The 288358-nt window shown below is 43.1% G+C and overlaps 1 protein-coding gene and 1 long non-coding RNA gene across 6 annotated transcripts; one reads left to right on the top strand and one right to left on the bottom strand.

The window, feature by feature from the left end:
• Positions 1-7497: 7497 nt before the first annotated feature.
• Positions 7498-238790, bottom strand: INPP5A (inositol polyphosphate-5-phosphatase A). 5 transcript variants are annotated; one of them, XM_083505998.1, is made up of 17 exons: positions 238656-238790; positions 193671-193712; positions 174606-174706; positions 171193-171280; positions 120831-120894; positions 118403-118506; positions 109886-109938; positions 108966-109085; positions 92340-92424; positions 61304-61403; positions 60070-60125; positions 58694-58768; positions 40321-40394; positions 18022-18133; positions 11460-11528; positions 9766-9802; positions 7498-9503 (listed from the first exon to the last, which is right to left on the bottom strand). In XM_083505998.1, exons 1-17 carry the CDS (start codon positions 238728-238730, stop codon positions 9454-9456), a joined length of 1305 nt encoding a protein of 434 aa, XP_083362124.1. In that variant the 5' UTR covers positions 238731-238790; the 3' UTR covers positions 7498-9453. The 5 variants fall into 5 exon arrangements, with proteins under 5 accessions (XP_083362124.1, XP_083362125.1, XP_083362128.1 ...); XM_083505999.1 differs by having other exon boundaries at positions 9712-9802; XM_083506002.1 differs by lacking the exon at positions 238656-238790 and adding an exon at positions 237494-237767.
• Positions 238791-240963: 2173 nt separating this feature from the next.
• Positions 240964-241488, top strand: LOC310708137. Its single transcript, XR_014526861.1, has 2 exons — positions 240964-241084; positions 241132-241488. It is a non-coding gene; the product is annotated as an uncharacterized lncRNA (long non-coding RNA).
• The last annotated feature ends 46870 nt before the right edge of the window (positions 241489-288358 follow it).

The following is a 288358-nucleotide window of genomic DNA, read 5'->3' on the forward strand; positions in this document are numbered from 1 at the left end:
GCAGGCATATAAATCAAGATTGCTTAACCCCAATGAGGCTTCCGTTAAGACCCTGTAACCAGCCTGTGATATATGAGAAGGAAGGGGACAGATAATGTATTTTCCTCCCTGTGCATATTTATGAGTGAGGTGCAGATTTCATCTGTGTTAGTGGCTATGAATATGGACTCAGGAAGTGGCCATTCTCCTGGTTTCAGTGACAAGGGTATGATTCTCTCGAAGTCAAACAGCGTCTCAGACAAAAGGATCAGCCTCCCTGCTTAAGATTTTATAAACAAGATGAATGCCCTCCAGAATATTCAAGTTATTTAACTGGAAGCCCTTTTGTAGCCCCAGAATTATAGAATAAGTAAACTGATAGAACTTTGTGAAATAAATCAGCACTGCACAGTGATCTGTGCATGATGTGCTGGTCACGCATTTCCATTCCTCATGCCCTTAATTCAGATGTGAAACCTCACACTGGCTAGAATATAATTTTTGATTTAAAACTGGTTCTCTTTCACTTTCCATCCCACTTTCACAATCTTCAGAAGTGATGTGTTCCAGACTTAATGCACGTTTACCTAGGAGTAAATCCTGCTGAGCTGAATGGGAAGGGGCATAGCTCAGTGATACAACCTCATATTTTGCATGCAAACGGTACCAGGTTAAATTTCCCAGCAACTCCAGGTTGAGCCGGGGGGGGGGGGCCGAAGGGACCCTGTCTGAAACTCTGACAACCTGCTGTCAGTCAGTGTAGTGTAGGCATATCAAACTAGATGAGCCAATGGACTGATTTTCCTGTGTTTCTATGGATAGGATGGAAGATGTTTTTCATGTAAACTGCAAAATTGGATTGCATGTAAAAGTATTTTTTAAACACCGGATCCTAGAGCTGATTCCAGGAATGAGAGATCAATCCTACAAAGACATTGCACCCCTGACCAGAAAATCCTTTCAACCCAAATGTCTCCAAACTGATGGTGGACGCTGCCTGCTCCCCTGATGAACTGGGAACTGATGAAGTGGGAAATGCAGTCTGCACATGCTAAGAAACACTTTTATATCACCCTGTGCGCAATACTGAGACCTTGCATTAACAATATATATTCAGTCCTAGGGTCCCAAAGCACTGACAAAACAGTGGGTAACCTACAACATGAGAAAGACATTCCAATTTGGTTCCTAGGGTTGCTAGTAGTCCAGTGACAGGAGCTAGTCCGAAAAACACTTAACACTGATGTAAGACTATTGACTTCAGCAGCAAGAATGCAACAGAAACTTGTTGAATCAAGTTGTGGAACTGCACCTTTGGGGTCCTAAACCTAAATACTCTTACACACACCTGTATACAAATTAAATCTATGTACACAACCACTGACTTGCCTAAATGTGCTTATAGTAGGAACTTTCTTGTGAGTCCTCTTTAACTTAAACGGAGCTGACAATTGCAAGCATCTGGTTCCCCGGCCCATCCAAAGGAGAAATATATATGTATTGGAAGAACTACATATCCTTTGGAAGAGGGAGAGACGTCCACAGCTTTGGTTGCTGGAAATTCGACACTTGGTCAAAGCAGGAAACCAGACGACAGCCTGCAGTTTAAAACTCTGAATTGGATTTTGCTAAAATAAGATCTAAGGATCTCTTCCCTATGGTGTTTCTGTAGTTACCTCCAAAGGGCTGGGAGTCGCTGCCCCTTCTGGAAAAGCCATGCTATTGGCGTTGGAGGCCGTGTGAGCGAGCGAAAGGATTCCCCTACACCCAGGGCCAATGAGCAGGGGGGGGGGGGGTTGGCGAGTCTAGCTCGGAGTTTGTCTCTCCCCTTCCCCTCCCGGCACAGTTGGAACAGGCCAACCGAGGCACACGGCTCAAATGGGTTGTTCCAAGTGGGGGAAGGGGGAGTGGAAGAGGGAATGGAACGGTGGGAAGCAAAACAACAACAACAAACCACAAAAAACTTTCACCCGGACTCGAAAGCCTCAACCGGTTGCCCGGAGAGGATCGGTCGAGCCTCGGCTTGCCTACGGTGCAGGGAGGGGCACTTTCGCCAGCCTGCCATAAGTGAAGGATGCTTCCCGCTCCGAAACATGACCATCCCCTTTTACGGTTCTGCTGTTAAAGCAGAAGGGAGGGACCCTAACTGAATGGTAGACTAGAGGCCACGCTTTTTGCCTGCGCGAGGTCCCAGGGCCAGCTCAGCACCTGAGATCTCTTCTCCAAAAGGGCTCAGGTGGCAGGTGAGGGGATGGGATGGGGGAAAGAGACCCTGCCGGACAAATGGTGTAATAAGGCACGTGAAAATGCTCTGGCACGGAAAAGCCGTGATGGTGGGGAAGCTGCACCTGTTGAATGACTGCTGTGCCAGAAAACTTTTTTTTTTTAAATGAAGGCAATGGGATTGCAATGTTTATTTTAAACCTCATCTTTCAGTTTGCCAGGATGACTTCTAATAGCACAAGACACAGTATTAGGACATCTATTTTTAAAACACGCAAAATAGAATGCAACTAGGGGATTTACAATCACATTTTTCTCCAAATTTTTATTTTATTTTATTTTATTAAAGATTTTCTTGATTTACAAAAGTGTTTGCAGTGAACTCTCGAAGCCCACAGCAGCCTAGTAGGGCCGTCCACTCAGCTCCTTCAAAGGAAAAGCCACCTCTACCCGGGATTGCTGCATACACACATACCTTTAAAGCACATTCGAAACACAGCCTCACCCGCAAAGAATTCTGGGTACTGTAGTTCGCTTTTCTTAGAGTTACAGTTCCCAGCAGCCCTTTACAAACTACAGCGCCCAGGGTTCTTTGGGAGGGAATAAGGGGGGCTTGAAATGCGCAGCGTGTTCGCAGCCAGCGTTTGCGCTGGGAGTTCATGTTTTTAAACGGGCGTGTAATTTAGGCGTTCGAAGCAAACCCTTAAAACCGGAGCTGCCAGACGAAGGAGGTGGATGTGAATTGGCTGCTCTCTGGCAGGTTCCCGGGCTGCACAGAATTCTTCGGCAGTCGTCCATTTTCTTCAGCTACAGGGCGCGCGAGCTAACTCCAGAATTACTTATTAGATTCAAGAGCCACAGAATAAGACAGGTGAGTCTGAGCTATATCATCCCTTTTCGTGAGCAAACCAAAACGTGGCGGGCAGCCTGTCCAGTTACGGACGCTGGCTTGGGGCGAACTAATTCACGAGTTTTGAACGACAGTGATCTGTACGCAATGTCTCGTACTGAGCAATAGCGCACTTAAAAAGCAGAAAGACTCTAGGGAGGATAGCGACTGGCCTCCTCCTCCTCCTCAATGTATTCAGGCTGCAGTCCTGGGAGCAGGCCCCACTGAATTCAGCAAGGCTTGCTTCCCATTAGACGTGATTAGCATTGCGCGGGTGCTTTAGGAAGTCTCTGACTGAAGTGGAAATTAATGTCAGCATCGCAGCCATACAGTGCAAGCCTAAGTGGCTGCTCAGTAGCCAGCCCTGCTGAGTTCAGTGGGATTCACTCCCAGGTAAGGAAATATAGGGTTGCAGTCTTAATTCCAGTTCAAATCAACGGATACCCTCATTACCTTGTGACTTTTGCATATCTGTCTGATAAATCTCCGGTAAATCCGGATCACAATTCGGAATCCTATTTTAACACACTTCACTGCACGCTTTCTAGAATGGCATGGGGCTGAGTTCCTAGCAAATGGGAAAGGCTCAGGCTATTAAGATCTTGAACGGCGACCGGAAATGTACTTACTCGTGAGTAAGGTTCATGGATCTAATTATTAACCGGGATCCGCAGTCGGATTCCGCCTATGCATTACGTGGACTTACGTTCCACTAAACTGAGTGGAACTTTCTCCCAAGCAAGGGTGTATAGGATCGCAGCCTTTTTTGTTTCACTGCATTTGGGAAAGAGAAAGAGACATCTTTACGTTCACACGTAATTTGAGGGCTCTTTGACAAGTGGCTTTTGGTGCCATTGTCCCAAAAGTCCAGTCTTTGGTAAAGCAACTGCTTCTTGAGTCTTGGATGCTCCGGATTGAACAGTTCCTTTGCGCTCTCCTCCCCTGACGAGCCTAAATGCAGCTGCTCTATGTTTCGCCAGCTCCTAGCGGGCAAGTTCGCAGGAGAAGGGCTGCTCATTCCTAGCCTGAATTGCATAAGCGGGGGTTTTAAAGAAAGAGACATAGAAAACTTTGTGCGAGGGTATAATTAATAATTTCCTACCCACACACCCTTTGGAAAACAACTGACCTGGAAATCAAATATGCCTGGTTTACACCGGGCTTACTCTGATTAAACAGATGGTTCGCACGTACACGGACTCTCGTTGATTCCGCCGGCTGTGATTACTTTCAGCTGAATGTGGAAACTGACATGGAGCGCAGTATGGGCTAGATCCGGAGTCAGTTTGAACTCCGCTTCTGTTGAAATCAATGGAAGCCTTAACTCCCAGTTAGCTGGATTCAGTAGGACTGACTTCTGAGTAGACACGGTTAGGTTTGCAGCCTGCATTGAGCTGAACTCAGGTCCCACTGAAATATATTGGGAAACATTAGTCTGCTACTGCTTTCAACGGGATTCCTCTGGAACCAACCCCGATATGTGCGAGTTTACTTAGGGTGCAAATGTTTTCAGTGGTCTTTCTACCCTAGCAAATCAAGGATTTAGGCTTCGCATATTAATTCATACCGCTTGCTTCCCCCACCCCTTGGTTGAAGGGAAGATGGAGCGACTTAGGAAATTTTGTGTGTGTGTGTTGGCTTAGCCCCAGCTCTTATAAAAGGTTGAACTCCTTACTCGGGCGAAATCCCACGTAGATCCATAGTTAGCCTACCGCTCCCCTCCCCGCGTAAACGGTTCCGGAATAACAGAGGGGAAAGAGGGCAGTGGATTTATGAGGATGTTTTACATTCTCCCGATGAACAGATCACGTAGGAAAAAGGAAAAAAACCGAGTGACAGGTTGCTCTTGAATATGCTCCGTTTTTGTTGTTTTTTAAGTTTATCTGCATTTGTTTTAAAAACGCGTGCCTCCGTCTGCTCGTGTGCAGCTAGTTTTCTAGGACCTGGAGCAGAGCGAAGTTCGTTTTGGATGGGAACGAGGCTCAGCTCAGAATAGTGGCCAAATCACACTTGTTGGCGCGCCTAGTGATGCGATCTGTGCAGTGGGGAGGAGAGGGGTGGGGCGGGACTCAATGGGCTGACCCTGATGTAAATTACCCAGTTACCTCTTGACACCCCACCCGCCGGTTTAACCGTTTGGAGGCATCCCACGAAAGAAGCACAATCGTGCCTTTTTATCGCCGAGAGCCAGGATCGGGTCCTCTTAGGTGACGTTCTTCCTCCATCTGCGCCTCTCTTTGAGAGTTTCAACCCAGTTCCCTTAATTATAAAGACAGAGAAATGCTAGAACTCTTTCAGGAGCCTTCTCGGGACCCAGAGTTGTTGTTTTTTTTAAAAAAAGTCTTTCCCCTGGGCTTCGACTCGACTGGACCTTCCTCAACGTCAGAGAATGTCCGCGATTTAATTGGTTGGAAGGGTTGGCGCCAATATCTTCCCAGAGAACTCGCTTCCCTTTGTCCAGCTGACTTGGCCTGAAGTCCAGGCGGCCGTGTATTGGGACCTGAAATCGGTTTTGCAGATGCAGCACGACGGGGTTTATCGATCCAGCCCCGATCGTATTGCGGTTGTTGGCGGACTTGGTTCGCTTATTCCATTTATAGACTACCATTTCCTTCAAGGAGCTCAAGGTGGTGTAGCGCATGGTTCTTCCACCCCACGCCAATTTTATATTCACAATAACCCCGTGAGGTAGGCTAGGCTGCAAGGTAGGCTAGGCTGCCCAAGGTCGTCCAGTGAACTTCATCCCCAAGTCGAGATTTGAACCCTGGCCTCCTAGGTCCAGCACTCTAACCATCACACCACACTATGCAAGGGCTGAGAATTAGCGCTCTCTCTCTCTCTCTCTCTCTCTCTCTCTATATATATATATATATATTATTGCATCCCAATGAAGATCAAAGCAAGCTTCCCGCAGGCTTCGGATAATTCAACCAGCTGCTTTCTAGACACGTGGTCTTGCAAGAAAGAAACCAGGCACTTGATCTTATGATGCTCCGGTGACCCTAATTTAAGTGGGAGCCGCTTGGGAATAGGAACGGGGAAGGGTTTTCTGCCGAGGACAGGATGATCTTAGAGACAGAGACTCTGCAGGTGCCCAGGAATTCCGCAGGATCCTCCTTATGACACGTAGGGATCTCACCCATTTTCTAAAGGAAGCGTTGTCCTGTAACCCTTCCCTAAAGCGGGGCGGGGGAGCAGCGAGGAGGGACCATGATTAAAACTGGCTTCTTCCTGGAACCTCTTAAAAGGACTGCCAGCTCTCCAAGCAAGTTTTGCAGCACCTGCTAGGGATGTGTTCTCAGTAGGACGGACGGTGGGAAGAACTCCCCAATCAGAGATGCAGCTTTAAATAGCTTCCCTGCTCCCAGGGCATTTAATATGGGCATGTTCTTGATGGGATAGCCCAAGCCCCTTAACTAAATGCTTATTAAGGACGCGTTTTTTTCGTTTTTGTTTTGCTCTTCTCTCTCCCGAGGACCTTACGCGCGTCGACTGAGAAGTCTTATCGTGTTCCAAGTTACTTCAGCGTAAAGGATTGCGCTGCGCCCCCCCCCCCTACTTAGGTTGACACCTTTCATAGGAGCCAACCACGAATCCCCGCAATAAAATATTTGAGCCCCCCCCCATTTTTGATAGGCATTCCCTTTCAAATGCTGTGTGTACTGTGTCATGTGATAGATTATGCGGTGCGAGGCTTATTTTATTCAAGTTGGCACCCCAGACACCTTGTTTACCTCGGCTTCGAAGCTGGCGAAGGCGTGTCCCGTTGATGAACATCACTAGGCCCCGCAGCCCGAGTTGAAACTGGTTTACTCGGGAGTAAGCTTCATTGAGTTCCCTGGAGTTTGCGCCTAGATAAATATTGCGCCTTATTTCCGTGCGTTTGGGTGTGAAAACAGCCTCCTCCAACCGGGTGTCCTCTAGACGTTTTGGGCTGCTCTCCTGACCACTGGACAAGCTGGCTGAGGAGTTTTAGTCGAAAATATCCGAAGGGCATATTTTGTTGTTTACACCAACAAAAAATAAATCTATCCCGATGGACAAACACTGGAAATAACTGCTTCCCTTTTCTCTTGGCCCCAAACAAGGGTCCTGCCGCAATACTTCGTCTGAATCTAACCTCTCTGGAACGTTTAAGTTTAGCCGGACAATCCGGTCTTGGCCCTGGAGCCCGTGGGGCGATGACCTGTGTTCAGAGTGTGTCTGAGCATGTGCAGAAGCCCATTCTCTCCCCTCGGCCATCGACACCCTTGGCGTTGGAGGTTGAGAGAGAGAGAGAAAGGCGCTTGGACCCCAGACGTTTGGAAACGCAGCTTTGCGCTCTCCCCGCTTTTCCTGAACCTTTTCTCTTGCAATGCTAACGCCGATAGGAAGAGAGGCAAAACCCCAAGAGACACGCAGCCGTCTTCACCATGATCAGTTTTATTGCTTGAGAACCAGAATGCTCATTTCAAAGTGAACAGGCAAACATTACAAACTTTCTCCCAATCCCCGCGTAGTTTCTCTCCTCCAGCCTTACACGGGTCTGTACGGATACCAGATTTGGGGGGGGGGGTGAGGGGAGAGCGTGCGCGCATCAGTGACGGTACCCAGCGATGGGGAAGTTTCTCTGATTTTATCGGGGAGGGTTCCTCCTCCTCCCTTGCTACGCGTGGGATTGATTTACACACCCCCGTCCCCAAGGCAGCCTCCCGCAGCTCCCGCCATTGCCCGGTCCCTGAACTCGGTAGTGTTCTAAATTAAATCAATAAAGCCCTCCGCTTGTGTTTCATCAACAGGCTCGCTAATCGCCTTTTAATGCTTTATGGGGAGAGGTGTGAGCTGAGAGAAATTGGGGGGGGGGGTGCTGTGCTGGGAAGAGCTCCAATCAGAGTGAAGATTTACAGACTCTTTGCCCCCCCCATCTCTCTCCTCCCCCCCCCAATTTCCCCCCTCCCTTAGCCATAATCAAAAATTGCTACTTGCCTCGGGGCTGAACTGCCTTTTTTGGAACCGTCTTCCTATCTTCAGCTAGAATACTTGGCACCCGAATTTGCTGCATAAATATGTGACTACAGTTGGCAGATGATGAGTGAGGTTTCTGGCTCTCTTTATATATAAGTACTGTATATATTCACACACACACTGGTGAAAGAAGCCCTTTGGTTGGGCTGGCAACTGGGGGAAGCTTGGAAGTGAGTCTCTCTGCTTAGCATTGGCCTCCATGGGGGGGGGGGAGGTGTCCCAAAGGACGCCTCCAGGCTCCACCCCAAATCCCATGGTCTGCAACTCTGAGTAAGTAGGCGTAGGCCTGCTGTAAGGCCTACTCACACTTACTTCCAAGTAAACACACTTAGGATTGGGGTGTCAAGTCTGCTTTCAGTTCAAAGTAAATGTGTTTCAGGATTGGGTATCAGCGGGGAGAGATGCATTTTTCCCCTCCACGTGGATCCTAACAACACACCGTTGTTTTTGGAAGTTAAACCCTACTTCGGGGAAACCCAGTGGGATTTACTGACCCTTGACTAGTCTGGGCTGGTGGGAGGAGTGGGAGGAGGAAAGGCTATTTTGTAGCAGGAAAGACAAACGGTTTGTAATTATAAATTATTATTTCTATATCTGTGTATATATATCTCTATACACACTCACATACAAATATATAAATATATACACTTATAGAAAGCAGCTGCTGTTGTGTGATTCAAAAAACCATGGAACATGGCAGTATAGTAAATAACATGAGAAAACAAAACAAAAAAAAGTCTATAAAAATGACCAGGACAGAACAAAAAACCCCACCCTGCGACCCTCCCCCCCCCCACTTCAAAAAATCACAGGGACCATAAATCTTGGTTAACATACAATAATAACACACCAGGACTTCTATACAAGGCAAATGTACAAAATCCCAACCTTGCTTTAAGCTAGAGAAGGGTGATGAAAATTGTTTGTTTTTAAATGTTGAATATTATATATATTATATATAATTTCACATTGACAGACTTTTTAAAAAAAGAAGGAAGCAGAGTGTAGTCTAAAACACAGTACATCGCGGCAAACTAGGTTTTTGTTTTTGTTTTGGCAACCAGATTGTGGCATAATATATGCATCTCCATATAAAAATAAAAAAAACAAAACAAAATCCACAATTGATGTCACAGGAATATTTACCAGAGGGTGAGGTATGAGAGGTTTCTCTCTCTCTTTTTTACTTGGGGCTCTAAAGCCCAGACTCCAAAGAAAATAGTGTATGATCAACAGCCTAAAATGAAATAACAATAACAATAAAAACAATAACGTGGCACGCTGGACTCCGGAGGATGAATGGAGCTGTCACGGTATAAGCGATGGGATGCATCTCAAGTCCTTCCTCTTCCTCCTCACTACAAGGAGCTTTCTCGAAAGATCTTCTCGTTTCGGAGGCATCTTTTCCCTGTTTGCAGAATTGATTGGCAGCTGATTTGTTTTTTCTCTATTTACTTTAACAGACTAAAAATTAAACAAGCAAATAAAATAAAAAAGGCCGCACCAAAAATATGGGGGCCGGAAGGGAATAAATAATAATAATTTTTTAAAAAACCGCGAAAGCAAAGAGGGGAGAGAGGAAGGAGGTAAGGAAAAAAATCTAATGTGATATTTACCACCACTACATCACTGCACGACACAACACTTGTGCACATTGGCAATAGGTTTACCTGCCCCCGCGGCTATTCGGAAGGACAGGAACACGGGCTGGAAGGAGGGAGAGAAAAGAGAGGTTAGAAGGTGGAGCCCAAGCAGTCCTCGACGCCGCCTCCCAAGCCAAGCAATAGGGCCTCCGTAGTCGCAGGCACCCCGGCTTCCTCCTCCCCGATTCCCTCCCGCTTTGCTTCTCCTGGGGAACACCGGCTGGGTCATCCTCCGCCTCCTGCAAGAGCCACGCGCGTATTCCTTGGGCCCGCCCCGAGCTCGTGCGTCTTTTCCCGGGGAGTAACCACAGCGCCTTACGCGCACCAAAGCAAGAGTTGACGCCTGTTTGAAGCCGCGGGGTCCAGGCCCCGGCAGCGAATCCCGCTGCAACGCGTGAGGTTTGGGCTGCAGTCGAAATCAAGCAGCCCGTCCCGTCGAACGCAGGCTTACTTTAGAGTAGGATCGGGCGGCTCTTTCGGAGCGAGCGCTCCGTTAGCGGGCTGCCCTGCGGCCCCCGACTTTTAACCAGGTTTACTCAGGTCCATTGATTTCCATAGGACTTACTTTCAGGTATGTATGTAAAACTGGGGCTGCGCTAGCGGTCCCCCTCTCCCGCCAAGAACCTCATTTTTACATCGGGTGACAAACTAAATATACTCTTTCTGGTTAGCTAAAAAACTTAGGTCCATCTCTCTCTATATATCCAAATATCAGTTCAAACACAGCGATTGATGTTCCTTGCCCAAAGGGGGCGATTCTTACACTCTGGGATATCTAGGCTACCCTCCTACACGCACCCGGAGTTCAGTGCGTTACCTCGGAGTAAGTGCCTCTGAACGCATTGGCGCGTCCTCCTGCGTAGGATTGCGCTACTGCAGGTCTCGCTAGCTGGATTCGAGGAAACGCGTCTTTTAAGACCGCAGGCTTAAGTAGCCATTAATGGGTTGACGTGTATGTCGAGAAGCGAGATCCGCCGAGGGAAACCAGGCCTGAAGCCTCCTCCTGCTTTGTCCGTTTCTGAACGCACAGCCCACTCCAACGAAACCGAAGCGGCGTGGCTTTCAGATCCCTGACTCTGGCGCCGGGGAAGCGAAGCCTCACCGTTTGCTCGGAGCGCGCTTCCAAGGGCGCGTCAGGCTGCTTTTACGCACCTTTGGAGTCAGAAACTATCCGCTCTGCCGCAACGCGATCAGGCGGACTGACTGCTAGGGATCGGGGCGTTGAGGGGTCGGGGTACTTGCTAACCTGCTGGTAGCGGAAGGTCCTCATTTTCGGATTTTAAAAGTGTGTCTAAGCGGGGAAGTTTATTTCAATAGTTTTCATACCCGGATCAGAAAATAAAAACGCAAGGGTCTTTCAGATCCGGGTCCCCTTAACGCCAGGACACTGAGCTTCACGCTCTTGATCTTGCCCCTCCCCTTTGAATTTCAACTCGCCCCAAGGCACAGAAAACTCCGAAAAACGGACGCCTGTCGCCGCGCTCTACTTCCTACACGTGGGTTTCAACTTCTGATCGTTTGGTAGCGCCTTCCAGGCTCCCCAGCTCCCGTTTTCTAACCCGATCCTACGCACGTTTGCTGGAAAAAACCAGCCCAATATTGATCCATGGGACTCCTTCCAAACAAGAGGGCATCTCCCCTGCAAAGATCCTCCGCAGCCCCACCCACGCCCCCTTGGCCCGCCACAGACACGCGTTCGTGCAGCTGTTCACAACGCTTACCTTGTGGTCCCCCATGCAGACATTTGGTCCAATATGGTCGTACACCACTTGCTTCTCATCGTTTTCTGACTAGGGTAAAAACATAAAAAGAAGCCCATAGTTCGGAGAGGCTTTGCACCGAGAATGCAAAGTCGCAGGTATGTAAATGCACACAGCAGCCGAGGGGAGCAGTTACACACATCGACATCCGGGAATAAGGGCCGTTAAAATCAATAGATCTCACTGACAAGGAAATGTATTCAGAGTCCGTGTACCGTTGCGCCCCCCCCCCCAATGTTACTTCTTTAGGCACAGATGGGGAAAGCCAGCTGGGTGAATGCCAACTTCACATATATGCAAAGAATTGCAAGATCTGCTCCCAGGCATTAACTCACAACACATGCCTGTCTAGGAACACAATAATTCTTACCTTACTTAGGCAATAGGCCTAGACCCACTTACTCAAGAGTAAACCTCACAGAATTGGCTGTGACTTAATTCTCAGTAGACACGTGGGACTGCACGGTTAAATCTTGAAATGTGAGTAAACTGCATTTGGAAAAATTTCAAAATGCAGCCACTGTAATTCTGATGTCTTTAGCCGGGAAGGTCTCCTTTTATTAGATCGTCATTGCACTGCAAGCAATTCCTACTTTCTCATTCCGTATCCCTGTTGTTGTGTTACTAGTACATAGCCAAAGCCCAGCATATTTAAATGCCACTTATTTCAGTGAGGACAATGAACGCAAGTTAACTCCCGTTAAAAACAGGCCTTAAAAATGCTCAGCTTTGGCTTTATCAGGTCAGTAGTCAGAAACAAACCTTCAAGGATGCAGCCGCCAATAGTGTTCTAGAAGGGGTGTTAACAGATTTGAAGCTGTCCTCAATTGCTACTGTGGGTCCAAATATTAAAGGGAGCATCAACCTGCTCAAAGAGAGCCAGGCAACCATCCTATGTTTTCAGTCTTTAGAGGTGCATCATGTCTTGAGTGGATGAAAAGTGAGGGCCTACTTTGTGATGGCACCCTGACTGTGGAATACCCCCCAGAGGAAGGTAAGCCTAGTGTCGACATTGTACTCTTTTCAGTGCCAAGTTAAAACCAAAATAAAAAAATTCCTTCCAGTAGCACCTTAAAGACCAACTAAGTTAGTTCTTGGTATGAGCTTTCGTGTGCATGCACACTTCTTCAGATACAATCGTGTGCATGCACACGAAAGCTCATACCAAGAACTAACTTAGTTGGTCTTTAAGGTGCTACTGGAAGGAATTTTTTTATTTTGACTATGGCAGACCAACACGGCTACCTATCTGTAAGTTAAAACCAGGCATTTTAGATTATATCTTTACTTGTTTGTTCTTTTTATTGTAGCTTTGTTTCTTTTATTGTGGCTTTGTCTTCACAATGAGTTTTTTATTTTGTTTTGGTAATTTGAAAGTTTGTTTGCCTGCTGCCCTGAAGGCTTTTTTGAACAAAGAATAGTATGTATATTTGTGTGTATATAAAAACAAACTTTCTGGTTTACACTGGCCAATTAATTAACCAGTTAATTTTTTAAAAAAAACCAAAACCCTGTATTTTAATGCAGGGGACTCTGCTTCTGCATTAATGAAGACTGGTTTCTCTTAGCTAGCTACTGAAGGCTGTAATCTGACATACAACCAGTGGGATTCCCTACAGCAGGAATGGTGAATCTGTGGCCTTCCAGATGTTGGACTCTAATTCCTATCAGCTTCAGTCAATGTGATTATGGGATGATGGAAGTTGTGGTCCAGCAACAGTTTCCTCCATTCCTGTACTGTAGTCTTTGGGTTGTAAGGCTGAAATCCTTACCTGCTTTCCTGGGAATAAACCCCATTGAACTTAATGGGATTTAGTTCTGAGCAGGCATGGGCAGACTCATGTTTTAACTCATAGACACCCCAGTTCCTAACCACATTTACGGAGCAGGAAATCACAACTAAATGCAACTTCTAGGCCGGTTTTAAATTGGGGGTGTTCTGCACAATACTTCAGTTGACATCCTTAGGCTACTCCCAAGCTGAAGGTACTTGTCAGTCTTCACAGTTCTTAAACTCCTATTTTTCAAATCCACAATTAAATGCCTTAATCGATTAGGGGCACTGATAAAGTGATTAATGCTTTCAGCTCTAATCCTATTACCAGATTTGGTATCAACCCTGTTTAGATCTAATTAGGTTCTTCTGTTGCACAGAATTGGAAACACTGGGGAAAGGAAATGGATTTAACCCCCCCCCACGTGGTCTTTTATGAAATATATTTTCCCCTCCATCAGATATATCAATAGTAAACATAGTATGTTTGGGATTCCCTATGATTTCAATGGAACTGGCTTTCAACCAGATCTACTTAGGAATGAAAGCTGGAAACACCCGAATCAATGGGAGTCTTGCTATTTATTTAAATGGATTTTTGGATTTTTACATAAAAAAACGCCTCTCAAAATGAGAGGTGAATGAACAATATCCCCACCGCTTGATTTATTTCTACTCTGTTCTTCCCTGGCACTTTATTCCCTTTATCCTCCTCTCTTCAAACAAATAATGAAATCGACACAGCTTTTGCTACTGCATCGACTATTACATCGACCAACGCTGACCATCTTCTTTGTTTATCTAGCATAATGACCCTGCTAAAGCAATCACTTAAGAGGGAGGTAGAGAGACTGGCTCTGACTTGCAATTTCTCAGGCTGGTTAAACTGCGAGATAATTAAATCTGGAGCCCACACCCTTCTCCCCAGATCTTCCATACATACATACATGCAACCGCAGCTGTGCTTGCAAATAGTTTGCCATCCTCATTTATTTCTGATGAAAAACAGTCAAGCTTTCCCTCATCTGTAATCAGTCAAGTTTGACTGGGCAAGAACTTTATATATAAACAGCCGCATTTGGGACTATAAAGTTAAAACTGAATTATCTTTAATGCAGTAAGAAAACTTAAGGTCATATTTGCTTTCTAGCATGCTTGCCTGGGAATCTATCTCTGTATCTATCCACACACACACACACACACACACACACACACACCCTCCCTAACCTTCTGCATTGTATGCATGAACACTTTCCAATATTTCAAGTTCATAATGCCACCGCCATCGGAAGTGGAGATACATTCATCAAAAGCGACTTGATAATTTACAAAGGCAGCGTCAAATTGTGGATTTTCGAGTGCATAATCTTTAGACAGATAAACAAATTACAGCAGCGCACAAGCAGAAACACGCTTCACTCAGCTGAGCATTCATTACGCCATGCTCTCAGGCAGTTCTGTGACTCTCGAACAGCGGGCAACCTTTGGTGTGTTAGGGCTCAGCAAGCATAAAATAACATGCTGGGGAGGTAACCGACCGTGGCATGATAAATGAGGTTGTGCTAAAGCTGTTTACAGCCCCATGTCTGTACAATCTGTAAGGAGCCTACTGCATGGAGCCTGGTGTTTTGGGCTCCCTGCTAATTTGGGCACGGCTAGAAGCTCTTGCCCTATGCAAACAAAGGAGCCCAAATCTGCAAGAGCTAAACTTGCTTTTTGGATGTGGTGGGGAGAAACACTGCGTGAGGCTCAACTATGTTTTACTCAGACCCATTGAAAGCAATGGCCCTATCTTAATTATGTTTGGTATTTTTTTTTGGGGGGGGGCTATTCTTAGCTGAATACCACCCATTACTTCTACATTCATACGGCACTTTGAAAACTAGCGGAGCGCCTTACAATTTTGCTTGTCCCCATAAATCGACTGGGGATGTAGGTGACTATTATTCCCATTATACAGATAAGAGAACTGAGGCCAGGGGATAGTGACAACCCAGTGGCTTGTTCTGGTAGGACTCCTGTGCAATTAACAGCTATCTTACCCACCTTGCAGAAGTTTAGCAGGTGTAACTTTCACCAGATGCCCTGAAAATCTCTGTGTTAAAATTTCTGCCTTGCCTGCAGGCACTTTGAAGGCACTGAAGCAGCACCAGAGTAAGGTTTCCACCGTACTTAATCCGACATCGCAAAATTAGCTGCCAGTCGAAAAAACCCCAGATTTGTGTTGCTGGGTTAAACTCGCAGCTGTAGCTACACAGGAGAGCCACAGCACCTTTGTGACTCATGGCTGCCACATTAATCCGCAGATATCACATAGCATATCTTGGGAGTTCTCAGGTGTTAAATAAATGTAGCTTTTAGATTACTGGTGTCTTCTAAATGTTTGGTCAGTGGATTGGAAGAAACAATCCTGCATATGCTTCCACTGAAAAATGTATTATTTTATTTTCAGCACGTTTTAATTCACAATATTTATTTTGCTTAGTGGTCCAACAAGACAGGCCACCGTTGTTCTCACTCTACAGATGGGAGAATTTAGGCTGGAGATGACACCCGAAGCTGCACAGTGAGTGACATGGGTGGGGTTTGATTCCAAAGTTTGTTATTATTTATTATATTTTTATGGTCTTTGTCCAACCAGTGTTCTCAGGGGGGTATCCAAAGAATAAAAAACATAATACAACTCTCTAACTCACCGTTCCATTACGAAATAGTAGCAATATAGAAATCACAGTGACAGCCAACCATCTCTTTAAGTCTACAATGGCCAGCTGGAAAAACATACATCTTTAACTGTGAGAGTCAACAGTATGATGCAGCAGAAGCAGGGGGAAAAAGCTAATGCAATTCTAGGTTGTATCAATGGAAGTATACTGTCAAGATAAGGGAGGACATAGTAACACTGTATTCTGCCTTGGTCAGACCACATTTGGGAGTACTGTGTACAGTTCTGGCCGCTATGGTTTAAGAAGGTTATTGGCCAGCTGGAACATGTGCAGAGGAGGGCGGCCAAGATGACAAAGGGTCTGGAAAGCAAGCCTTATGAGGAATGGTTGAGGGAGCTGGAGATTTTTTAGCCTGGAGAAGACTTAAGAGGTGATACGACAGCCAACTTCAAATATCTGAAGGAACGTCACACAGAAGATGGAGCAAGCTTGATTCCTGCTGTCCCCTCCCCGAACCAATGGATTCAAATGACTAAAGGAGATTCTGATTAAGCATTTGAAAGAACTTTCTGATTTTAAGAGCTGTTAAACCATGGGGTGGGCTACATAGGAAAGTGGTAGATTCTCCACCACTGGAAGCTTTTAAGCAGGTTGGAGGGCCAGTTGTCAGGGACTGTTTCCTGCGTCTGACACTGGAGGTGAAACGTAGCCATCATGGCTAGTCATTGTTTGATATCCTTCTCTATGAATTTGTCTAATCCTCTTATATAGCGGAAGTGAGTTCCATAGTTTAACTATGCACTGTGTGAATAAGTACTTCCTTTTACCTGCCCTGAATCTTCCAACATTCACCCCATTGGATGTCTATGAGATTAGCGTTATGAGAGAGGGAGAAAAACTTTCCCATCCCCTTTTCTTTCATGCCATGCATAAATTCTTATAAACTTTTACCCTGTTACTGAGTGGGGGAAACATATCACCAATGGGAGGAAGTGCCATAATCGGGAACCTAAGATCGGGTAAGCATAATTGCTCCCCGTCTTGTTAGCTGGCTGTTGTGTATAGTTTGGCCAGGTCCCCCAGGATATGCCTTCATATGTTTACAGCAGTAGCAAGGATGGAGGAGAAGCGCTCAGAAAAGAATAATGGGAGGGCATCTGGGCTGTGTTCCTAGTCTTGTCAAATCAGGCCCATGAAATGAAGGAAATTTCCTGGAAGTCCCAATTCATTAGAATGCAGTGCAACCTCATTTGTTCGAATAGCCTAGACCCAGAAGTTGTATGCTGGCTCCCTCGGCCAGTAAAGCGAGATGAGCGCCGCAACCCCAGAATCAGTCACGACTGGACCTAATGGTCATGGGTCCCTTTACCTTTACATGACAAAAAGATTTAAAAGCGGGCAGGGCAGAGGAGCACACCCTACTCTCTGTCTTTTTTAAATCTCGGGTCATTCCCTCCCCCCCACCGGAGCACAATCCCAGGGTTTGCGTTCTGTGGTTCTGTCCACATCCTTAGACATAGCTTGACTCCCTAACTAAACATGGTGACTTGCCACAGATCCTGTGGCAAATAACCTTGGAATAAGGAGCCAAATGCTTAGCAAAAAACTAACAGCCCAATGGAAGTGACTTTTGTAAGCTATCTTGAAAAGTTCTGGATTGAGCATACAAGGTAGGTGAAATGATTAGTACACCAGTATCTGACAATCATTGGATTTTTGCTAAAGATAGCTGAGAATAAGGAGCATAGGTTTGTATATCCAATGCTGCTGTTCCACTTGCACAGTGGGATTTTCACTGAACGCCCAGTTGTTCTGAGCTTCCAATAATAGATCCTGATCTCCAAAATATGAGGGCTGGAAACTTGTTCAAAAATGAAACCATATGCCACCATATTTTCTAGCAGGTTCGAGGCACTGCTCAATAGTCAAAAGCAGGGGTCAGCAACCTAAGGCCCATGGGCCGGAAGTGGCCTGCGGAGGTCATTTGACTGGCCCACGAGCCGCCCACGAACTGAGCTACCCGCAAGACAAACCTTGCTGACCCCTGATCAAGAGAGTCCTACACTTTCAAGTCAGCCCTTACCTTTAGAATCAGCTCTTTGGCAGAATGTGACATTAGGATCCTGTCACACCAAGCTGGGCATCTAGTGTTCATATACTGCATTCCCTGGCTACAATCTTCACTGTACGGATAGCTGTGGGGACAGGAAAACACCAAACTCAAATGCAACATCTGTTAGCAAAAACTCACAAGTTTTACCAAGCAAATTCAAGTAGCAAAACCAAATACAGGTGCTTTTTCTTTCCATGCTCACTTCTAATTTCTTGCAGGTGTCTCCCCTCCCGGTTTGTAAGTGTATTGCATTGCAATTTGTTGAATTGTTTTATTTTTAAAACTTCATTTTGAAAGCCACCTTGGGAAGTTGATTAAACAAAATAGAAGTACTTTAAAATAAACAAATAGAAGTGCTTTTAAATAAATAAGCAGTACAGCGAGATTATTTTTGTTTGTTTAGGGAATGAAGTTAAGTCACGTGCTTAGTACATTTGTGTGAAAAGTAAAAACACTGGAAAGATGCATTTTGAAAAACAACAATAAATAGATAAATATTTTTTAAGAGTTGAAATCTATTCTGCTTATTGCTAGATTGGGGGAAAAATGGGATTATAGAGGTCTTCAAGATGAAGGTTTTAAAATAAGATTTGTGGGATTGAAACAAAATGCTTTCATGCTTGAAGAGAAACTTATTTACCATCCTACTTGGCGTGATATTATGAAACTGAGATGCATAGCTCTCCACCAAATGGGTTTACAAGCTACACTGCCATTAAAAAGATTAGCCGTGGCAAACAGCCAGCTAAAGTATACTGAATGTATTGGAACAAACCAGTGAACTCAGTACCTTTTCCACCTCATCAAACCTAACAAGACTCATTTTCAAAACATATTATGAGAATTCAATTTGCTGCTTCACTGCCATACAGAAGTACAGCTTATTTCTGAGTGTCCAGGGGAGGCGTTGATGATGTAATATTCTTGTGAGCAGAAGCTTTGTCTGCAATTTAAGGGCTGACTTTTGCAGGCAACCTATTAATGTAGCTCTCCTTTTAAGTTGTGCATGAACCTGACATAACAAAGACTACTTTTATATTAGAGAAGTTGTGCGAATCAATCATATTCTGTATTGTTCACCCCTTAATTTTCACAGTATTAACTCCCTGAGGTTGCAAACTTCACGCTTAGCATATACAGCTACCATGAAGCCCTAAACCAGTTTATATGTACATATATCCAGTATATATACCCAGTGTTATTCACGTTTCTTTAAATGAGCACTGCTTTTAGAGCAGAGACTCCCAGCACTTCAACCGGCTCTGACCACACACGGAAGTCTTATGGCCATTATTAACAGTAGACTTAAGAAATAAAAACACAGCTATGTTTGACTTTGACAAGCTGAGAGCAAAGGTTTACATAGGCGTTTTTGGACTTCCTATTACTGTGGTACTGTCCTGGACCTCACCCAGCTTGTCCTCACCCATCCTGATTGGCTCCATGGCTTGTTGGTCTCCAAAGATGCACACTTGCAACAGTCCTGACACATCCAGGGTAGCCATGGTTTTCTCATGGGTATTCTGGATAAATTGCTGCCCTCCAAAATTCGTAACTGGGAAATGGTGAGTTTTATGTGGTTCCCTAGTAGGGAAGAGGGATCATGGGTCCATGGTAGAACGCTTGCTTTGCATGAAGTTCTCAGATTCAACCCCTGAGATCTCCAATTAAAATGACCAGATAGGGGATATGATGTCAGGGGCTCGGCCTACACTCGAGTAGGACCCTGGCAGAGACACATGCCCGACTGGCATGTTCTCTCCCTCCTGGTCGATCGTTTGGGAGCTTCAAAAGCTTTCTTCAGCCCGAACATCACAGCGACCGATGCCAACTGACACCGGCACACTTAGGGATCCGCAGAGTTGCGCATCATGCATAACAGACCTCAGCAACTCAGCATTTTGGCTAATCTACTTTATTTACATATAAACACACATGGAGCACTGCAACATGGCTCCCTCTCTCTCTAGCATCAGACAGCAAAGAGAAAAAGAACAAAGGACAATAGTCCCAACTTCGCAGAACACAGTAACGCAAACATCCTGTCTCCGCCACTTCCCACTCTGTGGAGTCAAAACACACACCGTCATGTGATAGACAAAAATCCCATGACTGCAACCATGAAGCAGGAATTCTAACATACTGTCAGAGCTGCTTGAAGATCCTAGCTCACAGAGGATCACGCTAGCCAGCGATCATTAAGTAAAAGTCTTTATTGAATTACAGTTTCCATTCTCACGCTGCTGCGCGCAACTCTACGTCTAGTAGCTAGATCGGCGAAGCTCCGTCTGAGTCTCCGCCCCGTGTGCACCAACTTAATATCCTAGCCTTGCTCCACCTTTTCCGCCTGACTGTCCTCCTCTGGGTCCCTCTACCCCCCGGGGCTTCTTCCTTCCGGGATTCTTCTGACGCTGACCCGGACCCTCCTGCCTCCTTGCGCCGGGCTTTAGGACCTGGTTCCCTTTCGGGGCTGCTTACTGCGCCGCCTTCCTCTGCATTTGAACTTGGCGCGCGTGCCCAACCTTCCACTTTCCTCTTAACCGTTTCTTCGCTCCCCGATGGAGGTGTGGCCACTCCTGACTCATGCCCTCCCTCCTGTGGTGAGCTGCCAGCGCTTCCCCCCTGGCTCCTTTCCTCTTCCCTGCTTCCTGGCGGTGACGCTGGTCCCGATTTCCAGCTGCTCCCCCCTGAGTCCCCTCTGGCTCTATCTTCCTGGGGTGCCCCCCTAGACTCCCCCCTTGCCCTGGCCACTGGTGCTCCTTTCTGTGAATCCTCTGATTCACTGGAAAGACTAGGAGATCTCGGGTCGTCGTCATCACTCATCTTTTCTTCTGCCTCCTCCCCTTCGCTCTCTGTTTCCTCCCTTGCCCGTGCCTCTGCTCCTAAACCCCTGAAATCCATCCCCCCCTCGAAGCCCCCCATTCCCCCCTCCCCTCCTTCCGGTGCTGGAGCTGGGGGCTGCTGTTGCAAAGGGACGAACGTCGGATATCGGTCGCTTCCCGTGGCGGGTCTCCATCTGAAGTCTCGCGGGTCTTCCTCCCTGCTCTCGTCGACAACGGGCACCTCCGCTTCCATCTCTGTGCCGCCGTGCTCGAAACCAGGGTCGTCCCCGAAAACGTCCATGTCCGTCTCTCCCTCACTTCCTCCTGGCGGTGTTGCTCGTCCTGGGCCTTCCAGCCACCGTCTGCGGAACTGCTCCTCTGGTCTATCGTCCCACCAATACGAGGGTTCTGATGCAGATCCCGAGGGTGACCCCTCCGGGGAACGGACGTCTTGTGTCGGGTCCTCGTCCGAGTCGAACCCCCGGAAAGTGCTGGCCGAAAGCGTGGGCGTGAAAAGCCAGTCGTCGAAAAAGTCTGCTGGCATAGGTCTATGGGGGAAGAGGGCATGAAACTCGTCTTTGAGGAGAGGTTCGTCCAAGGCGTAGCCCGGCACCCAGCTGTTCACACTGGCCGGGGTGCCCTCCTTGGCGAGAAAGTATTCTACCCCCTCTTCCCCCCATCTGGAGTCCAAAATCTCCGTGACTTCGTTGATGCGCTCCTTCTGTGCCACTCCCGCGTGCCCTGTTCTGTCTCTGACCGGACTCGGCGCCGTTCCGGGTTCCTGGAACCTGTGCGGTGCCCTGTAGGGAGTGAGCACCGATCTGTGGAATACCGGATGCATTCTGGAACCCTCCGGAAGTGCCAGTCTGAACGCTACTGGGTTGACCTGCTCTTCGACTTGGTAGGGCCCCAGTTGTTTATGCCCTAGTTTCTTCTTGGCCAACGACCTGGCCGGCACTGCGTGGGCTGCTAACCAAACCCAGTCTCCCACGTGGAGCTCTTCGCCAACCCTTCTGTGCTTGTCCGCTTGTACCTTGTATGCGTGCTTGGCCAGCTCCAGGTGGCGCCTCAGCTGATCGTGGACTTCCTGCAGCTCCGACGCGAACGCATCTGCTGTCTGCGGCTCCCCCTCCCCCATCCTTTCCAGTCCCGGGAAGGTTCTGGGGTGCCTCCCGTTGTTGGCGAAGAACGGCGTGACCCCCGTGGACACGTGCTTCGTGTTGTTGTAGGCGAACTCGGCAAGCGGCAGGTAATCCACCCACGTCGCAGGCTGTTGATTTGCATAACATCTCAGGTACTGCTGCATGATGGCATTGACCCGCTCCGCTTGCCCGTTGGTCTGCGGGTGTCTCGCCGACGCCAGGTTGATCTTGACGTTCAGGAAGCCCATCAGCTTCTGCCAGAAATTCGAGATGAACTGCCGCCCCCGGTCGGACAGAATAGACCGTGGCAGACCGTGAACCTTGAACACGTGGTCTATGAACAGTTTGGCGGTTTGCTCCGCCGTGGCCACCTTAGCACACGGAATGAAATGCGCCATCTTGGAAAACAGGTCTACCACCACCAGCACTGCCGTCTTGCCCCTTGAGCTGGGCAGATCCGTGACAAAGTCCAGGGCCACCCTTTCCCAAGGTTCGACCGGAGTTTGCAGCGGTTCCAACAGTCCGGCCGGCGGTTTGTGCACTGGTTTGGCCCTCTGGCAGGTGTCACACCTCGCCACGTAGTCTGCGACCTCCCCTCTCATCCCAGGCCACCAGAAATCCCTGGCTACTAATTCCACCGTCTTCTCCTTGCCAAAGTGCCCGGCCGTGGGCGCGTCGTGCAGCTGCTGCAGCACCTTGGCGCGAAGGTCGTCTCCCGGCACGTAGATGGCCCCTTTACGGATGAGCAATCCATCTCGTAGCTGGAAACCGTCGGCCGCAGCCGTGCCCCTTTGCACCTCTGCCATCTTTGCTTGCGCGAAGGAGTCATCCTGCAACGCTCGTCGCACCGCCTCCAGGTCCACGGTGGCCGCGGCGCACGCCCATACTGTTGGTGCGAAGATGTGCATGGCGGCCGCTGGCGTTGCGTCCTCCAGATACTGTGGCTTACGGGAGAGGGCATCCGCCATGATGTTAGTGTCCCCCGGGACATACTCTATGCGGAAGTCGAAGTTCGCAAAAAACTCAGCCCAACGTATCTGCCTCTGGTTTAGGAACTGTGCCGTGCGCCAGTGCTCCAGATTCTTGTGGTCCGTGCAAACCTGCACCGTGTGCTTGGCGCCGATCAGGAAGTGCCTCCACGCTTTGAACGCTGCATGAATGGCCAGCAACTCCCTGTCCCAGATGGTGTAGTTCTGCTCGGACTTGCTGAGCTTCCTGGAGTAGAACGCTGCCGGTCGCCACACCCCCTGCTGGTCCTTTTGCAGCAGGACCGCCCCCACGGCTCTGTCCGAGGCGTCTGTCTCCACCCTCATCGGCCTGCTGGGGTTGACGTGAAGCAGCTGCTCTTCCGACGCGAAGAGACGCTTGAGTGCCTGAAAGGACTGCTCCGCCTCCTCTGTCCAAACGAACTTCTTTTTCTTGGAGCTAAGCGTGTCTGTGATGGCCGCTGTCTGCATAGCGAAGCCCTTGATAAACTTGCGATAGAAGTTCGCAAAGCCGACAAACCTCTGGACCTCCTTCCGGTTGCGTGGACTCTTCCAATCCAATACCGCGCGAACCTTGGCGCTGTCCATGGCGAGCCCCTTGTCAGACAACTTGTAGCCCAGAAAATCCACCTCCGTCACGTCAAATTGGCACTTCTCCAGCTTGGCGTAGAGCCTATGTTGCTTTAGTCTGGTCAGCACTTCCTTGACGTGTCTGTCATGCTCCTGCTGCGATTCCGAAAAGATCAGGATGTCATCTAAGAAACAGACGCACGTCTTGTAGAGAAGTCCCGCCAACACGTGATGCATGAAAGCTTGAAAAACGTGGGAGCCATTTTGCAATCCAAAGGGCATAACTCTGTATTCGTAGGTACCCAGTGGCGTGAACATGGCCGTCTTCCACTCATCTCCCTCCCGCATACGAATGAGGTTGTACGCCCCTCGCAGGTCTAACTTGGTGAACACTTTCCCCTTCCGCACCTTCGCCAGGAGGTCGTCGATTCGGGGCATGGGGAAGTCCGACGGCTTGGTCCCATTGTTTAAAATGCGATAGTCCACGACCAGTCTTTTTTGGGGCGTGTCTCGCTTTTTAACAAAGAATACTGGACTGCCCCCCGCTGCCTTGGACTCTCGGATGAAACCGCGCTCCAAATTATGATCTATGAACTGTTTGAGTTCCTGCAGCTCGTCCTCTGACATGGAATACAGTTTCCCCTTAGGCAGCGCCACCCCCGGCAGCAGGTCAATCTTGCAGTCATATGGTCTGTGAGGGGGTAGCCTGTCTGCCTCCTTCTCGCAGAAAACTTCCAAAAATTCTGCGTACTTGTGGGGAATCGCTTGCAGCGTGCCTAGCAGCAGCTGTGACTCCTCTTCCTCTCCTTCCTGCCGGGGCACGATGCAGTGTTCAGCACAAAAGGAAGAGCCGAAGATCAGCTGCCTCTGGTACCAAGCCAGCGTTGGGCTGTGCTTGTCCAGCCAACTCATTCCCAATACAATGGGCGTATCCGATAGTTGAGTGACATTGAAGCTGATGATTTCTTTGTGATTTCCAAGTCGCATCGCCATGGGCGGCGTCTGCTTCACCACTTGCCCCCCTAGCAACTCCCTGCCATCCACCGTGACAACCTGCAGGGGCAGTGTGGCCGGCAGCAACTGTATAGCGTGCTTGTCGACAAAGTCCTGCCCTATAAAGTCCGCATTGCTGCCTGAGTCAATGGTGATTGGCACGTCAATGGTGATTCCATTGGGCAGCTGGAGAGATGCGGTGAGCCTCACCACTGGTTTGGGCGGGAGGGGGTTCACGGGCTGTAAAACCTCTGGGGACTGCGTCACTAACACGTCTGGCTGGGCCCCAGGGCCTCTTCCTCCAGCCAGACTGCGTCGTTTCCCTGCTGTGGTCCCCCTTGCTGCGTTGCTGCAGTCACCATTGCCGAGGCTGCAGTAAGCTTGTGGAGCCTCTGGGGACACTCTTTTGCCATATGCCCTGGCTCCTCACAGACGTAACACTTCCTGTTCCCTCTAGGAGGCTTCGCTTTCACTGCTGCCGGTGCTAGGGCTCTGGTTGCTGACTGAGCCCTTGCACCTCCAACCTCCATAGGTTCGGCTCCTCCTCCTGGCGGAGGCGTGGATTGCGCCCGCGCTGCTTCTCTGGGAAGGAAGGAGGGGCCCCTGGCTGGTTCGCGCCCTCCACGCCCTTCGTCCCTGCTCCACGGACGTCCTTCCAGCCTCACCCCCACTGCCAGTGCCCTCTGAACGACCTCCTGGGTGGTTCGGGGTCTCTCCCCCCTCGCGATCTCATCTTTAATCGAGTTGTGCAGCCCCTCCCAAAAGAGGTCTCTTACAGGAGCCGAATCTCTGTCCCATTCCAGGGCACTGACCAAGGCGAAAAAGCGGGCATGATACTGCCTGACGCTGGCCCCCCCTTGTCTCAGCCCATGCACCTCCTTCCGTGCAAGATCCACGTCAATACTTGATAAAAAACACCCATCCATCGCTTTAATAAAGGCATCTGCATTCTGGAGCGCCGGATCCTTATCTCTCCATAAATTGCCTAGCCATGCTCTAGCATCCCCATGCAAATGAGACATGATGAATCCCACTCTCTCTTGCTCATCTCTAAAGTCTTTATGCAACAGTTGCAGTGCGCACAGTACGTCGGCTCTAAAGTTGGGATACTGTTGCAGGTTCCCATCGAAGTGAGAGACCAGCCCGCCTGTCCGTCTCGCCAACCCAATTCCCTCCTGCCGGGGTGTCTGCTTTGTCAGCACGTCTAACCTGACCTGGAGATCCCTGCAGGCGGCAGCTGCCTCCTCCTCTCTCTTCCTGGATGCGAGAGCCTCGGCATTCAGTTGTGCCACTGCTTTTCTGAGTTCCTCTATCTGCTGCTCAGCCGTCATGTCGTCTGCCGTTCGTGAGCTCGCTAGTAGGCACCTGTTTCTCTCCCCTCCTCGAGGCTGTAGATGCCCACAATCGTGAGACGGAGCTTACTATCAGAGCTGCTTGAAGATCCTAGCTCACAGAGGATCACGCTAGCCAGCGATCATTAAGTAAAAGTCTTTATTGAATTACAGTTTCCATTCTCACGCTGCTGCGCGCAACTCTACGTCTAGTAGCTAGATCGGCGAAGCTCCGTCTGAGTCTCCGCCCCGTGTGCACCAACTTAATATCCTAGCCTTGCTCCACCTTTTCCGCCTGACTGTCCTCCTCTGGGTCCCTCTACCCCCCGGGGCTTCTTCCTTCCGGGATTCTTCTGACGCTGACCCGGACCCTCCTGCCTCCTTGCGCCGGGCTTTAGGACCTGGTTCCCTTTCGGGGCTGCTTACTGCGCCGCCTTCCTCTGCATTTGAACTTGGCGCGCGCGCCCAACCTTCCACTTTCCTCTTAACCGTTTCTTCGCTCCCCGATGGAGGTGTGGCCACTCCTGACTCATGCCCTCCCTCCTGTGGTGAGCTGCCAGCGCTTCCCCCCTGGCTCCTTTCCTCTTCCCTGCTTCCTGGCGGTGACGCTGGTCCCGATTTCCAGCTGCTCCCCCCTGAGTCCCCTCTGGCTCTATCTTCCTGGGGTGCCCCCCTAGACTCCCCCCTTGCCCTGGCCACTGGTGCTCCTTTCTGTGAATCCTCTGATTCACTGGAAAGACTAGGAGATCTCGGGTCGTCGTCATCACTCATCTTTTCTTCTGCCTCCTCCCCTTCGCTCTCTGTTTCCTCCCTTGCCCGTGCCTCTGCTCCTAAACCCCTGACACATATGAAAGTGCAGCTGCTAAAACAGCGCTAGCTGTGCATCCAGTGTATTTTCACAAATTGTCCAATCTGCTATAAAACTTATTCCTCTGTTTCTGTGTTTTGCTGATAACAGCTGAGGAAGCAATGAACAAGGTCTCTTACAAGAGAGTAAATTTTAGTGGTTGTGAGACAGCCTGGACGAGGAAGTCAGTTCCCCACCCTCCCCATCATGCCCATATCCTCCCTAGGGTTGTCCTACATATATCTTAGTTATGTGTACACATAAAAGCCTTCTTCCAGTATAAAACAAACACTTGGCTGCCTTTGCACATCATGGTAAACCATGGCTCCCATTTCAAGTGGGCGCAACAGACCATGATCTCTGGCCTAGTGTTACATATGAATTGGAGACTGTGGTTGGATTCACTGCAAGCAAATCATGGTATGAAGCCAAGGTTTGTTATTGGCTTACCAACTGTGGTTTATCTGAAGAGAAACAAACCATGGCCTCAGGTTTAGAAGTAATGCTAAGCCAGGAGTTGTAGTTTGATACTCTGCTAGGTGAGGAGCAAAGTGGGAGAGATCTCTGCATTCATGGCAAACCATGGTTTACTGTGATGAGATGACCTGGTTCCGCTTCAAGAGGTTCAAAGCAATAAGAATTCTGGAAGAGCCCAGGTTTGTAACAAATCTAGGCAAATATCTGAATGCTAGCATTTGGTACCATGGACAAACAAGACACCCAATTAAAGAAAACAGTTTCCTAACCAAAAGGTTCATTTCACAACTTGGCAACTCCCATTAGGGTACTTTCTGAGAAAAGTCAAATGACTTGGGCTTTATTGTTGTCTTGCACAAAAACTGCAGGACCTTTGAAGGTCCATATTGTGCTGTCAAATGCCAATTTTGAACTTCAGCATTCCACTGCTCTTCAGAGAGGAAGAGAGGAAGATGGCAAAAGAGCAACAAAAGAACCCCAAAAGAGCAAAAAGAGAAAGATGGCTGCATGACTAGCCCTTTTATAGGGTCTGCTAGGGTCATGCCCCGCTACCTGGTCACATACACAGGGAGGATGTTCCAGAACAGGTATGACAGGAAGTCCTCCCTGTCTGGAGCAATATTCCCCTGTGTGTCCACTCTAGGAAGCAGGAAATGTTGTATTTGACATCAAGTAAATAAAGCTTAAAATGTATCATCCCGTTTGATAAACCACATTGGGATATACTACTCTATCTTCAAATTCCAAGCTGTATAAATCTCCAGTAGTTTTTGTGGGATATATCATTCACTGAAGCAGTCATAGAATCATAGAATCATAGAATCATTTATACAGCTTGGAATTTGAAGATAGAGTAGTATATCCCAATGTGGTTTATCAACGGGATGATACATTTTAAGCTTTATTTACTTGATGTACCAAAAGAATTCTGATTTCATTTTGAAGTACTTTTGCAGGGTCAACATCTGATGTAATGCCTGGTATAATGGACACACATCATGCACCCAGGATTCTGTGACTATAAGAAAATGTCTGCTGTGCTTGAATTGCATTAAATGAATGAAGTCCAAATTGCTAACTCCAAAACATTTGGAGGAGCTGGAAAAAAAGAATAATGAGATATTCACCCTGATTCAAAGGAGATGCCACATTCTCTGCAATTTTTTCAAATATTTTTGGACTCTGTGCACATCAGAGACCTTTGGAGTTTGGCCAAGACTGAAATGTACCTCCATTTAAATCACGGGATGGTTTGCTATTGAGTTCAGTGGAAGGTGACTTTCACCTATTGTCAACAATCCTGTGGCCAGTTACATGTGGATAACTTACTTTCAGAAGGAAATGATAGGTTTCTAACTTGGCCTGCAACCAAGTCATAATCTATTTTAGTTTAGTGCAACCCCCTTGCCCCCAAACAGATGTACTTTTAGATTTCAGGGAAGACTTTTGTGTGCAGATTCTAAAGGGATTCTGTAATACTGTCACCTTCTAAGGATCATGGATTGCCATGGACAGCTGCAGGGTATACATGCTATGCATTCTTCATAAGCGAGGTCCTGATTTTGTCTTAAGGTAACCAGGATGCTTGTTAATACTGCATTTGATAGGATTGTGCGGCAAATGTGGAAAAAAGCCCTTTAAGAATAAGCATAGCTAGCTGTCCATAGCTAGACACCCAGTAAATATTTCCCACGGATTAAAGTACTAATTAATATTACTATATCTGCAGAGCCTCAAGTACAAAAAACCCCAAAGCAAAACAGTCTGTTGATGCAATCAGCTTAGTTCATTTGAAACATCTCTCTTAGGCAATGGCTATAATTAATGAGCCTTCATCATGTGCTCATCCTTTGCATCAGGTCAAGCTGTAAGATACACTTCTGTTGGAATTAAATTGACCAATCTGCACTGACCAAAATGCTAATATTTCTGATCCCCTGTTAGCTAACTGGCCACGATGTGTATTTCATTTGAGCAAAATCAGGAGGGCAAACAAGGCTTGCAAACATAAGAGTTAAAGTACAATGAGTTAAACAGCTGCCGCTTGCAAATAGTAGAACACCACCATGGTGACCAAGCTAACAATCCGAGTCAAAGGTCACAATAAAAGAGGTGTGTATGTGTGTGTCAGCCAGGCAATTTGGCAGCAAAGGGTAAGGAGGATAAACAGGTCCCGAATCATTGTTTCACATAGGGTTACATACAAAAAAACAAAACAAGGTAGAATTATTCCAAGTACAGTAGTAGTTTTTATAGGCCTGTATAGACCATTTGTTATGTTGCAATGAGCTTGCACAATTGCCTCTTGCTGCATTAGCTATTTCTAGTAATATGGATGCAATGGAATGTTTCCATTTAGGGAAAAGATGACTAAGAACTTCCTTTTTGCTTATGTATGCAACAACAGCAGCAAGAATACTCATCGCAAAGTACTGGAAGACACAAGATTTGCCCATCCTGGAAGAATGGCAGACGCAAGTGATAGACTACATGGAATTGGCAGAAATGACTGGCAGAATCCGAGACCGGGGAGAAGAGTTTGTGGAAGAGGATTGGAAGAAGTTTAAAGACTATTTGCAAAAACATTGTAAAATGTTTGAATGTTAAATTGATGCAGGATATAAAGACAATATGGCATTAGTGACATAGTTAAAAGGAATATGTAAGAAATGTTTCAAAAGAATAAGGGTGGGGAAAAAACAAAACCAGAACAACATTATGTCAAATTTAAACTGATATAAAAGGATTAAGTTATAAAGAACAGGCAAAAATGGATTTAAAAGGAAAGGAAAATTGGAGACATAATAGGCTGAAATGTATAATATAGAATAAGATTTGAGAGAGGGTAAAGAACTGCTGAACATGATTGTGTAAAGGGGAACACAGAAAAGGGAGATGTGAGGAAGTCAGGAAGGAAGGTTATAAAAACAATAAGTAAAAAACTGGATTTTTCTGTTTTTTTTTAAGATTCTTTTTTTCTATCTTTTTATGTTTTTTAGTGTATTCTTTTGCTTTTGTTTGATTGTGATAATGTTTACTGTTTCTTTTCTTTTCTGTCTTTTTGTGAAGATTGTTTTATTATATAAAATTTCAATAAATATCTTTTTTTAAAAAAACTTCCTTTTTGCTGCAAGATGGTGGGTCCTTATCCTCTTCTTGGTACATAAAATCTGCTCATATCCACACCACACACTCGTGAATTGCCTGGGTGACGGTGTCAACCTCAATGAATGTTAATGTCAATAATGCCTTTCCTGGATCCTCTGAGGGCATGTTTAGTTAGTTGTAATGGCCATAAAGGTTGGAACAATAAATACCAACTATAGTATATTTAGCCTGCTTAGACAGGAATAACAGAAATTAGTATGGCAATATCTTCAACTTTGGGTCCACAAACATTGCTGGCCTACAACTCCCATCGTCTCTGACCACTGGCTACGCTGGCTGTGGATGATGGGAGTTGTAGTCCACAGCATCCAAAGTGCCACAGATTCTCCAGTCCTGTTCTAAGTGTACCAACACAGAAAATTAGGTTTGCTTAACCCTTTTATGCTAGAAATAAGCACTTTACTAATCTAATATTGTGGAAGAAATGGATAGAGCCACTCTACAAGTCAGCCCTGAGTGCTCACTGGAAGGACAGATCGTGAAGCTGAGGCTCCAATACTTTGGCCACCCCATGAGAAGAGAAGACTCCCTGGAAAAGACCCTGGTGTTGGGAAAGATGGAGGGCACAAGGAGAAGGGGACGACAGAAGATGAGATGGTTGGATAGTGTTCTCAAAGCTACCAGCATGAGTCTGACCAAACTGCGGGAGGCAGTGGAAGACAGGAGTGCCTGGCGTGCTCTGGTCCATGGGGTCACGAAGAGTCGGACACGACTAAACGACTAAACAACAACAACAACAAGTCAACTTAACCATTCCTTGTTCATCATGGCCATTTTTAAAAACCTCTCCAACATTGCATCTGGAGTTATTGTAAGATTTCCTCCTACAGTGAGAGAGTTCTTGCAAAACCTGGACTCTGACAGTGCTGACAGGGGAAGTTTCCACACAGAGAAACCAAGGAGAAGAAAATAAAACAGCAGTTGTTTAATAACCTCATGCTATCACCAGTAACACGCGGAGACTAAATACAGCACCCAGGTTACGACAGCCCTATTCAGACACTCATAATGGGCCTTAAATAAACAGGGAAGGAGAGGGGAACATGCATGAGTGCTCTACATCTGCCCTTTCTTCCCCATTGGTCTTTGCATCTTCAAGGATGACTTGTCTACAGCAAGGAAGAATCCTGTACTTGTGGAGGCCTCTGTGCATTTTGGAACCCTGATTTTCCTTGGGGGTGCAGTTAAGAGTGCTTCTGCATGATGAATGCCTGAACAATGCTACTGAGAAAGGCAAATGTGTCCGTCCGTCTCCCCCCCACCCCAATCAGGAAAGAAAGGACATTGCCGTATTTCAGAATGACCTTGCTTTACGCTGCTCAGTGCAGTGCCGAGAAAAGAAGAAATGCGACGGAATAAAGTCCAAATTCTTTGGAAGGAGGGGACAATAGGAAAATAAGCCAGTTCTCTCTACAGAATAGGTCCACAGAATATACTTCTGCTAGGAAGCTAGAAAGAAATCCAGACGGAAAATGCCACAGCTATGAATGAGATTTGACCTGTCATTCTCGCTTAGATGTGTCAAAGCAAAGAAATTGTCAGCATTGGGTGGGGGTGAGGGGGGGTGGGGGTGTCTGCTGAAGGAAGGGGTTTATGTGGAATTCACAAAGAGAAGAGAAGATATCTAAGACACGAACATATGTCCAACCAGTAAATTACATGACAGCCTAATGCAATGACAAACAAGAACAGGTCACTTTTAAGAGAATGATTAATACACGAGATTACTGTGCATGCACACTTATCTGAAAGCAAACCTTGTAGCTGGGTGTGAACCCCTGGCAAGTCAGCTCCTATCTCTGCCATACAACAGCTACAAGAATAATTATAATAATTAATAGAGAGAGGTGATAAAGTTAACAATTGCCCACCTGTATCATGGCGAACCACAATGTCCTTATTTCGTTTTTCACACCTACCACCTTTCCATAGTGATTACAGTCTACCAAAGACCTATTTTCAGCTTACCCAGAGCTTGCTGTTTGTTTAATGTCAGGGTGTCAGGTGACTGACAGAACCTACAGCGCTCAAAAGAATTAGAGTCAGTTTCTCGCCGCTAGTACAGCAGAAAACAAGAGTGTGTTTAAAATGAACGGGCCTCACCATTTGCTATATAAAAGACTACCCCCCCCCCACAACCCCAACCCTGAGGTCCACCAGAGGGATGACTTTTCAGGTGTCAGTGCTCACCAATAAATCAGAAGTGGGCTGTGCTGGTCCTTGTGCCAGCAGGCATTCAATTGGGGTGGAGACAGGACTTGGCTAATAAACACATCCATCTTCTCTGTCAGTTAATGCCAACTCTTAGTGGCTTGGTTTGCATATACTGCTAAGCCACGCTTTATTAACTGCCCAGCAGCTTAACTATAGTTTGTTTACTGCCAACAAACCACGATCTTAAACCATGGTCTGCCATTGGTTTATGAAACTTGCTTTCCTTTAACAAGTGTTACGTGCAAACCCAGAACTCACCCTTAACCATGGTTGCCCACCCCAACCAAGACGTTTACCAAGCTATAAAGTCATAACTAGAAAACATGCCAAACCTTGGAAAAACCTTGTCTGATTGTCTGTGGGACCAATCGCGGTTAACATTTGCTTTGTTAATAAAATCATGAGCTAAGCAAACCATAGCATAGTTAGTGTTATGTGTGAAGCAGGCCATTGAAAAAGAGAAAATATCATCCACACAGGTGGTTAAGTACCTCTTGAAGGTCAGAAACATACACATGGCTCCAGTAGACAACATTCAGTAATTAACATCACATCTTTTCACCATTAAGATAACAGTGAAAATATGGCCATGGGAGAATACTGGGGGCATGCTAAGCTTCACTCTCGGTTCATGTGGGTTAATCAATAAATGCCCGATAGACATCTCCTGTGTGTCCTTCTCAACTCAATTCTGTCTGAGAATGTGACCAGGAGTCCTCTCTGCAGAAGCCATTTAAAGCCATTGTCCTTGAGAGCAGGTGCAGCACTAGGAGGTCTGTTCAGTTCTGTTTGCCTTGCTATGTAGTCTCTCATTTCTTTATGAAGAAGTAGAATCTACCAGGTGAGAGCTGGGAGGGTCCTGCAACTTTTGTGTGGCACAAGGGTTAAGACGCACCTCCGATGGAGGCTTTCTTCCACTTTTCCTCTCTGCTGTCTTTCTTTTGTGTGTTTGCTTTGTTTTCTCCTTTTTATATGTTTATTTATATTTGTTTGGCTCTTATTGTATGTTGAAAAGTTTCAATTTAAAAAATTGAAGAAAAAATGAAGAAGCAGAGTCTAGAGATCCCAGCAAAGTCTCAAAATAATGGGTAACTGTGTAAGGACTTGCCAGAAAGATGGCAAATTCATGTACGACATGAGCGGAAAGGCTAGCGCTTTGGGGGTTGTAAATCCTCTTCTTGCATCCTCAAATGAGGGCAATTTCCACAAGTGATCCTGAACTTCAATTTTGAATGTACATAAATCAAATTAAATATAGCACAATTGATTAGAACATACATATGCCTTAACAACGATGGCTTTCTCTTTCCTTCTATATCTTATTTAAGTGCATTGGCAACCTTTAAGAAAGATGCAATTTCATTTGAGAAACATTTCTCAACTTGTGCTCCAATTTTGGGAGTGAAAACCAAGGTTCAAATGATCCAGGAGCAGAATAACATCTGGGCTGGATGTGAAGAATCCTTAAAGGTAAAGGTACCCCTGCCTGTATGGGCCAGTCTTGACAGACTCTAGGGTTGTGCGCTCATCTCACTCTATAGGCCGGGAGCCAGCGCTGTCTGCAGACACTTCTGGGTCACGTGGCCAGCGTGACGAAGCTGCTCTGGCAAGCCAGCGCAGCACACGAAAACGCCGTTTACCTTCCCGCTAGGTAAGCGGTCCCTATTTATCTCCTTGCACCCAGGGGTGCTTTCGAACTGCTAGGTTGGCAGGCGCTGGGACCGAGCAACGGGAGCGCACCCCGCCGCGGGGAATCGAACCGCAGACCATGCGATTGGCAAGTCCTAGGCGCTGAGGTTTTACCCACAGCGCCACCCGCGTCCCGAAGAATCCTTAGATAGATGCTAATCTTGATCCACATAGCACCAAGCAGTTGCAGAGTCTCCAACCAATAGTATATCTTCTTGCAATCAAACAGCAACATTCTGGAAAGTTCAGATACAATTTTGATGGTTTTCCTGATGCAAAAGTTAACGGCCACTAGCACAGGGCTTACTTCATGTGTTAATTTAATTACTTGATTGTGTATTAATGACCATGAAGTTTTGCCTTAAGAACTGTTGATGAGACAGCTACAAATTACATATAATTTCCAAATTACTGTTAGAATGTAAAAAAAAAGCGAAAAAGTTTAACATTGTGGTTAGCCTAAAAAGCATGGTTTCAATGATAACTAAAAATTAAAAGACAAGAACTGACTTTTTGTTGTGGTCCCCCCCCCCCCCCCCACAATGAAGCTGTAACTATTTTCAAATTACGTCTCCCAAACCTAAAAAGAGTGAGCACTTTGTACAACATCTTCGGAATTTGGACCACAGCAGTAAGAATAGATAGAGCCCAAAGTTAAGAGCTTTTGATGGTCATTGATTACAATACAGTTTATAATGTGCTTCACTTTTAAATTCTCCAGGAATGATAATGCTAATGCTAATGATACAACCCCTTTTTCCTCCTGAGAGCTAGAAACAGAAGAAAACTTTAAAAAATGTATTTCTTACATGCAGGCCTAGGGACCTGCAATTCCACCCCAGCCCCAAACAAATCCTAGTATTCAAATGCAATGTTCCATAAGGACAGACTTCTAGAAACATACTTCATTTCTGCTCCCTGTTAGATAATGATTCTCGACTAAAGTTTTTTCATTGCTAAGAAGGGTTAAAGATCTCAGTAACTATTTCAGCAGTCAACAGAAGAAGAAAGAAAGCACGGTATAACAAAAGCATCACTTTAGGATTCACAGTAGAAACAAACCAGTACAAATATGTAATAATATTACTACTGGGAAGCACAACATATATACTGTAGTTATGGACACTGTTTTCGGGGGATTTAAAGGGGGATGCAGCTGTTTTCAAAATCAGAGCAAGACTGTTGCACACGAGGACAGAATTTTTTCTTGTAAGCATAGTGAAGATTCTAAGCAGCAATAGGAAAACAGATGAACTCTACCGTTGCTCTGAGCTCCTATATTAGTACCTGAAAAACACAGACTCCCTCTCTGCCCTGATTTTTGTGGTGTTGGTCATTCTGCTAGTTTTGGAAAATAATATACATATCTTATACAAAATAATTTGCACACCACCTTTTGGCCTTCAAAGTGCCCCTGGGGAAGTAAGTTCTAACAATATATAGTCCAGCATATTTTAAACCTTGAAATGCTGCATATGCAGCAATCGAGCCAAATTTTCATTGCAACTGTATACATGTCTACTCAAAAGGAAGCCCTATTGTGCTCAATGGGACTTACTCTGAGCGAAGTGTCTAGAGGACTGTAGCCTCAAAACCCTGTTGATTTTGCTGGGGCAAAGCTAAGCATGTGCTAAAGCCTGCTATCAAAGCCAGCAGGTTTTAAAAGTGCTTCGATTGTGCTTATTGCATTTGAAGGATTATAGTAAAAATATCTTCTTTAAATTGCCTTAAACAACGTATAAAACTTGAATGCTAAACAGCAGCTCCCATACCAAGAAAATGAACGGATAACCTCAAAAGATTGCGAGTTGGTTTTTTATGAATTAGTTTTGGGGGAGGGGAAAACACCCCAAACCCTCTCAAAACACTACTCTCCTTCCCATTGCTTGCCAAAAGTCTAGGCGCGCCATCGTCTTTTTTTATTCAGGTCCCAGCGTATTTACTGCCTCCTGTACCTAAACAAGTCATCTTGACTCTTCTTGTCAGACCACTGGCACTTCATCACAGCAGTGTCATGGCTCTCTGGCTCCAGGAGCACCACTAACACGGGAAAGCCAAATTCATCACGGGGGTGTGCAGTGTTCAAAGCTGTCACGCCTGCCCTGACGGATGACTTCTTGAGGGTAAGTGATATGAATTTACAGCTTGTATCGCATTCTTGAAACCAAAACGCAAGTCAGGGAGAATGCAACTTTCTTCAGGGTACATTTTCCGCCGCAAAGAAATTTAAGAGCGCTACCATTTCTGGATGGGGTGGCTGAGAATTCTCAAAGCACTCACCTCTTTTGCTCTGTTGGTTTATGTACCTGTGATCATTTTGTCAGCTGCTTTGAGCGTATTTAGAAGTGTCTTACAAATGTTTCAAATAAATAATGCCCCTTCCTTAGTTAGTAAGGCAAACCCGTTTACTGATGAAACCATACTTTATCCATCTTTAATGGCCAACGGAGGCAATTACAATGTGTTAAGAAGCAACTCAGTCATTGACACATTCTCTTTTCAGTTTAGTATTTCATTTACTTAGCTGGCAAAAGGATGTAGACTGACAAGGAACCAAAATACTCATTGCTTTGAAGCCCATTGAATTCGATGGGTCGTATTTCCAGGTAAGGGGTTAAGATTGCTGTCGCGATTCCTGCTCAGACCACCACAACAGAGGCTCTTATCTGAGAGGAAGGATGAGAGCTTCCTCATCCAGAGCAGCTGTATCTTGGGGGAGGGAATTACTGACCTCTTTCAGCCTCTGTTCCCCTGACTTAACCCACCTCATGCCATCCTCCAGTTCCCCCTCCTTGTCCATCTCAGTCTGGCACTCTGTGCCTGAGCCTGGCGACATCTCAGGACTCATGACAACTGCAGTCTTAATCTATTGTGCACATTTGCCTTACGTAAGAAATGCATTTCATTTCTTCTGCACTTCTTTCTTCTGCCCAGTAAAGGAAAGCCCTTAGAACAGGGGTAGGCAATCTAAGGCTCGGGGGTCGGATGGGGCCCAATCGCCTTCTCAATCCGGCCTGCGGACGGTCTGGGAATCAGCGTGTTTTTACACAAGTAGAATGTGTCCTTTTATTTAAACTGCATCTCTGGGTTATTTGTGGGTGTTTTTACATGAGTAGAAGGTGTGCTTTTATTTAAAATGCATCTCTGGGTTATTTGTGGAGCACAGGAATTCATTCATTTCCCCCCAAAAAATATAGTCTGGCCCCCGACAAGGTCTGAGGGATGGTGGACCGGCCCACGGCTGAAAAAGGTTGCTGACCCCTGCCTTAGAACATGGTGGCTCCTCCATGAACTTACGGGGCACTCGCCTTCCTCTGCATCCCAAAATATACTTGGCACACTTGATTCTCTCGCTACAGTTTGTTATGTAATCACTGTTTTATGGACCGTCCCCTGTTCGTGATTTATTCCTTTTTATATAGTTTGGACAGAGCCCTCTCATCCCATAATGTGAACAAACTCCGCACACTCTTGCCTTCAATTCCAAAAAAGCTTATGGTGACAAAGATGCTTCTACATGACGGATTATTCTGAACTATGCACCCAAGCTTTTTACAGTGTCCATTCAATGTGGTCCTCATCAAAACACCATCCCATACCCTCCCACCTATTTACCATTTCTATGTTCCTGCTTTTATTTCCTGTTGTTTATAAAAAGGATTAATGCAACTTTTCCTCCCAGCTCCCCCAAACTCTGGAGTGGAGTTTGCATCTGATGAGCGAGTCTTCTCCTATTTGCAAGGGAGCGGGTGGCGCTGTGGTCTAAAGCACTGAGTCTCTTGGGCTTGCCAATTGGAAGGTCAGCGGTTCGAATCTGTGCGACGGGGTAAGCTCCTGTTGCTCTGTCCCAGCTTCTGCCAACCTAGCAGTTTTTAGCATACTAGCGTGAGTATATAAATAGGTACATAGGTACCACTGTGGCGGGAAGGTAAATGGTGTTTCTGTGTGCTCTGGCACTTGTCACCGTGTCCCGTTGCACCAGAAGCAGTTTAGTCATGCTGGCCACATGACCCGGAAAGCTGTCTGCAGACAAATGCCAGCTCCCTCTGCCTGAAGCGAGATGAGTGCCGCACCCCACAGTCAAGTCTGACTGGACTTCATTGTCCAGGGGTCCTTTACCTTTTTTTAGCTTCTCCTATTGGGAAGCTTTAAACAAAACAAAACAAGGCGCAAATCCCTCAGTCGGTATTTCTAAACAGCAGGTATCTGTTTTTGTCTCTTGAGATAAAACATGTACCTGCTTTCTTCCAACTTCATTTCTTCATTATTCTTAATGATATTTCTATGGGTGCTTTTTCACCCAAGCAGATGATGAGAACTAAGGAAGGACATAGGAAGAGGCTGCTGGATCAGGCCAATGACTCATCTAGTCCATCATCCTGGTCTCACAGTGGCCAATCAGATGCCTGTGGGTAACCCACCAGTGAGACTCAAGCACAAGACCCTCCAATCCTGGCAGTGGTGTGTGCGTGTGTTGGGAATTACTATGGTAGGGACCGAGTAATGCACCCCTAACATAGGGGAAGAATGGAGGGTTGAAGGCACGCAAAGCAGCAAGAATCCTAGCTTGGTACTAATACAGGGCAAGTGGAGGTGGGGAAATCACAAGGACCAGGGGTCTGGGAAGGACCAGAAGAATCAGAGCCTTAACATATGTGAAGCAGGGAGTGCATCTACAAGTTTATGCTTTGGGTGAGAGAGGTTGGCAGGAGTTCCAGTGTGTGGAGGGCAGAAGCCCAGTGAAGAGGCCTTTCTCATAGCATGAGTGTGAAAAGTATAAGGGTTTCATACCCCTAAAGCTGTCCCTCGTGTATTAAATCTACTTCTCTGAGGGTATATGAATACTTATCAAAATGGAAAGCAGCCTTGTGAAATTTATTAAGATGCACATTTTCACTACTGAAAGTTCGGCCATGCTAACTTAAGAAATAACAAACCTGTTCTTTAGGAAAAGCAAAGTCCTCTTTTATGTAGATAGTATACACCTAAATATACAATGAGAGCTAATGCTATTTGGCATACATCTTCTATCTCTTATACAAAGGCCCTGAAATAACAAATTTGGGCTGAAATGCTTTGAGCTATTAATAACAATTCATCAGCATAATTCTTTAACTTTCTTTTTGTTGGTTCCCTTAGCTGACTAATGATTATAGCCACTCTTAACGCCTTTAGAGATGGTTTCTTGTGTGCACTAGCACATGCATCCCATGTTTTTGACTACTCCACAATGAACATCATTTTTTAAAAACAACAACAACCGCATAACAGAAAACACTTAAAAATATAAGCCTGTCATTCATACAAATAATGGATTGCTTCAGTTCTCTTGCAAAATATCTATTATACGGAAATTGAGTTAACTGTTCTCCAAAAACAAGTTACAGATAAAATCTCTTCTATTTGGAAGTTAGGACAAATTTGGAAGGAGGGGGGATGTTGATAGGCAGAGATCTATTTAACACAAGGTGTTTAAGGGTACATTGTTACTTTTATAATCTTAAAGAACTACCAGTCTATTACAAATTAAATTAAACTGAAGTAAAATTATAACCCTAACATTAAATCCTCTATTAATGTGCAATTGGCTCTGAATTCTCATTAAGCAAGAGTAATTACACCAAACATTTTCACTTCATTGCAAGAGTTCCACAGTTCACTTTTCAAGATTGGTGAAATATAGGTTATTTTTGCCCCCTTTAGGCAGGTATCATAGTAGAAACCTTTATTTCAGGGGGAAATCACATGCCTGTAGTTCTATAACAGTTGAACATAAACATGAGAAAATCCATGCTGGTAAGCAAATTTAAAGAAATGAGAACTATAAGACTTTTAGATGATTAACAGTATCCATATAAAACATTCTGGCCTTAATCCAGAGAACTGAAACTGCAGGACTGGATACAGTTTCTTTTACATTCCCAACAACACTAACTTTACAATGAATGGCATTCTAGTTCTCACCAGATTTCCAAAGTGTGCTTAGAGTTAGGATGTTAATTAAATAGACCACTTGCATACATATCTTACCTGGGAGGAAACGAAATGTCCAGTTCATATAATTTGTCTTTAAAGACTGACAGCTCTTTGTCAAATTCCAAAAGCTAATAGGGGAAAAAAAAGAAACCAGAATTAAAACAAATAAACCCTTGTTTTCTTCAAAAAAGGTAATTGTTGAGTACATTTTAAGCTGCAATACTTACACCGTGATAGGTTTCAAGCTATTGTTAATGTTTTGCTTTATGATGCTGTTTTGTAATTTTAATATTTTATTGTACACTGATTTGGGGAATTGTCATGAAAAATGTAAATTTCAAAACAAAATAAATGAAGAAAGGAAAACATGATGCTGAATTAAAAGTATTGTGAACAGGTCCATTATTATTATTATTATTATTATTCTGAGAAAAAGAAACAGCAATGAGCATTAAAAACACACAATATGAATTTCTTATGAATGCTCAGAAAGTGTTCAACTTTGCTTTTATACTAGGGGCCCACCATGTGGGAATTAGCTCCTTTCAAAGATTAGCTCAGAATTGTTAAAGAAGCACTAGTTTTACTTTTTCGGAGGTAAAACTAATTAGCTGTTCAGAATATTAAAATATAGCAAATTAAGATGCTAACCACTCAAGAAAATATGCTCATATGGTGGTAATATTAGCTGCTGTACTCTTCTGCCTAGAAAAGAAGTTATGATAAAAACATAAAAACAAGAACCCAAACTGTCATCTTAAAATTTACCTGCAAAATAAAACCAAACCACAAGGCTATGCAGAACAGCCCCATTTGACCACAAAAGCAAGCAATATTCCTATTCAGCTATTCTGAGGCAGTCACAATATTATTTATGTATCACCTGATACAACACATGATTATTTATAGAGTTGTGTTCCTAGGCAGCAGCAGTGAAGACACAATACCAGAGACAGATATTAAGCCAGCTTTAATGTACCAAAAGAAGCATATGAACCCCCTGGACAAAGTTTTCCCCCTGTAGATTGCCACAAAGAAAGGAAGTGTGTAGCTTAACATTGTGCTCCGAAGCCAAAAAACAAACACCCTCCTCATAAAAGAACAATACTAGTAGTCTATATTTCAAAACAGGAGCTATTCTGATGGGCATAAAAAATAATAATCTTCGTCCAAGAACCAAGACCAGCATTGAGTCCGACGTGCAAATGAACCTATAGTGCTACCGATCCATTGCTGTAAATGCCACTTTCGGTTTTGACAAGCATGCCATCAAAGCTCTCCTTATAGAGCCTGTGTGTTTACTCCCTGTTCATTAATCATGTCCCAACTCACAGCTGTGCTGATACCATTGTATGAATGGCAGAGGTTCCGAATGAAATTAGATTGTGTTCTTCTTTCCCCTCCGCTCTGTCATAAATCATTCCTGAAATGTGCAATTAGCAGCTACTTGTACACATTAATTATCTGTGTGAAAAGCAGATACCTGAACCACCTGCACAACTGATTAGCTACCCTCCCTGTGGCCCACCCATTTTGTCTACAATCTCTGCAGCGCCACCAACCACCTATCGAGGCGGATTTTTGCCGGTGTACGAATATGGGCCCACAGGAGCATGAAATGCCACTCCTTCCTTTCTTGCATAGCTCATGCCAAGGAGAAAAAAACAAATGGTTTAAGATGCTTTATATTAAAAAAAAAATCCCTTATTGCAAATGTATGCAAATTATGAGAATTTTAAGGCCAAGCAATCTACATCCAAAAGCAGTGTAAGAGTTGTCTAGTCCCCGAGGCGCCATAAAGGCCACGTGCACTTTGATCATGGGACTTTGGAAAAAAACAAACAAATCACTCTAGAAGATGATCACACAATGGTCTGGTTTATATACACCAGCTCATGGCTTAGCCCAGAGACACGAGCCTCAAGCTCCTGAGAAGGAGATTGTAACTGCTTTACTCCTCCCAACACACGGTTTCGTGTGTTGTTTGAACCTGGGTTCATGGCTTAGTTCAGGCTTCCTCAACCTCGGCCCTCCAGATGTTTTGTGACTACAATTCCCAGCATCCCTGACCACTGGTCCTGCTAGCTAGGGATCATGGGAGTTGTAGGCCAAAAACATCTGGAGGGCTGAGGTTGAGGAAGCCTGGCTTAGTTCTCCCCAGACTAGCCCCAAGCCGATACCAAGGTTTGTTCTTAGTTTACAGCTCTTGGTTACTCTGGAAATAGCTCAGCCATGCCATGCCTTAGGGTGGCACAGCAGCAAAATGACTGGGGAGGCGCAAAGCGGCCCCAATGGTAAATCCACTACAACTCTCCAGCACAATTTTGTTTAGGCAAGCCTACTCAGATATGTAGAATGTTTAATCTCTTTTCAGCTCATCACTGATTTTAATGATTATGTGAATATTCTAAATAGCTGATACTTTTGTTTTATTCCTTTTGTAGTCTGCTTTGAGGTTTCTTTCTTTCTTTCTTACAATCAAGCAATATATAAATTGTGTGAAATAAATAATGTCCACCTTTGGACTTAGTGTGATGTGCAAACCCGGCCATTATAAGAGTTGGGGTGAGCTGTGGGGACTGGACTCTTCTTCCCCACTCCGGCTCAACTTTATCCCAACAACCTTAACCAGTGTTTCCACTTAACTAAGGTTTGAAACAAGTTTCCCTTGTTTCCCTCATTAGTTTTAACCATGGTTAATGTTAGTGCAGCTGTACAGTGGTACCTCGGGTTACAAACGCTTTGGGTTACCAACACTTTGGGTTACAAACTCTGCTAACCTGGAAGTAGTACCTCGGATTGAGAACTTTGCCCCAGGATGAGAACGGAAATCTTGCGCTGGCGGTGCGGTGGCAGCGGGAGGCCCCATTAGCGAAAGTGGTACCTCAGGTTAAGAACGGTTTCGGGTTAAGAACGGACCTCTGGAATGAATTAAGTTCATAACCTGAGGTACCACTGTAGTACAAAACTGTAGTTAAGGCTGGCACTGCAGGGAGACTCTTGGGAGAGGAGAGGTGCTGGAGACAGAGAGAGCATGCAGTCCCATCAGAGCAGTAGAACCAACAGTGGTCAGAAGTCGGCATCAAGTCCTCTGATTTCACAGCCCGTTCTTTGCATACGATACTCATTCTGAAAGTTTTGATTTGTGATTCATTCAACCATAGTACAGTAGATGAGCAGATGCTACTCAATACATAGATAAATGCCTTGAGCTGATAGACAAAGCCCTGCAGATACTGCCTTGTTTTTGTCCAACAGTTTGTGAGCACTGCACAAGCCCAATGGGTGCATTTCAACAGAACACTGGATTTTGTCCCATAATATTCAGGAACTGGTGAAGTGCCAACATGGTGTTTACATATATAAAATGACTAATCAATAGCATCTATTAGCAGTTGTTTGCTACTACATCCAATGCATCTTTTGTTAATAGAAATGAAGAGTGAAATCCTGTTTGTGTCTACTCAGATGTAAGTTCACTGGGTTCAATGAGACAAGTGGGTATAGGACTTACAGCCTCATGGAAGTATGGTGCAAAACTGCCTTTCAATACAATTATGATGGAGGGAGGGGAAAAAACTAGGCTGCAGTCCTAACCCCACTTACCTGGGAGTAAACCCCATTAAATTCTTTGGAACTCCTGAGCAGACATGGCTTAGTGTATGTTTATAAACTGACAGTTTTGAAGCATTTCTGTGAGAAATTTTTTTATCTAAGAAGCCAAGACAAAAGAACATTTTGAGAAAGGAGGGCTGCTTGTAAAATATAAAAATGCAAAAGACAGAATAAGCAAACAATGCTTCATAGAACACAATGGTAAAGAATACTCATTGAGAATTCCAGAGGCTGGGGGGAGCTAAATAGCTGCATTGTCTTCCTAGATGAATTCAAAATATCTACAGTGTGTACATCCAGTTTGCTTTGTTATGACAATATTCAGGATCTGACAGAAAGGCCAGGGCCTAGATAAGGGTTAACGGTGGTTCAGACACTTAGCTCCCAGCTCTTTCCCCAGTAACAGCCGCAGACATTTCTGACATTTTTATGTACTGTGGGTGGTTGCTTGCTTAGTTATGTGCTGTGTATTGCAGAGGAGCTATTGATATTGTTGTGACACAGATGACAGATAACAGGAACACAATTGTGCTGGCAGCCTCCTGTAGCCTCTCCCAACTCTTTAAGGAGCGGGGACATCCTTACAGCTGCAATGCTGCTTACAGAACCCAAGCGCCAGCTGCTGGAAGGACACGATAGGCATTCTTACTGTTATTATTTTAGGCAGTTCTAGTACAGAGAGAGGAAAGCTCAGGCCCAGAGGCCAAAGTCTATCTGTCTGGCTCTTAGGACTCTCATTGAGCTGCTCTTCCTGCTCAGCCACACACCCCTCTCCACATGCCAGCCGAGCGTGCGCCGGTGGTGACAAATTAAAATGTCATGTCTCGGATTGTTAGGAAAGGGATCAAACAAAATGAACAGCATCGTGAGGCTGTATGAAATTTATGCCGCTGCCATATTTGAAGTACTGCGTGTACTCTTTCTTGCCACACAGTGCCTGTTCTCAGTAAGCCAGGAGTCATCTGTACTTTAGAACTCAAGGACCGCTTCTCCCCATATGAACCGGCACAGACCCTGCAACCATCATCCTAGGCCTTTCTTCATAGGTCAACTCCATGAGAGGTCCAGGAGGTGGTAACATGAGAACGGGCCTTTTTTGCAGTGGCTCCCCACTTGCAGAATGCTCTTCCCAGGGAGGTTCGGCTAGTGCCTTCATCACATATCTTTAGGTGCCAGGCAAAAACATTCCTCTTCTCTCAGGTCTTTGGCTAATTAAACAATCTATGTTCTCGAAGCTACCAACTTGAGTTTGACCAAACTGTGGGAGGCAGTGGAAGACAGGAGTGCCTGGTGTGCTCTGGTCCATGGTGTCACGAAGAGTCGGACATTGACTAAACAACTAACAACAACATGGCCTTTTAAACTGTTTGTGTGCATGTGTGTTTATTGTTTGTTGCCGTGTTATGTATTTTTGTGTTTTTTATATTCACTGTGTTGAAGCATATTATTTATGAGGGAAAGCTGAATTATTTATTATTAACTCAGGGGGGAAAAGACAACTAACAGCACAACCCTATGCATGTCTACTCACAAGCAAGACTAACTGTGTTCAAGGAAAGTGTGCATTTAGTTTTTTTTTGGGGGGGGAAGGTCCCCTCCTCCAAACACTAAGAACTATAAATTATTTAGAAGGTTATGTGTTTAAAAATTTGGTTGATCTTTTTCTCTATCGCTCACGACAGAGATTTATATATAAGAAAACAAACTTACGCACAGTGTGGGGAAAGTTACCTTTTCCTCCCACTCATGAGATTTGAGAAATGAGCCACCCCGAGGAATTGATTGGCAGTAGGAAAAAAAGAAAAGAAAGACTTTCTTGCACAATGCCTAATTCATTTATGGAATTCACTGCCACAAGTTTCGGTGACGACGACCACTGGCTTAGATAATTTCAAAAGGGGATTAGACAAGTTTGCAGAGAACAAATCTCTCAATGGCTATCAGCTGTGATGGCTATAGGGTAACTCCTCATTCAGAAAGTGTATCCCTTTGAATAACATTTTTTTTGGGGGGAGGGGGCAATATGGGAGGGCTAGTGCCTTCCTGTTCCACCCCTGGAATCCTTGCAACCAGAGCATTAGGCTGCTATTATTAATGTACAGGTACCGTAAAACCATTTTTAAAAGCCAGCTATGTGTTATGTTGGGGGGGGGGAGCTGCTTTATCTCACCACAAATAGCAATTTTGAGCACAGGAATATGAGTTCATACATCACACACCACTTGGCCCTGGACTGTGCAATATTTTCCTCGCAGAAATCGCAAATGGCTTGCAGGTGAAAATCAATATATTGTTCTGTTTAGTTTACTCTTCGTAACGCCATTCTTGAGAAACAGCTCTTTCAAGCGTAATAAGGAGACGGCGGCACTGGGACAACTTAAGCAAATGCATTGCAAACTTAGTGATGTAGCTCCCATGTGATGCAGGAAACAGGAAGCAGGGTGCACACATTCTAATACGGGGTCAGCAACCTAAGGCCCATGGGCCGGAAGCAGCCCGCCGAGGTCATTTCACCAGCCCCTGAACTGAGCTGTCCACTCATGCGCTGCGCTAAATCAGCGCAGCGCAGCGACTCGCTTCTGCAGCGCCGGAAATTGCGTTTGCACATGTGCAGATGCTGGAAATCACGGGTGCACACGCGATCCAGCCCACAGAGGGATCTCCACGGGACCGATCCGGCCCAGGCAAGATAAACCTTGCTGACCCCTGTTCTAATACATGTTAATCCTATGGACTGTGACAGGCTAAGGCACATCCAAAATTGATCCACAGAAATCAATAGTTAGCTATAAGTTAAGTTCATTGGTTTTAGTGGGTCTACTCTTGGTATAGATTAATTCAGCCTTTCTCAACCTGTGGGTCCCCAGATGTTGTTGGACTACAACTCCCATCATCCCTAGCTAGCAAGGCCAGAGTTGTAGTCCAACAACATCTGGGGACCCACAGGTTGAGAACCACTGGATTAATTGGATACAGCCCTACAAGTGTAGGTTTCAAGGTCAGTGGTCTTAATTCTATGACGTGGTGGGATGGCACATTAGTGTATGGAATTGTGCATCCTGTTGCACCCAGTGCCAAGGCATAACTTTGCAACTACTGTACAGACAGCAACAGCGGTTAGTGTAGCATCCTCAGTGCCTCCGAAGGATGGATGTACTGCATGGGACAAATCATGTGTGCTTTTGGAAACACAGATTGATTTGTGGGAGTTGTCTTTAAAACCTAAAAGAAGAGATACAGAGCTTCTCTACAAAGAGTACCTAAGGTTCCACTGGAGCAATGGACTTGTAGTTGTTCTTTTATGTTCCATGATTACCAGTGGTCCTTTGTGCACTGCTTGCAGGTGGCTTTCAAGACCATGATGACAACAGGAGAAAAACATGAAGAAGCAATCCACTTCTCAGTTTTAAATAGAAAAAACCAGCTTGTCTCTTTAGCAGCTACAAGCAAAACTTAAAGAAACAACAGCCGTTGGCTGCTTGAAGGTTTCTCTGTCATACATGCACACAGCTTCACTGGATCATGGCCATGAAAGAAAAACACAGCAGTTGGATTTTAATCTCTCTGCAATGGTAAGAAAACATGGTTGCCCATAAAGAAGAAGTGTACCAAAACAGAAGCTCTTTGGTTAAGGTTAAAGACCCATGGGCTGAGAGCCCAATGGTTCTTGGTCATATGGAGTCACACCAGCTAGTCTTTCCTTCATCACCTGTCACGCCAACAAGTTACAACTATCTTAGGGATGGAAAGTGGGCTGCTTGAAAGTCTTTCTACTCTTATGAACCAAGGACAAGCTATGGGCCTACTGGAGTATTTGCCTAGAATATAAATGTACATAATGATTACATTTGCATTTGAAATTAACAATCTGACATTTCAAATAGCTGGAGAAAGAACACAGTCTGAATAGTTAAATAAGATGTGTAAATATTGCTTGCTTAGGCTCAAAGCAAAACAGCTACCCTGAAAGTGGGAGGCAGGGGGCGGAATCACTGTCCATAGGGACACTAGTATAAGCTGCCTTGGCTAAAATCACAGAAGTATGAACCTTTTATAAGGGGGCAACTTAATTCAGTCATTGGAGTAGAACAACAGCAATTACTCATCAAGACCTACAGACCAAAGTCAGAGCATTGTTAGATCAGGAGGTGATATTAGCAGCATTTATCAAATCTATCTGCAGCAACCACCAGAGAATTCCCAGCTGCGGAAGGGAAATGAAGTTTCAGGAAGAACAAAAACACACTCAACACCACAACTACGAGAGAAGATCTGACAAAAAGTAGTCATAGAGATTTAAAACACTGGAACGTGGACCAAAGAATTCCCTTTTTGTCATTCTTGTGTGATTCAAATATATTAGTGAATGTGTATTTCTAGTACATATCTAGTACATTCTAGTGCCAGTATTTCAGTGCCCCTACTCTAATGGATATGCTATGCATTCATATAACCACAGTATATCAGACATTACCTTCAACACGAAGGAAGGGAGGAACAACCTGAGGTTTATTCTAAGTCCAGTCAGTGTTATATCTCTACATCACACCCCATACATCATACTCCTACTGGTGCCTTGTGACACCACCCAAGCAAATGACAGCTAGCATCACTAAAGGAAAACCTAAGCATGGTAAGTTGCGTTTAGAAAGGAGCTCCAATGCATCCATTATGAGTTGCAGAGGGCAGTGGGAAAAAATGCTATCTCCTTGTCTCAATTCCCCCCCCCATACAGTCCATTCTGTATTTAGATCCTATGGACTCACTACAGAAAATTATGTGATATGATACAGAAGTTCAATCTACATTCTTCTCAAATCCTCTTCTATGTCCTCTCAACCCTCTGCTTTAGTGTCCTCACTGCAAACTAGTTAAGGTAGGTCTCACAGACTGACTGGCCAAGCCTGTTCTTACTTCCTAAATAAAGATAAATTGAGTGTTAAAAACAAAAGCTACAGAAAGAGGGGGGAACCAATCAAATCTGAAGTTGCGGAAACAGAAGTCTCAAAATTCCTGTATTTCAGGCAGTTGGACTACATGATCCTTGGGGTCCCTTCCAATTCTATGAGTTTATGACAAAAATTAAGATGCAGAAGCATCCCAAGTTAAATCTTCCACTTTATGATAAAGAAGAATTGACCACCTACTTTTTACCTGTGCTTCCACCGAATTGTGTGGAGGTTCAGGCCCTTGAGATATGCTGTGCGCTGTGGCTTATTCCCTGAACGCGGGTGACAGTTTGGTCACTGGATTTAGTTATTTATTTGTATTTTTTTTCCAAATAAATGCAAAAGCAAAATGTCACAGAGCTAGATAAGTGCCTCCATATGAGCTTGTATGAGTGAGTTAGTCAGTACTATAAAATACACCTGGGATGTATTAACACAAGTCGGGGGAAGGATACTTGCATTCTACAGGGGACAACAAACTATCAGAGATTCCTCCAGCAGTGAGAGAAGTTCCAGGAACACAGGAAACCAACTGCCTTATACCAAGTCAGAGCATTGATCTGTACCACTCAGTATTTATCTGCACCTAGGGTGAGGAACCTGTAGCTCTCCAGATATTGTTGGGCTCCAATTGCCAGCAGCCTCAACCATCAGAGATGATGGGAGCTGTAGCCCAGCAACATCTGCAGGAATAGGATTCCTCCCTCCTTAGCCTACACTGACTGGTAGCAGCTTTTCGGCATTCCAGACAAGGACCGTTCCTAGATCTTACCAGGAGATGCTGGTGATCAGACATGGCTTCTGTTGCACGGCACTGAGCTACAGCAATTGTATGAAGGAGGACCCGCATTCCTTCATCTGCCCTCTCTTCATAGGATTCAAACCCACAGCCTCACCTTTACCAGCATAGCACTCTGACCTGTTGAGCTATTGGCCGAGTAAGGTAGCTTAGTCCTCCATTCCCACTATCTGCATTATGTGAGTTCCAAAATAATCTAGGGACTCATCCATGCATGTTTTCCCTGGATTCAAGATTGTATAATAAGGGTGGCCACTGTGCTATAGTCCACAACACTTTGTGCCATAGACAGAAAGCAGATTTCCTCTGAAAAAAATGCTGGTTTCAAGCACTGCATTCCTCTTTAAATTATTTGCTATAATCTCCTCGCAGAACGGTTCTCATTTTAAGGAGACCAACACACTAATTGTTCTAATATTCCTTTGCATTTTACCACCCATTCACCCTTTCCCCCAAATCCTAGGCAACTGTGATGCTGAGCTTTCAGTTCCTTTCCCTCGTCTTAATTTACCCCTTATACATCATATTCAAGATTTTATCTGGACAGGGGCTGGATGGCGTAGTGGATAAACCTCTGCCTTTTCACCTCTGGGATCAGGGTTCAAGTCAAACCCTGATGAAATGCGTTTGATCGCCCTAATCTAGTTCTTAGTGGGCAGTATTCCCATTATCTTTAAAAGGGTCAGAGCCAAGGCCATTGGGAAGAGTGCATTGTGCTATATCTTGTCTATTGATTAATACATTTTCAGTGATGCCATTTCCTTAACCTTCATGTGCACCCATTCACACACACGCTTATCAAAGCTTCGTAAAAGGTCTTTTGCTGATTGGAAACCTCTATCTTATCTCCTCTCTCATCTGTTCTTTTTAGGATTTACTTTGAAGCATTTTAAAAAATAAATCAGATTTCTGCCACCAGTTTAAAAATTCTTGCTAGATTCTCTTTAAAAAGAAAGAAAAGCTGAATACCAAATTATTTTAAATTGTGGAAAGACATATATACACACTTTGTAAACAGAAGTGCTTTGCACCTTATTATAGATAACTTTTCTTCTCTATATGAATTTATTAAACAAAGTTCCATCATCAAAGGGCAATTGGAAGTGTTCCCTTTAATGAAGTCCAGCTGTTAACCAGAATATATGCTTCAGGGGAAAATCTCTTTTATGAAATGTATCAAAATATTTTGGATCCGCTAGAAAATGTCACGATGAGATATATGAATCCAGTCTTTTCTTTGGGATTGAGTCAACTAAAGTGGGAAGCTTGTAAATATATGAATGCAAGTTTATTCTAAATTCAGCCCTCCACATATAATAATATTATCTCATCCAACCAGCAACATACAAGTATACTGACTGGCTCGCAAAAAATGAACTCAGCTCAGTTTTTACCAAGAAGCCAGCAAGAATTATAAATGCCTTCAAAGTAGGAAATTCAGCCCTTCTAGCTCCATCTTTCCAATCCTTTCTGTCTGAACTTTTCTCTCAGGTCATCCTGTGACACCACAGCAACCCCAGGGTGGGGTTCGATTCTCTTTATTTTTATGACTCCTGCATCTTCTTTGGTACCAACAGACAATATTTTTCCAAGCAAATTTCAAAGAGTCACACTCTAAACAGAGGGCAATCGGAACTGATAGGTGTACCACATGAATCAGGAGACAGAGGCAAAGATACAGCAAATGCTAAGAAAACTAATGACGAGAACAATGCTCAATGATCAGAAGCATACTCTTCTCTTGAATGATCGGCAAGCAGATCAAACACCAAATTCCAGATATGGTCAACAGTTAAAGCCAAAGATTAGAAAGGATTATGGGCCCATATGAGAAAGTCAGTCAAACTGTCAGACATACTTTCAGATAGGAAATAAGGGGAATTTAATATCAGGAATAAGCCATGGCTGCATTCTCTCAGGCTACTAGAGAGGGTGATGAAACTACTGGAAGGAGGAATAAAAGTCCCTTGTGCAGTGCCTTCTCAGTTGGTTGTTAGGTGCTTGGGAGCCACAGAGCAACGGGGCTTTGCAGGCACTGTCAAGTGGCGGTGCCTGCAAAGCCCCTTTTGACGAAGGTCTGTCTTTAACTGCCTGGTGCTTGATGCCAAATGTAGGACACATAGGTATGGCTTGCTCAAAACTTGGCCTACCGTTCTAAATGGGGAAGCCTGATAAGGCAGATTACTCTTACAAGCTGGAGGTTCCTCACCCCTGTTGTAAATCCACGCCCTGTGTTCTAAATGAATGTCAGTTGCAGAATGCACTGTACTTCTTCATTTGCTTATTTTTCCTGGGCTAAAGATGTGAATCATGTCATGCCCAGTAAAATACCACTTGACTCATATGTTGAAGGTTAATCTTAAATCTGGATGAGTCATGATTGGATCCTTTCAGTTCTGCTTTGTAATTGTTCCAAGATTCTAACATATCTTTGGTTACACCCTGGTTGAATTTCAGCAGGACTTTGGAATGCATTTTGCACATGTGGGCATGTCCAATTTCATTAAAACGCTGCACAATTGCCCTAATGCGCAGTTCCACAGACAAAAACCATAAAAGAAAAATTGGTTTGTGTGTGTGAGTGTGTTGTGGCAGCGGTAAAGTTCATTTAAAAAACAACTTTTTTAAAAAAACAACAACTACAAAAGCAAGAACCATTTACTTGGCGGTTGTTTTGTTTTTTACTACAAACAGATAGAAGGAGGAGCACAAATCTCTCCTCACCTAGCTTGCAAAGCTCTGGAACTGTATCTCAATAACAGATTTGTATAGTTTGAGTTCTGTGCTGAGAAGAATGATCAGACACAGTAGAACTTCAAAAACTGGGCTGGAATTGGATTGTGCAGTCACCCCTAATCTTAAGGTTATCAGCAGCTGAGGGCCCAGGAAACTGAGGCGCATGTTTGGATCACTACTCAGTAACTCTGACTTAAGGTGATGCCTTGTATGTGTGAAAGGGCTACCACAGACCTCAACTGCAGAATATTTCCCTGTATCATCTCAAAGGTGTGGATACGCTTGTGGGAATCAGGCCCTGGTGCAATCTGCATTGGAGGAAAATGGATGCATGCAGGTGTTACATCCTTCTGAAGACCACAAGCACCAAACTCTGCTCTTTTCCAGTTCTAGCAAACTCTCTGGAGTGCAGCCTAGATACATAACCTACTTCCTGCTTCCCGTGGTGGGTGCAGTTCCCAGTCATAGCATATATAAAGCTATAATTTAGAATTAAAAGGAGCAGTTTCTAAACCTATGTATCTCAGCTGTGTTCTTTGTAGAGGGGCGTTAGAAACTCGTATACTATAACAATCCAAGGATAAATTTGCCTCAGTTTACATCTATTTCTTCCCAGTTTCTTTTGCTTACACAAGCTATATACAATGTAGAATTATTCTGGAGGGGCAACAAATTTCACCAGTTAGCCAGCGATTTAACTCCAAACACAGTTTTAATGCTTGTTTTCATGGGGAACTTGTATGAGGCTGCAATCCTAACCCTGCTTACTTTGGAGTAAACCCCACTGAATTAAGCAGGACTTACTTTCGCTAAGTATAGTCAAGAAGACTGCACTGTTAAATTACTGAATCATAGAATAGAATCATAGAGTTGGAATAGACCACAAGGGCCATCGAGTCCAACCCCCTGCCAAGCAGGAAACACCATCAGAGCACTCCTGACATATGGTTGTCAAGGCTCTGCTTAAAGACCCCCAAAGAAGGAGACTCCACCACACTCCTTGGCAGCAAATTCCACTGTCGAACAGCTCTGTCAGGAAGTTCTTCCTAATGTACTGAGGCCCTAAGTATTTTTCTTTTTGTCTTTCATTGTAATCCTATGCATGTCTACTCAGAAGTAGGTCCGACTCAGTTCAACAAGACTTATCCTTATGCAAGTGTATATAGCAGAACTTTCCAACGTGGTGCCCATGAGCACAATGGTGCCTTTGAGGTAATCCTCTGCTGCCTAAAAAGGCTCTAAGACCTCCCCATTCACTGCCACCTTGCCCAAGAGCTGCTAAGGGGGGGGGGGGTTACCTTTTTCTCCCACGTAAGAATTAAGCTTTGGAAAAGGGTGACACCCACCACTGGTTTCTGAGAGAGTACTTCTTTTAAAATATTTTTTCTTCTGGAATGTGATGTTAAAAAGAGAAGAGATAATAGTGTATGGGCAATGATAAGGTAGCCTGCTGATAATGAATTATTTGTCAGTTGTTGTCTCATCTATACAAAGTCCAGTTTCTAAACCTATGAAAGTAATTTCCAAGTTAGTGCATTTGGGCTACGGTGCTAGCAAAATGGCATCTGATTAAAAATCCAAATAGCCCCATAGGCTTAAAAGGCTGGTGAAGAGCAGCACATTATTGTCATGAGAAGAAAAAAGAAAAAGAAAAATACAGGATCAGCTCTAAGGAAAATGCAGCTCTGAATAGAAATTGTACAGTATTTCTGTTGAACTAGTTATTTGCATGTATTTCAGATTTTTCACAAGCGTGCTAGCCATTTCTACATCTTTTAAAATAATTTTTCTTCTGGATTACGATGTAAAAAAAGAAGAGATAACAGTGTATGGACAATGATAAAGTAGCCTGTTGATAATAAATATTTGTCAGGTGTTGTCACATCTGCACAAATTCCACTGTTGCTGAAGAGACACCACACTGATAAAAAAAAGGTGGCTCTGAAGAAAATCAATGGATCTTGAGCTCAAGCAGTTGCTATACACATAAGAAAACATCTCTATCCAACAGCCATATTGCTGTGAAAATTCCCAAGCCTTGCGTCAGTATAGCTAAGGAAAATTTAATCTTCCCAAATACTCATCAGGGCACTCCATCCTGCAGACCTGACAGCCCCACTTATAATTAATTATACAATTTCGATGGGAATATCGACTAAACAAAGCTATAAATCATAGAAAAAGTCAATAGGCATGGACACATTCAATCATGTCCCGACCAATGATTACTACTCTTAAAATACAATAATTATTTTCAGGAGCCAGCTTGAATTAAATTTCTGTCAGGCTGGTACAAGGCTGGTGGGTGATGAAGGATGCGATGGATTTTTTGGGTTGAATTTGGCCTAGGGACATTTATCCTTTTAGATAGGTAGTTTGTTTTTAGTGATCATGGTGCTGCGTGTTTAACTAGACCATGAAGATTAGATTATCTCCAATGGCTCATTATATCATTTATCTTTTTCTTCCATTCTTGATCTGGAAGATTTCCTGCTTCCCGGTGCGTAAATGAAACGGCAACAGATTTTGAAATATAATGTTCTAAAGTGGCCTGCCTGCCTGCCTGTGTCTTTGCAAGCAAACGTGAGAAGAGCCATGCATGGGAAATTAACCCAACCAAGGCTCAGAATGCTGCGGGAATGCCAAGAACTGCCATAAACAGGAATGATCATCTTTAGCACCATCCACCCCCTTTTCTTTTTTTAAAAAATGGTACTGAAATACTGCACAAATATAATTATAATCTTTCGAGTTGCTTTAAAAAATAAACTGAAACACACATATGATACATCAAAAGAGGAAAGCTGGGTTTTTTTCATTGTTTATTTATGGCTGCTAGTATTTCTAGTGAGAGAGCACTATGTTAAAAATTATGCGCTGAAGTATAGCTTTTACATAATGCCCATGAATTCCCCATACCTTCCATGCAGAGGGAATGATCTGTATAAGCAGACGGCCAATGCCCATTACTTTTTATATACTCATATATTTAGCAGGGACTATAAACTCAAGGTCTACGAGTCCCTTGGCACTCACAGTCCACTGTCCTAGGACTGTGCCCTTATGTATCTCCTCACCCATAATGGAGAGATCACGCTAGCAGGTTCCTCATCTCCAGATACGACTGTCGACTTCTAAATAGGTAGAATGTTAAGAGCTCCACGGCAGGGGGCAGTTCAGAGGCTAGTATGTTGCTTCAGCTCTCTGCTTGCCTATCATCCTTCAGTGACAGATGTGCACATGTCTGAACAGGTGGGGTAAAAGGCCAAAGGCGCAGCACATTGGATTGCTAGTCCTATTGCTATTCCTATCAATATTTCCTGTACATCAAGGGTCCAGATGTTGCTGGACTGCAGTTCCTATCACCCCTGTCAATTGGCCAAGCTGGCTGGGATGATGGGAGATGAAGTCAAACATCTCAAGGATCATCTGCATCATTCTGGAATAAGTCTATAAACCATCAAGTGTGCGGCGGTGAGGAATGGGATTCAATACGCCCCAAAACAATAAACAGCTCAAAAGGCCTATGTAGCCAGGCTTTTCTAAAATGGATTGGAGGAGGAAACTGGACTAGCCAAGAAGTTTCCCTTCAGAGATATATGGCACCCACATCATTCACCGGTCTTCCCCAGTCTGATGCCCTTCAGGAGTTTTGGTCTACAGCTCCCATCAGCTCCAGCTGGTCAGGGATGATGGGAATTGTAGTTCAAAACAGATGATGAAAGCTGATGTATGCCATCACATGGAATACACATATATTGAACAACATATATGCATCCTGTACGGTATTCTAAGAAGCTCAGGTAAATTCCAGCTGGAGCAATTTCAGAGGAGCAATGCAAGGAGCTACTGCACTATTTCTAGATATATAAAGTGTTGATGGGGCTCAATCTGCTTTGAAGAACCACATTCTGATTTGGGAACCCCCTCCTCCCAATTGCTGTGTAGTTACCCCAGTGAATCTACACTTTCACTACCTTCAAAACCAATGCTGGACTGAACCACAGCACCAACAAAGCTCCAAACAGCTCCAAAATGTGATGATTCATACAATAGTCATTCATGCTTGAAGAGTGAAGCAGCCCTGATTCAATCATTGTAAGAACAAGATAGGAATTGCATATGTATTAATATAGGCAAAGATAACAGAAATCCTTTGGCATGATATTACTGTCCAGTCGTACCTTGGAAGCCGAACGTCTTGGCTCCCAAACAATCGAAACACAGAAGTGCATGTTCTGGTTTTTGAATGATTTTCGGAAGCTGGATGTCCAGTGCGGCTTGCGATTGGCGGCAGGACGCTCCTGAAACCAATTGTAAGCTACGCTTTGATTTTTGAACAGTTCTGGGAGTCGAATGGACTCCCAGAACACATTCTGTTCGAAAACCAAGGTACCACTGTATAAAGAAATGGGAATTGACAAGGAGGTTTGCATTCCTATGTGGTGAAAGGTATCCCTGTCTTCATATTGATAAAAAAATGAAATAAATGAACATCCTTAGCAGTACCTGATATTCCAAGAAATTAGTTTGTGCAGTAGATCTCCTTATTAGTCAGATTTACTGCTGCAAACATCAATACTATTGAGGTTTGTGGCTTACAATAAGCATTGTTAATTTACACCCGCTGGTGTTGGGGGCCACAAACGCAACAAGAAAGATCTGCAAATGTGAAAAACCTTTTCAAGGTGTCACTGTTCTTTGATTCTCCTATGGTTTCTGATAATAATAGTAGGAACAGGCTATGATTCTGTTACACTAATGAAAACATTCTGCTTCATGCTACCCTTAACACAATGTCAAATGAGAGACAAAATTAAGATAGTAAACATATATGAGGTTTGATGAGCCTGTCTGTTTCTGTGTAGAACAGTTTTTTTAAAAAATCTATTTTTATTAAAGATTTTCTTGATTTACAAAGGTATGTGCAATGTCTCTCTCTCGTTTCCCCCCCATGTAACTTCTTTTTTTTTTACAAATCGGTTTCATTTGTTGAGACATTAGGAAGAATAGGGGAAGAGAGGTGGATGTGTAGAACAGAATTAAAGATTTTAACCATTTGTTGCATCATGAATTTTCCTTCAAAAAGGCCAATATATATTTGAGTCCTAGTAATCTCAAAGGAATTCAAAGCTTTAACCTTGAGCATAATCAAGTGAAATCTGCAGCCCCATACCCACTGAACAGGGAGTTAAGTCCTACTGAACTCAATGGGACTTATTTCCTAAACCCTAAACTGTGATTAATTTTCAACTGTGGTTTGTTGCCACAGCTTCATAAACCATGGTTGAAAATGGTCTTGTTTCAACAAACCACAGTGAAAACTAACCAGAATTTGTTGGGTTGGGATTGTGATTGATTGAAAAGTGAAGCAAAAGCTTCCATGCTCCCCCACATAGCTATGTCAGAGGTTGCCCTTTGTGGTGCTAGCCTAGGATTCAGTAACACATTCAAGCTATCTCAGAGAATGAATGTACAGCAAGAGCAGCCAGGGTGGTGCCACAGAGCTGCCTTCCTAACACTGGCAAGGCTACTGCTTACCACAGTGTTTCTCAAATTTGGGTCCCCAGCTGTGGTTGGACTACAACCCCCATTATCCCTAGCTAGCAGGACCGGAGGTCAGGGATGATGGGAGTTGTAGTCCAGCTGGAGGCTTAAAGTTTGAGAAACAGAGGCTTACCTGAACAGGGGGTGGGCAAGGGTGGCAGTGAGGTGGGGGTTGCACGAGTGCACCAGCAGGAGTCTTGGATTGCCTCTGCAGCACCCCCCCCCCCATCACCACATCAGCTGTTCCTGGAACAAGTAACTTATGTACAAAATACACGGGTCTTTTGTCAAATCTAAAAAGAAAAGGTGCTTAAAATTTGGCAACTTGCTTTGAAATACTCAGCGGCAATCTGAAAGAAGATCCAGCATTTTAGGGGAGAAAACTTAGAACCTTAGGAACACAAACTCTACAAACATGACAAGGTAAGTTGTGATTTTTTGCTTGTACCCAAGTTTAAAACATAAGGAAACCCATAATTCGGGGGGGGGGGGGAGTAATCAGAACTCAAGTTTCCCATGTGAACTTGGGAAAGTGTGGTGGTTTTGCTCATGTAATTTTACTCATTTGAAACTGTTTAGCTTGCTTGTCTTTGAAATGAATTTTAAAAGGTTGTGAGCTTATTTCCTAGAAATGTAAAAATAAAAAACCAAGAAATAAAATAAACTCATGTCAGAGACATTAATGTTTTCCACGCTATGCATAGACATATTCCTTGGAGCATCCAGGGTTCAAGAGCGGAGCGTTAATTTATAAAATGCAATTGTACAGCTGGAAACTCACCGCAGTGCCATTGTTATCTCTAAAAACATCTTGATTAAAATAGTCAAAGAGTTTCTTTTCTAATTGTAGCATAACCTGGAAAAGAAGAAGAAAGAGAGCTTGTAAAGTATTTTAAAAATGATAGTTTCACATGGTCATTAACAAGGGCATTCTCCCAAATTGTGTTTCTCAATCCCTGTTTTCTTCACCATTAAATCAAGACTCCTTCTGACTTTTTGAAGCAAAACAAACAAACAAAACAACAACAACCTCCCCACCACCAAAGCAAACATACAAAGCCTTAAGAACAATATAGTTCAGAAACCAGGACTAATCCAGAATGTGGCAGCTAGACTGGTGACTGGGAGCAGCCACTGGGACCATAAAACACTGGTCCTAAAGGATCTTCACTGGCTACCAATACATTTCTGAGCACAATTAAAAGTATTGGTGCTGACCTTTAAACGGCCTCAGCCCAGTATACCTGAAGGAGTGTCTCCACCCCCATTGCTCAGCCCGAACACTGAGGTCCAGGACCAAGGGCCTTCTGGTGGTTCCCTCACTGCAAGACACGAAGTTTACAGGGAACCAGGCAGAGGGCCTTCTCAGTAGTGGCACCCTCCCTGTGGAACACCTCCCCTTCGGAAGTCAAGGAGATAAAGACATCAGAAGGCAGCCCTGTATCAGGACGTTTTTTAATGTTTGGCAATTAATATCTAACTAACTAACTAACCAACCAACCAACCAACCAACCAACCGGCACCCATCTAAGAACTACTTCTCACATTCATTTCTCCCAGTGCAAGTATACTGGCATGTATGAAAATATTTGTAATCCTTCTCCTAGGGATGTCCCAAGAATATCGGCTTCCTGCATCCAATTTCTGGCTAGCAAGTTTATGGAGGGAAGTTGATATTTGCATAACACCTCCTATAGTGTTGGGTTTTGGGAGGGGAGGGGAAGCATAATGTGAGAAGGGCCCTATGTATCCTAAAATTATGTTGACCCTACCCTTATTAAGAAATAATAGTAATAATTTTATTAATTATACTCCACCCATCTGGCTAGGTTTCCCCAGCCATTCGAGGCGGCTTACAGAACATATAAAAACATAGTAAATTACAAGTTCTAAACCAGCCACCGACCAAGTCTGGGCAGCTTTCTCTCTCTCTCTCTCTCTCTCTCTATATATATAAATATATATATTGCAACTCCAAAGATACAAGTGGGTTTCCCCCATGCTGATGGAAGGCTCTTTGATCTTCTGGGGGCTACAGTTATTTGTTAAGTGAGCTGATTTCCCTCCCCCCTGTGGCCTCCACCCAATGCCTGCTCTCATGTGCCCCCCATGTGGTGGAGCTGCGGGGTAGGGGTGGGGTGCCCCCATTCCACTTACAGAAGCCTCCACTGGATCAAAAAGCCTTCCTTCAGGGTGAGGGACACCATTGGATACTACCTAAAATCAACCAACAACACCAAAAATCAGCAGAAGGTCAACTTAAATGCCAGAACAAGCAGCATAAATCAATATAAAACCCATGTAAAAAACAGCAAATGGGGTGGGGTGGGGGGGTGGAGACAGTACAGGCGTCCCTCGCTTATGTGGGGGTTACGTTTCAGGCCCCTGCACGCATCACTGAAACTGTGTAAAGTGGGGAGCACCACACTTTAATAGGGAGTGTATGCAGGGAGGAGAAAGAGAGACTCGTGTGCCACCAGGGCTGCTGCCTGGAAGCCACTCAGGGTTGCTGACCGGCCTGTCGCAAGCCTTCCCTCACTCGGAGCCACTGCCCTCCCACTGCAGTGAACAAGAGGCTGAGAGTGACTTCCAGGCAGTGGCCCTGAATGGGGGAAGGTGCACTGTTTCAATTGATTTGTTTATCTTGCGGCGTCCCACGTAAAAGTGGCCATGCACAAGCAGAACGTCCATAAGTGGGTGGGATGCTGGTACAAAAATCTAAAACTGCCCCACTAGTACTATGATTACATTTATCTTCCACATTTTCCTCCCAGGAACTCAAGGTGGTGTACATGGTTCTTCTTCCGCCTTCCAATTTTCCCTCACAACAACTCTGTGAGGTAGGTTCAGCTAAGAGTCAGAGACTGGCCAAATGACACCCAGAGGGCTTCATGCTGAGTGGGCCTTTGAATCCTAGAATCTCAGGATTCAATACTCTAATCCAGTGCTTCCCAAAGTGGGCAGAAGTTCCATTGCGCAAGCAGGTCAGTTGTGTGAACACAATAGCGGCACTGGATACAACCCCGTATATTCTGCTCTTGACATATTCGGCTTAGAAGTACAGAAGTCGTGTGCTCTGTCGCAGAAAATTGTCAAGTGTTGTTTTAAAGTAAGGAATCTTGACTCCTTGGGTTTTATTGGGATTCAACAAATATCAATAATTTGAGGCTGAGAACCCAGACTATTGAGGGAAGCCCAGTCACTGAATAATGTGGCTCCTCTATTGCCCAGAATTCAAAATTAGACAAATGTTTTTGTAACTAAACGGGCTTATTTATTCCACTGAAGTCAGCAAGTGTTTTTTGTTCCTTGGAATCTAGAATGTAGACCGGGTGGAGGACGTTCAGTTACATCTGTGCTCTATTCAGTGTCAAGGACTGCATTTTGTTACCTACCTTTCGGTCATTATCGGATTCACGGAATATAAGCTTGACTACTTCATTAGTGTCGGCAGCCCGGACAGTCTGCATTGTAGCCTTTGCACAAAGTGTCTGTTAAAGGGAAGCATACACAAAGAGAGAGAGAGAAAAGAAACAAAGATTTGTTTGTTAAAAACATTTTTAATACAACACAACACAGAAGAATTCCACCTCCTTTGCAAAATGTTAGTTGAAGCTACAGAGTAACAGGCAACTTTAATCTGACTAGGTCCATTTATTGCAATGTGTCTGTTCTGAATATGACTACTGTTGGCTCCCACCAGAGTCCCAATTTCAACTCAGTCAAAAAAAATAAGGAGTAACCTTCTTTACTGCTCCTTTGCTCCCACAAAAAATCGGATGCTCATTTGTAAAATTCAAGAAGACAATTTATAGATAGGATAATGCAGTTTCTGAATACAACCCCACAGACTTTAATTGTTCCCCTTACAGTTAGGAGAACTTCATAATCTTTTATACTAGCATATTTATTCCCCACCTATGTGAGAAATTTCACCAATCCTTTGCTTTGATTCTGAAAAGGCAGTTTGGAAGGACAACTAGATTCGTAGGATAGAAAGTACCAAAATGGGAAGCTGGACTGCTCTCCTAAAGAAGGATGGATGTGTTTCAGGGAAGGGTACAATTCCTGCAAAAGCCCACAAAGGAAAATGCATGAATCCCTGTTTAGGATGTTACATTTTGAGTGCAGAAAGCATCTTCTGCCCAGTGCTTCTATGTTAACATCAGCAGCTGCCCTCAGATGCCACTTGGCTTTTGAGTTGGGAGTTCCTTAAGCGTCTTTAAAACTTGAGGAGGCTCAGGGTGACATGGGTTGAGAATCACTGTCCTGATAATAAGTGCTCTGGGTATCCCCTGACCCACAACCATCCTAAGAGGAGGTCCAACTAATTGTCTATAAATTGTCTTCTCCATGGTCTCAAGTAGAGGTCCTTCCTTTCACCTGACAATTTTATCTGGAGATGGTAGAAACTGAACCTTCATGAAAAAAGATGTGCTCTACCACTGAGACATGATTTCCCCGCAAACCAAAATAGAAAACCCTGTGGGTTTTTTATTATTATTATGGTGACTAGCCCTACTGATGTCTTTGGAATCCAAGACAGGGAAGGAAGCAGCAACAGATCTGTCTCCTTTACTCTTTTATCGCAACAAACTCCATGAATTTGGGATCTTAAAAACAAAAACCATTTCAGCTTTCCAAGTGCAGTATAAAAGAAATACACTTTTTTTTTCTTGGCGGTATGAATTTGAAAGCTAACTCTCTTTTTCCTTTGGTTCCACGTAGGTACAACAAAGCAATCTGCTGGAACTTCTACTTGCTTTCATATTCTGAGTTCTGCCACCTAGAAACTACTATGCCGTTACACTGGAGTAACCAATAGGAACCTGCACAGGCTAGATTTTAAAACAGTCATGTCTCAGAAGAACGATGTCATGCCTATTTTAATGTAGGTCAGCCATTTGAAAAAATGCTCCAAAGGCTTCTCAGTTAATGAGATTGTGTTATGGGGAACACAGGCAGAGAAGGGAAAGGTAAGGTAGGGAACACCAAGCCAGTGGAGGCAGCCATTGCTTTTTATTTTCTCCTCTTTAACCCCCAGCTAATCACTTTTTCCACACACCCTCACAATTTGCCTCATACCCCATTTTGTCTCTTTTGACAAGTAATTAACATTTTGCCATCTGTGTCTGTATGCAGTTACCAGTGAGGTAATCCCTTGCCAAGCCATTCCCAAAAGTGAGCCGCCGCCCCCCCCCACTCCCCACTTCTGATGCCGACCATTGAAATTCAAAGCACAAATTAGCTAATCAGGTCAAGCTCCCCCCAAAAAATAGCTCTTTGGACTCATGTGTCACAAATCAGTCTGGTCGCCTTTAAACAGCACACCAGATTAGAACAAGCACCCGAACAAACCAAAGCGGAAAACCCGCTGCTCTCCAAAGCTGGTTTTCTAAAGCCCTAACAAATCGCTCCATCTTTCACTCATTTAAACCTTCCAAATGAGGGTCAATGTGGTCCCCGAGCATCCAAATGCTAATGCGCTTAAGTGCATTTAAGCAGCTTTCTGCAGTGAATGGGCCGAAGAAGGGCTCCCAGAGACAAGGCAGAGTTACTGTCACTGCCGAAAAGTCATTGTAGCCACCCCCAGAGTGGTCGCAATTCAAGAAATTCATGATTTCTGTCTCTTAAAGGCATCTGCTTGGGAACATTCCCCCCCTCCCCACCCCCTGCCCCCAGGAACTGCTTTATATCTCGCAACTTCAGCCTTGCTCCAAAAGAATAATGGTGGTGGTGATGATGATGATATAAAAATGTGAGACTCCTGAGGACCAATGTGAGAAAGAGCTCATGTTGCTTTCAGAAAGTTACCTTATTCACAAACAAGTGATTAGGCAAAGTTTCATTTCTTATACAATCTGGAGAATTCCTCCCCCCCCCACTCCACCCTCCTTTCGCTTTCTACAAAGTCGTAGTCACCCAAGCAGAAAACTATCGGAAACGTGGTGGTTTTTTTTTAAAGGCAAGCCTGCTTCCTTATGAAGGGATTTTTTGTTGTTGTTGGTATTTAAAAAGAAGGGGGGAAAGTAAAACGCTACGAAAATACACTGTTCTTTTCAGTCTTCTACAGTCTCTTGAAGGGTACTTTTTGGGGGGAAAGAAGTGAGACAAAGAAATCAGAATAAAATACCAGGGCTTTCTCGTTTAATTGCAGACAATTGCTTTTTCCTATAGAAAATTGCCATTTCTGCCTTCCAGGGGGGCGGCAGTGGGGATAAAGAGTCCCATGTCTGAGGTTTATACGGCATGGGAAAAATAAGGAAAGGTGCCACAGAACAGAGAAGTACAATCCTCATGGGAAAAGTTTGCATTGTTACAGAACACAGCAATAAACAGATTTGCTATGATAGCACACCTTTTCTTTGATAGGAATGTGAATTTGAATTGTTCTGATGCTGAAAAGTTTAGAACTACTTTTTTTTGGTCCTAATCGTAACGGGTACGGTTCCAATTTGAAGCCAACAGCAAAAATCTTCCGCTAATGTCTGGGCATGTCCAAACAACCTGGCAGGTCTGGATGATGACATCATATCCTGCGATGAAATATTAACAATGGACCTGCAGACTAGGCTCTGAGCCAGGAGAGGGAGATCATCTGAAGAGGGGCACAAGCTCAAGATCTTCTAAAAATTTCAAAATGCATGGAAGTCCCATGGTGTTGGTGATGTGTGGTAGTGTCTGAATTGGGACTGCTGTACAGTGGTACCTCGGGTTACAGACGCTTCAGGTTACAGACTCCGCTAACCCAGAAATATTGCTTCAGGTTAAGAACTTTGCTTCAGGATGAGAACAGAAATTGTGCTCCGACAGCGCGGCAGCAGCAGGAGGCCCCATTAGCTAAAGTGGTGCTTCAGGTTAAGAACCGTTTCAGGTTAAGTACGGACCTCTGGAACGAATTAAGAACTTAACCAGAGGTACCACTGTATATTGCATCCACTATTTGGTAGTGTCTTCCATTTACATCTCTGGGATTTGTTTCCACTTGGGCAGTATAGAAATGAATAAATAATAATAATAATAATAATAATAATAATAATAATAATAATAATAATGCCACTTTAAATCACAGTTAAAAAGCAACTACACAACATGATGGGGAACAGAGTAAAAACCAAGATTGCTTCACATCTCTTTGATTTCTACTGTGCTGTTGGAAGTGAAGTCATGGTTTGGCTTAAGGCTCTTACGTAACAAACCTTGGTCACAGCTTGTGGTTTGTTTGAAGAAAGACAAAGCATGAGCCCAGCTTTGGGCTTCATCAGTGCCTGAGAAAGAGAGAGGGACCACCGGGAGCCCATGTAAGCCACTCTGAGATGTCAAAGGGAGAATGAGGTTTATTTATTTATATAGCCCTATTAATGTGTGTGGTGTTTTACTGAGTACCAGAGGGCAGCCCTCTACACAGATGAAACAAACCATGATCTCTGGCTTAGTGTTACATCCAAACATAGACAGTAGTTTGTTTTGCTCTGTAAATTGTTCTTCACTTACTGATCATAATGCTAAGCCAGGGATCATGTTTCTTCCTCTCTCTGCGCTAGCAAGGAGAGGATGGACGCATTCATGGTAAACCATTAGCTATTTATTTGTCTGTTAACAGTACTTTTAGATTGCCTTTCATCCTATAATTCCAGACTTGGGTTAACTATGGTTTACCATTATGAGTGAACTGGGCTGGTATATAATTCAACAAAGGGAGACAATTTAGGAAAGGGAAAGAAGGATTAAGAATATGCTTTATTTTACTTCGGTAGTTATAATATGCTTCAGAGAGTTGTGCCAAAGAGTGTAATAATCAAATATTGCACTGACTCTTTCTGTTGGCACTAAATAAATAAATACAGTTTTCAAACAGGGTATTTTATTTTGTGTCTCTAAATAAGCCTTATTTACTTATGATAAATACAGATTATATTAGTATTTTTACTTTATCAGGGGATATCCAACAAAGTCATACTCAGAATATACCCATAAAAATCAGCAGACATGTTACTTAACTTTACTTATTTCTACTGTGTACATTACTTCTGTAGATAATATCCAACGGGCAATTTGTGTGACAAGGCTTCTGGTTTCTCCTCTTCTGTTTGCCCCCCAAATCTGCTGTGGAGGTACCCCAACCCCTGCAAAACAGATTTTGGGAGTGTGGAGGAGGAAGGAGAAGCCTCACTGCATGAGCGGATGCCTGGTTGCACTACATTATTTCTCGCTATATAACTGCAGTTATATTTTAAATATAATTGCAGTTTCCATACTTAAAGCATCGCCATCTTCGATATTTTGTTCCACCAGGAATACATCCCAGCTTGCCCATGTTTTTCATGTATATTTAAATCTACCTACAAAAAAATAAAGTTGAAAAGGGGAAATGTTTTTTAATTGTCTGAACCAGGGGTCAGCAAACTTTTTCAGCAGGGGGCCAGTCCACTGTCCCTCACACCTTGCGAGGGGCTGGACTATATTTTTTTTTTTGGGGGGGGGAAATAATGAATGAAATCCTATGCCCCACAAATAACCCAGAGATGCATTTTAAATAAAAGGACACATTCTACTCATGTAAAAACACGCTGATTCCTGGACCATCCATGGGCTGGATTTAGAAGGCGAATGGGCCGGATCCAGCTCCTGGGCCTTGAATTAAAGATGGGTTCTAAAGCATTAGAAAGTTTACTGGGTGTTAATACTGCAGTACTACTTGCAACTATTACAGTTAGCAACAACTGGGGCTACTTGAAGTTTTAAAATCCTATTGGTCAAGATTGGCAAACAACACAAAAAAAGGATGTCTGTGTCTGGATATATTAAACTGGCATTTCCCCTTGTAGACTGCTCTTCTCTCTCTCTCCATGTTCTTTAGCCCATGTGGTGGTTCATGTATTGCAAATCTCACAGCTAATGAAAGCATTTCTGCCTTTCTAGCCAATGACCTGTGAGATGTTCACATTCATACCTCTCTTTTTATTTTTTAAAAATGTTTCTGCAAAATCAATTTAAAAACATGTTAAAAAACCCCAAAGGTGCACTCCTCTGTTGTCTCCTGGGACAGATGGATGCCAACCAACCAACCAACCAACCTGAATGTGCTAGCACTGCTATGTGGAAGCATTTGTTTAAGAAAGCAGCCAGGGAACTTGGTGAATATGTGGCGGTGGCAAGGCATTGAGAGCACAGAGCAGTCTATGCCATGGGGTCTAACTCATGCCCTCTAAACCAGGCTTCTGTCCTCATGTGTGGCGGATGACACTGTCCCATCACCAGTGCTGAAGTAAGATACATCTACCTGTAGGTAGAATGCCAAGCGGCCAGGGGATGGGGACCTTGTCCTTCGCCTCAGGCAGGAAGATGCTTTGTGGTTAGGAAAGGAGTACAGTGGTACCTCGGGTTACAGACGCTTCAGGTTACAGACTCTGCTAACCCAGAAATAGCATCTCGGGTTAAGAACTTTACTTCAGGATGAGAACAGAAATGGCGTGGCAGCAGCAGGAGGCCCCATTAGCTAAAGTGGTACCTCAGGTTAAGAACAGTTTCAGACCTCCAGAATGAATTAAGTTCTTAACCCAAGGCACCACTGTATTTTAATATTAAAGTTGTCAATTTTTTGAATTTTTGATGGTTATACTATGTACCCTCCTGCCCTCAGAGTTATCCCAGGGCAATTACCACCCATCCCCAACATTATGCAAAAAAAAAAACAGACTACAATTTAGTAGGTTCCTATATATCTTCTGAAAGATCCCACAGCCCGTTTTGTAGGATCAACCAGATAGGTGCAAAAAGCAAGGGATAAACGCACAGGGCAGAAACTCTGTGCGCAGGAGGATAAGGTTTAGTAAAATACACAACTTTTCACAGTTTGATAGTGACAATGTACCTTTCTCCCTCATCATTTGAGAGAGGTACAATGCACCTTTCACTGATGAAAGGAGGAAAGGGGAGGAAGTAGACACAAAATATTGACAACTGCTAGCTGGAGACCGAATAGGCTAAAACAGCTTTAGAGAAATTGACCCCAGCAGGTTGCAGAGTGTTCCCTGCACCATGTTTTAACAATAACAGCTAGTGAAGTGCTATTCTTTCCCCTATATCTTCGAGAGATGCTAAATGCGTTTGCCACTTGATCAGACTCCAAGAAGCCACAAATCTCAGGGCACCCCCCCCCCAACATTCAGTGGTGACAGAAATGCTCTGTTCCACTGCAGGAACACATTTTGTGTGCTCCTCTGTTCGAAGTCATACATGCTATTTTAACTCATCTGCTTCCTTCATTCTCTCCAGGCCAGGAGGACAAATTGCCCACAGTGGCTCCCTTTCAGAAGCAGCGCAGCGCGCAAAGAATCGTGACTGAGCAGAAACACAAGGAACAGGCACATAAAAATTCATCACTTTGGCCTCTTGACCTCTTACCACTGGGCTTGGCACACCATGTCTCAAAAAGTAGCACCAGGGGAGAACTAAGCAGGCCGGCTGAGTGAAATTACTGACAAAAATATATCTTGGACACAGGAAAAGCCCACCAGATGCTTCATTGTCTTTGCGGAGAAGTGGTACTAGGAGGGGGGGAAGGGGGGGGGGTTTCTCTGCCACATGGCATATTGGGTGGAATAAGTAGTGTCATTGTTTCAGAAGCAGCTCTGTCACTTTACTGACTGCAGTACAAAGAGGTGTAAAGCAAGATTTAATCCTGACTTTTTAGCTAGCAGATTAAAACCAATCGTGCCAGATGTCCACAAGCCTGTTTAACATACAGAAAGCTTCCACCAACCCACCCCACCCCACCCTGCGAGGAGCAAAGGGGTCTAATGCCATCTTCTTTATTTCACTTACTTTCACCGAAGAAGAAAGCATGCTGTAATGGGTTTTAAGATGGGCTTTAATTTTTTTCCTTCTCCTTCAAAGCACCAGACCATCAAAAACAACCACGCAGACAAAAACAATATATATATATATATATATATATATATATATATATATATATATATATGGTCAAAGTTAAGGCAGGCAAACGAAGTTAATCAATGATACATATTGCCAGAATTGAGGCAGGCTGCATGCCAAAAGAGCATTAGGGGAAACTAGTGCTTGAGCAACTTACAACCTCCTCTTTGCGGATTAAGGGCAGGTCTGTGCTTTATGTATCCTGCAGTGATAGCGTAACCGTGGAATCACTAGAGAACCTCTCCCCCATCAAATTCCCTGGCATCAGCATCAAGCTTTGGGTTTCTTCTTAAGGTGCCTGCCTGCCTGTCTGTCTATGAGGGTGTGCATGTGCATTTGCATGTATTTACAAGGTTGACTCATGCAAATGCCACTTGACCTCAAGAGGAAAGCAGTAGACCCTACCTGGATAAGCAACAAATTGGCAAACTTTGGAACAACACTCCCTTTGCTTCTATTGGAGCTTTGCTGTGGTCCTTTCCTCTGCTCCCCCCTCTAAACCTATCTAGAAAGCAACAGCAGATGCATCATTGGTATCAATGACGGAGGAATGGAAGCGATGGCAGCAAAGGGGAAAACACTGAATTTGGCTGCTTGGGTATGGTGTTGGCTGCCTACTGACTGCAAGAATCACAGGGATCACACGTCTTTGTGCACTACAACATAGAGACTCCGGGGAGCACAGGAAGGGCTGATTTAAACAAGGAAACTCAAGATTCCAATGATTATAGCGTTAGGATGCATAAGCCCCACTGTCCTGCTCCTTTCTGGGGTCCAAAAGGACCCAAGGGTCAGCGGTCACATGTCAATTACACACATGCAAAATGGCTGCCGTCTGTAGTTTAAGAACATAAGAAGAACCCGCCAGATCAGGCCAAGGGCCCATCAAATCTAACTTCCTGTTCTCACAGTGGCCTGTGGGAAACCCGCAAGCAAGAACAGAGTGCCAGAGCACTCTCCCCACCTGTGGTTTCCAGCAACTGGTACTCAGAATGATACTTCCACTGACCATGGAGGCAGAGCATAGCCTCAATTGTGGCTAGTAGCTGTTGACAGCCACAATCTCCATGTATTTTGAAGTCATCTGTGTTGGCAACCATCACTGCCTCCTGCGGAAGCAAGTTCCATAGTTAATGCAGGAATCTCAACTGCAGCATCCATCACAAATGGCCACCTGACCTCTGCTTATAAACCTCCAAGGAAGGAGAGTCCATAACCTCCCGAAGGAGACCGGTCCACTGTCAAACAGCTCTTACTGTCAGAAAGTTCTTCCATATGTTTAGTTTGAATCTCATTTCTTGTAACTTGAAGCCCTTGGTTCTCCTCCAGAGCAGGAGAAAACCAGCTTGCTCCGTCTTCCATGTGACAGCCCTTGAGATATTTGAAGGTGGCTATCATATCTCATCTCTGTCTCCTCTTTTCCAGGCTAAACATATCCAGCTCTTTCAACTGTTCCTCATAAGGTTGGGCTTCCAGACCTTTTATCATCTTGGTCACCCTTCTCTGCACACGTTTTAGCTTGTCAACATCCTTCTTAAACTGTGGTGCTCAGCTTTGGACATAGTATTCCAGGTGTGGTCTGACCATCTTTGCCATGGCCCTCTGGACATATTCCAGTTTGTTCTGGCAACCCTTCTTGGATCCATATTGCTCTCTCTGTCAGGGCAGATTTTGTCCTCCCTAGCACTGTTTCTTCAAGCACAGCCCTTAGCTCCCAGCCCCACCTCACAGGAGTGAGCTCACTTATATGGTAAAAAGTTAAAAAGTGCCATTTGACAACACAGTTGGCATGACTCAGTCTCCTAGGGGCTGAAATGATGGGCTGATTTTGTCCCCGACATTCCAGTCACCTAATCTGGCTCTGATGGGAAAACCCTTGAGAAGAACCTGCCACTATGTGCATAACCATGTCTAGGTTTCATCTCTTGGTCACGCTGGAGAGTGACACAAGTACTGCTTTTAAAAACATAGATAAGGTAAGAGCATAGACATGGTACACACATCTTCAGAATACAAATGAAGCAATAGTCTTAAACAGCAATAACAGCATTTATAGTTTCATATTAGTGTCATATGACATAGAGAAATAATGATGCTGTTATATTTTCAGAGTCTCTTCGGCCCTGAACTGCCACTTATAATCCATGGGAATTCAATTACACTTATATACTTTGAAAATCAATCTCTGAATGCTTTGCAGTGTTCCATTATAAACCTCATTTATGTTACAAATATTTAGTCTCATTTGAAAATATTTTATTAGATAGTCTCTTGGTCCATTAAGATTTTTTTAAAAACTTTTGAAAACTGTACCATACTAAAGATTGCAAATCAATGAGATGTTATTTTGTATCTTTTCCTTTTCATTCTCTATACTGAAAAATATTTTTTTACTTAAAACAAATAATATCTGAACTGCTTTGACATCCAGAAAAAAAGAGAGAGATGACTTATTTTAACAACATGTTGGCAACATGCAACTCTACAGGTACATAGGGATTGGCTGAATTTATATGAATTCCAACACCTATTCATTTTAAAACAATCACATCTGTAGCACACATTGTTGTAGAATGTCAGGAGTGGGTGCTGGGAGCAAGTCAGCAATAACTCACACAGCTTCAGTGAAGTTAACTCTTTATTCACAGAAATAAGGCAACTCAGGAGACCAGACCTAGAGAGCATAGCAACGCTTCCGGGTAGATCTTGTCCCTATGAGGCAGTTGTGAGGACTGAAGGTCCCTGCCTTCCCACAGCTGCCTAAGCCTCCTCTTTCCCCAGGTCCTTCCCAAGCAATCTGAGACTCGGTCAATGTGTCTGTCTCTGCTCCGCCCCCTTCATACCTCTTCTGGTCCTGAAGATCTGCAGGGAGCGGAGCAGGAGGTGGAGACTCATCTCTGACTCATCTCTGCCTCTTGGACCCTCTCCTCTCCAGTCTCCCTCTTCTGGAGATCCACAGCATACTCCCATGCCATTTTCCTCCATTAAACCAAAGCCCCATAACAAGTCCACCCTTGGGTAGCAAAATCTAGCTTTGATCATCTGCAATTACAAATTCATTAGAGTTTAGTCAAGCCACTGTTGCATTCTGGGAAGTACTCATAAGACATTATGAGTTGCACACCCTCTGCAGTACAATGTAGGCAGTACATTGTAGGCAGTACAATGTATATTTGTGGCATCCTCCGATGACCTGAGCAGCAAATTCCATTATTTCTGGGCAGCTGATACTACACTAAAATTGCTACCCAGTCCACCATTAGTAGCCAGTGTGGTGGGGAGGGGCTGCCTTCCTGAAACTCCTACTGGGCTTAAAGTTCTCACCATAATGGGACAACAAAACAGATCTTCAGGTTAAGTCCCCTCATATGGGGACAATAACAGAGATTTACTTACAAGGCTGGGATGCGGGTTAAACCACAGAGCCTAGGACTTGCTGATCCTAAGGTCGGCGGTTCAAATCTCTGCGATGGGGTGATCTCCCGTTGCTCGGACTCTGCTCCTGCCAACCTAGCAGTTCGAAAGCATGTCAAAGTACAACTAGATAAATAGGTACCGCTCCGGTGGGAAGGTAAACAGCGTTTCCGTGTGCTGCTCTGGTTAGCCAGAAGCAGCTTAGTCATTCTGGCCACATGACCCGGAAGCTGTATGCCAGCTCCCTCGGCCAATAAAGCGAGATGAGTGCCGCAACCCCAGAGTCGGCCATGACTGGACCTAATGGTCAGGGGTCCCTTTACCTTTTTGCTTATAAGGCTACCACAACAATTCCTGGAATAATGTATATGATATTCTTTGAGCATGTAAAAAGTATTATTTATTTCTTACCGTGGATTTCATTAACACAGCAGTAGCTTCTGGTCTAACTCTCCAAGTTATGCTGCCCCTCTCTCACATTAAGTATTGTATTAAAAAGTGTATTGTTTCAACATTTTGATGTTTGCCACCCTGGGTTCCTTTGGGAGGAACAACAGGGTAAACGAAATAATAAACAAACAAACAAACAAACAATATGGCCACATTCAGACAATTATATCTCAGCAAAATACGTCATTATAGGCACAAGCCATAATGCATTTCACCAGAGTCTGGAAGAAAGCCAGATGTTTTGGGTTAACTATAGTTTCCTGTTATGTCCAAAACCAGGAAACTATGGCTGATGGCTTCTGAATAAGCTAGGATATGAAGCTATTGTTTAAACTTGACTTAATACCCTGGCCTGTCTGGAAGCCATTCAACACAGCTTCCCAGTTTGGATATAATGGGAAATTAGAGTTAACCAAAGAAACCTGGCCTGCTTGCTCACTTGAATGAAAGGAGCAAAGTAGCTGCTTGTGAGGGAATGGGGCCCTTTCATATCTCAGCTAATTAAGTCAATATATGATTGTCCACCTGTGGCTATAATGTCCCATGATTTATACTATTGGAGGTCTTCCTTTCACATTGTTTCTTCAGGCTTGCACCCCAGCAGTCCAGCTACAAAATGACTTACTAGTGCCTGAGCTTCAGTCAAGAACTGCAGGAATTCGCTATCACTAGATTATTTCCCTCAACACTTATTTCCTACCGCAAAAAAACCCAAATGTGTGCAACTTTTAACACCACATAACTCTCCCCCGATTTCTGAACTGCGCCAAGCAACCTTCTGGTGGGTGGGCTCCAAGATACATTTTACCAATTTTTCATGCCCATCCCTCTAAATGTGACCCTGCTCCTAGGCTTTTATCTCTTTGACAACTTCACGCAGGAAAACATGCAGCTCCTCTGATAGCATGAAATTGGAAACAATGGCCTGTGGAAACAAAAGCAGAGGATGGAGAGGCAAGATGCAGGCTGGGCCCTGCCTGCTTCCCCCCCCCCCCTTAAAGCCACAAACAGATGTTTATAAGACCCGATCCCTGAGAAAGCTGAAAGGAAAAGCCTTGTAAAAGAAATGGACCTTAAAGACAATGGATGGAAGAATCTGGAATAAAAGGCTAGATGAGGCTAGATGGGATTTCAACAGATAAATCTCTCAAATAAAAGCAAGTTGCCACCATGAATTTCAATTGCAGTTTCCCTTCCTCATTTAAAAAACAAAACAAAACACACATTCTGAATCTCAAGCCAAGGATTCCTTCAGACTCTCCATGTATTGCACAAGTCTGATGTCCCTCTCTCTCTCTCTCTTTTTTGTAGAGAGACATACTATAAAAATCAATTTAACCCTACTGGCAAAGAGTGACTTCGAGTTTCAAATTCACTTTGATTTATTGAAACCGCTCTGTTCAGTCCTGAAACAGGAGCCAAAGCTCCTAAGTTCTGGAAAGAGGCTTAGAGCACCAACAGAAAAGGTTATGCTCAGAGAATCTTGATTGGAAAAGGACCTAATGCTAGCTGCTGGTCCCAATTATGTTCAGTTTCTTTTGCTTTTCATGTGCATTATTTTGGGCTGGGGGGGGAAAAGGGGACCATGTGAAGAATCTACGAAGCGCCGTCATCATGAATCAAGCCATAGGTTCTTTTTCACAAAAGGCGATATGCACCATTTGCAAATGGAACAAAGTGCAGAGTGAAGTTTTTGCTTTTGTGATTAAACCTCTCTTCCTCTTTCTTGCAGAGCCTGCTATCCAAAAGGCCCAGCACTATGCTTCAGTGCACAAAATTCATGTATTCATCACAGGGGGGAGAAATCCTTGAAAAATTAGCACAAAGGAGGATGCATAACTTAAAGCCTGCTATGGGTAGCCCTCACTTGAACCCTTTCACATTTACATAGTTTTCTTATTGACACACAATATAAATTGCGGGCGGGGGGGGGGAGGGAGGAGAGACTAAAATAAGCATTTTTTCAACTATTATCAGCTTAGATGCCTATTTCATTTAAGCAGCAACTCTCATCAAAGCAATATGAGGCACAAATATTAGTTTGGGGGACAAACAATTTAGAAACTGGAAATATCTTTTAAGAATTCCTGTTCCAGGACATGTTTCTCTGAACTATTTATCATGCTTAAACTTACTGGTCGGGTCATTGTGAAAATTCACCTTAACAAAAGATGCTGAATCTATTGAATATGTCTGCAAACACACATATTTCCTGTAGCTTTGTCCAGTTCCGAGTAAATGCTCCTGCGTGATAAAACTTCCACACCACAACAAGGAAAAGAGGCAACACCTTTCGTAAGCTAGTGAGGCTGGCTGGGTTTGGCGGACTAGAGCCAGATTTTTGAAAACATTTTCTCCTAAAGTATTATTTACATGGCTACCATCTTTACAAAGTTTGGTTTTAAGAAAGTGTGATTCCTTAACCATAAATAATTTCTATAGTGCATACAGAAATAATAATCTAGAAGTGTGTATGTGTGTATGTATGTATATATGTATATGTGTGTGTGTGTGTGTGTGTGTGTACACACCCACACCCACATATACACACACCCACACACCCACAAATGCCTGTCAGTAGCCAGGCACATATAAAGAAACAGATGTCTCCATATAATGTACCTGTAGCTTCAGAAGGTCAATGTGTGGGCCAGTTTGTGGTGGGACTGTAATTAAATGGCAGAGAATCTACAATTTGTTAAAGGTATCTAAAAACAATAAAATACACAAAACAAAATTTGAGAACAGATGTAACCAAACCTTTTCTGTGGAAAGGCCTGGTGAAACAAGAAAAGTTTTCAGTGGGCATCTAAAAGAGTACAATGATTGTGCCCATCTAATGTTGAAGCTTGTTTTAAAGAAGCCTTGCCCATTTAAGAAACCCAAAGGTTGAGGGAGAGAGAGAGATGCTTCAGTCAGCCCCCCACAATAAAGTTTAGAAAACAACTCTGATTTCCATTCTCCATCTCAATCACACCATTGCTTCCCCACTCCCGGCTTTGGATAGTGGATACCTCTGCAGTAGAGTCTGACCTATTTTCCATTTATTGACTGTCTACAATACAATTCAGTAGTATTATAACGTAACCTATTATGATGACCTATATTGCGTGTTTGTGAATCTTTTTATTGAAAAGAGGTAAGTGGGAAAGTAACCAGGAAAGGTAACTTCTAATGGTCACGAGGCTGGCTGATGTCTTTCTAGGGATCAAAGGGGGAAAGAGAACAAGAGGGGCATAGGAAGAGATCTGTTCCATAGGGATAAGGGAAGAGCTCAGAGATATCAGGACAGTTGTGTAGCGGGTGCGTGTGTCAATGTGCCTATATCTAATTGTACACATATGTACACCCTGTGTTGGTCATCCATCCACTACGAAAGAGGATAGATTGACTGTATATATGGGTGCAAGCAGGTACACTCCTCATTATATACTTCTTGTTGTTTAGTCATTTAGTCGTGTCTGACTCTTCATGACCCCATGGACCAGAGCGCGCCAGGCATTCCTGATGTTGTCAGGCTATAACTCCCATGACCATTGGCTGGGGCTGGTGGGAGTTGGGTCCAACATAATCTGAATGGCCCTACATTGCCTGTCCCTGGCCTACATACTAAGATGAAATGGAAAACAGATATAGGTTTTTTTAATGTATCTAAATTTTGAGAATAAGGAAAAAAGATGACCAGAACTACTAGGATACTAGTTTTCTCAAGCTCCAAATCCACTTGACAATAGAAGCCAGTAGAAATTAATAGGAAATAATAAAAGACAAGCTGGGAGAGGTCAATAGAAGGAAATGAATGGATTCAGCTGGGATTTCCATGAGGGTCATTACCTCGTACTTCCTAGAGGAAGACACCATAAAAGCAAATGATCGTTTTCAAGAACTGTATTGGCCTACCCCCTGGGTTGTTAGGGGAGCACAAGAAAAATCTATTACTGATTGTTGAGAATAACACCAGACTGTATAGGTCAAAAATTGACTGACATCACTCTGTACAAGCAGTATTGAGACACAACAAAGAATCTGTTGTGCTTCTAAGCTTATGGTGCATTGCAATGCAGTAAATGAAAAGCCACTATTATGAGGAGATGTTTATGTCAGTATCTGAAACAAATCTTCTTTTTCCTGGAATAATGCTGTCCTAAACTGTTAAGTGTTGCTCCGATAAACAACATGTGATAAAGATCCTATAATCCCTGCTTGCAGGACCCACTCTTTAACTCATTAACGTGCTGATGAGCCCAGTACAACATTTGTTAAAGCGTTTTCACTTAGATGTTATGACTTCCGTTAAGAAGTTGCATATGGGTTTCATGTGTTATTCTACCATACTACAATTTATTTCTAGGAGCAACAAATAGGCTGGAAGAAGAGGGCACACTTCCTCTAGTTTTGTAGCGTTATCTTCTTTCCAATTCAATTAATATTTTCTATTTTTACCGGCTGTGTCAAGGTATGTCCCCTGCTGTGGAAAATTATGATTTGGGCAGTTTTAAGCCATTCAAACAACCTGGGGGACCACAGTAGGTACGCTGGAAGCTTCCCCTTCCAAACATGGATGTTTGCTCATGGGGAGCTGGGGTGGGCACATACCAGTCAGTTGGGGGTGGATGAGTTACAAGAGGAGGGTGCAATCTTGTCATGTAGGCCAGAATATGATTTTGAATGGACAATAAATATATTTCAACATATTGGAGGAGGAGACTCTAATCACGTGCCCTGTGTGCTGCCCAGGTGCTAAATGGCTTCTACCTCCCTTCTTATGGCTCTCTCTCTTTAAACTGGACAGTTCTTCAGATAAGACACTTCTTTCCTAGAGAGGACTGCCAGCCCTTCAAACACAAACTATATTTTGTAAAGCAGGATGCACAGCCAACCCTCCTGTGGGCTTCTGAGGAACTGAGGTGGTCATGTCCATAAGCAGAAAGTTCAAAGGTCACAGCAGATGCAAAATATAGATGGTCTTTCCCCGCCTCATTGAAGCTTTACTGTGTTTTGTCCAGTGGCTTTTCTTCAAGAGGCAGGGAAACAACCTGGGTCTTCATGTAATTGTTTTGAGCTCTGTAAAGTTTTATATTCCAATTTCTAGGTTAGTGAGAAGCAGCTGCCGGGAGACAAGGCCTGTTTGCTAACAGAGCAGTCTCATTATACCGCTGAGCTCAGAACATGCTGAATGAGCTTGAGATTTATTTATTTTTAGAAAAAGCCCTACACCATTAAAGAGCTAAGACTGAAAGATAATTTCATCTGAAGATCTGAATTACGATGTTATGTGTCAGCGTGATCTTTCATCTCTACAGTTTCCTTCCAAAAAGCTGTTTTACTGGTGAAGGTGGACAAAATCCATAATTTTTCTTTACTGGAAAGGACAGTTCAATAACTTGCTGATGGATAGGTATGCAACAGTGGAAACAGGCAATTAAAAGAAAGAAATTATATAAAATTTATAGTAGATTAGGAGCAGTAGGGGATAGAACAACCTAGGAAGTAAAACTGATGGGGGGGGGGAGGGATGAAAGGGAAGTGAAACAGTCTTAAATATTGATACATATTTGAAAATAATGGGATGAAAAAGCTGTTTCGCGATTAAGAAAAATGCATCACACTTTGTGCTAATAAAAGTACGGTGAACCATCATGCTTTAGATAGACCCATAATGAAGTAGCTGCTCTTGCTACAGAGACAATCAGGTATTTATTGCCCCTTCAGTGTATTTGAATTGCCATGCTGGGTAGCAGTAACTTACTCCACCACACAGGAAAGTTGTAAACCAGACCAAGGAATCATCAGGTCCAATTACACCAGGAAATGTGTCACAATGGACATCTAAATCAAGTAAAACACATATTCAGCTCTTGCCAGTATAAAAATAACAAAGGCTGTCTGGAAGCCCTCCAGGGCTAAAGTGATCCCACACTACAGAGGCTACATCCCAGTCAGATAAACACCTCAGACACTGCTGCATCAGCTCAGCCAGGTATCACATGACAACGGTAGCTAATGGCTAGCCTTCATCAGAAGCTACCCCTTTGGTGTGGATTCCAGCCACAGGCAACTGGCAGCAATGTGACAGAAGTCCTATAAACCAGCCCCGATATGTAACACGTCAAGTGAGCATACACTTAAAATGTGTGAAGCCATTACCATAGATACGCCGCCACAGATTTCTCAATCCGTGCCTGCCACCTGTTGTCAGGGAGAAACTTGGGGAGAAGACAGCGCCGAACAATTGAGTAGCTGTTGTCAGTGTGCTGAACAAAAAGCAGCTCGCCTGCTTCCAGCAACCCCCCTGTCCAGTCATTTCTAAGCATGACAGCACTCTGGTCTATAAACATTGCGCCCGGAAGACAGTTCCCCTAATTTCAGTGGGCCTTATCCACAGGGGGTGGGGCAGGGTGTAAGAATTCCTGATATCAGGAATTCTTTTTCTTTGGAGAAATTCTAAAACACATGCTGCGCTGAAAAACGTGCTTTGTGCATTTTCCTAAGAAGAAGAAAAGGCAACGGTTTACATCTTCCCCAGATCACTTCTTGATGAAGTCAGGCATGCCTTTTAAGGCCTCTTTTCACAAAACCTACGTTCTCTTTCAAATATGCCTGGTGAGGAATATATGTATGTATACAGTTGAGAGCAATAACAACAACGAGGAGGATAATAAAACAAACCCAATGGCAGTAACACAGGAGGGGAGAAAAAAAGCTTCCAAAAAGCCATCTATCACAATCGCTGTCATCTAGGTGATGAATGGCAGGTGTGGCGGCAGCACCCAGCTCTACCCCGGATGGTGCCGAGACGATCGCTACTGGTACTGCTCTCACTCTTTGTCACCCAGTGCCAGCTGAGTCCCCAGCTGCCAGTTGCCACCATGCAAGGCATAAAACATACCCTTGAAACAATTGCAGCGGCACAGAGCACATCGGCTGCATTATTAATTAGTTTAATGACGCTCAACCCTATTAGAAAGCACACAGTAATTGTGTTTAATTTGTGTACACTTTTAATTACGGACACAAACGATGCCAGAAGTTATCGTTCATATTCTGTTCTGCTCTGTAACCAGGTTTGTATTAAATTTGCATCTGAAGCAAGGGAGGAACTGCATGCTATTTCCTGCTGAGAGGAAAGTCTCTCTCTCTCTCTCTCTCTCTCTGTTTCCTAAATGGTGTCATCTTTCACATCTTGATGGTGAACAAAACCCCACATGCCTACTGATAACTGTGTCCTCCTTTCCTGTAGCCACAAATTAAAAGCAGGTTTGTAGCCATATGCGGCTAGGCCCCTCTAGGGCCCTGCCGCAAGCCTGTTCAAGAACGAGTCCATTCAAGCCCACTCTCCCTTCCTTGATAGAGATATAAACAAAGGCATCATTTAATTTAGTATTGCAAAGAGGATATGGCTCATTGGCCCGTCGTTGTTTTGAAGATGGATTTAATTAACCTCCAATGAATCTTGCCAGTAAGTGTGAGAGCATCAGAGTGGAACTGGATGTGTCAAAAAAGCAGCTGAAGAGATGGGTAATCAGGATTGCTGAGTCCAGTTCTACCTATCAAAATGTGTTCTCCTTAATAATAGTAGTAGTAGTAGTAGTAGTAGTAATTACATAACAATAATGAACTTTACAAAGAGGAGAGACAAGTTTGCACAAGGATTGTACACACTTCCTATGGATCTTGATTGAATAAATTTAAATAGTCAACAGAAAGTACAGGAAGGAACAAGAAAAATATAAAAACCCTTATTACATACATGCTGTGCACATGGACAAGTGATTTGCCACCGGCAGAAAACAAACAATTACAATAAAAATGCTGTTAAGTAAACATACAGTCCCTTGGGAAGGCGATCAAGCTTGGCGACAATATGAAACTCATCACAACGTCCACAGCCATAATTCATAATGAACATTTAGCAGGTGCCTCAGATGGACAGATATAATTTGCCTTCATTAATAAAGCCGTCCTTACCAGAGGTGATGTTTATACCTTTTAATCTAACAAACCTTCATCACATTATCATTGCACTTGAGGTCGTGTTTGCAACATAGAACTCTGAGTTAAGACCACACCAAACCGTTGCAACCACGGGGCAAAGGCAGGCTGCTCTACTGTGGTTTGAAAGGGTTGCTTAAGCCTTCTTGTGTCGAATGCCCCCATGATCAGCACATACCAGTACCAGCAGAGGTGGGGTAATAGCAGGGGTGCTTTTCTTCCCTTTGTTGGCAAAGTGTATGCTTCCAGGAGACTAAATCAGAAAAAACTCCAATTTCATTAAATGGCATTGGTGGCATACAATCACATGTGCCACTGTGATTATATTACCAGTGATAATCAGAGGTACTGGATGGAAACATTATCCCATAAAGAAGTAGAGATGTTGTGACACTGATTACAGTGAAAACCTCTGCATGTTACTCAGAAGTTACCGATAAGTCCCACTTAATTCAACTCCCAAGGAAGCGTGCATAAGATGACACTGTGCCTAACGGCCGCAGGGTAATTACAGGAAGCAGAACAGACTGTGGCACTCCCAGTCTTAGTTGTGAGTTTAGTGATACTCCTTTTCTGCCAGTAGTGCTAACAACTACAGTAAGTTGTGACCACCAGTAACAGTTCATTTGCTGGTGCTGACCACCGTCCCAGAATAGGCCCTATAATGGGCTCTAACTTGTCTTTGAGTGAACTCATCATGTGTTTTCCTCCACCTGTGTTCCTCTTCCTGCTTGTTTCATTGCCCCTAGTTCAAATGCACAGCAAGGAGCCACACAAGCACTTGTGCGCTCTGAAGACAGCATTTGGTGACCATCATGTCAACTGCTCAAGTTTTCTGTCCATTCCTGAAAGCAACGGGCTTAGTTCGGACTAATACCAGTCACCTTGTGTTGTTCTTTTGGGGGCGGGGGTAGGCAGAAGCAATCCAACCTCCCACCCCCTAGGCAATCTGAAGCAGCTCAGCTCCAAGACATCTGCTATGGGCGAGAACTATGCTTCAGAGAAGCCATTTTGCACCAGTACTGAGTTATCGGACTCCTCATTATCCTTTCCACTGGAATGACTTCATCTCATTCTTTAAAATGGGCACAACATAAAGGGTGTTCTTAGGGAAGATCATGGGATGGGGGGGGGGACACAAGCAAATGGTTTTCTGCTGCCCTTTTGCACAGGATCCAAAGAGTAGTTGCAACAGTTCTTCTCTTTAGTGCAAGGACTCACCTTGACTTTACTCGGTAGGTAAGATAGGCTTGGGGAGCAGTTGATATGTGGGCAGGGGGTTCTAGTGGGAATTCAAGATCTCTTGCTATGCAGTTTTGCCTTCTATGGAGTAAACTTACATACAAAGTCTGTAGGACAGTCATTAAGTGGTTTCTCCTCAGTGACAAATCAACTCAAGAATAACACTGAGGTCCCGTGCACCCCACCAGGATGGGTTTCGCTTTGCTTTGGCAAAAATGGAAGGAAACTCCACTGTGTTCTACATCACTGGTCATTATTTGAGGTGCAAAGAGCACATCAATGAGAGGACGAAGGAAAGAGGGAACACAAACTACCTTAGTGGGTGGGGGAAGGCAGCTAGAAAATGAAAATGGAAGACAACAACAAGTGTCATGGAGTAGCTGCTGAGAATAAATGAATAGGGAACTTTCCCATCGGACATGCCATTTTAATAGAAGGCCCCTCTTTCAACTGCTTACAGATGGATAATAGGATATAAGTAATTTTGGCCTGGCTGACCACAAGTACCAGTCAGGCCTCCATTAATTTACCATTTCTGCTGGAAGGGAGACCACCTCAGGAGAGCTTGGTGACAACATTAGTATCCACACGGCTGTGCCTTTTGTTCAGTGTGAAAGGCTGTTTGAATAGGGGTCAACTGTAGTCAATTCTCTCTGTTTACCACAATTAATTGTTCTGTGCTGGAGGCTAAACAAATCCCAGAAAATACTTCTGCTCCAGAAACATGCAACAAAGGTGGGGTTTTTTGTTTTTGTTTTAAATGACACTGGCACAAGATGCCAGACAACAGAGAGCTGGAAATGCAGTATTTCATCCTGTACAATATAGGGTGCCTATGTGAACCCCTTTAAAAAAGGACCATAAAGTTTAAGTTTTAAATCCATGCTGCCACTTTTCTTTCAAAGAAACACGTTGAAACTGATCCACCCTTTTTTAAAAAATAAGTAATTAAAAATAAATAAACTTCTGCAAATTGACACTGCATGATTTGTTGCTGTAAAGTCCCAGTGTAGAAGAATGTATGAGCAAAAGTTCAGGCGGTATTTGTTTTAAAAGGTTGCCCTTACCACGACTCTTAACAACTCATACCATAAACATGTACAGCATCTGTCAGGTTACACATTAAAGCTGCAATCTTATGCACTCCCAATTTTGAAATGCACATCACAACTTTGGGGCGGGCTTCTGCATAACTATGCACAGGATTGGGCTGCACATGTGTAAACACTTAAGCATGAAGTGGTGGGGATTGATACCCTGTAAGTCAACTACTTCATTTAAGTGTCCATTCCATTGCAAGCAATATGGCAGGGAGTCGTGCCACCTCGGGTTAAGTACTTAATTCGTTCCGGAGGTCCATTCTTAACCTAAAACTGTACTTACCCTGAAGCACCACTTTAGCTAATGGGGCCTTCCGCTGCTGCCGGCGGAGCACGATTTCTGTTCTCATCCTGAAGCAAAGTTCTTAACCCGAGGTACTATTTCTGGGTTAGCGGAGTCTGTAACTTGAAGCGTATGTAACTTGAAGCGTATGTAACCCGAGGTACCACTGTAGAGCCAAAGGATACACTGAGTTCAGGAAGGAGGCATGAGGGCACAGACAGGGTCCTAGAGTCCTCCCACCTCATTCCCAAAGCCTAGTTAGTGCTTTCCCAACTTTAGGAAGAAGGTAGGAGAGCTCTAGGACCCTGCCAGAGACTTGCATCTCCTTCCCAAAGCCCAGCGCCTTGCTTATCCAGCTGTGGGAAGGCAGCATGAGGGCTGAGGTGTGTCAAATTTTAGCCTCCTCCCACATGACAAGGCAGTGTGTGGATTACGGGCTCCATGTCAAAGTACTCTTGTGGTCCACTTGGTATGAAAAGTTGCCCTAAACATCCCACTGTTGAGCAGACAGGTCAGATATCAAACTTTGACACCTCAGCATGATACAGGAGACCGTGGCCGTCCTAACATAGATCATCGGCTTTTCTTCAATTTGCCACACTTGGATCAAAGGCATTAATGATACTCAGAAAGGCATTAGATCACTTAATCTTTGCTGCATAGCAAGACTGGATGACATTTCCATTTGTAGATTAATATGACATTTTCAACTATGAAGCTTAACAACAACTTATTTTATTGAATTACTGCAGAAATAAATTAGCATACTGATATAATAGTTTATTATGGTTCTGCATATGAAAAAACAACAACCCCACAGTGACATTAATCTATCAAATTGCTGAAGGATAAATAGTTTTGAATTGTTGACCGTATGAAACATGATACTGACCAGATTTAATCAAAAGCGGCGGGAAACAGAGCATGTCTACCTATCTGTATTTCCTTCAGAAACAATTTGTGCTGCCTCATGCGCAACACAGATGGTATCTGCCTAGGATCATAGAAGCATTATGGTCCAAAGCAGTTAGGTAGGTGAAGTGAAGGAAGAGCCAGTAGTTCAGTTGGTTAGAACATGGGGATGATAATGCCAAGGTTGCAAGTTTGATCCCCTTACGGGACAGCTGCACATTCCTCCACTGCAGTGCGTTTGACTAGATGATCCTTGGTGGTCCCTTTTAACTCTACATTTCTATGATTCTAAGAGTTGTGGGTAAATGAGGGTACCTTTGTTTACATACAAAAATGGGACGTAATTTAGGCTTTCACCCAATGAAAGAAATCTAAGTTGAAAACAGTATGAGGTTTATCTGACAAAGTCATCAGTCATATTTGCATAAATACTCATATGTCTTCAATCAATAATTACCTCTCAGCTAATAGCCCCTTTTCCTTGCCAACCTGACACCTCCAAGAGGCCAGGAGGTGAGGATGAGCAATGGCGCCAGCATATCAGCTTTCTGAACAGCTAAGTCTGTAACTCCTTTCCCTCATCAATGTAGCCTGACAAACAGCAGGTGCCCATTTGGAAGTGTTCAATGGGCAAGGGGGGAGGGGAAGAGAAGGGAACGTCCCCTTTAAAAATGCATTCAATTAGATTGGGTGCACTTTATAAAATCTTGGAAGGTCTTTAATTAATCTCTTAGTTATTTTGTAGCCGGGTCAGAAAATCCATCATCAGTTGATTGGCATTTCATGTAACAAAACGTTTGCCAAGAAATAAATGAGATTTCCCGACTTTTGGGAGTCACATTTGCCCTCTGTATGCTTTTTGAATAATAGGTAATTAAACGGATGGTGATCCCCCACCCTCCCCAACCAATTACATTGATGCAAATTGATAATTCAACATAAACATCTAATTAAGTCTATTTGAAATGTCATTTGTAACCCAATTCATGTTAGACCACCCCAAATTGATACAGACAAAGTAGGGCGCTCCCAAAAAAAAAAAAAAATAGAATGGGGAGATGGGGAGAAAGAAATAAGAGTGAAGGTACTTCTTCAAGGATGGGTGGAAGATGGGAAGGGAAGAGAATATGGTACCCTAGAGGCTGTCACCTGATCTGGCAGGTTGCCCCTGAGGAGTCAAATGTGGTAGGAAGACAAACCTTTAGAGCAGGGATGAGGAACCTGTGGCTCTCTAGCTCTTATTGGACTACAACTCCCATCATCCTTGACCATTGGCCATGCTGGCTGGGGCTGATGGGAATTAAGACAGGCTCTCTCTATCCCTGGTTTAGAATCTTCTCTTAGGGAGCGCCTGTAAGTCCCTCTGCTCTTGGGGCTCCACATCCTACCTTTCCCCAATAGTTCGTCATCTGAAGCAGCATTTCAACTGATCCCACAGCTTTCTTACCTTCTCTCAAAATGAAGTCATAATGAAGCTTCCATACTGTCCCAGTAATGTTGGATTGTTTACATCATGCTGGTCAGCCAAATCACGAGAGAGACTTCACTTTAGTCTCAGCAGCTTTGAGGGAGGAGGGAAAACTAGAATGGGAAGTCCAGACAGCACCTATTCAGCCGACTCATGTGGTGCTCAGCATAGCAGTGCAATGAAGAAAGCCCCACTGCATTAGCAAAAGTCCTTGCTCAGGCTTCTGCTAGTGTGGCGCATTAGGTGAACTGTGCCCCAAGAGTCTGAATTTGTATAAGGCAACTTCTTATGTTCATGGCCACTTTGAGTTGGATGCCTTTAAGAGCATGGCTATTAAAAATTATCAGATTATTAAAAATGGCTAGGTCCTAGCTTTGGTTCTGCTGTCCTACTTAACAGTACCACTTTCATAATGCCAAGGGGTTTCATAGATGCAATTATGTCCTTGCATAGTTAGCTAGAAGAAAATCTGATGACAATTGCTATTTTTATTATGCATTTCAGTGCAGGAATGCCTTTTTTTTTTCTAATGGTGAAACAGAAAAGCAGTTTCAAAGGAAGTTGCTTAGTCTGAGTGGGACAGTTTTAAAGAGAGGAAGCAATACTCCGTTCCCCACCCCACCCCACCCCAAAGCAGCAGAATGGAAAAGAAAACCCAGGAAGTCAGCTAAAAACATGCCTTGTCTCCATCCGTAGGACAAGGAGTTAACCTGACCATCTCGGCCACAGTGGAAGACCATGGCAGAAAGTCTGATTAGCAATTCCGAAGAGAAGAGACCTGCCCACTCCATGGAAAAGTTGCTGTTTCCTGCTTCATTGCCTGAAGCACTATAGAAAGGCAGGCCAACCCCCTATAGGTCAAACCCCACCCTCATGCCAGGCAAATCAATCAAGGACAGCTGCTCTAACAAACGCAGGGGAAAGGGCACCTCTGCATGTTAAAAGCACAAAATGACAGCCAGCCCTGGACACCAATGTGTAGGCAGCCTTACAAATTTACAGACAGGGGTTGTGACCCTTCCACTGACACTTCCATACATTCATGTGAATTAAGGTGGAAAGGAATGATTTATGGGACTAATTCCACTGCCAAATTTACTGTAGGGAACTATCTTGAAAACAGCTGCAAAGGTTTGCAGGTTGGGCCCTGGGTTCTGATTAACGAAATGCAGCAAGAAGCAATAAAATGCAGAACTCTAATCAGACAAAATATTAATTTTTTAAAAAAAACTTTGTGTGGTCTATTAACAGGCATGAAAGAAGGTGGGGATAAGCTGTGTCCTCTTTCTCTTTCTCTCTGTGATTGACAGAACAGAACTGCTGAAACAGAGACGTTGCACATTTAATTCACTCAGAGTTGGTGAATCTATTTTCATTTGGCTTCCTATGAAACAACTGACAATCTTTCTGCAGTATAAATGATACATGCAGATCTTCCCAATTAGCACCTGCAGTTCGGCTTTAATAAATGGGAGAAGTTGCAGAGCTAGGAGCTCAAGTTCTCTATTGCATTCAAGGGATTCCCCAAGATACAAGCATTGCAGTAGCCAATATGGTTCCCCTCCACATGTTGTGGACTACAACTCCCATATTATTCTCAACCACTAGCTATACTGGCTAGGACTGATGGGAATTGTAGTCTAAAACACCTGGAAGGAACTATGCTGGCTGCTCCTAAACTAGGACAACCACTGTTAGGACAGCACTTATCAACTGAGCACCACCTGACAGCATTTCGATTCAAGATCTTCATCTGAAGTTTAAATGAAAGGGCTATTGAGAAGTAAGAAGTGATATACAGGTAACTTGAAACTTAGGCACATTTTACTTGTGTGCATTCAGCGCTGAAGCTGCTTGGGTGGAAAAAAGACATTGGCAATCCTACCGGCCATTGAACTCAATATGTTTTGACTGCACACAAATTTGGCTTTAGGTGTGATCCCTGCAACGTAACCCTAGTGGTAAGTTGAGAGTCGTCTGCATCTCTTAGGATCAGCATTTAAGAAATTTTGTGGAGAAGCTGTCTGGCTGCAGCAAAAGCAACATACAAGAGACCTGGGGTATCTGCCTTCTGAAAGACCCATTCCAATTAGGGAAGCTGTCGTGTTCCCCTGCCGCCGCCCAAAAATGTTGCTGCCGCTGTACAACTTGTGTTCAAACGATGCAGAAACAAATGGAGGTTGCGTCACAGCAGTGCATACTTAAGGGTTCTGCCCTTAATCCAGGAACTGGTACAAACAAGGAAAGCTGCTATGCCCCCACTAGTGCAAACACAGCTGGAGCAGCTACGATTAAAAGAATAATGAGCTAAAACCTCCATCTACATTATCTGAACTGTGACAGAGTAGATACCAATTAACAGTGGGCTAGAGGATCCAGCCATTGATTAGGTGTGCAGGGTAGCAAAGCAATGAAGTGATGTTTATTCTTTTAGTCTGTTAATGTAGTTAGGGAAGACTGGTGATTTACCAGAAAGCTTTTAGCTCCAAGTTAAACTTTGGTGGCTTATTGCTACAGCAACACACTGGCCACTAGAGCTAACAATCTGGCAGATGTTTGCATTACAAAGGGTGCCCCCCCCCCCGCTGCCAGAGAAATTATTCCCATGTCAATTAGAGCTACATCAAGTCCTTGCCAGGAATCATCAGTGAGAAAACAACAGGTGGATATATCTTTTTAAACTGCTGTTTGACCCTTGACAAAACTTTGTATGTTGCTTTGAGTGCTGCGCTGCAGCTTACAGATGTTTAAAATAAAGACGGTTTTCGCTGTGTTGTGCAGAGAACGCATCTTGGTAGGTATTTGACACCCCACCCCACAAAGATGATTGCCCCATGCAATATTATGTTGTAGCGGTTGTAGCGGTTTCCTACGGTGCACAAGAAGTGAGAGTGAAAGCCAGGGAGTTAGGTGAGATGGGAAAAAGCCCTGTTGAAAGATTGTAAAACCTGAACTGCAGCTGGTTCAGGAGACATTTCTTTAATCAAATGCTACTTTTGAAAAGGGCTTTAACAGTCTCCTTATGGAAGCCAAGTTAAGTCCCTTCTCCCCTCATTCTAACCTCAGATCTAGGAACAAGCCCATCCACAAACCATCGCTTAGGATGAGCTTTGGGGCTGCTCCAATGGATCTGGTTTTCTGCTGTTGATCCACAGCCCACAGCAGCCTCCAAATAAGTAGGGTTCCCCCTAGGGAACAGCTACCGCCACGGATCTCCCTCTCCCTCTCTGTGCATGGTGCTAGCTGGCCAAACCTCCTGGCTCCTTAGCACTAGGCTGTTGTTCTTCAGGTGCACTGGGAAGGCTAAAGGTGGGATCCACCTGTGAGCTAGCAGCAGTCCTACTGCTGCTACCTGCCTGCTCTCTGCAGCCTCCAAATGAACAGGCTAGCTACCCCTTTAAGCTATCCTTCTAAAGAGCAAGCAGGTATGATCACATACTTAGCACCCCATGAGTGGGCTTCTAGCAAAATTCTAGCCTTGAGTGTTAGCTGCAACAGCTACAAATGACTTGATGGGACAAACAGTTCAATTTTTCCTTTCCCTGGCTGCTTAAAATCTCCTATCGTTTCATAGTAATATGTATATATAACACTAAAAAGCTTAATGATGTTACAGTACACAAATCAAGTATAATTCAGATGACTAGGTATTCTTCCAATTGTTTAGCACAGGAATGAGAAACTTTTTCACCCCAAGGGCTACATTCTCTATTGAACAAGCTTCCAGGCGCCACATGCCAGTGGTGAGCAGAGCCAGAAAAAAATGTGGAGAGAGAAGCAATTGTGAAGTTTAACTTTGCGCAACAGGTTAGTTTCCACGCACGCCCACACAATCCTTTCTATCCCCTCCCCCCAATTAAGCAAGACCCTGGTCGGAGTTCAAGGGCTCATTCCAGCCAGACAAAAACAGTCAAGGAAGCTGCAAAGGGATGTGGCCTGGAGAGAGACAAGAGTCCCAGGGGCCAGAGAGAGGGGTCTGGAGGCCACATTTGTCCTCCAGGCCTGAGGATACCCAACCTTCATATCACATAAGAATGCACTTAGTTCTTCTGGTGAACATAGTTCTTTCTAAGGATGCATTCTTGTCTTTGCAGCCCTCTAGAATGGATTCGGATGCCCAATTTGCATTTGACCCATGTACAGAACACTCATCCACAAGTGTTGCTGTATTTATTTCAAAGAGGCAGATCTGCAGACACATTCATTTGCTGTCTTCATGGAGATACTGCAGTGTACATGTGCTCTGCACATACCTCCGTGATTGTGCAAGGCTCTATCTAGACCATCATGACAAAGATCCAGTTCCACATTTTATAATTTTTGATTCATTTTCAGTTTGACAAGGCACATTTTGTGACCTGTAAGTGCATTTCTCAGTCTCCTTGACCCCCTATGGCTCTCTCTCGTGGATAGTGGAACAGAATTTCATAGCAAAAACGGTCTGTCTAATGCTTTGGAGAAGTCTTTTCCCTCTTGCACCTAAAACCCTGAATGATGATTTATTGCTTCTTAATTACAATTTAATATGGCCAATAAGGTGCCAGCTGATTTATGTTACTCTGTATGAGCATAAGAAAATCTATTTTTGAAACAACCCATATATCTTCTCTTTCAGTAGCCCTGCTGAGAATGTCTTTGGAAATATACTGCCTTGTGTTGCTGTTTAGGTAGGCAGATCTAATAGTCCAATGCATCAAATTTGGCACTTGGATCTTCTTGTATTACCTAAATGTTTGGCAGAATCATTTCACAAGGAAATATTTCCAAATGGGTGGAACAAAGAGGTGAAGGAGGGGTAAAAGTCTTTTACAGCTACTTACATTCACGAGAGAAGAAAGAGCTAATTTATAGGTTACCTTCAGAGCTTGGATACTATGACAAAGCAGCATTCGCCAGTTGGCTTGAGTGTCAAATCGGTAACATACGGGGACACTCACATTACTTTAACAATCTTTGTACACAACAGTTCAGCTGTATAAATCAACCAGTGTACACTTTTTCACACCAACTAACACCTGAACATGTGTAGAGATGCCTTGCACTTGTATTCAGTGCAATGTATGAATAAACCTACAGGTAGGGTTAGGGTTATAGTTATAGTGGCTCCATCAGGTCCTTCAACATCACCTTTGCCCCAATGACATCTGGTTTAGCCATGTTACAAACGTCATGGCAGCCCTATTAATGCACTAAAAGGAACACACGTGTGCTTAAAAGTGAAGAGGGCGAAGAGCTATCTATGCACATCCTGGCATCATAGTGTTTCCATGCATACCTCCCCCTTCCCAGGGAAGACTTCTGCAGGTAAAGAAGTCATCATAGGAAAATCCCCCTCTGTGCACATGTTTCATGCCTCTTGTTTTGTAGTTAGAGGTAAATCATTAGTATTTTCCCCCGCACAGTAACTCATGGCATTTAACTATATGCATTCATGGATAAAGTCCTAGGTACAGGGGGAAATTCTGGGCTTGGCTTCCTACAGGCAGGCTCTCTCTTTCTTTCTCTCCCTTCCCATTTGGATTGTGTGAACATATGCCAGCAGCATGTACAAGTGATACCATCACTCCTTTCTTCCACAAATAAAAGGGGTGGGGAGAGAGGACAGGTGGAGTGGCTTTCCTAGAAGCGCAGTCACCTGCCAGACTGCGAAGGGATACTTGTTCCTGGCAAGAAGGCAAGTGAGTTCATTGAATCCTCCCCATTTGGATTCCCAGGAAGCTTTAAGGACCCTTCCTTCTGGAAGCTCTCTATAAACAAAGTTAACGCTGCTCACAGAGTTACGTTACATGATCACAATGCAGGTTCTTTTATTAAGACATTGCAAAGGGTGTGCAATTATTCTTCTATAGCTTGGTACCGTTGACACGTGTAAAAGTTTGATTCATGCAGAAGTTGCACTCTTTGTCTCTAACCTTAGATGTATGGTTGCAGCATAACATTAATTAATGTTCATAAAGCACTCTGGAAATGAAAATAGCCACATCAGGATTGGAGAAGGTTATTAGGAGGATTTCCTATTATAGGAAATTTGTTGTGCGATTCTCAAGCTGTCTATGATTTATCACAGGGAGGGGAAAAAGGATGGGATGAGAGGTTTGTTCTTTTTAAAACAAATACACCCATTTGAAACCGAAAATATGAGCTGAAATTTCTGTGGAATGAAATTTGGGGGAAAGCTGTGTGGAAACTACTCTGTGTGGGAAATGGTAAATTCAGGAATGTCAATATTAAGGAAGATGTGAACTGTGAACCTGAAAGGTCTTTAGTTCAAATCCCACCTCAGCCACAGATTCACTAGCCGACTAATGTATTGATATCAAACTACACACAGTCCAGTTCTGACCCAATTATAGTTATCTCCAATCTCCAGAGCTGTGCCAGAATGATGTGGTCTTTGGAGCCCTGGCTGAGTGGCAGCAAATTCACTACCCAGAACATCTATGCTGGACTTCATGGATGGACTGGTAGCGTTGCAACAGATGGAATATTTTTGATGGCTGTGACCAGCTTGGTCTAGTGAGCATTTTTCTGCAAGCCTAAAAGCCAGTTAACTTTCTTAAGCATTTAAAAAAAAAACCTGAAGAATTTTCAATGGGGTCCAGATGTAAAGAAGAAAAGGAGGTCCTACCTCTACCACTGACTTTGCATCCAGTCGAAAGTTGAAATCTCCAAAGACAAAATATGAAACTCTCTCAAACCGCTGATCTATAATTCTGAAAAGGCACAATAGGGGGGAAAAGAATTAAATGCAGTTTGCTCAGCTGTATGTGAAAGAAAGGAATCTGTAAAGTACCTTCACTTTAAAAACAATACCCAGAATTGTAACTACAAAGAGATTACATGTGCATGCTCATGGTTCTGTCACTGAAACCCTGCCAAGGTCCTGGTGGGAAGAGGGTCTGCAAGGTGGCGCTGGGCAAGCACAAAAGTTCCTTAGACGAACTAAGGTAGACTGACAGGGAGAGGAAGACTTGACGATTGTGGGATCCACTCGGTGGGATCCAACCAAAAACCCACTCCTGGCCACACCAAGCTTTCTTCATTTTAGCATTATTTAATTTAGGGTGGTGGTTGGGTGCATGTCATTCCATTGTTGATATTGTTCAAACAATCCAGAATCAGAAATCCCTGTTGATCTACTGAAATTCAGCCAGTGATCTACCAATACAGCCAGATCTAGCTTCTGCACACCCTTGATCTAGGATGCCTGGAGCCAACCTGGAGGAGCTTCTCTGCCACTTAAAGAAAACATTGATGAACAGGTGCTCATATTTGGATGTGTGTCTGCATGCGACCAGATGAGTTTACCTTTTTCGTTGTTAGATTAGGCAACAAAAAGTGTAAAGGCTAGCCACTGATGTGGACAGTGTCTTTCGTCACTTAGCCTCAGCCCTCCTATCAAAAATACAATGGCACCTCTGGTTACGAACTTAATTCGTTCCGGAGGTCCGTTCTTAAGCTGAAACTGTTCTTATCCTGAGGCGTGCTTTTGCTAATGGAGCCTCTGGTGCGCAATTTCCGTTCGCATCCCAGGGCAAAGTTAACAACCAGGAGCAGCTACTTCCAGGTTAGCGGAGCTTGTAACCTGAAGCGTTCATAACCAGAAGCGTTTGTAACCAGAGGTATCATTGTAGAAGCACCGACTGTATCAGGCAAGGCAAACAGCTGATCATAAATAAACCAGCTTCTTGCAGGTGCTGATTGAAGTTCATTATTGTGAAGAAATTTGGAAGTGTAGGCTGTCACAAAATGTTGCAGTGTCGAGTGCTCCTGTTCAGAGTTCCATCCATGCTATGCTACTGCTACTACTATTAGTAGTAGTAGTAGCAATATTACTACTAGTATAACTAGTATTACCCCCCCCCCAGTATATTCCTTAGGAATGAACCTCAGATTGAAGTAGGCAAATTTGAAAAGAGATTTATGAGATTTTTTGAGGTGAGAAATATTATGATGCTATAGCTTTGGAGTGATGGTAAATATGGTTTCTATGACAGTTTTGATACTTTAAGACTAAGTTAAACAAAGACTATAGGAATAGTTTTGCTCCCAGGAAAACTACCTGTTGCAAAAAACAGGAAATCCTGAAGGAATGAAATAAATACATTGAACTGGCCTACTGCTTAGCAAAATAATTTGTGTTAAGTAATTTTCTAGATGGTGGGGCATCAGAATATGCTGCCAGACTAACTCGATCTGCAGCCTTGCTTCGAGTGATCTCAGAGAGATGAATGGGTTTGAAGAAGCAGCATATGAAGAGCATGTACTCCTTTAGGTTTTAGCAGTTAACAACTATAAATCTCGACAGCTCATCAAATATCAAATATATTCAGGAGGGTGTTCCCCTCCCCAACTGACCAGGAGAGCTTTAGAAGTTGCTTCATTGTAATCCTGCATTACAATTTCCTTTTGAACATGCCATGAATCAAAATTTCCTATAAAAGGTTGCAATTAATCACCCAATGGAGTGATAAATTTCAATGGTGTAAAAAAGGAAGCAGCCAAGTCATGTCACCAGCATTAATTTAATGTTTCACAGTGGGAGGATCTGATTCTATTTCACATAGTTCTTATCTGATGTCCGCATTGCATTACCAAAAATACTGTAATTTATCTGCAAGACTTACAACCCAATCCGATGACGCTACCACAACCGATCACGTTAAAGGAGCCCACAACTACAATAAGGCCACCATTTGCTGCTCCAACTCTTTGGGCTGGTACAACTGCTAGGCAGAATAGATAATGCTGCTGAACCCATGCTGAATATAAGGCAGCTTCCTTTGCCTCTGTATCCTGAAACCCAGGAGAACATGATCACTTCCTCCCAAGTTTCCAAGCACTTCCACTTCATCAATCAGTTCCTCCCTATTGGTGTGGATCAGGTCCAAGATAGATGATCCCCTTATTGGTTCTTCCATCTTCCGGGAAATGAAATTGTCAGCAATGCAGGAATTTGTCAGACCTTTCACTCTTGGCAGAGTTTGAGTCCCAACAGATACCAGGGAAGTTGAAGTCCCCCAGGATTATTTCTCTCCTTTTTGAAAGTTTGGTAATCTGCTCTAGTAAGGCATCATCCAAGTCTTCCGTCTGACTTGGTGGTCTATAGCAGACACCCATAGTAAGGTCACTGTTGTTCCTTTCTCCTACAATTTTTACCCATATACTCTCCATCTGATTTTCATGCTCCAGGTCATAGATTTCTTTACAAGTGTACACATCCTTTATATGCAATGCTACTATATTTGAGTTACTTGTGACATCAGCAATCAGACTGAGTGACCTAATGCCCTCCAGGGAACAATGACTATTAACATTTTAACTGAACATGCAGGAAGAATAGTCAAAAATCACTATTAGGAAATGTCATTGGGCTGTTTCAGCTGCAACACACCAAACTATGGTTTGTGAACAAGCTTGAAGACTCCCATGTCCATAGTACCTTGCTATGCTTCCGTCCCCTCCTTCTCTCCATATTGCCTCAGTTTCCTCCCTTTGTTCTTGAATTGAGGAAAAACTATGCCGCTTATAAACCTGGCTGATTAGGTGACGTGCAAATCACAGCTTGCTTGTTTGAGTGAAATGAGAAACAGTGGTTTGCTTTAAAGCAGGAAGGGAAGCCAGAAACAGTGGATCATGAGGGGAAGAAGAATGGAGAAGTGGTTGAGCCTGAGGGTACTTCTGGCCTTGTTGATGTGGAACCAACTCAAGGGTTTGGCATTATGCCTGAATCAGCCCACAGCCAGAAAAAGTGTAATTCTGCAGTTTAGTCTTAACATCCCATATTTTTAAATGTATCCGTCACATCCAACATATGCTTTGTGAAGTGTTTCCATAGGTGAATATTCCGGCGGGGGTGGGGGCAGTTCAGAAAGCAACCATCTATCACAATTATGATCCACTTGCTTGCTGTTGTTAGATCTGTGATGGTGCCTTTCCTTCTTGTTCAACAATGATTCACATGCCACATTAAGTACTCTTACTCAGTTCAATATTTGCAGCAACGGCTGTAGCAAATATAAAAATCCATACTCAAAACTGACTAACTTATGAGCCATAAAACTGCAATATGAATTCCCGACTTTGACCCTCAGTAAATTACAAGTACTGCCTGAGCTCAGCATACTATGCCCCATCCACAAATTTCCCTCCACAACTCCAAGACTTGCTTTTCTAAAAAAGAAAAATTTGAATGAAAGCTGAAGTGAAGGGCACGCAAATGTTAAGAGGTTGTAGGCAGCTGACCAGTTTATTCCATTATTTATACTAACATGGGCATAAATGGAATTTCAGAGTCACAATGCACTGATGGAGTTCATTTCATGACAAGGGCCTCCTCAGTTATTACCTGTAAAGAGGGGAAATGAGTAGCAAGGGGCTGCACTTTCAGTATCACTAAAAGCTTGTGTAGGCAACTAACACGTGGTTGCTTTTGCAACAGGGAGTTTCATTTGCTCATGTAGTCTTCTTGTGTGAGGTAGAATGCTGATCTTCCCGGGTTCTAAATCACTCAGGGAACTCCATGAATACAGCAGTCTCCCCGCTGCAGAAGTGAAAATGCAAGCACTGCAACAATAGGGGGCAAGGGGAAAAGTGCAGTCCTGCAATCCCCTGATACCCGCTTTCCCGCTTGAAAGTAAGCGCTGAAAAAGGATAATAATGAATACAGTACTTTCAAGGCACAGGGAAGAGGGGGGAAGGGAACCTTTCAAATTTATCTCAACGGATGAGACATCATAAAGCGCGCTTGAAAAGGAGATTATGCTGATGTTGCCGGTAAAGAAATGGAAGAATTTCTAAATCATTACTCTAAATGGAACAAATCAATAAGCCCTTTAAACACAGATATGCATAATTTCTACTTAAAACTGAACACTGCATTCATTACACTGGAATCCCATGCTTCCTCCAAGGTGATTAGGTCGGCGTTATCTCAAATTAATCTCAGCATCCCATTGAGGAGGATTAGGAGGAACATAAGAACATACAAAGAGTGCCCAGACCAAAGGATCATTTAGGCCAGCATCCTGTTATCACGGAGGGACGCGGGTGGCGCTGTGGGTTAAACCACAGAGCCTAGGACTTGCTGATCAGAAGGTCGGCAGTTCGAATCCCCGTGACGGGGTGAGCTCCCGTTGCTCGGTCCCTGTTCCTGCCAACCTAGCAGTTCGAAAGCACATCGAAGTGCAAGTAGATAAATAGGTACCGCTCCGGGGGGAAGGTAAACGCCGTTTCCGTGCACTGCTCTGGTTCACCAGAAGCGGCTTAGTCATGCTGGCCACATGACCTGGAAGCTGTACGCTGGCTCCCTCGGCCAATAAAGCGAGATGAGCGCCGCAACCCCAGAGTCGGTCACGACTGGACCTAATGGTCAGGAGTCCCTTTACCTTTACCTGTTATCACAGTGGCCAACTAGATGACTGCGAGCAAGACGTAACTGCAAGAACAGTCTTCCCACTTATGCTCTCCAACATCTGGCATTCAGAAGCATATGTCCTTTGATACGGACACCAGCCATTGGCAGCCATATCCTCCATGAATGGATCTAATCCCCACTGAAAGCTGTCCAAGTTGGTAGCCATTACTACACCTTGTGGTAAGGAGACAGTGTCCATCCAGAAGCTTCATACCAGAGTGGGCTACTGAAACCGTACCTCTGTGGCCCACATTTTAGCACTCTCATTGTGGCACTTAATGAAAGCAGAGGCTAGTTTCCAATGGAATTCCAGTTTTCAGGACTTACTTGCAGCCCATACGATGAACTGCTTTGTTCAAGTGGGAAGAATATGCACAGGGTCATCAATCACTGCTTTGGGGTTGAATTCATAATCTTACTTTTCAAAGTCTTAGCTTTTAAAAAAATTATTATTAAGACCCACTATCGCAGTCGCACATTCACTCAAGTCTGATACGCCTTCAGGTTTGTCAAGTTACCTAGAAACAATTCACCAAGGCTACAGAAGAAAGGCAAAACAGAATCATATCAGGATTTGTGTATGTTTCTGTCTGTTTAGAGCTGGTACATGTCTGAATACATTCTGCAGAACAACAACCATGAATGAATGAATGAATGAATGAATGGAAAGAAGGTGTGGTAGAGATTTTTTTGTTCCAATATTTTTCCTGGTGTTTTAAGTGATTAAAGTTTTACATTAATAATTGATACTTTAGGGCTTTCCGTAACAACAACAAAAACCTCTCTGAGCAAATAATTGGCGTTTGGGAGTTCAAACCCTTTCAGAAAGGTGGTTATTATTATTATTATTATTATTATTATTATTATTATTATTATTATAAAATGTCAGAGGAATCTAGTTATTTAAAAGAAGAAGTAAGAAAGAAGATGCAGCAACTTTAGACAGGCAGCATTTTACTATTTTGCTTCAGTACTGACAAGCTGGGGGATGGGAAGACATTTCAGTTCAGAAAAATGCAAGCCTTCCTAATTCACACTTCCAGAAGCAATATATGAATTAAAGCACAGCCATCCTTCAAAATTTGCATTTCTTTGATTTTTATGGAAGTTTTAGTATCAGATATGGGTACAAAAATGCATATATATGGGAAGTATGCATCTAACTTAAAAAAGTTTTATATGGGGGGGGGGGAGAGAAATGATTTCAAAATTCTGTGTATCAGGCAAAACGGCATGCAAAAAAGTGTCTATTAGGAGAAATGTGTAATGATTTTTCAGGAGGACCTTTGAAAACATAAATCACAAGCCAGTGTAGAAAATGTGGTGAACTGAAATTAACACTGGAAAACTGATAGAAAACTAAATTTACAGATTCGCCCCTACTTATACCACAAGCCAATGCATGTTTACATAGAAGTAAATCTCAGTGCATTACTCCCTAATGAATACATTTAGGACTGAGGTCTGACTTACCGTATTAATTTAGTACAACTTTTCTGACTAATTTTCAATACATTAAAGGCTTGCCTACCTATTTCTTCATATGCAAAAAAAGTGAAATGTAACCTTGAAAGTAATTAAACTTTATTCCATAAATGCCACTCAAAATTTGCAGCAAGGTGGTTTAAGGTCCATAGGATTTTGCCTGGCTTCCGCAATATGTATTTTATGCCCTCAAGTTCATTTCAGCGTTCCAAGGGAATAATAAGACAAGGAGAGATGCAGCTGGCTTTCGCCACTTATTCCCTCAGATACTGCAACCGAGATGGACAGGATTTTGGGGAGGGGTGATGGAAGAAGGAAGCAGTTGCGTATCAGCTCTGTGTGTGTGTGTGTGTGTTGGGGAGCTGCTGAACATGATTCAGTGTGACAAGAGGCACAGTGATCTGGCTAAACCATTTCTCAGCGCACTTTGAAAGGAGGATCAGCTGCATTATTCCTTTAATAGCCATGTCTAATGCAATAGGCTAGTGGGTTTTGTCCCGAGTCAAGGTATCAGCTGCAGGTCAGAAGGTAACATTCTGTTTACAAGATTATTTCCTAAAGCACTTATCTCGCCTTCGGTGTGAAAAGTTGACTTTTCTGTTTGTAAGGGGGCCAAAAGAATTGAGGGAATGGGGAAAATTAGCTACACTGGGCTGGAGCTGAATGGCATTAAGTGGGAGGTCTGAGAAGGGCCTGCTGTGGCTCTCAGCAGGATACCTTATTACCCACGTCATCGCAGTTCATTCAGGCAAGCAGTAACAGTGTCACCAACATTCCCACACAAAGACAAAGTTCTTCACACAGTCTATAAACATGCTTCCCCTGGCCGATTCATCCTAGCTTGACACCAATGAAAAGGGGGTTCTTCTCTCACTCTTTTTTTTTTTTAATGAATAACAAAACAAAACAAAAATCCCAACCTCAGGCCAAACAGGATGAATGGAAGGAGAAAAAAGAAAGAAGCAGCATTGTCACATATCTAGGGAAGAAACAATTTGGAGGTCAACATTATTTAATTCGCACAGACATGGAAATTGTATGGAAAACTTGGGAGGCTAAAGATTAATATTTTATCTACTCTCATGTTTATATGTCTACTTTTCCGAGAGCTGGCAATTCCCACCATGGGTGTGCTTTGTGTACCAATGAAGGCAGTGACATTAAGCAGCATTGGAGGGTAATTTGATGTTAACAATGAAAGAGGAATACACACACACACACACACACACACTGAAAGGACACACACACACACACACACACACACACACACACACAGAAATAATAATAATGAGCAAATATTTAGTATGAAATTCAAGCACACAAAGCCATTGCTAACTCAGCAGCGACGCAGAGAAGAGTTTAAACTCTTTTCAAAACATATTTAAAGGGAGCTTTGTAATGTTCTGAAAGTCCCATACTGCATATTAAATCTACTAAGACAGCTGACACAAAAACGTACCATGACATCTATAAAGTTGCTTTTATAGAAGAGCATGTCAATTATTTAACATTAAAAATCATTTAAAAAAATGAAATAAATGCTTTTAAGACAAGAAATACTGTAGCTTTGACAAGAGGCCAAACAACACGACCAACTAATTGTATCACTTTGGTGTTAGTGTTTGGTTTAATTTTTGTTGTTGCTTAAACGACTTGTCCTACTTTCAAGTTAATCTAAACTTTGAAGCCAGAGTCTATTTCAATTTGAATCTAGTAAAAGAATAAAGCTGCAGTAGGTCTCAACATGCAAGCCTAAACAATTCTTTTCACATTATGTATCCTCCCTGAAAGGTTTAGAAAGCAGTTGAGATAAGTAGAGACAATAGGAGTGTTTGCATACATGAAGGATGCTAAATCCAAACCCCCTTTTTTGAAATGACAAGAAAGGGATCTCAATGTGGTTCCAGAATGAAGGTCACAGAAAGGTTATCGGATAGAGGATGTTGGATTTTTTATTTGCTCTTTATAGAAAGTATAGATAGGAAGCGTTTTTCAGCTCCAAAGGAAAGAGAATGTTTGGATTAAGAGACACTAGACTTACATTGCTGAATATAAGGACAAATAAGATGATTAAATGCTTCCAGGAATTTATCACCATGCATGAAACTCTTGAGAAACCCTCTTCTAAGTGCCCACCACAAGGGCCGAGCTTCCTCTCTTGTGATGGGACAGCTAGGGAGCTCTCTTCCCCCAGGGGGAGTGTTTGGCTCAGTCCTTGGCCCCTTTGCCAAGACGCAATGAAGGCATGTGGAATGGCAAATGTTTCAAAACAGTGCTCCATACTGATGGTTTTACTGATAGATCTGTAATGTGCCTGGTCTAAAGTACCTGTTCTCCATAAGTTTATGAGAAAAGAAATATTATCCAAAAATAATGAGATAACATTTAAGTGAAATTCTCATGGGTGGGATGCAGGGCTGCCTTACTTTCATGGTAATCAAATGAATGCTTGTGAGTGTCCTGTCTTTCAGTCTACAAACCATCTATCCAGTTACTCTGCAGCCTTCCTGGGTGCTTGTATTTCTTGAAAAATCCTCTGCTGGGCTTTCCTGTAAGCATGGGAAAATGGGGAGGGTGCCTACCATATGCCAGACAACTGTCTTTTTATTTTTTACTTTTAAAGAAATCACTGTGCACATTTTTAAGGCAAAAAAAGGACTTCCCTCAGCTACAAAGCGTTGTATCCTGTGTAGTTCTACACAAATGTTCCATCAGCACAAATATTTCTGTTTGCGCAAAGCAATGTTATCCCTCTCTCCTCTGCTCGTGCACCCCCTTAAATTTCGTTCTAGGGGTTTCAGAATATTTTCTTTCTTGTTTTCCTCTCCCCAAAACTAGGTGCGTATTATCGTCTGGTGCGTCCTATAGAGCAAAAAATATGGTGTACTTTGCACAGCAGGCATGGTTTTAAAAGGGTATTAGACAAGATCATGGAGGGTAACGCTTTCATTGGTTACTAGTTATCATGGCATGCCTAACCCTGGAAGACCACTTGTTGGTAACAGCAGTAAAAATTTGGTTTGTCACTGTGAGAAAGAACAGGGTTCTGGATTAGGTAAGTTTTTGGCCTGTCCTACCAGGGCTCTTCTCGTGTTCTATAGTTCTTGGAATTTCTTAGAAGAACCTTGCCCTGTACTTCTGAACAATCCTACTTGCGACTATGGCCTGCAGAACCCATCTAGAAAGGACTGTCTAGCAACAATCCTTCCTTAAAGGGGAAACATAATTGATGACAATCTAAGAGCAAATGAAAAAGGCCTAATGAAAGTGCTTTCACTGACACGTCTGAAATGTTGTAACACTGACATTAAAAAGCTCAACTTTATCATATTCTTGAACCTCTTGCTTTTTTAGAAAAAAAATATAATAACCAAAACCTATTAATAATACAAAAAAACATTTCAAAAGGTCAAATAGCAAACAACAAGATGAAAGGTGTTGTCAAGAGGCTTAGGTAATCATCTTAATACTCAGGGCATTTGCCAGCACCGTTTAACTAATATGCGAGTTCACTTTTAATTTCAATATAGTGCCACAGGAACAACAACAAAAAAGCTATATTTTTTTAATTAATTACCATGTCAGCAGATATTAAGATGGCAAGAAAGACCACATCAATAATATATATGTAATTCAGGGAAAGGATTACAAGAAGAGCTATAAAAATCAATTTTTAGAGCTCGAAAACTGGCTCACTTTAGTTGGAACGATATTTCCCTTCTATTGACAAAACCATGATCTTATCTGACACTGACATTCACCTAATGCAATGTTAGATATGTATAATGATATAAGCACTTGTCAATTCTGCTACAATAAAACACAACTCTACTCCTACTGAAATGGGCAATGCTGCTGTAAGTGAGAACTGTTTTCATTCGAGAAAGAATGCTTTTAGTTAGAACAGATAATATGTCCACTCTGTCCCATTTTTGCATCCATCTGCGGTTTATTTATTTAAAGAAACCGTACAAAGATTTGTAATTCAATACAAATTTTACATCAATGTTTGTACTTCTAAACTTATCCTAAAACACATATTTTGGTATTGTATTCATGTGGAATCTGAAGATAATTATGCCCCGATTCACATATTAGAATGGATCCAACATGTGCAGTTTGAAGATTTGTAGGGAAGCCGTTCATTCATAGGAATGATCCTATGACTCATAAGTCTAAATCTTTGTGCTAAGACTGTCCTGTGGATCCAAATTAACAGCTCTGGTGGGAGTAACTGGATAAGCAGGGTAAAACTATGGGGTGGGTTTTTTTGGCCAGTTAGTTACTATTCAAAACTCCATGAAGCACAATTGTTGTGTATTTATCTCAGTGTTATATACCTCATGCCAAGTTCAAGAAGAAGAAATCAAATAAGTTCAGCAATAGGATGATAATCACACCCTCGATTAACTGCCTGGTGCTTCACATTTCCTTACATGGAGATTGTAATATGCAACAACTATCCTTGCTTTCTAACCAGTGGCAGAGGAAGCCACTTAGGCACCTGGGGCGAGCCGCCCATGGGGTGGGGCGCACTGCGGGGCCTCCAGAGCCTGCCTGCCTCCTCCCACTCAGCCGCCTTACAACTGGGGGGGGGGGGGAGGCAGTGGACGGACTGTTTGGGCAGCACGGAGCCTGCGTGTGCCCAAGACACCGCGTCTCTCCCAGGAGAGACGTGTGGCTCAGGTGTGCTGCAGGCCGCACAGTGAGTGCTGCCCAGCATTTTGTCACCCCCCTCAGTGGTAACACCCAGGGCGGCCCGCACCCACCGCACCCCCTTCCTCCACCCCTGTTTCTAACCTAAATACAAGAAGAACGAATGCCCAGGGAGTTGCAGCTACTAATGGCCAGTGCTATTTCTCTCTCTCTACCCGCCCCCCCCCTCAACATTACAAACTGGCTATGGTGGGTACAGGGAGCTAACCACACGATTCTTCAAACCGTGGCCTAGGATTGCATTTCTCTATGCACTGCACTATTTGCAGAGTGTACAAAACCAGTGTGTGGATTGTGTTCTGTTTGTCTGTGCTATCTGAATAACAAACATTCATGACTTTCTGCCCATTGGTGTCAGGCACCTATAAAGATGAACTAGTAAAAGACAGAAAACACACACACACACACACACACACACACAGAGAGAGGGGGGGGGACGACGACGACGACACAAACATCATCAGGCATTGATGACAAAACAGAATGTAAGAAGATACCTAGGCAGCAATCCCTTATTTGAGGGATAAGGTACAAATATACCTATTTTAGACCCTTATAAAAATAAAGGAGCAGGAGGAAAGCAAAGAAGATAAAAGTTGAGATGGCCCAATGAGTTTGCTTAAAAGTTGTCATCCTATTTGATGTGCTGGGGAAAAACCCTTTAAAATTGTAGCGATATCTGCAGATCCAGGATGCAACCACATTTGCTAAGTAGCAAGTCCCACTGAACACTGTGGGACTTGCAGCTGAGTAAACATGCACTGTGTCTTTGGCTAGAAGCTAAAATATATCTGGCTACTTATTTAAATCTCTGCCAAGAGAGACTGCTCACGTTACAGTTTCCCTGCTTTAAATAATAATAATAATAATAACAACAACAGCAATATAAATAACAAGAATAAAGGAGTATTTACAAACACTCCAGGCCCTCCAATTGCTCAAATGACCCAGATCTTTAACACAAGGTTTGCCTCTGCCTAGAAACGAAGTGGCTTTTCTTCCTCTCATTCAGCTGCAAGTTCTGGGAAAAGCCCAAAGAGAAACATTTAGATCGGAGGGGCCTTTGAGAAGATGTGACAGTTGACTGATGAGCATCCATAAAATGACAAAGAATTGCTGTGTGGAGCCTATGCCTCACATCTCCTCACCCTGGGAAACTAATTGCTTTGAATTGTTAATAGTAACATTATTTTTCTGGCAATCATTTCTTTTGAATACTCAAAATGAGCATGAAACAGCTCCTTTGACTGGACATAAAAGTTAAATGTCCCAATGTTGATCAAATTAACTTCAGCAATGTTACAATGGACTATATTTGTGAGAAAATAATGAAGGTCACAAAGCAGGGCTTTATGCCAAGATTTCACAGTTGTAATGTAAAATAAAAAAAAAATTAAAAAAATGTTTGTGTTCAACTAGACCAAGCTACGTTTTTTCTTTAAAACAGAAGGGCACTGTCATGTTCGAAAGAACGGGGGGGGGGGGGACACACACACCATTCCTCCCTCCCACTCTAAGTAACTTCAGGATGTTTCAGAGATTGGAACAACAAGAACAGTCTCTGGCTGGTGTCTCAGCATCCTGGATGCAACTATAATTTTTGCTGAATGTACCCAAATCCTTCAGTTCTTGCTTGGGTGAAAAGTGTCTTGGTTGAGTTCCTTCTCTCTCCGCTAGAATACAGATCTGATTCAAAATAGCAAAAGCTCTCTATGATTCAGGGGGAAATGCTAAGAATCGTAAATAGTAGCTATGCAACTTAGTGAAGAGCAAATTCTGTTTCCAAAGCGTCTTTCAAAAATTTAACGAGCAATTGTTTTTTTGTTAGGTCAGAAAAACGTAAGAACAGAGCGCGACAGAAAGCGTTTCCATGAGAAGCTTCTGAGGTTTGGTGCTGTTCTTACTATAAAGCTTTTAAATTGCTTTCCAACTGGTAAAGCTATCTATCTATCTATCTATCTATCTATCTATCTATCTATCTATCTATCATCTATCTATCTATCATCTATCTATCTATCTATCTATCTATCTATCTATCTATCTATCTATCTATCTATCTATCGTTATATAAAAAAATGCTATGTGTCCACACTTAGCACTGAACAGCTAACAAAACCATTCTACAGCAGCTTTAAAAAATAATTAAAAGTGCACTATAGACCTGCTCTGTTTTCCTTTTGGAAATTTGATTCTCTTTATCAATCTACCAGCTTTTTCTCTGTGGTCATGATTTTCAGCAGTTTTAAACCCCCAAATGTTAAACTACATTATAACTACTTTATACAACATGTGCCTTTTTCTTCTTCTTCTTGGTAGGTTCAACTCTTTTTATCCACCCTATTCCCCCCCTCCCCTTAAAAGTTCATTTGCATTTGTTTCCTTTTTGCAAATAATTAAGACGGGAATGCAGCCTATGATGGTCACTTCAGTCTTGCATAAATTGCTGCTATTTAACTGGCTGTTCACACTGGCCAAGATGAGCCCAGCAGACAGGACTGCTTCACTTACTCCCACAGCGACTTAAATCAACTGTGAAAAGATGTTTCAGTTTCATTCAGTGAGGGGTTTAGCTCATTAAACTCTTTTCCTTCTCAGCATTGTTCCCGAAAGCTTGAACTGCAGTGGCTGTTAAATGCTCTTTAGCAGTTTAAAGGCTTTAGAGGAAAAGACTTATCAGCCTCTGGTTTTAACAGCACTAAATCTGCATTAGTAGGGCATGAAGATAAGGGGATTTAAAGGCCTGCCTTGAAACCTTCTCTCTTCTGTGTTTATCTGGCACCGCCATTGCTCCTGTAGCTCAGCTGGAAATGTAGATCTATGAAGCTTTAAAGGGAGATTAAAAGCCAAGAAAAGAAGTAGTTTCTTTCCTATAGATACTCTCACTTTCCCCTTTCCTACTGTCTGAAGAAGTGATGGCAGACAATGGTCCAAGATGGTTCCCAAAACCTTCTGAATGGGGGCACTGTTGGTGGTAGCATTCATTCAAAGTGAGCTCCAGTGTATTGTCCTCCCCAATCAGCAGATCAGAATAGAGTTTGCTGGTGGCTGCCAAAAGGTTAGCAGTGCTGATGAAAGGGGTTTCCCATTATTCACTGCTCTTACAGAACTCCCCTTTTGTGCCGGGCAGCCCATCATTTCACTACGGAGGTCCGGATCTGCGGCTGGCTGCTTTCTCAAAATGAGCAATCTATGTGAATGTAAGCCCCCACAGTGGTAGTGCCACCTAAAAAAATGGAGGGTTTTCTTCTTCTTCTTCTTTTCCTGAAAAGGCAGGAGAGCTGGGTCTGGTTTTGGCACTGTCACATTCTAATGATCTACCGCCATGACACCCTTGACCCGCGGTTAACACTGTTTAGCCCTCAATCTTGCTTGCCGAGGCATTTGTGGAGGGGGGGTCTAAATGTCTCCAAAAGAGCTAAAAGGAAACACACAGTGCAAGTTAAAAACAACAACGCAAAAGCGCTTTACAGCTCTGTCAGGTCCTTTAGACCACAAGAAGAGATGGAGGAATAAACACCAGATGGAAAAAAAAGTATGAATAATTATTTCACCTTGAATAATATTAGCCTGAAGGAAGCCTAGCTAGTCAGGGCAATTAATAATATAACGTACATTATGAGGGGGGAGGGGGGACAGCCAGCCAATCATGGTCCAGATGTGGGCTACAGGCCAATTTCCGGTGGACCACCTAGTGCTTGCTGGTTGCTAGGATCTTTGCAAAGAATGCTGGACCAGGTGGATGTAAATCTCCTGCCGCAAAGCACTTCTTAAATTCTTAAGGAAGAGTTGCACTCACAGGATCACTTAACACAGATCTGGCTATGCCTGAACTGGTGTGAGAACCCGAGTATTCTTGCTCTGTTAATTTACTACGCACGGTGAAAAGATTGAAGCCAAACCACCCCATATTAGAATTAAAAACGACAACTACACTCGTCGAATTTCTAGTTATGGGATTGAGTGAGGGGAAGAACCGTTTGTAGACTCCTTAACCAGAAAGGTGGGTGCATGCCAACCAAGGCAGTACATCAGTCTTCTACCAGACAACTCGGGTAAGCTATCCAAGCCTCATGCCAAATTCTATTTCTTTCTTTCCCTCTCTCTCTCTCTCTCTCTCACACACACACACACACACACACGTTTGTTCTAGCTAGCAACGTCCTCCACCTTGCAGATGTGAAAAGGCAGGAAGAACTGGTCAGTGCTAAACATTTAGTTTACATTTAATACTAAGCTTTATAGAAGGTTTCTTAGCTTTGGGAGGGGAAAAGCAATCAGGGTTTCTAAGACTATTCTAAAAATTCTTGCATTTTCCTAGGTTGATGATCAGATACAATATGAACCAATGCGCAAAGCTGAGTTGTAACCAAATATGCACTAACACTGCACTTTGAGTTACGCAAAGGTGACACAATTAGCAGCTGGAGATCAACCACAGATGCCCTAAGTGGCCTTCAGCAAATTAGCAGTCCATTCTCAGTTTCTTACCTATTATTAGTAATGATATTTGCAGGCTACCCTTCAACTTGAGTTCTCTGGGCAACAAACATTTGACCATACCAAATAAAGCACCAGAAATAAAATGATTAAACCCCTATAAAATGAGAATAATAGTGCATGGCAACAAGAAGCAGATAAGTGCTTGGTGTATGGAAGACAGATTAAAATACAGTGGTGCCTCACAAGATGAAAAGAATTCGTTCCGCGAGTCTTTTCGTCTTGCGATGTTTTTCGTCTTGCGAAGCACGGTCCGTCACAATTGCGCCTCTTCAAGCGGCTTTAAAAAAAAAAGCGCAAGACGTTTTCGTCTTGCGAAGCAAGCCCATAGGGAAATTCGTCTAGCGAAGCAACGCAAAACCGAAAAATCCTTTCGTCTAGCGAGTTTTTCGTCTTGCGAGGCACCACTGTATATTGAAAATATTTAAGATATTACAGGATGCTGACAGAAATCCACAACCACCAACTTTAGAGTGTTTCCTACAAATTAATGGGATTTCCAAGGAAACTGTATCAGTAAGTGGGCTGCCGAAGCAGTACAAATGCTCTCTTTATACCTAATTTTCCAGCAACAGAGTAACTCGGATGTTCCTCAGTTCATTGGCTTTTGGGGGGAAAGAAAATGAAATATGTATCTGGTAAGTTTGTTAATTCATAGGACTGGACCGGCACATCTGCCCTGGTAGGGCAAAGCTGCATCAAAAGCCTCCCAGCAGTAGTGATGCTGCTGCCAGTAAGCTATTGCTGTCGCTCCGCCCCATCAGATGAGCTGCTCCTGGGACTGGAGGTTCTAGCCAATGGTAGTCCTACTCAGGAATACTATTGACCTCCTCAGGACTACCTACTCAGTGAGTAGACCCACTGGAATTAATAAACATGGCTAACTTAGGTCCACTGCTCTCAATGGGTCTACTCTTGAGTAGAACTCAGGAACAACCCTAGATATTTGGCGTTTCCACAGTTTGCAATTAAGAATAAAATAAATCCTCTGGTGCTTATTCACTACTTGTTCTTCTAATCCCCTGGAGGTTGGCCACATTTCAAGACAAAGCCACAGCAACGATAATTACTTCGTATTTGGAACACAATGCAAAATGCAGGGCAATAAAAGAAGCTAAAAAAAGAGTGTTGACAACCTACCTGTCAAGTACATAACTGAGGGCCTTATGCCTTATTCCTGAGTAAACCGACGGGCTTGTTTCCCAAGCAACTAAATTGGAAGCATCGTGGAAAAGATGGATGTTTACCAAGTCAAAGGCACTGTGACAAAAGGAGGAGAAGACTTACTGAGAATAAAAGTAAGGACATAGGCAAGAGGGAAAGCATTTGATTTTACTGTACTACAATCTTGAGTGACTGCAGATCACGAGCTCTATTTTGAAACACAAGCAATGAAATCAATTGAAATGAGTCTGCCACTATATGCCTGATCTATATGCAAACCTCCGCCAGCGTTTCCATTTGTATGTGCACTTAAAACTCGTAAATATCTAGGGCGATATCAAATTGTGGCATCTCACTTGTGCAACTGATTTCCAATTGTGGCAATGGGACTTAACCTTCCTCCAGCCTCTTCTGGAGCCCCCACCCCCCACCCCACTGGAGTTGGGGACAAAGGGGAATCTGGTCATATCTACTGGCGTGACAGATCTTGCCCATTATATTACAGTCTCACAAATATCAAACACCACCAAGTATTAAACTAGCATCCGAAACAGTGGTCTGAACCTGGTTTGTGAGGGTCAGGTTCTGCTAACCATAGTTTGCCATTACATCTAAATTTGGATTAAACATTAGTGTTCAATGTGAAATTATAAAGCAGGAAATGAAATGGTAAACCTATAAATGTTCATTCCAATATCTATCACCGCACAGTGGGATCCATTGATTATATTATACGTTGGAATCTAAAGCATTTATGGCCCATATACAAAATCATGTTTTAAAAATGTGCAACGACTTAGGTGCCTGCCGCTTGGTGGGAAATGAAACTTTCCTGATTCTACTGGAAACTATACAAAATGCATTGCTTTTAAACAAACACCTTCCATTTTACATACCAGTCAGTAATACACCATCTAGTTCGTATGAAGCCTTTTCTGGACCACTTACACTGAAAAGCAAAACAAAATGCAATAGAAACACATTTAAAATACAGAAAACGAAAGGGGGAAAAACAGAGTCAATCTTTCGGTTGGCTAAATAAAATATTGGTTTATATACTTGTGCTGAGAGTATTGAAAATAATTTAAAAAACAAACAAACTCACATGCTGCAGTGCAACAATGTCAGTGACAGTTTAGGGCATATCTAAACATTACTTTGGAAACTAAAGCTCTTTTCACATGCTGTTCTGTGAAGTGGCAATGTGGGCAGAAAGGGGTTATGGGGCAGTGCTTCCAGCTCCCCCCGTTCTGCCATCCACATGGCGGAGACTAGGGTGTAGTCTTCCCCACCTCAGATTTCTTCTCTGCTGCATGGACTGCAGAGGTGAGGCAGAGAACAGAGCCACACATTGCCAGATGATGGCTGCAGCCCCTTTCTGTCATGTTGCCCCTTCACACAACTATTGCTATTATTGTTTTTGTTGTTATTGTTGCTTATTCAGTTTTTAAACCAGCCCTTCTGAAGGATCCCAGGACCAGATTATTATTATTTTAATATTAAATATCTATACCACCCTTCATCTGAGGATCACAGGGGGCTTTACAATATAATTGTAGTTGTTCTGGCCATGATGGCCATATCAGCCACAGAAAGAAAACTACAACTCCCAACACCCTTGGCCATTGGCCATGCCATGTTGGCTGGAGTCAATGCACGTTGTAGTCTAATGATATCTGGAGGACCATACGTTTATCCTTCTCACATTAATTGGACAGTAACATATTTTGGACTGTGCTCTCAATGTATGGACGACAACAACAACAACAACAACAACAACAACAACAACAAGTGCAGCTAAGTATTTTTGTGCGCCTAACAGCAAGTTGTTATTTTCTTAACAGCCATCTAAATTTCTTTCTTGTTAAACAGAAATAAAACACATATTTTAACACCCACATGGAAATTATAATGGTACCGAACCTTCTAAAAGAAACTGCAATCATCTTTGCATATATCATGACACTGCCACTCACAGTCACATCTTTCCTGAACAGCTGTCAATCATGGAGAAATGTCATCCCTTGTAAATTTTCCTTAAATATGAAGTAGCAACTATACTGGGAAAATAGAAACGCGCCAGGCCATTCTTATTCCATAGGGCTCCACAACCCAAGGCATCTATGGTGTGACATTCCATTCATCAAAGCAAGCTATGCTCTATTCCACCAACAAATCAATTTGTGACAAGCTGTGGTAGGGTTGGCATAGAAAAAGAATTGTTTTCCATGTCTGTGAAAGGTGATCACAAATTTACTCCACTGGTAGAGAAACAGAATTAGGATGCAAACTGAAGACAGGGTTGGTTGGTTGGTTGGTTACTTAGTTAGTTAGTTAGTTAGTTTAGAAAAGCCGCTTCCTGCCCAGCTCTATAGGCTCACAGTGGGTTCCAAGCAATGAAATATAGGAGGAGGAGGAGGAGGAGGAGGAGGAGGAGGAGGAGGAGGAGGAGGAGAAGGAGAAGACGACGACTGTGGTTTGGACTCCAAGAAGTGACAGCTAAATTCTGCTTGCACAATGTGGGTTTCCTGGTTCCTTATTTGAGTAGCTCAAAAGCTACTCTTGAGAGTCAGGAGACCTCCAGAAGATAGTGTGAGACTGAAGGGGGAATCAGTGGAAATTGGAATACCCCACATTGTGTGCTCAGGAGCACCTTAAACTAAGGACTGGGACTCTCTAGATCTCACCTAATAAAAATATGTTGTCCATATAGCAAAACAACCCAGTTAACACACTTCACAAGCCTGTTGAAGAAGGAAGGCTTCTTCTTGAGTATTAATAGCAGGAAACTGTCCTGAACAAACATTCGTGGTGATATAAGACCTGCTGCATCGTGACGTGACATGGGTGTTGAGGATATGCCTGAAAAGTATCTCACTGTTATTTGTCATGGCCATTTTATGATCTTTAGCTACAGTCACCTTGTGTGGGACAAAAACAGATCAGCTGACAAACAATTGAGAGAAATCACTCCGGATTTCTTCTTCTTTTTGATGAAGAGCCATTGGTTCAATCTGTCAACTTTCTAATCAGCTTTAAGAATAAAAATAAAAATGCTGCTTTAGTGGCTAGTGAAAATGCCCCAGTGGATTCTGTTAATATACCAAACTGGAGCTGAGCCTGCTTGTGAATGAGCAAATCAACATACAAACCATGCACTGCAACTGGTAGATGTATCAGAGATGGCCATGTTTTGTCAGCACATTCTCTTCAAGGCAAGACTGGGTTATAGAACCTTTCACTCTGACAAAGGTTGTGTCCATCCTTTCCTGGGATATCTCTGAGAAAAAGGATCAGTGTACACTTGCCCCATGGATGTTAGGGGCAATCCTAAGCAAAGGGCTATCCAAGCAAAGTCACAATCAGGAAGTGGGCATTTAAACAGATTTAGTCAGCCAACATGAAGGGTGTGAGAAGTAGAGAGAGACAGAGAAACGTGATGTGTATTTTGAACAAGTTCCTTTTTCATCAAACGCCAGTGAGCTTGGAAAGCACTTTGGCATACTATTCCTGTAGATTTCTTCACTCTTCTCAAAACCTATATGACTAACAGTTGTTACTTCTTGTAATTTTGCTTTCATAACACTGCTGCTGACAGAATTGAAAAACAAGAAAAAACCCCACACAAATACAGGTTTCTGTTTTTGTTGTTGTTCAGCAAAAGCAAATTGCACAATGATTTATTTTCCATCATCTTTTATTCATAGATTGAATCATGTCTACGTAAGATTTGGCTCAGATGCCTTCCTCCACAACGGGACATGATATTTTGATCAAGAACACGCTATTTTTTATCTATTGCACTTATAAACCACTTTTCTGTGTGTAGGGCCCAAAGTGGTCTACAACAACAATGAAATAATACAATAAAATAACCAATACAATGCTGGTTATGTTGATCTGGGTCATATATGAAATCTAACTCTGCATGTCTGACTGATAGAAATTAAGGCAGGAACTCAGCAGAATAAATTTCTAATGTGAAATACTGAGAAGCAATTAGTATCTTGCCCTTGACCTAACCCCCCCCCCCCTAAAAGTAAACTATTGCCATGAAGTGGTATTTCAAGAGATTTGGGGTTCTTTACACTTAAAATTATTCCTCGCTTTGCACAAAAAAAAAACCAGCCAAAGAGCAAGCGTTGCTCCTACTCAGAGCAATACACAGAGGAAAAGGGTAATATTTTTGGCAAGCAATTTTTTTTATTGTAGCCCTGTTGTGGCTATGTAATGGTGAGCTGACCGTTTGATTGCTTTGATGCATCACAGATAACTGGTGAGTTCCGCATTTATGTTGTGGACCATTTATGAAACCTGATTGTGACAGGACTGGAGCTATTTGGGCACTAGCTTCACATGGGTGTAGCTGTGTAGACCTGGGGAGTCTGCTGTGGCCATTGGCCTCACTCCCAGCACCCATGCTTTGGCGGGGGGAGGTCAGAAGAGGAGAGACAGCTCTTCATATGTAGGTTCCATTCATGAACAAGAACCCTAATTGTTGGGCCTCAGTGGTCTACAAGAGGAGTGGGAAGACATTAGGCAGTGCATTCTAACACTTCTTATCCAGTTCCCTAATGTTCTGGAAGGAAGGAAGGAAGGAAGGAAGGAAGGAAGGAAGGAAGGAAGGAAGGAAGGAGGGAAGGAGCTTTTTGTATTACATCAGCACTAAGACACTGGAGAAGGAAGCTTGTAACAGAGAATGAAATTAGCACTACTAAGGCAGTCTGGCTTCACAGAAGCATAAAGCAACCTCTTTGCCATCTCCTAGAAGGCGAAAGATGTACATAGGTCTCTGCGGCTAAATGAATAGGAAAGAGTGCACATCAGGAGACTCACTAACATACAAAGAAAGAAAGAAAGAAAGAAGGAAGGAAGCACCTCTCCATTAAATAAAAGAAATGATAAGGTGATTACATAAACCATTGCAGGGCTGCGGGGAGGGGACTAAAAAATAAAGAGTGTTTTAATGTGCGGGTTCTCTTATGTACATGTTTTTTCTGACACAGAAAAAAATGACTGCCTATAAAAGCAGCAGGAAAGTGCAGCAATAGCCATCCCTCATGAATAATCAGAAAAAAGCAAAAGGGAAGCCATATTTTGGGCATTCTCCTTGATGTGATTAAGAACGGTATGAGGTGGAGAGCACAGCCATGTTGGGGCAAAGACTTCTGGAGGGGAAAACTGACCTTCCATGTGTAGCCCGCTGCCGCCAATGATTTACAACCCGGGATGCACAGGGCCCTAAATCACAAGGGTACCTTTGCATGTAGAGCAAGCTTCACTCATAACCGCCCCCTGGGGGCAGGGTGATGGAGCTGTAAGGGTTCAGTGGTGGTGGGACCAAATGAGCGAGGGCCTGCGCTCCCTCTTGCATAATGGTTAAACATGGGAGGGGTACATGGAGGAGAATGCAGTAGAGCCAATCTATTAAAGAACTGCAATACAGAATGGGGAAAACCTGTGCAACCCTGTCTATTAGGGAAGTTGAGAAGTACTAAACAATTCTACATCTTAAACACCTTTAATAGCATGCGTTGGTATCAGATGGATCCTTCTGGAAAGAAAGGCCAGCAACATAAATAACCCCGAGTTGTTAGAAAGTAAAAAGGAATGTCCAGGAAACATTAATGTGACAAGCATCACCAGGACCAGTAAGTAATGCACACAAGCCATGCTAGATAATGAGCAGCACAGCGTCCTAATTCATCTTTTCACCATCATTTTACTGAAAGGAGCCAAATCAATTTACAGCAGTGACCCAGCAGGGGTTCACTCAACCATACCAGGCAGGAGAGATAAAAGAAAGATGTTTTGAAGTGACAGTGGCAGTAATCTGATTCCTGCTTCTGAAGAAGTGTAACTGGAACAGTAGACACCTTAAGATTAGGCCCATCGAAGGCTGTATTCTGAGCAGTGGGACTGGGGAACAATTAACAGTGTCGCAAATTTATGCTCATTGAGGTATTCTGCACTGTGATGAATTTAGTAGCGCTAACAAGCCCTCCATGGTCATGGCAGTGCGTCCATCCCATAGCCCATGGGCGGCAAATGTAGTGCCTTCTAGATGTTCTAGTCTACAACCGCCATCATTCCCAGACCAATGGTCATGGACAATGCAGGTCACCACATCTGAAAGGCACTATGTTGGTGACCCCTGCTAGACGCAACTCAGTCCCAGCATTACTCCTTTAAAGCAGGAGAGGGTAACTTGCGACTCTTTACATATTGTTATAGACTCCAGCTGCCACCTGTTCCAGTCTGCATGGCCAAATGTCAGGGACACTGGGAACTGTAGTCCAAAAGCAAAGCGAAAGCTTCCTGGGAAGCCTCGTCTCTCCTTATGCATCACCCTGCTACAACTCCAAGAAGACGGACAGATGGTGTGGATCAGTACAAAGACTGATCAGCTGGCCTCTGCTGCTCCTTAAAGAAGAATGCTCTTCCTCCAAGAAGACCACCACGAAAGCAGGTTTTCCTACTAGTGCATATGAATTCTGCCATTGAGCAGAACTCCATATGTTAAAAATTAAGGTCTTGCTTTCCTAAAGGCAAGGTGCTTCATACTGGTGAATGGAAAGTATATTTCAGTTCCTAATTAGAAAACCATTCTTCTTTCAAGACTCAAAAGACCCTAACACGGCAAATTATGATGACCACTAAGAGCCTGCATCAATTTCACATCACTTTGTGTTCACACCAGTCTTCTAATGTATCATTTATGTTATTTTTGTCATTGTGGGGTGGTGATTAGCCCTTCCACCACCCCTCAACTGAGTTAAGCCAGAAGTTGTGGAGTGACTGAAGAAGACAGTAGTCGCAAAGAATGCTAAAAATGGCAGAGATGTTTATCCTTGCATTTCTAGACTCCCTAGCAGCAGTAGATAGAAGCTCTAAAACAGGCTTAGAAATATCTGTTGCTTTAAGAAATCCTGGCAAATCTGTAGTTTTAAATTTGTTCCAAGATTCACATTGCAAGCAAAAGTTTGAGAAGGGGTGTATGTCTGGTACTGAACCATTAGAAGCCAAGCCTTTTGGGGGGTGGGGGCTTGAGCTTAGCTGATCATGGGATCGAACGGGGGAACAACTCTCAAATTTGCCATTTCAATCCACTGAGATACTCATGTAGTGATCCATCTCAGAAAACAGGACGCCTGTGTCTAGAGAAGCACCAAACGTCAAAACTGTTCAGGATTATCTGTGTTCTTCAGCGATGTGTTATCTGGATTTTAGAATATAGCAACTCCACACCCCAAGAAATGAGTTTGGCATCTTTCACCTTACACAATATTAAGTCTCTCCCTAGTTTTCCTGTTAATAAGATTCCTTTAGCCAGCCGACGGATTGTGAATACAGGCAGTTTCATCTACTAAAAGACAACATAAATCATCATTGAGAAAGGAGAGACTGTGGTAAGGTTATCACCATACAGCCTTCTCCATGAAAGGTTTGCATTAAAGCATTAGTGAAATTAATTCATCTTTCACAAGAGCTTTGAGCAGTATCGGTGATCTATGATAACAACCAATTTCTCACTATGGAGGGGGGGAAATTACTCAGCCCTGATAGACTACACAAATCTGCTTTTTAAAAATGACCTAACATTATCTGGAGTGTTGCTCCCAAAGGCATCGTTTGAGATTCATGCACAGCCAAGAGAAGCCATAAATCAGCAGAGAAAGTTTTGTTACTTTTATATGCAGTGGGCTGTAATTATTTTGAATTGCATTATGCCTCAATCATTGTAATTACTTTTAGATCATCCTTAAGCGGCAGTAATAAAAAGAAAAGAAATCAGTCTTAAACCAAGGGCAAACTACCCCACCCGCAAAAAAAAAAAAGGAACATAAATGTTACATTAGAAGCCTGGGGGTAAACACACAGCAATGTAAAGTCGATGCAAATTTTCCCTGAAAAATTCAGCATGCAAAGTAGCCACCCTTGCCTTGGGGCTTCACACACAAATGTGCCCAAGGGGTGGGTCCAGTTGCAAAGAGTATACGAGGAAGTCAGTTGTGGGACTGCTGGGGGAGAGAGGGATGGAGGGGTGATGGTGGGGGGTGAGTAGGCTTCCTGAAATGCTACCCATCAGGAAAAATGGAGGGGCTGAATTGGCTATGCAGGTTGCTGGAGGAGCGTGGTAGACCGAAAGGGCTGGTTGGTCCATGCAGGAGCCAGGCTATTATCCCACTGAGGCGGTACAGTGGTGCCTCGGGTTAAGAACTTAATTCGTTCTGGAGGTCTGTTCTTAATCTGAAGCACCACTTTAGCTAATGGGGCCTCCCACTGCCACCGTGCCACCAGAGCACGATTTCTGTTTTCATCCTGAAGCAAAGTTCTTAACCTGAGGTACTATTTCTGGGTTAGTGGAGTCTGTATCCTGAAGTGTTTGTAACCTGAAGCGTATGTAACCTGAGGTACCACTGTACTCAGCTTTGCCTGAGTGTGGGGGCTCTTCCCCATCTTTCCTAATATGGATTGCAACCTGGATTCAAACTATGGACCTCCAGCATGAGCTGTTTTATCCAGCTGATCCCCATGAGCCTTTGTGCCTGGTATGTGACTGGATGTTGGGGGCTGCCCATTGATGTTCTGACTTTGATCTACTGCTGTGGCTGGGCTACTCTGAAAGAGTTTCCAGGGTGGATTCGAGTCTTTTGCCATGATTGGGGTTTCCCCCCCTGGAAATGCAAATGCTGAATCAATATGATGCAGGACCAACTAGGCTCAGTAGATTGCCACCTTGTTCCACCACCATTATTTGTGACCTTGTTCCCTTAGCCCTATACAAATTTTCATTCCTGGTCGGCATGTTCTACAAGAACATTACCTGTGGCTTCAACTTAACTTCTCTGTGCCTCTTCATTCTTTACACTCCTGTGCTTCTCCATCTCTTTGTCACCTGGGCTGGTTCTAAAAAGACTACACCTGAATGACTCTTGCCCATTGGTGAATCAGCTGGCTATCCTTTCTTGACCTCATGCTTGACCTTACTTAATTATGTCAGTCTCCTCACTACAGAAGACATAGTAAGTTTATCTAAAAGAATATGGGTCAATTGTCTACCAGTGGACGTGCTGGTGACCATGCAAGAATATTTTGCTTCTGAGTGAATCCACGGGCAGAATTACAAGTCCATAATTCAAGAATGGCTCCAACCAGGTCACTAGCACAAACAAGATCATAACCAAGTGCTTCATTCTTGCCTATAAAACATTCTGACGGTAAGAGCTGTTTGGAAGTAGAACAGACTACCACAAGAGGTGGTGGACTCTCTCTCCGTGGAGATTTTTAAGCAGAAGTTGGAAGGCCACCTGTAATGGGTACTTTAGCTGAGATTCCTGCATTGCAGGGGGTTGGAATAGATGACCCTCGGGGTCCCTTCCAGCGCTAAGATTCTATGATTCTATACTTACCTCAGGGAAATAGTCCTGTGGGAACTTTTCTTTTTCCAGCATAGGTGTACTTTCTAATGTATCTGAGTAGATTTCCTTCCCCGTAACTTTTTTGTACTTCTTAGCTAGGAAGAAACAAGGAGCATTTAGAATACCTCTACCTCTTTCCAGTACGTTTCCCAGCACAATTTGAAGTATTGGTGCTGACCTTTAAAGTCCTAAACGGCCTCAGTCCAGTATACCTGAAGGAGCATCTCCACCCCCATCATTCTGCCCGGACACTGAGGTCCAGCGCCGAGGGCCTTCTGGCGGGTCCCTCACTGCGAGAAGCCAAGATACAGGGAACCAGGCAGAGGGCCTTCTTGGTAGTGGCTCCCGCCCTGTGGAACACCCTCCCACCAGATGTCAAAGAGAACAACAACTACCAGACTTTTAGAAGACATCTGAAGGCAGCCCTGTTAGGGAAGCTTTTAATGTTTAACAGATTATTGTATTTTAACATTCTGTTGGAAGCCGCCCAGGGTGGCTGGGGAAACCCAGCCAGATGGGTGGGGTATAAATAATAAATTATTATTATTGTTACTACCTCTGCAAAGAGGTTTTAACACACACAACAGAAGAAAAAACGCAGACATAAATACTAGATTTTGTTGCTGCTGACAATACCAAGTGAAGGTCTCAGAAGTTTTTGCTCAACTGATGTACAGCTGACACTCATGTTGTAAGAACTGTCTATGGTGAGGAAATTCATGTTCTCCATTTCATACTGATGTAGAGGGGTATATAGCTAAACTACTCATTCTCTCATACCATGATCTGAAAGATGCCATGCATTTATGCCTGCAATGTGCTACAACTTGTTCGTTGCTAGCTCTGAGATTTCAAAAAAATGAAAACCAACTGTTTTGAGGGGAGTAAAAAGAAAATTCCGAGATAACAGTGCTTTTGCATCTGGGAATGCCAGATAGCAGAGGTCATTATACGCTACATGTTATATTGTAAGCTATATGAAAATCCAAGGGCAAAAAATTTAAAGAAATTCTTCCAGCTGATTGTCACTCATAGGATCACGGGGGAAAAATTAAACATTTGTTGTCTAGCATGGCTAAGACTGCTAAGTTCAACACAGCTAAAAGCTTCCCAGCACAGGAAAAACCATGAGACAAGCCTTCTGAGAGATGTGCCATAAAGTGCACGTATGTTTTATGAGTTTTACTATGCTGTGTTTTTAAATCTTTGCTTGCTTGCTAAAATTTGTTTGACTGATTCGTTTTTTGGCTATAAACCGTATACGTTTGACCAATAACATTTTGATGACACTAATGACAGAGGTGGTTTTAGGGTAGTGTGATCGGTGCTGTGCTGCAGGGGGCACAAAAGCAATGTTTTAGAATGGAGCGCAGTAGGCAGCAGGGGCAGAATTTTAGTGCTGCACAAAGGGCACCGCCAAAATTTGAAAGACCAAAGACCAGCGCTGAGGATGATGCTGGGATGGTGTTTGTCACTGGTCACCCTCTATAGAGTACCTTGAGATCCATGGAGGAAAGGTAAGACATAAATGTAATTAAATAATAAATAAATTGCAGTAAGGTGAAGGTTGAATTTGGTGATGGAAGCAATCAGGTACAAAATCCAGACTTAGCATTAAAGAGTAAGTGCATGTATCGGGCAGCTTCACAATTGACTTGATTAAGAGTGACCCGTATTATTGTTCAGCACCCATTAAACTGTTACAGGTGGAGAGACTGAGCAGACAGGCAAGTTAATCTCTCATTAACAAGTTCTCATATCAATGCTGCAATTTACATTGCCCCTTTTTTCAGGGATAAAAATATGCTACTATGAATCCTTTGCGTTATGTCTCGGGTTTTACTTTCACATCAAAAGGATGATGAGGATTTATGACCACTAAACCTTGAAACGCAACACTCACAGAACGGCTGTTTCCAATCCTTCACTGAAGACAGGACTCTGCCTTCCCTACCCTCAATTACAAGAAAGCGGGCAATCTATCTTGGGTTACAACAAGAATAATGAAATTGAGACAATTGAGACAATTAGTTCACTTACAATTTCAATGATGTTTCAAATAAATGTGGTGCAAAAACGTAGAATGAATGTGACCTGTCTCAAGAAGCTAAATGAAGCTTTTGATATATATATTTTAATATATATTAAAGTGAGAGAGCAGGCAACTTTCAAAACGTTGGGAATCACAGGAATACATTGGTGAGAGGACCAGGATTGGCCACAGCTTCTTGTCAAGTGTGCATTGAGAGGTAAACCTGGGCTTGCCCCGTGTAAAGTGTGAAAATAGTCCTGGAAAAGTAATGTAGGCTGCTCCTTCTAATATGAGCAGAACAGAACACTGCAATTCTGAACGTTTCTATTCAGAGGTAAGCCTCACAGACTTAATTCCAGATAAGTGAATATTGTAGCTTCCACTTACCTTTAAAGTCAAATTGATAAATGTTTTTCAAGGATTCATGTAGAAAGTAAAAGCTTCCCAGTGCCTGCAAGAAAAGAGAAACCAAGTCAGCAAAACATAAAGAAACCACTCCCAAAAGTTTGAAACCTGAAATATTATAAGTGTGCAGAAAGACATAAAATCAATAAACTAAAAAATAAAATAAAATAAATTCCTTTTGGTGTTTAAAGGCAGTATGATCCTTCAGAATTCATTGACTACTAATTGGCACATGTAACTGACAACAAAAACACGATTATACAACATACTTAAATATGCACCAAAAAACCGTTAAAGATTTCTAGGAGCTCATTGTTGAGAAGAAGCAGCGTCCAGGTAGCCGTATTATAGTCCTGGATATCTGGAGGAAGTGCTGAAGTGTATAAACCTGACTATAAGGAAAAAAAATATTCTTTTGAATTCTATAACTATCATATGAAAGTGGACAACTGGACAATGAAAATGTGCCCTAACTATGGCCAAAAAAACTGGTATTGATGAATTGGAAGAACAAAACTATGGTTTTCTTTAACCAATGGATTGAAGACACGACAGCATATGCAACATATGAATGGATTGCTTATAGACACAGACTTTGTTTGGGTAAATATACTGATATTTGGAATGAGTTTATACAGAATATAGGAGGTTATTATTAATCATTATTAGCATAGATAAGAACATTTATATATCACCATTTTTGCATTACGTTTCTTCTCTTTCTACCCCCCTGTCCTTTTTTGGTCCGGTGCTCTGGTGTGAGTCAAGGAGGAAGTTCCACAAATGTGATGTCACCACAGAGAAGGCCCTGCCTCGTGTCCTTTCTCTATTGGCCACCACTGCCCATGTGACAACAAGCAGGGCCTTCCCTTGCTGATTTCAAGGGCAGGTATTTGGGAGGAGTGATCCTTTCAAGAACATGTACCTGTACACACCCCTCAGAGTACTAGTGAGCTTCCATGAAGACTGGAATGCAGAGCCTTCCAAACTGCGTGTCATGACATGTTAGTGCGACAGCTGCAGTGCATAGGTGTGTCACACAAACACTCCCCATCCGTCTCCCAGGGCTGGAAAGGGGCTAGTTTGACCTCCATCCAGTTTGCTAGTAAAACTGAATTACTACGTTGCAAAATGATTCATGTCTAAAAAGTGTGTCCCCCAACAGGAAAAGTTTGGAAAGCTCTGCTATAATGATTCCTCCTTCAGCTCCAGACCATTGTGCATGCAATTTCTGTGCCACATCACAGTGAACTCTGGCACAAAACTGGATGGAACACACAACAGTTTGGCAAATTCATCCAAAATCCTCAGGCGGATTCCTCACACGACAGTTCATTCTCTCCCCACCCCAACTCTCTTTTGGGTGAAAATTGGCAGTGCAACAGCTTTGACAGAACAGGATCTATTGATGATCAGGTTATTACTTCCCTATTCCCTTTGGTAGCATCTTAAATTTTGCAGGAAAAACACCACCACCACCAGAGTTATGCAATTGCAGAATAGACAAAAGCCTGAGCATAGGAATTCTCGCTATGTGAATGAGTGCTAATATCAAATAAATCTCTGCAAGGAGGAGCCCTTCAAGAACATTGCTATTTAAAAAATTATCACTGTGATTCCTGGGACGTTAAAGGCCAGAGTATCATTAGTGTATAACCAGTAAGCAGCAGCTGCCTTTTATTAATTGCTAATGAAATTCTATTAAGATATTAAATATTCGGTGTCAGCCTTTTTATCTTGTACTACATTCTTCTTTTGTTACCATTCCGTCAATCTGCCCTTCTTCAGAATGGTTAACCTTGGAAGAGTCCTCCTTAAGAACGCCTGCTACTTATTTGCCTCCTCCGTGTATAAATGCATAATAATAAAAAATAGGACGAATAATAATAATAAAAACCTGGCGCAGGCTGCCTGGGTCACCAGAAAAGTGTACTCATCAATTAAAAGTGTGACAGTGTTTTCCGTTGGATGAACTAATATGTCAAGGAGATGGGCAGGACCCTCATGTTTGTGCTTTTGACAAATCAGCAAATGTTTAATCTCTAGATGTGCAGCTTCTCATAAATAATGCAGCAATCAGTGAGCCAAAACTCTGCCTCTTCCAGAAGGGTGTCCCTGTCTTCCCACTCCCAAGATTTCTTCTCTTTGCTCATTCCCCCCCCCCCCCCCGCCCCTTAAGTCTAAAATAAAAACCACACCGTCCTCTGGGTTGAAAGCATCACTCTCTTCCCTGCACATATCCCATCAGCACTGTGTCCATAAATCCGTGAGAGAGGTTAGTGGAGAAGCACATGCTCTGTGGTCCCCAATCCCTGTCCATCTCAGGTAGCGGGAAAAGCTTACAGCTGGGATGTTAGAGGCTTTCTGTCTAACTCCAACCCAAAACATTTATCTGTAAATAAGTTCTACTCAGAGTAACCCCACTGAAATGAATGAACCTACGTATATTCACTTCAATTGGTCTACTCTGAAAGGGATTAGCATTGGATACAACCCTTTGTCGCCTTGAAGTGGAACCCAAAAAGTGTTTGCCCCTCTCCACACTAGGACCAACAGAAATCTCCTCTCATCATCAATTCCTGACTTCCTCTATTACCTCACCCGCTTCATAGTGGGGCCTGGTGCAAGAAACTTCACCTTGTTGGAGGGCAGGGTTCAATCCTGTTTCTGCCAGTCAGAATACAGTCGTACCTCCGCTTACGTACCCCTCCACTTGTGTTAACTTCGGAACACGTAAGCGGCAAACCCGGAAGTATATTTCTGGGTTTTTGCCGTGCGCACATGTGCAGAAGTGCTCTACTGCCGTGCGTGCGCGGAAGCAGTCTCTCTAGTTGCGAAAACCTCGGGATCCGGCCGGACCTCCAGAACGGATCCCGTCCACAACCGGAGGTACCACTGTACAGGGTTTGATGGACCAGTGGCCTGATTCAAAGCAGCTTCACGCAAGTTTAGAAGCTACTAAAAAATTCCCGATTGGGTAGGACCCAGAAGTTTAGCTCAAAAAACTGCTTAAAAACTGTATGTGTATTAGGAGGAGTTCACAGTAAAATACAATAGATTTTCACGAGGACTTAATAAACACAAAGTGATGTGGAAATTTGGAAACTTGAAGAAGAAGAAGAAGAAGAAGAAGAAGAAGAAGAAGAAGAAGAAGAAGAGGAGAAACCAAAGTTGACAGATTTACTCAACTTCACACGGAAAGACTGAAACAGAACTTTCTAAGTTCTGTCGCAAAAAACAAAAGCCTTTGCCAATAGCACATTGGGCTTATTTACAAACAATATCCCCCCCATTTTAATTACTATTATTTTCTAGTGCCAGTTTAAGGTCTGGATTCTTCTTCTTCTTTTGTTTTTCAACATCTGAGTGAAACACATTTATTTCGATATAACTCTCATGAACTTTCAAGTATGGTTGACAGATATTGAATTTCAGTTTTTATAAGACAATTCCATTCTGCTGAATTGGCATTATCGTTTCTAAGCTCCTTAATCACATTTCTCAAAATATACAGTTGCCACAATTTCTTAGCAGAGAGGAGCTGGAAGAGCCCCATCATTTGCAGAGTTTTATCAATCGAGGAAGCAGATTTACTTGGTATGCATGGATTTGCTCTCTCCAATGAAACAGAGCAACCCCTACCTACAGCAGCTGCTGATCCACATGTAAGTGTTGGCAGGATGCTATGGAATATGGACTCTACCATATATATATGGTAAAGTAGTACATATATCCACACAGACATGAACCCCATGGGAACTGATCTGGACCCTGGGATCGCTATCTGAGGCCCTTCTTCATATGACTCTTCCATGAGAGATCTGGATGGTGGCAACACAAGAAAGGGCCTTTTTTGCAGCAGCTCCCAGTCTATGGAAAGCTCTCCTCAGGGAGGTTAACTGGGTGCATTACATATCTGGGCTGAGATGTTGTCGGGGGAGGGGGTTGTTTCTGCTGGATTTTTCTATCTTTAATTAGATTTTGTTGTGATTTATGTGGAAATTGTTTTGCATTTTTTAATGTTTTATTTATTTATGACTACTTTTTCTAATGTTGTAGTTTGCTACCTATTTTTTCAAAGCTGCCTTGAGCATGGTTTGAACTGTGAGAAGGCGGCATATAAACAAAATTATATGTGTCTATATATCTTTAGGCTGCAGGCAAAAACATTTCCCTTCTCCCAGACCTTTGACTAATTAAACAATCTATGGCCTTTTAAACAGTGTGTGTGTGTGTTGTTTTGTTTGTTTTTATATTATGTATGTTTGTGTTTTTATATTATGAACCACCCCGTGATCCTCAGATGAAGGTTGGTATAAATTTAATAATAATAATAACAACCACAATACACGTATCTGAGCAGCAATCAGTACAGTGGTGCCTCACAAGATGAAAAGAATCTGTTCTGTGATTCTCTTCGTCTAGCGGTTTTTTCGTCTTGCGAAGCAAGCCCATTGAAGGATTAGCGGATTAGTGCTATTAGCGGCTTATCTGCTGATCGGATCAGCTGATAAACGGCTTAGCAGCTTAGAAAAAGGGGGGGAGGAAAAAAAAACCAGCAGGAACTCGCAAGACATTGTCGTCTTGCGAAGCAAGCCCATAGGAAATTCGTTTTGTGAAGCACCTCCAAAATGGAAAACTCTTTCGTCTAGCGAGTTTTCCGTCTTGCGAGGCATTCGTCTTGCGGGGCACCACTGTATTTACACAGAGCATTCCAACAGTAATATGCTGGAGTTCATTCGGTCGTCCAATTAAGCTCAAAGGAAATTTTCAGCATGGCAAGCATATTTTGATACTATTTTGCGGGGGTGGGGAATCCATAGCTAATAACTGCCATACCAATAATGACTTTTACGATATGGAAATGTTATTCTGATAAAATATGAAAATATCTATGAAGTCTAAAGGCAACCGTGTCTACTTAATTGTTAATTAGATGCTGATCTATGGGTCATTTCACTTGTGCAAATTTAACAACCACACGGAAGTACTTAAAGTAAAACGTTTAAATAATCACCACGGAGAGTAAACATTCACCGCACACAACCCTCATTGAACGTGCTAAAGCTAATATTGCAATTATGAAGAGTGCCTTAAATAAATGTAAAATAAATTGCCAATGGCGACTCAGAAAGTGTAATTCATGTAGTCATAAAATCCATAATTAGCTCTAATGAATATTTAAAGTCAAAGTGCAACTTAACTTTTTCAATGTTTAACCTACTATATCAATATAGCTCAAGGAATCCATTTGTCATGGAAAATGACAGCATCTGAATATTAATTAGCATAGGTCACTGCTGACAGGAAGTCCTTATCTCTTGCCAGTCCTTTTGACTATAGCGTGTGTCACCAGTATGTTTGTCACGTCTGATATTATTGATTACCTGCCTTTTTGGCCAAAAACAATTAAAAGAGGAGTTTTTTTGTTTTGTTTTTGTTTTTTTACATATTTATAAACCTGACTGTCGAGAGCACTTATTTTTCCATTAGAAAAATGTAGTCTATTAGCTGCCATATTTCAGTTTGAAGAGCAACGGCAAATGAGGAGCCACAATAACTCTGGTTATCATGACAACATTTTTACATAAAAGCATTCATTTACTGGTTAGTGGTTTCTTTTCTTTTCTTCTTTTTAAAGGATCTTTCGTTGCATCCTTTTGTGTTGCAAGATACTGGGAAGGATATAAATGGGCCACCGTTATTAGACATAACCCATTTTCAAAGCTAATTTGAAGGCTGGGTGGGTTGCTTGTGTTCCTTAACAGCTTCATTTTGATGCAAATGGAATACATTTAGTTTTCACTTATAATTAAAAGCGCAGGAAGATGCTGCTCCATATCCTCCTGTTCCCACCACCCTCCTGAACTATGGGGGGGTAAGGCGGGCCATTTCGTCTGTCACTCAGCACAGTGCCAAAGCAGATCCAGGATCTGGAGATCAGGAACAGATAGAAAAAGATATCCCAGTACAGAGGAAGGCATGGAGTTCTTTAGTAATCTTATGCCTTCAGTTAAAAGTTTTTTTGTGGTTTTTTTTGTTCCCTGGATTGGGGTGAATGTCTATTCTAAGTGGGGGGGAAACTGTGTACACAAATCATCTCATTAAAAAATAATCTATCACTTTTTATCTGCAAACAAATTAGGTGTCCAGCAATTTATCATTTCCGGCATTTGTCTTATCAGCCAAAGTACACAGCGTTAAACTGTTATTGTGCTTTGTTTTCACATCACGCCCTGTCTATCCAATACACGGGCGTTTGGAACTTTAAAAGGGGATCAAATTACTTGCATTAACTCTTTAACAATCCCACTGCTTTCTCCTAAGACCAGCAGTCCCTGCAAAATAATTCTGCCATTTTTGAAGTTGCTTTCGTGATGCAGGCCCGTTAAGGTGTCCCTGGTGGTTAGGATCAGGTGCCAGAGCACCTTAATTTCTCTCTTTTAAATTGCCACTGATTTAACAGAGAATGCTGTGTTATGCATTGCTAAATGCATTGCTTAAAAGGACTCACCAGAGTCTGTTATCTGTGCATGTGCGCGGCGGGTTGTGGGGGAGAGAACTCTGGTTAGTTTAAATACTGTTGGTTAACCCTGGGCTGGTTCCTGGCTTGCCTCAATAAACAATAGTTTAATCTAACAAGAAGTCTCTCCCGTGACACAGAAAACTGGTGATTTTAAAACAGAAAGCAAAAGCTTAATACTACCTCCTGGCAGCTGTCCTGGGAAGATGAAAGGGGAGGAAGGAGGGGTTTTGAGCAGCCTCATTTGTGTAACAGTAAACTATGGTTTACCACACTCTTCATCAACTATGGTTTACCACACTCTTCACCAACCACACCTTCACCAACCTCTTCACCAACCAACATCTCCCCAGATGTTTTGGATGATGTCAGACCAATCATCCCTGATGATTGGCTGTGCAGATGTGCGAGATGGTCAACAGCCATCCTGCCTGATCTAAACACACAGCATAATTAAGCGGCAGAAGTCTGTGGTGCTAGATTGAACTGAATTATTTCAGACGGCAGGGGTACATGTGGCATTTCTGAATGCTCTTCTGTGTAAGAACTCCCTTGAAACCCCCCCCCAAAAAAATTCATAACAACATAGCACTACTGCAGAAAGGTTCTAGTCCAGACAATTTCTTACTGTTCTCATTTTCTATATACCAAAAACTGGGAAGACCTACGTGGAAAAGATTTCAGGAAATATTTAAGAGAAGGTGGCAAAATATATATTCTGGTCTTTTAATGAAATTGCCTGTGGTTCCAAGTACAGCATCTACAACATGCTGCACTTTCTTCTGACGCAGAATAGATATGAAAATGGCACCCCGCACCTCCAGTGGTTTATGAGCACCAAACGACCGTGATCTTTTGTGTTTCAGAGAAAAGATATTGTTACTTTGTCGAAAATTTAAGTCTAAAGTTGAGCCACTTTACCATGATCACTTGACTTTAAGCAATTGTAATTAGAACACCGCCTGGCTTCGAATCAATTTAGTATTTCATGGATCTCTTCTTCTATAATAGACTCGGTGATGGCAAATTCAATTTGTTGAGAAGACATTATTGCCCATTTCATTTAGTATTATCCAGGTCATCTCTCAATGGGAAGGGTATCATGTGGTAAAAGGCTGTATTTAGCATGTCACAGTCACCGGGTGCTGTTCTGTATCTCCGGGAATCTTTGTAAGCTGCCTCAAAATAAGGGACGATTGATTTACAAAGTACCAAATTTCAAATTTCATATTCTAAGGCTAAATATGAAATAATTGGACAGAGCTGTCCCCTTGTCTGACCCAGCACAATCAAGCCCCCTTTCAAGGTTGACTGCCTGCCTGAGAAATATGTGCATAATTTCATTTTGTCTCCCATCCAACGTTCAATGTTAGAAGTTAATTAAATTGCTTGTCCATTGTATTCATCCACTTACAAAGTTAATGATATTCTGTTCCTGAATTAAGGAGAATTTTATAAAGCCTGCGCTATGGAACCTGGCAGGCTGTACATTGAGGAGCTGAACTCTGTCATAGCTTCTGCTTGCAGTTCTTCTAATTAGGAAACAAAATGAATGTTTCTGTGTCTGCCAATGCAGAGGACAAGTCATTCCAACAGTGAGGCAAAACGCTTTGTACAATAGCAACTTAATAATATCTCATGTTTGACGATAATAAATTCTTCAAGATTAATAAACCTGTTAATTATTTTTTTTAAAAAATCACCATAACGAAGATGAACTACTGTGTAACAAGACAGCCTTTAAAGAAAGGACAAAGGTTTGTGGGAAAGGAACAGTTCCTTACAAGGACGCAAGCCCTGAAGGTTTTACAAATTATCAGAATACTCTCAGTCACAAGATAGCTACAATAGAATTTCAAAATTCCATACACACAGCCATCCTTCTCTCAGTCTCAGAATCAGGACAGGAACTCTCCGGAACTCAGTTCCAGCACCTCTCAGGTGGGTTCCGGAACCTCTTTTTCTAGAAAAATAGCACTGCCAGAACCAACATTTCATTGCCATTTTCAACAGAACAGTTAGGGGAAGGTTTCTCAAACTAGGATATGGGACCCCCACAAAGGAAAGGAGGGGAGCACAGGACACTCACTTCCCAATGGAAGATGTACGCACCATCGTTAACATCTTACTGATAACAGAGCTAGAAGAAAGCAACATTGGGCTAACCAAAGTGACTCTGCATTGCCAAGAAAGGGCAGGTTTTACAAGTGAGGCTATGGTCAGTGAATGAGCCAGGCTAAATTAGCTCAGATGAAGCCGTTTGGGAAAAGGCAGTGTGCATTGTTACAGGGGAGGAGCAGCACAATAAACGCTGGAGATAGAAATTGGTTATTAGAGCTTCAAAAGGAAGCGAGCAGGAAGGTGGCTACATGGTGAATCCAGGCAATGGGATGTTTCCAGTAAGTAGAGGTTGGATATTGAAACAATGGCGTTCTCTGCACCCCCTGGGAGGTGGACCTTGGAGGGTCTTTCTAACTCTTTGATTCTAAATTGCGGTAGCATGGAAAACTGAAAGCGTTTAGAACGGGTGACCTAGAACCAAAGGAACATTGAATTGTGTCTTGAGCAGCAGCTCTGCCCCAAGAAGACATGGCAAAGGTTAATTTCAAAATGGAGGAGTTTGATTTCAAAATTTCAAGCACCAGCGCAGTGGCCTACTATTCAAACAGAGGGCAGGGGCCTAGGGAACGTATCGCTGGGCATAACTAAGCCCTTGGATTCACCTAAAGAACCTAGTTGAACTTCCGATAATTTCACTTACCACAAGGCTACAATATTATCTGGGGCTCTGAGAGTTCCACAACATACATTTCAAGTAGAAGACAAAAGACTTCTCATCATCTGAGGCTACAGCACTTCTATATAGCACGGATAAAGAATGAAAGCCTGAAAACAGTTGTGGCCATACTCTAAAAAAACCACAAGAAATCAAATACTGTAATTCTAATATACTGCTTAAATGTTCATTAGTGTTTCAGTTTAATGCACAGGCTAAGGAGGACTTCTTCACAAAGCTGTAGAGAATGCAAATTGGCAACTGAGCTCTTTTTCCCTTGCTTTTAATATCTCTATAATTATTTATTGACCAACTCCATCAACAAATAATCCAGGTATTTCAGCAAGAAAATCCCCACTGATTTACACTTGACTTAATACTGTATTTGGGGGTCTAGGCAATGGGCAGGAAAAGTAATCCTTCATTTATTGTCAGTTATCCAATGTTGTTAGCATACAAAGAGGTAGTATTTTTTGTAAAAAAATAAAATAATGTTCTTTGATTTCGTGATCGGATCAAACTTGCTAATGAAATGTCGCAGTCTTACTACACAATTTGCAAGTTTTGTCAAGAAACTGAAAATTTAAGGTGATGTTCTGATGATAGGAACAGATTCTCATGTTTACAACATACCACAGGCACATTTATTAGTACATTACTTCATTTTAAATCCTCCATTTTTTAGGGCAGCATGTGTGATTCTTCCTCCACCCATTTTATCCTCTCAGCAAGCACCGCTGTGAGATAGGTTAGAGAGAGAGAGAATGGCTGGCCCAAGGTAATCCAGTTAACTTCATAGTTGAGGGAGGATTTGAACCCTGATCGCTTAGTCTATTCCCTAACCTTTGATCCCAGGGAAACAACTCTCACCATTCCCAGACAACATGACCAATTGTCAAGGATTATGTTGTAGTCCTGTAACATTTGTGGACCGAAGATTGGGGTAGGATGGACTGGAATCTAAATCTTACCTTTCGATAGCTTCCAGGTACTTTTGAACACTCCCCTATATAAAAGTCTCTCTCCATGCATGAAACAGGGGGAAAGGCAATTTTCTCCCTAAAGTGTTAGTTTACTAAAAGCAGAAAGGTTTTTTTTCCCCCGGGGAAGGGGGGGACAATCAGAAATATGTCCTCTCCCCAGCTGCAACTGAAGTGGCAATAGGGATTTATGAATGCAAAACAATGCAACATTCTCATGGTTTGATTTTGGTGGGGTTTTTTTTTACATTATATACTACAACCAATAACAAGGTATAATTTCAATGTACTGAAGAAACCAATATATTATGAGTTATATTGGACACAACTCCTGTTAATTATTTTTAAAAAGTTTAAACATAAAAGCTAACATACCATGAAGTTGAAAAGATGTAAATCCATACAAGTTCTGATTTGTCTCTGTTTGTATCTTGATTAAAAGCAATATGTACGCAATTAAAAGTACATTTTCACTCAAGGATAAATTTCGAAATTATAATTTGGATAAACATGCAGCTAATAAAAAAATAATTTAGTAAAGTGCTCTCAATTTCCCTTTTAATAATGAAAAATGAAGCTGCTCTGCTATACCACTGTGCATAAAAGCCCAATCAATAATATTTCATGTTGATTAGATCATGTAGTAAATTTGCATCATAATTAAAAGTGCATTTATATTTTCTTTAAATCTCTTGGGAGTGTTTAACTCACAATTTTTGCTATTATCTCCTTTACTCCAAAACACATCAAACAGCCCATGCACTCTAACCAATGCAGTTAATATAATACATCTAAACAGAGGAGAAAGCATTTATTTCAGTTATAAGAATCCAATACATTTAAATGGTCAACATCAATATGCAAAATCAGCCATATAGCTACTAAGAAAAACAGAGAGGGTGGGGATTACGATGTATTTAAACTGTTCTAATACCAATTATTATGGTGCAATAGAGAAACTAAACATTTGCATGTGTATCTTTATAATGGTACTACATGAGTTATACGCAATCAAGCTTTGCTGTTAAGTGAAAAAGGCTATGATACAGACGATCAACTCAATCAATGCATGTGTGACACTAACAAACTTCTTCAGAGTTTAGATGGGGAGTTTCTAGTTTATTAAAAGTAAAATAAGTTTTCTCTCCTTCAATTAGAATGATATATATGGACAAAATGAGACATATAACCAGCTTGTGTCCCGTTTTGGGAATACAGTGGTACCTCAGGTTAAGTACTTAATTTGTTCTAGAGGTCCGTTCTTAACCTGAAACTGTTCTTAACCTGAAGCACCACTTTAGCTAATGGGGCCTCATGCTGCCGCCGCACCGCTGGAGCACAATTTCTGTTCTCATCCTGAAGCAAAGTTCTTAACCCGAGGTAATATTTCTGGGTTAGCGGAGTCTGTAACCTGAAGCGTATGTAACCTGAAGCATATGTAACCTGAAGTACCACTGTAGAAGTTTAGTGCTGCTTACTTTGGGAATTTCTTATCTTTTAAATTTTCTGGAAAAGAACACTACTGTTTTTTCAACAAAGCCAAAAGAAAGAAAAGCTAATGCACTGTGGCGTCACTAGAAATTCAGTCCAAGGTGGCCAAAGAAGCATAAAAGAAAAATCACATTGAATAACAGCTCCAACCCATAAAAACTGCTCAGAAATTTAAAAAATACCAATCTGCTGCCGGAAACCCTTTGTAAAAATACCTTGTCGTTTTTACTTAGCATTTCTCTCTTTCCTATACGCAATAACTACTCAAATACACAGATATCATGGGGAAGATCCCCTAAAGTATGAAACAAAAAACTAGCATCCAGTCCTTAACACACAACACACGCTCACTCATTTTTCTTAATGCAGGAAAATGGTATTCAGACCATACTTGTGAATCTCTTAACAAAAATTAAAAAAAATTATGAACAGTTTTCTAAATTCAGGTATGGTACAAAGATCTAACAATGTCAGATGACAGCCCTTCATATTTTAAAGTTATTCTTCCAAGCTATTTAATCAGAATATTTTCTTTCTGATCAGAGTTTCTGGATTCAAACCAAGCTAACAAAAGGTGAAGATTAATCCACTAAGCCATCCAAACTCCAAAGCCCTTATTCTATTATCAGAGCACTTTTCAAGGCAATGATTAAATGCTGGAAGAGCAAATGGCATTAAAAAGCCATAACAGCAATTCTTCGACCAGAAGAAAAATAAGCGCGATACATCGCTATCTAAACTATACATGGGGGGGTGGGTAAATTTGTCTGATTGTTATATTTAACAACCTGGCTATAAATTTATAAGCAGCAATTTCCGATTCAGTAACTCAATGTAATCCAATGCAGTAAATCGACTTGCATTGGCGAATGAGTCAATTCAGGGCCAACCACTGGGGTCAAATGAACCAAGTCTCTGCATTCCACTGGAAACTATTTTCCCAAGGAAACGTCTCAGGTTTTTTTGAACCCTTGTCTAGAACAAATTTCTCCACACCCCCAACACATGGGTGGCAAACAGGACTAAGGAGGAGTCTGACAAGAATATCAGAACTCTAAGCACATCAGGTAATTATACCTTTCTTTCCTGGCATCAAATTAGATTCCTGTCAGGAACTGGAGCCAAGAGTAGGTCAGTAATAAAAAAAAAACCAAAACCCAAATGGTGTCTTTATTCAAAGAAATAAGTTATATTACACTCCATAGTGTGAGTATCTTTATTTCAAAAACAAAAGCTGTGTGTCATCATCTCTGAAGATCACTCGTAGCCGAGTAAGATTGTCTTCCATGAACATGGTCTTAATAGTGAGACCGTAAGTGACTGTGTAGGCCAATTCTGGATTCACATGTCCTTCCACAGTGGGGACATAAGTTACAGGGCAGGAGTTGATCATGGTGATGGTTTGCCAAACATGCCTTCCTCTTAGCATGTTTCTGCCTTTCGTCCTGAATTCAAGCGTCTTCAAAGTCCATGACACCTTTGGTAAAGGCTGTCCTCCAACTGGAGCATTTGCTGGCCAGGGTTTCCCAATTGTCAGTGTATAAATTTTGTTAAATAATGAAAAAGATAATAAATGAGGGCCAAGCTGAAGAGTCGGGGAATTGCCCCCACCCTTGTCATTTAAAATTCACAAATAAAAGAAAATACTCTTGAGAATATTTTCCCCTAAAAGTACTCTGGGTCTATTTAATAGATATTACAGACACAAGCATAAAACACATTTTGTACTTGATCTTCATCTTCTGACTCCTTACAGGAAGCCAGAATCACACCGAGTCCTCCTTGTTAATGCCTATGCCATAAATTACTCCTCAGTGACAAGGATCTGCTAAAACGGACCTTTATCTAGATCTCATCTCATTTACATTCTCTTTTTGACTCCCGTATTCCTGTGACACACTTATCCTTCAGTTCTCAGGATAAAATGACTGCTGGGCCAAAAAAAGCGACGGATGTAAGCCAGCGTTTCTCAAATTTCCCTAAGCATTATCCATCCCTAAGCATTCGTATGCTACTATCCAAGAGCAGCTAGCATGGTGGGGTGGTCCAGTGGAGGCAGACTCCTGACAGCAGCATCCCTACTGCCTACTTGGGTGGTGGTTGGAGGCAGCAGGGAGGTGGCAAGGTCAAGACTGCACTTGTAGGGCCAACCTGTCATTCCCACCGGTGCGCCCACACAGCCCCAAATTTGCCACCATCATGGTCTGCCCCCTCTCCATCTAGGTTACCAGCAACACTGCCAGAAGTGTGTCGGTGTGGTACCACCCCCAGCACACTGGCTGCTCCTGTTCCTGTATTTGTCCAATACCCTTACACCTTTCTGTTTCCTCCTTGCTTTCCCATCTCCTAAACACATCCCATTCCCCAAGCCGCTTCAACTCCAGAGTGAGTAAGGGACAAGCTATTCACATATGTTAAATCACTTGCATGCACCTGTATCTCCCGTAGTTCTTTAATTACAGGCATTGGGGGGGATTTTATGCTAATTACAGGTATTGGTGATGGGGAGCTTGCTATTAGGACCATGGGGAGGGCGGGGTTATCCCTTCCCAGATGTGATCTGGGATAAAATCTTCCCAAGAGTTTCCAAGCCTCAGAAAGGTGGGAGAGGATTTTGTTTCTGCTCACAGCTGGGGGGGGGGGAGGGATGAACCTCGTCTCCTCATGTCCTGTGGTCCCAGTAACAATTGCCCCATGATTAAAACTGAAGACATGACTTCACACAACACATTCATCATAATATGCAGTCTGTTCCTGAGCTCACAGCAATCTGGGATGTGAAATTTTGTTCACGGGCCTTTCCCAAGCCGTCACTGCAAATGAAAAAACACTGTTGCAATGCAATGAAAACACTTTTGCCTCGCCCCTCAAAAAATCTGGAAACACTGTTGCAGTGCAGATATACTCTAAAACTGCTCATGATGTGTACAGCAATTTGCTATACATTGGTACCTTGGTTCTCAAACACCTTGGTACTCAAACAACTTGGAACCCAAACACTGCAAACCCGGAAGTACTTTTTTTGCGAACTTTTTTTGGAAGCTGAACGTGCTCCATTTTGAGTGTTATGTTTCCGATTTGAGTGCCACACTTCCGTTTTGAGTGTTATGCTGAGATCTGTCTATTTTGTGCTTTTGTTTTTGCATCTGTCTTTTGATGTTTTTGTGACTGTGGGGAACCCTGTTCAGCTACGGATTGACTGACTGTGCAGTACATTGTTTATTGCTTTCGTTAGATAGTAAAAATCATGTTAAATTGCTATTCTAGGGGGTGTTTTTAGAAGTCTGGAATGGGTTAATCCATTCTGCATTACTTTCTATGGGAAAGTACACCTTGGTTTTGGAACGCTTTGGTTTTGGAACGGACTTCCGGAACAGAATTTTGTGAATTTGAGAACCAAGGTACCACTGTACAGATCAGGGGGTGTTTACCCTACAAGTACTCTTACTAAAGAATCAAGGTTCTACAAAAGTTTTCTCTGGCCAGGAGGGGCTACAACTTGCACATAGGAGAATTCAGGTTCACTCTCCAGTTTACAAAAGGGTCAGGTAACAGAGAGAAAGACCCTGGTGCCACTCAGAATAGGCAAAAGTGGTTTATGCTAGATGAATAGTCTGGATTGGTATAAGGCAGCTTCTGATGTTCCAAACCCTCAAGGTAAAATCTGCAGCAAGCTGCAAGCATTTTCCATCAATAATGCTGGATGATGCAAGCTGAACCAAATCACATCCACAAAACAATCAAGAAAGCACATAGATGTGCATAAATAAAATGCTGTCTTAAAATAAATTACTCCGTGATTGTCTAGCCGCAGCTCGCCTACTCAAAATGTTTTCAAATCACTTAGCAGCTAGTCATTTTGCCTTTGATCTGTGAGCTTTTATCATTTAATTTCTTCCTCCTCTTGCTGCCTTTATTGTTTTTGCTGAGCTGCATTGAACAATCCCTTACTATAAGGCAGGATATAAACATGCAAGCGCTTTCTCTCCCCCTCCCCCCATCTGTTACAGATAATAATAGCACGGAAACAATAAATACAAAGCAAAACTCCCAAAAATATTTATTTTATATGCAGCAATGGAAGAGCAAGGGTTGTCCAAGGAGAATACTGCACATGGATGTGCTGAAAGAGGGCACTGATAATTTCCAGGGGAAAGTGCATGAATGAATTGTGCAACCAGAATTTAAACCTTGTGATTTAGTTCTCTGTCCATCTGGGTCAAAGTTTGAGGCTACTAAAGTATCTGAATCATTGAACTTTAAAGACTGCATTCATCACAGCTTCTGTACTGATATAAATTTCTTCCCATTAAGTCAATAAGGGTTGGTTCTATCAGACAGGAGTCTGTCCAGAAACGGAAATTAATGGCTGTCATAAAAGTGACATAAATAGACACCTTGCCTGATTTATACGTAACTTTTTTTGCCTCTTTGCTAAAACGGACACACAGACACACGCAAACATCCCCAAACAAAACTTTCATTCAGGCTATCATTTTCTGCCTTTTTGTGAATTTAGCACAAGTCTCTGAAATGTTCTCAGTAAAGCCAAATATGCTCATAGCCACTGTTTGCCATGGGAACTTATGAAACTGCTGTCTGCAGTCAGACCATTAGTCCATCCATCTCAGTAAGGTCTGCTCTGACTGGCAGCAGATGTCCAGGTTTCAGACCCCAGACACAGCCAGGCATACCAGTGATTGAGCTTGATTGGCTGTGACCCCAAGACCCACTGGGATCAAGAGTATAGCTGATCCCTGTCAAAAGTGGGACTTGAAGGCAGCACTGGTCAGCTGTGACCCCCCCAGGTCTCACTGGGGAACACATTCCTTTGCAGCATTTAGGATGTACTGCTGAGGAAAAATGGGTCATCCGACGTCATGGTGACATCAGTTGACTGACAGGTGGGAGGACCTTAGGATCTGGCCCTCCAGGCTGAAAAGGTTCTACATCTGAGATGTGTGTGTTTCAGGACCCACCCTACTCCTGTGACTTGTTTTTAATACTGGTTTTTAAAATGCAACCCACCCTTGGACCCGCTAGTGAAGGGTGGGAAATAAAATAATAACAATCATAATAATATTTTTGAGTCTGGTAACCCTAGCATAAAGTGAGAGATACACAGAGCCTGGGCTTCTAAGGGCCACTAAATCCCTGTAGTAGAAGAAGAGATGAGTTTGGATTTGATATCCCGCTTTATCACTACCTCAAGGAGTCTCAAAGCGGCTAACATTCTCCTTTCCCTTCCTCCCCCACAACAAACACTCTGTGAGGTGAGTGAGGCTGAGAGACTTCAAAGAAGTGTGACTGGCCCAAGGTCACCCAGCAGCTGCATGTGGAGGAGCGGAGACGCAAACCTGGTTCCCCAGATTACGAATCTACCGCTCTTAACCAGTACACCACACTGGCTCTCACTTTACTATAGCAGGGAAAACACCAAACTCTTTCTTGGAGCCCTCAAACTCAGGAGAATGGTTGGGGCATACCCCTAATGCTGAGCTACTTTCACACCCAACAAGACTACTCAGTATTTCTAACCGCATCTGAGTTTCTGAACAACAAGAGATACAGGATCCGTCCCTTTCTAGAAGCAGAAAAGTATTGTAGCAATCACACATTCTGACTGTTACCATGGCCAACCAGAAGTTGTGACCCCTGTTTGTGTTATGTTATGTTTACTAACCCCTGATGACGAAAGCCTAGCAAAGGGGCTTATCAGTGAAAAAGTAGCATTTTAGTATTTTCTGTTGGTTCTGACTGCTATTAGGTAAAAACAGGCAAAAACGAACCTATAACCATGTGTGTTGAGATGTATTTCTTTTCAGGCAGGAAACCGAAGAGTTAAAATTAAAATGAAGAAAAATAAAGGTTATAAAACTTCAAAAGTGGCAGCTGACAGATAGTAAGCATCTGACTACAAAATGCTATTTAGTTTTATCTTTGATCAACTTGATTAAACGACTATGCTCCATTCATCTGATGAAGCAAATTGCATTAAACCATATCAAAGAACATAATCACACAAAAGCCATCTCTTGGTTTAGCTTCTTACAATTGAACTTAATTTTGAATATTAGGGGAACATGATACTATGCTCCTCTGCTAGGTTTTAAGTAGGGAATTCAATGCACATTTGCTTGCAGATTAAATTTATGCAGATTTTCAAGATAAAATATTGATGAAGAGGAAATGACCTATTATAGATGGCTGAAAAATTAGTTCAAAAACCCCACACACATATGCACCTTATGAAGCAGGCATTTTGTAACATTAAGACAGATCGTAAGTTAAAATACATGACAAAATGGACCCAACAAAATAGTCAAAGCCTTTGATAAGTCAGGGCATGGAAATAAGCATGCAACAAATCAAAAGGAGGCAAGGCAATCCAGTTTAATTCGATTATTCTAGGGTTGAGATAACATATTAATCAAATGGAGAAAACAATTCTATTAATCAAATTCAAAAGGTACGTCACTGTTATAAATCTTTTGCTATATTGCAAACGATAAAAAGAGCAACCCACAAGGGTTTTGCTAATTATATGTTTCAAGTCAAATGACCGGGTTGGGTGCTTTGTCTTCCCTATGACAACTAAAACATTTTCATCATTTAATTATATTTTATGTATCTATTTTTGTGTCCATGTAGATATAATGGAGCACTGAAGAACAGAAGATATACTGCTTCTTTGCCATGCCAGCTATCTAGCTAAGAGTACTTAATATTTGACAGAATATATAAACTATAGGAAATGATTATAAACAATATCTTGGCTCTAAACTATTTTTTCCTTTTCATATTGTTGCAAATATTTATTGATCATTCTTAAGTGCTGAACCCATAAACACATTAAGAAATTGTGTTAAAATTAAACTTTTGCCATATGCAAATAGGGTACACTGAGGTCAGAGACCCTGCCTTTCTCTGGGGCTGGGATTTGGCCGTTTGGCTATGCTGATTATTTTATGTACACCCAGAATTTGGTTCATAAGAACTGCAGCATGCTTGCAATCTTTCACAATATTTGTTTGCAGATGGCCAAATCAAATGACCACATTGTACCGGAATTCTAAAAACTCCACTCAATGTCTAATTTGTTGTTGTTTAGTCATTTAGTCGTGTCCAACTCTTCGTGACCCCATGGACCAGAGCACGCCAGGCACTCCTGTCTTCCACTGCCTCCCGCAGTTTGGTCAAACTCATGCTGGTAGCTTCGAGAACACTGTCCAACCATCTCGTCCTCTGTCGTCCCCTTCTCCTTGTGCCCTCCCATCTTTCCCAACACCAGGGTCTTTTCCAGGGAGTCTTCTCTTCTCATGAGGTGGCCAAAGTATTGGAGCCTCAGCTTCACGATCTGTCCTTCCAGTGAGCACTCAGAGCTGATTTCCTTAAGAATGGATAGGTTTGATCTTCTTGCAGTCCATGGGACTCTCAAGGTCTAATACAACACCCCAAATACCTCAGAGAGATCAATCATAGTCAAGTCAGTGCAAATTATATGAATAGCGAAATGGAACACGGCCTTTTCCATGGCTGCAATCCTATGCAGAGGGAGACTGCTAAACTTCACTGGAGATGATGGCAAAGACCCAAAGAGCTCCACAACTTCAAGAAGGTTTTGGACTCCTGTTTCTTGAAATGTAGTTCCCATACTATAGAGTAAATCGCTCCTGAAACGGAGGAGACTTTCCAAAGCAGCTAGTGATACTCAATAGGAATCTGCGGTACAAAGCAAAATTCCCACTGAGCGGACTGTCAAGAACTTGTTGGCCGTGACTCAAGTAACATATTGAATCTCAATCTGTGGAACGTAAGCAGCCTAAGAGGAAAGACGACAGCAGCCTAAGCAAAGTAGGAACTTATTCTCAAATACCTGCTTTCAAGGGGTTTAGGCCACAGGAAGTGTCTCCTGCTTGAGCTCAACGGAAACAAGACCTGGAATTCTACCAGAAGACTAGGGGGAAGTTCTCAGTATCCAAACAAGGTGCAAAGAATGACACACACAAAAGAGGGAAAAAACTAATGGTAGAAATAATATAATGTGAGTCTACCGTTACATTAAACAGTCTACCTAGTGTCTACCCAATACATTAAAATGGTACAAGAAACTATATAAAATGGATATTGATCACATTGGGTCGCCTCTCTGTAAATTCTATGAAGCATAAACTATAAATATGATTCATATATTAATATATTCCATATATTTTCATTTCTTTCCCCACACAATGACATTTTTATGATACCCCAGACAGATGGCTCAGGCTGAATATATGACTTTGAAATGCTGCCCCAATCAGTTTTTACATCTTCCTTCTGTTTAAGAAAACCGCAGATGCTTCCACATAAGGCCCGTTCTGCTCCCCGCCTCCCTCAACGCCCGGTAGTATTATTGCTGCTCACAGAATTCAGATATTCTTCTTCTTACACAGCAACTGCTTTAAAAATGGCCAGCAGCTCCACACTGCCATACCTTCAGCACCAGTATCAATTAGTGGATCAGCAAGTGGGGAAAATGGTGCCCCAAGCTGCGTGACAGAGAGGCACTTGTTAGAAAGGAGGAGAGAAGGCGGCGATGAGGAGTATTTATTATTTATTTCATACATGTTATTTATTTTGATTTCTCTGCTGCCCTTCATTTCAAAACGTCCAGGGTATTTGTGCACCACGTGCATACCCTGATACAGGCAGCAGAATCTAGTATTTTAAGCAAGGCACTGGAATTTGAAACAATGAGAGGAATTCCTCATAGCGCTAAGGAGATGGCTCTGTGAACCAAATGGCACCTTCCTACTGGGCCGCGGTGCCTTTTCCCCCTTCCACAGGTCCCCCATTGCAATTTGGCTTGAAAAGGCCTACTGTTGGTTTTGTATCAACACACATGTGTGATATATGTTGCATGTGTATGTGTGTGTGGTTTGTGACAGCGTGTGGTAGTGTGGGGGGGGACACGCTGTCTTTGACCACACCTACTTTGGTCTTCCCTACGTCCACTGTTGGCATCCAGGTCCCAGGCAACTGGACAAGAGGGAATGTGGCCCTGGGCCCAAAAATGTTAGCTGCACCTGCTCTAGCCGGACAATAAGAAACGGGAGTCCCTGTCACCAACTGATGGGTTATCAGTTCAAGAGGATTTGATTGCTAAGGCAAAGGAACATGGTCAGAGTAGGCTTGGACTTGAATTCCAATACAGGCAATGACTGATTAACAAGTGTCCAAATGATGCACGATTGCGCATGCACACACAGCACAGAACCTGGAAGTGATCCAAACACACCACTAAAAGGGCAGAACAGAGCACCCCCAGGCATGCAGGGGACGGGGGCGAATGGCCATCGAGTATACTTTGGCTTGGTCGGAGGGGAAGGCAGTTCTGGAAAGTTCTGGAACTTCCTTTCCACTTGGCTTGAAGCTCCCTGGGTAACCTTGTTCAATAACCATCTCTCAGCTTGGCCTATTCCAAAGGGCTGGAGTGAAGATAAAATTGGGTGCAGAAAGGGGAGAGGGAGAATAAGAGGAAAAACCATGCACACCACCATAATCTCCTTGAAGAAACAGCATGCTCTAAATGTAACAAATGTATAAATAAAAAACCATTTGCGGATGGCGAACCAGGAGCCAAACCCCATGTTGCATAGATGTACATGCAGTCCACATTTGCACATAACAGCATGTGCATTTGGAGAAACAGTGTGCCCTTTATTCTCAAGAAACCAATACTGGGAAATGGCTGCACAGACAGCCCTATCAACACTCACATACACCCAGGCAAAAAGGCACAGATGAACATGGACATGCTTGTAGAAAAATGTACTGTGGGGATTGCAGTCCTGCAAGGGATTAAGACTGAGGTCAACCAGTATCCCTGTAGCTTTGAGCTATTTAGGCAAATTTCTGGAGGAAACGAATACTAATGTCTCTTAATAGACATGCAATGTTTATAAAACAAATAAAACAAAGCACCATGGGCCTGGGCGAGTTCACAATCCCACCATGGCTGCTCTGATTTTCATAAAGTCTTAACTATCATCATAGGTGTACCGAGTTGGCATAGGTATATTTGGAGGATTAAACAATGTTTAACATTATGCAGAAATAAGAACAATAATATTTATTTTAACAGGTTACCCCTGAAAGATTCCACTCGGCCTTGTATTAAATGTACTTAGCAAAGGGTCATAACTCTTGAATCTGCTAGATAAATAAATGTTGGTGAGGTGGATGAATCACTGGAGAATTGGTGCATGGCAGCGAATGAATAGCTTGCAAATGCTTCCCAAACCCCATTATTTCCCTTCTTCCAGTAGGCCAAAGATTCATGTCCCCGCATACTGCCAGTTCATTACGGAAAAATATCATTCCTCTTCTGGCACACTCTAGATGGCCCTCTCAGCCCCACGAGGACCCTTTAATGTTTAATTCCCCATCATCTGCTCCAGTGAACAGCTTAATCTCTGCTTGTATGATCAATACTATATCAGTGTAAATTAAAATGACAATTTTAAAGTAATTAAGCCTGTTAATGCTCGATTCAAATGTCATTATTTGCACAAGGGATTGAGGAGAAATTACATCGTGTCCAGGGTGACAGGAGAATGTTTGAGCCTTCTCAATCCTGTTGCCACTGTGCCACTGGAGGCTTTAGCAAAGCAGATTAACTTCTAGCTCCCACTGCCAGGATACCTATCCAATTTCAAAAGAGGATAACACAATTTGATAAATTTAATTCCAGCTACAAACTCAATTATTGTGATAATGGATGAAAACTGGGAGGAGACACCAAACAAGACCCACATAAAAATACACTTAACTTCAGAATGAGATACAACAGTAATTGTTTTATTTGATTTGTTCTTTTCCTTTTGAAAACCCTTTAAATAATTGTGATTGTTGGCTGAATAGCCAACATTTATTAAATAGCATCCACTCTGGACTCAAAACAGCCTACCATTTAAAAGATTTCGGTAACAATGAAAATGTTTGCTGTCCTTTGCTTGTACAGCAACATTTATTAGACAAGTAAAATTACATCATTACATTATTGGATCTCATAAATAGATCTATAAAACTCAACTAAGTTCAGATGAAATCCCGGCCTCTTCTACAAGCTGGTCTTTGTAGACTCAGCCACAAGCAGGCTATAGACCTTTTTTATTTTAAGGGGCGAGGGCGATAATAAAAAATGCCTTAAACTTTATGTGCTCACAGTTAGTGTGTCTATATAGAAGGAACAGCAATGTCACTTCTGAGCCTATATAGAAGGAATAGCTATGTCAAAGCCACAAAAGCAATTACTTCCCACAGGCGTTTCCATGTGAAACCCAGCTTTTAAGAACCAGGTATCACTTGGTATTTTTAAGAATGAAAAAAGAAAGGGAGGCAAAACATCTAATTTAAACCAGCAAGGAATACTAGAAAGGTATATGTCAAACTATACTCACAACTGCATGGGGATAATATTGTATGCACGAGCAATCTAATTTCCTGAAAGCCTTAGATACACCTATAAATGCACTTCTACTGGTCCTGAACCCATTGGGGGGGGGAGGAGGAGAAGAATACTTGTAGTATGGATTTGGTACTACAGTTCCAACTCACAAACAGGTTGTTGTTTAGTCGTTTAGTCATGTCCAACTCTTCGTGACCCCATGGACCAGAGCAAGCCAGGTACTCCTGTCTTCCACTGACTCCCGCAGTTTGGTCAAACTCATGCTGGTAGCTTCAACAACACTGTCCAACCATCTCGTCCTCTGTCATTCCCTTCTCCTTATGCCCTCCATCTTTCCCAACATCAGTGTCTTTTCCAGGGAGTCTTCTCTTCTCATGAGGTGGCCAAAGTATTGGAGCCTCAGCTTCACGACCTGTCCTTCCAGTGAGCACTCAGGGCTGATTTCCTTAAGAATGGATACGTTTGATCTCCTTGCAGTCCATGGGACTCTCATGAGACTCTCAAGAGTCTCCTCCAGCACCATAATTCAAAAGCGTCAATTCTACGGCGATCAGCCTTCTTTATGGTCCAACTCTCACTTCCATACATCACTACTGGGAAAACCATAGCTTTAACTATACGGACCTTTGTAGCTCCTAATTACCCAACCTTGCAGAAAAGGTTAACAATGCAAATGTTTTTTGTCTGAAATATTTACACAGCATAGACTAGGAACATGCTTCATTCAAATTCTTCAAAGATCTTCATGAAAATTCTTCAAAGAGTGCCTGCCTGGGTCCAAGGGGAAGGGCGCTATCTCAGTTGATAAGATCATGATAAGATCCCTAGCATCTCCAGCTAGGGCTGGTAAAGACCCCTGCCCAAAATCATGAAAACCCACGCTGCTAGTCAGTACAAACCAGTAGTCCTCCAGATGTTGTTGGGACTCCATCTCTCATCATGTCTACCCCATATATATGATGGTTGGAGCTGATGGAAGTTGGAGCCAAACAACATCTGTTAGGCAACAGCTTCCTAACTACTGTTGTAGACAATACTGAGCTAGATGGACCAACTGTCTGATGCAACATAAGGCAATATCCTATCTTCCTATGTTCCAGGATATCAAACCAGTGGCAGGACAGATTGATGCCTCTGCTCTTCCACATGCCTTCTGTTTAATAAAGCAGAAGGAAGCCATTGAGTGAAGCTTAAAGCTCAGGACAGGAGGGAGGGAAAAGCAGAAACACAGTTAAGAAAAGAAAAAGGGACTCAGCACCCAGGTTCTTACATTCTTTCCTCCAGTGTTGCCCAATTACTCCCAGCATCTATCTTTTCCTCTCCTCCATCCTGTGAGTAGAAAGAAATGTTGATTCCTGGGACTATTGCTATGCAATGGCCTTGTTTCCATTAGATACCAAAGGAAAGACAAATTGGTGACCAGCACTTTCGGAGCAGGGCCATGGTCCATTCTCATGTTGAGCTATTCTCTCTTCAATGTGTAGTACGTGGGTGGGGAACCTGTAGTCCTCAAGATGCTATTGGACTGCAACTCCCATCATCCCTGACCACTGGCCATGCCAGCTAAGGGTGATGGGAGTTGTAGTCCAGCCACATTTGGAGGGCCACAGGTTCTCCATTTCTAGTGTAGTACATAGTGTCTTAACTTTCATTATGGCAATCATTTTCTTACCCTTCCTGATTTAAAGCATGGCATGAAGTAAGAACAAGGAAATGTACAGCATTAAACCTTACATAACGTAATATCTGAAACAAGGCCTCACTGTGTTATTTATTTGCTGTTTTTATTTACCTTTAATTTTGGATCCTGCCAACTGACTCCACAGTCTCTTCTGTTCCACTCGTCCTGTGCAGAAGTTGAGTCCAAATGGATTCAGTCTTACTTTCCCCCAAGTACTTCTGAGAATGCATGCACAGAGTTGTGGTTTTACCCTCACTTAGGGTCAATTTCACTGTTTTCCAGAAATCAAGGTTGATTTGAATAATGAAATGCAGAGATTGAGCTATTCCTGAGTTTGTTTGCCTGGGCTTTCTGTAGACTTGCCTTTAATTTATTTTTTCTTTAATAAATATTTTCATCTAACTGCATCCATCTGTAGAAGCAATGGATGTGCTGGCAGTTATTGAAAGTTTTAGGGCCCATTCCATGGCAAATGCATCAAAATCGATGAGCACAGAACACTGCTTCCACTTAGTCGCTGTTTGTTTCAATGGGACCTGTATAGGAGAAGCATTTGACCAACTGTGATCTATTTTTTCTAATCAAATCTCTCTCTCCCTCTATCTTGCTTTTAACACTAAAGCAACAACAAAACCTGATGCCACCTAATACACACCTGCCATTCTGCAACTCGAGAGGATTTGGTTCAAAACGGCTGTCTAGAAATATTTAAAATAAACAAAACTACTTTAGCACATAATTATCCTAAAAGAAAATAAAAGTATCTTACAATTTATATTTACAAAACACTGGCCACTGGCTAAGAAAATATTATGTAACTAGGTGTTGTTTTTTCTAGTTCAGTTGCAACTAGAGCAGGAATACTTGCTAGGAAAATTGAAGGAAAAAAGGCACAAATGAAATAGCGGCACATGAATTAAGTGATGCTTCTGTAAATGAATCCATTCAAAATGCCTCGCAAGTTCTAGTGACGTGGCAGGGATCTTCGAGGGCAACAAATCACAGATAAATGCATTGCTGCTAATTGAATGTCTATCAAGACCCAGCAGTTGTTGTGCAAGCCGCTGATATCGTCTCAGTTGTCCCAATTTAGTAATCTGCAGAGACTACATGATTTCTGAAGCATTTTGACAAGAGGTGCTTAAAAAAGCAAGGGAATAATTCTACTAACAGGCATAGCTGCTTGCTTACTTGCAGAGAGAGAAACTGGTTTGTTGCTGCCATACGCTCTTACATCCTGATATGCTTTAAAAATATATATCAAATTTTGATGGACTATCAAAACTTGATCTTAACACTGGGTGGTATTCAACTAAGCTTTATTCAGAGTAGGCCCCTTGAAATTAATGAACATGACCAAGTTGGTCCATTAATTTGAACAGGAAAAAATTTAGTTGACTAAAATTCTTTTTTAAACATCATATAAAATTTCATTTCTATGATGCAAGAACCAATGGTATCCCCATTCTTTTTTCTTTCTGGTCAGTGTTGTCTAAAAGCTTTCTAAAATTAATTGTATCTCTTTCTGCTTTGCATTGTTAATAGGTCATGTTAATGGGCACCAGACCATATGGACCAGTAAGCTAATAGCTTCTCAATGTACAATAGCCCTATTCATCAAGTGCATGTTTAGACTGCATTTGCTTATTAATTACCACCGAGTTTCACTGCCTCAAGAAGAAGCAGATCATTACAAAAATTACCCTGACAGATTATCCGCTGGGGATTTCAAAATGTAAATCTTTACTACTGGAATTTGGTGAAGTCCCCCATGCGAATGCTAGACAGCTATTTATTCTGATACCACTTTCAAGAGAATGGAAATTGTCAAAATGAATATATGTTGACAAACTTTACTGCAAATACATGGATTATATTAGCCTTGTGCATGCTTTATTGACCTAGTATATGCATTATATTTTATTTTTTAGCGATGAATGGATTAACCAAAGAAAGCCCCTTGTACACCTGCATTCAATTTATTTGTTCCCATTTATGACTGCCTTCCTATAAAATATCTCAAAGCTATTTTCACAGGATCTAAATTACTCTTTTAGACCAGTCAGCGATTCATCATCCTACATACTCACTCTTTAAGCATCATAGAGACTTAGAATGATATGGTACAGCCCCTTCCTAAGGCTGTACCACCAAAGATTTCATTGCAGGGCATAATGCAGGGGGCAACAGCTGGCTTGAGAATGACACCACTCCCAAAATTGCAACCCACCTTAAAACTTTAGTCTCTCCACTCAAAGACGACTCATTTTCATGGGGCATTATTTTCACATGCTGGCACTCACAAAACAATTGCACTTCACACATTTAATCTGTCCCTTTCCGCCTTTTCTCCAAGAGCCAAACTAGACGGAGGAGAGGGGTGTGTGTGTGTGTGTGTGTGTGTGGAGAGGGCGAGGAAGGGGAAGGGAGAAGCAGGGGAGGAGGCAAGAAGGCAAGACAGCAATGATCTCTTGCCATTTTGCTTTAAGCCAGGCATGTCCAAAGTCCGTTTTGGGGGCCTAATCCAGCCTGCTGGTCGATTCAATCCGTCCCCTTTGGCAGTTCATGTCCTGGGGTAAAATCCCTTTGGTTGGCCCTCACGCGTGTTCCCGTCATCAAATCTGGCCTTCTTTGAAAAAAGTTTGGGCACCCCTGCTTGAAGCTTAAAAGCAGCTGAGGGGCAAAGGCCAAATCAGGGTTTATGGCACAGGGGAGAATGCTAAGTGCTGCACCCTCAACTGATTTGAGGGCCACTGCAGTTTCAAAAGGTAGGAGATCCAATCCTGGATCTCCCCCTCCCTTTCATCTAGAGTACCTTTTAGAGTTGGGTACAAATTTCACACTTTGAAACTGGTACTGGTAGGCAGGAAGGCAGCGAGAAGCAGTCAGTGGAGCCAGAGCCAGTGACAAGCGGAGACAACTAATTCCAGTTTTGTCCCCATCTGCCTCTTCGCTGAGTTCTGCAGGAAGAGACCAAGGAAGAGGGAGCGGATAGGCAACACTACCTCCTGGACTTGTAAGTAGGAAAGCAGGATCGAGGATGGGGGCTAGCTCAGGACAGACTGAAATCAATGGTGTGCCCCATTCACCCTCATGCAGCAGCCTCTACTGCACATAACAATGTTTAAACCATACACTTAACAAAGCCACTTACGGCCAGCTTATTTCCCTGAACCGTTAACACTCTGATGCTGGCCCTCCTGCTCACTCCAGTCTAGTCCTCCTACAGGCAAGGACCTGGGTAATATGCTGCTCTGTGCAAGGTCACTGGATGCCCTCACAGCACTGGTGGTCTTTGGGAAGGAGGTGTGAGGCTCTGGTAGGGTCTTAGAGCCCTCACGGCCTCCTACCCAAAGCAAGCACTTGCCTGGTTAGCACTTGCCTGGCTTTGGGAAGGAGGAAAGAGGGCTCTAGGACCCTGTCAGAGCCCTCAGGCCTGCTTCCTGATGCCGGGCAAGCACTTACCAGACTTTGAGAAGGTGCCCCTTCTCGGCTGGGTGCCCAATGTGACCTCATGCACTGCCCTAAATTTGCCACTGCCTCCTAGTGCCATCTGAGGCACATACAAATTTTATTGTTTTTTTTCTGAGCAGCTCCTACCAGAAAGCTGCCTGGTTGCTGAAGCAAGGTTAGCTAGATTCAAAAACAAACCCCTGTTCGGATACAGTGCTGCCACGACTTTCTGTCAGAAGTGCTAACAAACCAGGAACAAAAGATATTACACATTTCCCGCCAAGGAATTTCCCACAGAATATCTACTTCCAGTGTTCTGACATATCATTCAGTCATTCCTGTCTATTCCCTGATATATGGTGCGTCCACAACACAGACTGCCCTTACCAATCTGTCAGCTACATATTTTTTTGCTATTTGTGAAATGGCTGGTGACAAGGGACTGGTGGAACAAAACCAACAATCCTAAGGCCTTACTCAGAAGCAGTGTTAAAAACTGGGATAGAAAAGCTAGGAGCCAAATGGCTCTTGGGACCTAGGTTGTGGGTGCCAAAATGGAATGTCTAGTCGCCATTTGGGGGGTGGGTTGGCAACCCTTTTTATTTATTATTTTGATAATCATGAACTAGTACACAATTCAAATAAGTTACACATTGTTAATACCACACTTTTAATAGAAATTTTCAATACATGTTTAATTTGGTGCTTACAATAAAAATATTGGTACCATACTTCAGTTTTTTTCAAAACACTCAACTCTTTATTGTTCAACTCCTTAACATATTGTCTACATACACTTCAAGGCTTCAAAGCACATACATTTCAGTAATCCTTGAGTGTCAGCCAGGCGCATAAAAAAAAAAAAGGCACCCAGACCTTTTGAAGTGCTCGCAAATGGAGAATCTTTATAAACAAAAAATGCTCCGGGCACCCTAATTTGGAACCCTGCTCAGAAGCTCTACTCACATGCCCTCCCAATGTGCGAACCCTTGCGGCTGTGCCAAAGCGACTATGTGTGTCCCAATGTTGCATGCGCTGATTAGCTCTGGCGCAGACATCTGCATGTACAGTGTGAACATGTGCAGGAACTGAGCTGTACATAAAGTCTCCTTGCACTTTTGGGGCTCCGGATCACATGGAAGCTGTCACTCAAAGGCCACGCACAGGCCATGGGGCAAGACTATATGGCCATTGTTGCTTGGAAAGGAAAGGAAAATAGAAACAAACCCTCGAACACAAATACACTGATTTCAGTTCTTTGGAAACAAAGCTCTTTCTTGTGCCACCTGGGAATGCAAGAGACGTCCAGCATTATAACGAATAGAAGTCCAGCAATTTCATGGTGTAACTGCTGTGAAGTTGGCTTGCGAAATATCACTAATGTCCATAGCTTTCAATTAATTGTTCATTGCATGGGTCTTGCAAAGCAGTCCTGCTCCTTCCTGTCAGTGTATGTTTGCCTCCTATACCAGACTATGTTCAGTAGGCTCCAATACCATCTAACATGCCTCCTCAGTGACCCCTTATTTATGATTACCAGCTTCCTGATTATATATTATACGCATTATTTCAGCTCGCTCTCTCGAGTCATAAACCAGACCGCAGTAATTCAGAAGCCTGAAAATCTGCTCAGTATAATAAGGGCTTTTATCTTCTGCACATTAATTTGTTGAACCACCTGTAAACTGCATATTTATATTTCTAAAAACATGTGAAAGCAATGGGAATTGCCTAATAATTATTCCTAAGTGTGCCGTATAAGAACATGATTTTCTCCCTTCACTGTCCATTTATCTGCCAGAGCAAATATTTAGTAGTTCTTCAGGTTTCGGAAGGATTAAGTCTACTGGCATTTGCATTTGTTGTCTTTGTAGAATGGACAGCCGCCTCTTAAAATGCTACATATAGTTCCAATAGAACAGGAATAAATTGAAGGAACGCAAAAATTACAATAGGCACAAATGTGCACCGGAATTCAAAAAATCACATAGCTAGATCTAAGTATCCAAGACGCTTCCACAAAAGCTGCAAGGTAGGCAGATTTTAAAGCAATACAAAAACTGAAACACACCCATCCTTCCAAAATCGGACTGCTCCAAATTTTGTAACACCCCTGCAGCAAAGCAATGTGTACAAAAAATCCACATAATGAGAGAAAGTGCAATAAAAATGCATGTATTAGTGAAAACAACATAAAGGTAAAGGTAAAGGGACCTCTGACCATTAGGTCCAGTCGCAGACGACTCTGGGGTTGCGGCGCTCATCTCGCTTTATTGGCCGAGGGAGCTGGTGTACAGCTTCTGGGTCATGTGGCCAGCGTGACTAAGCCGCTTCTGGCGAACCAGAGCAGCGCCCGGAAATGCCGTTTACCTTCCCGCCGGAGCAGTACCTATTTAACTACTTGCACTTTGACGTGCTTTTGAACTGATAGGTTGCTAGGAGCAGGGACCGAGCAACGGGAGCTCACCCCGTCGCGGGGATTTGAACCGCCAACCTTCTGATCGGCAAGCCCTAGGCTCTGTGGTTTAACCCACAGCACAACCCACACATTATTCGGGGTGGAATTCTGTTGCATATATCAAGGTGTGGCCCTCCAGGTGTTGTTGTATTCCAACTCTCATCAGCCCCAGCCAATGGAATCACGGCAGTTTCAGCCCAACTACAAGCTCCCTAACCTGGGGTATAAATGCTCCCCATTTGCCCTGGTCTAAAATGGAACACAAGACTTTATGGCTTTGGAAAGTTAGATTTTTTAAAAACCCACAGAGTTAGGATTCATGTCACAAACAAACCTACCCCGAATTATGTACTCATTCTAATATTTATATATTGTTGAACATTGCAGATTCCTCTATTCCAGGGATGTCCAACTTCCAAGAGACTGCAATCTACTTCCATTGCATTGACCAGAGTTGTTGAGATTTTTTTAGGAAGCCAGAGTTGTTCAGCTTTTTTCCCCTTCCCCCCTTTCCTTTTCTGGGGGGGGGGGCGTGTCCTGCGATTGGTCAGGGATACCCCGTGATCAACCTGTTGGGACATCCCTGCTCTACTCTGATGAGACCACCTGCTATTTCTCCATTACCCATAATAGGAGGCCAGAAACCAAGGAACTCTTCTCACACAGCTTGAAGAGCAAATTTAAAAGGATCCATTATATATAAGCATTTTTATTATTCAATATGAAAAACAGAAATATTCGCTTCCTAAAAACTTCTCATGAACAGTATTCTGGTAAGATTCCAGCATCCTGATGAATCTGAATTCCAAAAGAACGAGCAAGACAAGAACCACAAGCAATTAACTCCAATCCAAGTCACTTCTTGTTCAAAATCTCACAAAATTCATTCCAAAAAAGCACTCCTGCAGCTCCAAGCACCATGCAAGAAGAACCCACAAGGAATTTTTAAGTCAGCCAAACCACCATGTGTGAGTTTGTCAAGAAATAGGGCAGTCTCAGTGCTTTGATAACAAGCAAAAGAATTCTCAGTATGTGTGGGTGGGTGGGGGGGAGTTGACTTGTTAGAGCCAGAGGAAAATACCTATTAAAACAAATTGCAGAATTCTTTCACAACGATTAATAATACACAACCATATCCATCACACCGAGACATTACGGCATCAATAACATTATAGTTAAGTGGTTTATTACAAAAGGCCTTTTTTAAAAAACAACAACTTGGATGCTTAAAAAAAAAAATTGACCGCCAAAATAAAATGTCCCTTTCTCCGCTTTTTTGCTCGCCGATGCATTTATATAAGTGAATTTTTGTTGTAGTAGTTACTGTGCTCCCATTCATTCTTAAGCTTTAGTGGTTTCAACCGCAATTTATCAGCCGGGAGTGGAAAATACCTGGCACCTACTTAAAATGCATGGAGCTAGCAATAAAATTAACCTTGTGGCAATTGTTTTCCCACATGTTTGATAGACCAATGTCAGCTCATCTGTTAGAGGGAAATAAAAAAGTCAAGCCTAAATGTACAAAAAATTATGATGGAAGTCTTAAATAAAGCAAGGGTAATGCAAGTTTATTGAGTCAAAAATCAATCAATCAATGAGCGAGTGGATTAGGAGCACCTCAGAAGCCCCAAAGAAATAATTTGCCCGAACACTGGGATTTAACGGTGGAGGACCAAATTCCAACACTTTTAGGAAGTAAATAATGAAAAATCAATTCAAAAGGAAAAACAGATCAAGAACCCTGGATTCTGACACGCCGACACATTTATTGCTGAATACCATTTCTCGGCTGACCCGAAAACTTCGGAAGGTGTTTATTTACTTTCAACACCTTCCAGAGATCAATATTTTTAATTTGGATCCGAGTTATTATTTTTCACATCACAGCATCAGGGAGCGGAGTAAAGTGGCTCATATTTTAGAGCTAAAAAGATCGATATGACAGCTTCACCTTCAGCGCAGCCCCCTGCAGTTGCCTAGGTGCACATCATAATGTCCCACAGGGGGGTGCAGGTGCCACGGCGCAGGGAGCAGGTCATTACCCAGCCAGGGAGTGAGACAGCCTATGATTTAGCTGATCATGAAGGGCCTGGTGCCCTTAGAAAACCAATCTTGTTTCCTCTCACTTTATCAGGCCTGTCTTTTGCCCAGCATACGAGTAGTTGTTGGGGTGGGGGGAGAAGAAATAGGAGAGGAAAGAGGGGAAATGGGGGGGGGGAGAGAGAGAGAGAATCTGTATCATAAAGCTGCCCTGCATCGTGAATGCATCCATTCTTTTTTCTCCCTCTGCACCCCGTTTTCAACCTCTTCTCTTAGTAGGCGACATCTGTAAAGCCGCAATTAATTCTTCATACGTTTCTCCAAATGTTATTCAGCAAGCAGGGGCGTGGGGGTGGAGGATGGGATCTTCTGCAGCAAGGAAGCATCATTCATGAGGTCCAGTGACTTGATCGATCGCCACTCACTGGGGTTGAGGAGGCAGCTGGGAGAGTTATGAACTCAGTCAGTGGATCACTTGCCCTGACGTCTCCTCTGCTGCCGCTGCTACATGGGCTGCTTCCCTCCTGGGTCTGAAAATAGCCATGTGTTCCTTGGCAGCTTACTTAACTCTTAAGCAGAATTCAGGACAATGCTGGCCCTTACAGTGTGCCAGTTTACAAAGCCTGAAAACAAATGGGCAGAAGTCATTTGATGGGTGTTGATTTCCCTCTTAAAGATGGGATATCAAGTATCTGAATTCTCCCTTCACATAAAAACGGCTGCTTTCTCACACACAACTAGCATGTCAGAGAAAAAAAGTCTAGACACTCAAGGAACAAACCTGGACTCTTTTCTCTGGCGTATGAGACAGAGCTGAAATGAAAATGCCCGTGTGTTCTCTCCCTCAGAGAACAAACAAACAAACTCAAACCTCTAATTGACTCTATAGATTTTCCCCACCACCAGTGGTGGAGAATCTTGAGGACCACAGGCCTAATTTGGCCCACCAGGCTGTTTGGCCAAGCCAGGCGTAAGGCAAGTGAAGATGTGACTAGGCCCAAGGTGGGTTCTGCAGGCATTGCCAATCAGCTGATCATCGGCACCCACAAAGCTCCATGCACACCACTTGTCAGCCCCCAACAATCAAGTGCTTCACTGGAGCTTGCAAAGCATACATGGGGGGGAATGGGTAGATGATGTTGTGATATCAGGTAATAAGACTCGTGGGCTGTCCTGCCCCACTGTCAAAGTCACCCTGCGGCAAGCAGGGGAGGTAAGGACTCTCACCTTTGCCATGAAGGATACAAAAGGTATGGTCAAGGGAAGTTCTAGTCACAATGATGGAGTTTCATGCAATCCATGGCAGCCAATGCTGACAAAGAATACCAGAAGGGAATAGGGTGGGTGATCAGCTTTCAGAGAGTGAGGAAGTTTGCATAAAGCTTGGTATATAAGTGTACTTGGAAGAAAGTCTTATTAATTTTCAATGGTGCTTATTGCCAAGTAAGTGCATATGCTAAGATAAAGGTAAAGGTACCCCTGACCGTTAGGTCCAGTCGCCGATGACTCTGGGGTTGTGGTGCTCATCTCGCTCTATAGGCTGAGGGAGCCGGCGTTTGTCCACAGACAGTTTCCGGGTCATGTGGCCAGCATGACTAAGCCGCTTCAGGTGAACCAGAGCAGCACACGGAAATGCCATTTACCTTCCCGCCGGAGCGGTACCTATTTATCTACTTGCACTTGGACGTGCTTTCGAACTGCTAGGTGGGCAGGAGCTGGGACTGAATAACTGGAGCTCACCCTGTCGCACTACAAGATATCCACTTCATCCTTGGTGCTTAGGGGCTAAACTATACATTAAAAGCATCATTGCATTTAACTTCTACATTTGAAGTTGCAAATAGCATCCACTGGGGCTGGGTGATAACAGGTGGATTGTGTTCAATGCTGTTCCTACTCAGAGTAAACCCCTTAAAGTTAATGGGAATGGCTAACTTAGGGTGATTAATTTCAGTAGGCCTTCTCTGAGTAGGACTTAGCTAATGATGTCAAATGTGAATTTTCCCTCAGTGCAAATAGCAGTTTCGAAGAAGTGATTTTCTTCAGGAGGACAAGGGTTAAACGCCTCCCGTAATAATTTTCAGAACTTTTAGTTGCAATCTGAATTTTAGAAAAACCTGCACCTTAAATCCAAAGATGTACCCATTTTGGCCTTAAAAGGGTGGTGGTGGTTAAAACTGCAAAACATTATGCTGAGGTACGTTCTGAACAATTTCCCTGAATGGTTTTATATCCCAGGATCTATGGCGGCAATTAGGCAAATACTAAACAGAACACATCCCCAACAATACAAAACTGTGTTTATATTTTTGCTTGAGAAATGCTAGCCAGAGAGCTATTACACCAAGTTTAAGCTATTCATTGTCGTTTGTCTTGCCTGCAGATTCAGGGAGCCCCCTAGCTGTCTCTTTGCTAAGCACAAAAGCAAGTCCCACTGATTCCAACCAAACTTCTGCCGAAGTAAGTTTAACACTTTCCTCAGACTTGTTCTGAATGTTGCAAAACTTAGCATACACAATCAACAAACACTCAAAATTATAACTACATCTGAGCATCACTGCAGATAAATAACCATTATGGGACCTTCACAATGTTTCCTTTGAGCTATCAATACAGCACAGTAATTGCATGCAAATACGGAATGGTGCCTGCTCACTTTCAATGACCTGAATTTCTATCAAGCCTCTGAGTTTCTACCTTTAACTTTTCCTTCTTCTTCAGGCAGACTAATACTTAGAGCAGACAGGAGCAATAATATGAAAACCTCTCCGTTTTCCAAGTTAGTGAATGCAGACAGGAATACAGTCTTTGGCCCTCAGTGCAGTATTATACACTGGCAGAACGCAGATAAATATTCCTGCGTCAGTGAAAAGCATGAATTCTAGTCTGAAGATTTTTTTGTCCCAAGTTACACTATCCATACAATTATAACTCACGGCCTTTGAGTATCAATACCCTCTGGGGTATATGCGTCTCCTAATTCTGTACTAAACAAAACCAGTTTGTTAATATGCTGCACTCAAGTTATTGTTTGTTAAGCATATCACGTCATAAAAATACAAAAAGAGCACACATTTACAAAACAGAGCGAAAGAAAAACCAACTCAACATCTTCAGTGTTTAAATTAGTCAAGTGAACTTTTTGACAATTTAAATTCATAATATGTTGTGTTATTGGTTCAGTGGTTGAGTTGCTCATCTCATATTTTCATGTTTTGTTTTTAACCCGCTATTTCAACATTTGTAGTACAGCTTTTGTTACAAAGTGTAATGCATTATCTGGAGGAAAGAAAACTAGAGATAGACTGTAACTGGAAAGAATACAAGTGTTCATGTGTTAACCACTTTGTTGTTTTGCAAATTGATCCGGAAATGTTCAAATGCAGCTGTTACAAAGCTGTGTGTGTGTGTGTGTGTGTGTGTGTGTGTGTGTGTGTGTCTATATTCCACATATTAATATGTGTCTATACTATTCCTTACAAAATTTCACATGCGCACAATAACTTCATGATGCACAACTTTTCCCTCGGATTTTTAGAAGGTGACCCCAGATATCTCAGTTGTTCAGTGATAAAAGGTATATTGAAGGGACTTTATTTTTAGAAAGCTTTCTCAAGTCTCTTTGGGGTTATTTAAACTGCTAATCCAGAAACTGAGACCAAAACCACTACTCTCAGTGGGTCTTTTTAGTAAAATATATAATATCTTTCACGATTCCTATTTTCATATAAAGCAGGATTTTTAAAAATTGCTTTTATGAGATACTCGACATAAAATTGTGTTCGTAGGGTCGCGAAACTTTATAATTCTTATTATCTCTGGATTTTGTTTCTATCAGTTTTAAAATCCCCATACATATATAAAACCCATCAGTGTATCATCTGTTTTCATGCACCATATTAACTAAGGGATTAGACTGTAGCTCACTTTGAAAAGTGAAGTGTCAAAAGAAGACATTCGTATAACCTTACAGCCACAGCATCCGTGCATTTGTATCTCAGTGTGGGATTTAGGTGCACAGAACTGCCAAGACAAAAATTAACAAAGCATCAGGGGATATCATGGAGAAACACAAGGTTAGCATGAACTAAGAATTTTGTCTTCCCCTGGAATAAGGAGACACAAAGTTGACACTTTTAGACAGTAAAAAAAAAAAGTCCAGTTTCTTTTCCTTTACAAAGTCACTAGTTTAATTTGAAAATTAACATATGGGCTATTATAAAAAGCATTATAATATTCTACTGGAACAATACGCAGGGACCAGGCTACCTCAAGGACAGTTTCTCTCTACACTCATATGTAAATTGCCTGAGCCTTAACACGACAGGGCATTATTGGTGGTGGCACTACCGTGTGCGTGCAGGAACAAACAGGCTGAGCCCAGGGCCTGGGGCCGCTTTAAATGCAGCAAAACCATCCCCCCCCCAGCTAGCTGGATTGGCCGGCTGAGGGCGTGATGTGGGCCCGGATCTCCTAGTGATGCAGGGGGGCCAACCATGCCCCCTGCAAAGCGAGTCCCGCTCGCAAACCCTCCCCTCCCCTTGCGGAAGAGGAGAGGCTTTGTGGATTTCTCTCTCCAGAATGTCCAAGTTGCCTTTCCCTATTTTCAGATAGCACTTTTGTTCTGGAAAGCAGCTTATGACTGAGTCTGCTGTTTTAAGAGCCCACTCCCATTTCTGTTTTCATAGTTTTTGTATGTTTAAAGCTGTGGTGTGATTTTTTTAAAAAATATTTATAAAATAAATTTATAAAAACAGATGGAAGGATGCAATTTGGTCAGAGAAGAGCTTTGATATATAAGTTTTCGGATATGAAGACAACCAGTCTACGTAGCCCAACGCTGTGATAGCAGCATAAGATGGCAGGCTTTTGTGCAATGAAAAGGTAAATAGTAATGGTTCCCAGAAATCATAGCCATCAGAACATCCAATGCTATGGAGTTTCACACAGACAACTGGGGAAGTCCAACAACATTAGATCTAATATGTACCAGGGCATGTTTTAAAGACAAACATATAGTTGGTCAGGCATAATATAACTCTCTACAGACTGATGATATTTAAATAACATTCTATGTCACAAACCTTTGCTGTCCCTTTTGCTTTCAGTGTTTAACAAACCAGTGGAAGGGCCAGGTTTTTTTAAAATACTGTTTTAAATTATTTTCATAGTACAGAATTACTAACTAACTTCTCCCACAGCCTGGTTAAGCCATGACTCCCAAGCTGGACTGCCATGTGACATTCTGCCTCCAAAAGCATCCTTTGGGTATGAGAAGAGACCAGACTGGGAGAGAAGGATTTCAACAGTAACCCCATGTGATTCGCATCAGGTCCATTCGACCCTCTGTGGCACAGTCCATGCTTAGTATGCACAGAGCGCAGATCATAGCTGGCATTTGTGTGATAAAGATATCTAGGAGCTAATCTGGGAAAAGCCATCTGCAAAGATGAGTTTAAGGCCACTGCCAGTCAAGGCCGATCAGTACTAAGCTAGGATGACTCCTCATTCGGGTTCAAGTAGGACAGCTCTTTGGAACCTTTCTACCTTTTTAAGGCTTCTGTTTGGGTGGGGGAAAAGGAAAGCTGCACAGTTTGCACATCAGACAGATTGTCAGGAAAGAAGTTCTGGTGTGACATTTCACTCTTAATGCCTTAGTGTTGCAGTAAAACAAGACAACTGGTGAAATTATAGGAAAATAAATGCGTAATTTCTTCCTCATTTAGCCATTTTTGAGGCTGGAGTATAGGAAAGTCATTAATGTTATGTCCTCCTATTGATGTTCTAAGCCTTTCAGGGGATAAGTAATGCTTTTCCTATACTCCTCCATGTGGCCAGTTAAATTAGACACATTATTTCTGTGCTGTTGGAGAACACTGATCAATAGACACTTGGAAAGCCCTCTACAACTAAGTAGAAACATTTCCCCAGTGTCAAAAGAAGTCTGGTTCGAGTTTGTACATTGCAACCATTGTTAAACCGAACAACAGAACAAATAAGTATTTCTGACATTTTAATACTACCATTAGAGGCCAAGAAATTATATTGTCCATTAAATAAAATTGGACAGAAGGTACTTTCCTTTCTCTTTCCCCTCTTTCACAAAGTTTTCTGGTCTGGCATGGAATATCATGCCAGGCATTAGTTGATAATGGTAAACAGAACTTTTTACTGTCTTGTACACTGAAGAAGATATTGATGTGAACAGTTTTTGGGTTTTTTTTAAAGGAAGATGATAAATAATTCTTCCATCCACAAATCACACTCAAATTGCATCATTATTATTATTATTATTATTATTATTATTATTATTATTATTATTATTATTTATTACCCGTCCTTCACTCTAAGGTGCCAGAGAATGTCACAAGAATTTAAAATATAATATTAAAAACAGTTTAAAACAAACTGCATTTCAATACTCATATAGACATAGTTATATACAGCAGGGGTGGCTAACTTATGGGCCTCCAGATTTTCTAGCATCAAACTCCGATCAGCCCCAGCCTGCATGACTGAAGGTCAGGGATGATATGATATGCAGTCCATTAATGTCTAGAGAACCACAGGATACCCACCCCTGATTCTTATGTGCAGCAGCAGGATCCTGCCTTGAAAATCCTTCCTTGGCTTCTTGGGTGATTCTAGGCACTGGTGTACAGCATAAATAGTGAAAGCCTTTAAACTGTATGATCAACCAAGTCAAACACAGACTACCACCCAATTGTTTCTTCTGATCCTGGATGTTGGGGTACCTATGTATGCACTGCTGCTATGTGAAATATATTCCAAAAAACTCCTGGTTGAATGTATGACATGGAGCCCAGGATTAATATTATGCCACCATACTAAATATCAAGGATGGCACTAGTGAAAAAGGTTTGACATGCTGGTGGGCTTCTATGTAGGGCTGTGCAATGAACCCAGAAGCTCTCAAACCATGGTTGTAATGTCTAATGTTCAATTGAAGTAATGGAGATCCTCTTTAAACCCCTAAATGGCTTAGACCCATGATACTTTAAAGACCTCTTCCTCCCATATCATTCTGCCTATTCGTTAAGATCTGATGGAGAAGCCCTCGTTTGTGTCCCACCTATTACAGATGCACAGCTGAAAGGGACAAGTGATATGGCCTTCTTAGTGGCTGTTCCTAAAATATGACACACCTTATACAACTGGTCCTCTTCCCCACTGTTCTTCACTAATTCTTCATATTCTAGCAGGCTTTTGTTTCATGAGTCAAACAGTGTTTTATTGCCGGTTTTAGCTGCTGGCCCTTTCTCTTTTATATTACTGTATTTTGAATGTTCTTTGCTGCCAGGGAAAAATGCATTTGCGCTAGATGATCAAGATGCTTGCTTGAAAATAGGGTAATAAGGATCCGAAAACAAACTCTGAAGAAGCCTAATGACCATATACGGTAGCTATGAAGAAACATAGTTAACAGCTCTGGTGAAAGTCATTGATAACCAAAACTTATTAATCTATTTCAAGCCTTATTTTCAAATGCTAGATAAGCAGAATACCTAGTTGGCATTAACTACGGTTAAAGACAGTGTTGACATCATAACTAAAGTTAAGGGGAAATTTACCGTAGGAAGAGAATGCATATGATTGTTTTTCAACTCCTCTCTTGGACAAGCATTCAGTGTCTGCAGTCCAATATTATAGTTTGTGTCATATATATTTTTATGAATGCTGTTTTACTAGTGGCTGAAGAAATGGGTTTGGCCTCCCAAAAGCTTGTGCCATAATATAATCCTATAATACATGCCTGTGAGTAAATCCCATAAAAATGAATGACACTTACTTCCAAGTAGGCTTGCATAGGATTGTACTGGCAGTTAATTTTCCTATAGATTAGCAGCCACTATCTCTCTGGAATGTGTTTTCCAAATGTTATTTCTGAACAACATGGTGTGTTTTTTGTCTCGGGATTCAGAACTGCAGTAGGCTTTTAATCTATGCAAATAAACCTATAAATAAACTTCATTAATTAATGTCTGCCATGTCAAATTCTAATTAAGCAATCTACAATATAATAGGAAGCTTGCCCAGTATTTAGGATACTTATTCATCAATCAAGTTAATTTAAAAATCAGGCGTTTTGAAAGCACGCAAAAGCGTTGAGGTTTCTATTAAAAAACCATGCAGGAGAAGACGCTGCAGCGTCAGAACATCTCATGATACCAATATAAAAAGGAGTTTTCAGAATGAAGTATTGCTTTCTTTTCTGCCATCAATACTTCATTATAGCAAATGTAATATTCACAAGCTCCAATATGCCCATTAGTTCATATTACTAAATAGTATTCATGCTATTACTCCAGCGAGTCACGATGTTCTTATTTATGAATTAGCTGAATGTCTATGAGCAAATGCATTAGCAAGTTTCTTCACACAGCCTTTCATTATTTTGCAAGCAATTATTTTCAGATTTTACCATCTGACAAGAGTTTTGAGAGACAGCTCCGTTCCAAGCAAAGCACTTCATCCAGCATAATATATGCCTTTCAAAAGGCTCTGGCTCCTACTTTAATCACTGCCAAGCCACATTCACAAACTTTAAAAACGCCATTAGTTGTTGTGCGCCAGCCTCACTGAAATCAATGGACATTGTGTAAGTTAACAGAGTCGGAGACCGTGGCGAACGGTGCCCTGGCTGAACCCACACTGCTTAATCTGGTTACAAAATTTTCCTCTGAAAGCGCAACGGGATTTTCTGTTACTTTTAAAATACCTTTCGCTAAGCCAGGTGAATATGCTGCATTTCTCTGTGCTAACCTCAGGAAGAGCATGGAGGGAAGTAATAACATAAGAGGCTTGGAGAAGGCTGCAATGATTGACTTTGTTTCTGCTGGATTTTGATTCAATGGATCCTTGGCTGAACTGGCTTTCTTTCCTAGCTCTTTCCTCCTCCAGCGAGTGCCCTCTGGTCTTCAAGGAGACAGGAAGGAGGCAGCCACCCTCTGCGATTGTCCCCCCTGGCCTGGACACAGCAGACAGCCCCCCCCCCAATCTTCAAGGAGGAGGGTGAGGTAGTTATTCATTGTCATTTCAAGGGGGGGGGGGTTACAATGAGCCCCTCTTGTAAGCCTTGTCTTCTCTTCAGCACCTCCGCTCCAGGTGTCCCCAAAGAGACCCACTTTTGTTTGGTGAATGGGGCAAACCAAACTGGCCTTTGTGGACAATGGGGCGGGGGTGAAGCACGCCTTAGCTAACTGCAAACTGTTTGGAACAGCAGGGGCACTTGGCTTGGGGAATCAAAATGTGGCGGGATTAGTTGGCGGGGTGGTCACGGATTGGCTGGGTGCAGAGGAGTGGTGGGAGGCACCAATTGGGGAACCCCCAAGGAAAGAAGACTCAGAGCCAGGGGGATGGTGGGGGGACGACAACAAGTGGACCGAGGGAGAAGAGGAAGACAGAAGAGGTAACAGGGTTTAGTTGCTTCCATCAACCCACTCTTGTGGGGAAGGGGAGGCGCTACCCTTTAAAGTCATTCTTCAAAACAGCGCTTTTACACGACCCACCCCTAAAGAAGATAACGCAACAAAACTCACAACAGTCACAATTAATTGCATTTCCCCAAAAAATCCAGTTAAAATTATTTTGTTTAATTAATTCATCAAACCGGATGGACTTGAATAAAATCAGAAAAGACCTGTGAACCACCACTAAGTTTTACATCCTCGTTCTAGCCCAGCAAAGCTAGCTTCATAATATAATGAGGCAGTGTAGTACAAGTAGAATGGAGGAAGAAAGAAAAGTGACTTTAAATCAATTGATACATTTTAATTGAGTCATCTAAATCTGTATTCCCATTTATCCTTTATTAACACTTTGTCAGTTTAATACATTATAAAACCTGTTTCGGGGATCAGTTCAATATGCTAATTCAATATACCTGCTTTCTACACTTGATGCAAGCCAAGACAAAGCACTTCTTGGTCTTTTCCTTTTAATTCACAGAAATGATTTGTTTTTTATTTTCTACATTAGCTAAACACATCTATTCCAGTATCTTACGCTGAAGTTGTAGTTGTCACTGTAGAAAGAGAAAAAGTGAGGCTCACTCAAGTCACATTCAGAAACTTTTTTTGGGGGGGGGAAGAGTTGCAGAGACATTAAAGAATCTGTTAATTATGTTGCTTGGTTAATAATAATAATAATAATAATAATAATAATAATAATAATAATGAATTTATATAAAATCTGACAGTTTCAAATCTGAAAAACAAAACTACATCCTTTAAGTTCTGCAACAGCACAAATCTCAGGGAAGTAAAAAGATACGATTTTGGAATGCAGGAATAAAGTAAATCATCTCACCATCAATTCTAGCACGCAGGGGGCCACCTAAATTGTATAATTTGACTTTTGAATGATTGGCATTATTAATGGTATTATAATTTGGCATTGTTATAATGAGGCTTTTATTGGATTGTTGTAATTGAAAACACACACACACACACACACACACACACACACACACACACACAGAGACACAAGAGACAGTTTGCCTCTAGAATCAGCAAAAATTTAGAAAAGTCTTTGCTGTCATTCTTATCATTTTTTAAACACATGTTTTTGTTTTATTACTTTAAAAATTCCTTTTAGTGCAATTAACTAAAGTTGCAAAGATATTGGCAAATAATAATAAAGGTCCCCCATCCACTATCAAAATTTAGAGTTTGAGATAACGATAGCTCCTTCAACCGCAGGGTCCCAGGACAGAGGGACATGGCAAAACAACCTAAAAGTAACATAAAACATGTAATCAAAATAGTAATGAAGAGGGCAAACAGCAGCAAAAGTAAAAGCTTATTCATTAAGTTAACCTATAAAGCACTATGTACTTTGCTGGTGCATTTCTTATATTATTGGCGGTGCTCAATGTACATAGAGAGTTGGAATGAAAGAACTGCATATCTTGCTCTGCACCCTAAAGAAATAAAGCTCATGATTCTTGGAACTGTTGCCTCACGTCCAACATCACGGGACGCTCACATGGAAGTATAATTTTGCACATACCAAATATATTAGGAAAGTGACAGCACTTCTAACAATTTGCAAGATGACTCTGTCGGTAAAAGACAAACAAATTAATCATCTCACTGGGTTTGCCAAAGTTCCTGGGCTTGTCTAAAGTAGCTCTTTGGATTCCAGGTACGGTATAAAGTAAGGAAGCAAACCTCACCCCGCTCCCACCATGTATTCTGGTATCAAGAGCTTTAAAAACTATATTCAGACGGCAGAAATAAGTTAATGAATCATTCAAGGGTAATGAATAGCAGATTCGGGAAAGGAATGATGAAGGAGGAGGAGGATGGCGAAAATGTGTTTTGGTAGATAGGTACTTCAGATACCGCAGCAATTGCGATACAGAGCAACCAATTCTGGGCTGAAAAGTGGTATTTAAATATATCATAGTCACCATCATAATTTCAGCAACAACACCAACGCGATCCTTTCCTGGGAGCGCTAGCAATATTCAAATGAGAAACTTCATTACAATAATGCTAAAGTGTCGTTGTGTTTGTGATGTTTTACTTCAAAGTCCTGTTAGGATGCAACAGGTAAACTCATGTTTCTTGGCCTTGTAGCCTGTTCTTGGTAATTTTTTCATGTGCCCCCCCCCCCAGCCAGATCATTTGATTCAATTGCTCCTTTACACTACTAGCCATTCAAATAGAGGCACAAGAGTCTGACAGACCCTATTATTTCACATGCACAGGCTCAGATTTAGCAACGGACTCCTGGATTTATCTGGGAATCTGAGCATGTGAAAGGTGCCCGTGTGCTTGACTAGAGGTCCCCATTTGAGTGCTTCGCTTTCAACCAAACGGCCGCAGCATCCGCAGGGAAGTGGTTGAGGTGGTAAGGCACTCTCCCACTCCCACCGGGGAAAGTGTCATCCCATCTGGCCCAATGATTAATTGGGATGGGAGGTAAAAATGAGTTGTCTGTGAATGGTGAGCGAATTTTAAAGGCATTCTGCCACCCACCCCAGTTGAAAAAACCCAAAACAAAACAAGAGCCTGTGGAGACAGCAGAACTTCAGCTCGGTTTGCAGATCACAGAGACTAATTCTACCTCAGCTTTGCAAATAAGTCTACAAAAGTTTCTAAATGTCTTAGCTCAAAGGTTCTCAAGTCCACCTGCCCACACATACCTATGTTTGGCCATTTGTGGCATACAAATAAGCCCAAAACGGGGCATATGGTGTGATCATTTGGTGGACAGTCTTACCTGCCATGGGTGAGTAGTCTATAAGCTTTAATTCAGTGCAGTGGTACCTCGGGTAAAGAACTTAATTCGTTCTGGAGGTCCGTTCTTAACCTGAGGTACCACTTTAGCTAATGGGGCTTCCCACTGCTGCCACACCGTTGCCACACAATTTCTGTTCTCATCCTGAAGCAAAGTTCTTAACCCGAGGTACTATTTCTGGGTTAGCGGAGTCTGTAACCTGAAATGTCTGTAACCCGAGGTACCACTGTATTTGATGGGCAACTGCATTTTTGAAAGTGACCTGGAGGGTGCTTCCAGATTATCTATTTTAGAACATTCAGGTTTATTTGTTTGCAGGGAGATTAGATGACGGTGACTATTTTATGAGCATTCGGTTCAATCTGTTTCCTTTGCAGGGAGCTTAGATGCTACTGCAAAGCCAAATCGAGTGCATTCCCAGTGCATTTCATTACAATGATATTTGGAGGAAGTAGGCTTGTTGTGCAAAAGCTGCAAATCAACTATAATTGCACATACCACCATTTGTCCTGAATCCCACCAGAAATTAGCAATGGCCTGGAAGCACCTCTATAACGGACCCAGGGTTGCTTCATGTCACAAGTCACCTAATTACATAAAACAATGACCCGATACCAAGCGATTTATAATGAGTCACTCAGGTCTTATAAGTGACCACTCCTCTTGTAATATACAGCACATGTTAAGCACAGTCTCCAAACATTCCATGGAAAAGGCACATTCAACAACTAGTCCTTGCATCTTCCTATGTCCAGTATATTAGGGAGCTAATTTTGTGTAAAAATAATACCTCAGCTCCACCTCCTGGTGATTGTGTGCAATTTTGCCTGGTGCAATGGTGGGGGTGGGAGAGGAAAGGAAAGGAACTTTTAAGAGATAAAAGAAGAGATAAAATGGTCCCTCAGAGCTAATCAAGTCTTTGAATTCTCTCCGTGCTAAATTCAATTATGTCAGTCTTCCTAAATCATTTCATGATATTTAGCGAAACTCCTTAACTGCCACATTTAATATGCTCACAAGACACGCAGCCTGTTCCATTCGTTTCTGGGAACACAATGATATTTTCTGAGACCCATTAATAACTTGCACAGGATTTATGTACATGATAAATCCAATTCAATTTCCTTTTTCAATTAATGACCAATTATTTGAGCCAAGCTTGACGGAAAATATTGCTCAAATACCATTAATCTAACAAAAATTAACTTTACCATTTTTGTAATAAGGAGAACATAATTTTAAGGTAAAATAATGCTCTTTATTTAATAATGTTATCCAATATTAAAGCACAGTTACTATTCCCTTGTTAAAAGGTCACATTAGCTCAAGGTACTGGCATTGATCACAGTGTGAGCATTTATATTTAAGCTTAAAGATTTTTAGCGTCTGCTGCAAACATATTCACATGCGTTCATGGATGTTGCTATTCCCCTTTCTGGCTCTCAAAATCCTCAACCTCTTTCCCTACTAATTAGGCACTGCTTAATGCTACTCAGAAATCTGAGTGATTTGGTTAATGGCATCATGAAGCCATGTGATGTCACACATCACTAGCTATTGTGATGTCATAAATGTTCACAAAGAAAATATGGGTTGCCTGAACCAATCAGAATTAAACGTGAGAAGATTGAGAGGGTAAAGAAGAAAGGAATATGGTACTGAGAAGATGCACAAGGAGGAGGAAAACAAAGGGTGCTGGGCCGTAACAACAACCAGTAGTAACATTCAATGGGGAATTTCCATAATTTGCATGGATGGATTGAATGTGCTATTTATACAGGGGATATTAAAGTCGGAGAATATACAGTACACATCTAGTTATTAGCATATCATTCCCATCCTTTAAGTCAGGTATAGTGAACCTCTAAAGGTTGCTGAACTACAACTATCAACTAACAGTGCAATCTTGAACATGTCTACTTAGAAGTAAGTCCCATTAAGTTCAGTGGGGCTTACTCCCAGGTAAATATAGGATTTCACTCTTAATTGAGTGACTGGCCACCATTTTCTATGAGTTGCTGACTTAGCAAGTCAATGCAATAAATTTCCAATTTTATGTCTGAAAAAGCAACAATGACAATGACAACACAGCCTGGAAGAAAGGAAAGGAAATGCAAAAATCAGTGTTACTTTTATACTCCCTTCAATATTCTAACCCCCTTGGCTCTTATTTTCAAGGGCATTTAAAATAAAATAGTATTCACTCTGCTTTGAGATAAACATTCAAGGTAGCATACAATATGTTTAACAGCCTCAGCATCTCAAAACAAAGTGTTTTTTTAAATAGATATTAAAAGTAATTACAGAATTATCTACAAAAGTTGAGTTTTGAACTACAATTTTGGAAAACATCATTCAGGAGTTTTCAATTAAAATATGCACAAGGTCAGTATTGAGAGTACATGCTCAAGGGAAGTCTTGCCAGCTTTGATCTATAGGAGCTCATCTTAGGTTTTGGCTTGGCCTCTCCAGTGAGGTTTCATACTTGCAGCAAATAGTGAAGTAAGGTGACAATCGTATCAAACTGAAGTAGTGTGCCTTTGGTTATCAGTTCTGAAGTACGGTATTCTTCTGCCTACCCCTCCTTGCCATTACACCCAGTCACTACAGTTGGCTCATAGCTCCCTCCCTACAGCATTTCCCCTAGATTAGAAAGACCACTATCCCAGTCTTCTCATCTCAAGCAAGACAGCTATAACACGGGGAGACTTTCTTTTAAGCCAGTGAAAGGAAGTCAAATTTCCCTTCCTCTCTCTTTCTCTTTCTCTGCTGCTGCTGCTAGAATATATGATTCTTCCACTTCTCTCATTTGGTGGAGAAATCAATGCACAATCAGTTATTGATTTGCTCAAGAGAGCACATTTCAGAGGACTAGAACTCCCAACAAAAGCAGAAATAGTCAGGGAATATCAAATGAAGAATGGAGAGTCAAATTGCAGTGGAAGGGCAAACAAGGTGAAAGATTAGGCTTATTTATTTGATTTTCCAGAAAGTTGGGAGATACAGAAACACCTCTCAGTGGAGGTTTCTAAGGTGGAGAACACTGTGGCAAAATAAGGAGAGATCAGATCATTTCAGGTTTCACAGCGAGAGTGACTTTGGAGAGAGTCAGAACTACATCGAAGTAGATAAAATGAGGAGATGCACCAGAAAACTGAAGGTGGTCTCAGTGGGCCACTGAATAATTTTTGTTGTTGTCCATCAAATCAAAGTGCATAAACATTTGTTTCCTTCAGCACTGGCATCGCTGTCAAAACCAGCAGTGTATTATGAAAACCATGGAGAATATTGTGGCAAAATGCAGCTTAAACAATGGTGCGAAAGACAAGCTGCGGGGAAAAGCCCTTTTAACTGATATGTTTTCAGGGAAACGTTGGTTGACTGCGCCATAACTGTATCATGAAAACTGTGGGCCCTAGGCCTTGGTTTCCATTTAGTGTTCCTAGAGGAGATTATGATGATAGGTAATAACCAATGTTACATGCTTTCCCCTTCCTGAAATCCTACTGAATTATGTTTCAGTGGGTAAGGGAAAGTCTCAATAAAAGCAGGTTTTATTTATTTTTATACTCTGAAACTTCTACCAGGTATTTTATTTGCACGGCGTTATTGGAGTATATTTGATACTTAATGGTGTGTTTTTTCTAAATTCTTTTTTCTACTGGCAGGGGACTAGAAAGAAGAATTATGGCAACAAACAGAGAAGTTGATCTGTAAAGAAAATGGCAGACTAATTGGAAATAGTGGGCCTTCTACTCATTTGATAGAAACTTTATACTGAGTCAGATTACTGGTCTAGGTCAGTATTATCTACAAAGACAGGCAACAGTTCTCCAAGGTTTCTAGCAGGAGTCTTTCCCCGGCCTACCGAGAGAAGAGAAGGACTGAATCTGGGATCTTCTGTAGGCAAAACAGATGCTCTACCACCAAGCTGCAGCCTTTCCCTTTTCTACCTGGGCAATGCAAGTCTCTCTTAGGCCTCCTTTACGGGATCCTTGCCACCTGAAACAGCTACAACCATGCAGGACTGTTCACTTTCCTAAGGGATGGAGAAAGCTGCCTCTAGACCAATGTTGGACCAGTGACTGTTACGGTCCTTTAGAAACAGGACTGGGATCAAGGACAGGCCTGTACCTTTTAAGGAAGGGATGGGGAACCTGTGGCCCTTCAGTTCCCATCAGCCCCAGCTAGCAGAGTCAATGGTTTAAGGATAATCGGAGCTGTGGTTCCACAACATGTGGAGAGCCTCAGGTTCCCCATTTCCGCTTTAAGGCAAGAGAGAAAGCGAGAGAGTAAATGGATGAAGCACTGCTATAATATCTAATAGCGCAAATGAGCTTCCCTCGTTGTGCAGCGATTGTGTAACTTAATTTCAAGTGTATTACATTAACTTAATGAAATGAAATTAAGTGTGACTTCATTCCAAGTCTACACATAAATGAAGTGTAGTTTTGTTTCCACCCTAAATGAATGCTGGAATCCGCGCTTGCAGTATGTCAGGGACAGGGGACAGGATCTCGACACCGGGGCGGATTCCAAGTTCCTCCACCCCAGGTTTAGCAGGTAGGGGGAAGCTGCCCACCTACAAATTACCAGACGTCACCATGCTATCAGGTAGCCCACCCACCCCCCCAGTACAGCTTGAGTGCAAAGGAAGAACACAGCTGATCCAAGCCATGTCTGAAGTCCCTGCAAATCAGCTCAGCACAGTCTGTCCCAGCAGGACTTGAAGTCACCACCATCCAGCTGATTACTGCTGAAAGTGGGTCTTGAAGACAGCTCCAATCAGATGGACTCCGGAGCTCTGGTTGGCGAGATCCCTAGTGGAACCAATCCCAGTGCCAAAAAGTCTCCAAATACAAGCCTGACTCGCCAAGGAACAACCAGGAGCACATTTTAAGGCAACCTTGCTTTTATCTGGTGTGGGACTTGGGGGAAACTGCCTGGAGGGGGCGCTTAATCAAGTCCCCTGCTTGGCTAATTAGATGTGCGAGACAGAGGTGGCCAACTGCATTGATATGAAAAGTGCAATCCTTGTGTTTACCTGGGATTTAAGACCCATTATATCCAGAGGAGCCTACTACTGTTAAATGCATTTACAATTGCGGTCTAAATGCACAACCTTCACCACTGGCGACGACTCCCCAAGAGCCTCCGTTTTAGGATGAGCAAGTAATGTCACGCCACCTTGAACCAAATACATAACTGCACAAGGAACCTTACCGTAAACTGTTCCTGCGACTTGAAGTTCTCATCTAGGTAAACCCGGGCTCTGTTGTAGTCTTTCATTGCATCGCTCGATAACAGCTCTCTGAAAGTTGCAAAAAGCCAGCCACAAATGAGTAAATATTCTCCTAGAGAGATTACATACCTAATTCCTTAAAGCAACAACAATAATTCAAAAACAAAAGGCTAAAAACTGAAGTTTGCAAAACCAGTGAGCTTTGAGAATAAATTGCCACATTTCAAGTAATGCTATTCTGCCACATTCTGGTCTATTTTAGTTCTCCATACCTCCACCAAGTCAACCCTACAAAAAGCACTCCTTCGCCAAATGCAAACGCATTCCAACAAACGGGCTCTGTTTTCAAACCATACAGAAGACTTGTCCCTACAGCCTTCTAAAACATAACACACAACAGAAAAACCGCCATGCAACTCAACAATGATCCAAGACAGTAGAGGGCACTATTTCACTACTTTCAAGAGCTACGGTCTATTCCATACTATATTATTGGTAGAACTGCAACTGAAAAATAATAATCCCACAGCCTGAATGAAACCTGAAAGTTACATTATTGATTTTCAACAGTGTCTTATTAGCAGCATGAACACCAGGCAAAAGTTCTGCAGGTCCTAGTGAAATATACTTCATTATTGCTCTCACTAGCAGTGAACTCATCAAGAAAAAATGGTTGGGATTCATTCTCACTTAATGGGGGGGGGGGGAGAAAACCCCACAGCATGCTCAAGACATTTGGCATCAGAATATAAAGGAGCAGAATATCTTCGACCTGCACACAGCAAATGCGTGGGAAAGCCGAACTTGCTGAATTTCTGCCTGGACAGCCCAATGTTCAGCTGCCAAAGCAAAGGATTACTGTACGGGACCTCATTTGTAAACCAGTATAATATGCAAGGCTAGGTAAAGCCTTCGCTCCTACACTCACATTTGCTAACCAGGCAGAGGGCCTTCTTGGTAGTGGCGCCCTCCCTGTGGAACGCCCTCCCATCAGATGTCAAGGAAATAAACAACTATCTGACTTTTAGAAGACATCTGAAGGCAGCCCTGTTTAGGGAAGTTTTTAATGTCTGATGTTTTATTGTGCTTTTAATTCTTTTGGGAGCTGCCCAGAGTGGCTGGGGAAACCCAGCCAGATGGACGGGGCATAAATACAGTGGTACCTCGGGTTACATACGCTTCAGGTTACATACACTTCAGGTTACAGACTTCACTAACCCAGAAATATTACCTCGGGTTAAGAACTTTGCTTCAGGATGAGAACAGAAATTGTCCTCCGGCGGCGCAGTGGCAGCAGGAGGCCCCATTAGCTAAAGTGGTGCTTCAGGTTAAGAACAGTTTCATGTTAAGAACAGACCTCCAGAACAAATTAAGTACATAACCAGAGGTACCACTGTAATAAATTAGTAGTAGTAGTAGTAGTAGTAGTAGTAGTAGTAGTAGTAGTACTCCAACTTTTTGTTTGCCCTTTTGCATTCCTTAATGCTTACAAGGTGATTGCCTGACCATTTTCCATGGGTTTTAGAGCACAAATAAAAACTGTAAGCACTTTACCTCACATCTTAATTGTGGAGCAATAATGTGTTCTATAATCAATGTTTGTAATACTGTATATTTTTTTAAGGCATAAATATTAATATGAGAAAAAATTGTAAAAATAAAACGGGCAAGTGTTTGAATAAAAACTCTTGTCTATATAAGTCAAAAACAAAGAAGTCACACATATATGCAGGCTTTCCACAGAAAATTTTAATAAATTTTGTTAACTGTTATGTAATCGTATGAAAAGACACTGAGCTAGATTGGTAAAGAAAAAGCAATTTATAAGTTGTATACGCGATACAACACTGTGCCACCAGGTGGTGATGTGGGGCCATGTTTTTCCCTACTAGATTTCTCTGTTTAAATTTACAACACGTTAAAATGAAACGCTTCTTTGATGTGTCTAGCTCCAGCCTTGATTTCTAGCTACACATTTAGAAATGTCAGTATCATTTTGCAGAAGCTGATTGCATTTCTTTTTTTAAAAAAAAAGCTTACAAAAGGTGAGAAACTAGCAAAACCTTAACATTAGCAAGTCACTATTGTTTCTTCAGCTGTGTATTTTGAAATTTTACCTCATTCTGAGCACGTACAATAGAGGTTGCTATGCTGTCTGCCTCTGACCTTTCTTCCTTGCTCATCAGCTGGGCTGAAGATTCAGTGACAGAAGAAAATGATACCTTCTGTCGGGTAATTCTTCAAACTGAAACTTTTCACACTCTGCATGAGCTTTTTTGGGTTTTAAAAACAAAAACCAATTCTCCCTACTTGACACTTCATCCACTCTTGTCAGTGACTGCCTTTGCACCAGGATGCACACAACACAAGCTAAAGTCTAAAAACTGGGAGGCCTCTCTCCCAGATATCAAACACCTTTACAATTATTACAGAATTTTAAACAGCATGCTACTTTTGCTCATGAAATCTTTTAAAATGCATTTCTGCCAGAACTAGTGTCCCATGTCATATAGTATGAGGTGCAGAAAGCCCTGAGAAATATCCATTCACCCAGGCAAAAAAAGAGTCACTCCCATTTTTCTTTTAACGGAAAATTAAAAACGAAACTTTCCCCCGTTCCTTCCTTCCTTCTTTCTCTCTCTCTGTTACACGTCACTAAAAACAAAATCAGAACTTGATGAAATCAAACACACCAGGTTTCCCACATAAGAAGAGTCCTGCTGGTACTGGTCAAAGCAAGCCACTTTTGGCTAGATTGACAAATAGCCTTACCTGGCATGAGGCATATCCGTTTGCCCAAATCACTCAAATAACTTATAATTGAAAGCGAAACTGGTACTACAAACTACTACTTCTTTTAAAGCTTTTTAGAGGCTCACAAATAAGGTAAAGGTAAAGGACACCTGGACAGTCAAAGGTGACTATGGGGTTGTGGTGCTCATCTTGCTTTCAGGCCAAGGGAGCTGAGGTTTGTCTGCAGACAGCTTTCCGGGTCATGTGGCCAGCATGACTAAACCGCTTCTGGCGCAACAGGACACCATGACGGAAGCCAGAGCACATGGAAACGCTGCTTACCTTCCCGCCAGAGCAGTACCTATTTATCTACTTGAACTGGTGTGTTTTCGAACTGCTAGGTTGGAAGAAGTTGGGACAGAGTAAGGGGAGCTCACTCCGTTGCAGGGATTCGAACCACCGAACTTCTGGACAGCAAGCCCAAGAGGCTCAATGGTTGAGACCACAGCGCCACCCACTCCCCTTGATACATGTAGTGAATGAAGTGGTAATTTGAAGGAGACATGAAATACCTTACTTTTAAAAAAGGTGTGGGGGTAATTTTGACTTTGAAGCACAAGCCATTGTCTAGGTTGGAACCCCATCGTTTCTCGTTACTTACTTAACAAACTTGTCCACATGAGACATGGATGCTTCATAGTTTTTCCCACCAAACTCTTGACAGTGCAACGCCATGAAGTGCGGTTTGTGTGTATGTACAACCTGTAAAATGAAAGGAGAAGGGGGAAAAAAGGCATGAGCACTGTCACAATTCTAAAATTACACAAACTGAGCAAGATTAGTAGAAATGAATGTTTTTCAGGGTAATGGCTTGCACGACAACTTTTCTGGTCACAATAGCATTTTTGGTAAGAGTTCTTATCTGCAAAATGTACTGGAAGCACTGGTCAAACCCCTGACAAAACGCTTTCCTGCGGCATAGTGCTTCAAGGTTTCTAGGTTCTGCGGCTGAGCCGCTTACATACGTTGCACCTTTGCTACACAGACAGGAAGTGCGTGGCAAAATGAGACCTATGAAGCAGCCATCCCTATACTGTACACACAGATTTATGGATAAAGAAGTAATAATGCCTCTAGCACATTTGTCACCATTAATCATGCATGGAACTTAAGCCATAACTAGAAAACAAACGGGATGGACTGACTCTGTGTTACACTGGCAGACAACTGAACAAAATGTTCCCTTTTCCCGAGTGACCAGAAAAGCAGTACACCTTTCTCTCTCTGAAATACCACTTAAAACACATGACGCATTTTTTTTTTAAAAAAAACCTTAATACTGTAAGTTGAACATGATAGGATCAGCCTTGGAAGAAAAGATAGTGGGACGAGATTAAATGGCTTTTATTCTTAATATAGATTGTGGAGGATGTTGGTAACAGGTCCTCAGAGAGTGGCGTTTTATGATGGAGAGGGAAAAGGATAATAAAGTTGTTTCCTGTGGGATAACCTAGGAGAGAGTTGTTACAAGTTGACTGACGGCACCACAACAATGTAGTGAATATACCGGAAGCATGGATGGCCCACCTGAAGGGCAAGTTCCATGTGACACAAACTGTGGGGGTCCATGGCAGAATTATTTTATAACCTGGCAATGACAAAGAGTCAGGGCTGCACTCCTGTCATTTCCCCGTTCAGCAGCCTAGAGCAGGGATTTCTGTCCTTAGGGCCCAAATATGCTGAGGCCGAACAGTCACTAAATGATTGTACAGAAATGGAGTCTTGTCATGATTCGCCCAGAAAATTGTGGCATAGTTTGACAATTACTTCTGCTTGGTGGCTATCAAATCCCCCATTATAAATCGCCAGGTTCTTAGCCACAGTAGTTTCCTTGTGGCAGGGAGTTCCATAGTTTTCCTTTTTCAAGAGATTGGAGGTATTTTAGCTCGGGTTCCCCATTTTTAGTAGAATTTGCTGATCCAGAGGTTCTGAGCAGAGATGTGAGAACAGTGAACAAGGGGGTCTGGGCTGCACTGATAATAATAATAATAATAATAATAATAATAATAATAATAATAATAGTTTTTTATTTATACTCCGCCCATCTGGCTGGGTTTCCCCAGCCACTCTGGGTGGCTCCCAACGGAATATTAAAAACACAATAAAACATTAAAAACTTCCCTAAACAGGGCTGCTTTCAGATGTCTTCCAAAAGTCAGATAGTTGTTTATTTCCTTGACATCTGAAGGGAGGGCGTTCCACAGGGTGGGCGCCACTACCGAGAAGGCCCTCTGCGCTGGACCTCAGTGTCCGGGCTGAGCGATGGGGGTGGAGACGCTCCTTCAGGTATACTGGGCCAAGGCTGTTTAGGGCTTTAAAGGTTAGCAACAGCACTAGCCCTGCCATCCTGTTCTTGCCAAATTCTACCCCTGACTGTCACACAATGAGGCAACAACCTGACAGGGGGTTCGCCACATGTTTCAGCTTAGCTGAATGTGCTAAGAAACACTCACCCCCCCCCCCCCGATCTACAAACTCAGCACAATCTTTCAGACAAATGCAAAAAGAATCCTCCCTTGGACCCTTTTCCTGCCTAATCACATCAGAGGGTATTTACTCTGCCGTGGATGTAATATTTTGGCTCGAGTCTACTCTGAGCCCACAAGAAAGCAGCACACCCACTATGAATTTCGGTACGTGCTTTTTTAAACGCTGCAGTGCTGCACTTTAAGAAATAAAATGACAGGGCACAGGGCAAGCAAAGAAACCGAAGCCCTGAGCGTAAATGCACAGCGGCAATTATGTGGGATGCTCCCTTACAGGACCTTTGCTGGGGGGGCGGGGATCACACTATAAACTATAATTAAGTCCACATTTTGCAGAAAGTTAAAATGTTAAGTTCTTTAAAAAGACTTACAACACGAGCTCGGTGGTTATATTAAGGGACGGCTGTTTAAAGATAGAATTAAGCGGTTTTGCGTTTTCCACTCTTCAGCAAGCAAGGGATCTGTCCCTGGCAGCAAGAACAAGTCCTGTTTCCTCCAATTCAAGGGTAGGAACTGAGAGCGCTACGGCCATGTTACTGCATGTATGTCTGGGGCGCTGACTGCTATTGCGAGGTGGTTTTCACGTTCCAAAGCTTTAAATGAGAAACATAAAAATGTCCCAGCAGCAGCCTTTCCTAATACACAGGTACCTCAGGTTAAGTATTTAATTCGTTCCGGAGGTCTGTTCTTAACCTGAAACTGTTCTTAACCTGAAGCACCACTTTAGCTAACGGAGCCTCCTGCTCCCACTGCGCCGCCGCTGCATGATTTCTGTTCTCAACCTGAAGCAAAGTTCTTAACCCGAGGTAATATTACTGGGTTAGCGGAGTCTGTAACCTGAAGCGTATGTAACCCGAGTTACCACTGTAGTCACAATGACTTTAGACGTGTGTACCAACTTTCAACCTACTGTTCAAGTACCTTTCAAAGAGAGGAATTTGCAGCCACGTCAGTCTTCCCCAGTTGTTCTGCTGCAGCATCGCGCTGAGCTAAGCCATAGTTTGCTGCCGCATGTAGCCCGACCCAGGACTCAAGGCTTAGCTCTCCCGAATTAACCACAAGTCCTGAATCCAGGCTCATGCATAGGTTGGGGAACATCAGGGTACACTTGCCCAAGGCCATAGGTCCTGACTCACAGGGTCTGAGGCAGTTTTGGCCCACAAATATATTATGTTAGGGGACTGGGCCCCCTTAATATTCAGAGAACGTTACACGACGTTGCATGGTCCCTCACCCCCCAATCCTCTGGAGAAGCCCCAGGCCTCAGAGGGTTATGTTGGCCAGGGGCCCCGCCAGGGACTAGTTGCTTTTTTGTTTGAGTTTATAACTTTATTCTAACAAGACTCCCACCCCGGGCCCCAGACCAGCTCCGCAAGGGCCCTGCATAAATCACAGGACAAACCTTGTTAACAAGTGGTGGGTGGCTTGTTCGAAAGAGCTAAACCACAAGCCTTGGTTTTGGACAAAATGCTAAGCAAACTATAGGTTAACAGCAGCAAAAGGACCAGGGAGGAGCGAAGTGGCAACTGCTTTGTCTTCCGGAGTCTGCTTACATGTTTACACCAAGCTATGCTTTAACTTAATGTTTCTTAAACCCACTTATGTGACAGGGGTGCCAGGAGGAAAGAACAGAGTACCGTACCCTGAGCTACGTGGGGAAAGGTTGCGATAAGAATGGTTAAAAGTAGAATAAAGAAAAGAAAAAAATGCCACAATGGAAGAAAGAACAAACCCCCTCTGCAAAATTAAAATCCGAAGTCCAAAACTGAAATCTAGCTTTGCACTATATAGTATAAACATTAATGTTTCAGCGCATACTATCTGTACGTGAGAAGTGGGGGTGGGGGGAGATGCAAGATGGAAATAAAACCTTCATCCAAATTGAAAGCTGCTGCTCAGGAGTTTCAAGGAAGAACATGCTTTCCACGCCACCCCCGAAACCGTCATATGAACAACATTCCCATGCAAAATACACAGTAAACATGTCCTTAGCAGCTTAGCAAGTTGGTCACACTCAAAAAGTAGAAGAGGTAGCCCTATCCATCACTTTGAAATACTCATTAAAGCAAAGTGCCTGCCAGCCACTAATGAGTTAATCAATAAAGGTGTGTGTGTGTAACAGAAAGTATGCCACTTGGCAGGAATATCATTGATGAAGTATTTGAATCTGACCCCAAACAGTCAGCAGCAGGTCAAGAGCCATCTACTTACTGTTTACCTGTGCGGTGAGGGGCTGGCAGCACATTAAAACGAACAACCAGTATCAATCACATCAGGTCAATGGCAAGAGCAGGACACAATTAAGCCAGAGACAAACACAGAAATGCAAAGAATTTTTACTGTTTATTGCAGCCAAGTCAACCTCTTTTTCTTTTTAAACCAACCGAAGTGCTTTGCATTGAGCTTGAAAGTCTCTAGGCAAATAATTTTATTCAATATTCAGGCACAGCCTTTCTGCCTTGGGGGAAAAACAACAACAAACCAAGGCCGTTGGAATTCAATAAGAAGAGAAAGGTAGCAATAGTTTATTCAACCAACGCCCACCCACACATGCTTGGGGAATTCTGAGGAGCAGCGAAGACAATTTGTGATGGGGTGGGGGGCGGATCACGGGGATGATTGGAAAGATGACTCATTTAGGTTCCTTCCACCATATACAATGGTACCTCGGGTTACATACGCTTCAGGTTACATACGCCGCTAACCCAGAAATAGTATCTCGGGTTAAGAACTTTGCTTCAGGATGAGAACAGAAATCGTGCGGTGGCGGTGCGGCGGCAGCAGGAGGCCCCATTAGCTAAAGTGGTACCTCAGGTTAAGAACAGTTTCAGGTTAAGAACGGACCTTCAGAACGAATTAAGTACGTAACCAGAGGTACCACTGTATAGTGGCCGTGCTTTGCTCAGTTTGAACCATCATGTTATGTTACTTTCATTAGATGTTTCATGGAGCTACTTAAAACGATTACCAGGAGTTCTGTACACTTTGTCTAAAACACAAGAGGAAACGTGAATATACTTCTAGGGGAAAGCTTTTTTAGGGCAAGAAAAACGAGACTTAAACCATTAGGTGGTCACAAAAGTTTGTTTTAGAAAGCACTCTTGTATTTTAATAATGTGTATCATTTGAGAGATGTAAAAAAAAAAACTTTTATAGACTAGTTGGTAAACAGCCAATATTTGCTATTTATTTCATAAAATCCTGCTGGATTTCAAACAAACCTCAATTCATTTCCACAGCAAACATTTTCCTTCACTTGCTTATTATATTTTAGTTACCTGGCATTTAAGTGAGTTCAGTGAAACTGGCTACCGTTTGTATTAATGAATTACTCTAAAGGTCAGGTTTGTGGACGGAGGAATATACAAAGCTGCTCTCTACCTGGTAAGCTTATCTGCCCATACTGACTCAAACACCACCTCCTCTGACAGCAGTGACTATTCAGAGCCTGAGGAAGAGGCAAATTGCATCTCATCCCATCTGATCCTTTAAACTGCAGATTCCCAGAACAGATCCAGGTGCCTCTTTAATACAACGCAAGTACTCTGCCATTGAGCAACTGGACCGCCCCACTTATGTTTAAGTGGGAAAGCAAAAGCTGTTGTTTGGGAGGGGGGGTTGGTAAGGAATATTAGCCCCCTTAAGGCTTAAAAGGCTAGCAAGTCCATTACTGTGACTTTACACTGGAAGGAGTAATAGTTAAAAGGTTTTATGGCACATGTATGGCACACGGCCATACGTAATGCATCACAACTGCCAGCGAAACTCAGCACAGCAACGAGGGATCTGAGTTAAGTAAAGCAAGTGCACATTGGACTATATAGAGTTAAAAAGACAACGCATTTGGGGTGCAACTTTCCAGAGGCTACTTTCCTGCTGGGCAGCCTTCCGGAGGCGACATGCCCCTGTGGGCAATGCCAGAAGAAAACGTGGACCAAGTAGCAATGTAAATTTTACTGTAAACAGGAGTGAGCCAGCAATCTGAGACTGCAGCTGTGTGCAGCCAGCTTCTCTTACACCCTCTTCATACCCCTACTGGTTCTTGTTGCAGCAGGAAGGGGAGACTCCTTTGCCCTTTCATCAGCCAGACTCATCTCTGCCTTTTGGTCCCTTTCCTCTCCTGCTTCAGCTTCTGCCTCTGGTTCTGGACTTCGGTCACAAGCTCTCCCAGCCTTGCTACCTCCCTCCCCTGGCTCAGAGCCTTCTTCCCTTAGGGGTTCCCCAGCTGGTTCCCCGCACCATTCTTCCGCGTCCAACCAGTCTGTGATATAAATGTACAGGAGACTAGTTTCTTCTGCACACATGGCTCTGCATCCTTCATCCAGGCAAGCGAGAGGCATTACTGGACTTGAAGGATGTACTCCAACCAGGCAAAAACATTTGGGGTGCAAAGGAGGGCCAATGATGGTTGTGGCCTAGAGGAAGCTCCAGACAGAAAGGTCTGGGAGGCTGCATTCAGTGAATTGCGTGCTCATTGCTCTCCAAACCTTAGAAGAGGATTCGAAACATACAGTGGAAGGCAACAGTACTAATCATATGTGGGAATAAAATGACATTCTTCTCCAGAACAGCCCTCTCAGCTTTCAGGATGTAAGGAGTACAAACAAGAGCACATGAGTCTACTCATATTTGAATTAGGTGATTCTCGGTAATCTGCTGCTGCCACGCCACCAACAGTAAATGCCACCGACTTGTTCAGACAATTCTCTGTTTGCTCTTCCTCTTCACATAACCTTATTCTACTTTCTCCACGTGTTCTTGATTACTGACCCCTTGAAGTCACAAAGGGGATCCCTATTCCTGTGCCTCATATGCCCCGAGTCATAATACAATCAGCAAAGTGCTACCAAGAAAGTGCAAACAATTCTTTTTCCAATGTTGGAAAAAATAATAACGATCAGATAAAGCATGCTTTACACCTGCAGAAACTAGAGGTAATAATTCTTTACAGCACAATTGTTATTCCAGCTATTAGTTGGCAGGAGGCCAGGATCCTTTTACATGCTGACAACGGCCGCAAACTAAGAAGGGGGCAAGGAGGGGAATGCTGGGAGGGGAAACTAATACCAGACAGAATGCATAAACTGCTCTTTGCATCTGTCATCTTCAGAGGAGCTGTAGCTTCAGTAAGCTTCACAAAACCACCTTTTTCATACATTTGCATCTAAATAAGCAAAATGGAAAATGGAAAAATGGGAATCCTTTCTTTTAAAAATACTGATGTAAGTACACAGACAAATATGCACATGAGAAAAAGGTTAAAAGCACACAACAGTACCACAAAGGGGAAAAAATACAATTAGATATAAGAGCCAGAAGAAAGAGAACAGTAGCTCTGGCAGAGGTAGGGAATACCATTTGCAAATCAGACCATGCGTAACTCCTGAAACCATAGCTATGGTTTTCCCAGTAGTGCTGTATGGAAGTGAGAGATGGACCATAAAGAAGGCTGATCGCCGTAGAATTGTTGCTTTTGAATTATGGTGTTGGAGGAGACTCTTGAGAGTCCTGTGGACTGCAAGAAGATCAAACCTATCCATCCTTAAGGAAATCAGCCCTGAGTGCTCACTGGAAGGACAGATCGTTAAGCTGAGGCTCCACCTTATGAGAAGAGAAGACTCCCTGGAAAAGACCCTGATGTTGGGAAAGATGGAGGGCACAAGGAGAAGGGGACGACAGAGGACGAGATGGTTGGACAGTGTTCTCAAAGCTACCAGCATGAGTTTGACCAAACTGCGAGAGGCAGTGGAAGACAGGAGTGCCTGGCGTGCTCTGGTCCATGGGGTCATGAAGAGTTGGACACGACTAAACGACTAAACAACAACAACTCCTGAAACAACCAATTGTTTGATGAAGAGAAGGGGGTGACATTGTCCACAGAGTTCAGCAGTGCCCTCCCCTGGGCAAAATCCTCCTCCTGATCCATAATGATTGAGCTTGTGGGGGCTGGTAGGTCAACACAGTTCTCAAATGCACCAGCCACTATTGGGAAAATCTGACCTTTCCACCCACATCCAAATCAAGCCAGGTGTACCAATCCACCTGCCCTGCCCTCCAAAATGAAATCTACACAGTCTTATAAACTGAAGGCAACTGACAGCTTTGTACGTGACAACACAAGGCCACAAAAATGGTACTGCATCAAGAATCAGCAGGTATGAGAGCAGAAAGAAGCATATTGCTAGCCAATTGGATCAGTCCACTGGCAATATGAACACTAAATGGACAGCAGAAACCCTGTATCTCTTCAGCAAGGCTCAATGTCAACAAAGGGCCAGAAGGTCAGGTCAAACAAACAAAAGCCCATATTCCAAGTGGCAGACCTTGGCACCCATACAGGGCAGACTTGCATTGTTATAATACTTACTGAAAGAAGAGGGATATATTTGTGTGTACACAAACATGGGCAGAGACTTACAGTTCCTGTTTGTTTTCCAGTATTAATATCTAAGCAACTACTTACTGTACTCTATGACTACTTTCTATGAGGGGGTGTTGGGGGCTGGGGTGGGGCTGGACTCTCTTCTGCTTTCAACAGCAAAGGGAGAAGGAGAAAAGGGGATAAGAACACATATTCGGAGTGTGGAAATTCCCTCTTTCACCTAGATAAAGTTGATCAACTGAAGGGAAGGAGGGGCATTTGAACTAAGGACTCTCTCCCCCCACAGAGAAGGGTGGGTGTGCAAAAGAGACAAGGATGAAGGCTCCACACAGAACATCATGCAACCCAGCCTGCTAACAGTAGAGGAATCTGGATCAAGGGTGAATTAAATCACAAACTAAATGTGGCTCATGCTACGATGTGTACAGCACAGTATTTTATCTCTGATACATCATAATCTGCTCTCCCTTCACTGCTCATTTACACAAAAAGCATAGAAGAGAGTCTCCACAGTTGTTGGTACGGAGCCATTCTTCTCCAGAGATGGGGTGGGCACATTCCAAACCCTTCTAAATGATCAGCCCCCTTAAAATGAATAAGTAAATTCCCTATCTTTGGTTTAATAAAAACGACTACGGTTAGGTTTCCCCTCTGCAGGCATCCACTTGGAATGTGTGGCTCTCGGGAGGAAATCCACAGAAGCCATGGGGGGCCCATAGCAGGTCCCTGCTGTCCCTTGTCCTCGAGGAGTCCTTAACAGGTAAAGGGGCTTTAGAGCACTGTCCTCCCAGGGAAACACAGGTGATCATGCTCCACTAGGGCATTCTTTTGCATTAATGTCCGCTGCATAGTTTGCTTTGACTGTGTGTATGGCTGGGCAGAGAGTAGGGGCCTCACTACTGTTCACAAGACCAGGGTGCACCGTGGACTTCAAAAAGCTGGGAAAATCCTTCCTTTTGTGTGCTTTGGTGGGGAATGGGCATCCACACGCAGAAAACCTAGACAACAGTATATGGCCAGGAGGATTGCTGTCGTCACCAATCAGCTGAGTTCCCATGGAGCACAGTGGAGCTTGACGTCAGCGCCTATCAGCTTTGGAAAGAGACCACCAGCACCGATCAGCTGATTGGGGGCAACACCAGCTGATTGGGCTTGACTGGGCTTCTTGTACTACAAAGGAAAAGTGGGTCTTCTGGGACCATAGAAATGCCAGCTGATTGCCTAGTGGGCAGGCCCTGTCAAAATGGCCAACCAAGGGCAGGAAAACCCAGGTCTGGCCTGGCCTATGAGCCAGCTCTAGTGACTCTGTATGCAGATAGACTCCCCCCTGTTTGGGAAGCAAAATTACTCAGCATAGTTCATCTGACTCCTCACAATTCCCCCTAGCGAAAGGGAAACGGTGGAAATTAATTTTCAGAGATTCCTGTTTTCTGAGTTTCTCTTTCAACAGAAAGTGGAGGCATGGGCACATTTTTTAAAAAAAACAAACCATAATATATATATATATCCAGAGCTATCTCCTGAGAAATATTTTATTAGCCCACCAACCACTCCGTTCTTAAATCCAGCCTGCTGTGTCGTGCCATTTGCTTCTGCAGAAGCTTAAATTCTTCTGAGAAAAGAAGGCTCTGTGGGCCATGTACTTATTCTCTTGCCGCTCTACACACACAGGATACCACAAGTTTCCATGATGTCACACACAGGGCTTGGCTGCCTTCCCAAGTATGATAAAACTTGAGTTCATCTGTCCTTCCCCTCCACACCCTGCCTGCCATTCAACAGTCATACACTGCTTGAGCCTTTCCATCTGAACTGAAGAGGGATCTCTGAGGGAGTGACTGTCAAAGACTAAAACTAAAACAAAACTTACTAACCGACCCAGAAGGACACAAGGTCACACACTCAAACAGCACAGAGAGAGTGTACATTAAAAGACTGTAAACAGCTCTCAGTTTAGGCGGGGCAAAAGAACTTTCAGATTTAAAACACTAACTTAACACATTTTGTGAAGCTCTTTTGCTACAGGCTGTTTTACAGGTTGGATGAACTGAGGGCCCGTGAATCCCATCAGAAAAATAAATAACTGGGTCTCTCTCACACACACACCCTGCACCGAGAATAGATGAGATGTTTCCTGCTCAGCTAACTGTGGACTTCAGCCTTCAGGGACGGAAAGCTTTTTCAGTCCCAGAGCTGCATTTTCTCTTGCCTAACCCTTCAGAGGCCACAGGGACACTTGCACACCAATGCAGCACATGAATAAAATCATATAGCATGTGCATGAATCTCCCTTGAGCCTTTGACTCCCCCCCCCCCAACCTATTTGTGAAGCAGGGGATGAGAGGACTCTTCGTGGAAATTGCAGCGGGGGGAGGAAGGGGTTAAGGTTTTCCTCCCCAGCTGTGCTTTCCACGAAGAACTCTCTGTGAACAGCACTTCATCTTGAAAAATAACCTTCCTTGGCACAAAAAAATGTTGCTGTTCTGAAGCCAAATTGTGGCACGGGGAGAGGCAGATTTAGCAGGAGAGTCAGACTATGCAGAGAGGGGTTTATCCTGACCCCAGCTGCAAGCCCTTCTGCCCTCCAAATGCCCCTGAGCCACAATTAGACTTGAAAAAAGCCACCTGTTGGCATCATTAATGGTACCACAACGAGGATCCTTCCCCAGGTGCAACTCCCCCTTAAAACAGTCCCGCACCACATTCAGACTTTTTGTGGGGGAAGCTGTTTTCAAGTCCCTAATTATTTTGGGGAGGCAGAGTAAGGAGATGGTGCTGACAGCTGGATGGGGATCTAGCCCATAGGCCACCAGTCATCATTCCCCCCCCCCCAATTAATAGTACTCCAAATCAAAGTACTAGCCTGACTGGAACGTACAATACTGCTAACAAGATACAGTGGTATCTCGGATTACATACGCTTCAGGTTACATACGCTTCAGGTTACACACTCTGCCAAACCTGAAATAGTGCTTCAGGTTAAGAACTTTGCTTCAGCATGAGAACAGAAATCATGCTCCGGCGACACGGCGGCAGCAGGAGGCCCCATTAGCTAAAGTGGTGCTTCAGGTTAAGAACAGACCTCCAGAACAAATTAAGTACTTAACCCGAGGTACCACTGTATACCCACCTCTTCTATTAAGTGGATTTCAACAGGAACTCATAAGGAGTCACCAACTGTGTGTCCTATTTCTCTCATAAAGGAGAACACTTTGCTGAACCCCACCCCCACCTCAACCTTCCACCCAGGGAATGTGCTCCCTCTCTGCACCCCCCAACTTCAATCCAGGCCTAGCTCAGAGACTCAACGAAGCTACAGCAACTTGTGGGGCAGGACAACTATGAAGGCTGGCCTGTCTAGGGGGTTACAGAGAGTCAGGTCCACATTACGGAACCAAACAACTCCAGTTGAGTAGGAGCTAGGCATCTGACCCCATGAATCTGACTCACCTGGAGACTCCCTCAAAGATCTCAATGACTGAACTGGAATAGAAGGGATAAGGCATTCTGGACCCAAGTTATTAGGGGCCTTGTAAATTAATACAAAAACCCTGAACTAGGCCTGGCAATATATGGGCAACCGGTGCAAGATTTTAAGCACTGGAGTTGTGTGCTTTTAAACACCAATAGTATGTTGCTATTGTTGGAACAATCAAGAGTCAGAAACCCTTGCTCATCTACTTCTAATCGTGCAGAGATCCGTCAAGAGATCTTGACTGACCTTCTGGCCACCCAAGAGCAGCTTCCTCGCTACATGTCCACCACCAAGCCTTCGTAGCAGTGAGTGGCAGCAGCCTCTTGACTAAGAATGAGGAGCCTGTGGCCTTCTGGACGTTGATACGTCTCCTCCCATGAGCCTTTGCCAGCAAAGCAAGTTGCATTCCAGCAACTGCCCTCAACCCTAAGTTGTTACATGCAGAAAGTGTTCTTTGACTGTGCCCTCCACTTACCTGAATTTTGTGTCTCATCTTCCGTGTTTCATTGCTAATCTGAGATGCTCCTGGACACTATGAACATGGCAGCTGTGAGATCGGTCCTGAAGGGGAAACTGTTTCCCAACTACCAGCTAGTTGCAAATATATCCTGCTTGGACAAACTGCCCAAACGGGTGGTAGCAGGATGACCCAGATGCTCTAAGTCTATTTCAGACTGGTTTCAGGGATACGATTAGGGAACTTGTCATCTTTCAAATGGTTGGACCCCACCAGCCCCAACCAGCAAGGTTAGTGGTCAGGAATGATGGGAAATGGAATCCAACAGCATCAAGAGCACCGATTGCTGTTCTATGAGAAAAGGACGTTTAGCAGTGGGATAATGAGGGATCGTTTTTATTTACTTATACCCGCTGCAAAATTTTGCTTTTTGGTTTGTGATTGCAATAACATCAACATTTATTGATTTACAGTACAGAGCTATTCTTGTTTACTCAGAAGTAAATCCCACTAAATTCAGTTACTTTTACTCTCAAGTTAAGTGAATGTTGACTTGTAGTTTAAGTTTTATTTTTAATGGGTGTGGGTGTTGTGGGTGTATGAGCTGTCCTGGCTATTTATTTCGGTAGCAACATGGAATTCTCTCCCCCCCCCCCCAATTTTATAAATATTAACCAAACCAAGCCACCAGCATTTTCCACAATGGAAAAGGGGAAATGATAACAAGTGAGGTGAGGCGAACAGTATCATGGCGTTCATAATCAGATTTAAGTTATCAGTATGTTTCTATCTACATAAATGTTAATCTGCAACTTCTTGGTTGAAAGCCAACTCGCTTGGTTGAAATCTTCAAACCGCTTCATTGTAAAGCCAGCCCACAAGTGTCCCCTGCTGACCTTTTTTTCCACTCAGGGAAAACAGCCTGGCAGACAAAACTGCAATCCTATATCCACTTACACGGGAGTAAACTCAACTGAACTTGATGGGCTTACTTCTCAGGAGGCATATGCATCAAGTCTGCAGAAGTTACAAAAGTCCATTATAAGTTTGTAACAGACTACCTGTCACCGCACAGCTACGTGTGTCAATCATGATATTAAAAAAATAAATAAATCTCCAGTGGACAGAGACGTCTATAGCTCAGTTGGTAGAGCATGAGACTCAATCTCAGGGGCATGGGTTTGAGCCCCATGTTGGGCAAAAGATTCCTGCATTGCAGGGGGCTGGACTAGATGACTCTCGTGGTCCCTTCCAACTCTACAATTCTATGATTATCCAATATCTCTACAATACAGTAGCAATTTTCTGGGCACATGACTCATCATCAGCTGTTTGATGATCCCCTCAGCATGTTCCACTTCAGTAGGCTCATGCTAGACACTTGATGATGCCTTCATCACTTCAGCCGCGGATATAGGGTAGTTAGAGAAACACCGCTCCCTCACAAACTTCCTCCCGTGTAATACAATGAATTTACTTGGCTGTTAATCAAATGTCACTGCCAGCCTTGCTCAAATTGTTCTATATGGCTCTGAGTTCCTTTCTTCTTATAAGTGTCAAAAACAATTTTCACATGGGGTGGGGGGTCTGGCCACCATCTTGAATCATTCTATTTGCCGAAAAGGAGGGGCCATCAACCTTCTTGGGCCTCTGGCACATTTGAAATTTTGAGGGAATGCTGTAGGGACCACCTTCTCTGTTTGCTTCCCCTCCACCCCCAGACTGAAAGTAATAACGAAAACATGTGCATCAGCCACACACAAAGGAAGTCAATTAATATTTGTATTTTACAAGAGAGGAACACTATGGTTGCTAACTGATTCGTAAAAAACCAGTCACAGCAGATTCCCCTTCCTATTTTACATGCTACTGTTGCAATTACTGGTGTTTGAAATCCTAGCCAATATACTACAAATATCCCAAAGATGTAGCAGTAAATACCAATCCACCTTTGCTGCCAGACTTCCAGGGCTGACCCATCACTGCTCCGCCTATTTCAGCCTTCTTCTGGTTCTGGGAGGCAGAGCAGGGAGGGGAGCTTGTTGCAGCAGGAGCGGGAGACACCCATCACTCTACACCAACTAAACTCATCTCTTCCTCTTGGCCTCAAATGCACCTGTTATACTCCCTCCCCACAGCTGTCTAAGTCCCCTCCACTCCAAGGCTTTCCCCAAATAACTGGAGACTGTGGTTGAATGAAGCCAACCTATCCTCCACCCTCTTCATGCCTCTCCTAGTTCTCGGAGACCAGGGGAAAGGGAAGCTTACTGTAGCAGGAAGGGGAGACACCCTTGCCCCTTCACCAATCAGACTCATCTCTGCCTCTTGGCCCCCCTTCTCCCCTGCTTCTGGACTTCTCTCTGCCACAGACTCTCCCACCTCACTAAAACTTGTTACCTCCTCCGTTCCCAACACCTTCTCTTCCCAGTCTTCTCCCTCTACAACTCATCATTGTCCCACCACCAATCCCCTGGGCTCTGAGCCTTCTTTTCCCTTGGTGGTTCCCCGGCTGGTTCTTCCCACCATTCCTCTGCATCCAACTAGTCCGTGACAGCTGGGCTCAAGAGGAGTGGGTTATGAGAGCACATGCATGCCTGATGCAAGATGAGGGGCTGCAGAAGCAATGTGCCATGCTTCGTGACATTACCAGGGTCTGCCCAGTGTGACATCACCACAGGTCACCCCTACATCTCAGGTTTGGAGCCTGAAATCCTGGCAACTCTACTAGTCAGTTCAGCGAGGCATGAAAAAGGTAGGTAGGTGGCTGGGAGACAATCTTGGTAGAAAGGAAAGTAATACTGACTGATGACTGGGTGGAAAACTGCAACACATTTTAATAACTGTGGAAATACAAGACATCCCATCAGTATTGGCATTCTGCTGGCTCTTGAAGAAACACCTATTCCCCTACATGATCTCCTGACTTGAACCTCCTGTTTTAATTGCTCTTTTAACTCCTAAAAGCCATGCTGTTTTAATAGGCTTATTTCATTGTACAACTTCATTGCAAGTGCTTATTTTCATGTTTTGATGAAATTGCTTTCTTGTGTATTTTAAGTACAGTGGTACCTCGGGTTACATACACTTCAGGTTACAGACTCCACTAACCCAGAAATAGTACCTCAGGTTAAGAACTTTGCTTCAGGATGAGAACAGAAATCGTGCTCCAGCAGTGCAGCGGCAGCAGCAGGAGGCCCCATTAGCTAAAGTGGTGCTTTAGGTTAAGAACAGTTTCAGGTTAAGAATGGACCTCCGGAACAAATTAAGTACGTAACCAGAGGTACCACTGTATTGTGTTTTTATTTTCTGTAATTGCTTTCATGCTTATGAAGCACTTAGAAGCCACCTTGGCGGTATATAAATTAGCAAATTATAAGAGAATTTCTGCAGTTCCTCCCTAGATTTGCCAATCTGTTCAAACAACAAAATACAGAAGTGAGAGCACCAGCTTTATTTTCAGCTTCGCTTGAAATACAGTCAATTGGGTGGGTGGTGGTGGGGAAGCAACATTGCAACTGTAGACCAAAACGGTTAAGAATAAGGAAGAAGAGAAATCTTAGTTAAAGCCATAGCAGATTACACTTTCTAGAAATATGTGTGAGTACCACTAAGTATTCTTCCTTTTTTTTTTCAAAGGGAGTATGCACCACTTAGAGAAGTTCTATTCAACTTTCAGTTTAACAGAGGTTATGAACATTATGTTGACACGACTATACATGCAAATTACATTCCGCAGAAAGGACAGGGGAAATGTGGTTTGTGGTTTATCTTGTTTTGACTTCACAAAACAAACCATCTACAATCATTTTCCAACTCTTCTCTATTGACATATGTGATATGTCTCCAACAACAACCATTTAAAAAAAATGGACAGTGATTTCCCCTACCTTAATGAAGAGAACACATTTATCAAAAGCAGGGACTTTTAAAGAAATTTTTTGTTATTTATATTTTTACTGTTGTAACTCCATGAAGTGCAAATTTTGCTGTATGTATCCTATACCCCATATAGCAAAAGGAACAGGCCCAGTGTGGGGCAATCTATAGCCCCACAGATGTTGAACTCCAACTCACATCAGCCCCATACAGCATGTCAAGGATGATGGGAGCTGAGGTCCAATGACTTCTAGAGGGCCACACATTCTCAACATCTGGAGTAAGAACTGTTGTGGAGTCATGGTTTGTTTCAGTCTAAACAAACCATACTCTGTAGCCACTATCTGTTCTGGCTTACTGATCATGGTTTGAGCAAAAAACAAGAACACACACACACAACCCAAACAACCACAACCCCCAATTTGTACATAACACTTAGTCAAGGATTGTGGTTTGTTTTTCCCATGCATTGATGGGGAGGAGCACAGTGGCCCAGATTAGTGGAATAATGGTAAACCACTCACTCTGGTTTCCTGTGACGTGTGGATTGACCTACAGATTGAGTAAAGTATTCCCAAGAAATGGGGAAGCTACAACTACTGCTGCCGCCACCACTGCCTGTAAGAACTGCCAGGGACATTAAAGTAGAACAAGACAGGGAGGGACAAGAAGGGAGGGGATTTACAACAAAAAGCACCTGCCGCATGAACGTCATTTGGATTGTATGCAAAAAATCTATAGTCATTTTTACTTCCCTATTCCACACAGTGCACAGAGTCTGGAAAGCCCTTCAGGGTTTGAACTGAGCTTGTGTTCCCCAGGCACTGATTTAGGGCAAGGTCCCCTTCAGCCACACATCCTCCTTGCCTAATGTATGCCTAGCCTGCTTATGCCCAGGGCTTCAGCTTCCAACATATCAGGAATTTTTTTACATAGAGATACTTTCCAACAAGCAACCCCACTTGCATGCATTGTGAGCTGATGACATCCTTCAGAACCAGGTGCCTCCTCCATACATTTAAATAGGATATAGAGGTCACACCAGACAAGTGAGGTAGGCAGAACCTCTCCCTGCTTACCTCCCCATATTGTTATGCCACCTCCTGCATTTATCTCTCAGCTGAGCCTCATAGTTCAACTAAGGAGAAAGACAGCTGGGCAGGTCAGTGGACCACCAGAGAGCATCCTTAACAGCAGATCCCTGATGCCCGCTATAGGCCTTCTTAAACAAAAAACTCTCATCCAGACGGCTGCCTCCCTCCCCGCAACCACAATGCCCTGGAAATTCTGGGGAAATCGCTTCTGCTTGGAACTGCTGTCACCATCAAGGAACAAATGGTGGGGGGTGTCACTACTGTAGGTGGGAATCCACAAGAAGACACTTTGCTGAGGGCACACCCAGACCTGGAGTCACTCCTGATTGCTGTCATTATCAGTTTTACTCACTGAATTGCTGAACCAGTGCAAGCTCTGACCATTTCAGTGGGGCCTGCACCACTCTACAAAGATTTGAGAGATGCTCCGATGGTAGGCCTTAAAACCAGGGATGGAGAACTTGTGGCCCTCCTGATGTTGTTAGACAACATCTCCCATCATCTCTGACCACCAACCATGTTGGTTGGGGCAGATAGGAGTTGGAGTCCAGAGGGTCACAAGTTCCCCCATCCCTGCCCTAAATCATCTGCCCAGTGCAGACACATTTGAGACAATAAGAACACTTCAAGCTTGGGTTTCCCATTAGACTTGACATTTGACATTTACTGCTTTGACCGCCCGCTGCCCCCATCAGCACATCCACTTCTACTCCTCACTTAAAAGTCTTTTCTTCCACAGAGAACAGGATCTCCTTTAGGTGAGTTCAACCATTCAAGAAAACATGAGGTTATCTACGTGGGTGCTAAACAATATAAATTGATATCCAAGTTCTCCTCCATGCACAAAAATGAATAAAGTCTATAAATAGTTGATTTTCACAGGACCTTAGCTTGGATGGAATCTTATATTATTCCAGAATAATATAAAACTTGATCCTAAAGTTTCAGGCCAGTGTATCTATTACCAGGAAAAAAAATCAGCTTCTGTGATCCTTAGAGTTTGGGACATTTCCCCCAAGTCAAGGATGGGGAACCTCCAGATGTTGGTTGGACTACAACTCCCAGCATCCCTTATCATTGGCCATGCTGTCTCGGACTAATGGGAGTCCGAGACCAACAACATGTGGATGGCTACAGCATTTCCATCCCTCTTCTAAACATTTATATATTGAAGTCTTATCTAGTAACACATAAGAGAAACAAAATCATTCTCTTTAACTCGGGCTATGGCTATACAGTAACACTGAAACAAAACCTTTTTTCTTTTAAACACTGGCTGACCTTTACTCGCAACTTGCAAGTGACCGCCCTATCTATTGATTTTTATTAATACTACGTTCCAGGCAAGCATGTTTATGATAGCAGCCTTACTCATGATTTCCGGTAAGAGTTTAAACAGAGCCAAATACATGTTAGAATTTATTTATTTTTTGGCAAAAAAATATATATTTATCACAAAATGTACAGTCTCTCAAATATTTTATATGGTCTCTTGAACAATGGTATACAATGCATTTCAGTGTAAATTTGACAAATGTTTATGTTTTGGGGTCCAAGAAAGGAAGTATTTATATGGCTTTAATTAGTGACAGTTGAAAATTGTCGTTTTGGTCAGGACGTTTGTTTATAATGGCAGTTTACAGAGAAATGTTTTATCTTCCTCTTCTAAGGCTGTGTATACAAGAGTCAAAACCTACAGTTGAGTATTAACCTACTGTCCCTTATACTCTTTTAAAAAAAAGTTATTCTAGTCCTGCTGTCCTCCTTTTGTTTTTATTTTTCACAGATTCGTTAGGTTTCAGGTTTTTGATGTTTAGATTAGCCCACTGATAAAGACGTAAGATGCTGACAGTCTGTTTGACTTTATCCCATGAAAGAAAATAGTTCTCACTGTACCTGATAAAATTCCCGAAGCCAATTCTTCTGTAAATTTTCTGGCTGGAAAATAAACAAATAAAACAAAATTAATATATGACTTCTGTAATACAGACAAGGCAAAATGACTAAGGCGAAAGATACAAGCACTGATTTTAGCATGTGCACACTTAAAAGGAGTATTTCAATTACACACAAATAAGACTTTTGATTTTTTTGATGTTGGAAGTTGATATTGCTTCTCTCAGGCACACAACCAATAAACTTTTCACCAAAGGAATTTTGATATAGTGGGTTTCATTCAATGTTCTCTTCAGAGCAGACCCACTGAAATGAACAAGCATGACTAATCTAGGACCATTAATTTTAGTAAGTAATTAGTAATTTTAGTAACACTGGATACAACTCACTATATTTAATTAATTTAAAGCATTTGTGTCCTGCTCCTCAGCCAAAAAAGGCTCTCACAGCGGCTTACATAAATTCAAAACAAGACATTCCCTATCTGCAGGCTTACAAGCTTCGTTTTATAAAAAAAATTAAAAATACAAGGGAAAAAAGGAAAATCAAAACTCAGGCACCAATTTCTAGACCATTGTTCCTGTATTGACCAGCTGACACAGTTCTGAGGCAGGAAGGTAGCTGATGGAGCTGAGACTCCAACAAAGGCGATGGAGTAAGCCCTGCTTCCTCTCTCCTGTTGATGCAGTTTGATGGAATGGCAGCCCGCAGGTGACATTTAAGGGAGGAGGCGGCCTGATGGAGCTGACCTGTCCCAGCAGAGTCAATGGATCATTATGGTGGTGAGTCTGAGTCTTGGAAGACCTGCTCCCCGCCTTGAAGGCCTTCTTCCACCTGGCTGGGGTGGGTGGGCCCCTGGTTGAATCCAGCTACAAAGTCTGAGACTCTTGGGCTGGGGTATTGTTTGGTGAGGTTTGTTTGGGGTGGGGTGGCGGTGGTTGCTGTTATTGATATCAAATTTTTGGTATCTTTATTTTGTATATTTATTATGATTCATTCATAATAACTGATAATTGATATTCTCACAGCACCACTCGCCAGGCTATACAGCAGACGTTTTTTCTGGAACCAGAACTCAGATACAACGGTACCTCAGTTTTCAAACATAATCCTTTCCGGAAGACTGTTCAAGTTCTGAAACGTTCGAAAACCGAAAACTCAGTAGCCGACAGCTAGGCCACAGGACCTTGCATTCAGCGGAAGTCACGTGGCATGTTCAACTTCCAAGGCTTCGAAAACCAAAGCATAGGTTTACGGCATTCGAAAACCGAAATGTTCGTCAACAGAGATGCTCGAATACTGAGGTACTACTGTACATAGAAAGTTGAACTGGAAGCAGATATTACAAAAAAATGAAAAACATGGGGCTGCTGCTGGAGACACTTGCCACTCTTGAAATGCGGGGGAATAATGAAACGAATGTGTGTGTTTTTAACTGCACCCACCCTGCCAGACCTGGAAATAGCAGGCAGAGCTGTTGATAAGTTGCTGGAGTCATAGCACCCCAGCAGACTCACCACTGGTAACTGCTCTGGGCAATCCAGGGAGCAGGTCTTCCAGGACTGACAGGCCAAGATATTGCAATGGTGTCCACCGATAGTATCACTTGTACAGCCCAGTGCACAAATTAGACTATCTAAAAGCATTGTGAGCTGCTTGCTGGAAGCAGGGGAGGCAGGAACGTGACGATCTAATAAAAATTATGGGAGAAGGGGAATGGAATGAAATACACAGGAAGATATCAGGGCTAAATGGCTGGCACCTAAACTAGAAACACTCCACACTGCAACACTTCGTTGCAGGTCCCACTTGTTAACTTCTAATAGACATATTTTACCGAAAACAGTGATTTATAGGTTGTCACAAAAAGAGAAAGGAAAATATTTTTACGGTTCTCGGGTAATGACGTCAAAGCTTTATGTTTTCTGTGTGACTAATTATCGGTTTTAAACTGTCAAGAGCTACAATTCCAAAAAGCAAAATGAAGAAAATGTTTTGGCGCCACTCTCAGTTTGGAAAACAAATACGAGAAGAGAGTCGCATCAGTTCAGGGCATTTTCAAACATCACAAGCCTTCCACGCCACCATGTTATATTCACTGCAAGCCTTTTAAACAATTAATATGGCAGACTGAGTTTGTTACACAAACGGGAAGTTGGCTCTCAGTGGCTGGAATGCAAATTCACAAGCCTCTGGTGTACAACCACCTCCAAACGGGGAACAGCTCCTAGCCAACTCAATCCTTGCAAAAACTGCAAAACTCAACACCAGAAAAAAGCCACAAAATAAATTTATGTCCAAGGCAGTCAGTCAACGGTGTTATGAAAAGGGATCGCTGCACTATAAAATACTTTATGGTAGCTGTTTTATAGATGCCAAATAATTCCAGCATTACACAAGGAGAGGACAGAGGTATGGGAAAGGCAACCCAGCCATAGAGCTGGTAACTTATTTTTATTCCTGCTCAGCGGCTGCACGGCGTTCTGGAAAATTACAGAGAAAATTCATGGACCTATAATCACAAATGCCAACTATCATTTGACATGCTTTTAAAGCCTGTCAGTATAGCATTATATATATATATATATATATATATATATATATATATATATATATATATGCTTTCGTAGATTTTCACGGGTACAGGAATGCAGGTTTTGGTGTCTTCGGGTGTCTTCCCGTGTAAGAGTTGGGGTGTCTAGGCGACGTTTCGACGAGGTCTCACTCGTCATCTTCAGGCTGGTGCTTTCGGCTTCTTGTTACTGGAACAGAGCTCTGTTCCAGTAACAAGAAGCCGAAAGCACCAGCCTGAAGATGACGAGTGAGACCTCGTCGAAACGTCGCCTAGACACCCCAACTCTTACACGGGAAGACACCCGAAGACACCAAAACCTGCATATATATATATATATATATATATATATATATATATATATATATAGGCAGTTAAGACTATTCTTACTCAAAGGAGCATAAAGAAAGCTCTGCTGGAACAGCTCACGGAAGGCCATCGAGAAAGTAACAAATCTATTTCCAAAGCCATTTGGGTATTCTGGCAAATGTGAAGGCCTTTCCAGTGGTGACGCCCCAGTTGTGGAATGCCCTCCTTTCCCCTCTTTATCTTTGTGGTGCCAGGTGAAGGCCTTATTTTCCTAGGCACTGTATATTTAACTTTTAGTGCTTTTTCATGCATGTTTTCAATGGTATGATGTTTCTGGTTTTCTCTCTTCCATTTCCATTGTGATCACCAAGTCACAAGTTACCATTTGCAAAATTGTATTGCTCAAAGCCTTGTTCAAAGCAGTGTCGCTGACTGGTGTGCGAAATCAGCCATGGCTACTACATCTTCCTAGCCCTCTTTTATACAGTGGCGGCAAAGTTCCAGTTGCCATGGCCATGCTCTCTGCATTTGGGTTTGGGCAGAAAGGGACTGCCTACCCAACCAGTCAACGTAGCCAAGAGAGTTTAGACACAGCCATTTTTCTCTGCACCAGGCACAGTCACAGGCAGATGATCAAGTGGGCTTGATGTGCACTTCTTTGCTGCCATGACTGCCACTAGGTAAGCTCCATGATGAACCCTCACCAGTGTTCAATTGCATTCGACTGCAGTTTCCCTCCAACTCGCATTCGAACCGTCTCTCAGCTCGTTTCCTCGCTCTAAGTTCTGGAGTATATCAAGTATACCAAGGAGCCACAAAGCAGGAGAAGGCATATTAAATTATCTATGGCCTTTCAAACTGTGTGTGTTGGGAGGGTATAGCTTTAGTTTGTTTAATAAGTTAACTGTTTATATTTGGACAACTTTTCTGCTGTACTTTATTGGAAGGAGAAAAATAATCATTTCCTTAATAACAACTTAAACAATTTATTTAACTAAAACAATAACATTATAGCATATGTATCCATGTTTGTTAACTGATGTGGTTAAACAATTAAAAAAAAAACACTTTTCTGAGTTTTAGCACACATGAAAAACTTAAAACAAATCTTTATTTCCTTATGAATAGCCTTTGGACTATAATTTAACTTAAATAGAAAACTATCTTTAGAAATACTTTTCTTGCAAAAGCATTTTATTTTAAAAATCTGCTATAATTTTTTAAAAATCAGATTAAAAAAAAAAAATCATTGATTTTTATCCACCCTGCAATGTGTATTTTTGTGCTTTTATATTGGAAGCCGTCCTGTGATCCTCAGATGAAGGGCAGTATAGAAACATAATAAAATTAATATTTGCCATACCTTTATGGACCTACCTACATGTCCTTGTTCATGCCGAAGTGAATACACGGAGGCTAGGTTTGCTTATAACACCAAACAGTCGCTTAATTGATTGTGTGTACAAGCCTGAGGCATTCCTTCCTCCCCTCCCCGCCTCCAGGATGACCACAAAGAGGGGATCAGAAGCTTTCACTTCTGTTTTCAACTTAACCACATTTTAGTGTTGCTTCTGAATTTGAAACTATGATTATTAACATTAACCGGTTCACTAAAAACAAGCCAGGATCTTTAACCAAGGTTCGACCTTTTGGCAAACCATAGTTATTACTAACCGCAGCTTGTCTGGGTTCAAACATAATGGGAACTGTGGTTAGTTGAAAATGAGAGGGTTTTTGCCCAGCTGGAATATACCCTTGAACTTTGATCGTGCTTCTTGCTTTCCTGGGTGGAGAATGCTGGGGGTGGGTTACAGCTAGTTTACTGTGCAGAGGGAAAATTAACACTTTCGCTTGAGGTCCAGCCTTCATTATTAACGTGGCCTCCAGAATGTTGCCCAGAATGGAATGCAGCCATCTTTCCAGGTAGACCGAGCCTAAGAATTCCAGAGCAAAAGGGCACTTCACCATCCTATCAGCTTTACTGCTGCCATTAAGTTATGTGGTTGTGAAACAGAATACAGTGATATCTTGGTTCTCAAATGCCAAAAACACGGAAGTAAGTGTTTTGGTTTTTGAACGTTTTTCGGAAGCTGAACATCCGATGCGGTTGCTGGCTATTGTTTCCAGGGCAGCTGCACCAATCAGAAGCTGCGCCTTGGTTTTTGAACATTTCGGAAGTCAAACGGACTTCTGGAACGGATTAAGTTTGGTGCTCTTGTTTTTGCTATTTAACGGTATTTTGCGTTTTTGTTTTTTAGGCTTTTTCGGTTAATTTGTTTTTGTGACTGTGTGGAACCCAGTTCAGCTACTGATTGATTGATTGATTGATTGATTGATTGAATGATTGTGTGACTGCAGAAATGGATAAAAGCCCCCCATCCAAACAACGACTATTATCAGAGCAGGTAAGATTTATTTTTTAAAATTTTTTTTATCAACTATAATACTGTCTTATTTATTTTATAGTACAGTACAGTACATTGAATATTGCTTTCGTTTTATGGATCAATGGTCTCACTAGATAGTAAAATTCATGTTAAATTGCTGTTTTAGGGGTACTTTTTAAAAGTCTGGAACAGATTAATCCATTTTGCATTACTTTCTATGGGAAAGCATGCCTTGGTTTTGGAATGCTTTGGTTTTGGAACCGACTTCCGGAACAGATTGAGAACCAAGATACCACTGTATGGAGTTGGAGCTCATGAGCTCTGCTACGAGGTCTCGCCCTTTTAAGTAAGGCACAAACATGGCAACTGCAAAGCACAGTCTTGGACGTCACTCCATGGGTCTTCTATAAACTAATTTGTATTAGAAGGCAGCAGAGATTATGTCAAAACACAAAGGAAGCCGTGAGTGGAAACAGGAACAACCTCTGAATGCTGGATACAAAACTAATTACTAAATGTGACAGAGATTGTGAAACATTCTGCAAGGCTTACTGTATTTGGGCACATATGAGTGAATCAAAGTTTTGGCTATTAGGCAACACACATTCCTATGGTGCTTAAAAGAATATACAAAACGACATTACAATTTTTCCTCTCGATCCTGTCTTCAATCAAATAAATGCATGCCACCCTTTATAGACTTTCATATAGCATTTATATAGCAATTCTGAGTAGAATATATTTGAACCTGTTTGTCTTCAGAGCCACTATGTGAAACAGAATAGTGCATTCAATTTTGAAGATGGAAATGGAGGCAATTAAGTAGTTAAAGTGGTTGAAGTGGGCAAATCCAAAAACCCTCCAAAATCTCTGTCCACTGGGACATGTTGACAAGTGATGACATTTGAACAGATCACAGCTGGTGGTATTTGAATAAAATAAGAGTTTAGTTCCCATTTTAAAATATGTGGAAACTTCTTCCCACATTTAAACTATCAGTTATTTGCTGTCGATATAAAATATAATAAAAGTGAATAAATAAATCACCAGCTGCCTTCACTGAATTTGTTCACCAGATGGCAGCAGGAAGACGATATTGTGGAACAAACAACGGCTTCAATGTCAGATCTACATAGAAAATGAACTTGCTGGTTCTAAAAGGCTTCCCGATAGTTTTTGAAACAACACACTGAGTCAAAGGTCACTTCATCTCTGCAAAGAGATCCTGGTTGAACTTCCTGGAAAACCAAGGTGGTATTTCCATTGGTCAGCCAGTCCCTGACATCAGAGAGGTAGTTGTCTGTCTTCTTTAGAAATCCGTCATACTCAAGGAAAACCATTTAGTTATTCCGTCAACAAACGAAGACTTAGTTTACAGAACATATAATGGGGCCTTCTTGACAGCAGAGCCCATGTTATGGAACAATTCCTCGTCCCCACCCAAGGCCAGGCTGGTACCAACACTGTTTGCAGTTTACACCACCAGATTAAATATATATATATATTCTGCCAGGCACTTCGGAATTAAGAGTCGGCCTGCTTTCTTGAGTATTGGATATGAATTTTACACTATGTACAGCAGATTTTATAAACATTTCATTGCCAATTTTATATATGTAGCCAACCCTCTGGTAAATTTTAATGACCAACAGTGGAATATTGAATAAAAATAAAAAAAATAATCAAATTTCACTTAATGCAAACGTATGGGAGTATTTCTCTGTGGGCATGGTGAAAATAACACCCTGCAATCGATGCTAGTTCCTCCCAACTGCCAAATAAGGCAGCTGATACAAGCACACATGAGGAATTTTACCAGGAAAAAAAGTCACCCTCTCCTATTTCAGATCCTTATTTGACTTCTTACATATACACACCCTTCTGAGCCAATAGGAGAGAGCATTCTGTCTTTTTCTCGTGGTTTGAATGTATTGGATTTGGAAGAATTCTGAATCTTGAGGTGCCTCAGGGCGACTTTGGATGACAAAAGTTAAGGTTGTAATTAGTTTAAAAGAATAAAATGAGAATTTCTTGGATGCCTAGATCAAGGTATGGGGCAAGTATTTTTTGGTAAAGCCCCACCAGAAATTTGAAATCACAAAACATCCAGCAAAGTAAAGCATGGAAATATAGCCTGTTAGACTTTTTAAAATTTCTTCCAAAGGCTGTTATACCTTTTAAGTCCCCCCCCCAAAGTTCCCCTTACTTCCCTTAGCAAGAAAAAGAAACCATGCATTTGGGAAGTTAAAAATGATTTACTTACAAACTCTTCAAAGGTGAGATTCATGTGCTTTTCCATAAAGCAGCAAGAAAGGAGAGGCTGTGCAACTTAATTTCAAAGTTTCTAAATTATTTGTATAAAAGCACAAAGGTGGCTTGCTAAAGACACAAAGTCCGGGCTTGTAGCAACCAGCCTAAACATCCTTCTTGGTCAGTTACATGATGGAAAACAAAAAGAACAAGGGCTTTTGGCAGGACTGCTTACTCTATGGTCCTCTATGAATTAACTAGAACTAAGCACATTGCTGATATGAAGCTGGTATTTACTCGGCAACTTCATAGTGTCTAAGTGACCCAGATGTTTGGCGGGACCCTCTGCCACCACAGGGAGGTGCAGCAAAGTCCTCTGCTGCTGCGAAGTACAGCACACCCTCCACCATTGCGGGGAGGTATGGCATTACAAAGGTCCTTTTGGACCCAGAAGAGGGTGGAACAGGGGTGGGGGCATAACAGTTTTATGTGTGTTTCGCTGACTTGTGCGGTGGCCAGGAAAGGAACCCTCGCACAAAATGGCCGCAACCTGTACTGTATTGCAGTTCAAAGAAACATTCCAGCCAAATAAAAGAGGGCACAGAGAAGGACTAGTGAGGGGTACGGCCTGAGAAGAAAGGTTGCCAAGTGATGATCCTGAGGGCCTGATAGGGAGGGCCCGGTGGGCCACATTTGTTGCGCACACACTCGAGCTACTTCTGTCTTACACAGTCAACAGAAATATTTTGGTTCTTTTATTTGCTTTTTTCTACACAGTACTCCACATATCTTGAACAGCCAGTTGCTCCCCTCCCCCCACTCCATTGTCCCTGCTAGCTTCTTTTTTAGAACTGCAAAAGTATGTAGAATCTCTCTTAAAATAACAGGATATGTGCACAGTTCACCACCTCTCATTTCAACTAAACACTATTTCGACCTTTTCCTGAAATTCTGAGTCCTACCAATGCTAGCTCATTTTATGCAAGAGAGTGTGAGTGTGTGTGTGTTTAAATTTGGAGTGCTTATAATATTGGTCAGGAACATAAAGCAATAGGCCTGCAAGCACATGGATACCACATGAGCTGCCAAGTACTGAAACAAAGAATGCTTCACAACACACAGCTAATTTCTTAACTTCTCAACACTCACATGCTCGGCAAAACTATATATTTTTAGACAAAGCTGAAATAATACCAGCAACTAGAATACAGAAGCGAAGAGGGGGTAAAGTTTACTGACCCCTTTTGAAGTTTCCCTAAAATTGCTTTATGAAGAAAGTTGCATACAAATACAAGGCATGTTTGTAATATTAACAAAACGAACGGTAACCCTTTGAACGATGAACACTTGAGGCTCTGTATGTAAACACTCCTGATCGTGGTTAAAATAACATTTTCTTGAGACAGGGATGTAAATTGTGTGGCTCCAGATGTTTGACTACAACTCCAATCATCCCTGACTGTCAGGAGGGAGCAAGCAGTAAATCACACTGTGCAAATTGGAGTTAACTCTTTATTACTAATAACAAGATTGGTATGGACTTGCCAGAGTGTCAGGCCTAATGAGCACAGCAGCTCAGTCCTGTGGCTCAGTTGTGGAGACTGAAAGTCCCCACCTTTAAGTATCCTAAGTCGCCATTAGCTTTTACAAAGGGCTGCGTTTTACTGAATTTTAAATGAGTCAGTGTTAGATCAGACAGGACTTTCCCTGACAATGGAGTGAACAAAATAGGCTGTACCTGGGAGTTGTCTTGCATATTGACAGGAACCCTCATACTCTCTCCAGGAGCACCTTTTATATTAAAAAAGGAGAGCTAATATATAGTAATTAGAGGCTTTGATATCAGAATTTTGCTTTCTGATTTAAAGTAAATGGGCAGTGAAATAGAATTGGTTGGGAAATCATGCAATACATAAGCACTAGAAAGATCAAGACTTGAGAGTACTTTGGCTGGCTATTTCATGCCAGAAACCTTAAAAGGATTGATAACCTGACAAAGCGAATCATTAAAATTGCAAGGTTTAAATGGCAATACCGCCCGCTTAGTATTTCACATTCTTGCTCACATGTAATATAATAGCGTTGGGAAGAACCCAAAGGAGTATTCAGTTCAATTGCCTGCCCGCAGACAAGACCAAGGACAATATATATCCTCCTATTTAAGGATAGACAGATGCAGAAAGGATACAAATTCCTTTTGAAAATTTCTTTTACAGAAAACCTATCCTGAGAACAAATTTAACAAGACTCCAACCAAAGTTTACTGAAGAACAATACATGCCAAAATATATCTTCCATAGCTCCCGCTCAAAACATCTGAATGAAAAGTTACCAAATCTAGTTCCAAAACATCTTCCCCAACCAGTGATTCCCTTTCATTCTGCTCAAGTTTTAACACTGAGAGAATTAGGATACATTCCTATACCCATTTGCCTGAGGTTAAACCCCACTGAATTCAATGGGACTTCTGAGTAGACATGTGTAGGATGGTGCAGTACATTACTTGATTGTTCTGTTTCTCAGTTTTGAAGGTCTGTAAGATATTAGCCTTTCAATGTGGTAAAACTGGCAGGTCCAGTACATCTGCTATTTCTGCCATCTTTTAAATGTAAGTCCTTAGCAATCTGTTGCTACTATGCTTTCTTGTCTTAAAAAAAGACTGTGCACATTTAATACCGGACGAAGAAATCTGAAAATTTTAACACCTAGATATACAGCACTACCATCTGGATATCTTTAAAATTATGCCTATAAGAGGCTAATGGTTCAGAGTTTGATCCTAGCATTTAGAAATGTTAAATACACCTCCAGTATGCACAATTAAATTGTCAAAATAGAAGAAATAGAGCATTCAAGTTCCTAGGTTAGGCCCTGATTTATGGAACCAAGTTTCACAGCAGAAAGACAAATAGAAAGATTAAATATTGCAGAGCTTTTTGAAAACAACAAACCAAACAAAAAACACCCCACCTTCCCTTCTATAATTTATATCGATCCTTTACTTAATACACTCAAGGCAGTACACACAATGGCGATAAAATACCATCACACCACCAAGAACAATGGATTAAATTCTTACAGAGGAAAACATTACAAAAACCAATATGGTTTGCTGAAACAATAGAGGCACGAAGAAGGCCAAGACATATCTTTCCCAGGAGGCTGGACACCACAGTCACAGCAGAGTTCTCTATCAGGATCCTATTTACTAACCACAAACTCATTCTACAAAAGTAGATCCTTATGTAGCCAAAACAGCCTCATCCATGACTCAGAGTTGGACTGATGATTACAGGTCGTGGCTAAGAATGAGAGACCTTAACCATAATCCTGGGTTCAGACCCTGCTATAAACCATGAGGGAAACATTGAAACTTGGACTGGTTGCGCGTGAAGACCCCCAAGACCTCCCAAAGAAAGACACAGTTGACACCAATATTAACTTAAGGTTATTGGCATAATTTTGGCCACAACTTTATTGATTACAGAATGTGAGTTGTTTGCTTAGGCATTGGTTCGACTACCGGTACTTGCACCTACACCACTGGCAGGGAAACTGACAACTGGCCACTGGCAGAAGTCAGTAAGGGTAAACATACTGCAGGAGCATTGGTCCTACCACAGATGCAACCTCACCCCAAAATGCTCCCAGGTGCTCTGGCGTGGCCCTAACCCCTGGAAGTGGATCGGACAAAAGCATGGCGAGCACCTGGATTCCTTTAACGGAATACCCTATGACACATTGGGAGGGACAGGTGTGACAACCTCCCTTCACCACACCTTGAACCAATGCCTAACCGCCAAACCTTACAAAGTTGTGACAATTTGCTACGCAGCAGGCGAAACCCAAGTGGCACCAGCCAATCAGCCAAATGGGAAAATTCCTACTGGGCCCCTGCCTCCAAAGCATATGACCCACAACAGCATAGCAAGGTCATAATGAACCCTAAATACAGGGAGGGTGGGTGGGTGATGCAATGCACGAGGCGCTAAAAGGAAGCTCGACGCAACGTGCAGCGGTATAAATAGGTCCCCCAGCTGCCAATTCTCTCAACCCCATTGGCCAGAATTACCCCAGCAACCGAGGGACCCAATCAGGTTGTTGTGGCTTTCCAAATGATCCCACCCACACAGACAGTGTCTTCATGGATTTGTAATAAGAAGACGGGGCCTTGCTGATTAACGTGACCCTAAGAGCAGGGCTTTTTCCAGCTGTAATTGCCGGAACCTCTCAGATGGGCACCATTGCCATTCTAAGACAACAAGGAAGGTGTTAATGGTGAGTTCTGGCACCTCTTTTCCTAGCAAAAAATAAATAAAATAGCACTGCCTAAGAGAGAGCAAAGCTGAAGGAATGCCAACGCAGAAAGAAAATTAAAGGGAACAAGAAAAGCCAAGGGCCAAGTTCAAAGATGGAGAAGAAACCACCACAGCCACACCTAAGGCACAAACAGCTAAACGGCAGAGATAAGGGAGATAAGCCCAGGGAGAAAAGGTAGGGCACACACCTTGAAACAACTAAAGGGCAGGATCCTTGGAGCACTAACATCAACAGAAGACTTTCCTTGGGAAACGGCGCAAGTATAAACTGCATCTGTAAAACGGAATGCTGCAATGACCAGCGGGTATGCAAGTTAACTTGGAGGACTGGGCCGAAAACAAAGTCAGCTTATTACATTTTTTAAAGGTCATGTCCCAATTTAACAAGGCGTATAACAGACATGGCCCTCAATCCACAAGCCAGTTAAAAGCCAAAACATTTGAACTCAAGCCATTTTAATACTCCAGCCAAACACACATTTGCTTGGATGGAAGCCACATTGATTTCAAAACTAATTCACTTCCAAGTGAAGCATGCTTACGGATAGCAGCGTTGAAGCATGATCTCCTTCTCCTCCAACTTGGTGGGCAGGCAAAGAGGAGGAGTCCTCAACATCAGCAGAGGAACCCATAGAAAGCAAATAGATGGTCCAGATTTCCTTGCTACATACAAATGGCCGCTGCATGGTGAAGGTGAGGGCGTTATTGTGTCTCCGTGGCTACACCAGAGTAGCTTTATGTGGAATCCATTTTGTAAGCAATAGCAGGGGCTCTTCTGCCCTGACTCGGGCATTTGTGTCCATTGTTGGGACCACAGCAAGACCCATGTACCTGCAGCAAGATGGCGATGGTAACTTGCCACCCAAGCCTACGTCTGCCCCAACTTTAACATTTATTAATACTAAGCCAAGTTTCTATCATAACAAGGTTTGAAGCTGGTTGACAATCCATGGTTAAGAGGAAGCAACAGCTAGCATGAACATCAGTTTATGACAGTGGTCCACAAGTCACCCCTAAATATAAGGAACTGTGGTGCTCCACAGCCATCACCTGACAGGCCATCACCTACAAGAAGGAGCACCAGAAAATCCCATCAAATGAGAGATATGGGTAGCAATGGTCTTGATGTCTGGATGGCAGCTACAAATCCACTGTGTCGCTGGACCAGAAGAGAAAGGGAGGAATGGTCTGGTTGCCGTGAAAACAGGGGCTGCACTCCCAAGTCCAGAGACCTTTGACAGGGGAAAGGGGGGTAGACTACATGCACATTTAAGATCAGAGATGAAACAGACTTGGGAGGAGTCCCCTCCACAAATTGTCTGTCCAAGCATGGCAAGCTGTGGTGGTTGAAGAGTGCCAGTTAACCTCCACCTTTTTCCTCCTGATTTCTGTGTTATACCTCTGTAATATTTTTATTTCTTTCAACAATTTATTTAACAGTGTAGGTTCTAAGTGGTATACAGTGAAGAATAAAATCAATTGAGATTAGCCATAAAATCAGCAAAGCTTACTTAACACGTCTGGTGATTTTTTTGTTTCAAAAGTCTTCAACAAGGAGGGGGCCTGCCTGATCTCACAGCCAGGTTGGTCCCACAATGCTGAATGCACAGCTCCTGGTGGATGTGAGCCAATGAGTATGAGCCATGAGGGACCATGAACAGTGACTCCCTGCAAAACCTCAGTGACTGAGGCAGGGATATAAGGTTCCAAGTGGTCCTTAAACCAGGCATAGGCAAACTTGGCCCTCCAGATGTTTTGGGACTACAATTCCCATCATCCCTGACCATGGGTCCTGCTAGCTAGGGATCATGGGAGTTGTAGGCCAAAAACATCTGGAGGGCCGAGTTTGAGGAAGCCTGCCCTTAAGCATCATTAAGATGGTGATAGGCTGGGGAAGAACAGCCAGCACAGAGGAGCAAGTATGAAACCCTGAGGCTTCCCTCCCTTAAAACCGCCATTGCTATGTTTGAATTGGAGCCACTTTATTATGGTGCAACTATGAATTGTTAATTTAAACTTAAGCACTGTAATCAAATTTGCAGTGTACTTTATATCAAATAATAGATGGCTTGTTAATGGACTCCTTTGAGCCGTCTGACATTTTTTTAAAAAAGGGATTCCCTCCCCTAAGCAGCAAACTGTTCTAGAAAGGATCATTCAGCATGAAGTTTTATTGCCCTCATGTGATATACCCACACTAAATGTATTCACTAAATTCATCTCTCCTTCACACTGATCTCTTCTCAAAGCATAATTGAGAACAGTCATTGTGTGATGGAATGGCTGCAAAAAGAGATCAGGCAAGTTAACCATAGTCAATGTTTGTAAAATGTATTGCTATGGTTCAGTAGAACAGCAAAGGCCAGCAGGCTGGTAAATAATTATTTGCCTTCTGCACATGTTACCACAATAAACACCAACCAACAGGACAGGAGATGTATGCGTCAAGCACACATGTTATTCAGCATTTCCTACAGGGGCTGTCATGCTTGCAGCCATTTTGAAACACAGAGCCTGATTTCCTCCTTCAAGTCATTTTGCACAATATGGTGTCCAAACCTAAAGAGCTGACAGGGGTAAAAAAGTAGCTGCAGCACTAGTGGTGGGCTATCTTAGGAGTTCCACCAAAGGAACTGCAGCCCATGACAGGCTTTCTCTGTGGCAGCCCCTAATTTGTGTAGCTACCCCTCGCTGAGAGGTGCATCTAGCATAATTATTGTACAGCTTCTCTATGCTGAAGAGACACCTTTGGCGACTGTGGTGAGTCGATTTTTGTGGGATCGACCTCTCTTTTCTCTACCTTTGCTATTCTCTTTTTGTTTGGATCTGTTTCACTTGCTTGCTTTGCTCTTAGAATTATAGGATTATATTGTTGCAACCCACCCTGGGAGCTTATGGCGAAAGGTGGCTAAGAAATCCAATCAATCAATCAATCAATCAATCAATCATTCTAGAAAGCAGGGCATTCACATCCAGGAACATGTGGCCCGATTTCACATTTTGGTAGATATGGGCATGATAAGAAAAGTGAAATCCTTTCACATCTTTTCCAGAACTTTAGGTAAAGGTACCCCTGCCCGTACGGGCCAGTCTTGACAGACTCTGGGGTTGTGCGCTCATCTCACTCTATAGGCCAGGAGCCAGCGCTGTCCACAGACACTTCCGGGTCACGTGGCCAGCGTGACGAAACTGCTCTGGCGAGCCAGAGCCGCACACGGAAACGCCGTTTACCTTCCCGCTAGTAAGCGGTCCCTATTTATCTACTTGCACCCGGGGGTGCTTTCGAACTGCTAGGTTGGCAGGTGCTGGGACCAAGCAACGGGAGCGCACCCCGCCACGGAGATTTGAACCGCCGACCATGCGATCGGCAAGTCCTAGGCGCTGAGGTTTTACCCACAGCGCCACCCGCGTCCCTAACTTTACTACTACTACCGTCCAGAACTTTACTACAGCTTAAAATACGACACACACACCCCTAACAAAAAAATTGTAGCAGTAGTACAGAGGAGAATAAAGAAACTACGGTTAGACTTCTCTGCTTACACAAGGGCGGGGGGCATCTTTTCTTAATATTGCTCTGAAGTTCAAAGCAACTGTCTGGTTAGAGGGAATATCAGTTTCCCCAGGAAACCCTGCTTAGGCATTTGCTCTTATCCATATGGAAAGATGTTTCCTTCCAATGGAAAAAGACAGCACTGTTTACTTGCATGCAACAGCGAGTGTATTTAAACGCTAAATATAGATTGGCAAGGAAGGAAATATTAGTCAACAAAAGCTAAAAAAACAATTATGTACCATGTCAGATGGTGTAAGCTTTGCTGGAAAACGGCAGTGAATATGAAACCCCAAAGGCTCCTGCTGGAATAATGCCAAAGTGAAAGATTTGTACATTCCAGTGGAGACTCAGTATTTTTTTGATATCACAGTATTTTACAGGGAGCATGTGCACTTGCTCTGACATTTGTTTGTTTTTCAGTCTTGGATACTGAAATGTGCTAGCTGTGAAGTTGGCTTAATTTTCTAAAGTAAGAATAGCTCCCCATTCCCTCCAGTCCTAAAGCTATTGCAATGACCACAAATTAGTATAATGTACTCTTTATTTTAAAGAAGCACTTCTTATTTTAAAATGCTTCCATTCAACTCTCCTGTCTCACAAACCAGAGAAGAGAGTTCCAAATAACCTTCGGTTTAGAAGTTTTCATCTGGCAGCCTAATAGGGTTTGCTCCCAATATGCTGATCTCAAACTACACATTACAGAATTATTTTACTGCACTCCCACTTATTACAAACTGAGCCTGTTCATTCACTTACCCTGAGAAGTACACTCTTCTCACAACCAAACATAAAATTAGCAGCCCAATCACTGGAGGCACAGTGAATAGCCACCTAATGAAGGCTCTTAAAAACAGTTTGTGTGTGATCCACTTGTGACTGTTCACTTCTGAGTCCTGAACTCCCACACTGCACAAAAGCAAATCCATGGCACAGCCATCAGTCCCAATCGCTCCTATGCATCACTCAGCTGATGATCTTCAATGAATTACACTTCCAGAGACCCGCGGCTGAAATTAAAAGGAACTAAACACTGGGAAACTAAGAACTCCTCAAAGTGAAACAGGAATGAGACAAACATTCAAGAAGTTTTTGTGTCTATATCTGGTCATCCCCAGGGGTCAGCAAACGTTTTCAGCAGGGGGCCAGTCCACTGTCCCTCAGACCTTGTGGGGGGCCAGACTATTATTATTTTTTTGGGGGGGGGAGGGATGAATAAATTCCTATGCCCCACAAATAACCCAGAGATGCATTTTAAATAAAAGGACACATTCTACTCATGTAAAAACACGCTGATTCCCTGAGCATCCGCGGGCCGGATTTAGAAGGCGACTGGGCAGGATCCGGCCCCCGGGCCTTAGTTTGCCTACCCATGTTCTCGGCGCATTTTGTGACAGGGAATTTCATTAGCGTGAGCAGTTTCTGAGTTCTGGACGCAGTACTGCACCTAAGATGTCAGATTAAAACTGCAGAGTGGAAAGAAAGGAGAACTTTTTCCTGCCTCCCCACTTCAAGCTCATCTCTGAAGACTGGAGAAGAGACCCTCTTAAAAATATTAGGGGGGTGGGCAGGGGAAGGACTAGAGCATGTGAAAAATGAACATAATATTTTAGCTGCAGTTCATTCACTTTCAGCTTAATATTCTTGTTATCAAAATAAAGTGTGCCTAGACATTCTGTTGTTGTGCCCATGACCTAGGTTTAAGGCACCATTTAGCTCCTCGCTTTCATATCTCGGTTTCTAGCACTGTTTAGGAGGGAGGGGATTTGGTGCTATCAGAAGAGTAGTTTTAGATTTAGTTTGGAAATTTCCTTAATGGGAAAAGTCTAGTTCCAGTACAGTTTTAAAATGTTACTTTATGAAATGCACTTCCTTGTGGAAAAGAAGAATATAGAGTGCCTTATTAAAAACAGGATATCTCTTAATAGCCAGGTTTAAATATATTTTCCTCCCTTCCTCCTGCTTCCTCTTCCTTATGCAAGTAAATGCAGATGAAACACGTTTAGGCTCAATTGAAGCCAATCAAGGATTTGGAGCTGATCAAGCCGAATTAAGCACTTAAATCCTATAGATTTCAGTGCCAGCAGGAGTGGGGAGATAGTGAAAAACATTGTGTGTGGACAGGGCTTCAATGTTAACTGAAATATGCGCACAGCTATAACTTTCACCACAGTCAAGGACAGATGTGCACCTTGTTTGAACTGTGCACAATGCACCACACGGTTCACGCGTGTGGAAATCACTGATGCCCAAGTATCTGTCCCACATGAGACCTGTGCCACACGGAAAGGTGGCTGAGGCATGTGTCGCTGTGGCAAAAACACTGCAGCCACAGCTGCCAGCTGAGCATCTAGAAGCAATGCCAAAACTCTGAACTCTATCTCATAGAGACTGTGATGTGAGGATTAGCTGGACCAACTGTCTGGGTTAAGCAATTCATAAGGCAGCTTTCTGTGTGCTCCATACATACAGCTTCACTCCTATTAAAATGTAAGGCAAGCCCGACACAGTCTCGGTACCTTCATCTTGGGATTACTGCTGAGGGAATAAGCTCAGTGGACATGAGCTCCAAGGAGAGAGGCAAGAGCTTGCTTTCCTTTGCTTCAGTGATCAGCAGGAGTCTGGAGTAGAAAGCCCAGGTACAGCAATGGTTGCTGCAGTGTTTCAAACTGACATCTGAAACTCCTGGGACAGGAGAGTGTCTCTGCAGATCCCCAAGCCTGAACAGCAGTAGCAGCTCTTTTTTGCTAGAGTGCGGGCATGAGCTCCCACAAGTACTGCTTGAGTGACGGGTGCGGGCTGAAGTCCGAGTTAAGGAGTACGGCTGCCCATAACTAAGCAGTTGCACTGGCCGTACACAAATGCCTTAAGTTGCAAGGAACCTAGGAAGCCTTATACCTTATAGCATTGGTCCAGTTTGCTCAGTATTATTTGCATGGTCCGAGAGCAGTTTTTCCATGTTTTATTGGAATTCTGAAATGGTTATTCAGGCCTGCTATCCATGCAATAGCAGTGAGTGGAGCAGTAGCACGTCCCTGGGCCCCGGCATAACTTTGGGTTACTGGGAGGAGTGAGATTTGTGTAGTGCAAACATGCTGATTAGACGGGCACAGGATTGGCAAACCTTGCTGAAATCGCCGTAGCCTCACAGCTTCCCCCTTTTCTCTCGGAAAGTGGTGCCAAGGAAGGGAGCTCAGGTAAGAGCCACCACCCAACAAACTACTTCTGCATGGATTGCAGGAGAGAAAAGTCATTTCAGTTTTCAAGGAGCCCAGGTCAAACTTCTAGATGGGAGCCCAGGTCAAACTTGCGTCATGTAGGGCTGGAAATAACTCAGCTTTCCTAGATTCCAGCATTTAGACTTACATTTGGGTATGGTAAATGCCAATGAACATAGTGGAACTTATTTCTGAGTAAGAATGCATAGGATTTCCCCTGTTGGGTTTCCAGGTGATCACATACTTGGAATTTTAGTGGTCCTAGCATTAAAGGGAAGATCTCAGTTGCTCTTCTGTGCTGCGATTTATTTAGAATATTTATAACCTTTTTTGTTTTTGATGATGATGATGATGATGATTATTATTATTACCCCACCCACCTGGCTGGGTTTCCATAGCCACTCTGGGCAGCTCCCAACAGAATTAAAAGCACAATAAACCATCAGACATTAAAAACTTCCCTAAAGAGGGCTGCCTTCTAAAAGTCAGTTAGTTGTTTATTTTCTTGACATCTGATGGGAGGGCGTTCCACAGGGTGGGCACCACCACCGAGAACGCCCCCTGCCTGGTTAAAGGTAGCTAACCTCACAAGGTGACTTCCATGCAGTATTAAAATTCGAAAAAGATCCCCTAATGCATGGGTAGGCCCGCAGACGGTCTGGGAATCAGTCTGTTTTTACATTGGAATGTGTGATTTTATTTAAAATGCATCTCTGGGTTATTTGTGGGCTGAGACTCCAATATTTTGGCCACCTCATGAGAAGAGAAGACTCCCTGGAAAACACCCTGATGTTGGAAAAGATGGAGGGCACAAGGAGAAGGGGACGACAGAGGACGAGATGGTTGGACAGTGTTCTCGAAGCTACCAGCATGAGTTTGACCAAACTGCGGGAGGCAGTGGAAGACAGGAGTGTCTGGCGTGCTCTGGTCACGAAGAGTCGGACACGACTAAACGACTAAACAACAACACCTGGTGTTTTTACATGAGTAGAATGTGTGCTTTTATTTAAAATGCATCTCTGGGTTATTTGTGGGGCATAGGAATTCGTTCATCCCCCCCCCACCCCACCCCCCAAAAATCTAGTCCGGCCCACTACAAGGTCTGAGGGACAGTGGACCGGCCCCCTGCTGAAAAATTTTGCTGATCCCTGGCCTAGAACAATGGAAGTTTTGAACACTGCTCCTAAATTAACGCCTAGATTCTTGGCTTCTATTGCAGCCTTATACCCATTTACATGGCAGTAAGGCCCATTAATGCATTTTTAATCTTTGTTGGAAGCCGCCCAGAGTGGCTGGGGAAACCCAGACAGATGGGCAGGGTACAAATAATAAATTATTATTATTAATTATTAATTATTATTATTATTATTATTATTATTATTATTATTATTATTATTATTATGTCACTCGAACGTACTGCTGAGTAGACATGCATCACTCTTAGGAAGGGACAACTTCTAAATCTTAATCCCAAATCCATAAGAAGATATAACTAAAGAAAATGAGAAATGCTGGTTATTTTGTTAATTCAATATACCAATATTTACTTAGTTCCATTTGACCTTTCCACCTGCTATTACAGATATCTGTAGCATTAAAGTAAATACATTTGTGTATTGTTGTTAGAAGCCGACATTTTGTTATTGAAAAGAAAATCAACACATACCTTAGTGGGTTTTTTATCTGCACAAAAGAGGATCTTTTTTTAAAAAAAAGAAACTACATTTGTTGAAGCCTTTTTCGCCATTAGTTCAGAATTAAACTTGATCTCAGACCAAACCAAATAATTCTGAAAGAGGCCCAACATGTGACATTTCATAAATACACCCACAGCAAAAATAACTTACAGAGGCTCAATGTGAGAACTGTTAGGCTGCCAATTGTTCCAGAACTTGGGAACAACTTTGTATTTCAAAAGAAAGGACCTACACAGACTAGAAAGCTAATTTAACAACACGACCTTCAGCCACCATAACATTTTGGACCAATGCTTACAGTTGCACGCTACACCCTATCTCAGAAAGCTTAGGTACCACTTTATAGCTAAAATCCACAAGAGAAGGCAATATACTTAGTGCAACCATGAACAACTCCTTCAGATAGTCAACATTCAAGGAAGGCTTTATAAGCTAATGATGACAACGATGCATAGTTCGCTAAGAGTCACAAGCAGCCAGAAGTGCACTGAATTATCCCATACATCAGTAAGGCTGCATTTCCATAAGTGAACCCTCTACATCAGAAGTAGATAGGTAGCCGTGTTGGTCTGTCATAGTCAAAATAAAAAAAATCTCTACATCAGAGACAGGGACCTTGAACCTCTCATCAGCCCCAGCCAGCCATGGCCAATGGGCAAGGATGATGGGAAGTGAAGTCTAACAATATCTGGAGAGCCACAAGTTCCCCATCCCTTTACTACAGATATAGACTCAGTTTCTCCTTGGGAGAATAAAGGGAAGTTGCCATCCATTCATTTCCCTGAAGCTGGCCACCCTATCTGATTCACTGGAGCTTTCTATGTCATTCTTAAAAAGGAAGGAAGGAAGGAAGGAAGGAAGGAAGGAAGGAAGGTCCATTTCAATTGTAAAATAATTAATTGCACATTTTCAAACTCTGATAAATCTCAATTCATTGTAGAGGGTGCAGCTAAATCCATGATCTTGCACAAACTCCTTTCTTCCCATGGGTTGACTTTTGACAACTATAGAGCAATTATGGTCACTTTTTGTTTTTAATAGGTTGTCCTTCTATCTACCTGTTTTATTTACATTAAACAAATCAGTTCCTGGTCCCGGTGTCACATGATAAAAAAACAAAACAAACCACAAACACACACTCAAAATAGCAGTTATAAAGGCAACACTATATATATAAAAAATCCACAACACTTAAATCATCAATTAAAGCATGATGCCATAACTATAACAACAGAAAACAGCTATTTTATAACTGGAAAATCAGTCTCCTCTCCCCACAAAGACCTGTGCTCCTATATATGCTCCTATCTGGCACTAAAAAAATAAACAACGACGGCACCATTTGTACCTCAAGTGGGAAGGAATTCCACAACTGAGGTGCCACCACAGAGAAGGATATGGTCCACAATGCGCTTCTCCCAGCAGTGAGACGACAAGAAGAGCCTGTCCTTTATCTCTTAATGCTCTGTCAGGTTGTTATAGCGGGAGGCCCTTCCTCAAGCATTTGAGCTCCAAGTTGATTATGACTAACATTAACACCTTGAATTGGATTCAGTGCAGTGCATATCTATCAGAACTGGTGTTACATGAATGCCTTAGACAAGGCATAGGCAAACTCGGCCCTCCAGATGTTTTGGGACTACAATTCCCATCATCCCTGACCACTGGTCCTGTTAGCTAGGGATGATGAGAGTTGTAGTTCCAAAACATCTGGAGGGCCGTGTTTGCCTATGCCTGCCTTAGAAGCACTCAGGATTTTAGGAGCCGCTGCAGCCTTTCAACTGCCTTTAAGGGTAGCCCCACACAGAGCGTGCATTACACTTTTCTGCTTTCGGGTGCTGCTGAATGGTGCTATGCGCTGCCTCCATGCTGAGCAGATGGCTGTGCGCCCACCATTTGAAGGATTCTTAAATTGGGTTTCTATGATTGTTATTGGTTAAGGGTGAAAAAGCAGGCAACAAATCTATTCATCACCGAGTTTCTGTCACTACGCACAAGAAACAAAGCCAAAATACCAAATATAACAAACACCAAGTACCATATTTATAGACTACTCATCTTGGAAAGTGAGTGATCGGCATAGATATAAATTCTCAAGGAGCCAATTCAAGCAGAGGGCCTGCAATATGCACAGGGTGCTCTCAAACAAGCAACTCCCACCAGACATGCAGTGCTAGCATGACAGAGAGAAGGGTAAGAGAGTCCCACTTTGCACAGGCAGGAGGGCTATTAAAAGGAGTCCTTTCATGGCAAATGTTTCCCACATAGGCACAGCTGAGGTGTTGAAGCCCTAGAGGACTGCATTACACAACAACCTGCTCAACGTATGAATCAGGTCCAATGCCGCTGATACACCGCTAGCATGACGTGGCTGCCACAGAAAACAAACAAAAAAATTAGATTTGACGCATCCAGGGAGCCACTTTGCAGTGGTTAACTTATGCAAAGAACCACGAGGCTCATCCAGACTCTCTAATGAGAGACAGTGTTGACAGCAAAAGTTACCACACTATTTACTATTGCCTCCATTGCCATTGCAATGTGAACCCGGTGTCACATAGCAACTGTGTTTGATGACAACAACACTTGCAGTGGCACTGTAGGTAATGCGCCTTTGAGTAAAGCCAAGGGGATGAATTCTTAGCCAACAGGAACTAAGATCGCCATGAAATCAGCATCCTCCTTTTATTCAAGGAGCTGCTGTTTAGGTGGATTCAGCAGACCAACCATATAATCCCTGTGCCTAGAAGTAAGTCCAAACACGTTTTGGGTTGCACTTCAAATCAAATATTATTGAAAGTCTATTCACCATTGTGTAATGTGATTGGACTTTTCTACTTCCAGATCCGAGAAAGCAAACGTCTTACAGATATAATCTACACTCTTGGAAAAATTTGATGACAATGTTTACATTGGTCAGCCCCGTTTTCGAGTTGCCAGCACGGCTGCAATTCTTTGAAGTGCATCCGACAAGACTCTTTCATATGCAGTATTCTGAAGTTTGTGAGACAGTGGGCAGCCCTCCTGCCCCACAGCAAAGACATATAAACATGGAAGACAAATCTGGCTGCTCATAATCCTCTTGGCAAAACAGGGTTTGTTCTTCGCTAGTGAAGAGACTAGAGCTGCAATCCTATTGCCTACTTCAGTGAGGCGGTAAGCCTCACTGAACTCCATGGGATTTACTTCTGTGGAAAGATATCTGGGATTGAATGGTAACTCGTGGGAGAACATAGCCTCCTCCCCAACATAAACCCTTATTATTTGGTCATCAGCGGCCAAATTATGATTTCTGAAACAGTGCTGAAGCTTCCAACAAGATGATCCGTTGTTACAGAATAGTGGCTGGGGGAAATGTGCTGCGTTTAGTAAGTAGAAAGATGGCCCAGGAGGATGTGAAAAGGATTGCTCAGTGGCCAATTTTTGGTGGACCTGGCCTGTCTGTAAGCCTGGCTCTAAGAGAGGTTTCAATTTATTTTGCAGACATGCATTGCACACACTTCTGTACACACCAGCATGAAGTATATCCTTGGAAGCTGCCGGATGTGCATTTCACTATTTGCCTGTTGTTAAATTACATGAGACTCTTAATCCCAGGGTTGTGGGTTCAATCAAGCCCCACATTGAGCAAAAAGATTCCTGCATTGCAGGGGGTTGGACTAGATGGCCCCTGTGGTCCCTTTCCAACTCTACAATTCTAGGATTCTAGGAGTCTACCTGAGAGTAGGCTCCATTAGAAACAAAGACACATACTGCTGAGGAAACATACAAAGGGACTGCCCTCTTAATAGCTACTCTGGCCTTAAACCAGGTGTGGGGAACTCATGGTCCTCCAGCTGTTGGACTTCAACTCCCATCAGCCCTAGTCACTATGGCCAATGGTCAGAGCTGATGGGAGCTGCAGTCCAGGGATCACATGTTCCCTATTCCTTGCTTAAACCAGTCTGAACTGAGTTGCCCAAATCTCTTGCACAAATCCCAGTGAAATGAAGAGCTTGCAAACGCAGATGCATGGAGGACACTGCAATCGTTTCTCCTATTTCTTGGCAGCTAGACTGTTTTTATTTATTTTATTTATAAATGTAACTTTTAGGTAATTTCTTAGGGCCTAGCCTTCCCAAGGTGGTTTACTTAACACAATACAAAATACATTTTTTTAAAAAAGAAGAAAGTCACCAAACTAATCTCAGCACACAGTACAAGAAAACAGCAGCTTACTGAAAGTCTCCTGATTATGCATGTAAGTTAGCATAAAGCCTTCTAACAGATCGGCAATTTTGAAAACCACAGCAATTAAAACCCTTTAAGAAAAAAGCAACACAGAACAGATGAGTTTCTAAAGCCCACTTAAAGGCTTGCACAGATTAAGAGACCAGGAACAGTTGAGGTGTTCAGCTGTAACACTTAACAAAACTACTTCACTGTGATTAAAAATAAGCAGCCCAAGTCATTCAAGATTGATGTCTTGAAAAACAAAGTGTGTGAAGCCTTTAAACACCCACAGACAAGATCTAAAAAGTGTGTTAAGTCAACTACTGGGAAAGAGTTAACTTGTGCATGAGAAAAATAACCATGCAATTGAACCTGGCTGTATAATTTTTCCAATTGCTTACTAAAAGACCACCATGGAGTTTGCCCATTACTAATCCCCAAACAATATTTTTCTGGGCAGCAGCACAATAATTGGGTGCATCCAGGTACATAGCTATGGATTTAGCCATGCCCATAGCAGCTTTATATTTGCATTTATTTACTAGTTAAATAACTTTACATTTAGTTTGTAAGATGCATTGCGAACTCAAAGCTTAAGTTATGCACCACTGTTCTTTGGAAGAGCATGGTTTGAATCCACACTAAACGGGGGGAAATTATAAGAAGTCGCTCTATAAAAGGCTCTGCTGTCTCAAAATCAAACCATTGGTTCATTTAGCTCAGCACTGTCTACACTTCCTAGCTGGAGATACATAGCACGCGCTTTAGAGACAAACCATTGAGCTGTGGTCATTTTTTACATGGTACATAAAATTAACTTTATTCAATTTTTCATATCAGCCGTCTTTTGGGATCCAATCAACCTTTAGTCCAGGAGCAGCCAACACGGTAACCTCTGGATGTTGTTGGATTCCCATCATCCCCAGCAAGTATCCCCACCTGTAAGGATAATGGGAATTATAGTCCAACTTGAGGGTACCACATTGGCTATCTCTGGTATAGTCATTCTAGGCTGTTCCTGTTTATGAGTTATAGATCATTGCCCACAAACTTTCAGGGTGCCAATGAGATTAGATGTCCATTTTTCATGCCAAATCAATTAACCAACTATTTGCATAATTTAAAATCAACTCACTAGTCGATCTCCCTAACTTCTGACCCTTAATTTTCAGTTAACAATTTTTTTAAAAAAAGCATGCAAGATATTCCAAAAGCCATGATATATTTATTAGATTAACGTTCCAAGGGACTATATTAAAACATCTCAAAGAAATTTCTGTGGTCTCCAAAAATATACACTAGAGATTATATTCCTACCATAATTGATCCCAGTGTGATGTAAATTATGTGCACAATTACAGCTGATCTTCAGAATAGACACTTGTGGCTCTTTGGGGACAATGGCTTGATCAGAACTTAAAAAAAATTATTGCATCTCACCCAGAGTCTAGGTTTCTCCAGAAGCATGACATACATTTGGAGGACAGCATAAGGACTGATACTCCAAAATAAAAGTAAAGTGATAAATACAGTGGTACCTCGGGTTAAGAACTTAATTCGTTCTGGAGGTCCGTTCTTAATCTGAAACTGTTCTTAACTTGATGTACTACTTTAGCTAATGGGGCCTTCTGCTTCCGCCACGGTGCCATTTCTGTTCTCATCCTGAAGAAAAGTTCTTAACCTGAGGTACTATTTCTGGGTTAGAGGAGTCTGTAACCTGAAGCGTCTGTAACCCGAGGTACCACTGTATCTGTTTCACCCAACAAAACTGTTCTTTTAAGCATGTTTTCACATTAAAAAAAAAATCCAAAAGCCTGAAACTGTTCTGGTAGATCATTTGTTCCAAAAGATTGCAGCTGCCACACTATAAAGCAAAGGGGCAGATTTTCAATGTGAAGAAAATGTTGAAGAAGTCAGAAATTGTGATTTATACATTCTTTCACATCTGCACATAATACAATGCCATAATCCAAACTCCAGATTTAAACACCTGCAAGTATTCAAGAGGATTAAAAAACAAACCACTTGATGGGGGGGGGGGCGACGACGACGACACAATGCTTGCTAGTGCAAGCAGTTGGTTTCCAGCAGACCAAACACCTAGGACAGGGTTCAGCAAACTTTTTCAGCAGGGGGCCAGTCCACTGTCCCTCAGACCTTGTGCGGGGCCGGCCTATATTTTGAAAAAGAAAATGAACGAATTCCTATGCCCCACAAATAACCCAGAGATGCATTTTAAATAAAAGGACACATTCTACTCAGGTAAAAACACGCTGATTCCTGGGCCATCCAGAATTTAGAAGGCGATTTAGAAGGCGATTGGGCAAACGCAGCAGTTTGACTTCACCCCTAGAGGTACACTCCATTGCCACTCGAAACAGACGGAAGCCTGCCAACAACAAATTGCAAGCACCTTGGAAGGAAAGAAATAAAGCAACAGGGCTGGTAAAATAGAAATATATTTTGATCAGGTATTTTGCATTGTATTGTTAGTTCTGAATAAAATATTTTAAAAAACACCCTAGAGAGTATACATTATACTGATAGCTGGAAAACTACCCTTTTAAAAATGCCCAACACTGCAAGCACTGTCATAGTTTTAAAATGCGTTTTATAAAGAGGCACATCCACTTGAACATTTTGCAGCTGAAATGTGCCAGCTCTACAAAAATAAAATAAAAACCACGCCACTGCAATTTGTTTTAGCCTGACACATGTTTTTTGTCAGAGGTTTCTTTGTCCCGTCTGTAAGTAATCTCCATGTGTTATCCACATAAACACTGTCACCTAACATTAAACTTTATACATTTTTTTGGAAGCTAACCATTGGAACAGATTCTGTCTTTATGCAATTAATCCTTCAAAATATTAACTGGTCTTTACTAAAATCATTAACCCTTGAGTGCTCCGAGGCAAAACTGTTCCTATTACAAACTTGTCAAGTCCTAGGTTAAGCTTAGGGATGCGGGTGGCGCTGTGGGTAAAACCTCAGCACCTAGGACTTGCCGATCGTCAGGTCGGCGGTTCGAACCCCGCGGCGGGGTGCGCTCCCGTTGCTCGGTCCCAGCGCCTGCCAACCTAGCAGTTCGAAAGCACCCCCGGGTGCAAGTAGATAAATACAGACCGCTTACTGGCGGGAAGGTAAATGGCGTTTCCGTGTGCTGCGCTGGCTCGCCAGATGCAGCTTGTCACGCTGGCCACGTGACCTGGAAGTGTCTTCGGACAGTGCTGGCCCCCGGCCTCTTAAGCGAGATGGGCGCTCAACCCCCGAGTCGGACATGACTGGCCCGTACGAGCAGGGGTACCTTTACCTTTACCTTTAGGTTAAGCTTGTTTGTTCGTACAGTATTTTTGAAAACTGACAAGTGTTTTGGCAACTAGGCAATCTACTTTAAGGTATATGGGCAAACCTTGAACTCAGTCCCAAAGTTCATAGAGATTGCCAAATGTCTAGAGGAGTGCAGGCCTGCTCCCAAGGGATTGGTTTCACTTCTTGCTCTTATTTTCCTGCCAGTTACTCTCCTATCTCTACCCTGATGCTGTCACACGTTTCATTGGCTGGTCTGAACTGGAAATGGCAATAAGGGCAAAGCTACATGCACAGCCTTCACAAAGCAATTCTGTGTCACCTATCTACAGCAATGAACTGTGCTATCTTCATTGCCCTTCCAGCTGGACTGAATGAATGTTTGGTCTGATCCGGCAGCTGGCTATTTTAAAATGGTTACCGAATTGTGAGTCACCCAGCAAATTTCACAAACTGGGTAATCCAACATTAAGCATGAACAATTGTTCCACTTTCATATCTAAAGAGATCTCGCACATCTCCACGTGTGGTTTAGCTGCACTCAAATTGTCAATGTTTAGCTTGAAACAGAATGGACAACGAGAGCAATCAGCAGCAGATTCATGTTTCAACCTGATCTCTCCACGCAATCTTCTCCTGAACTTATGCCACAAGACCTTTGACATCCTTTGAAAATTGGATTTTACATACAAATGAATATGAAAAATTATATATAATACTAATGATTAATAATTGCAGGTTGAAACTCTTTAAAACAGCAATGGGAATCTGATCTAGGGATAGAGGCTGCAGAGGTGGATTGGAATAATTTGTGGGCTAAAAAAACCACTAAAATCAGTATCAACTTAAGATATGAGCAAACACATTTAAATTACCAATCTTATGGCCTTGGACACCATTACGGTGTAGTTATATTAATAAAACTATCCCACCATTGTGCTGGAGAGGCTGTAATAGTATTAGGTACAATACTTCACATGTGGTGGACATGTGAACATATAAAGCCCTTCTGGCAGAGGATGTTTACAGAAATAAGCTACATTACGGCTCAAAATGTGGAATGTACCCCAAGTTTGGGATTGTGAAGTATTTTAAAAGAAGGGCAATCTGACCTTTGTTATGATGACCTAATTACTTTTCTTTTAGTAGTGACACGCCTGCAAGCAGCACAGAATTGGAAAGGATTGGAATATCTGTGTATCTCTCATTGGAAACAGAATGGGTGATCTATTTCTATCAGGAAAAAAGAACAGTTTACATGGATTGAATAATACAAATGATGTAGATGATTTTATTTTATAAAATACTTTACTGATAATCCTACCGAAATCACAGATTGGGACTGGGCAAACTTAACTAGATTGATCTGTCCCGGGGGGGGGGGGGAGAGTTGTGGCTTTTGCTTTTGCATTTTTTCTCTCTCTTTCGTAATTGTTATCTATTAGAAATCAATAAAGCTATTTTTTTTTAAAAAAAATAAAGCTTCTCATGAGTCTATGCAAGTAGGAAACTTCCAGGAACTGGGAAGGAAGGGGAATCCTTGGGAAACCTAAAGCTTAGGGAACCTAGGCTGAGCTTGAAAAACCTAGAGCTTCTCACCAAATGACCCTTACCTCTAAGATGGGGAAAAAACCTTTACTCTTTTTTCATCAAGGAGACTTCCTGATTCTTTGTGTCATGAGAAGCCAACAGATTAATCCCCAACCTCTAACTGTACCTGTCAAAATGAAACTCCTATCTCCAACTGGCAAGCAGGTTCTAGGACTCCTATACAAGGAAACCAAGATGTTTCCTAGCAACCAAAACTGTCCCTTATATTAAGGAAATAGCATTTTGCTTCAGCTTGGTCCAGAAGGCCAAGACTGCCACGGATAACAGGCCTGGAAGTGAACACTGAAGAGGGAAGCAATAACCAGCAGAGCAACCGGATCGCTGCACATCAGTGTGATACTGCAAATGACACATTTGTCTCATAATCTGGCCAAAATAAACAAACTTTTATTTATATTATTTATTTTTAAAGGGGGGCTGATTATTTAATGATTCACCTGTCTTCGATTCCCCCCCCCATGAAATTCCACATGGATGACCATTTCCAACTATTTTCCTTGTGCGTTTTTTCCTCCTTAGGAATCATGCCCCCCAAAAATACGTTTGTGTTCAATACAGAATGTTCGCCCTAGAATCTTAAATGAATGTTGATACTTCCTCTTACTCATCTTCTCATAAACACAATTGCGTGGATCAGAAAGCCTTTTACCATTCAAGGATGCAAGAAAGCTACTTATCTGCAGGACAGTTTGTCAGGTCAGCTTTCAGCAACGGTTTCCTGTTCCTCTTGGGGGTGGGGAAGCCAACTGCTACTGTGACAGCTTTAATAGCTATGAAGCGTATACAAGATCGGCAAATAAATAGTTCTGCTCTCCTTGCTCAATAGCAGGCTAAGTTGCAGAACAGAATTGGAGGGGCTTTGGAAGAGAGGAATGTTCTCCTATAGCAGAACAATTTTCTTTTATGGGAAGTTTTTCACATCTGTGAGGAGCAAAGCTTACTAGTAACTCAATTATTAGCTCCTTTTCCAGTTGGCGGAAGTTGGAAGAAGACTTCTGATTGTCATGCTAAAATCATACCACATAATGGTGTCATGGAGTCTTGAGCCATATCTACACCACAGACTTAATAACTGGCTTAAATAGTTGTTCCTTTCCTCAGGGAATCCTGGGAAGTGTAGTTCCATGAGACTAATCCAAAACTAGTATACAACACACTGGGGTGAGGAAGTTATTTGAAATGGGAAGTCACCAGATGAAATAGAGAATGCAGAACCTGGAGTGGCCTATAAACACACTAGACTGTGTGCCCTAGATTGTGTTGGAAGGCAGGGAGAGAAAACAAGTGCAAGGAAAGGAAATACTGCACATCAGGTTTATTGTTTAGATCACAGAATCTGCAGAGCATATACAATCATCTATTTTTATAAGTAGGAGAATCTTCCAGTTCTCTTGGCCATAATAAAAATATTTGCACATTATGTCTCCAACAAGGCCTGCAACAAAATGTTTCCGTACATACAGCCCTCCTATCAGTAGCACCTCCAGCAATATATTTATCCCCCTCCCTCGTTTTTCTGTTCTGTTTTTCCAACTCATCATCAATCTCCCCTGGCTACTGAGCATGTTTAGTTCTCTTTGGGCTGCTTGGACGCTCCTGTTGTTGTTGTCGTTGTTGCTATTATACTAGTATTATTATTTTTGCATGCCTCCACGGTCCCCCATGCATGCTAACGCCTTCCTCTCATTTCCCAGTAGCCCAATTTTGGTTACAGTCCTGCTAGCACTCAACACATCAGTTCCCTTTCGGGAGGAGAAATATCAGAATCCTCCCACAATAAGAGAAAGAGTGCTTTTGGAAAATGCGCAGCGAAGAGGCACAATCTCAGTTATGAGCTTATGTAAAATCATTGTAGAATCCTACAGAAACACATTCAGTTTTGGGAGAGAGAGTGTGTGTGTAAAAAGAGAGACATTCATTAAAGCAGCTGTTTCTGGGCTGCATTTTGGACAAGGGTTTATCCCCTGACAAGGGCAGCGCTAGGAGGGAAGAAACTCTGTAGCTGCTTGCTTTTTCTGTTTTCGTACACTAGAGATGGACCGATAGCATTTTCCACTGTTCAGATTGCATATCTCCCAAAGGACATGAGAGACACAGTGCAAAAAAAATATTAAGAACCACAAAAGCTTTTAGCACTTCCTTGGCACTTTGGACAGAACACAGAATTGCTTCCTGCCTGCATATCCAAGAGCAAGGTGAAAAATAAAATGTGAGTAAAACAGGAGAGAAGGCAAAATTTAAACAAACAAACAAACACTCCAAGATAGGTTACAGCCAACTAGTAAATTTAAGTAGTGGAAAAAAATCATGATGGTGATGATATCTTTGCTTTCTGCGGAGGGAGTTTCCCCCCCTTCAACTCAAGAGAAGATTTTGAGATTAAGAGGAAGCCTCCTCAAAATCACATTTGCTCTTCACAAATCCTACACTGAAGTTATGGCGGCTGAGGGGAGCAGAATGCAAGACATGCCCCCACTACACACACACACACACACACACACACACGTGTCCATGGAAATCTGCAACATGCTAATGGCCTACTGCCAAAAAACAACAACTGACAGTCCACATTAACAGTGCAGCTTCACAACAGCTCCAAGCTTGGCACCAGGAATTTCCCCCCAGTAAGAACTGGGGAAGTCAAAATCATATTGTTCAAATGTTGTTGGGTACAACTCTCATCAGTCTCAGTCAGCACAGCCAATGGTCAAGAATGAAAATAATTTTAGTACTTCACAAGGGGGAAAGAGTGTGCTCTCCTTATAAATGGACCATAGAGAAAGCAAGGATAAAATGTTCAAAGGAGAGTTGCAAATATACAAATAGATAATAAATATTCCATAAAACAAAATCAAGGCTACAAACGCATATTAATATGGAATACTGTTTGTACATTTGTCCCTTTGAGCATTTTGTCCTTCTCATCTGAAGGATACCACACTGGCTACCCCTGACAAAGAATTTTACCTCAGAGATGTTGAAAGTCTTCTATTTAACATTCGGAACAAGGCCCTTCCTTTTTTCATCTGTACCAACTGTATAATTTTTTTTTTTTAGAAGTGCAACATCTTCATTAGCAAGTCACATCAGAGCACTGTTGTTAGTACTTGCTCCAAGCCATGTTAGAGTTTCCTTTTAGCGCCTGCCGTTTTTGCCAACTTCTCAATTAAAGCAACACCCCAAAAATTATTCACTGTTGAATTTCACCAGAAAGAAACAACAAATGCCAAAAATAAAAAATGAAAAATGAAATGAAGGTGGGATAAACAGACAAAGACACGTCAGCAAATAAAGTTGTGTGCAAGCAGCGCAGAGACTAATCCTCGGGCGTTTCAGCTGTTAACTAAAATTATAGTAATGGGGGTGGGGGCAGGGGCACAAGAGGGAAGCAAGCCAAAAGCCAGCACAGATAACAGGCTTTTAAAACCCCCGAGAACATACGTCTAAAACGAAGCAAAGTTTACTTTGCCAGACGTTCCTATGGGAAAATTAGTTTTGTGGTTCCCATGGGGATTGCTAGATCTCTAAAATTAGGCAGCTTGCTGCAATGAAGTAGAAGAAGAGGTCTGTAAGGGGGACCTGCATTTCAGCATTTCAACATCCCAAAGGACTTACAGTTTGCAAACATGGCTGAAAATGAGGTGGTGACGGCTCATTTTACTAAAGAAAAACAACTAACGTCCACCAAGATTCTTGATCTTAAAAAAACCAACCCAAGCTCTACGAATTAACTGTATGAGGCTAGCTCAAGCCTTTGGCAGGGATGCAGAGAGACTGCACCAATCCAGTATCCACTTGAATTTTCTATATGGGATACTCTGACATGTGAGCACTAACCAAACATGCACTCCCCCCGTAACACACACTTAATGCTTAATCCAGGCAAGACTGAGGCACTGTTAGTGGGTGGGTTCCTTGACGGGATGGATGGGATATGGCCTGCTCTGGATGGGATTACATTGAAGGAACAGGAGTATAATTTAGCAGAATTGCTGGTGCCTGAATCTCAAGTGGACTAGGTGGGATGGAGTGCCTTTTCTATCAGCTTCAACTAGTAGTCCAGCTGCACCCCTGTCTAGACACGGAGAGCCTAACTTCTGTTGTAGGTAGAATTACCGCACTTATTTTTATTTGTGGGTGGCAGCTATTCCTGATGTCCTATGGTTTCTCCACAATGTTTGAGACATTTGGGAAAGGTGCATAGGTTTGCCTATGAATTCACTCTGCGTTATTAAGTTGGGCAAACTTACGAAAAACAAAACAGTGGAATAGGAATCTCTCTTCCCCTATACACCTGCTGCAGCAAAAAGCTGCAATGTCAGCCATGAAGGTTTCTTCTCTGGATCTTAAACCCAGATTATTTCAGACCAAGGTATTACTCAGGGTCCTTGCTGCTTCTGTACCTCCCCAGACAGCAGCAGGATACATGTATACGTAGGCTTACGCCATGTACTTTGGAATCAGAAGGAAGCTCCCCAAACCACCTTTCTATCCCTAAATGTACAGGGCCTCACCCTCTCAAGATATGAGAACCAAGCAAGAGCCAAGCAGCTTGGGTTCAGAGGGTAATGTTGATCTGGCAAAAGAAGGAAGGAAGGGAAGGAAGGAAGGAAAGAAAGATTGTTCAAACAGGACCAGTTATAAATCACTGCCAATAATTTTGTATGTGGATTGATTGCATAATTTTGACTTATGAACATAATCACTTGGATAGCCATTCCTGCTGCCAGGGGATAAGTGGGGTTGAGGCTGGCATGCCGGTCACACAGATTGGCCAGACTGCACTTTTCAGGTGTCAGAAAGAGACTATTACCACATGCCCGTGTCTGTACATCATGCTGCTGTTGAAAGCACAAAATAACTCTTCAACCAGATGACAACTCCAGTCAACAGCCCCTGTTAAAGTCATCAGTAGCTTTCTTCATCGGATGAATGAGGGCTGCAGGGCAGCTATTCCTCTCCCTCTCTCACGCGCTGGAGGAATGTTGCATCTATAGGCTTCAAAATGCCCTCCCCACATGGCAAGCAGCACTGTCAGATAAATGCAGAAGCAACCACACTCCTTATAGCTGCTCCAATGCACCCGTTACTGCCGCACAACACACCACGAATACCACACACAGGCCAACGGGGGGAAAGTTATCCTGCTACTGCAAGAACCGCTGAGTTCAGGCCTCAAAGACCACAAGGCCACCCACAGAAGGTTTCAAGGGGAAGTCAAAACTCAAAGCAAACAGCAAAGTGGCGTGTTTTTACTCCTCACTAGTACGGATCCTTCAAAACATGTGTCTGCACTTGTGTTTTCCTTTTTGGTCACCCAGATGCAATTCTTAACCATCACAACAAGCAACCAGGGAAGCAGCTATTTACAAGACTGCTGAACACCTCACAACTCACTGGGCCACAAGAGATAAGAACATAAAGCATTCATGTTTCAATACGGATAGTTACGGAGCAGTCCATAGTTATAAAATGTGGTGGGTATGTAAGCATCACACTGATGATTGGCAAATTCTCTTTTTTCAAAAATTCACCTTTGCCTTAAAAAATGAACACACAGTTCAATTTGGAAAATTGATTTTTGGACAAATTTCGAACTATTTTTCCTTATGCAAATGTCACCTGGTTAGCAGCTAATAACAGTGTTATTAATGCTGTTCAAACCCTCCCAGACACACTTTTTGTCAGGCAAAGCTTCCAGGTAATCATCCAGTATGACTCAAGGTGAGTGAACGGAAGGCTTGGAATGGCCTTCTCTAAACTGGCGTATTCCAGCTGTTTTGGAGTACAACTCCCATCATCCCTTGACCATTGGACAATGCTGTCTGGGACTGATGGGCATTGAAGTTGACTGAGGGCACCAGCTTGGGGAATGCTGATGGGTGTCTCACTCATGTGAGGCGGTGGATCTTCTGCTTGTAGAAGTGGTGAAGCCACTGCACTGTATATTTGTAAATAAACTCAAGGCAGTCTCTTCTAGCCAGGCCTCCTTCCAAAGGAAGCTAATCCCAGATAAACTAGCCAGGCCTCCAAAAATTCTGACCGGTCATAGAAATGGGAAGCACACAGCAATTTCCTGAGAATATCAGCAACAATACAGGAGTCATGCAGAAGACAATTTAAATACCCAAGCATTCTTGACTGCATATGCCCTTCCATGGACATGAGGTGACAAAACGTAGCTGCACACACATGGATAGGCTCAATCATGCAGCTGGCAAGATCTATGCATATAATAAAATGCCAAGGCTTGTGATCCATGACCATGTACACAAACACAGCAGGTTTAGTGGAGCATAGGGCAGACGAAGCCACCAACCCAGTACTCAAAAGAACAAGTGCTAAGATCAGCAGATTGAAGGACCATAGTGCTTCCTTTAGAAATCCACTACACTGAAAAACAAACACTTGATCCTCTCTTTCTCCAGCCCCATCCTGAGATCTTCTCATCCAGCAGCATTAAAAGCACGCTAAAGCAACTGATACCTAGTTTTGGACCTCAACCACCCCTATATGCAAACAGAATAAGCGAAAGGATTTCAATCTTCCTGTTCTATTCTCCATTTGCTACAATTTCTTTTCCCACCCATCCCAGATAGGAAAACAATTGTTTTGACGTTCCTCCAGTTTGCTTGCTTGCTTGTTTGTTCATTTTGAAACTTCAGAAAACAGGGTGAAGAAAATGCATAGCAAAGTCAGAATAAAGAAGATAGAGTGTATCAGACAGCGTTTCTCCATAAACAAATTCCTAACCAGTATGATATGACACAAGGAAAGGCACCTCTCTACACAATGCTAGGGTATGTGTGGAAACAATCATTTTACAGCAGCAGACTAAAAAAAAAATAATCAGTTAAGCAACAACTTAAAAAAGAAGGGCCTAATCCTTTACAGTGGTACCTCTGGTTACGTACTTAATTCGTTCTGGAGGTCCATTCTTAATCTGAAACTGTTCTTAACCTGAAGCACCACTTTAGCTAATGGGGCCTCCTCCTGCTGCTGCTGCTGCTGCTGCTGCGCCGCCGCACAATTTCTGTTCTCATCCTGAAGCAAAGTTCTTAACCCAAGGTACTATTTCTGGGTTGGTGGAGTCTGTAACCTAAAGCATATGTAACCTGAAGCGTATGTAACCCAAGGTACCACTGTATTTGCATTCTGCTAGCTGAGAGGCTTTAGGATTTGGCTGAAGCACCGCTACACTGGCAGACTCTTCTGCTGCAGCTGAGTGGTTAGAGAACAGTCCTGCTATGTGTTGGTGTCATATAGAAGCTCCATGTCACTGGTTTTTGCTTTGTTGCTTTTTGTCACCTGACCCTTCCCCTCTGTTGCTTAGCAAGAGTATTTTCCTCCCAGGGAGTAGGGCCTTGAAGGGCTTGCCAAAATGTTGCCCCAGGCTGGGACCAGCCCACAGATTCCTACTCCAAGCATGGAAGTTTGCACTACTAAATCAGACTCTCCAAAATCAAAGAACCCTCTGAATGAAGACATGTGTAAACTCGTGACTCAAAGCCAATGGGGGACCTACATTTGGGGGGCCCTGAAGCTTGAACTGTTATGGGGGGCCCTTCACAACCAGCAACGAGGTCTGGATAACCAGTTATATTATCCAATGGGGTTGTTCCATGAGAGAACGCCCCCCCCCACACCCCTACTAAATCCCAGATTTTTCTTTAAATCTCAGATTTTGACACTCTACCTTTACTGTGTTACTGACTCTCAAACTTTGGGATTGTTGAAATATAGACAACAAAGAATTAATTTGAGTTGCACAACTCAAATTGGGCCTACATTTTTAAGCAAGTTGCTTCTGAGGGCCCCCCTAGGATTAGGGCCCCCGAAGCTTAAGCTTCATTAGTTTCATAGTGGATCCGCCCCTGCTCAAAGCACAGACAACGTAACACTGAACAAGATCCAGATTTTGCAAACTACACAGGTGCTGTTGCAAACTAGATCAGAGCTAACACAGAAAGATGGGACCTATACTCAGTCAACTCTTAAGAGTCCAGATACACCACAGCGATTTAAAAGCCGCAGACTAGCTTCCCTCTAAACCTGATCTTAAACCCTTTGCTCCCACGGTGGATCATGAAACCTTCTCAAGGAGGGCTGTGTGTATTATTTCAGACCTCTGTCAAAAGAGCTGTATGCTATGTGGTTCTCCAACTCTGTCACGATGTCATACACTATTACAGGGCTTGTGAGGAGCACAAAAAGGTTTAAACCCTTGACTGTAGGGGTGCCAGCAGTGGGATCACTCCTGGACGTGTTTGCGAACTGAGGAGGCTGCAATATCACTATGTGTGCTGAGGACGTACCCCATTGTCATGAGTTCATTGTCTTTATTTCTGCATGTGGACAGCGTGTGGGTGCCACTGCCAGTATGGACCCTGGTTGGTGGGTAGTGCTGGCATTTCCAGGGATGCCTGCAAATTTCTCAACATTTTGCACCTTATGGAGTTGTTATTTTATCCTCCACCAGGCTGAGCATGCTTAGGCTGTGGCTCCGGCCATTCTGCTGGTTCCCCACCCACTGGGGTTCAGGATTGCTCTGTAAATCCTCCCCCCCCCCCTCTTTTCTAGTGGAGAATTAGTCTCAGGGTCTGAGTCTTTAAAGGAACTTCACTGAAGCTAAGCTAGTTTAGGTCCAATCAGTGCCTGGATGGAAGACTACCGGAGAACCTCATCTGTGTGGAAAGGTGGGAAATAAAATTTAATCAAACAGAAGCATGATAAGTCAGTTTCAGTTTGATGAATGACACATACAACAATCACAGTCTTTATAAGAATTTCCAGACAAGGAGCCTGTAACAAAAATGAAAGATGTTGTGGAAGCTTAAAAGCAATCTGTGGCCTTTACTGGGCTTATCATTTACTTGGAGTGGGTAGGACTTGTTCCTTTCAAATATATTGATGGGTGAGTATTTTAAATAAAAACAGCAATAAACAAAACCTAATTGTAACGTCTCTGTTATTTGATTTGATTTTTACTGTGAGGAACTTGAGTGTAAGAATGAGACCAATAAATATAAATAATAATGTTCCAGCATTAGCTTTCACAGACTAGGGTCTTGTAGACTACAGCCTACCCTAACCCACCAAAACTTATAAAATACTAAAATGTGTTAGCCTTTGAGGTGCCCCAGACTCTCTCTTGTTCTTTTCTAAGGCCGACTCTTTTCAAGGCAAGGCCCGTCGGCCAATACCAAACGCACTTTGACCAAGCCATCAGCACTACTGCAGAGCCAAATTTTAAGTGTATGCTGCTATATAGCTGTAAATTAGAGACAGCCGTTAACCAAGGGTGAAATTCATTTAGTCTGTGGGGAAGCTGTGCAATCATTCTTTCCCTTCAGAGAGATGCACAGGGAGGAAAAATACACCTCTCGAGGAGCAGAAACAGCAGCCACAGGGCATTTGGTATCATTTGAGCAACATACTGGAGTCAGAAGATGCAGAATCCTCTCTCATGTCTCAAGCCATTTACAGTCCAATCAAAATCCCCAATGAGCTACACCACACCTTTGAGAGTGCACCAAGCAAAACAGGTAGATGCAAATGACCAGCTAGCATCTTTCCCCAGTCTCTCTCCTACAAACCTGAAGCCATCGTAATCTGACAGCGCTTAGTTTAGTTAAGACAAGAGAAAACAGTTGGCAGTTTTACAGCTCAGGATGTATGTAAATGGGCACAGAAACCATCCTGTGTGTCACCATTTTGGTGCTTGTTTGCATCAACCATGGGAATAAACAAAAAAGCAAGGCAAACAAGTACACCCTCAGTTCAGCAATATTCTAATATGAAGCAGATTAGATAACAAAACCATTCTCAAATGATTATTATGGCTAATCAAAACCATATTGTAAACAAAATCAGGAAGGGGGGAAAGTGTATTTTCAGTCAGTTCTCTTAAATGTAATGAATTGTTCACATCCACCAATAGTGGTTCCTCATTTGTAAGTGCAACCACTTATCATAATCTCGGGGTCAAATACACAATAGATTCTTTTCCCCGCTCCAAGTAATAGGAAACAAGCAAAGTAATCATTTGCTAGTTTATAAATGCCAAACCTCAGAGCTTAAGACCTCGAAACCAGTCACATTTCACTTCATAATGTTTCTTAATTATTGTCACAATTCCAGATTTTTGACCGCTCAATTTCCAAGCCTTGATTCCAACAGCAACAAGCTCTAGGGAAGAAGCGGGGGGGGGGGGAATCCAGAAATGTTCGGACTACTTTATATCCCTACCCAATGCTGAACTTCATGCATCTGCTTTAGGTTGAAGTTATTCTACACATGCAGAGGCAATGTCCTGTTTTAGGTACATATGAGCATCACTGAACAGGCATGTGTAGCAAAGGGTGCCTCTGGGCTGACAGTATTTTGTGGGAGGGATTCACACGTGCACTGGAAAATTTAGGTTTACACAGTTCAAGTGGATTAAGAAACTCTGTTGCGCCAGCATAACAAATCCATTTTTTTAAAAAATACCACCCTGCAGACCTTTTTCAGTCAGGAAAGTGATGAGTAAATGCACCGAGAAGCAAGGGATTGACAAATGACCAACATAAAGACTTATAAACACCCTGTAAGCAAATCAGAATCATTGTGTACACTCCCCACCCAACAAATCAGAATGAACGCTCAATAAAGACCAGACATAATCTAACGGGCTGTCTGGGGAGCCTGGCAAATGCATACATGTTTACTCAGATATGCACAAGATACCCATTTTAGAACATAGCTTCAATCCTATACAATACAGTATACACTTTCCGAGGAGTTTGCCCCATTGACCACCAAGACTTATTTCTTAATGAAATTGTACATCTCCAAACACTCATTACTTAAGTGACGCATGAGAGGTGGGTACACCCACATTTGACCAAAAACCCCAGAGGGTTGGGCTACAGGTCAATGTTGGCTTTGGGTTGAAAAGTGTCAGCCACCCCTGAGAGGTACCACCTCCAACCCACAGGAACCAGCTCCAGATGCACCATGCAAGGGTGCTGCAGAAGAGAACCCAGAATGTTTTCTCTAATTCTAACACAGCTAGCAAATTACACATCCAAGGAAAAGTGGAACTTGGTTCTCGGTCTCTGTGTGGCATTATAAATTACTGGAGACACACCAAGGAGCAGCTCTTAAGAATAGTCAGCAGGGATTGTATACCTGGAGGCATTCAGACTGGGTTCAGCAAGCCAGGAGTTACCAGGCTTCTAGATAACAATGGGAACAGCACGTTCTTGGGAAATGAAAACTTTCTAGTCAATCTACAGGCCCCACCAAAGAAGCTAAACACTCCTCAGACCAGTCGTATTTCCCTCAGTTGTCTGGACTGTTTTCATTCTCAGTCATGTACTCTCCTCATTTAGAATTCTTCTTCTTTCTCGGAAGAATATAAATTAATCTAGACTCTAATTTCAGAGGTATTTCTGTAAGGACTGATACCTGGCAAGTCCTGCGCTGAATTTGGGCCCAGATGTGAAGACCTATTGCTAGAAAAGCTGCTCATTCAGTGCTAAATTGTAGGGTGGGGAGAGGAAATGGACTGGTTTCACTTCAATAGTTTGCCAGATTCATTTACATCTGATAAAAGTAATTGGGATGGATTACTACCCCACTTCAAATGCTGTGCTGATCCATAATCCTTTTCTACTTTGGATTTGGCACCAGATTTTTTTTCCGGGGGGGGGGGGGAACTATAGTGGAATACAGTCCACGTTTAGCACTGTAAGTTTTCTCTATGCTAGTTGCTTTCATTAAAAAAATCTGTTTGCAAATAACGCTGAAATAACGAGCTATATTCCACTATAGTTCCAGAACTGGCTTTTCTACTGCATGACAGCTGAAAGGCAACATAGAAATTAACAGTTAGATGAACGCCATTAAAATGGAAACGCTATTGCCATGTGAATGTAGCCTAAGGAAATCAAACATTGCTGCCTATTTATTTAAACAAAATCTTAGTAACTTTTAGGTAAATAGATTTTGGCTTAACAAAGCTTAATCCAGCATTTTCACATCAACATGTGAGAAAGTATCTTGAGAATTTTATAAATAAATAGCACATTGTATACAGCTGAGTTGCAGTATATTTCAAACCAAACCAAAGGAAGCACTGTTTTTACACAATGCATAGTTAACTTAGGGCAGGGGCCAGCAACTTTTCTCAGCCATGGGCCAGTCCACTGTCCCTCAGACCATGTGGGGGGCCGGACTATATTTTGAAAAAAAATATGAACGAATTCCTATGCCCCACAAATAACCCAGAGATGCATTTTAAATAAAAGCACACATTCTAATCATGTGAAAACACCAGGCAGGCCCCCAAATAACCCAGAGATGCAGTTTAAATAAAAGGACACATTCTACTCATGTAAAAACACACTGATTCCCAGACCATCAGCAGGCCGGACTGAGAAGGCAATTGGGTCACATCCGGCCCCCGGCCTTAGGTTGCCTACCCCCGACTTAGGGCATTCACTGCCACAGGATCTGCTGAGGGCTACCGCCTTAGAGCCCTTGAAAGACATCGAGTCATCCAGACTCAACTGAAATAATCATTAACAGTCCCATTAGCCATGACTGAGAAGCAATATATCACTGAATATCAGACACATGATGGGGGAGAGCTGTTGTATTAATATCCCACACGGAGACTTCCCAGAGGCATCTGGGAAGTCCACTACTTGGAAACAGGACTTTTTTCCCCTTTATGTTTCTAAGATCACTTAGTGGGATGTTCTGCAGGAATCTTTTGTTCTTTCATGGGAGAATGAAAGAAGCCAATGGAAGCTCATTTTCCTCCCAGTTCTCAGGCTTCAAAGCATTTGGCACACCTGACTGAAAGGGCACTAAGCTGCATAACAGTTTGAGAAAAGATTACTGTATTGGTAGATCCACACCAAACCATATATTTAAATCGCATCTGACCCCCCCCCCCACATTAAAAGCACATGGCTCTCCACCCCACATCCTGGGAGCTAGTTTTTAATGGTTCTATAAATTGTACCTCTATGAGCAGGAAAAGTACAGCTCCCAGGATTCTTTGGGAGGGGTCATGTGCTTTAAGTGTATGGTGTGGACCTGTCCTAAGTGAGTAGTGCATGTGTTATTACAAAGCATCATGTGATTCCACTACAGTCTTAGGCCTAGAAAACACGCAAGGCTCCTATGGAGAACCTCTAACCCCCAGGTATTGTAAGTGCTGCAGTAGGTCAGTGCAATAAAGGAGGCAACCAAGATCCCTAAAACGTGAACAGCCACCTAAATTCAATGAAACCATTCCATTTAAACTGAAGTAATGCAACACCTTAAACTAATCTGGAGAAATGGAATTAAAAACTAAAACTGCCATCCTTTACCCAAATATCTGGAACAAGATATTAAGCAAGGTTACTACAACATAGTTCACATCCAGGACTAGGACTTAATAATTAGATTATTTTTTAATTAAAAAAAAACTTTACAACTGAATTTATTTTACCACAGATCCTTATTAGGAAGCAATTTACAAAATCTAGAAACCCTAATCATTCTTGGTTTGTAAGTTACTTCAAATTATATCAAGATAACAACTCAGAATGCCCAGATATGGAGGAGATGTTTTTGACCAACAGAAATACAAGATTTCTTTCTTTCCTGGGTACAGTGGAAAAATGTTTATAAATAGGGCTGGCACACGGGAGGAATTGATACACACACACACACCCATCACAATTAACATTATTTTTGCACCTGCTGTTCCTTGCAAAAACAAAACAAAGATAGAACAGGAAAGAAAAGAAAAGCAAACATTAGTACATATTCCATTGTATGCTGAAGTTTGTAATTAGCAGCCACTTCTCTCATTGGCGCACAAACCTTTTTATGAAGCCATCTCCCTGCAAATTAACCTCTCCCTTCTTCTCTGCTCCCCCTTCCCCACCTTTTATTTTTGGCACTGGGCATTTGTATTTGAAAGATATATCTGGGGAAAGCGACTTTTTTTTTTAACAATTCCAACCAACTTTTTTTAAAAAGCATAACCTTCTTTCAGCTAAAACAAAGACACAGCTTAACTTTTTTCATTCCCAGAAAAACTTTTAGCAACAAAAAAGCACATATTTTCCTGCAATCGAGAGTGCAAATCTGGTTGTAGATACAGCACACATTTACACTGTTGTGGTCGTACCTTCTCCCATTCCCCAAACGCTCCAAGGTTTCAAAACCTGGCCCAGTCTGTCAAGACAGCAAGACGCAGTTCCCAAAGACAAGGCAGTTCCCACAACTTCATTTATATAGCACTTGTTCACACTGGGCGATTAGCACAACCCAAATTGATTACTATGTGCAGGGGGGCCATCACAGACCTCCCTCCACAGATATCAATTTGTGTCTACTCGCCTCACTTTGGCACACAATGTTATTTCAGAGCGGCTCAGCTGGTAGAGCATGAGACTCTTGATCTTAGGGGCGTGGGTTCAAGTCCCAAGTTGGGCAAAAGAGCCCCGCATTGCAGGAGGGTTGGACAAGGTGCTCCCTTCCGATACTATACTTCTACGGTGGTCATTACTTCAGGGCTTTCCTCCGTGCCTAGTTCCACACATCTGATTCTTCCGCCAGATCATACAGCTGAGGACCACCGGCCCTGCTCACGTGTAATGCAAAACAAGTGTGTGAACCGCCTCTAGGCAAGTTTTGCAGGGAAACCACAAGAAGAAGCTGTTGGAACCAAGACGCTGCACAAGTACCTATGGGCAACGCGGCTGCAGAAAGGATGCACCAATTAAAAGGGTAACGCCGGGGGTTTAAGTGCGTGGGAGGGAAGGTCCTGCGACCCCCCCATCCCCCCTCCGCCAATCCCCCCTCCCCCAAACGGCGGGCGGCTGCCCCAACTAGGGAACAGAGAGGGAAAACTTTGTCGAGGACAGCGGGCCCGGCCCTCTCGCCGTCCCCAAGCGCCTCCCCAAGCGCGGCTTCCTGAAGAGCGCCGAAGGGGCCGGGCGGGGCGGAGCGGCCGCGCCGGGTCAGCCAGGCTAGGTGCGCTCTTGGGGAGGCGGCGCGACTCGCCTCCGTCCTTCTCCGCTTCCTGAGCGGGGCGGCCCAAAGGGAATCCCCAGTCTGACGCGCAAGGCGTCAATCCCCAGAAGCGGCACCGCGCAGGCACGGGCTCCGGCTTGGCAGGGCTGCCCTCCAACCGCCCGTGGGGCTTTCTCCTCGCAAGGCGACGCTGGGAAGCCGACACTGGAAGGGCGCTAGGACCTGGAGAAAAGCCACGCCGGGCTCAACCCCGACCTCCTCCCCTTCCCCACCCCCCACCCCGCTTCCGAGCCACCAAGGAAGTAGGCAGGCTGGCGCGGTCATGGTCGCCAGCAGCCACTCCGCCAGCGATGCCCCAGCAGGGAGAAAGAGGGACCCAGACCCACCATTGCCCAAAGCAGCCAAGGCGCACGAACGCGCCCGGAGCCTCCATCTGCAGCAGGTGACCGGGCCCCACCTGCGCGCGCGGCGCTTGCGAGGAGCTCCCCACCCCCGACCCGGTCGCCTGGCCAGCCCCGCTACTCACATCGTCGAACAAGGATCCCACGTTGGCCGTCACGAGCAAGACCCCGGTGTTGGCGACAGTCCCTTTCATCGCCATGATCCTGGCCCAAAATAGTTTCTCTGTGCGCGCGCGCGCGTGTATATTTAAATAGACGACGAAGCAGCACCCCACCTCCGAATTGCACGGAAATAATCGCGGGCAAGGAGGCCAGCGGGCCGTGCACTCCGACGGCGGGAGATCAGAGAGTCCGAGGGAAGTTCGCCCAAGTGCTCGCCTCGGATGGGCTTCTGCAGAGGCGTTTTACGCGCCGGCTGGCGGCGCCCCAGCGGAGGGAGGAGACCCTCGCACTTCTCCCGCCGGGGGCAGCAGGGGCGCCGGCATCCGGGCTGAGCGCCCCGTCTCAGGGGGGCCGGGTGATCCCCCACCCCGCCCGCGCTGGCTGGCTGGCTAGCTGGCTGCCTCCCTCCTCGCTGCCGCTGCTGCAGCCGCCGGGCAGGAGGGGAAAGCGGACTTCGCTCTTAAATCGCCCCCTTCGCAGCCATTCGGCTCCGGCTGGGAAAGTTCCTCCTGCCGCTGGCCGTTGCTGCTGCTGCCGGATCCTTGTGCATGGCAAAGCCCTCCAGAAATACAAAGGAAACTCTTCGGCGGAGGGAGGGAGGGAGGAAGGAAGGAAGGCAGGCAGGCAAGGGGGCAGTGCCCGGCGGCGGCGTCCTCGCTTCCAGGGGGGCAGCAGCCCAGGCAGAGGAACCGCTCGATGCAGCCGGAGAAGCCACCCCTCCTCTTCCTCGTCCTCCTCCTCCTCTTCCCAGCCTTTGCCTGCAATAACAGAAAGAGGAGCAGCAGCCGCGACGACTAGATCTCTGCACTCCTCTGACGTCACGGGCCTGACACGGCTCGTCTTAAAAGGGCAACGCCGCTCCGCTAGAGCGGCTCGACAGAGCAGTCCCCAGCCACAGGCTGCTGCTGCTGCTGCTTCGATGTTTGGAGTGGGGGCGGGGGGCGGCAATAACGTGCTTCGAGTGCAGGGGGTTGCGAGGGGAGGGAGAGGTTGGCCTGCGGTTGCTTTTGCTGCACTGAAGTTGGGGGGGGGGTGTCTGTGTCTGTGTGTGTAATCGGCGGGTGGTTTCTTCAGCTTCGCGCCTTCGGAAGAGGCAGCGAATTACGCAACTCGCGCGGCTGTGGAACTGGCGTCTGCAACGCCGGGTCGGATGTGTTTAACGCAGGAGCACGCCGCACGATTGTTGAACCTTTCCATACGCTCGTGTGCTTTTGAATGCCAGGTGAAACTTATCTGCCAGCCGTTCTACTAACTAGCGCTTCAGCGCATTTTTTCTCTCCGTGTGAATCTACATAATATTAACCTGGGCTTTTGCGTCCTGTACTAAAAGTCGAGGGGAAAAACAGTGCTGTTTCGACGTTAGTATAGCACTCAGTTAAAAAAGAGATCTCCAGGATAGGACATCTGGTTTCCTGTTGCCTCTGCATAAACAGATGACATCATTGCAGTGATGTTCTGAATATTCAGGGAATTAATTAAGGGTCGTATAATACACTTTCGATATATAGAAGCAGGGGAAACTGCTTGAGGCTGAGTGAAATCACTGGTCATTATAGTCTGACTGGAATCCAGTCTTCAGATCTCAGGCACTGGTCTCTCTGCCAGCCTTACCTAAAGCTCCTGGGGATTTTACCTGGTACTTCTGCATGTGAAGCAGATGCTCGGCCACTGAGCTACAATTCCTTTTGTTTCATGTACCTATGGAAAAAGGAGGGCTTCCTGACTCCCAAGAAAAGGCAGGACATAGAGACGACGTTCTACCTGCCCTGTCCTAAAATATTTGCAGCCCAGTTCTGTGCAACTGCCTTTGATGGACTTAACTAGCCGTAGCAGATTCTGAAGTGCAGGAGCTCATCCTGAGAGAGCCCCCACAGCTGCACACAATATCTCCATATATATGCACACACACACCCTCACAATAACACAATCCCCTGATATACAAGGATCAGCTGGCAGCCATCGAATAGAGGTCCAGCAAAGGGTATCACAGTGCTTTTGTGTGCTTGAATTGCTGATCAGCCATGTCCCATGATTCCAGTACCAAGCATCACTGACTAGGAGAAAGTTCCACTGAATTCATGGTGATTGCTTTAGTTAGAAATGCAACTGATCTTGCAAACAAGTAGGAACCCCATCAAAGGAAAGGAAAGAACTAATGAACTATTCTGCCCACCACACATACTCAGCTTGATTTTTCCTGTTATAATCTGTTTTACTGTCACAGTAAAACTTGAAAGCCTCATTATCACCTCTGGCAGATGAAGGAATTGCTCCTGCTCTCAGAGTTCCTGTACTCCCATGTTTCTGCTCTGCTACACCACTGATAAGTAAGGCTGCAGTCCTTTACTTATCTCAGAAATAGTCCCATTAAGCTCAATGGAGCTCACTTCTAGTAGATGTGCATAGGATTGCACTGCATGTCTCACTGCAGGGCCCTAGTCAAAAACAAATCCTGTTGGTTCTTTTTTGGAGCCTAAAGCAGTCAACAAGGCAACTCAAGCACTGCTCATACTTTATGTGTGTTTAGGGATCTATATGAACAATAGGAGGCAGAACCTGATCACAGAAAGCACCTAAGGGCCACCCACTTTTGGCACTCTTTTGCAGACATTCATACTGAATACATGGCTATCTTATCCTGTGACTCATCTGGAACCTGACATTTTTATGGACTGTAGAACATCATGCCTTGTGCACAAATTCAAGGTAAATTTGGCTCTGTTTTGCTGTAACTTTTTGGAATTGGGTACAGAATGAAACAATTCAAATTACCTATTAAAAGACTAAAGAAACACATGGGAGTCTTGATCTGCTGACCACAGAGAGACGTTTAAACCCAGTTTATACAGGCTGATAATTTTCTATCTTCCATTATATATTTGGCAGTTGTGCATTGAATCAAGCGCAAGTCTACATTTCATTGACATCAGCACAAGTGCTTGGAAAAACCAGTCAAGAGTAGAACCCAGGGCTCTTAAATAGTTGCCCAGAGAGGTTTAGCTGTCCTTTCACATTTATAGTCCTAGTAGTCAGTATACACATCTAGAGTTCACACTAAATACATTACTTCTGGTAAATAAGCCACCCAAGTACATGGGTCCTTCATGATAAAATCACACATTACCAGGATCGCTCCCCTGCTCCAGCAGAATATCCTTGGAAAGAGGGGGTAGCTGTTCATTCCTCAAGGAATCAGTCCCTTGTAAGGGAATGTTTCTTTCTTCCTCAGAGTGACATTCTCTTTCCAAGAAACCCTAATTTCTTCCCTGACAGTAGGGGAAATGTCACGGGGGTGGGACACAGCTATAACATCTCTGAAGGCCTCATCCACCACCCTCTCTGCCTCTCTTCGCTTTCTCAGGTCTGGCACCTTGACCTCAAGGGAACAAATGTGTTCTCAGAAAGCCAGGAGCTTCTTGCTCCTTAGACACACCCATGACCTCTGTCCAACAAGGAGAGATGCTCATGCAAAACAGAAGAATATCCTAGTGCCTCTCCTGGCATAACTGTGTTTGCACTTTTAAGGTGTGTGTTTTTATTGAGGGTATGGTGGAGGGGGGTTAATGAAAGGAGAGGTGAGGCTGAGGCCTGTACCCTAGGCCTCCTCACCCTGCTGCCAAACTCACACATCTGCCTAACTCACCTTGGTCCTGGGGCTGCCCTTAGTGGGTTCCCCTTGTTAGGACTGGCAGCCACTCCCCAAGGTTTCAGGAAGGAGTTTTCCTGAAGATGCCAGCGATTGAAATTGGGATCTTTCGCATGCAAGGCAGATGCTAAACCACTCTGATTAGATAATCCTCGCAACATATCAATACTGCTCAGTCCATCAAAGAGACGGTGTGTGAGCCCTTAAGAAAGGAAAGGAAAAAAGAGCCACATTCTAAAGGAATTCCTTTCATCATCTCCACACATAACTCCGTGTCCTGCCTTGTAATCAATAATTTGAGTCATGGGCACGTAGGTCCGGAATTAGTTTGAATTCTTTATATATAAATCCTTTTCATATATTAAAAATTACAGAAAGAGTGGGAGAGACAGAGAGAGAGATCTGGTGCAAGGTTCTTGGTGCTGTTGGGTTCCAGAGGCTCTTAGATCTTTTATTCCTTTTCAGAATATTTTCAGAGTCAGAAATATGAAACAAGCCATGGCATTGATCGCTAGCTTCACACATAAGCAAACCATGGGGGTGGGCTTTTGCATATTTTAAAAGCAAAGGGCTGAGTTGTTAATGTTATAACAGTGTTGTCGTGCAGTGGATCTTCAATTCAAACAAGGGAAACTTTTGAGAAACAGTAACTCTCTTATATGTGTGGGGGTTTTTTGGGGGGTGGGATTTCCTATGCCATTTGAAGGTCTGATAAAGTAAACACTACTCTACATATTATGCTGTCCCAGCACCATTATATTTGGCTTTATTGTCATTTCTTTTTTTGTCAAGTTGATGATTTAATGCTTTTATCAAAATTATTTTTAAGAGGCCATTTCATATTGACTTAACAACTCTCTCTCTCTCTCCACTCAATGTTGTCGCATTTATTTATTTATTTATTTATTTGCTTGCTTGCTTGCTTGCTTGCCTGCCTGCCACCTACCCATCGACAGGGCTGCCTCAGCCACTCTGGGTGGCTTTCAGCAAATTAAACCACCAAGCACAGTAAAACATCAAACATTAAAAACTTTTCTATGCAGGACTGCCTTCAGATGTCTTCTGAATGTCAGGTAGTTGTTTATTTCCTTGACATCTGCTGGGAGGCCGTTCCACAGCAAGGGTGCCACTACCGAGAAGGCCCTCTGCCTGGTTCCCTGTAACCTCACTGCTCCTGTGTGATAGTTTATTGTATGTTTCCTCAACGTGGTGCCCTCTAGCTGCCACTGGACTACCACTTAGGGGAGAACCACTGCCAATCTGTGCAGACAATGCTGAGCTAGATGGACAGGTGGTCTGGCTTGCTGTAAGGCATGGGCCATGCCCGATGTGACTGGTGGAAGTTGTATTGTATTACACCTGGAGGGCAGCAGGTTGGTGAAGACTGGTTATTGTATTGCATTCCATGGATCTTAAAAATAAGTTCATCTGATTTCAACTCAGCAGCTGATTAAACAGACATATTATGTACTTTGATAAATCGATGAAGCAATTTCGAAGATCAAGGGATATTACATGAGGATTTTCTGCTTTGACTTCCTTTTCATTTTCCCTTCTTTTCATTTTCTTATCAAAAATGCTGTATAGGTCGCTTAGCTTAGTGACTAATAAAAGGGAACCACACACACACACACACGGCAGTTGCAAGCCCTGTCCTCCAGGCAATGGTACTGAACTATCACTGTGGCTGCACTTGCAAGACTTTGCCCACAGGATGTTTCCAAGAGCAGCTATAACATACTAATTCTCACTTTTCACACTCTTAAGGCCAAAGCACAAAACCCAGTTACTAAGGCATATGCCTATTGGACTTCCTTCTGAGCGCAAAACTTCCGAGTGCAACATCTGTAGGATCGCTCTCAGATGGTGGAAAGATGGATGCATCCCATTTATTTGGCATGTGTTTATTGGTGCTTTGGGGATTCTGTTTCCTGCAATTGTGAGGACAGCATCTGGACTGTAAGAGTACAGTTTTGCTATAAACACCTTGTACAATAGGAGCACAGGCTAATATATATTACTACCAATATCCTCCTCCGCATTTGCCAATGTCTTGCAGTGCCATTGTATTCATATCCACTATGCGAGTTCATGTAAGTATCAAATTGCCATTTTAGATCATCTCTTAAGCATTCTAATCCACTTTCCTTTTGACTGAAATGTATTAAATGAGCTTCACTCAATGCTGCTTTTCCACTTGAGCAACATACCGTACTTCTGCTTGTGCAGTGGAATTTCTCCTCCCCCATGAAGCTCCCTCGTGCACCCTCAGAGAGTTGGGAAACCCTCCAGAGCATATCTTAGGGGGTGCTAGGGGTGGATAAGGGATGCAGGTGGCACTGTGGGTTAAACCACAGAGCCTAGGACTTGCCAATCAGAAGGTCAGCGGTTCAAATACCTGCGGCGGGGTGAGCTCTCGTTTCTTGGTCCCTGCTCCTGCCAACCTAGCAGTTCGAAAGCACGTCAAAGTGCAAGTAGATAAATAGGTACCGCTCTGGTGGGAAGGGAAGGTTTCCATGTGCTGCTCTGGTTCGCCAGAAGCAGCTTAGTCATGCTGGCCACATGACCCGGAAGTTGTACGCCAGCTCCCTCGGCCAATAAAGCGAGATGAGCGCCGCAACCCCAGAGTCGGTCACGACTGGATCTAATGGTCAGGGGTCGCTTTACCTAGGGGTGGATAAAGGGAAGGGGAAACCCCATAGTGTGAGCAGACCTCTGCTCATGCAGTGCCAGATGCAAAGCAATGTGTTAAAATGCTCTTAGACTGAGTTGGTGTTCATTTAGAAGGGTGGGAAAGCTAAACCTGTAACCAAAAGCTTCTTGCCTTTCTACAAGTCTGATAGGAGTGTTTTCTGCTATGTCTTAACTGTTGGGATTTCACAAATGGCCTTGTTATGTTACCAGGTAATACTACCATAGGGGGTGTTGTGATGCAATTCAAACTGCATAGTTAATATCTCACATACCCCTTCTCAGGCAAAATAACCTACATTCATATACACTTTTATTAAACCACCCAGAGTCCCATCTCGACTTGAAGGTTCAGGAAACCTATTCTACAATATCTTATCAACTTTTACTATCAGCAATTTGGGAGCAATGTATATACTTAAGGAGCTGTTCAGTAAGACAACTGAAATCCTCATAGAAAGGCACAAGTGGGATCTGCAACAAAATGTGGCAGCATGGAATGTTCTCCATTCAAGATTCCAGCTACTCCATTCCATTCTCCCCATTGTCTGTCCTTCCTCAACAGGAACTTAGCATTTTGTAGCTCAGTCCTCACTGAACAATTGCAAGTGGGAGTACATTCCCTTAGTACATTCCCTTTTCTAACTACAGGCTGATACCTTGTAGCTAAAACATATTGTTCCTTCTAGACTGTACCCTACTAAGTTTAACCATTCATGGGACTCCTGGACCTGTGTGTGTCATTGGCTAGCATCCTTCATTCACTCGATTTACCAATGAGCACCAATGCAATGTAGGTGCATGGCCTAAGCCAGGATGTATAGAATTTCCGGAGTAGGCTTGCAGCCTGTTTTGGATGCAGTTGCATTCCTCATCAGAATTTAGGGGTGCCTTTCAATTCTAGATCTGGTGATGGCAATGCCAGTAGTGCCTTTCATCAGCTATGGCTGGTATGCCGGCTACGTTTTCTTAGATAGCCACAGTGATTCATGTCTTAGTCACCTTCAGGATGGATTATTTAACACACTGTACACAGGGCTGCCTTTGATGAGTTCTCAGAAACTACATCAGGTTCAGAATGCTGATGAGGATGAGCATGCAGTTCACACCTTGGCTAGAAGACTTGCTCCCTGCCTTGCAGGCCTTCTTCCACCAGGCCTGGGAAGGTGGGCCCTGGACTGACTCCAGCTACGAAAGCCGAGGCTGCTGAATAAAATCTTGGGCTGTGATATAGTTTGTGGGGGTTTGTTGAGAGGGCGTTGCTGCTACTGGGTTTTTTTTCTATCTTTATTTCAGATCTTCTTGTGACTTGTGTGGAAATTGTTCAGCTTGGTTGTGTATTTTTAATGTTTTGTTTATGACTACTTTTGGTATGTTGCAGTTACGTATTGTTTTCATGTTGTGAGCCGCCTTGAGCATGGTTTGAACTGTGGGAAGGCAGCATACAGATAAAATTATGTATGTATGTAACACAACTACAGTAGCTTCCAGTTAAGTTTCTAGCCCCACTTCAGAATGCTGTCGATGACCTTCGTAGCTGTAAGTGGTTGGCCCAGAATCTGTCTTCTCCTCTACGAATCTACCCAGCCTTGCTGTGAAGGCCTGCTCAGAGTATCTCCATTGGGCATAGCCAGTGCATGATTACTTGGAACAGAACTTTGCAACTCTGCAATTCCCTACAGCAAGGCTGGCCCTCTCTAACCACCTCTGGGAACTGTCCCCAAGTCACACCCTCACAGATTCTGCTCCATCCCCTCCCCAAATGTCTCTGAACTGGCATAATGTCTCATTGCATGCACAGATCAAGAGACTCACATGGCTTATGTATATACAAACCTCTGATTTGTGGCTAGAAGGTAGCTTACTGTGAAAGTAAGGTAAGAGTCACCTCTGTTGCTCCATCCATTTTTGCCTTCATCCCCACTCATTACAAGCATGAGCCTAACTTAAATGGTATGCCTTTGTTCCAGAGCATTTTAACAGGTATAAACCCACCACTAGTGCACTATTGTTGCATCAATGACAACAAAAACAAAAACAGTCTGGAGAGGCCCCTTGTGAGACAAGTCAGGACTGGACTGTCAGAAGTGTGAATTGCATATACCGTACTTAGAGCAGGAGTCACAGTCCTGGGGCCTCCTGGCCTCTCTGTCCAATCCTTGGCTCTCCCTAGTCTTCTTCCCTCTAGGGCCTTGCTCTGTGCCTTTCTTGGTTTTGCCCAGTTGGAATGTGACATTGAACTATGAGAATACTTCTTGCTCGGCTTGGATGAGGCATGGAGGGGTGTGCGTGTGACATAACCTACTGTTCAAGAATATTGCCCATGAGGAAATGCTGCCCTCTGGGTGAAAGAAATGTCCCCTATCCAACCAGAAAAGACTTTTCATGTGTGGAACAACAGCCGCCTGGACGCTACTTGCTCAGAGATGGAAGGAAGATACAGTTCCGAACAGAGAAGAATGGCAAACCAAGCCGATGGACTATGCTGAAATGGCAAACGTGACTGGAAAACTCAGGAATCAAGAGAACAAAAACTTTATAAAAAGAATGGGAGAAATTTGTAAGTTATCTAAGAGACTACTGTAAGCAGACAGAAACATTGGCAGGATTTTGTATCACTTGTAGTGTAACTATTATTATGGAAAATTTGGATTGATATAATAATTAGAGTTTGAAGAAGATGCAGTTTTTAAATGATTAAAATGGGACTCTGGGGAAGGGGTGGGGGAAAGTCCTGAGATTCCAAGGATTCTCTTTGTATTGATATGTAATTGATTTTTTAAATATAGATTTGTATTGTAAAAACCAAATAAAATGTTTTCCAATAAAAAAAATGGCCCCTATCCCAGGGTTACAGAAAGATCACCTCGATTTATTTCTATGGACTTTGCTATAATTTTCCATTGTTTTCCTGAATTAGCCAGCATAAATCAAAGCAGGCAAGACCCATTTATTTTGCTTTTAAAACTTGTTATTAATTATTATCATTTAATTCATTATTATTTATTGTCCTGCTTGTACTATCTTGCTATATTGAATATGAAAAATGTAATGCAATTTTAAATCTCCAGTTCTGCAAATCATGCCCGGTTATAGTTGCATCATTAACAGCCCTTGAAAAATATCAAATCTCCTGGTGGGGGTCAAATTTGCACGACGGTTCTAAATTAGACTTTTTGCCCATGGATCTGCAATAGCACTAATCAACACTCTGGCCCACGTGCGATAGTCTGTGAAGTGAAGTGTCATGTGGATTTCATGGCTACCATGATCACTTTTTAATTGTTTTAATACTGATTCATTTTGTGCTGCTTCTCAAAAACAGCACTCTTAAAGCAGAACTGTTTGAAGCAAGAGGGGACATACTAAGTCTCCGTTTTGCACAGAAAAGGCACACATATTTATACCACAATTCACCAGAATCTACACACACTCTTACACCCCCCTCTATTCTTTATCCAGGCATTATCTTTCAAGGACACATTTAAAGCCAGGCCAAAATACTCAAGGAGGGTACAAAGTAAGGGTGGTGGTGGGATGGCGTGGGAAGAGGGGTGTGTGGCTGGGGAGTGGATGCTCAAGGGCCAGACAGAGAACATTTGACCTTTGGCTTCAGCTTTTATGAGCCAAACTGAAATTCAGAAGAGAGCCGGGCTCAGTTTGCAATGGCTAAGGGGGTTGCAGACTGGAGGGTAGAGACTAATTTGTGCCTCCACCATTTTCAAAATTCTTCTCTATCAACTGTATTAGATATCCTTCTTTGTTCTACTAGTGATGTTCATCTCAAAGTGAGATGAACCAAGAAACCAAACCTGAAAGGGGAAAAAATGCCACTGAGCTCCTTTCCTCCCAGACAGTAGAGCCCATCAGTTCTCAGCCACCCTCTAAGTGGCAGAAGAAGATGGAAAGACAATAAATGCCCCAACCATTGATATGCATGCTCTCCCAGGCTCAGTTTGTATATATTTCAAATAAACAGATATTGCAAAACCAAATCTCTGGTATTCTTTCTCCCAAGTGACTTGGATTGTATCAGATTACATTGTCCTTGGTAGCCGATGAGGCAAGTGCCAAATGAGCCCAATATATTATTTATTTATTTATCTATTTACTAGCCACACATAAAACATTTAGATATTCAAACTGATGTCTCCATTCATTACAGACTAAAGACTCTACTGTGCCAAGGAGGCAGGAACAAGCTTGGCTTCCTACAGTCTTTTCACACAGTCTTTTCAATCTCTAGAGGCAAGTTGGATGTCTGCATAATTTAAAACAGCCTCAGGACTACTTTGTACATTTGTAAAATTGATAGACCATCTCTGTCTCTCCCTGCCTCCCTCCCTCCCTGACAGCGGATCTAAAGGCATCCATTCTCTTGCCCCTGGTCTATAAACTTCACAAGGATGGCACAGAGTCAATTATATGCTAGGCAAGAACTCTTTACTTGGTTCTTCCAGTGGTTCTGCAGTGATGCAATTGTGATGTTGTACAGGGGTAAAACTTTGCCCTAAATAACCAATTTCAGATTCCCCACCAAGAGGTCCAGGTTAGTGATGAAAAATCAATTTCAGAATAATTTCGCTTAATAATTTCTGCTGGAGAAAATGAGCTGCTCACCACACAAAGAAAGCAGACTGTGTGTCTGCATGTGGAAACAGTAAAAAAATACAATAAATCACAGGCTCCTAATTGAAGACTGGGACAGTTGTAACTTTCATCATGGTTGCAGCCCTTGGCAAGTATCTATCAGTTTTTTGTGTAAGTAGTTTAATGGTGGAGCACATATTTTGCACACAAAAGGTCCAAAGTTCAGTCCTTGGCTTCTCCAGGTAGACCACAGCAAGACCTATGGAGAACTGCTATGAGTCTGCATAGAACAGGGATGGGGAACCAGTTTAAGCCTAGAGATACTGTTTCACCAAACACAGAATTGGACCAGACTACTGCTTCTGCTGATTCAGAGCCAACACATCTCAAGGTTGGTGGTTCAAAGTTCATTGAACCTGTAGCTGGTGCTTTGGAGTTTGCTAAACTTCAGGCAGGACCTTCACAGGTCCTGTCTCCTGAACACATCTCACCAAGTGCTCCCTGTGCTATCACATCTGCTCAACAGCACAGGGAAGTTGCCAGGTGGGAGGCCACAGAACCGTGAACAGGTGCTTGTATGCAGGTCAGGGAGTGGCCCATTAAGAGCCACAGTCTTTAGCCCAAGGAGGTGGAACTTGGGAATGGAGGACTGCAAGTAGAGAATCGCCAATGGCCTTTGTTGGAGCAAGTGGCTCACTTGGAGCTATCCATGGTGCTGCAACCACCTGTCATGTTTGCCCTGTGGTTACCTGGTGGAGATGCATCAGATCATTTGCGGCCCTACCGGTGTTGATGGAGTCTTATCTTTAGTCAGCTCCAGCCAGCATGGAAAATAGTAAGGGAGGGCACCATGTTGGCTATGCCTGACCTGCCTGACCCCATCCAATAATCAATTGCAATGCTCCCATGAGCACCTGGTTTCCCTTTTGAATAAGAAAGCAAACTAGAAATCTTTTAAAATAAATTAAAACAATCTGTTCATTCTAATGGAATGAGCAGTTCCATGCAGTCATTTATTTGCAGGCTCACAGTTGTTCTCTTCCTGGAAGTGAATGAGAATCTTAAGCACCAGGAGTTGCCACTAGGGACTGTTTTCCTTCAAACTGCACCCACCTACCTCACAGCTGATGTCACATGTAGAAAACATGGTTGGAAATAAACAAAGGGCGCTCCTTGTTGTTCCCTTGTAAGTGGGGTTCACTGGCACGCATGATCAACACTGATGGCAAGCCCTATTGACAGCAAACCCTACTGAAGAGTTCCTCACCAGGAGTTGAGAGAGTTAAGGATCCAGCCTACCAGCTGCATCCAGTTCCTCACCCCTGTTATATGGGATTAGAACAGCTGAAATAAGCATTTTTAAAAGGGGGGAATTGTTTGCAAACAATATTTTCCTTGCTGCTGTCTCCCACTGGAAATAAAACAGATTTGAGTTGCTATCCCAGAAGAGCAGTGCTGAGGAATGTTGTGTCATAGTGAAAAATTAAGCCCTCAATCCTGTTCTTTCCCAACAAAACTCTTTTATTAGAAGAAGGAAAAACATCTCTCCAAAGATCCTTGTTTTTTTGAGACACCATCAACGAGACATTGCTATAGTCCTATTTCAGGAGGGGGTGGAACTCACTGGAATACTCTGCCATTGATGTATATTGCTCTGATGATTTGGCATATATTTCTTGTGCTTTAAAATCAGGGGATAATTTGTGTAGTTTTCTTATGCTACTCCAGTTTGCACTTGCACACATCTGTCTTCTAGTTCTTGACAGTCATTATGCATTCTCGAAGCACAACAATAATAAAAGGCTTTGAAAATATTGATGATACATCCCATGATTTAAATACTTTTTTTGGGGGGGGGGGTTGGAATTGGCAAGGAAGTTCACCGGAATAAGTTTATCTGCTTTCCAACATTGGCTGAGTGTAAATGCAGTATTTCCTAACCATAACCAGGCTATCAAGAATATCCCTTTCTTTTCCCTAACTTCTTCCCATTTATATAGGCGCTTGGAGATAACTACGATTCAAACCACATATGTATCAATGTTAATACTAACCACAGCTGGAACCCAACCATATTTTGTGACTATGGTTAACTACGGGATTGCAAACTGGGCTAACGATAGTTAGCGCTAACATCGGTACAGACAGAACACCATAAAAGGTAAAGGGGGCTCCTGACTATTAGGTCCAGTCGTAGCTGACTCTGGGGTTGCGGCGCTCATCTCGCTTTATTGGCCGAGGGAGCTTCCGGGTCACGTGGCCAGCATGACTAAGTCGCTTCTGGCGAACCAGAGCAGCACACGGAAACGCCGTTTCCCTTCCCGCCGGAGAGCTACCTATTTATCTACTTGCACTTTGACATGCTTTCGAACTGCTAGGTTGACAGGAGCAGGGACCGAGCAATGGGAGCTCACCCCGTCAAGAGGATTCAAACTGCCAACCTTCTGATCGGTAAGTCCTAGGCTCTGTGGTTTAACCCACAGCGCCACCCACATCCCATAACACTAACCATAGTTTGCTTCAAAATTGAAAATGAGGGCAAATTACTATGTGAGATGGGGCAGGGCAGGGCAGGGGAAGGAGCAGGGAGTAATGAAAAAGCATGCATACTTCTAACCGATATAGCCATGGTTAAGTATGGTGAAGTGGGGTGCCTGCACTGGACCACTCTAAGTTTTCTACCTGTTGCATATTTCATCTCTCAAAGAGCAAAGCATACCTGATTCCAGGTACAACAAGCATCAGTTCCGTATTGCACAAAGCTTTGGAAAATGGCTCCCTTGGATTTATATAGCCTCTTTCATGCCAACATTAAGCTCTTAATCCTTGACCTAAATGAGAAGATTTTTTTCCTCTTCCTCCTCCTCCCTATAAGCTTAATCCTCAGGCAAGCAGTAAATTCCAGCCATGAGTACCGTAAGAATATTTTTTTCACTACGGTTCTCATCAAAGGTGAAGAAATAACAGTACACAGTTTCTCCTTAGATTGTAGCAGCATCTGTGCATATTTGTAGGCCGCCTTTCCACAGTCATGGTGGCTTGCAACATGAAAACAATTACATAATTACAAACGTAACAAACGTAATCATATGCAACAAAACTTTTCAAAAGTATACAACCAAATCAAACTATTTCCACACAAATCGTAGTAAGATCTAAAATAAAGATACCTAAATAAATAAATAGATCAAAAACGACAACGAACACCTTACAAGAAAACCCTCTAACAATACCCCAAGCCAAGAGTCTCTTCAGCAACCTCAGCTGTTGCAGCTGGAGTCAAGTCAGTCAGTCCTACCCACCCAAGCCAGTTAGAAAAAAAGGCCTGCAAGGCAGGGAGCAGGTCTTCCCGGACTCAACAGTCAAGATCAGGCTGCATGTGAGTTGGAGGCCTCTTAACTGACTATCTTTTTGCTGCAAACGCCTACCCACTATACCTAGCAGCAAGGAAGTTTGCAATAGGTGGATTCGCCCCCAAAGGGAAGAAAATTTTTTGCTGCAGTGTTAATATACTGTGCTTACTTCAGTTGCTTAGAACCTAATGCTTGCAAGGGCTTGCAGAATGCACAGACTGCTTCCTTAAAGGCCATTTAGCTTATTTATTTAGATTTTTAAGTACACTGCCAAGAGTGCCCATCGAAGCTCTGTGTGCTCTAGCCACTTGTTTAAAATTTAAATGAAACAGCTCTCAATTGCTTTTAATTCATAACGGTGCAAAAGCAGAGCAGACAAATGTAAAAGCCACACAAGTATTTTTCCACACTCGGGACCTCACAGGTCTCTGTTTTCTTTGAAATCTTATCATAACATGCTTTCTTTGTTGCAGAACTGTAGGCCTCTCATGCATGACCAGCGATGTCATAACTTCTCAGAGCATGGTTTTGGATCAAGGCCAGTGTCCCTGCTGGCAATAGAAAGAAAACCTTTCTCTCCCATCCATGTGTGCACACAAACTGCTTGCATGTTGGACAAATACCCCATCCATGCCATACATTTAAAGCACTGTAATGCCACTTTAAACAACCATGACTCACAGAATTCTGGGAGCTGTAGTTTTGGAAGGGTGCTGAGAGTTGTTAGGAAACCCTGTTCCCTTTAGGTAAAGGTAAAGGGACCCCTGACCATTAGGGTCCAGTCGTGGCTGACTCTGGGGTTGCGACGCTCATCTCACTTTATTGGCCGAGGGAGCGGCATACAGCTTCCGGGTCATGTGGCCAGCATGACAAACCTGCTTCTGGCGAACCAGAGCAGTGCACAGAAATGCCGTTTAGCTTCCTGCCGGAGCGGTACCTATTTATCTACTTGCACTTTGACGTGCTTTCAAACTGCTAGGTTGGCAGGAGCCTGTTCCCTTTACAGAGCTACAATTCACAGAGTTCCCTGTGAAGAGGGATCAATTGTTAAACCACTCTGTAAATTGTAGCTCCAGGAGGCAAAAAAGGCTCCACTAGTAGCTCCCAGCACCCTTCACAAACAACATTGAGCTGAACAACAAAAATAGTTTACCCTGTCTTTCTAATTATGTAGGCATTTCTAAAATGTCATCTGGCCCTCACATTCTTCTGCTGATTTTTTTATTTAATGCGCTATGTTTGGTTCCCACATTTATTTCGGCAATCCAACCTTGCAGAGGCTGTCAATGGGATACGCCATCATACTTAGTTATCTGAATGAAGCACAGTCCAGTAAAAGTAAAAAAGTAAAAAAAAAAAAAGCAGCTGTCACCCTTTCATGTTATGGAAGATTTCATTTCCTGGTGTGTCAGAAAAGCAATCAAGCTTGACAATACACCCGTGGCTCTTGCTGGTTTAAGTGCTTGAAGCACAATGGAGAAAATAGGATAAATCCTGCCGTTGGAGACAATGGAAGGAGGCTCAAATGGCAGCGCTTATCATTTTTATCAAACGCTTGAAATAGCAGTAAAGGAAGCACCAGTGCATTAAAGATGCACCAGTGCATCTTGCACTGGGCATTTCAGCAGTAAAGATGCACCAGTGCATCTTGCAACTAAGGATACATTTTCTCCAATGTGAAGGCATTTTAGTGGCCATCACCAAGCATCCAGTTTCGCGAGCTAGATCCTTGTGATTGTTGCAACAATAGCTAAATGCCTAAATAAACTAAAGTGTACCCAGAAAATGTTTGCTACGATTCCCCCTCCGCAGGCTCATGCTTTGGAGCTGTGTGCCACGGATGCTTCAATAGTTGACAAAGACTGCCATCAATTCAGTCTCGTGACGAAGCAAACAGAATGCTATTATGCTGTGATGAAATCAAAGGGGTCTGGGAGTTTGAGGTGGAGCAGGATTTGGGGAAAGCTATGGAAGGACACCTGCTTTGCATGCAGAAGATCCCAGGCTCCATCTGCAGGTAGGGGATGAGAAAGAGCCCTGCCTGAAACCCTGGGCAGCTGCTTCTAATACTGTGCTTAGATGGACCAATGGCCTGGCTCAGTTCCAGGCATCTCCCTATGAAGTCCATTCCATCAAAGTGGGCATTTCAAAATGAAAAACAAGTTCAGCACAGCCTTGGTTTATTTTCTTCCTCCGAAAAGGAATAGCAACCAGATTTCGCTGATCTGAAACCATGAGAAGGAAGAGGAAAGCCCACCCCTACCACTGTCCACTACTGCCTCTTAAGCTAATGGGGTGGGGGACACCAAGATGGTGGTGGGGAACCCAGAGGGCACTTTGCACATGGTCCCCTCAAGCCTGGTGCTGACTCTGCCTAGGATGACCTCTGTGCTTAGAGAGGCTGCTGTTTTTATGTTATGAATATTCACTGTGTCTGCTGCTTCAACATACAGTATTTTGATATGCTTCATTGTCTGCAAGAGTTAACTATTTGTATTCTGCACAGCCAACTATTTTATCCTTCTTTTAAGGAAATGTCAAAATAAAACTCATACTTCAGTCTGCACAGTGCTTCTGTTTCAGTTATATTTGTGGTTCCCAGCATCTGTGCCATACATCGTATGCATGATAGTTAACTGAACTACTTTCTCCCCATTAAACCTGTCCTATTCCATGTGGAATAGTTTGATTTTTTTTTAACTTCATTGTCCAATGAATCAGGCTAAGGCTGCAATGCTAAACATGCTGACATGTGTGTAAGCTCCACGGAACACAGATGGATTTACTTCTACGTAAATGTGCATAGGATTGCACTGTTAAATATCTCTGTGGTGAAAGTTGTCTAACATGCAAATTAAAGACAACCTGACATTTGACACTCCCTGTGTCAAACACCAGCAATAAAACACTTTCTATTTGTTCCTCCTTTTTTCCTCCTTTCTGTGTAAGCCAGAAAGAGCTTTTTCTTTCCCAGAGGTTCTCTCTTTTTCCAGGATTTGACTCTGAGACAGATCTGTTTACCTAATATTAAAAGCTGTCTAAATATTGGCAGCTAAGTCTCTTAATACTGGTTGTCAGAGCTCCTGGGATGGCTTAGAGTACTCATTTCCTCAGGAAACCAAGAACTTTCCAGTCCGGCTTCAGTGAGGAAACTGAAAATGGTCTGTTGTTGTTGTTGTTGTTGTTGTTGTTGTTGTTGTTGTTGTTGTTGTTGTTGTTGTTGTTGTTGTTGTTGTTGTTGTTGTTCTAGGTGCTGGAACTCACAATGACAATGGCACCCACCTGAGAGGTGCCAGAACTAAGTTCCTGCTGAAAAAAGCCCTGAAGATTATCATTAAAATTTCTATACTGCCTTTCATCCGAGGCTCACGGGGCAGTTTCCAATATAAAAACACAAAAATACATATCATAGTAACAACCAAAAACAACACCCCTCACAGTTTAAAAAGGCCATGGATTGTTTAATTAGCCAAAGGCTTTGGAGAAGAAGAATTGTAAAGGAGAAGGAGCCTGGGTCAAGGAGCTAAAGGGGTGTAAATTAGGTTATGGATTGAGAGAGAGGAATCTGAAGGAAGGAGGGGTGGAAAATGAAGGTCTTCTTTTTGCTTCAACTTTTCCAGGTTTTTCCGAATGTTGGCCAGGTTTGAACCTGCTCAAGCTCATAAAAGGTAATGAGATGGTGGCCTGAGGTGTAATTGGTTGACTATTACGCAGTTTCTTGAAAACATTTCTCATTAACCGATATCGTCCTATAAGAATTGGACTTTCCAGTTCTTTAAATCAATCACTCCTTCTACGGCTCCTCACTTCCCTTTTGACACAACCTGATCGAGCACGCTCAGAGAAAGCTTTGTTGGTGCACTGAACACAGTTTTGAAAGGTATTGCTTCTCAGCTTGGTACACGGTTGAAAGAGCAGTTTAAGAACTAAATTGCACGTTCTGGCACACTGCTAAAGCTCTTTACATCCGCCTCACAATTTCTTAAAAATACGTGACGATCTCTAGGATTTCATTCCGGTCAGCGTACACAATAGCAAAGGAAGAACAGGCTGTTTATCCACTGTATACAGCTTGTGTGGCAGCTGAACAGTGCTTCACAATAAAATAGTTCTATCTTTCACACATACTGTACTGAGATGAAGTGGTTCATGTGCCTTTTAATCCTAGGTATGTTTACTTGTAAGTAAGTCCCATTGTATTCAGTGGGGCTTGAGTAGGGGTAGGTATGTATAGGATTCCACCCTTATTTTGCATTCTCATTGAACCACAGACACTGCTAAGGGTGGGCCTATGGAGGCCTAGTCCAAAAACTTTTTCTAAGTGCTCTAAGTGTGTTTCTGAGTGATAATGAATCCAGGGGAAATTCAACTGGTGTGGGTGGAAGGGTGTTTTTCCTGGTTACAGAGCCTCCAAGTCTCCCTATTTTCCAGGGACATCACTGATTTAGAGAAGCCACCCCAGTTTCTGATTTGATCCACTTTTCCTTAGGATGTCCTTATTTTCATTGGAGAAACGTTGGAGGCTATGGAGTTATCTGACCCCCCCAAGCCATCTAAAGGCCATCCTGTATAGGGAAGGCTTTTTGTTTTTAATGTTTAATGTTTTATTATTTTTCCATATGTTGGAAGTTGCCCAGAGTACTGGGGCAACCCTATAAGATGTGTGGGGTATCGATAGTAAAATTACCATTATGGAATGGGACGTCCCTGTTTTCAGCAGAGAAATGTTGGTGGGTATATGGTTACTGGGTGGGATATTAATTTGGGGAAAATAATTAATTAATTTCAGATTACTTGATCTAGATACAATTTGGGAGGGGTAATGAATACCTAATTTTGCTCTAAATTTGTGAATGTATATTGAGAACAACTTGGAAAATCCTCTAAATGTGGGGGGGGGGGTGGACCTCAGGTCCAAGTGCCAAATGCAGCCCTCAGAGTGCCTATCTGGCTCTCAGAATTCTCTCTAGCCCCCCCCCCCACTTCTAGCCACAACCCCTACAGCCCCTGTGTGTCTGTGTACAAACTAGCCTGGTGTACTGAGGTAAGAATCCACCCATTTTTGCTTCTGGCTCAGCCCAGCTCTGGCATGTTACCACTGGAAGATTGTCCAGAAACTAAAGTGGCCATGAAATGGAAAGAGATTCCCACTCCTGAAGTACATTCTGAAATGACCTTGGCAATGAAAACCAGACAGTTGCTTGAAAGTGAAGATTATGAAGGAAGGGAATGATGCTGAGAGTTGAGGGCAAGTACAAGAAGGGGGCATGGGTTGTGTGGGGACGTGGGTGGCACTGTGGGTTAAACCACAGAGCCTAGGACTCGTCGATCAGAAGGTCGGCGGTTTGAATTCCCGCGACGGGGTGAGCTCCCGTTGCTCAGTCCCTGCTCCTGCCAACCTAGCAGTTTGAAAGCACATCAAAGTGCAAGTAGATAAATAGGTACCGCTCTGGCGGGAAGGTAAACGGCGTTTCTGTGCGCTGCTCTGGTTCGCCAGAAGCGGCTTAGTCATGCTGGCCACATGACCCGGAAGCTGTACGCCTGCTCCCTCGGCCAATAAAGCGAGATGAGCGCCACAACCCCAGAGTCGGTCACGACTGGACCTAATGGTCAGGGGTCCCTTTACCTTTACCTTTACAAGGGGGCAGTACACCGAAAAAGACAAAGTAAGAACACGCCAGCTATATTAACATTGCTCCAGATGCTGATAGCTGTGTTTTTCTAGCCTTAGAATAAGTTGTCCTTAATTAGGAGGAATTCTGACCTGTGTATGCAATAAACAAAGGCCAACAAACGTCCTTGCACAATTTATGTGTCCTACTAGTCTCTGCATTGTGAATAGGGCAGGTCTTCCTACCAAATTTGAAGGATGACTAGGTCATACAAAAATTGTCAATAGGCACACTGTGAGAAGCAAACATTTGAAAAAATCTGAGTAAACAGCCATTACTGATCTCTAACATGTGTGAGATGCTTGTTGCCATACCTACCCTTGCTTAATAGGTATGTCCCTGATAATAGGACACTTGATCCAATACACTGGAAAGTAACCTTTGATCTTGTCTTCTAATTGCCATGGTTAATTTATCTGACCTAGGTTTGAATACAGAGATGTAGCTCCTTTGTGTGTCTAGGTTTTTTTTAATATTCCACAAAAGTATAGTTAATCAGAATTAAAGTTGTTTGAACTGTTTGTCTTGACATTTCCCAACACAAGAAAGACACTGCTATAAAAATATTATAAAGTCTTTCATACACAGCATTTCATTGTGCTGAAAGTTCAGATCTTAAATTGTTGTCCGTGGCCGCAGCCGCAACCTACACATCTTAGCTACAGGGGAGTCGGTTTAAGTTTAAGTTTCTCCCAGTTTCTCATTTTCCCAATTTTAAATCAAATCTCTAGACTTTACCTTAACTTTGAAAAAATAAAAAACAAATGCACCCTGGGATTGTACATAGATATCTACATATTCAAAGTGCATCTTCTTGCCATTACCTTTCCCAGTGGCCAATTAGTCCAGCATGAAGTTGGAGCTAGACTGCAGCAAGTGGAAACAGCAACTATGAAAGCCAATATTCCCATTCTGAGCCTGGAAAAAGATAGAGCTGGCAACTGTGAGCTTTTCTTACTAGCTCTGACATTTGTGAAACACTTTATAATTTATAATGGGGCTTTATAATCGGCAAAATAAGAAGTAAATCTCACCATCTAGACAGAAACGTTTATAGTTTACTCTGGATTTATGAACTGTATCTTGACATTAAAATAATAATGATGATGGCAGACAATATTCCTAGGGCTTCTACGTTGTCCTAATTTTGATCCCTGGAAGTTTATTAGGCACAGGATTACACTAATGTGGCCAAAGTTCTTCCCCATTATTGTAGCATTAAAAGTGGTGTGATCAGCAAACCTGGAGGAAACCTGCTTTTTCCTAGCTATTGAAGACAGTATGACATTCTCACGTCTGGATTAACAATGGCAGCAAGAGCCCCAATAAAGACCACCACAATCATGTCTGTTTCTGTTTGCTCCTGTCTGATGGAGTGTTTCAAATTCCTCCAGTGAAAGATCACCAAATCCATGTTTCCCCATAACTATGGAGAGAAAAAATAGTGTTATGCACATTGCTGGTAGCCTGCCCTGAAGGAAGACCTTAACGGGGCCTGTAGCTTAGCAGGATTCATGAATTAAGCCGGGGGCATTTTCTGAATTTGACTCTCTGGGCAGATCCACACTAGACATTTTAAGTACATCCAACACTCATTAAAAGTGCAGGCCTTTCCTCAAAGAATCAGGGGAACTGGAGTTTGTTAAGAGTACTGGGAATGGTAAATCTGTGAGGGGGGGAACTACAGTTCCTTTTTTTGAGGGGGAGGGAGTTATGTTCTTTAAATGTGTGTTGAAAGCACTTTAAAATGCATGTTGCAGGTCAGTCTGAGATTTTTCCATAGATGCTCTTTTTGTCATTCCCTTCTATTCAAAACTCAGTGTCCCCTCCTATTTTAAACTCCTCAGTTCAGCAAAAACTGGAAAAAGAATGCTTCTGCATTTATGGCATTTTTATAAAGCACTGGCAAATGCCAGGTTTGATGGTGTTTGTGTAAAGGGGCGCTATGTTTGATTTCTTCTCTGAATTTAAAATTTACGAAAGATACCAGAATTAAAGCTTGTGAAAATAGTGTGTGTTTTTAGTCCCTCCCCCCCTGCATGTGTTATATCAAGGGTGGGAGTGTGTTGACTCACTGTCCAAGCTGCTCTTAAACATCTGTATTTCAAACCAGAGGCGATGTGGCTTATTTGTTCTCACTCAGATCTACCCAGCACAAAACAGTAAAGCTACGGCTCCTCCTCTTGAACGAGGTAATGGAAAAAATGATGTAGGAATTCTAGTGAAAAAATATGTGCCCTACGACCTTAATCCCTTGGGGGGGGGGAGGGAAATATCTACCACTCAGAGTCAGACAAAAATAGTAAAACCTTTACATTGCTGAAGGATAACTGCACTTAGTAGCTAATTAGCTAAATCCTGTTAATATCAGGGGATTGGATAGCTGATTTAGGAAATGAATATTTTTATTTTTTACAAAAGAGCATTTATCCAGATGAGTACTAGGGCCAGAGAGTTGAATAGAGATATATTAGATCCGTATACCACCTTCAGCCAAATCCTGGATGCCAAACCAAACCAGGCTGATTTGGGTCAACTCTGGATTCGGCTGAAATGAGTTGAGCCAGCCTTAGATTGTTCCAGGCTGGAACAGAGTGAGCCAGGGCTGGGGGGGGGGGGGGGTTGCGTTGCAGCCATAGCTGTCAACCTTCCCTTTTTTGGCGGGAAATTCCCTTATTCCAGTGCCATTTCCCGCTGCTTCCTGCTGCTATCCCGGATTGTTAGATATCCCATAGACTGTCCCTGGGACAGGTGAGGCTGCTGATCCCTTATTTTCAAATCTGAAAGTTGACAGCTATGGCTGCAGCAACAAGGAGATGGGGAGGAAATGCAGGCAGGCATCTTCCTCCTCCCTAGGGCTTCCTGGTCGCATGTTTACTCAGGGTTTTAAACCCTCACATGTACAGTAACTCAATAAAAGTAAGTTTAAGAAATCAGAATTCAGTTAAAATACCTGTTGGAATAGTTTGCAGTTTGTTGCAGGTGCCGAGAGTTATTTTAAAAAAGGTAAAGGAATACCCGACCATTAGGTCCAGTCGTGGCCGATTCTGGGGTTGCGGCGCTCATCTCACTTTACTGGCCGAGGGAGCTTCTGGGTCATGTGGCCAGCATGACTAAGCTGCTTCTGGCAAACCAGAGCAGCGCATGGAAACGCCGTTTACCTTCCCGCCGGAGTGGTACCTATTTCCCTCAGACAATGACAGTTACCAGAGTGGTCTTTACAAACCATCTCTCTTCCCAGGGAACTCTGGGAATTGTAGCTCTGTGAGGGGAAGTGATGTCTCCTAACAACTCTCAGCACCCTTAACAAACTACACTTCCCAGAAATCTTTGGGTGAAGCCACAACTGTTTAAAGTCAGGCATAGGCAAACTACGTAGGTCCTCCAGATATTTTGGGACCACAACTCCCATCACCCCTAGCTAACACGACCAGTGGTCAGGGATTATGAGAGTTGTAGTCCCAAAACATCTGGAGGGCCGAGTTTGCCTATGCCTGCTTCAAAGTGGTACAAAATTGCTGTCAATGTATAGTGATTTGGCTTTATGATGTTATGAGATACTCAAATCACATTGACTGTTCAGAGTGAGGGAACTGTTGGAGAAACTTTTAAAAAAATAAGTTTGAAAACTGAAATGTATTCAGAAGTGTCCTTGGAAAAAGAATATGCAGTGACAATTAAGTGGCCTATTTTTCATCTCTTTCCCCACAGGTAATAAAACTTTTCAATCTTACCTTTATAGTTTCTTTTAGCCGTTAATGGAAACCTTTGAGAGGGACAATTAAAGTTCATCAATGCCCTTTCTATAGTAACTTTTTCTGCTCAGGGGAACAAAGTGCAAGTTTATTTTCTATCTACCTTGTTAAAATGTGGCATGAAGGGCACTAGTATGAAGAGAATAGCAGAATTTAGCATAGCCACTGTTTTGCATTTGTCTCCAGCTGGTGGAACTCAAGAGTGCTAGGAAAAAACAAAGTAGGTTCCAGTTCTTTCAAAGTTATAGTTCATCCTGTCCAAAAAGTTCATTTTATAAAATGAACTAGTTCAGTCCAAGTTAATCAAAATGAACTTTTTAGTTCATAAAAAGTTCACCCTCTGCAAAAAAAAAATTCATAATGTTACAAGTTGCTGTGCTGAAGAATAGGGTCCAAAAGTAAACCAGAGGCCACACACAGGTAGCAAGCTGTTTGTCTGACAGACAGACTGTTATCACTTAAAGCTTTCTTGATAATTGTATTTCCATACAAGGAAAACCTACTGTGTTTAATTTTTGCCTGCCACACAGCTGTTAAAGGCACAAGGCATAATTCACTTTCTTCCTGTGCCTGTTCCTGTTGAAAATGGGAGATTCTCTTCAGCAGGGAAGATGCAGGAATCGCCTCACATTCCTTCCTTCTGACTGCTTACCCACAGTGACTAAATGACCTTAGCAACAGCAATGACTCTGTATCTGCCTAATAAGCCTTAGAACATTTGGCTATCTAATTTAATTTAAACATGTCTTATTTATTTATTTTCAAGAATGGAAAGTTAAGAGTGTGATGTAGGAAGAGAGAAGGAATGAACATGAAGCTGAACTAGAAATTATTGTCAAAATAAAAAAATTCCTTCCAATAGCACCTTAAAGACCAACTAAGTTAGTTCTTGGTATGAGCTTTCGTGTGCATGCACACTTCTTCAGATATGGTAAGTTTCGTGCATGCACGATACCTGAAGAAGTGTGCATGCACACGAAAGCTCATACCAAGAACTAACTTAGTTGGTCTTTAAGGTGCTATTGGAAGGAATTTTTTTATTTTGACTATGGCAGACCAACACGGCTACCTATCTACTACTAGAAATTATTGAATGGACTTAATTCATCTTGAGTTCACCCAACAATTATGGTAACTTCTTTCAGGTGCAGTTCAATGGAACTAGTTCGTTTCAAGCACCAGTAGATCTTCCTGTAAATGTCAAGTCTTGCAATGATAGGACTCATTCCTAAGTCATATTTCTATGCACATTTCTCACCATTTGGTAAGTATCTCATTAGTAAGCTCTGACAAATGTTCCACTTTTCCACAAGGGGCATTTCATTTGCCCTTTTCCTCCTTAGAGAAATGTGTGTTTGCAGACAGCATAAAGCATCCATATGCAAATGATCTTTTTTGCAGGTGTATGAATACAGAACGGTTTGATGCCTCTCTTTCTGAAAATAGTCACATTGCCATATAATTGAAATGGAGGTCTCCTCCACAAAGTTGTTCTTTCGGTTTTTACAGACACCGAGTTACCACAACTGGGGTGTATGGAGAGGAGGAACTGCCCCACAAAAACAGATCGATCCACCAAATGGGCTGAAAAGGCCTCTAGTATATAAGAGCAGTCTACGGCTGCAACCCTAACCATGTCTACTAACAAGTAAATCATTTTGAATTCAGTGGGGTTTACCCCAAGTAAGTGGGGGGATGATTGCCGCCAAAGTAGGTAGTAGGTACTGCCCAAGAAAAGGAGATTCTCCAAAATAAGGAGTGAGTGCAAAGAGTGGGTGGCACTGTGGGTTAAACCACAGCCTAGGGCTTGCTGATCAGAAGGTCGGCAATTCAAATCCCCACAATGGGGTGAGCTCCCGTTGCTCGGTCCCTGCTCCTGCCAACCTAGCAGTTCAAAAGCATGTCAAAGTGCAAGTAGATAAATAGTTACCTCTCTGACGGGAAGGGAAACGGTGTTTCTGTGTGCTGCTCTGGTTCGCCAGAAGCGGTTTAGTCATGCTGGCCACATGACCTGGAAAACTGTCTGCGGACAAACGTTGGCTCCCTCAGCCAGTAAAGCGAGATGAGTGCCACAACCCCAGAGTTGTCTGTGACTGGACCTAATGGTCAGGGGTCCCTTTACCTTTTACTGCCCAAGAAAAGGAGATTCTCTGAAATAAGGAGTGAGTGCAAAGAGGCACTTAGAAAATATAGAAAGAACTTAGAAAGAACATTGCAAGCTACCTTGCTCTGAGTCAGGCCATTGGTCCATCTCAGTATTGTCTACACCCGGCATGGCCAAACTTCGCCCTTCAGATGTTTTGGGGACTACAACTCCCATCATCCCTAGCTAACAGGACCAGTGGTCCGGGATGATGGAAATTGTAGTCCCAAAACATCTGGAGGGCCAAGTTTGGCCATGCCTGGTCTACACTCATTAGTGGCATCTCTCCTCTTCAGGCAGGAGTCTTCCCCAGCTCTACCTGGAGATGCCGGAGATTCAACTTGGGACCTTCTGCATGCAAGGCAGATACTCTACCTCTAAGCTATAGCCCTCCACACAAAAGAAACAGAAACCAGGGACAAATCACATTTAACACTATGCTTGCCCAATCTGGGATGTGGATTTTTTCTCTCCAGAAAAAGAAGCTTGCCACCATCTTGAACTGTGTGCCCTCCCAACGTTTGTTGCCTGCCTGGTCCACTTTCCTTCTTTTTGATAGCCCTGTTCCTCTGGGTCAGCCTTTCTTTGAGATGGGAAAATATGAGCATTTCATTTCGACGTTGCTCCCCTGCCCCATACTTTAGCTATTACACAATATATTTTACTTGTGTCAGAAGGAGCCCTATGCAAAACGAACTTTGGCTGGGCTAAAAATAACTCCTGACATTATCTCCCACAGTCAAAGGAACAACAGTTTCTGGCCTCTGTGTCGAATCACATTTTTTTCCTGCTGTAGTTTATTCCTATCAGAAATGTCACTGCTTTTTAATAATGCAAGTCCTTAGGGTCAAGCTCCTTTTTACGTTGCAAATGAATGCACTTGAAGGGACTCCGTAACGGATTGGCGCACCCTGTAATAGAAGGGAACCAAGCATAATTGAAAGACTCAACGTGGATTTACAAAACTCCGAGGTCCTCTCTTGTTGTTGATAAAGGTCAGTGGTACCATCAGGGCAGGACATTTGTGGCAAAATCAAGGGTTCCACTGAGCACAGGGAACAGGAGAGCCTCCCAAACGCAGAAAGGCTGGCTCTTGTCACGTGCTCAGGCATTATTTATTGCACTACTTTTACGAGCTGCCATGTGAAATAATTCCTCTTGGTACCATACAAATAAAAAGAGAATAAAAACTATACTAAAGATAAAACCACTGCAAACTTAAGAGGCAATGGAGGGGCTGGAAAGGGGGGCTGGAAACAAATACTAAACCAGCACAATAAAATGCCACACACGATACACATTCTGAATACCAATCGCTGGATCACCCAGGCGATCACCTCATGAGGAAGCTGGCCTGCCTCTTATGTTAACACTTGCTGGATCCAGAGGTAAGAGAGATCTCACATGCAGCCTACTTCCTCTCCTCTCCCAACTCATAACAATATATTTCCAAAACGAAGCACACGAATGCTAACTTTGACACTAATCAGTAAATATTTACCAGCTGTCTTAATGTTTGGTTTGTGCAAAATTCCAGTACATCACCATGAGTCAAACAAACAAAACCAAATCTATTTTACAATTTGATACCTTTAAACAAAAGAGGTATTCTAAGGTCTGTGGGTGGGAACTGAGTCAGTGCATGAGAAAGCAGAAAGGCTGGTTGGGTTTGTAGATAGAAATTTAATAGACTTTCCTCATTTTAGTATTTACTCAGTCAAAGGTACAATCTTTCCATCACACGGTAACTCCCATTCTTCGGGCAACGGCTCACGGTTAATCTTTTTTTCTTCTTTTTTTCACTTATGAATGGAAAGATACTTGGTGAAAAAGATAGCTGCAGCACTTCCTTATCTAGGAATGAACTTCAGCGGAGTTTGTTTTGGATGTCAGCCACGTTGCTGGCTAAACAGCTTTCTTTATAAATCTGATCAGAATATGAAAGTTGAACTGCAAGATAAAAATGCCAGGTCTCAAAGTCAAAGAGCTTGTGCTTCAGCTCTGTGCAAATTCCACTGAAATGCATGGAGCCTGTGAAGGGTAGAGGATTGAACCCAAATGCATATAATCCGCCGTTAAATCATTTCAAGCCATTAACTCAAACAAGTCATTCGCTCCCCCCCCCCCAAACCGCTTTGCTCAGAGACTTGCTTGGAATCCATCAGAAACTAACAGACTGGAAAGAGTATTAGCACAGTCCCAGTAGATGAATAATGCATTCTTTTTGACAGTTTTCCTGTTTGGCCTTCATAGTTACACTTTTCCTTCAAAGTTTCTGAGAGACTATTGAGTAACTGCCTACTTAAGTTATGTTGGCTGACAAATTATTTCACTTTCGTTTGAACAATTAGGGGGCACTGCTTTTAATTCTCAAGGAGAATGATGAGTAAGACTTACAAATACCCAGCCTTGGCTATATCAGAGTCACAGCTACAATAATGACGCATGTTCTGGCCTGTGAAGAAAGAAGAACCCGTCAACTTCCTTAGGCAGTTAGATGAGGATGGGCATTCATCTTATATGAATCCTTTTTAAGTAGATAGGTTCTGTATCAAGGATTGGAAACTTGTGGCCCTCCAGTTTTCATTGAACTCTCCCATTGACCCCAACCAGCATAGCCCATGACCTTGGCTCATAGCTCATAGGTACAGCATCCACTTTTCAGGCAGAAGGTCCCAGGTTCATTGCCTGGCATACCCTGGAGAGGCACTGCAGGTTGGCATAAACTATTGGGCTAGAAGGACCAATGGATGGTCTGACTCAGTGCAAAGCAACTTCCTCTCTTCCTATGTACCAGGGATGGTGGATGTCCACCAATATCTTCCCCATCCCTGTCCTATATTTTTGTGTTCCGTATACAGATTTGAATGCTTTGTGAACCATATTCCCGAAATATAAGACCAGGGCTTAACTTGAACTGCAACTCACATTCACCACACAGATTGGAACTGTAGCCTGTTTGTTTTGCGTTTTTTATACCAGGGCCTGTGATGTGATTATATTCTTCTGAGGATGTGTAAAGTGCCCTTTTCACATCACTGTGGAGCCACACCCAGCCCTGCATAGGAAGAGATGTTTTTGGACAGATGACCTGCTTTTCTGACAGACTTTAGCCTTGCATCTGTAATCTAAAATTATGCACTGCTTATAACCGCAGTGGCAAAACTTAAATTTCAGATGGAAATTTAGACTATGGTAATTCATTTTTTAAATGACATCTAAAGCAATTGCTTCTTCCACACAGAAGTACAGCTAGGGCTGGACCTAGAGACCATTGTCTGGGCCTCCAGAACCCAGAAAACCTCATGACAACCACCAAATAACCACCCATGGGAAAGACAGCTATGTATGTACATGGTTACAAATGCCCATTTCATTATTTTTACTTTTAGAACACATTTTTCATTTCTACAATGAAATATTGCTTATCCCCAAATAAATGCATTTAGCAGCAGAGCAGCAGAAGCAAACCCCACCTTATTCTTCTAAGTTGTCATGATGTTTCTATGATTTAAATTAGCTTAAAATGCAAAACTGCACATGCTCAGAGCTTTCCCCTTTTTAATCAGGGCGGGGTTTGTTTCTTGCTCAAACACTGGGTAGAGAAGCCTTTTGGCCCAGTGGGCCAGATCTTTCTCCCCACCCCACCCTCAACTACAACAGGTGTGCTGAATCATTCACCTGTCAGTCCTCTGGCATCAGGTGACTGCCAGTCAAAGATGGTCCATGGAAACAGGGAAAGATAGTGCCTTCAAAGCACCACACAAGAATTGCCAGTGCTGCTAATCAGCAGGCTTGAACTCCCCACCTATCATCTGATAGGTGGTGAGTTCAAGCCTGCTTTCTGCAGGAATCAGCTGCACACTTGAGTTTCCCAAGAGGGACTCACTTGTGTAGCTGAACCTGCCTGATGAGGAGCCCTGGTAGGCCAAATCTGGACCACAGGTGAAAGGTTTCCAACCTGTACTCAGAAATCTAGGAGCAGTTGTAAAATGGGAGGATGTGGGCGGGTGAGGAAAAGAAAAATATGGTTCACAATTAAAGTAATACACATGGATTTCTAAAGCTGCCCACCACCACCCTAAGACCATTAAGTCCAGGGTTTCTAATTACCTAGCTTCACTACTGCTTCCAAATGATAAGGGTGGTTCATTTAAGGCCAATTCATTGCTTTCTTCTCTCCAAGGAATGCTTTTAATAGCCTGAGCAAATTGAAATATGAATTATACGATTATAATTAGAACAGCCTATTCTTGATGAAAATTGATTTCCACGTATTAAGGTCCTGCTGAAGTTCTACTTTGTCCCTGTGTCAAGTGTTTTGCAAATGTTTGAGATTCTTACAAAGAAGGATTTGAGTGGGGAAACTACTTTAGAAGGGCTGGGTAAAAGCCAAACAAGTTTAGGGACAAAGGAAGCTGCCCTGTACCAAATCATATCGCTGGTCCAGCTAGCTCAGGACTAGTCCTGAGAATTGACAAGTATGGGGAAACCTTGGCTCTCCAGGTGTTGCTGAACTGTTGTTGTTGTTTAGTTGTTTAGTCATGTCCGACTCTTCGTGACCCCATGGATTAGAGCACGCCAGGCACTCCTCTCTTCCACTGCCTCCCACAGTTTGGTCAGACTCATGCTGGTAGCTTCGAGAACACTATCCAACCATCTCGTCCTCTGTCGTCCCCTTCTCCTTGTGACCTCCATCTTTTCCAACATCAGGGTCTTTTCCAGGGAGTCTTCTCTTCTCATGAGGTGGCCAAAGTATTGGAGTCTCAGCTTCAGGATCTGTCCTTCCAGTGAGCACTCAGGGCTGATTTCCTTAAGAACGGATAGGTTTGATCATCTTGCAGTCCATGGGACTCTCAAGAGTCTCCTCCAGCACCATAATTCAAAAACATCAGTTCTTCGGCGATCAGCCTTCTTTATGGTCCAGCTCTCACTTCCATACATGGTTCCTGAACAACAGCTCCTAAAATCCTTGGCCATTGACTATGTTTGCTGGGGCTGATGGGCTGTAGTTCAGCAACATCTGGAGGGGCAAAGGTTCTCCACACCTACTGTATCAGTGGCTCTTAAGGGTTTTGGGCAGGGATCTCTCCCAAATCTACCTGGAGACCCCAGAGACTGAATCTGGGGCCTTTAGTATGCAAGGTATGTTCTCTACTACCACTGAGCCACATCCCCTCCCTAAATTCTATTCAGATCGATTGGATTTAAACTCCACAGCTGTGCACGAAAGCCCTCCTGACTTCAATAGCATTTAGGCACACCTGTACACTTCTGGTTTGCTCTTAATTCACTTCAAATTTATGATGGTCAGACCCAGATGGAAGGGCTCTGCCACCCAAAGTGCCTTCTCTATTCCTTTCAATGGAGGGAAATGGTCTGCACATGTATTATTATTTATTAAATTTGCATACCGCCCTATACCCATAGATCTCACGGCATAAAATGAAAATATGAAAAACACAAAATACACAATGGAAGCAAAAACAAAGCCAACCCAATAACCCCCCAATTCCACAACACATTTTAAAAGGGCATTAGATGTCAATCAACCAAAGGCCTGGTTAAAGAGGAACATATTCACCTGGTGCCTAAAGGTGTTTAATGAATACTCCAGCCAAGCCTCCCTGGGGAGAGCATTCCACATATAATCCACAAATATTTGATTCCCGCCCCCCCCCCCCCCGTTCCCTCCATGAAAATGAAAGGGAACAGCCAATCCACCATGCATTTTTGGATAGGGGAAAAAGTTAATGAGGGATTCCTGGAGGAGGACAGTAGAGCTGGGCACTCCCAACCTTTGCCCCTGAGCAGGCTGCATCTTCCACAACGTTAGTATACGATGCAAAGATATTTATATTTCTGTCAGAGTGAATGCAGAAAATTATGTGCATGTCAAATGCCACTCACAGTGAAGTCAAGAGGATGTTGGCATTTTCCAGCAAAAGCATTGCCAGATGGTTGAGGGGGAGAAAGGAATCTAATCCATCTTCCATATCTACAGCGTGTTAATGTCATCTTGCGCTCACTCAGCTGTTACCCTCTCAAATCTTTTCCTGTTTGCCTTCTTCTCCTTCCAACAGTATGTCTTGGCCAGGAAGGACGGCAAGATTTCGTAAAAGTCAATTTGCATGTTTTGGCACCCTGGCATTTGCCTTCTGACGAGTGAGTGTTAACAAGAAAGCATTCTTAGGACTGAAGTATATGGAAGTCAGAACACAAGATGGTAAGCAGAGCCCTGCTGGAACATCTAGTCCCGTGTCTTCTTCAGTGGCCAACCAGATGCCTGTGGGAAGCCTGGAAGCAGGACACAAGCACAACAGCAGAGGTGGAACACAGCCCTTGTGGCTAGTAGCCATGAAATGGTCCAATCCTCTTTTAAAACCATCCAAGTCTGTGGCCATCACTACATCTCATGGGAGCAAATTCTATAGTTTAATTATTCACTGTAAAGAAGTACTTTCTTTTGTCATTGGAGGACCCTGGACCCCAGTATTTTGAGAGAGAGGGAGAAAAACTTCTTCTTGTCCACCTTCTCCATAGCATGCGGTGTTAGTTTTAGGCACCTCCATCCTCCATCAAGTCCCTCCTCACTCAACTTTTCTCTAAACTGAAAAGCGCCGAGTATTCAACACTTTCACCATAGGGGAATTGCTTAACCTCCTTGATCATTGTGGTCACCCCTTTCTGATCCTTTCCCACCTTTGCTATATCCATCTATAATAAGCCTCGATTGAGGCCTTTTATCAGAATAGAGTATTAGTGAGTGGTTACAATATCATTTTAAACTTGGAGAGGGGTATCTCAAGGACAGGCTTAGAGCAACTTGCAAGCTGTTGACCCTGAAAGCAGAGACAAGCAAAAAAGCATCAGGAGTTCTGCTTTCTTTCAACAGGAAGGTTCAAACTTTGCTCGTTTCCAGATGTAGTGATTTTTTAAATATATTTTGGAACAGCAGAGGGATCTTTTGAGATCTACTTAGACTACAGTGGTACCTCAGGTTAAGAACTTAATTCGTTCTGGATGTCCTTTCATAACCTGAAACTGTTCTTAACCTGAGGTACCACTTTAGCTAATGGGGCCTCCCGCTGCTGTCGCACAATTTCTGTTCTCATCCTGAAGCAAAGTTCTTAACCTGAGGTACTATTTCTGGGTTAGTGGAGTCTGTAACCTGAAGCGTCTATAACCCAAGGTACCACTGTATTCACTGCAGTTGCATTTTGAGAACAGGTCGAAGAAAGGTTTTAAAAAACCAAACAAGAGAGGAAGAAAGGCGAATCTATGAAGGAGCAACTGAATCATTGGGTTGGAAAAGACCCAGAGGGTCACCTTGTCCAAACCCCTGCAACCCAGCAGTCTCTGTGTGGGCTAGAAGCATGTGGCAATGATGTTATCACATTACTAAGTAGAGAGTGAATGACTACCAAATCCAATCAAATGAATACTAGATCCAATCAGAGCCCACTTTGAATTTCAATGTGGCTTGTAAAAGGACAAAACCATATCAGATGCAATCTGAAAACAAGCAAAGCAGTTCTAAGTGGAGTGCAATGGTCTAATGGAAAAATCTCCATTCCACCAACAGAGATGCACTTCTGCCCAGTCCTAACAACCCTCAACTGGTCATTGGCAAGGATTATGCTTGCTCGGCTTGTGCCCTTCCCAAAGCACCCTATAACAGAATGGTGGTATATATATTTTGAAGCACTGAGGCTCTTAAATTCCAGACAAGAGTCTTCAAAGATGGAATAAGAACAATTCACAGAGGTTGGGTAGGACAGGAGGATAAACAATAGCACTCCCAGACAGGAAATCCGCTTATAGACCATTATGTATGCTTGATAGGATTCTGCAGTGGCCAGAGATCTATTACTCATTGCACTAAAGGCCAGTTCTCACAACCCCTTAGGCATACAGTCTGTTGCTTATTTTCTGTTGAGGCTGATGTTTCCTACCCACCAGATAAAGTGTGGTGAAAAAGTTCTAGGAGCACTCTGTTCGTTGCAAATTCATCCAAACCCTTCCTGCTCCTCATTCCTCACTTCATTTGATATCCCTGTTAGTATTGATTAACTAGAGGAAGTGTCAGAACAAAGAATTATAAAATAAACTGCACAATAGATTTTGACATTTCAAAAGGGCAACATGGCAATAGTTGATAGTCCATTGACTATTTTCATAGATATAGAGCTCAGATATGAATCATGCAGTTCTTTGACATTTAGCAGGTTTTTTTGTATGTGAAACATATTAACCTAACAGAGAACCAGTGTGGAATAGTGGCCAGAATGATGGACTAAAACTTGGGGGACCAGGGTTCAATTCATACTCAGCCTTGGGGAGTGAAATCAAACCACTGTGTCAGATACCTCTCTGGAGGTCCTGGGCTGCCCAAATGTCAAGGCCTCTTGGCCTTGTTATTGGTTTCAGAACTCACAGGGTTAAGGAGTTCTGTGTGACGTCTTTTTCCTGAGGCGTGGTTACAAACACTTACGGGAGTGGTTTGACTCTGAGTGTGTCAGTCTGCCTCTGGTACGCTATGCGAGAGGGAGGATGGGTGAGCTTTCGCCAGGTCTGAATTTATGCTGTTAAACTTCATGATTAAAGGCTAAGAAGATAAGGAACGCCTTTGTGTCTGTTCTGAATTATTATTACCCGCACGCTGCAATTGCTTTCTAACCGCTGTGATCGCTCTGCTACCGGCCAAGGAGAACGTGGAAGGACTTTTGGATCGGCACGGACAGGCAGCTGAGTTGGGCATGGCACTCTTGGCCGGCATATTGGCATAGGCCTCACTGAGGTGGTTCAAAGGAATGCAGAGCAATATGCTGGGCACCAGCTTGGCTGCAGGACTTGCCCAAAGGAGGCTTCCAAGGCACCATCTAGCCGTCTTAGGGACTCCACTCTGGATTTGTGTAGGGCTCGCTCCTTGGCCTTCTCTTCTCCCAAAGATATCCCGCAAGACAGTGTAGGTTTAGGATCAGCATTTTCCTTCTCTTAGTTGAGCTACCTTCCAGGCTGATGAACCCCACCTTCCCATCACTTCCCTCTACAGCACAAGCAGAAACTGCCTTCTTGACTGCTGGACCCACTATTGGTCTCGTCCACTCAGTCCACCGGAGCCTGTATTCATATAGAACATGAGCTACCCTCACCTGGTTTAGCCAGCCAGTCAAAGCTGTTCCCAGGGTGTGGCTGTTGTCACATGCTGACAGCTTCTAGGAGCCACAGGTGAGAGCTGAGTGCAGGGTGGGGACCAAAGGTGGACAAACTACCCCAAGCAGAGCATGATGTGTGTCCCCTGCTAGAGGTACTATCCCTCCTCTAACACACCATACATATCAATGTCATAAACACTAACAACTGAGCTTTATATTCTTAGCCGAGATAGTAGGCAATTGTCCAATCTCCACGTCTCTTTATATGCTTCATTTAAAAAGCTGCGTTTTGCGCATGGCAGAAAATGAGGCATTAGAGGAGGCCAAGATGGAGGGCCACCTGGCAATTTCCACTTGCCGCAAGCTGAAAACAGTTTTTAAGTGGCATCCTGTAACTCTCCACCACTTGTCGGGAAACTTTGACTGAAATTTCTGCCTTTAAGGGGAAAAAAACTTTCCAGATGTTTTGTCTTGCCTCTCCATCTCCAGTTTGTACAATTTTAGCCACTGTACATGGCAGTGGTGGTGGTGGGATTCTATTTCTGTCCCAGTGGGTTGGGAAAAAGAAACTTTGGCTTAAAAAGCACCCTAGTCATATTTTTAGTTATGGTAAGTTGCTAATCTTTGCTAGTTATAGCAGGGGTGGAGAACCTTCTAAACCCAAGGGCTGCTTTCTAAACTTCTGGGCAGCTTTCCAAAGGGCCAAATGCCTGGAGTGGGTGGGGCCTGAGTGTGTGTGGAGCAACAAATGCAAATGTTACCTTTTTACTGTAGACTAGTTTCTACACACACACACACACACACACACACACACACACACACACACACACAGCATCCAAGCAAGCAACAAGCATGATCAGAATTCAAGGACCTATTCCAGCCAGGCAGAAACACCTGTGGTGGAATGCAGGGCCAGTGAGGGGTGTGGCCTAGAGAGAGGGGTGTGGCCTGGGAAGAGTATGAAGGCTTGGGGGGGCTACATTTAGTCCCTGCTTCTGAAGATTCCCACTCCTGAGTTATAGGAATGGGAGGCCTGTATAGGCCTCCACTGAGACTTTTACTCTGGTCAGCCAAGTTATTCGAGCGAGTTCCAGGAAAGAACTGTACCCAAAGAGCTTGCGCCTTTCAGCCAGGTAGAACATAAATACAAATATCTGTAAACATTTGTTTGAAATGTTGGACACTTAAAATAATTCCTAATGAAATGCATAATGCATATTCTTTGTTTACATTTTCAAAATAAAAAAATTCCTTCCAGTAGCACCTTAAAGACCAACTAAGTTAGTTCTTGGTATGAGCTTTCGTGTGCATGCACACTTCTTCAGATACACATATGTGTATCTGAAGAAGTGTGCATGCACACGAAAGCTCATACCAAGAACTAACCTAGTTGGTCTTTAAGGTGCTACTGGAAGGAATTTTTTTATTTTGACTATGGCAGACCAACACGGCTACCTATCTGTAACTGGAACTATGGAAGGCACTACATTTTCAAAGCAATTCCAAAATAATTACTTTTAGCATTTTATTTTATAAAGCAAGGTAAGTATTTTTTTTGGGGGGGGCATGCTATGTAAAGGTCATGGTAGCAAATCAATATCATGCTCCCAAATTGAAACTTTCAGGATTAGTAGTAGGAGGCAGGTGTCAATGGCCCAGGTTCTGAGGAGGGCACACCATCTAACCAGCAACTGATCCAAAATGACAGCTACAGCCTCCCAGGCATTGGTGACTGCAGCTAGTGCCTGCAATTTTAATTTGCATTTTAATTACCCCACAATGTTTCTTGGGCCTCTACAAAGCATTGCTCCTATGTCACGACTCCAGATATATTGTGGGGGAATTTAAATGGCGGGCACCAGCAGGAGTGTTTGCCAGCAAGACTGGCGTTATTCTTTAACTGTTGCTGTGTGTGCCTACTTGCTACCTGTCAAGATAAGTTGAGAGAGAGGGTGCCATGGGGCATCAGCCCTGCTAAGAAGCAAGCCCCTTTGTACTTGCATAGGGCAGGAGTCTTTGAAAATGCCAAAAATATTGGATCCTGGAAATATTGGAATAAATAGGTTAATTGCGGTTTCAACTCCTATATGTTACTTCATCTTCTCTTGACCTAAATAGAGTGAAAATTACCATGACTACACACAGCTGAAATCAGAAAGTGTGATCTCACAAAAACATGATCAAAAGCAGAATCTGTAGGGATTTGAAGAGAAAGGAAGGACTGGACTAAAAATGAACTAAGCAGAGAAGGGAAACATGACTGTTGAGGCTTGTGTGACTTATCATGATGCAGATTTTGTGGGTGATATTCCAAATAAAGTTAAAGTAAAGGACACCTGGATAGTTAAGTCCAGTCAAAGGCGACTATGGGGTGTGGCGCTCATCTTGCTTTTCAGGCCGAGGGAGCCGGCGTTTGTCCACAGACAGCTTTCCGGGCCAGCATGACTAAACCGCTTCTGGTGCAACGGGACACCATGAAGAGTTCCAGAGCACAAGGAAACACTATTTACCTTTCCGCTGCAGCGGTACCTATTTATCTACTTGCACTGGCGTGCTTTCGAACTGCTAGGTTGGCAGAAGCTGGGACAGAGTAAAGGGAGCTAACTTCGTTGCAGGGATTTGAACCACTGATCTTCCCATCAGCAAGCCCAAGAGGCTCAGTGGTTTAGACTACAGCGCCACCCGTGTCCCCTAATCCCAAATACATGTCAATGATTGTTTATTTACACAGGTAAGGGAAATACTTTACTTTTTAAAAGGAAGTGTTTCCACCTTTTCTGGCTCCCTTGACACTGTCAGCAGGCACTGAAAAGCATCTGGCTTAGAACAATTCGCCCACAAGGGCTAAACTACACATTACACACAGTCCTGCATAACTTTCATCCAACATTTTTTTTTTAAATGAAAAGCCAGAGGAGGAGGCTAGAATCTTGATTGGTGGACCAAGAAGTGGAGCAACCACTTAAATCTTTCCCTTCCTGCCATTCCCTCAGCCCCCCTGCTTTTCTGTCTGTGGAAGATACAGGACCTACTAGGGGAGCAGTATTTGAGGGAGGAAATTTTCAGGGGAAAAGTTAGTAATACCCTCTCTTCCTGACATATCTTTGCTGAAGATTCCAGCCTTCAGTACCCACTTTTCATTAAAGTAAAAAAATCAGTCTGGGGGAAAATACATATGTTTTTAAATATAACATATAGTTTTGGTCATACTGGATGAATTATTCTGAACCACAGATGTGTCTCAGTCCATGTTGGCTCTCATACGTAAGTCAGATGAAAACCAGCTCTGAGACATTTTGTCAAATGTCACCAATCTGGGGCCACCGAGGTTCAAGAGGAGAAACTCTCCCCACATTTATTTTTGTGCAGGTCTGCTCTTTCTAAAAAGTTATCTAGCTCTTAATAAATCTATACTCTTCCTCTCAGCACCATCTGATTCCAAATCCCTGCTTATTTTCTACTTCCAGTTTGCTTTACACTACCCTTTTGTAAACTTTGGGTAATGTTAAGTAAGATATTTGTTTTATTCTTTAATAACCTGCTTTGAGATGGAGGATAGGCTTCATGGGCTTAGGAGGTTGTGCGCTAACCTGTTTGTAGCACAAAAAATGCTGTGTTTCTCAATCCAGAATAGTTTGTGCTCATCCTCAGCATGCTGCTTCCAATCTAGGTTGATTTTAAATGCTGCTGTAGACAAGGTGGGTGTCTACTTGAAAAGCATTTGAAAACCTCCCTCTTGGTTAGATTATCTATGCCTTTTCCTCCCTGCACATGTCACAGCAGAATGAAGAAGGAACTTGTGATCTTGGTATATGCCCATCCACAACACCATTGGCCAATTGTGGATATACCCACCTGCCCCTTTTCCAGGATTGCCTACATCTGTTTTCATTTGTTTTGACATGGACACACTCTGAGGTAATATAATAATAATAATAATAATAATAATAATAATAATAATAATAATAATAATAATTTATTTGTACGCCACCCATCTGGCTGGGTGTCCCCAGCCACTCTGGGCGGCTTCCACAAATACCACAAATACACTAATATGTCATACATTAAAAACTTCCCTGAACAGGGCTGCCTTAAGATGTCTTCTGAATGTCAGGTAGTTGTTTATCTCTTTGACATCTGATGGGAGGGCGTTCCACAGGGCGGGCGCCACTACCGAGAAGGCCCTCTGCCTGGTTCCCTGTAGCTTTGCTTCTCGCAATGAGGGAACCGCCAGAAGGCCCTCGGCGCTGGACCTCAGCGCCCGGGCAGAACGATGGGGGTGGAGATGCTCCTTCAGGTATACTGGGCAGGTAAGGCAGAGTCAAGATGCAACAAGCAGTTATTTTAGAATGAAACCAGTTTCTCAAGAAGCACTTATTGGGGGAGGGGGGAGAAATGCAATGGATTTAGATTATGTGTGGATACTCAGTCTCCATTGATTCTGGAATTAAATGTCATGTGTACACAGCCTTAAACTTTTCCTTTCCTCCCTGAGTCTCCTCAGTACTTAGAGGAGTTCTCCCAGAGTGAAACATCTGAGGGTCCTTACAACAGGCTAGCATCAGGGATCTCTTCCTTTTTAGCACGAGGAGCACCACTGTTTTTCAACAGGACCATTCGCTTATCTAATCTCCTGTTATTCCTAGCTCACTTGTTCAGCATGGCACTTGAAAACAGCTCCATAAGACTCCTTGTTCCTGTGAGCATATGCTAGCACGGTATTCTCTTCTCCTTGAAGCACTGGCAATTTGCCAACTGCAGCTGTTCATTTGGAACAGTCTTTATCCCCCCTCCCTCCGTTCTATAAGACCGTCTTGTTTTTCAATCTAATCTTGATTAACTAGGGCTTTGGGGGAGCTGGGAAGAAAAATAAAAAGATGGCTGCAAAGCATAATTGACAAAGGGCAGGTGGCCTTTGGTAGCCTCTGTAGTTTGCGAAGAGTGCTGAGAATTGTTTGGAGACCCCCTCACAGAGCTACAATTCCCAGCACCCTTAACAAACTACAGTTCCCAGGATTCCCCAAGTTGCGTTGTTTGACTTACACACACAACCTCTTGTAATTTACACTTGAGAGATAGAGCAGAGGGAGGTGGCACTGCTTCCCTGGCTTGCCAACATGTCTCTCCTGTCACAGAGGGCAAGGGCTATCCGTGCCTATGAGCCATGATGGCTGGGCTCTGCCTCCAGTGCTTCTGAATACCAGTTGCTGAAAGCCACAGGAGGGCAAAGTGTTCTTGTGAGTGAATCCTGCTTACTGGTTTCCCACAGACATCTGGTTGGCCACTCTGAGAACAGGATGCTGGAGGCTATAGGCCATTGGCCTGATCTGCCTGAGCTCTTCCTGAGTTCTTATGTAACCAAGAGGAAGAGAGGTGTGGCAGTCAGAGGTTTGTAGTTTGCAGGTGTGGCCAATATGATGCTGCTCCTTTACCAAACTGCCCTGCCTCTCAATGCAACCTCTGTATTGGGAAACTAGCTAAGCAATGTCCCATGCTGCCCTGCCGGTCACTACTGAAGTGAAAGGTTGCTGGAAGTTCAAGTTTGCCCAAATTTGATCCAATGCTAATAATTAAGAGTGTCCATTGAACAGTATTTGCAAATGGTGCTTTGATATATCCTGAATCTCTTAGAAAATATAACCCACCCTTTCTGGATTGGTTGCATCTGAAAGCTGCTGAAAGTCCAGTTTTGTGATGGTGATTAATTTCCTCATACAATTTAGTGGATTTCAGATAAAAACACAGGTGTGTTCCATGACAGCAAATACAGACTCTAATTGTTCATCTTCCATTATTTGCTATTTTCTCCATGCCCTCCATTAACTTCTAAATCATCTAGGACTGTTAAACTGGGTGCCCTTGGTTCAAAGGAAGCCAAATAAGTATCTTTTCAGTCCTGGGATTCAGCTTCAACCCAAACATACTGTTGCACACCACCCCAGCCTCCAAGAAGTGAGAGATTCCAGGAGTTCCAGCGGCTTACCCAGGGTTCAGTTTCCTTAGAATGAGGGGCGGTAGAGAACTTTTCTTTACACATATATGCAACCTGAGGTTATGATGGAGGGGCTCACAGGACTGCCACCCAAAGAGGCTCTTGTGACTCCCATAGTCACAGCCCTGGATTCTGGCAAAAATCAGGCATGGCTCTGTCTCTCAGCTGCCCAGCTTGCGTCTTTGCTTCCAAAACACACACACACACACACACACACACACACACACACACACACACACCCCTCAACTCAGTTTTTTTCTTCTAACTAACAGACAGTTGAAGGGGGGGGGTGTCCCATCCATTTGGCTTCTGGCACAGAGCCACTTCCTTTGTTCCCTTAACATTTGGAAGGCCTTTGCCTGGTTGTAGTTTAGATGGGAAAGTAGTCTAACGTGAGCTAAGGCAACTCCTTACATATGTTGTAAAGCCTTAATATGGGCATTCAAAGGGAAATAGGAGGTGTTTAGAAAGGTGTAGGAGCCTGCTGAGTGGATAAAGGGGCACAGAGTCAGTTTTCTAGGTGGAGAGAAGACGATCTAATACAAATTGAGGAGAGAGCTGGTACCCCCACAGGGGTCCTACTTCCTCCTCCCCACCCCCGCTCCACTACCTCTGCTGGAGAAGTGGCATGGGCAGTGGCACACTGGCGCCATCTTGTAGCAAGATCTCATGGAGCGCACAAGGTCTAAGCAAGTTCTAGCCAGAACTCACAGATGTTGCCATTGCTTTGAAGGTGCTGCTGGGCAACCCAGATGAGGGAGGCTGTGACAGCCATGGGGTGGTGCAATGGCAGTGTGGGGCGGCACCTTCCCATTTCACCTCAGTGGCGATACAGGACACACCACTCCTGGAGCGCACTGTGGGGCAACTCCCCTTCCTCAGAGATTTTAAATCAGAGGTTGGACGGCCATCTGTCTTGGATGCTTTAGTCGAGATTCCTGCATTGCAAGGGCGTTGCCCTAGATGACCCTCCAGATCCCACCCAACTCTACAGTTCTATGTTGTGAAGTATGAGAACCTCTGTATTGACCCCAATCGTAGCTGGCTGAGGAAAGCTGTAGCAGCAGCTTAAACCCATTGCTCTGCTAAAAAGGACAAACTTTGGCCAATATTCCCCTCTTATTGTTTAGCCAGGTTTCTGCAGTGTCGTTTCCGTTTGTTATCTACTTCCTGCTGTCAATGTCTCTGTCCTGCAAGTAGCAAAGTTATCTTTAGCAGCAACATGTGTTAATCTAACCCCCCCTTCACATGTGTTTGTGTTTTGAAGAAATGTCCCCCAAAAGGCTATGCCCCCACCATTGATGTACATCCCAGAAATAAGTGGTGCAGTTTCACAGGGGTGCTCTGCTTCTAGATTTGCTGGTGGGAAAGTTAATTCTTCATTAAAAAAAAAAAGTACTGTATTAATAGGCATGAAGTGAAATTTAAGCATCCTGGCTGGGTACCATTCCCAGGTAGTGGATTTATGTGAGCTAGTGTGGTGCGATGGTTGGAATGCTAGAATAGGACTTGGGTGACCAGGGTTCAAATCACCCACTCAGCCATGAAACTCACTGGGTGACCTTGGGCCAACCTCTGCCTCTCAGCCTAACCTACCTCACAGGGTTGTTGTGGGGATCAGAAGTGGTAGAGGAAAATCACATATGCTACAAGGAGCTCCTGGGAGAAAGGGTGGGATATCAAAGCAATAAGCAAACAAATAAACATGTACTTGTGACTAAGCACTTCAGGGTGCTGATTCATTCCTGCATTTCAGGTTGGGAGAACTGAAACAGAATATTCTCCAGTAAGCCAATTTGCAGATCAGTTGATTAGTGAGTTGGTTGTTTCAAGTGCAAGGTTGGAGACTTCTGTTCCCCGCGGTGGGTCTGCTATCGAGTCCCTACCTCAGCCTCCTCCTACCTTGCACCGAGTGCTCCAGGCTACAGTTGCTTGGAACAGAGCATTGCTGACCAGCTGACTGGAGCAAACGCTCTTGACAATGAAATAAAGAGACTGGAGATCAATTGGTGGCGGTGGTGGTGGTGGGGAATCCCAGCCAGCGTTTCCAGCTGGTGAGCACCCCAGTCTGCCATTTCACATGGCAAGTCTTCTTTTGCACATCTAGTGTGCATGAATGTAGAGCAGTGGCTGAAGAATGCTTCAGGTGGAGAAATGGTACAAAGAGAGTTTACCTGGCCTTTTCCAGGAGGCCTACCCCACTCCCTGAGAGACTGAACAGCTCAATAGAACCAAATTTATTCCTTAAATAGCATTCTATGTTTCTCTCTTCTAAATGAATCTGTATTCTTCTTTTATAGCTTATCTGATTTTGGTTATTCCTACTGATTCTTCTGCTTCTGGATGAATTATATATGGCATGTGCCACACATAGGCATACAATGATGTGGTGCTTATGCTGTTGCAGTGTGCAAGTGGCACTCATGATGGTTTCTCTGGTTTGCAAACATGCCCAGGGCCCCCCAAAGAATGGTGATCCCTGGGAAGACGAAGAAGAAACTATGATCCACTTCGCTGGAAACCTTGCTCACAGAACATACTGTCTTTGGGTGGAGCACTTGCTGCAGTTTCCCTCAGGTCAGCCCTCAGCAGACAGGCAAGTATACAAACATCTTCCTTTTCAGTAGAATAAAGCATGAAAACATGGCCATCTCATGCCAAGACAAAACAGCTCACACAGGTTTCAGTTCACTCCTATACACACAGAGAAACAAGGAATACACAACAGCCCCACCCAGTAGGACTAAACCCCATTAGGAAAGTATTGGGGAAAACTGGACTATTCCATTACAGTTAAGGTTGAATGCATGGATGCAGTTTGGGTTCTCTCATTTTTCCCAATCTTAACATCAGTTCTCCACATTGGTGGGGAAATCCTCATAAAAATTAATCAGCATCTTACTGCAAACTTCTCTGAAGACACACATTTTTGTATGCAATTTCCCCTAATTTTTGCAAAACAATTCCCCCTAATATGTTATTTTCTCGTAATATATGCATTTTATGCACATGGCTTTTCTTACACAGCATTGCTTGGCTTGAGAGCTGAATTTCAAAATTCGGAGATGTACACATTTTGAAGAGTGACCATGTTTCAATTCACGCAGGTGCAGATTTGGTAGGCTGGCCTTAAATGTGAACTGAACTGAATATTTCCCATCCCAAATTACTGGGCCCTTCAAAGTGCATTCGATATACCCGCTTGATTTAAAATAAACTTGATTATCTAGAGATCTGTCTGCTGTTGTTGATGTCAATGGGACTTAACCTTGAGCTCGATTTGTGCCTGTTTATTTATTAAGTTTATATACCCTTCATCTGAAGACCTCAGGGTGGTTCACAAGATAAAATATAGGATAAAAGCACAAAATAAATAGGTAGAACAAAAACAAAACAATAACCCCCAGCTGGATCTAGACACATCAAAAAAGCAATTCAGTTAAACACGTTGTAAACAAGTAAGTTCCGTTGGCGAAAAACGGGACTCTACAGCGCCATCTGCTGCCATGGGGTTATAATGCATATGTGGTCTTGTGCCTATGGAGGTGTGACATGCTTTCAGAAGCAGGTAGCCTGGCTCACAAAAGGTTTTGGGGGAACTCAATCAACAGGGGTTGCATCTCTTTCTAGAGGAAAACTACTTGCATCACACAAAACAGCAACAATATCCCAAAATCTATTAGCAAGGGGATGGAAAGGGGCTTAACATTATCTAACTTCCTACAGAAATATTTTTTCCCCTGATGTATTTCGGTGAATTTATGAGACAATTGCAGGAACATTCCCTTATGTATAATAACACAGACGACATTTTATTTTTGCTTTCTAAACACAGAGCAGCTCATCGAGTTTGCTCAACAGAATTAATGAAATGACTTTCTGCAGGGCTTTATGTTTGAATTTTCAGTGACTCTCCAGAGTCAGAGCTATGTAAACCAGGGTTTTTGCAAAGGGCGACGGCCGCAAAACAAATGAACAAATATGGTGGGGAAAACACAGAGCAGCTTCCCCCCGATTAGGCTCTCACTGCATTGACACTTTTCCAAGCCGGGAGATTTAGTGCTGTGTGTCCATTATCTCTTAAATCCTTTTGACTGGATGTTATGAAATTCCAGTTCTGCTTATATTCATGTTGCAGCCAAACCTCTCCCGCTGCCTGGGCTTATCAGCTGCGCTTGAATTCAAAAACAGCAACAGCTGAACGGAAGGCATCAGATTAAGGCAAAAAAGTAACTTGGAACAACATGGCAGAAAAACATGCAGCCCAGTTCAGGACATTATAATTTAGAAGGACAGCTCAATAGTGGCTTGAAAGGCCGCAGAGGACCAGGGACTGTGGAGAAAGAGGTACTGTATAGGAAAAAAACCAGATGTACCAGGAGAATATAAAATAGTTTGGGTGCAGAAATTAATGTGTATATGTTCAAGGGTGCAGAGTTCATAACAGGGTGGATTTTATTCTTTTTAAAAGATGTTTTGTTGCTGTTCAGTGAACAGTTATAGTAGATTTGGGGATGGACAGTAGCTATGCAAAAGATCCATGATAGGACTGTCTTCAGATAAGGTTGGAACAGATTCCTGCCTGAAATTCTGGAGAGCCACTACCAGTCACTAAGCAAAGCAGGACATAAGAACATGAGGATCATAAGGGCCATCTCCTCCAGGCCCCTGGATACCTGAGCTCACATTTTTGTTGTTGTGGGTGCCTGGCCCCCACCCCCAGCTACTGCCACCACCTGTGGCCTCTGTAGCCACCACTGCAGTCTCCGCCGTGCACCACAGCCAGCTGCCACCTCCGCGTACTGCCTCTACGCACTGCCACTACCCACTGCCTGCATGGCCGCACGCCGCACGCCACAGCTGCTGCCTTAGCTTTTGTGCTCCGGCACCTTGGTGGCAACAGAACTGTAGGGCTGGGCAATATATTGTATATCACCCAAAACCGGTTTGAAGTTCACATCATGATAATTGCTTCATAATATTTGAGCTGGCAATATAACATGACTCACAACGTGTGTAAGAGCTAGGCGATACCTGGGTTTCAACATCGTGATAACTCACCAGATAAACATCAAAATAACATGGCAGTTATCCAGCTAAACCTCACAATATCTCCAGCTAAACACTGAAATCTACCACCATGTCTGAAATAAGGATGGAACTGTACAGAGGCGAACAGGACAATGTCCTGGCAACTGCTACTACTTAAGGGTCTAAAACTGATAAATGATCGTGTTATCAGTCATCACACACTCACAGTTTCGTTAGCAGCCAAAAGGACCACAGTGGCCACAATGAGAAGCAATGGCTGGCATGAGTGGAAGAGCCACTGAAGACAGCGCACGTGCCCTGCACCTAGGGGTGGGACCAGCCACCCCCAGGGCGAGGCGGGGCAGAATGCTCCATGGGGCCTCTGAGGAGTCTGCCTGCCTCCTCCCACTCAGCTGCCCTACAGCTGAGGGGAAAGCGGCGGGCAGACCACTTGGGGCAGAGCGGAGCTGCAGGTGCTCAAGCCATTGCATCACTCCCAGGAGAGATGCGCGGCTCGGGCGCACTGCAGTCCCTGCAGTGAGTGCCGCCCGGCATTTTGTCACCCCCCTCAGTGGTGACACCCGGGGCACACCGTCCCCACTGCCCCCTTCCTCTGCCCCTGACCACAGATCAACCACTACCAACACAGCTTTGCATTGTATCAAACGCATTTCCACAAATGCGGTTCACACATTGGCTTGAATGAGGAAGAAACACCGTGAATTGGCCTTGAGTGACATGGCGTAGCATGGCATGATGAACTAACATGCTGCAAGTGACCTGAATCCAAACAAACTCAGAGGCTCTCCCTAATGTGTTCAGTCGTAGGGTGTCCAAATTCCACTCTGCGAAACTGGGGACGTGCGGATTGTGGTGTTGTTTTAGACCCAGCCTGGTGGCATTCTCGAAGGAGCTGAACAAATTCCAAAACTCCAGTTTAGACAATGGGACCTGCCAGGGAGAAGATTAATATTTGCTTTGTTTGCCAGATCCTGTCTAGCATAGCTTTTCTTTATTCCCTTCCACAGTAAATAAACCTCCAGTCAGCTAAGCGAACGGCCTCTGTCAGCAACCCCCCACCCTCGTCAAATTAACAATAGTGTTACCTGGTCTTAAAATAGACGGGCAATAGTTCAAAGGGGAAAGGGTTGGGGGGCGGGGATTTCTGTAGTGATCACTCACCACCTTTCCCCAAGGGAAAGAGGCTATTAGTAGCGTCATGGTTTATAATCTCCAAGTGGAAGAAATGCAGACCGTAGCCCAAAATATATGTGGATACATAAATATTTGTTCCTCGGCATTTTACTTAAGTGGCTGCTATTATGATTAATAACCATCTGTGTCACAATGCAAATAAATCAGAAGAGAGTTAAGGACCCCTTTGGAAGCAGAGAAGGAAACCACTCTTGCTCTGAAGTGAGCAGAATAGATTTTAAAAGTTTATAAATAAATAAATAAATAAATAAAAACAAAAGGGGGAGGGAAACAGAGTAGTCTTTATAAAACGACACCATCTCCAGTCTCTTCCGCAACACAAAAGCCTTCCCAATAGATCTACATGAAATCTAGGCCACAATGTCCCACAAATGCACACACTGCAACAAACTCCCCACAGAATAGAAAGCGTTCGATTACTCATACTGTCACACTCTGGGTCATTTTCACACCATACATTTAAGGCACTGTGATACCACTTTCAACAGTCATGCTTTCCCCCCAAAACAATTATGGGAACTGTAATTTGTTAAGGGTGCCTGAGAGTTGTTGGGAGACCACAATTTCTCTCACAAATGTGCAATTCCCAGAGTTGTTGAATCACTGTGGGAATTGTATCTCTGTGGGGGGAACAGGTAGAGGTATCCACAGCTATACCAACTGAGAGTCTCCTATCTCAGATTCTTCTATCTCAGTGGTAGGGAATCTCCAGCCCATGAGTCAGTATTGGACGACCAGAGTGTTCAGGTCAACTCAAGGCCATTTCCCCCACACCATGCCCAGCTGCCCATCAGCTGATGCCACTGGATGTCAGCACCTGATGGGTGAGAGGGCAGAGTTCAATCCTGTTGAAGTCTCTTTCACCAGTGTGTTGCTTGTGGGAAATGCATTGGTGAAACAGACCCCTGGATCTGCAGGATTGAGCCTTCTGCTCATCAGCTGGTGAACAGAGGGTACAATCCTTCTGAGTGCTGCATTGGCAGTCCGTTCCCTGCAGGGTTTAGTTGGGAGTGAACCTAGGATTGAAAACCATATGAACTGCTCCTAGGACTGTATTTATGCAGAGCTCTAACACCAAGCAATGACCATGTCTCCCAATATTAAATTGTTACTCTTTTAAAAAGCATTTCCAGATAGTTTGCAACCAGCCTTGGATGTTTTTACTCTAAACCTAAGAGCACTTGCTTGTGTGTGAGGCCCAGCTGGTTTCAGGAGAACAGCTTCCAAATAAATGCATTTGGGGTCAAGCATGTTTATTGAAAACTGCAGGGAGGATGAGGAAAATGCTAGGAAAGTTCCTTTAAAGACCAATATAGCTTCACTGCAAGTCATCTTGAATATTATAGTCAAAGCAAAGTGGTTTTTGAGAGTCAGTGTGATATATTTCTTAGAGTGTTGGATGGACGTGGGAGACCAGGGTTCAAGTGCCTACTCCTACATTTTCTCTCAGCCTGATTTACTTAAGCTTAACCTACCTTTTCTGGGATAAAATGAGGGGGAGAACCATGTATTCCGCCTTGAGCTCCATGTAAGAGATGTGGGATACAAATTGTAAGCATAAGCAAAAATGTTTTTAAAAGCAAAAAAACTGGCTAGGCCATAAGGGCAGTCTGTGTTTTGTGTTACACAATAATAAAATAAAAAATAAGCAAGAACTTGCTAGAAGAGCAGACTGTTGCTTTTTTATTTTAAATGCTACACCTTACTCATCTCTGTCAAAAGGATTTCTGTTTGGTTGCCTGAGGGAGGACAGGGAAATCCCTCAGCTGCCTGAAGAGCTGCTTATATCCATTTTTGGAAGTACTTGCCTCTCTTCTGTGGCGTTGCACACTACACAGAGTTACATTCCCAACTCGTAAATGCAAGGCAAAGAAAAGCTATTCCACATGCCTTGCTAATTTTAAACAGCTAGCTTGTTTGGCTGGGATTGTGGGGCTGTGTGTGAGGTTTTAATTTATTGGCCTTCTCTGCTAATGGAATTTGTTCAAATGTCGCAGGCATGACAGTCAGACCCAGAGTTTAAAGTCTTCCTATGGCAGCAGTGGGGAATCTTTAGCCCACAGACCTGATTAATCCCACCTTTGGCCTGTGAGGCCATTTTTCTACCTGTCACTCACCTGGTGTCAAGCAGGGGACAGGGAAAGCTGTGACTCAAGAGCCTGAGGCTACATAGACACCATACACCATACACGACTTCCTAAGCAAAAATCTGGGAACTATAGTTTACCTCTAACAAAACTACAGCTCCCTGAATTTTTAGCAAACGTCCCCAGGATTTGGGGGTGGGGTCGGGTCATGAGTTTTGAAGGTACTTTAAATGAATCATGTGTACACAACCTTATAGAGTGCACTCCTTATTGTTCCCTTGGAGCCCCAGTTTGCTTTTGTTTGTGTTTCAATTTGGTGCCAAAAGCAAGCTC

Source organism: Podarcis liolepis, assembly GCF_965112155.1.
Source record: "Podarcis liolepis genome assembly, chromosome: 5".
NCBI classification, from domain to species: Eukaryota; Metazoa; Chordata; class Lepidosauria; order Squamata; family Lacertidae; genus Podarcis; species Podarcis liolepis.

What these genes read in the sequence shown, in the direction of transcription:
- INPP5A (XM_083505998.1), bottom strand. Translation starts at nt 238,730, where the DNA reads ATGGCGATGAAAGGGACTGTCGCCAACACCGGGGTCTTGCTCGTGACG. An exon ending in AGTCGCAGGAACAGTTTACG is followed by an intron (nt 120,895 to 171,192) that starts GTAAGGTTCCTT and finishes CTTTTCTTGCAG; the next exon opens with GCACTGGGAAGCTTTTACTT. An exon ending in AGATGGTGTATTACTGACTG is followed by an intron (nt 109,086 to 109,885) that starts GTATGTAAAATG and finishes CTTTTGTCACAG; the next exon opens with TGCCTTTGACTTGGTAAACA.